General features: G+C 44.2%; 7 protein-coding genes and 2 pseudogenes across 17 annotated transcripts in view; 5 read left to right on the top strand and 4 right to left on the bottom strand.

The window, feature by feature from the left end:
* Positions 1-20,423: 20,423 nt before the first annotated feature.
* Positions 20,424-123,730, top strand: LOC115129331 (bifunctional heparan sulfate N-deacetylase/N-sulfotransferase 1-like; annotated as a pseudogene).
* Positions 123,731-127,577: 3,847 nt separating this feature from the next.
* Positions 127,578-139,207, top strand: LOC115129339 (HLA class II histocompatibility antigen gamma chain-like). Its single transcript, XM_065018523.1, has 8 exons — positions 127,578-127,770; positions 128,490-128,659; positions 130,587-130,675; positions 132,242-132,304; positions 132,422-132,505; positions 135,463-135,544; positions 138,363-138,419; positions 138,583-139,207. The coding sequence occupies exons 1-7, from the start codon at positions 127,679-127,681 to the stop codon at positions 138,386-138,388; spliced, it is 606 nt and encodes a 201-aa protein (XP_064874595.1). The 5' UTR covers positions 127,578-127,678; the 3' UTR covers positions 138,389-138,419; positions 138,583-139,207.
* LOC135571833 (stonustoxin subunit beta-like) lies at positions 132,936-134,543 on the top strand (annotated as a pseudogene).
* Positions 139,208-143,196: 3,989 nt separating the features above from the next.
* On the bottom strand, positions 143,197-146,046 carry LOC115129337 (SLC35A4 upstream open reading frame protein-like). 2 transcript variants are annotated; one of them, XM_029659577.2, is made up of 4 exons: positions 145,833-146,046; positions 145,328-145,426; positions 144,892-145,131; positions 143,197-144,318 (listed from the first exon to the last, which is right to left on the bottom strand). In XM_029659577.2, the coding sequence occupies exons 1-3, from the start codon at positions 145,902-145,904 to the stop codon at positions 144,934-144,936; spliced, it is 369 nt and encodes a 122-aa protein (XP_029515437.1). In that variant the 5' UTR covers positions 145,905-146,046; the 3' UTR covers positions 143,197-144,318; positions 144,892-144,933. The 2 variants fall into 2 exon arrangements, with proteins under 2 accessions (XP_029515437.1, XP_029515436.1); XM_029659576.2 differs by lacking the exon at positions 143,197-144,318 and having other exon boundaries at positions 144,555-145,131; positions 145,833-146,037.
* A 99-nt stretch (positions 146,047-146,145) lies between these two features.
* On the top strand, positions 146,146-161,271 carry LOC115129328 (HMG box domain containing 3). 3 transcript variants are annotated; one of them, XR_003863651.2, is made up of 21 exons: positions 146,146-146,346; positions 148,621-148,795; positions 150,170-150,344; positions 150,456-150,980; positions 151,111-151,218; positions 151,394-151,525; positions 151,673-151,953; positions 152,131-152,243; positions 152,346-152,426; positions 152,593-152,675; positions 152,769-152,870; positions 153,011-153,157; positions 153,392-153,720; positions 155,251-155,510; positions 155,622-155,806; positions 157,329-157,548; positions 157,722-157,855; positions 157,960-158,079; positions 158,297-158,506; positions 158,735-160,302; positions 160,429-161,271. XR_003863651.2 is itself a non-coding variant. In XM_029659562.2 (20 exons), exons 2-20 carry the CDS (start codon positions 148,653-148,655, stop codon positions 159,326-159,328), a joined length of 3,942 nt encoding a protein of 1,313 aa, XP_029515422.2. In that variant the 5' UTR covers positions 146,146-146,346; positions 148,621-148,652; the 3' UTR covers positions 159,329-160,394. The 3 variants fall into 3 exon arrangements, 2 of the variants coding, with proteins under 2 accessions (XP_029515422.2, XP_064874594.1); XM_029659562.2 differs by lacking the exon at positions 160,429-161,271 and having other exon boundaries at positions 158,735-160,394; XM_065018522.1 differs by lacking the exon at positions 160,429-161,271 and having other exon boundaries at positions 151,781-151,953; positions 158,735-160,394.
* LOC115129329 (macrophage colony-stimulating factor 1 receptor 1-like) lies at positions 160,767-190,832 on the bottom strand. 3 transcript variants are annotated; one of them, XM_029659564.2, is made up of 22 exons: positions 190,732-190,832; positions 190,409-190,591; positions 187,663-187,953; positions 187,226-187,513; positions 186,883-187,013; positions 186,336-186,498; positions 185,442-185,637; positions 182,578-182,693; positions 182,287-182,398; positions 180,734-180,933; positions 180,365-180,456; positions 180,045-180,171; positions 179,708-179,812; positions 179,487-179,597; positions 179,172-179,334; positions 178,924-179,003; positions 178,670-178,779; positions 170,809-170,931; positions 168,983-169,094; positions 168,773-168,872; positions 162,705-162,819; positions 160,767-162,525 (listed from the first exon to the last, which is right to left on the bottom strand). In XM_029659564.2, exons 1-22 carry the CDS (start codon positions 190,790-190,792, stop codon positions 162,364-162,366), a joined length of 3,141 nt encoding a protein of 1,046 aa, XP_029515424.1. In that variant the 5' UTR covers positions 190,793-190,832; the 3' UTR covers positions 160,767-162,363. The 3 variants fall into 3 exon arrangements, with proteins under 3 accessions (XP_029515424.1, XP_029515425.1, XP_029515423.1); XM_029659565.2 differs by having other exon boundaries at positions 160,767-162,528; positions 190,409-190,525; positions 190,732-190,830; XM_029659563.2 differs by having other exon boundaries at positions 160,767-162,528; positions 190,732-190,830.
* A 790-nt stretch (positions 190,833-191,622) lies between these two features.
* On the bottom strand, positions 191,623-234,075 carry LOC115129341 (platelet-derived growth factor receptor beta-like). Of its 4 annotated transcripts, none has more exons than XM_029659582.2 (23): positions 233,696-234,075; positions 209,417-209,492; positions 208,788-209,069; positions 208,299-208,556; positions 207,768-207,898; positions 206,016-206,181; positions 204,538-204,718; positions 204,007-204,122; positions 203,593-203,716; positions 203,094-203,314; positions 202,742-202,836; positions 202,488-202,620; positions 198,821-198,925; positions 198,563-198,673; positions 198,150-198,309; positions 197,760-197,926; positions 197,147-197,265; positions 196,834-196,956; positions 196,485-196,596; positions 195,866-195,965; positions 195,642-195,747; positions 193,813-193,967; positions 191,623-193,435 (listed from the first exon to the last, which is right to left on the bottom strand). In XM_029659582.2, exons 2-23 carry the CDS (start codon positions 209,463-209,465, stop codon positions 193,282-193,284), a joined length of 3,168 nt encoding a protein of 1,055 aa, XP_029515442.1. In that variant the 5' UTR covers positions 209,466-209,492; positions 233,696-234,075; the 3' UTR covers positions 191,623-193,281. The 4 variants fall into 4 exon arrangements, with proteins under 4 accessions (XP_029515442.1, XP_029515439.1, XP_029515438.1 ...); XM_029659579.2 differs by having other exon boundaries at positions 193,813-194,096; positions 202,488-202,617; positions 233,696-234,074; XM_029659578.2 differs by having other exon boundaries at positions 193,813-194,096; positions 233,696-234,073.
* A 33,285-nt stretch (positions 234,076-267,360) lies between these two features.
* Positions 267,361-271,939, top strand: LOC115129146 (homeobox protein CDX-1-like). The gene is made up of 3 exons (XM_029659250.2): positions 267,361-267,736; positions 270,885-271,033; positions 271,720-271,939. The coding sequence occupies exons 1-3, from the start codon at positions 267,361-267,363 to the stop codon at positions 271,918-271,920; spliced, it is 726 nt and encodes a 241-aa protein (XP_029515110.2). The 3' UTR covers positions 271,921-271,939.
* A 2,518-nt stretch (positions 271,940-274,457) lies between these two features.
* LOC115129342 (T-cell surface antigen CD2-like) overlaps positions 274,458-288,358 on the bottom strand; it is a 16,271-nt gene continuing 2,370 nt past the window's right edge. For 2 of the 3 annotated variants that reach the window (XM_029659583.2, XM_029659584.2), the window contains exons 5-6: positions 288,176-288,292; positions 274,458-276,025 (exon numbers count right to left, since the gene is read on the bottom strand). In XM_029659583.2, the coding sequence (XP_029515443.1) occupies positions 275,766-276,025; positions 288,176-288,292 (377 nt within the window). In that variant the 3' untranslated portion in view covers positions 274,458-275,765. The remainder of the gene's footprint in view (positions 276,026-288,175; positions 288,293-288,358) is intronic. The other variant, XM_029659585.2, reaches the window with a different exon arrangement.

Consider the following 288,358-nt stretch of genomic DNA (forward strand, 5'->3'; position numbering starts at 1 on the left):
TCAGTGACGTACCATACTCCAGGTGAGACATCAGTGACGTACCATACTCCAGATCTGACATCAGTGACGTACCATACTCCAGGTCTGACATCAGTGACGTACCATACTCCAGGTCTGACATCAGTGACGTACCATACTCCAGGTGAGACATCAGTGACGTACCATACTCCAGGTCTGACATCAGTGACGTACCATACTCCAGGTGAGACATCAGTGACGTACCATACTCCATGTGAGACATCAGTGACGTACCATATTCCAGGTCTGACATCAGTGACGTACCATACTCCAGGTGAGACATCAGTGACGTACCATACTCCAGGTCTGACATCAGTGACGTACCATACTCCAGGTGAGACATCAGTGACGTGCCATACTCCAGGTCTGACATCAGTGACGTACCATACTCCAGGTGAGACATCAGTGACGTACCATACTCCAGGTCTGACATCAGTGACGTACCATACTCCAGGTGAGACATCAGTGACGTACCATACTCCAGGTGAGACATCAGTGACGTACCATATTCCAGGTCTGACATCAGTGACGTACCATACTCCAGGTGAGACATCAGTGACGTACCATACTCCAGGTCTGACATCAGTGACGTACCATACTCCAGGTGAGACATCAGTGACGTACCATACTCCAGGTCTGACATCAGTGACGTACCATACTCCAGGTGAGACATCAGTGACGTACCATACTCCAGGTCTGACATCAGTGACGTACCATACTCCAGGTGAGACATCAGTGACGTACCATACTCCAGGTCTGACATCAGTGACGTACCATACTCCAGGTGAGACATCAGTGACGTACCATACTCCAGGTGAGACATCAGTGACGTACCATATTCCAGGTCTGACATCAGTGACGTACCATACTCCAGGTGAGACATCAGTGACGTACCATACTCCAGGTCTGACATCAGTGACGTACCATACCCAGGTGAGACATCAGTGACGTACCATGCTCCAGGTCTGACATCAGTGGCGTACCATACTCCAGGTGAGACATCAGTGACGTACCATACTCCAGGTCTGACATCAGTGACGTACCATACTCCAGGTCTGACATCAGTGACGTACCATACTCCAGGTAAGACATCAGTGACGTACCATACTCCAGGTGAGACATCAGTGACGTACCATACTCCAGGTGAGACATCAGTGACGTACCATATTCCAGGTGAGACATCAGTGACGTACCATACTCCAGGTGAGACATCAGTGACGTACCATACTCCAGGTGAGACATCAGTGATGTACCATATTCCAGGTCTGACATCAGTGACGTACCATACTCCAGGTCTGACATCAGTGACGTACCATACTCCAGGTGAGACATCAGTGACATACCATACTCCAGGTCTGACATCAGTGACGTACCATACTCCAGGTGAGACATCAGTGACGTACCATACTCCAGGTGAGACATCAGTGACGTACCATACTCCAGGTGGGACATCAGTGACGTACCATACTCCAGATCTGACATCAGTGACGTACCATACTCCAGGTCTGACATCAGTGACGTACCATACTCCAGGTGAGACATCAGTGACGTACCATACTCCAGGTCTGACATCAGTGACGTACCATACTCCAGGTCTGACATCAGTGACGTACCATACTCCAGGTAAGACATCAGTGACGTACCATACTCCAGGTGAGACATCAGTGACGTACCATATTCCAGGTGAGACATCAGTGACGTACCATACTCCAGGTAAGACATCAGTGACGTACCATACTCCAGGTGAGACATCAGTGACGTACCATATTCCAGGTGAGACATCAGTGACGTACCATACTCCAGGTAAGACATCAGTGACGTACCATACTCAGGTGAGACATCAGTGACGTACCATATCCAGGTGAGACATCAGTGACGTACCATACTCCAGGTCTGACATCAGTGACGTACCATACTCCAGGTGAGACATCAGTGACGTACCATACTCCAGGTCTGACATCAGTGACGTACCATACTCCAGGTGAGACATCAGTGACGTACCATACTCCAGGTGAGACATCAGTGACGTACCATACTCCAGGTGAGACATCAGTGACGTACCATACTCCAGATCTGACATCAGTGACGTACCATACTCCAGGTCTGACATCAGTGACGTACCATACTCCAGGTGAGACATCAGTGACGTACCATACTCCAGGTGAGACATCAGTGACGTACCATACTCCAGGTGAGACATCAGTGACGTACCATACTCCAGGTAAGACATCAGTGACGTACCATACTCCAGATCTGACATCAGTGACGTACCATACTCCAGGTCTGACATCAGTGACGTACCATACTCCAGGTGAGACATCAGTGACGTACCATACTCCAGGTCTGACATCAGTGACGTACCATACTCCAGGTCTGACATCAGTGACGTACCATACTCCAGGTGAGACATCAGTGACGTACCATACTCCAGATCTGACATCAGTGACGTACCATACTCCAGGTCTGACATCAGTGACGTACCATACTCCAGGTGAGACATCAGTGACGTACCATACTCCAGGTGAGACATCAGTGACGTACCATACTCCAGATCTGACATCAGTGACGTACCATACTCCAGGTCTGACATCAGTGACGTACCATACTCCAGGTCTGACATCAGTGACGTACCATACTCCAGGTGAGACATCAGTGACGTACCATACTCCAGGTCTGACATCAGTGACGTGCCATACTCCAGGTGAGACATCAGTGACGTACCATACTCCATGTCTGAGTGAGACATCAGTGACGTACCATATTCCAGGTCTGACATCAGTGACGTACCATACTCCAGGTGAGACATCAGTGACGTACCATACTCCAGGTCTGACATCAGTGACGTACCATACTCCAGGTGAGACATCAGTGACGTACCATACTCCAGGTCTGACATCAGTGACGTACCATACTCCAGGTGAGACATCAGTGACGTACCATACTCCAGGTCTGACATCAGTGACGTACCATACTCCAGGTCTGACATCAGTGACGTACCATACTCCAGGTGAGACATCAGTGACGTACCATACTCCAGGTGAGACATCAGTGACGTACCATATTCCAGGTCTGACATCAGTGACGTACCATACTCCAGGTGAGACATCAGTGACGTACCATACTCCAGGTCTGACATCAGTGACGTACCATACTCCAGGTGAGACATCAGTGACGTACCATACTCCAGGTCTGACATCAGTGACGTACCATACTGAGACCAGGTGAGACATCAGTGACGTACCATACTCCAGGTGAGACATCAGTGACGTACCATACTCCAGGTGAGACATCAGTGACGTACCATACTCCAGGACATCAGTGACCATCAGTGTCTGACATCAGTGACGTACCATACTCCAGGTGAGACATCAGTGACGTACCATACTCCAGGTCTGACATCAGTGACGTACCATACTCCAGGTCTGACATCAGTGACGTACCATACTCCAGGTAAGACATCAGTGACGTACCATACTCCAGGTGAGACATCAGTGACGTACCATATTCCAGGTGAGACATCAGTGACGTACCATACTCCAGGTAAGACATCAGTGACGTACCATACTCCAGGTGAGACATCAGTGATGTACCATATTCCAGGTCTGACATCAGTGACGTACCATACTCCAGGTCTGACATCAGTGACGTACCATACTCCAGGTGAGACATCAGTGACGTACCATACTCCAGGTCTGACATCAGTGACGTACCATACTCCAGGTGAGACATCAGTGACGTACCATACTCCAGGTGAGACATCAGTGACGTACCATACTCCAGGTGAGACATCAGTGACGTACCATACTCCAGATCTGACATCAGTGACGTACCATACTCCAGGTCTGACATCAGTGACGTACCATACTCCAGGTGAGACATCAGTGACGTACCATACTCCAGGTGAGACATCAGTGACGTACCATACTCCAGATCTGACATCAGTGACGTACCATACTCCAGGTCTGACATCAGTGACGTACCATACTCCAGGTCTGACATCAGTGACGTACCATACTCCAGGTCTGACATCAGTGACGTACCATACTCCAGGTGAGACATCAGTGACGTACCATACTCCAGGTAAGACATCAGTGACGTACCATACTCCAGATCTGACATCAGTGACGTACCATACCCAGGTCTGACATCAGTGACGTACCATACTCCAGGTGAGACATCAGTGACGTACCATACTCCAGGTGAGACATCAGTGACGTACCATACTCCAGGTGAGACATCAGTGACGTACCATACTCCAGGTCTGACATCAGTGACGTACCATACTCCAGGTCTGACATCAGTGACGTACCATACTCCAGGTGAGACATCAGCATCAGTGACGTACCATACTCCAGGTCTGACATCAGTGACGTACCATACTCCAGGTGAGACATCAGTGACGTACCATACTCCATGTGAGACATCAGTGACGTACCATACTCCAGGTGAGACATCAGTGACGTACCATACTCCAGGTCTGACATCAGTGACGTACCATACTCCAGGTCTGACATCAGTGACGTACCATACTCCAGGTGAGACATCAGTGACGTACCATACTCCAGGTGAGACATCAGTGACGTACCATATTCCACATCAGTGACTCCAGGTGAGACATCAGTGACGTACCATACTCCAGGTGAGACATCAGTGACGTACCATACTCCAGGTCTGACATCAGTGACGTACCATACTCCAGGTGAGACATCAGTGACGTACCATACTCCAGGTGAGACATCAGTGACGTACCATACTCCAGGTGAGACATCAGTGACGTACCATACTCCAGATCTGACATCAGTGACGTACCATACTCCAGATCTGACATCAGTGACGTACCTGCCATACTCCAGGTGACATCAGTGACGTACCATACTCCAGGTGAGACATCAGTGACGTACCATACTCCAGGTGAGACATCAGTGACGTACCATACTCCAGGTGAGACATCAGTAGACGTACCATACTCCAGGTAAGACATCAGTACGTACCATACTCCAGATCTGACATCAGTGACGTACCATACTCCAGGTCTGACATCAGTGACGTACCATACTCCAGGTCTGACATCAGTGACGTACCATACTCCAGGTGAGACATCAGTGACGTACCATACTCCAGGTAAGACATCAGTGACGTACCATACTCCAGATCTGACATCAGTGACGTACCATACTCCAGGTCTGACATCAGTGACGTACCATACTCCAGGTGAGACATCAGTGACGTACCATACTCCAGGTGAGACATCAGTGACGTGCCATACTCCAGATCTGACATCAGTGACGTACCATACTCCAGGTCTGACATCAGTGACGTACCATACTCCAGGTCTGACATCAGTGACGCGTCCATACTCCAGGTGAGACATCAGTGACGTACCATACTCCAGGTCTGACATCAGTGACGTACCATACTCCAGGTCTGACATCAGTGACGTACCATACTCCAGGTGAGACATCAGTGACGTACCATACTCCAGGTGAGACATCAGTGACGTACCATATTCCAGGTCTGACATCAGTGACGTACCATACTCCAGGTGAGACATCAGTGACGTACCATACTCCAGGTCTGACATCAGTGACGTACCATACTCCAGGTGAGACATCAGTGACGTACCATACTCCAGGTCTGACATCAGTGATGTACCATACTCCAGGTGAGACATCAATGACGTGCCATACCCAGGTCTGACATCAGTGACGTACCATACTCCAGGTCTGACATCAGTGACGTACCATACTCCAGGTAAGACATCAGTGACGTACCATACTCCAGGTAAGACATCAGTGACGCACCATACTCCAGGTCTGACATCAGTTACGTACCATACTCCAGGTAAGACATCAGTTACGTACTCCCGGGCTGACATCAGTGACGTACCATACTCCAGGTAAGACATCAGTTACGTACCATACTCCCGGGCTGACATCATACCCAGGTAAGACATCAGTGACGTACCATACTCCAGGTCTGACATCAGTTACGTACCATACTCCAGATAAGACATCAGTTACATACTCCCGGGCTGACATCAGTGACGTACCATACTCCAGGTAAGACATCAGTGACGTGCCATACTCCAGGTCTGACATCAGTGACGTACCATACTCCAGGTGAGACATCAGTGATGTACCATACTCCAGGTCTGACATCAGTGACGTACCATACTCCAGGTCTGACATCAGTGACGTACCATACTCCAGGTCTGACATCAGTGACGTACCATACTCCAGGTCTGACATCAGTGACGTACCATACTCCAGGTCTGACATCAGTGACGTACCATACTCCAGGTCTGACATCAGTGACGTACCATACTCCAGGTGAGACATCAGTGACATACCATACTCCAGGTCTGACATCAGTGACGTACCATACTCCAGGTGAGACATCAGTGACGTACCATACTCCAGGTGAGACATCAGTGACGTACCATACTCCAGGTGAGACATCAGTGACGTACCATATTCCAGGTCTGACATCAGTGACGTACCATACTCCAGGTGAGACATCAGTGACGTACCATACTCCAGGTCTGACATCAGTGACGTACCATACTCCAGGTGAGACATCAGTGACGTACCATACTCCAGGTCTGACATCAGTGACGTACCATACTCCAGGTGAGACATCAGTGACGTACCATACTCCAGGTGAGACATCAGTGACGTACCATACTCCAGGTGAGACATCAGTGACGTACCATACTCCAGATCTGACATCAGTGACGTACCATACTCCAGGTCTGACATCAGTGACGTACCATACTCCAGGTGAGACATCAGTGACGTACCATACTCCAGGTCTGACATCAGTGACGTACCATACTCCAGGTCTGACATCAGTGACGTACCATACTCCAGGTAAGACATCAGTGACGTACCATACTCCAGGTGAGACATCAGTGACGTACCATATTCCAGGTGAGACATCAGTGACGTACCATACTCCAGGTAAGACATCAGTGACGTACCATACTCCAGGTGAGACATCAGTGATGTACCATATTCCAGGTCTGACATCAGTGACGTACCATACTCCAGGTCTGACATCAGTGACGTACCATACTCCAGGTGAGACATCAGTGACGTACCATACTCCAGGTCTGACATCAGTGACGTACCATACTCCAGGTGAGACATCAGTGACGTACCATACTCCAGGTCTGACATCAGTGACGTACCATACTCCAGGTGAGACATCAGTGACGTACCATACTCCATGTGAGACATCAGTGACGTACCATATTCCAGGTCTGACATCAGTGACGTACCATACTCCAGGTGAGACATCAGTGACGTACCATACTCCAGGTCTGACATCAGTGACGTACCATACTCCAGGTGAGACATCAGTGACGTACCATACTCCAGGTCTGACATCAGTGACGTACCATACTCCAGGTGAGACATCAGTGACGTACCATACTCCAGGTCTGACATCAGTGACGTACCATACTCCAGGTCTGACATCAGTGACGTACCATACTCCAGGTGAGACATCAGTGACGTACCATACTCCAGGTGAGACATCAGTGACGTACCATATTCCAGGTCTGACATCAGTGACGTACCATACTCCAGGTGAGACATCAGTGACGTACCATACTCCAGGTCTGACATCAGTGACGTACCATACTCCAGGTGAGACATCAGTGACGTACCATACTCCAGGTCTGACATCAGTGATGTACCATACTCCAGGTGAGACATCAATGACGTACCATACTCCAGGTCTGACATCAGTGACGTACCATACTCCAGGTCTGACATCAGTGACGTACCATACTCCAGGTGAGACATCAGTGACGTACCATACTCCAGGTCTGACATCAGTGACGTACCATACTCCAGGTCTGACATCAGTGACGTACCATACTCCAGGTCTGACATCAGTGACGTACCATACTCCAGGTGAGACATCAGTGACGTACCATACTCCAGGTCTGACATCAGTGATGTACCATACTCCAGGTGAGACATCAATGACGTACCATACTCCAGGTCTGACATCAGTGACGTACCATACTCCAGGTCTGACATCAGTGACGTACCATACTCCAGGTGAGACATCAGTGACGTACCATACTCCAGGTCTGACATCAGTGACGTACCATACTCCAGGTCTGACATCAGTGACGTACCATACTCCAGGTGAGACATCAGTGACGTACCATACTCCAGGTCTGACATCAGTGACGTACCATACTCCAGGTGAGACATCAGTGACGTACCATACTCCAGGTCTGACATCAGTGATGTACCATACTCCAGGTGAGACATCAATGACGTACCATACTCCAGGTCTGACATCAGTGACGTACCATACTCCAGGTCTGACATCAGTGACGTACCATACTCCAGGTAAGACATCAGTGACGTACCATACTCCAGGTAAGACATCAGTGACGTACCATACTCCAGGTCTGACATCAGTTACGTACCATACTCCAGGTAAGACATCAGTTACGTACCATACTCCCGGGCTGACATCAGTGACGTACCATACTCCAGGTAAGACATCAGTTACGTACCATACTCCCGGGCTGACATCAGTGACGTACCATACTCCAGGTAAGACATCAGTGACGTACCATACTCCAGGTCTGACATCAGTTACGTACCATACTCCAGATAAGACATCAGTTACGTACCATACTCCCGGGCTGACATCAGTGACGTACCATACTCCAGGTAAGACATCAGTGACGTACCATACTCCAGGTCTGACATCAGTGACGTACCATACTCCAGGTGAGACATCAGTGACGTACCATACTCCAGGTCTGACATCAGTGACGTACCATACTCCAGGTGAGACATCAGTGACGTACCATACTCCAGGTCTGACATCAGTGACGTACCATACTCCAGGTCTGACATCAGTGACGTACCATACTCCAGGTCTGACATCAGTGACGTACCATACTCCAGGTCTGACATCAGTGACGTACCATACTCCAGGTGAGACATCAGTGACATACCATACTCCAGGTCTGACATCAGTGACGTACCATACTCCAGGTGAGACATCAGTGACGTACCATACTCCAGGTGAGACATCAGTGACGTACCATACTCCAGGTAAGACATCAGTGACGTACCATACTCCAGGTAAGACATCAGTGACGTACCATACTCCAGGCTTCTGAAGCTTGATATAAACCAAACAGAATCCAATTGAAGTACACTCCTAATACCAGGCCAGTCACTTCTCTTGAATCATACACTGAACAAAAATATAAACAGAACAATTTCAAAGATTTTACTGATTTAGAGTTCATATAAGAAAATCAGTCGATTGAAATAGATGAATTAGGCAGTAATATATGCATTCCACATGACTGGGATACAGATGCACCTCTTGGTCACAGATACCTTAACAAATAAAAAGTCACTTACACATGGTTAGCAGATGTTAATGCGAGTGTAGCGAAATGCTTGTGCTTCTCGTTCCGACAGAGCAGTAATATCTAACAAAAATTCACAACAACTCCCTTATACACACACACAATATAAGGAGATGGAATAAGAATACATACATATAAATATATGGATGCGCGATGGCTGTGCGTCATAGGCAAGATGCAATAGATGGTTTAAAATACAGTATATACAGTGAGGGGGAAAAGTATTTGATCCCCTGCTGATTTTGTACGTTTGCCCACTGACAAAGAAATGATTAGTCTATCATTTTAATGGTGATTTATTTGAACAGTGAGAGACAGAATAACAACAACAAAATCCAGAAAAACGCATGTCAAAAATAATATAAATTGATTTGCTTTTTAATGAGGGAAATAAGTATTTGACCCCTCTGCAAAACATGACTTAGTACTTGGTGGCAAAACCCTTGTTGGCAATCACAGAGGTCAGACGTTTCTTGTAGTTGGCCACCAGGTTTGCACACATCTCAGGAGGGATTTTGTCCCACTCCCCTTTGCAGATCTTCTCCAAGTCATTAAGGTTTCGAGGCTGACGTTTGGCAACTCGAACCTTCAACTCCCTCCACAGATTTTCTATGTGAATAAGGTCTGGAGACTGGCTAGGCCACTCCAGGAACTTAATGTGCTTCTTTTTGAGCCACACCTTTGTTGCCTTGGGCTGATTCCTCACCGTTCTCATGATCATTGCAACTCCACAAGGTGAGATTGACAGTTCTTTTGTGTTTCTTCCATTTGCGAATAATCGCACCAACTGTTGTCACCTTCTCACCAAGCTGCTTGGAGTGCCCCACTACCACGGGGCACTCTGTTCACAACATTGACATCAGCAAAACGCTCGCCCACACAATGCCATACATGCTGTCTGCCATCTGCCCGGTACAGTTGAAACCATGATTAATCTATGAAGAGCACACTCAAGCATGCCAGTGGCCATCGAAGGCGAGTATTTACCCACTGAAGTCAGTCACGACGTCAAACTGCAGTCAGGTCAAGACCCTGGTGAGGACGACGAGCATGCAGATGAGCTTCCCTGAGACGATTTCTGACAGTTTGTACAGAAATTCTTAGGTTGTGCAAACCCAGTTTCATCAGCTGTCCGGTTGGCTGGTCTCCGAAGATCCTGCAGGTGAAGAAACTCGATGTGGAGGTCCTGGGCTGGCGTGGTTTCACATTGTCTGCAGTTGGTGAGGCCGGTTGGACGTACTGCAAAATTCTCAATGACGGCGTTGGAAGCAGATTATGGTAGAGAAATTAACATTCAATTCTCTGGCAAAAGCTCTGGTGGACATTCCTGCAGTCAGCATGCCAATTGCACGCTCCCTCAAAAGTTAAGGCATCTGTGGCATTGTGTTGTGACAAAACTGCACATTTTAGAGTGGTCTTTGACTGTCCCCAGCACAAGGTGCACTGTGTAATGATCATGCTGTTTAATCTGTCACTTGGATGGATTATCTTGGCAAAGGAGATATTCTCACTAACAGGGATGTAAACAAATTTGCACACAACATTTGAGAGAAAAGGTTTTGTGAGTATGGAATATTTCTGTGATCTTTTATTTCAGCTCGTGAAACATGGGACCAACACTTCACATGTTGCGTTTATATTTTAGTTCAGTATAAATGACAGACGCAAACTAGCAGCTAAAATATTTTGCCAATTCAAGACTACTTACTATGCGGATGTATGGATTTTCCCCCAAACATGTCCAACGCAGAATTGAGAAATCCTGGAGAAGGAAGATATGCAGGTTGAGTAAAACATAAATGCAACCAGCACGCAGCAATACCATTTTATCATTATAACATCCTCTGGTGGTTTCTCTGGTCACAAGCCACACCTGTCTTTACGTAACCCTTACCGTGTGTACTCTGGCCCTGATTGGTGAAGCGACTTAATAGCGCCTACTCTACCATTTGTAGGAAGTTGGTTTCAGTCCAACTACTAACCTTCAGGTCTTCAATATCAACCACCTCACCAGAAAGCCTAAATGTGCCATCTCATCTGGTTTGGCTACTTAGAAGAATCTCAGACATAAAATATATTTTGATTTGTTTAACACTTTTTTGGTTATTACATGACTCCATATGTGTTATTTCATCATTTTGATGTCTTCACTATTATTCTACAATGTAAGAAATAGTCAAAATAAAGAAAAATCCTGGAATGAGTAGGTGTGTCCAAACTTTTGAGTGGTACTGAATGTAAATGTGATATTTTATTAGTTTTTTCATACATTTGCAAAAAAAAAATTGTGTATGGGGTATTGTGAGTAGATTGATGAGGGGAAAAAAACAATCTAATCCATTTTAGTATAAGCCTGTAATGTAACAAAATGTGGAAAAAGTGAAGGGGTCTGAATACTTTACAAATGCATTGTGTGCGGGCCAGACAGGGCCCATATGGGAACTGGAGGCACAGGGACAAGTAGTTGGGAAAAGTCAACACAGAATACTATCTGTGCAACCTGACAAGAGCATGTTGTGTGTCAACCAATGGTGGCACAACACAAAAACCTCAGACTAGGGTCTAAGCTACAACATACGCAAATATGAGGGAAAACTAGTTACCACCGCCACAGTCAAAATTATGGCTAACCCCCAACTAGTTTATTAATATTTAATTTTTTTAAACCATTTATCTTCTTAAAATCTGATTTTAAACCTAACCCTAAGTACAATGCAAACATCATGCCTAACCTTAAATTAAGACAAAAAATCAAATTGTTATGAATTTTTACATTATAGCCCATTATTACTTTGTGACAACCACAATAGCGGGGGGTACACCATACCGGTAAAACATGAGCCCATCACAATAAATACAACAACATATCAAGAAAACTGTAGGCTATAACTCCATTATTTATCTTTACTGCATGTGAGACATGAAGAATGTGCGAATGGACTTGAAAACGGGTGGTTTAGCCTACAATGTGGTTCGACGAGAACACTGACATTTTGCCAAGGAGATAAGGGCCCGATACCTAGAGGCGCACGGACAGCAAAGGTCGCATTAATTCTGGCCTAATGACAACCACCAAATGTCATGGCACTTTTTGGTGTTTTGTGTCACAGATGTCTCTTTCCAGTCACCAGTGTTTGGAGGCTGGAAATATGTTGCAAGTGGATGAAGGTGTGCAGGTAGCCTAGTAAAGGAGCCCTTTAAAGTGAGTTTGACAATCAGATGAAAACATCATGACTGGTTGTGTTTATGCCACAATAAAAGGTCAAACATTTTAAAAGTTAAATGACAAATGTTTACGACCAGACCCACAGAGATCTTATTGAATTAATATGGATTATATAACACCATTCTATGATTAGGCTCAGAAACATTTTTGGTGCAAGCACACATAGGAGCAGGAAGAAATGAAAATCTCCTTCACCCCTGGTGGTAACTCGTGACAACCATCAATGAGAGAAGATTTGAAGTAGACAAGATGGAGTTGTACACATTGTTGGATTACTTCATTGGGTAAAAAATGAATGTCATAACGGAGCATTTTCTAATTAAGCAATAAGGCCCGAGGAGGTGTGGTAATTGTTAGTTAGATTACTTGTTGGTTATCACTGCATTGTCAGAACTAGAAGCACAAGCATTTCGCTACACTCGCATTAACATCTGCTAACCATGTGTATGTGACAAATAAAATTTGATTTGATTTGGTATACTCTGTTGTGTCACGCCATTAGCCATGGTAAATTGGCCATATACCACAAACCCCTGAGGTGCCATTTTGCTATTACAAACAGGTTACCAAAGTAATTGGAACAGTAAACAATTAGTTTTGCATCATACCTGTGGTAGATTGTCTGATATACCACAGCTTTCAGCTAATCAGCATCCAGGACCCAAACTAGCCAGTTTATATATTAAATTATAAACTGGGTAGTTCGAGCCCAGAATTCTGATTGGCTGAAAGCCATGGCATATCAGACCATATACCATAGTATGAATTTTTTTTAAATATTTTGTGTTAAGGGTGTGTACTGGAGGCGAAGTCAGGTGTAGGAGAGCAGAGTTCAGGAGAGCAGGCACACTTTTTATTCCGGTCCAAACAAAAGCACATAAGTACATAAAATGTGCCCAAAACGCATAACATAAACAAAAGTCTGGCACGTAACAATACCCACATAACATCAAAACAATTTCACACAAAGACATGGAGGGGAACAGAGGACTAAATAAATTCAGTGTGATTAAGGAATAAAAACCAGGTGTGTATGGAACAAGACAAAATACATGGGAATATGAAAAATGGAACGGCGATGGCTAGAAAGCCGGTGAGGTTGATCGTCGCCCGAACAAGGAGAGGAGCCGACTTCGGCGGAAGTCGTGACATTCTGACTTTTGTAATTACGTTGGTAACCAGTTTATAATAGCAATAAGGCACCTTTGGGGTTTGTGGTGTATGGCCAATATACCACAGCTATGGGCTGTACCCAGGTACTCAGAGTTGCGTCCTGCTTAAGAACAGCCCTTAGCCGTGGTATATTGTCCATATTCCACATCCCCCCCGTCCCTTATTCCTTAAACGAACCCCCTGAAACTAGACATGGACATTGCTTGTCTTCCAAATTGGGAATTGAGGAAGTATCACCAAGTTAAGGTTGATCAAAAAAGTATCTTTGCTAAGCCAAACATACCCCATTCATAAAAGCTAATTGCTTTATGAAAAATAAGGAACTTATCTTTCATAAGAGCAATAAATATATATATTTTTTTAAACGTTAAATTACTACATCTTTATAGAGCTAGGGTTCCCACACGGCCATATCTCCACGTTACATCGCTTGTTGAATAGGGCTGGGAATTGCCATGGACCTCACCATACGATGTTCTCACGATACTTTGCCAATCAGCACCTATGTTTAATAGGGCTGGGAATTGCCATGGACCTCACCATACGATGTTCTCACGATACTTTGCCAATCAGCGCCTATGTATTGCAATTCTCACAGTTGTTTATGAGATTCGATACTGTGATTTTATTGATTTGATTTTTATTTATTTATTTATTTCACCTTTATTTAACCAGGTAAGCAAGTCTCATTGTAAAAAAACAAGTCTATATACAATGTGAGCAATTAGGTGAGAAGGGAGGTAAAGGCAAAAAAAGGCCATGGTGGCAAAGTAAATACAATATAGCAAGTAAAACACTGGAATGGTAGTATTGCAATGGAAGAATGTGCAAAGTAGAAATAAAATAATGGGGTGCAAAGGAGCAAAATAAATTGATGTTCCAAACATATTTCTCACTGTATGTCTGCTGCAGAGGGACAAGAGAGAGCCATGAGAAACCAGCTGTCTGCTGCAGAGGGACAAGAGAGAGCCATGAGAAACCAGCTGTCTGCTGCAGAGGGAAAAGAGAGAGCCATGACAAACCAGCTTCGATCAGTCATAGAAATAAAAGGTGCAGAAAACAAATTGGCTCCCTATTTAAAAATAATATGTATAACAATCTATGGAGGGGGGGAAAATACTGGAGTTTTGGTCCAGGTACAGTCAACTAGCGCTAAAATAATATTGCGATATTAATCCAACGATACAATACGATATGGAACTGTACCGATTGTTCCTGCATCCCTAAAGGTTACAGAAGCAAGACTGGCTGACACCTGTGCTAATTTGCCATCTATGCATGCATAAGCTTAACTAAAAGGTTACATAAAAATCTAAACATTTAAAAGCGTAACTGGAGGTAACTTAGTTAGTCAACTGCATGCACACAACTTATGGATCTGTGCAAAACTTCTACATTAAGTGTATCTTTTTTGTTGTTGAAATACTAACGTTTGCTAGCTAGCCTTTGCTAACAAATCATCATCCACATATCGAAGTACTGGCATACTGAAATGAATTACGCCTTTAGTTTATACATTAATGTACCATCATTTTCCAGGTTAACATACTCAACGATTTAAAACGTACCGCGTTTTCCCTATTATGTTAGCTCTTAAGGATGTCGCCATTTTTACTTGTAGGGGGAAAAAACAACCCCACTGCGCATGCAACGCCACGAAAATAAAGTCACATCCCACAATGCAACACAAAGCCTTGTACGACACTCATTAATCATTATGCAATTTTATTAATGGACATCTGGAATGAATTTAAGAAGTGCCTGTGAGCTTGCATGTGTGTGTATTTATTCTGATCAAACCTCTTGCCTTAACTAGTATGTGATGGTTTACTCTGCATCATGCTATTTGCAGCAGGGCCTTGTGAGCCCCGGGGTGGAAACCTTAATTAGAACATTGGAGAGGTGATTGGAGGATGTTTCAGATTAGGGATCAACACTAATGGAGGCCTAATCCCCTAATGTGTATTTAAAGTCGTGGAGGAGGCTCTCTGCTGAGAAACCACAGACAGGGATTAGAATAGGGCTGGAGCCGTGTGCTTGACAGTGCCACACTTACCTCGACAGAGGCAGAAGGTTGGGCTGAGACAGACCTGGGGGTCAACTCCATTACAGTCCCAGCCAGAAATACACTACCGTTCAAAAGTTTGGGGTCACTTAGAAATGTCCTTGTTTTTTAAAGAAAAGCACATTTTTTGTCCATTCAAATAACATCAAATTGATCCGAAATACAGTGTAGACATTGTTAATGTTGTAAATGACGATTGTAGCTGGAAACGGGCAGATTTTTAATATAGTATCTACATAGGCGTACCGTTATCAGCAACCATCACTCTTGTGTTCGAATGGCACGTTGTGTTGGCTAATCCACGTTTATCATCTTAAAAGGCTAATTGATCATTAGAAAACGCTTTTGCAATTATGTTAGCACAGCTGAACTGTTGTTCTGATTAATGAAGCAATAAAACTTTAGACTAGTTGAGTATCTGGAACATCAGCATTTGTGGGTTCGAGTACACGCTCAAAATGGCCAGTCTTTTCTTGTTCTGAGAAATGAAGGCTATTCCAGATGAGAAATTGCCAAGAAACTAAAGATCTCATACAACGCTGTGTATTACTCACAGAACAGAGCAAACGGGCTTTAACCAGAATAAAAAGAGTGGGAGGCCCCGGTGCACAGCTGAGCAAGAGGGCAAGTACATTGTCTAGTTTGAGAAACAGACACCTCACAAGTCCTCAACTTGCAGCTTCATTAAATAGTACCCGCAAAAAAACAGTCTCAACTCCAACAGTGAAGAGGCGACTCCGGGATGCTGGCCTTCTAGGCAGAGTTTCTCTGTCCAGTGTCTGTTCTTTTGCCCATCTTAATCTTTTATTTTTATTGTCCAGTCTGAGATATGGCTTTTTCTTTGCAACTCTGTCAAGAAGGCCAGCATCCCAGAGCCACCTATTCACTGTTGACGTTGAGACTGGTGTTTTGCGAGTACTATTTAATGAAGCTGCCAGTTGAGGACTTGTGAGGCGTCTGTTTCTCAAACTAGACGCTAATGTACTCGCCCTCTTGCTCAGTTGTGTACTGGGGCCTCCCACTCTTTCTATTCTGGTTAAAGCCAGTTTGCACTGTTCTGTTCTGTGAGTAGTACACAGCGTTGTACGAGATCTTGAATTTCTTGCATTGAATAGTCTTCATTTCTCGGAACAAGTATAGCCTGACGAGTTTCAGAAGAAAGTGCTTTGTTTCTAGCCATTTTGAGCCTGTAATCGAACCAAGAAATGCTGATGCTCCAGATACTCAACTAGTCTAAATAACGCCAGTTTTATTGCTTCTTTAATCAGAACAACTGTTTTCAGCTGTGTTAACATAATTGCAAAAGGGTTTTCTAATGATCAATTAGCCTTTTAAAATTATAAACTTGTATTAGCTAACACAACGTGCCATTGGAACACAGGAGTGATGATTTCTGATAATGGGCCTTTGTACGCCTATGTAGATATTCCATAAAAAATATGCCGTTTCCAGCCACACTCGTCATTTACAACATTAACAATGTCTACACTGTATTTCGGATCAATTTGATGTTATTTTAATGACCCCAAACTTTTGAACGGAAGTGTAGGTTGTTTGAAGTTCATGAAATTGTGAACTTTCTCATAGAGAGTATAGGCCTTTTTTATAAAAAAAAAAAATCTATTTTCTGAACCGATTTGAGTAGGTAACCTCTATGTTGAAGACCTTGTTTGATCTAACCTGGATGTGGTACATACAAAAGCAGTCATGTCCTCTCCTGCCGTGAACCCGCTCACCCATGTCATTTGGTACAGCAATCTCCTGTGTTTTCACATGGCACAATACTCTCCACTTCCATGTGAATTCGAGGTCATCTGTCCAGACTCATGCCAGACAGCCACAGTCCCTCCCGTCAGAACATCAATAAAGTTTTTAATTATGTGCTCATCAGACTACATCAGTTTATTGATTGAGTAGCCACAGGCTGTGGCCAGGGCTGATGAGGAGAAGGGGGGATGAGTTTAAATGCCTGATTCTCGCCCATTAGGCCGCAGGACACACAGCGTATTGAGTGAGTACTGTGTCTGCTTCATCGGGGCAAGACAAGGACATAAAAGGTAACTCTCTCAGAGTTGGTTTCATTGTCTTTCCTGGGCTGAGTTGTGTGGTGTTACCCCCCTTGCCCCCTGTCATGTGCCCTGGGTGAGACAGGCAAAACTGTGTTGACCCCTGTCATGATCTGGGGTGAGACAGGCAAAGCTGTGTTTCCCCCTTTCATGTGATCTGGGTGAGACAGGCAAAGCTGTGTTTCCCCCTTTCATGTGATCTGAGTGAGACAGGCAAGCTGTGTTTCCCCCTTTCATGTGATCTGGGTGAGACAGGCAAAGCTGTGTTTCCCCCTTTCATGTGATCTGGGTGAGACAGGCAAAGCTGTGTTTCCCCCTTTCATGTGATCTGAGTGAGACAGGCAAGCTGTGTTTCCCCCTTTCATGTGATCTGGGTGAGACAGGCAAGCTGTGTTTCCCCCTTTCATGTGATCTGGGTGAGACAGGCAAAGCTGTGTTTCCCCCTTTCATGTGATCTGGGTGAGACAGGCAAAGCTGTGTTTCCCCCTTTCATGTGATCTGAGTGAGACAGGCAAGCTGTGTTTCCCCCTTTCATGTGATCTGGGTGAGACAGGCAAGCTGTGTTTCCCCCTTTCATGTGATCTGGGTGAGACAGGCAAAGCTGTGTTTCCCCCTTTCATGTGATCTGAGTGAGACAGGCAAACTATGTTTCCTGGGTGAGACAGGCAAACTGTGATCTGGGTGAGACAGGCAAACTGTGTTTCCCCCTTGCATGTGATCTGGGTGAGACAGGCAAACTGTGTTTCCCCCTTGCATGTGATCTGGGTGAGACAGGCAAACTGTGTTTCCCCCTTTCATGTGATCTGGGTGAGACAGGCAAAGCTGTGTTTCCCCCTTTCATGTGATCTGGGTGAGACAGGCAAAGCTGTGTTGCCCCCTGTGTCAAACAGGAAAAGCTTTTTTAAGGACGACTTTGTCCCAGGTTTAGGTCCTCTGTAATCAAATCACAGACCGCGTGTGTCACAAGGTCAGAGGACAGATGTGTGTGGTGACTTCATTCCCCAAACAACTGATCCTGGGTCGTATTAGTATTTGCTCACGGTGGTTGTGGTATGGACTGAGGAATTAAGAGCTGATCCTAGATCAGTTGCTGAGGGGGAGAAAGTAAACAGGGTTTGGAATAAGACATCGACTTTGACACAGACACTTGTTGTTTGCCTCTCTCTGTTTTAGAAAGAAAAAAGGTGAAGCCATGGAAACGGCCAATGTTTCCAGCTATATATTTGCATAGCCTTCAACTGCAAGTCTCCATTTGAAGTGGTCCACAGTAAATCTTGTATACACGCAGTATGTTTGTTTTTGGTTTAGTCTGTCAGTGGGGTGTTGTCCATAGCAACCTTGACAAAGATAAGCAATACAAGTCCACATGAAGTGTGGTTCAAATGGCAGTCTACTTGTACTCATTATTACAGATGACATGTTCATAGGTCTGCCTAGCCCTTGACCATGACTCTCAGTCCCATTACATTACACATAAGAGTCATCGGACGAAGGCTTCTTCTGTACAGGGGAGTTTCGCTAATAGCCATGACGCTCTGTCTGAACATGAACACGCATCGCTCGTGGTACGGTTTTGGAACCTTATCTTTCACAACAGAAATAAATAATTTTAAAGAAACAAAAGGATAAATTGATACACACCTTTGTAGGGTTAGTCTTCTCTCCCGGCCATATCGCCATGTTACAGCGTGTGTTTACAGATTACAGATGGAAGACAGAGGGCCCACCTGTGCTAAACAGCTATCTGTGCTATGCTACGAACTCCTGTGTGTAAGGGGAAAAGCCAGCCAGAAACGTGTTGTCACTGAAAAATACTGTCGGCTGCAACTGGGATGAAGCTGATTAAAACACACATATCACATTATTTTGATGTGATATGAAAGTAGAGGGATTTATGTTTCTAGGACCCTATTGTAATTGAGAATCAATTCAAGCTTAGATGGAGTATTAGTCTGTTTTGGCTGCCAGAGACAGGCTATCTCTGAAAATTACATATCAAGTCATTTCACCTTGAGAAGTAACACTCCTTAAGAGCACACCTTAGGCTAAAGTCGGATGACTATTGAGTTGTTTTTGGATGAATTCCTCCTGGGTTGGGGTCTTCACTGGTCTGGAGAGCCTCTTGAAAGTAGTGGGGGGGACAATGGTCTGAATTGTGTGATTGGTATTTAAATGCCGCCATAATCTCAGTAGTTGGCAAGCAGTACTTTAATTAATGAATATCACACATTTTCAACCAATTTATTATTAACAGTTAGAAACTATTTATGAACTATTTTTCATCTTTACTACTAAATCAACAAATTGAAATATTGCGTGGACTGGCTGTCAAGAAGATGAGTTTCATATGTAATTTGGGTGAACTAACTATCCATTAAAGACTTTAGCCTCTTCATGGACAATGCTGTGCTGGCGCCCTCTGTTGACCATTGTTGGGCAAGCTGCATAGCTCTGCAAAAAGAGAGACATTCTCAAATTTCTCTCCCATCAGACAAGTCTGTAAGAAGTAGAACCGCAGACCCGAGCCGCTGGTAAAGCAAGACGTAAGCACCGGGTGAGCTTGGGTTGAATCCAAACATTCATTCTACCAGATCGTCTCTAGGCTTTCACTCGGACCTCGAAGGTGAGTGTGGCGAAGTAAAACCTTTACTGGTGCAAATGTTTTGGTCAAGACGAGCTGAACGCTGCTCAGTCGTTCAATTACTAGCCTCGACTGGCTTGTATCTTGGCGCAGATTGAAAATGCAGCCACAGTTTTGGCCTGAATTTCCCCTGGATCGAAAATGAAGCCCGGGGAAAGAGTTGAATCCCAGAGCTGCTTTTGGCTAATCAATAGGAAGGCCACCGTTTTGGTGAATTCATGTCGAAGATTTTTTTGCCTGGAATTATGTGTAGGGGTGTTGGAATGTCTGCATCAAACAAGCGAAACCCCGTGATACAATTTAGCACGAACAAGAAAGAAAGTAACTTGTTATTGTAACTTTATGGCATGGCAGTATCGTTAGCAGGCTAGTTATTGATTGTTGCTGTTTCTGACGCAGTAGGATACAATGTAACGTTAACTGTAAAGTATTTTTTTATAGTTATGTAGCCTGAGGAGTGTGCTTAAAAACATTCTGAGAACACTGCTGACGTGGGAAAACAACTTGCTGTGTTATGCCTTCATTTATTGCAATGTGTAGTGGAATTACGCGAGAACATTTATATATTCTTGTACCTAAAGATGGATTTAAAAAAAAGGTTTGCTTGGAAAAAAACGTTTTTCCCCTCCCGATTGCATCCATCAATTCATTTGTGATTCAATAACGTTTCACATGACAGTGGAAAGTTGCTTATGTTCCGCTAGGACTGGCTGATGTGAATAGAATAGGCAGTACGGTATTTCTTTGCTTTTTAGGCTTCTTGCATAGTAAACGACAGTATCCACACTAAATTCGATATTTGATTATCTGTACGCTATATAACCTCCTTCAATGGGGTGGTGGCGATGCACATATGTTTCTACACGTTGTTACGCACACATTTTCCTATCGAGTCAGCCAGACCGCTTTCACATAGAGACGTGCTATATCAGATACTGTATATAAACATTTGACTCCTCGGCGGGAACAGGGGCAGTCTAGACCTGCCTGAAATTTGTAGCCTGGGGTCTTGTTTTATATTGTGTGTGAGAGAAAGTTAGGGAGACTATTCATTTAGCTGTGTCTTTGTGTTCGGCAATCTATCTATTCTCTCAATCTCAGCCTTTGCTTAAGAAAGCAGGACCAGGGCCCTTATCCACAAAGCGTCTCAGAGTAGGAATGTTGATCTTGCATCAGTTTGGACTTTTAAATGAGAATGAATATGATTGTATGTACTGATCCTAGATCAGCTCCCATACTCTGAGACGCGTTGTGGATAACGACCCTGGAACATGTTTTGGGAGAAAGCTTGTCACCAAAAAGCCTGTGTTGGGAAACAGGAGGGCTATTTTATTGGATAAAAACTCAAGTCAAAATTGCATTAATTTGATTAAATCCATTGTGAAATGTTGAGACTTGCTTTTGTGTTCTGTCTAGCTGTGCCAACTGTTTGTCTGGTTATGCTATGTGTTCCATCTGATAGTTCTGACTACCAAGCCCTCTGTGATCAGGTGTTCTGAATGTCTGATGCCTGCTGCTGCTCCTTCATCCCAATGGGATGTTATATTGGCTATGTAAGGTTGTTATAAACATGTTATAAACATGCTGCTGTCTAACCTATAGCATGTCATGTTATTCATGGATAGTTTATGCTGATGGGAACCACAGAGTCCCAACAACATGCCAGTTCTTGTATTTTTCCATGTCAGTGCCCTTCAAAGCCATGCTCAGTGTGTGTGGGGGGCCAATCCAGAACCCAGTCTATAGAATGAGAGTGGAACCAGGCAAACTTCCAATGAATTAGGGCCCCTGACCCTATCCTTCTACCCAGTACAGGACTGCCTGCCCCCATAGTCCATCCATTGGCTGTTCCATTCAGTCCGTCACGCTATGACTTCTCCCCCTACTAGAGCTTGTCCTCTGTACACTCTGGCCAATTGAATGTAAGGAATGCATTTATTTAGATGTTTATATAGAATATTTATTCAGATTAGAATAATGCTGACTGTGTCCAATATGTTGAAATTGGACATCTTTGAAAAGACATTCTTGAAATGTAGTTTTCTACTCTCTGTCTAATTCAATTCTGATTGGCTTTCAGTAGGCCACTGACTGGGAGAGTGTTGTAGAAGTAAACACATTGGACAGTGGTACTACTACAGTAGAAGTGTAAGAGTACTACTACAGTAGAAATCAGTATTAGAGTAACACTACTACTATAGTAGAAACCTGTATTAGAGCAGTTACTTCTACAGTAGAAACCAGTATTAGAGTAATACTACTGTAGTAGAAACCAGTATTAGTGTACTACTACTACAGTAGAAACCAGTATTTGATTACTACTACTACTACTACCATAGAAACTAGTATTAGAGTACTACTACTACAGTAGGAACCAGTATTTGATTACTACTACTACCGTAGGAACTAGTATTAGAGTACTACTACTACAGTAGGAACCAGTATTAGAGTACTACTACTACTACCACCGTAGGAACTAGTATTGGAGTACTACTACTACAGTAGGAACCAGTATTAGAGTACTACTACTACTACCGTAGGAACTAGTATCGGAGTACTACTACTACAGTAGAAACAAGTATTAGAGTACGACTCTACTATTGCTACTACTACTACAGTGAAACCAATAATATTGAACTACAACTAATACTACAGTAGAAACCAGTATTAGATTACTACTACTACTACTACTACAGTAAAAACAGTATTAGTGTACTACCTCTACTCTTACTACTACAGTAGAAACCAGTATTAGTGTACTGCTACTACCGCTACTACTACAGTAGAAACCAGTATCAGTATACTACTACTACTACAGTAGAATCTAGTATTGGAGTACTACTACTACAGTAGGAACCAGTATTAGAGTGCTACTACTACTACAGTAGGAACCAGTATTAGAGTACTACTACTACTACAGTAGGAACCAGTATTATAGTTCTACTACTACAGTAGGAACCAGTATTAGAGTACTACTACTACAGTAGGAACCCATATTAGAGTACTACTGCTACAGTAGGAACCAGTATTAGATTACTACTACTACTACAGTAGGAACCAGTATTAGTGAATCACCAGATAGTAACCTTGAGTTATTTTGAATAGAAAAAATATTAAGGTATTCAAATTTTTGGCAGTCACGAGGGTGTCCACTTGTATGTGTAAGTTTGCGTGTGTGTGCGTAGCAGTGTGGCAGTGTGTTTATGTGTGGCCTTGTGTGTGAGTACAATGTATGTAGCTGAACGTGTGTGTGTGTGTGTGTGTCTGTCTGTGCCTGTGCCTGAACCCGCCAGTATGCAGTAGATCATATTACTGAACGATTAGCCACGGCCTCCTCTCCCCCAGTGGCCCAGGGAAATGATTTTCCTCTGTCATAATTCCCCCACTGAATTATCCTGGCCAGTGACTCATACACACATACCATATAGGCTTAGTTACTGTGCACGGTAGTGATGATGACTCTCTCTCAGGAGAAGGGAGATGAGGTAAACCCCTTTTGACGGTAATCATTAGATGGTCATGACTCACGGTAGGAAGGACGAAATTGGGCTATATTGTAAGATTTCCTGAGCACAGTATGTCATTTATTCTTAATCAAAGATTAGGAGATAGGGCCGGTGTTAAGGTAGCATGGGGTGTGTGAAAAGCGCTTTACAAATTAATTGAATTATTCTTTGAAATGATTCCCAGGACGGCTGGTGTGTTAGGCTAACCTTTTCACTAGTCTATGTTTAGTGGTTAAAGAGATAGTGTTGTAAAAAAACAGGATTTTTCCACTATGTTGTTTGAAAAGACCAGCTGAAATTTCAGCTTGTTTGGTGGGGTGGGTTTTTTGGACTACCAGGCAGTCTAAGTTAATAGACCAATAAGAGAGTTTGCCCTCCTATCTGCCTATAACAGCTAGTTTTCAGGTTACATTAGGCTCCTCCAATTAGGCCTTTCTCTCAGACCACTCCCAGACAGTTGTTGCTTGACACATTTCATTTAGCTAAAAAGATATTTTTGTTTAATTTGAATCGAAAACAATCACAGTAAGGTACTTAATTGTTTTCCAGAAATGATTTGATATTGAGATTTTTTTTAAATGCTGCATTGGGGATTTTTTAAATATTGGATTTGTGGTCAGAAAGTTCAATACATGGGTTTCTTATAATATAGCTGGGAGATCAACCTGTTGATGACCCTGTAGGATGTCCCTCAGGCTGGTGCTGATTTAGGACTGGGAGACTGGGAGTCAGTGGGAGACTGGGAGTCAGTGGGAGACTGGGAGTCAGTGGGAGACTGGGAGTCAGTGGGAGACTGGGAGTCAGTGGGAGACTGGGAGTCAGTGGGAGACTGGGAGTCAGTGGGAGACTGGGAGTCAGTGGGAGACTGGGAGTCAGTGGGAGACTGGGAGTCAGTGGGAGACTGGGAGTCAGTGGGAGTGACTGGGAGTCAGTGGGAGACTGGGAGTCAGTGGGAGACTGGGAGTCAGTCTGGGAGTCAGTGGGAGACTGGGAGTCAGTGGGAGACTGGGAGTCAGTGGGAGACTGGGAGTCAGTGGGAGTGACTGGGAGTGACTGGGAGTCAGTGGGAGACTGGGAGTCAGTGGGAGACTGGGAGTCAGTGGGAGACTGGGAGTCAGTGGGAGACTGGGAGTCAGTGGGAGTGACTGGGAGTGACTGGGAGTCAGTGGGAGACTGGGAGTCAGTGGGAGACTGGGAGTCAGTGGGAGACTGGGACTGGGAGACTGGGAGTCAGTGGGAGACTGGGAGTGACTGGGAGTCAGTGGGAGTGACTGGGAGTCAGTGGGAGACTGGGAGTCAGTGGGAGACTGGGAGTCAGTGGGAGACTGGGAGTCAGTGGGAGACTGGGAGTCAGTGGGAGACTGGGAGTCAGTGGGAGACTGGGAGTCAGTGGGAGACTGGGAGTCAGTGGGAGACTGGGAGTCAGTGGGAGACTGGGAGTCAGTGGGAGTGACTGGGAGTCAGTGGGAGACTGGGAGTCAGTGGGAGACTGGGAGTCAGTGGGAGACTGGGGTCAGTGACTGGGAGTCAGTGGGAGACTGGGAGTCAGTGGGAGTGACTGGGAGTCAGTGGGAGACTGGGAGTCAGTGGGAGTCAGTGGGAGACTGGGAGTCAGTGGGAGACTGGGAGTCAGTGGGAGACTGGGAGTCAGTGGGAGACTGGGAGTCAGTGGGAGACTGGGAGTCAGTGGGAGTGACTGGGAGTGACTGGGAGTCAGTGGGAGACTGGGAGTCAGTGGGAGACTGGGAGTCAGTGGGAGACTGGGAGTCAGTGAGACTGGGAGTCAGTGGGAGACTGGGAGGAGTCAGTGGGAGACTGGGAGTCAGTGGGAGACTGGGAGTCAGTGGGAGGGAGTCAGTGGGAGACTGGGAGTCAGTGGGAGACTGGGAGTCTGGGAGTCAGGAGTCAGTGGGAGACTGGGAGTGACTGGGAGTCAGTGGGAGTGACTCCCGGGAGTGACTGGGAGTGACTGGGAGTCAGTGGGAGACTGGGAGTCAGTGGGAGTGACTGGGAGTCAGTGGGAGACTGGGAGTCAGTGGGAGTGACTGGGAGTCAGTGGGAGACTGGGAGTCAGTGGGAGTGACTGGGAGTAGTCAGTGGGAGTGACTTGGAGTCAGTGGGAGTGACTGGGAGTCAGTGGGAGACTGGGTGGGAGACTGGGAGTCAGTGGGAGTCAGTGGGAGACTGGGAGTGACTGGGAGTGACTGGGAGTCAGTGGGAGTGACTGGGAGTCAGTGGGAGACTGGGAGTGGAAGTGAATGAGGCTGAAGTGAAGAAACGTGAAGTCCTAGAAACAGAATAGCCTTGAAACCCACAACCCACTGTGTGTCCACATCTCGTCAGACAGACGGAAATCACAACGCCGCCAGAAACACATCATAACTAGGCAGTCGAGCCTCTGGTGGAATTCAGCTCGTTTTAAAGTTAGAAGTTGGAAGGGGGGCTCAGGCGGGCAGGGGAGCGCGAGAGAGGGGGGAGGTGGAGGTGCGTTTCCAAGGTGCTGCTCACCCCCTGGGCTGGAATCAGATACATTCCAGAGACTCCTCTAGCCAGGGATAATGGAGGTATGGGGTGTAGCATTACATCACATCACACATGATTGGATGGTGAGGGCTGGGAAAGTGAGAGGAGAACGGTGGCCTCTTTATAGCTCTATGTAGCTCCAGTTTCCTATAAGAGACAAGGAGACCTGCCAAATTGACAGTAGGCCTGCTAGTTAAAGTTCTAGGAGACATGTCTGGACTAGGTCTTCTCATGGCTCACCTATACGTTGCCTTCTCCTGTTTCTGGTTCGCCTTGCTTTACAGTTTCACTAAATCTTCCCAATGTCGTAGAGGATGCTAATGACATTGTTATTACAGAAGTGTAACAGCAATTGATGTAAAGTGTTTCCCAATAAGATTCTGAGTTGCATTTTTTCTGATGCCAACAGAGCTCTGATTACATCTCCAAATCTCAAACAGAGTTTGGACCAGTTTTGCCCATCTACACCAGCTCTGTATGTGTATGGCTGTGGTTAGCCTAAGTCCTGTACATTTCCGTGACAAACGGCTATGTAAAAGCCCTTTCATACACATGACTCTAAGAAGAGCTGAATAATAATAGAAAAAGATAGAGATGAGAGTTCCACGTAGACTGGCCGATATTAGTAGTGTATATCAGAGACTTTCATTCAAACCCCTAGTGAACTGCTGTTTTCTCTCTTACTCTCTCTGTCTCTGTCTCTCTCTCTCTCTTTATCTTCCTCTGCTACGAAAGGTTATTTATACTCAAAGATGTAAAATGTTGCCTGTTTTATTTAGTGGTTTAAAACAAGCTGGCTTGATGGTAATGGACTTCACCTCCGTGTTTGGCGCGGGCCCTCGGGGCATGGTTACAGTCACACAGCATGGAAGCACTCCAGTGCTAGCAGCGCTACGCTAGCTCTTAATGAAGGCATTTTAGAGTGGGAGAGAGAGAGAGCAGTGTAGTCTGTTAATGGGAATGAACTGCCTCACCGCTGGATGCTATGATCGTGTCCTCATGATAAGTGCTATCTCTTACCAGATCTAATGAAATGTGTTTTGTGGATCAATTTAGCCATTATTTGTGTGCGGGTGTGTACCGTCATTGTGCGTGTGTGTGTGTCGTTGTGTATGTGTGCGTGCACCTGCCTGCGTGTGTTGTTGTGTGTGTGTAGGTACGGGAGTTTGAGATTCAGGGTTTAAGGAGTAATGGTTGTGGGGGATTAAAGCTCAGTTGGGGTATGAAGGGTGACAGGTGGAAGGGACACTTCTCTGTTTACCCACTTGGCCCTGCCTGCACTTTGATACCTCACACACTCACACCCAGTAGGCCTCAGTCAGAGCTGTAGCGCTGTCCACACACAAACCACCATGACCTCTATCTGTCTATTGTTTGTGGTTAATTTCTCTCTCTCCCTCTTGCTCAGTCTCTGTCTCTCTACTCTCTCTCTCTCTGTCTCTTCTCTCTCTCTTCTCTCTCCTCTCGTCTCATCTCTCTCTCTCTGTCTCTCTCTCCTCTCTGTCTCTCTCTTCCTCTTTCTCTCTCCATTCTCTGTGTCTCTCTCTCTCTCTCTCTCTCTCTCTCTCTCTCTCTCTCTCTCTCGGTGTCTCTTTCTCTCTGTGTCTCTCTCTGTGTGTCTCTCTCCTCTCTATCTTTCTCTCTCTCCTGTCTCTCTCGCTCTCTCTGTCTCGTTCTCCTGTCTCTCTCATTCTCTCTCGCTCTCTCTCCTGTGTCTCTCTCTCTCGCTCTCTCTCTCTCTCTCTCTCCTGTCTCTCTCGCTCTCTCCTCTCTCTTATCTCTCTCATCTGGTGTCCAAGCGGCTCCATCCGCAGGGCATCTGGTGCTGAGCGGCTCCATGTGGCCCAACTGTAAACACAGTGCTCTGTGTGCGTGTTAATGCTCATGCTAACCGCCCACATCTAAACAGATCAGCCTCGTAGCCTCTGGAGTGATACTTGTATTGCATTTAAGTCTTTTAATGAATTTTTATCTTGTTATTAACACTTTATTCTAGCTAGCTATTTGTGTAGGTAGCTATCAAGTAAACACAATTAGAGAGCGTGCTGGGTTGGTTAGGGTCAGTTCAATTTAATTTCCAAGTCGGGAGGTGTGTATCGGCCACTGCAAAATTGACCATAGCCAATTTCCCACAGCGTGTCTTTCTCTGTTTTGAAAAACTGAATGGAGAGAATTTAATTGGCTTTGACCCCCAGCTCCTCTGCCAGCTTGGACTGTGCCCCTCCGCTGCCCTGTCTGCCCGCCTGCTGTCCATCTGTGTGTCTGCCCATCCTGGGTGGCATGGGGGTCTGTGGGACAGGTGTTGGCATGCAGGGGGTCAGTACCCAACCACACACACAGCTGTGGCACCTATACACAAAGTGGACCCCGCAGGCTGCAGGTGACAGGACGATGGATGGGGGTTGGTCGGGGAGTGTAAATTAAAATAGGGTCTCTCGTTTGAAACGACACCAGGGGCAACACGACTGACTAGACTCAGTGGGTTTTTGGGTCACTGTGTTTAGGCCCCAGGTTGCCCGTGGCAGTGGGAGTAGATTCAGGGGCTGTTTGGGTGTTGGGACTGACTGAGGGATGGGGTCTGGTCCACACAAACAAAAACAGCACCCTTCCCTTCCCCCTTTAGGAGGGTTAAGTGGCCGGATATTCCCCTGAATGGGACACAGGTGTTGGCCCAGGCTGTGTGTGTGTGTGTGTGTTTCTGCTGGGTTCTGGTGTGTGTTGTGGCCGTGTGTGTGTGCATGTGGCCTGGTGTTTGTGTGTGTTGTGGCTCTGTGTATGTGTGTGTGTGTGTTTGATAGGCCCATTGTGTGTGTTGGTTTTATCATCTTAATGAGGCCTGCTCAGAGCTCAGTGGCTCTCAATGGGCCGTAGGTCTCTCCATCCTAGCCTGCTGCGTGAGGAGTGGAGAAGGGCTCATATAATGAGGAAGAGTGGGTGGTTTTAAAACAGACTTCCCTAACACAGACGTAAACAAGCTCCAAAGAGGTCTCAGGATTCTTCAGCCCTGATCAGGTTTGATATTCAAACTAACCTCACTCTCCTCTCCCTCATCGTTCCCTCTTCCCCTCATCCTTCCCTCTACCCCTCCTCATCATTCACTATTCCCCTCCTCATCCCCTCATCCCCTGTTCCCCTCCTCATCCCCTCATCCCTTGTTCCCCTCCCCATCCCCTCTTCCCCTCCTCATCCCCTCCTTCTTCCCATCCTCCTTCCCTTACTCCATTCTATTGAATACTTGTCTGTGTTTGGAGCAGAGCTTCTACAACATGTGTTGTGACCCACCTAAAGCCTTTCAGACATTCCAACATTGAGATATTCTTATGACCCACGACCAAAGACCATGCTTCTATCCACAACCTGACTTATGGGCCATGGGGGACTGGCCACGAACCAGCATGAGAAACACTGCAGTAGAAGTCTTGTGTAATGAGATGAGTAGGGTTGTTGTGGTGTCCTCACCCCCCCCCCTGGGGTCAAAAACACATACACACACTCTGACCCATCTGTAGGATGAGGGTGAGGTAATGGGTCATTGACCTCCCGGTAACCCTCCATGTTTAGGTGTCTCTCTGTTAGCGGTAGCTGATCTCACCGTGTGTTAGTAACCCTGTGACCTCTACATATGATGAAGCTCCTGGCCTGTGAATAAGAACCATACAGTGGATCTAGACAGCCTATATAAAACCTCCCTTGTCTCGCTCCCCTCCTCCCCTTCCTTGTCTCCCTCCCACCCATCTCCGCCCCCCTCCCAGCCCCAAAGCACTGCTCTCATTTCTCTCTACCTCCCCCTGTGCTTTTGTCTCCAGCACCTTCTCCTGGTCTCTCTCTGTCTCTCTCTCCCAATTCAATTTAATTCAATTCTCTCTCTCTCTCTCCTTTTTATTTCTTTATTTTTAAATTCCAGAATCCATTTCTTATGCCCCCAGGCGCTCTCCAGCGATGGCTGGAGACGTTGTGGCAAATTTAATTTGGTCTCCCACTCTCTCTCCCAGGACCCGCGCGGGCTCAATGGAACAACAGTAGCAGGGAGAGCGAGGGAGGAAAAACCCAATTTCTCATGCATTACTTTCTCTATCCTCGGGGCTTTTAATGGAGTAACACCGTCCCGCTCTCTTTCCCTCCCCTCTCTCCTGCTGTTCTTACTCTCACTGCCCAAATCTAGCCTATATGGAACTAGGCTCCTTCTACTCCTGCTAGGCCTACCAACCAAAGTCTTCTCTGACTTATTGCGTCTGGATATTGTAGGAATCTAACAACTATAATGACTCTTGGTGAGATTGGTTGTCAGTGTCTGTCTGTGCTGCTGTACATCAGTCATATCCTTTATTGAGCTTGTCTTGCTCTGTTAATATTTATCAGAAGAATCCTCTCAGAAAGACCCCAGTCCTCTACTGTTATAGACCTAGAACTATAGCCCAGTCCTCTACTGTTATAGACCTAGAACTATACCCCAGTCCTCTACTGTTATAGACCTAGAACTATAGCCCAGTCCTCTACTGTTATAGACCTAGAACTATACCCCAGTCCTCTACTGTTATAGACCTAGAACTATAGCCCAGTCCTCTACTGTTATAGACCTAGAACTATACCCCAGTCCTCTACTGTTATAGACCTAGAACTATACCCCAGTCCTCTACTGTTATAGACCTAGAACTATACCCCAGTCCTCTACTGTTATAGACCTAGAACTATACCCCAGTCCTCTACTGTTATAGACCTAGAACTATACCCCAGTCCTCTACTGTTATAGACCTAGAACTATACCCCAGTCCTCTACTGTTATAGACCTAGAACTATACCTCAGTCCTCTACTGTTATAGACCTAGAACTCTACCCCAGTCCTCTACTGTTATAGACCTAGAACTATACCCCAGTCCTCTACTGTTATAGACCTAGAACTATACCCCAGTCCTCTACTGTTATAGACCTAGAACTATACCCCAGTCTTCTACTGTTATAGACCTAGGTAGATACCTCAGTCCTCTACTGTTATAGACCTAGGTAGATACCCCAGCCCTCCACTGTTATAGACCTAGGTAGATACCCCAGCCCTCCACTGTTATAGACCTAGGTAGATACCCCCTAGGTAGCCCTCCACCTGTTATCCACTGTTATAGACCTAGGTAGATACCCTCAGCCCTCCACTGTTATAGACCTAGGTAGATACCCCAGCCCTCCACTGTTATAGACCTAGGTAGATACCCCAGCCCTCCACTGTTATAGACCTAGGCCCTCCACTGTTATAGACCTAGGTAGATACCCCAGCCCTCCACTGTTATAGACCTAGGTAGATACCTCAGCCCTCCACTGTTATAGACCTAGGTAGATACCCCAGCCCTCCACTGTTATAGACCTAGGTAGATACCCCAGCCCTCCACTGTTATAGACCTAGGTAGATACCCCAGCCCTCCACTGTTATAGACCTAGGTAGATACCCCAGCCCTCCACTGTTATAGACCTAGGTAGATACCCCAGCCCTCCACTGTTATAGACCTAGGTAGATACCCCAGCCCTCCACTGTTATAGACCTAGGTAGATACCCCAGCCCTCCACTGTTATAGACCTAGGTAGATACCCCAGCCCTCCACTGTTATAGACCTAGGTAGATACCCCAGCCTAGGTAGATACCCCAGCCCTCCACTGTTATAGACCTCCACTCCACTGTTATAGACCTAGGTAGATACCCAGCCCTCCACTGTTATAGACCTAGGTAGATACCCTCAGCCCTCCACTGTTATAGACCTAGGTAGATACCCCAGCCCTCCACTGTTATAGACCTAGGTAGATACCCCAGCCCTCCACTGTTATAGACCTAGGTAGATACCCCAGCCCTCCACTGTTATAGACCTAGGTAGATACCCCAGCCCTCCACTGTTATAGACCTAGGTAGATACCCCAGCCTCCACTGTTATAGACCTAGGTAGATACCCCAGCCCTCCACTGTTATAGACCTAGGTAGATACCCCAGCCCTCCACTGTTATAGACCTAGGTAGATACCCCCAGCCCTCCACTGTTATAGACCTAGGTAGATACCCCAGCCCTCCACTGTTATAGACCTAGGTAGATACCCCAGCCCTCCACTGTTATAGACCTAGGTAGATACCCCAGCCCTCCACTGTTATAGACCTAGGTAGATACCCCAGCCCTCCACTGTTATAGACCTAGGTAGATACCTCAGTCCTCCACTGTTATAGACCCCTCCACTGTTATAGGTAGATACCCCAGCCCTCCACTGTTATAGACCTCCACCCTCCACTGTTATAGACCTAGGTAGATACCCCAGCCCTCCACTGTTATAGACCTAGGTAGATACCCCAGTCCTCTACTGTTATAGACCTAGGTAGATACCCCAGCCCTCCACTGTTATAGACCTAGGTAGATACCCCAGCCCTCCACTGTTATAGACCTAGGTAGATACCTCAGCCCTCCACTGTTATAGACCTAGGTAGATACCCCAGCCCTCCACTGTTATAGACCTAGGTAGATACCCCAGCCCTCCACTGTTATAGACCTAGGTAGATACCCCAGCCCTCCACTGTTATAGACCTAGGTAGATACCCCAGCCCTCCACTGTTATAGACCTAGTAGATAGAGACCTACCCCAGCCCTCCACTGTTATAGACCTAGGTAGATACCCCAGCCCTCCACTGTTATAGACCTAGGTAGATACCCCAGCCCTCCACTGTTATAGACCTAGGTAGATACCCCAGCCCTCCACTGTTATAGACCTATCCAATGCTGTATTTGTGCGTGGCTCTGTGTCATTGTGCCGGAGTACAATGCCAAGCCTAAGTGAACTGAATGCAAATGAGTCTTGTAGGATGGCAGTGGCTGAATGTCTGTGGTTTAGGGACTGGTAGTGAGGAAAGTCATAGTGGTGATGGAGAGGGTGGAGGAGGAGGGGGCATGTGGGTCATAGTCATCGCCTGAGCCCATTCATCATGCAATGCCTGCTGGGATGTGCAGGGGTCAGCTGCACACAATCAACGTCTGTTCGATTCTGCTCGGTTCTGTTGTGTTCAGTCTTTCTATGTTCTGATTGGCTGTGTTGTCTTCTGCTTTGCTCTGCTCTTGTGTTGTATTCTGGTGTTGCACGGTATACCACGGAAACGTAGGTACTTTTTCAATCCTAGAACATGATAACGGTTCGCTACTAGAATTTGTGTTACTTTCGGTACTTCTGTTAATTGTGTCTCACAGATCAAGCCTTTCTATCGGAGCAGCCGACCCCTTATCATAGCTCACCCTGCCTGCTCTACTTACTCACTGCTAGCCTGCACTGTGAGTCTGGGCTGCATCATGTTAGCTCCACTTACTCACTGCTAGCCTACACTGTGAGTCTGGGCTGCATCATGTTAGCTCCACTTACTCACTGCTAGCCTGCACTGTGAGTCTGGGCTGCATCATGTTAGCTCCACCTACTCACTGCTAGCCTGCACTGTGAGTCTGGGCTGCATCATGTTAGCTCCACTTACTCACTGCTAGCCTGCACTGTGAGTCTGGGCTGCATCATGTTAGCTCCACTTACTCACTGCTAGCCTGCACTGTGAGTCTGGGCTGCATCATGTTAGCTCCACCTACTCACTGCTAGCCTGCACTGTGAGTCTGGGCTGCATCATGTTAGCTCCACTTACTCACTGCTAGCCTGCACTGTGAGTCTGGGCTGCATCATGTTAGCTCCACTACTCACTGCTAGCCTGCACTGTGAGTCTGGGCTGCATCATGTTAGCTCCACCTACTCACTGCTAGCCTGCACTGTGAGTCTTGGCTGCATCATGTTAGCTCCACCTACTCACTGCTAGCCTGCACTGTGAGTCTTGGCTGCATCATGTTAGCTCCACCTACTCACTGCTAGCCTGCACTGTGAGTCTTGGCTGCATCATGTTAGCTCCACCTACTCACTGCTAGCCTGCACTGTGAGTCTTGGCTGCATCATGTTAGCTCCACCTACTCACTGCTAGCCTGCACTGTGAGTCTTGGCTGCATCATGTTAGCTCCACTTACTCACTGCTAGCCTGCACTGTGAGTCTGGGCTGCATCATGTGCTCCACCTACTCACTGCTAGCCTGCACTGTGAGTCTGGGCTGCATCATGTTAGCTCCACTACTCACTGCTAGCCTGCACCTGGGCTGCATCATGTTAGCTCCACTTACTCACTGCTAGCCTGCACTGTGAGTCTTGGCTGCATCATGTTAGCTCCACCTACTCACTGCTAGCCTGCACTGTGAGTCTTGGCTGCATCATGTTAGCTCCACTTACTCACTGCTAGCCTGCACTGTGAGTCTTGGCTGCATCATGTTAGCTCCACCTACTCACTGCTAGCCTGCACTGTGAGTCTTGGCTGCATCATGTTAGCTCCACCTACTCACTGCTAGCCTGCACTGTGAGTCTTGGCTGCATCATGTTAGCTCCACCTACTCACTGCTAGCCTGCACTGTGAGTCTTGGCTGCATCATGTTAGCTCCACTTACTCACTGCTAGCCTGCACTGTGAGTCTTGGCTGCATCATGTTAGCTCCACTTACTCACTGCTAGCCTGCACTGTGAGTCTTGGCTGCATCATGTTAGCTCCACCTACTCACTGCTAGCCTGCACTGTGAGTCTGGGCTGCATCATGTTAGCTCCACTTACTCACTGCTAGCCTGCACTGTGAGTCTTGGCTGCATCATGTTAGCTCCACTTACTCACTGCTAGCCTGCACTGTGAGTCTTGGCTGCATCATGTTAGCTCCACCTACTCACTGCTAGCCTGCACTGTGAGTCTGGGCTGCATCATGTTAGCTCCACCTACTCACTGCTAGCCTGCACTGTGAGTCTGGGCTGCATCATGTTAGCTCCACTTACTCACTGCTAGCCTGCACTGTGAGTCTGGGCTGCATCATGTTAGCTCCACCTACTCACTGCTAGCCTGCACTGTGAGTCTGGGCTGCATCATGTTAGCTCCACCTACTCACTGCTAGCCTGCACTGTGAGTCTGGGCTGCATCATGTTAGCTCCCCACTTATTCTGCACAGAAGTTAACACAGTCTTAAATAATGCGAGACAAAATGTTGAAACTGTTAATTACTGTTTGCAAAACATTGTCCACACAGGCTAGAACCCTTTACATTGGAAGAAGATAGCCTACACATCTGGAAGCTAACTTTCCTTGCTAGCTGACAGCTGAAGCTAACATCAATTCACTATCCTAGTACTTTGTGATAATATGCAAACCATAACTCAAAATATGTTGATTTCAAAGCTGATTGACACTAAAAAAGGTCTCTGGTAAGTAAACACGAACTTAGAAGATCTTATACGTTTTGATTAAAAAAATATATATACAGCACCAGTCAAAAGTTGGGACACACCTACTCATTCCAGGGTTTTTCTTTCTTTTTTACATTTTTTAAAAACTATTTTCTACATTGTTGAATAATAGTGAAGGCATCAAAACAATGAAATTACACATATGGAATCATGTAGTAATGAAAAAAGTGTTCAACAAATCAAAATATATTTGAGATTCTTCAAAGTAGCCACCCTTTGCTTTGATGAGAGCTTTGCACACTTGGCATTCTCTCAACCAGCTTCATGAGGTAGTCACCTGGAATGCATTTCATTTAACAGGTGTGCCAAGTTATATTATAATTCTTTTTTTAACCCTCATTTGACCAGGTAAGTTTACTCATTCTCTTTTACAGCAACGATCTGGGGAATTATTACAGGGGATTAACTTGTGTTATTTAAAAAAATGTCTTTCCTTAATGCGTTTTAGCCAATCAGTTGTGTTAGGGGTGGTATACAGAGGATATACCTATTTGGTAAAATACCAAGTCCATATTATGGCAAGAACAGCTCAAATAAGCAAAGAGAAATAACATTCCACCATTACTTTAAGACATGGAAGGTCAGTCAATCTGGAACATTTCAATAACTTTGAAAGTTTCTTCAAGTGCAGTCGCAAAAACCATCAGGCGCTATGATGAAACTGGCTCTCACGAGGACCGTCACAGGAAAGGAAGAACCAGAGTTACCTCTGATGCAGAGGATAAGTTCATTAGAGTTACCAGCCTCAGAGTGCAGCCCAAATAAATGCTTCACAGAGTTCAAGGACACCAATAATAAGAAGAGACTTTCTTGGGCCAAGAAACATGAGCAATGGACATTAGACCGGTGGAAATCTGTCCTTTGGTTTGATGAGTCCACATTTGGTATTTTTCATTCCATTCGCCATGCCTTTGTGAGACGCAGAGTAGGGTAACGGATGATCCTCCGCATGTGTGGTTCCCACCGTGAAGCATGGAGGAGGAGGTGTGATGGTATGGGGGTTCTTTGCTGGTGACACTCTGACAGTGATTTATTTAGAATTCAAGGCTCATTTAACCAGCATGGCTACCACAGAATTCAGCAGCGATACATCATCCCATCTGACCTGGCCTCCACAATCTCCTGACCTCAACCCAATTGAGATGGTTTGGGCTGAGTTGGACCGTAGAGTGAAGGAAAAGCAGCCAACAAGTGCTCAGCATATGTGGGAACTCATTCAAGACTGTTGGAAAAGCATTCCTTATGAAGCTGTTGAGAGAATGCTAAGAGTGTGCAATACTGTCAAGGCAAAGGGTGGCTACTTTGAAGAATCTAAAATATATTTGGATTTGCTTAACACTTTCTTTGGTTACTACATGATTCTATATGTATTATTTCATACTTTTGATGTCTTCACTATTATTCTACAATGTAGAAAATAGTGAGGGAAAAAAATAACCTTGAAAGAGTTGTTGTGTCCAAACTTTAGACTGGTATTGTGTGTGTGTGTATATATATATATATATATATATATACACTACCACTTCGATCATATAAATGTATATATATATATATATATATATATAAAAATGATCGAAGTGGTAGTGCAGGCTTCATTTTCAGCATAATCATTATTATTGTCCAGCCCCCCCTCAAAAAAAATGATAAATTATATTATCACATTTATCACATGTTCGGTTGCTTTGAGACTAATAAGTTTTATGTCTGCACAATATTATTTACACGGTGCGGTTCCCATCTTTTTCTTCACGTACATCTGTTTGCAGTTTTATTTTAGGGTCATCTTTTCCATTAAATACATTTCTTTCACTCTACCAGTCCACTCTGCCAATGTTTGTTCCTTGTCTTATCTTCACCATTTTGTCTGGAGTTAGAAAGTGCCTGCTAATGGTTTTCCTTTGATACTCTTTCCATATGTTTGAGTTTGTGTAATGTATTCCTACAGACTGCACCCCAAGTTTCATTTTCAATGTTCTCCCCAAGTTCAAATTCCCACTGGCACTTAGTTTGCAGAGTATTACTGTGTCATGACAGCAGTATAGTTTTGTTATTTGTTAACTACTAGTTGCCCTTTTCTGATTCATTTATTAGGTGTTTTTCTATGGGAGCGTGGTCCCTCTTCATTTTTACCCAGTTGGGGTGTTTCAGTGGCGCAGCGGTCTAATACCCTGACTACACTGCTCGCGTCGCATGCATGAGCGTTGCAAAATACATTTAGGAATCTATGTTATTCAATTACTGCACCCACACTGCTCACGTGCGCCAACGAGCGTCTGCGTTGCCAAGGGATAAAATAGAAGTAATTCCTCTGTCTAACGCAGATCACGCTGCAAGTCCTGCCTCTCCCATCTCCTCATTTATTTATATAAAGCAGGTACCCATGTGCCATCTCTTCATTGGTTATACCCACGTGGGTGATTGAAAGACTAACTGTTTTGCCGGTTGTCATGGTAATACTATGAAAGTGTAGATGCCAATCACCATATAAGTTCAAAGATGAAAAGGCCTGGAAGGAGGAGAGATGACTAGAAACGAGTCAGTTGACCGTTTTCTGTGTGAATTCGTTGTCGGAGTAGAGGACCTTGTGCATTTCAGGTCAAATAACAACTCAATGTTTATATCCGAGGACAGATTAGCTAGCAACATCAAGCTAGCTAAATAGGACAAATTAGCTAGCAAGTGCAAGCTAACTAGCTAAATTGCCATACATGTTTAATGCTTTTTGACCTGTACCCAAATTAATGTCATTGGTTCAGAGTTTGTTTTGATATTTTAACCTATGTGTCGTGATCACATTTGGTGTAGGGGGACAAAATAAATTTATGCACAATAGCGCGTGATGGCGCAGCCGGTTTGGGTTCCGTGTAAGGCACTGCATCTCAGTGCAAGAGGCGTCACTACAGTCCCAATCCCTGTAATTAGTGAAAGAAATCTGACTTTAGCAAATGAAAGTCTGAATTTAGTTCTCCGAATTATTTCATTTGATTGTTCTTCAATACATCTTAATTGTCCATCTTCTAAGATCTGTGGTTATCACATCAATTAATTTGCTGTAGTTAGTTTTATACAGGTCCTCAAGAGAAAGGCTGGAGTCTCTGACAATTTTATGGGCTTTCCTCTGACACCGCCTATTATATAGGTCCTGGATGACAGGAAGCTTGGCCTCAGTGATGTACTGGGCCGTACACACTACCCTCTGTAGCACCTTATGGTCAGATGCCGAGCAGTTGCCATAACATGCCAGACGGTCAGGAAGCTCTCGATGGTGCCGCTGTAGAACTTTTTGAGAATCTGGGGACCCATGCCAAATCTTTTCAGTCTCCTGAGGGGGAGTAGGTTTTGTCATGCCCCCTTCACGACTGTATTGGTGTGTTTGGATCTGTGGATCTGTTGGGGAGGTATGCAAATTGGAGGGGGTCTCGGGTTTCCGGCATGATGGTGTTGATATGAGCCAAGACCAGCCTTTAAAAGCACTTCATGACTTCATGAGTGCTACGGGGCGGTAATCATTTAGGCAGGTTCCCTTTGCTTTCTTGGGCACGTGGGACTCTGATTACCATTCTGAAGGTTATGTATGTTATTGATTGTACAATTGATTCATTAATGCATACATGGCTGTGTCTCTGAAAAATGATGAGGTTCATGATATTGAACTCAAAAGATGCCCGACGATTGAACAGAGCAGTAGCTGAGTTTATCTGTCTGGATCAAGTGCCATTCTGTGACCTTTACTTTTACCTTGCTAGCATTTTGGTATCGATTGATACCAATTTTGGTATCGATTGATACTAAACATGGTACCGGTATCGAAGTCAAAACCCTGGTATCGTGATACTAAACCTAGTACCGGTATTGAAGTTAGTTAGTTGTTTGGTTTAGTTGCTGGTGACGACAGGCTGGCGTGCGGTGGAGCGGCCCATTTCATCCCCACTTGAGTCCAGCAGCTGAGCCAGCTGTCAAACAGGGCCACAGGCAAACTAGTTCTACCGTCTGTCTGTGAAAAGTCAGCGAGGCCATGGAAATCAGCAGTAAACATGTTGTTGCTTATCCCCTCCCCTCTGTCTGACAGCTCTCTACCAGAACAAATATGTTCTCCAGAAAAATTGCATTGTTTATATGTCACTGTTGTTATAACAACCATCAAGGTTGGGCGTGATGCTATGTTATGAGAGGGCAATACTGTCAGTTGGTCGGTCGGCCTATCTGTCTGTCCGTGTGTCCGGCCTTCATATAGGCCTAGTGCTGTCAAGTAAAACACCACCTACAGGGACCTCAAAGTGCAGCTGAGGTCACGTAAGTCTAGACTACAATATATATCCTAGCTCTAACCCTAGCAACGTTTATAATGTAGGCTCCTCACATTACACCTGTGGAGGAGATATCGGCAATCTAATGAAGTCCAGGGGATGTGACGACATGTCATGCGTCTCATTTCCTGCTTAATTGTGTTGATGTTGGGGCTGATGTGGCGGCTCCTACTAGTGTTGTTGTGGTTAATCTCCCACTGCGACAGGGAACCGTGGAGTCTCTGGAGGACACGGGGATATGGCATCACTAATTAGATTTGTCTAGCTTGTGAGCAGAGGGATGGAGGGAGGGAGCACTAGAGATGGAGAGAGGGATAAAGGTTTAGTGTTTTGTTTTTCTATTGATTGATTAACAGAGAGTTTGAAAAGTTATGGACATTCTGCAACATTCCTTTTGTTGTGCACAACAACAGCAATGTCTCTCAGACTTTGTCATACGACTAATTAAAACATACAAAAACAAGCATTCTCCGTTCACAGCACGACATTGGAATTAATATGCGGTACAGCAGTAGGATATTGTTTTATCTCGCAGTGTAAACACTGCTGATTACGTGAACGTTCATGAACCCCAACATGTGGAGGCCTGTTTTCTGCAGAGGAACAAGAACAGTGTTTGTGACCCGTTCTCCTTTCAGAGGTTGATTGATTAGGGCCTTTCGTCCACTTGCTGTTAATTGGAGGGATGATAAAGGTACTAGAGGTCGACCGATTGTGATTTTTCAACGCCGATACCGATTAATCGGACGATACATTTTTTATTTTTTTTAAGTATTTGTAATAATGACAATTACAACAATACTGATTGAACACTTATTTTAACTTAATATAATACTCAATAAATACTCAACTCAATAAAATCAATTTAGCCTCAAGTAAATAATGAAACATGTTCAATTTGGTTTAAATAATGCAAAAACAAAGTGTTGGTGAAGAAAGTAAACGTGCAATATGTGCCATGTAAGAAAGCTAACTCAGTTCCTTGCTCAGAACATGAGAACATATGAAAGCTGGTGGTTCCTTTTAACAATCTTCAATATTCCCAGTTAAGAAGTTTTAGGTTGTAGTTATTATAGAAATTATAGGACTATTTCTCTCTATAACATTTCTTTTTCATATATCTTTGACTATTGGATGTTCTTATAAGCACTTTAGTATTGCCAGTGCGACAGTATAGCTTCTATCCCTCTCCTCGCCCCTACCTGGGCTCGAACCAGGAACACATCGACAACAGCCACCCTCGAAGCAGCGTTACCCATGCAGAGCAAGGGGAATAACTAAGTCTCAGAGCGAGTGACATTTGAAACGCTATTAGCGTGCACCCCGCAAACTAACTAGCTAGCCATTTCTTATCGGTTACACCAGCCTAATATCTAGTTGTCACCTGCAGGCCATACCAGGGCCAGTCTGTTGGTGGGGTCAGCTGTTGAACTGTTGGTTCAGATGGGGTTCTGTCATGGCCTTTGGCCACACACGCACGCACGTACGAGGGCTGATATGGGGACTACATTGAGCCTAACATAGCTACTGATACGTCTCACCAAGTCACCGAACATGTAACTTAGCACCTAACAAACCATCTTGAATAAACTATTTCTACGCTATAAAATCGCATAAGTCTTGCTGGTGCAATTTCATTGTTCATTCATTGTTCTCCTCTCTCCAGTTCATTCATTCCTCTCGCCGGTTTGAGCCATGGGTGTGTGCGTGGCGTGTTGAATAGCTGCCGCTTGCGGTCTGTGATGGCCAGTGCGAGCTAAAACTAGACATTTAAACCAAGTTTATTTCGCACTGCTCTACAAAAGCAACGAAGGCTAAAACATATATATTTGTTATCATTAATGCGGGTATGCCTATAGGTTTGATGCATGCAAATGTAAAGGACGTCACTCTGCTTTCTTGGTGCTTCCCCCCGATTCGGCCCATAACTGGCACCATCTCGGGACCTCTGCCTTGCTAGCACATGTGACCGCCCGTGAAAAGCAAGCTATTGTTTGGCGCAATTTGAAAACTTCAGACTGGGGAGTGAGTTTCACACATCCCCATGTGCTAAACAAGAAAACAATTTAATCTTCATTTTTATTAAACCAGGTTTCACCTTTATTCGACCAGATCGGTCTAGTTAATCTAATGCAGCCATCCTTTAGCCTACAGAAATAAATGACCGGTGACTTTCACCGCACGCCGGCTAAAAACACAACGCCTATTGTTTTATTGAACTACATTGGTTCTGTCCATGATATTGTAAAACGTTGTTCTTTAAAGCGGTAGGCCTACAAAATGACTGACCTCAAACAACATATAGCCTAGCTTGAAGTCGCATGCAGGCTAGTGACTATGGTTTCTCCCCAATCTTTTTTATGATAGCAGCGTTTTTGTCCTCCAAGTGGTGTCTGGTGAAGATGTTGGAGGAAACTGCATGAGAGGAGGCAACCAAAGAGCTCATTGTGACTTTGGGCTTTGAGAGTGGAGCCGGAGCCGTAGGTCCCTCCCACTGTTTAAGAGCCAGGAACCTCACAGCCAAAAAGACCAACAGTCACATCCCGTGAGTTCTTCGACTGGGAGGATGAGGCAGATATCATTACGCCCGAGTCAATACGACTGGAAAATAAAATACTGTATGTCAGTAAAACTTGACCCCAGTGTAACAAGCAGACCCGCCCCTGTTCTGTTGTGGTGGCATGCACATAGTTTTCAGTTCCCACCCGCATCCCGGATCCCAATGCCATCTCCGACGGGGGCGTTCAGTGTGTGTGTGGCCCATTTTTGGAGGAAAGACGTTCCATTCTCAAGCCCTCTTTGAGCGACATCCTCTTTCTCCACAGGCATTTAAAGTGATGGATAAAAGGCTTAAATCCTAATGCACTGTGTTTTGTTTCATTAAAAACGTCCTATTAAAAACGTTTCATTAAAAACGTTTTAACAAACATGGTTTTGATATCACATGGAAATAAATATTGTTTCATTAAACAAGAGCTGTTGTGTTTTTAGCCAGCCAGCCCTGTCATTTATTTGAGATTAACTGTTTTATTGAGGAAAAATACTATTGAATCGGCCTATATTTTAATTTCAATTAATTTCTGTTTAAATTAACAAAATGAATAAAAAAACAAGTAATGTCATGTTTGATAATATACAGTACCAGTCAAAAGTTTAGACACAACTATTTCAAGGGTTTTTCTTTATTTTTACTATTTTCTACATTGTAGAATCATAGTGAAGACATCACAACTATGAAATAACAAATATGGAATCATGTAGTAACCAAAAAAGTGTTAAACATTAGTCCTTTCCTAAAAAATTATAGGCCTATGTGAGATTAGGCCTATTTAAGATTATTCAAAGTAGCCACCCTTTGCTTTGATGACCGCTTTGCACACTCTTGGCATTCTCTCAACCAGCTTCATGAGGTAGTCACCTGGAATGCATTTCAATTAACAGGTGTGCCTTGTGTTGTGACAAAGTAGGGTTGGTATACAGAAGATAGCCCTATTTGTTAAAAGACCAAGTCCATATTATGGCAATAACGTGTCAAATAAGCAAAGAGAAATGACAGTCCATCATTACTTTAAGACTTGAAAGTCAGTCAATATAGAATATTTCAAGAACTTTGAAAGTTTCTTCAAGTGCAGTCGTAAAAACCATCAAGCTCTATGATGAACCTGGCTCTCATGAGGACCGGCAAAGGAATGGAAGACCCAGAGTTACCTCTGCTGCAGACGATACGTTCAATAGAGTTAACAGTCTCAGAAATCAGCAATTAACTGCACATCAGATTGCAGCCCAAATAAATGCTTCATGGAGTTCAAGTAACAGACACATCTCAACATCAACTGTTCAGAGGAGACTCGAATTTCTGCAATGAAACCAATACTAAAGGACACCAATAAGAAGAAGAGATGGTGTGGGGGTGCATTTCTGGTGACACTGTCAGTGGTTTATTTAGAATTCAAGGCACACTTAACCAGCATGGCTACCGCAGCATTCTGCAGCGTTACGCCATCCCCTCTGGTTTGCGCTTAGTGGGACTATCATTTGTTTTTCAACAGGACAATGAGTCCAAAACATACCTCCAGGCTGTGTATGGGCTATTTGACCAAGAAAGAGTGATGAATACTGGATCAGATGACCTGGCCTCCACAATCACCCGACTTCAATCCAATTGAGATGGTTTGGGATGAGTTGGACCGCACGCAGAGTGAAAAGCTGCCAACAAGTGCTCAGCATATGTGGGAACTCCTTCAAGACTGTTGGAGAAGCATTCCAGGTGACTACCTCATGAAGCTGGTTGAGAGAATGCTAACAGTGTGCAATGTTGTCATTAAGGCAACGGGTGGCTACTTTGAAGAATCTAAAATGTTTTATTTCATAGTTTTAATGTCTTTACTATTATTCTACAATGTAGAATATAGTAAAAATAAAGAAAACCCCTTTCATGAGTAGGTGTGTCAACTAGAGGTCGACCGATTAATCGGAATGGCCGATTTAATTAGAGCCGATTTCAAGTTTTCCTAACAATCGGAAATCGGTATTTTTGGACACCGATTTGGCTGATAAAAAAAAAAAAATGAAATTAAAATAAATGTATTTTTTTACACCTTTTTTTATTATTTTTTTTATTTTTATTTCACCTTTATTTAACCAGGTAGGCTAGTTGAGAACAAGTTGTAATTTGCAACTGCGACCTGGCCAAGATAAAGCATAGCAGTGTGAACAGACAACACAGAGTTACACATGGAGTAAACAATTAACAAGTCAATAACACAGTAGAAAAATCTTTATTTAAATAGTCAGTTAAGAACACATTCATATTTTCAATAACGGCCTAGGAACGGTGGTTTAACTGCCTTGTTCAGAGGCAGAACAACAGATTTTTACCTTGTCAGCTCGGGGATTCAATCTTGCAACCTTACAGTTAACTAGTCCAACGCGCTAACCACCTGCCTCTCATTGCACTCCACGAGGAGCCTGCCTGTTACGCGAATGCAGTAAGCCAAGGTAAGTTGCTAGCTAGCATTAAACTTATCTTGTAAAAAAACAATCAATCAATCATAATCACTAGTTAACTACACATGTTTGATGATATTACTAGTTTATCTAGAGTGCCCTGCATTGCATATAATCAATGCGGTACGTATTCGCGAAAAAGGACTGTCCTTGATCCAATGTATACCTAACCATAAACATCAATGCCTTTCTTAAAATAAATACACAGAAGTATATATTTTTAAACCTGCATATTTAGCTAAAAGAAATCCAGGTTAGCAGGCAATATTAACCAGGTTAAATTGTGTCACTTCTCTCGCGTTCATTGCACGTAGAGTCAGTGTATATGCAACAGTTTGGGCCGCCTAATTTGCCAGAATTTTACGTAATTATGACATAACATTGAAGGTTGTGCAATGTAACAGGAATACTTAGACTTATGGATGTCACCCGGAACAGTTCCGTATTTCACTGAAAGAATAAACGTCTTGTTTTCGAAGATAGTCGTTTCCGGATTCGACCATATTAATGACCTAAGGCTCGTATTTCTGTGTTTATCATGTTATAACTAAGTCTATGATTTGATAGAGCAGTCTGACTGAGTGATGGTAGGCACCAGCAGGCTCGAAAGCATTCATTCAAACAGCACTTTCGTGCGTTTTGCCAGCAGCCCTTTGCTGTGCTTCAAGCATTGCACTGTTTATGACCATCAAGTCCATCAACTCCCGAGATTAGGCTGGTGTAACCGATAAGAAATGGCTAGCTAGTTAGTTAGCGGGATGCACGCTAATAGCGTTTCATAATAGCTCCAATAATCGGTATCGGTGTTGAAAAATCATAATCGGTCGACCTCCAGTGTCAACTTTCGACTGGTACTGTGCATAAAAAATGTACATTTCATAATGTTGGTTTTTGCTTTATGGACAATATTCCTTTGATGCATTGGATTTATCAAGATCGAATTCTGTTGTGATGTGACTCTTTTCTTTGTCATTTTTTAATTGCATTTATCAGACATTTTAATAGTTTAAATATGGACATTTTTGTTCGAACACTTGTTAATATTATTGTTGCATATTTATTTATCATCATAATGCTTAGACATTTTTTCCTTCTCGCATTTTTGTTGAACAGTTACATTTCAGTATCGGCATTTTGAATGATAACACAATTCAAATATGGCACATGGATGGAAATGTTGATATCAAGCACGCTCACACTTGCTAGGACACATGAAAAACATTACCCTCACCAGTATCTACAGCAGGAGTTGTGCTAATGAATTTATCTCCTTCACATTTGCAACACATCAGTTCAGACATTTAGGCTATGCATTTATCACCACCACCATCATTCAAACTTACCGCCAGTGCCTTTCCAACCCTGCAACCTACTTTATAGTCAGCTTAGAGCTACTGGTTCGAAGAGCTATTATGAATAGAGAGAGGAGAGTGGAAGAGAGAGAGGCCTGTGGAGCTGATGCTAGCAGAGATGTGTGAATTGTGCAAGACGGGAACAATGAACACAGATGTGTTATAAATTATTGTAAGTCATATATTAGTCTATGATTCGTAAGCCTATGTTGCCATACCACCTGAACAGGTGCTATGCAAGACGGAGACAGAAAATATCAGCCGGGGACAGATTTAGATTAAAATGTGGTATCAGCATAACCACACTCAAATGGCTAATAGTTGTACATTTAATCTTCATCATATGCCTTCTATTGCATAGCTGTCTCTCTATCCCCCTTCAAACTTTCCTTGTCAATTAATTTGATAGGCTATATTGTTTTAGCATTATCACATAGGCCTATTGGTTTTTAATAGCCAACATTTTTAGAAAACGACTAATGTGATTTGCTCTTGTGTGTTTAAAATATGCTGGTGGCTATGATTGATGTGTCCTTTTGACAGGTGTGCGTGTGTCGGTTTCCTAATTCTCTAAATGTCCATTTAGAAAGTTTCCTAAAGTAAATTCCTTCATTTCTGTTGTTGCGTTGTGATCAGACTGGTGTTATCAATTTGGCCAGCACGTGTCTCTGCTTTCCCAACATGCCCCTACATGTGGCACCGCCGTGTTGTGATCAGACTGGCCACCACGTGTCTCTGCTTTCCCAACATGCCCCTACATGTGGCACCGCCGTGTTGTGATCAGACTGGCCAGCACGTGTCTCTGCTTTCCCAACATGCCCCTACATGTGGCACCGCCGTGTTGTGATCAGACTGGCCAGCACGTGTCTCTGCTTTCCCAACATGCCCCTACATGTGACACCGCCGTGTTGTGATCAGACTGGCCAGCACGTGTCTCTGCTTTCCCAACATGCCACTACATGTGGCACCGCCGTGTTGTGATCAGACTGGCCACCACGTGTCTCTGCTTTCCCAACATGCCCCTACATGTGGCACCGCCGTGTTGTGATCAGACTGGCCAGCACGTGTCTCTGCTTTCCCAACATGCCCCTACATGTGGCACCGCCGTGTTGTGATCAGACTGGCCAGCACGTGTCTCTGCATTCCCAACATGCCCCTACATGTGGCACCGCCGTGTTGTGATCAGACTGGCCAGCACGTGTCTCTGCTTTCCCAACATGCCCCTACATGTGGCACCGCCGTGTTGTGATCAGACTGGCCAGCACGTGTCTCTGCTTTCCCAACATGCCACTACATGTGGCACCGCCGTGTTGTGATCAGACTGGCCAGCACGTGTCTCTTTTTTCCCAACATGCCACTACATGTGGCACCGCCGTGTTGTGATCAGACTGGCCAGCACGTGTCTCTGCTTTCCCAACATGCCCCTACATGTGGCACCGCCGTGTTGTGATCAGACTGGCCAGCACGTGTCTCTGCTTTCCCAACATGCCCCTACATGTGGCACCGCCGTGTTGTGATCAGACTGGCCAGCACGTGTCTCTGCTTTCCCAACATGCCCCTACATGTGGCACCGCCGTGTTGTGATCAGACTGGCCAGCACGTGTCTCTGCTTTCCCAACATGCCCCTACATGTGGCACCGCCGTGTTGTGATCAGACTGGCCAGCACGTGTCTCTGCTTTCCCAACATGCCACTACATGTGGCACCGCCGTGTTGTGATCAGACTGGCCAGCACGTGTCTCTTTTTCCCAACATGCCACTACATGTGGCACCGCCGTGTGTGATCAGACTGGCCAGCACGTGTCTCTGCTTTCCCAACATGCCCCTACATGTGGCACCGCCGTGTTGTGATCAGACTGGCCAGCACGTGTCTCTGCTTTCCCAACATGCCCCTACATGTGGCACCGCGGTGTTGTGATCAGACTGGCCAGCACGTGTCTCTGCTTTCCCAACATGCCCCTACATGTGGCACCGCCGTGTTGTGATCAGACTGGCCAGCACGTGTCTCTGCTTTCCCAACATGCCCCTACATGTGGCACCGCCGTGTTGTGATCAGACTGGCCAGCACGTGTCTCTGCTTTCCCAACATGCCACTACATGTGGCACCGCCGTGTTGTGATCAGACTGGCCAGCACGTGTCTCTGCTTTCCCAACATGCCCCTACATGTGGCACCGCCGTGTTTTGATCAGACTGGCCAGCACGTGTCTCTGCTTTCCCAACATGCCACTACATGTGGCACCGCCGTGTTGTGATCAGACTGGCCAGTACGTGTCTCTGCTTTCCCAACATGCCCCTACATGTGGCACCGCCGTGTTGTGATCAGACTGGCCACCACGTGTCTCTGCTTTCCCAACATGCCCCTACATGTGGCACCGCCGTGTTGTGATCAGACTGGCCAGCACGTGTCTCTGCTTTCCCAACATGCCCCTACATGTGACACCGCCGTGTTGTGATCAGACTGGCCAGCACGTGTCTCTGCTTTCCCAACATGCCACTACATGTGGCACCGCCGTGTTGTGATCAGACTGGCCACCACGTGTCTCTGCTTTCCCAACATGCCCCTACATGTGGCACCGCCGTGTTGTGATCAGACTGGCCAGCACGTGTCTCTGCTTTCCCAACATGCCCCTACATGTGGCACCGCCGTGTTGTGATCAGACTGGCCAGCACGTGTCTCTGCTTTCCCAACATGCCCCTACATGTGGCACCGCCGTGTTGTGATCAGACTGGCCAGCACGTGTCTCTGCTTTCCCAACATGCCCCTACATGTGGCACCGCGGTGTTGTGATCAGACTGGCCAGCACGTGTCTCTGCTTTCCCAACATGCCCCTACATGTGGCACCGCCGTGTTGTGATCAGACTGGCCAGCACGTGTCTCTGCTTTCCCAACATGCCCCTACATGTGGCACCGCCGTGTTGTGATCAGACTGGCCAGCACGTGTCTCTGCTTTCCCAACATGCCACTACATGTGGCACCGCCGTGTTGTGATCAGACTGGCCAGCACGTGTCTCTGCTTTCCCAACATGCCCCTACATGTGGCACCGCCGTGTTGTGATCAGACTGGCCAGCACGTGTCTCTGCTTTCCCAACATGCCACTACATGTGGCACCGCCGTGTTGTGATCAGACTGGCCAGTACGTGTCTCTGCTTTCCCAACATGCCCCTACATGTGGCACCGCCGTGTTGTGATCAGACTGGCCACCACGTGTCTCTGCTTTCCCAACATGCCCCTACATGTGGCACCGCCGTGTTGTGATCAGACTGGCCACCACGTGTCTCTGCTTTCCCAACATGCCCCTACATGTGGCACCGCCATGTTGTGATCAGACTGGCCAGTACGTGTCTCTGCTTTCCCAACATGCCCCTACATGTGGCACCGCCGTGTTGTGATCAGACTGGCCAGCACGTGTCTCTGCTTTCCCAACATGCCCCTACATGTGGCACCGCCGTGTTGTGATCAGACTGGCCAGCACGTGTCTCTGCTTTCCCAACATGCCCCTACATGTGGCACCGCCGTGTTGTGATCAGACTGGCCACCACGTGTCTCTGCTTTCCCAACATGCCCCTACATGTGGCACCGCCGTGTTGTGATCAGACTGGCCACCACGTGTCTCTGCTTTCCCAACATGCCCCTACATGTGGCACCGCCATGTTGTGATCAGACTGGCCAGTACGTGTCTCTGCTTTCCCAACATGCCCCTACATGTGGCACCGCCGTGTTGTGATCAGACTGGCCAGCACGTGTCTCTGCTTTCCCAACATGCCCCTACATGTGGCACCGCCGTGTTGTGATCAGACTGGCCAGCACGTGTCTCTGCTTTCCCAACATGCCCCTACATGTGGCACCGCCGTGTTGTGATCAGACTGGCCAGCACGTGTCTCTGCTTTCCCAACATGCCCCTACATGTGGCACCGCCGTGTTGTGATTTACATGTATTTTTTGCGACTACAGTTGGGTAAAGACGTTCTTGCCCTCTGGGCCCCATAATTGGTTATTCCGGTCCAAATAAATGGCTCTGGTCCTGTGTATATCGGAAACAATGTTAGTGCTTTGTGGTGCATTGGCATGCACAGAAACCAGTTGGTGGAAGATTCGGTGCATAGATTTTATAAATCTATTAATAAGGCATCAAAAAGAGTGGCCCCCAGCTGATTTTAGTCTGGCATCGGCTCTGAGGCTAGGGAACTACAAAGCCCAAATAATACATGCATTAACACATTTACATTGTTTATTGCAAAATACACTGTTCATTTTACAAAAACAACTGAACCAACTACTAGGCTACCAACAGCATATACAGTCAACGAGACACAACATAAACAACATAACTGAATGACAACCAGTCCAGAATGAGAAAAGACAATCTTGTTCCCATATCTTATCAAGTCCATATTTTGAGTTAAAATATGTCACGGCTGAGAATTCTATCCTATACTCCATCTCCGGTATCCCCCGTCTGATTCTAAATCCTGCTACACACACATACACACATACATACAGTGGGCTCCAGAATGACTGGCACCCCTGACTGGCAATGCACAAGCAATACATTTAAAAAAAGATAAACAATATAATTACAGAGAGAAACCCAAAATACCAACATGTGAGAAATACTACACTTTATTAATGTTTCAGTGGAACCAACCAAAATCATACAATTATTTAATACAAAATACATTTCACCAAAATCGGGTTTCATAATTATTGGCACTCCTCATTTAGTACTTAGTGCAACCACCTCTGGCAAGGACAACAGCATGGAGTCTTTTCCTGTAATGTTTGACAAGGTTAAGGAACACATTTGGAGGGGTTTTGAACCATTCCTCTATGCAGATCCTTTCAAGATCCTTCACATTCTTGGGTTTGCGCTTATCAACTGCCCTCTTCAACTCAGTCCACGGGTTTTTGATTGGATTGAGGTCCGGCGACTGACATGGCCATGGCAGAACATTGATTTTGTGGTCACAGAACCATTTCTGTGCGGATCTTGAGGTATGTTTTGGGTCATTGTCTTGTTGGAAAGTCCACCTACGGCCAAGTCCCAGCCTTCTGGCAGAGGCAACCAGATTGTCAGCCAGAATTGCCTGATACTTGGTGGAATTCATTATGCCATCAATCTTAACCAGTGCACCTGGACCTCTGAAATTAAACAGCCCCAAAACATCACTGGCCCACCATCACATTTCACCGTGGGTATGAGGTGCCTCTCCTAGTATGCATCTCTGTTTCTGGCGCCAAACATGCTGATGTTGTATCTGACCAGAACGTTCTATTCTGGTCTCATCTGACCAGAGCACCTTCTTCCAGTCATAATTTAAATGACATTTGGCAAACTCCAGGCCCTTGCGTCTGTGTCTTGTGGTCAGAAAGGGCTTTCTTCTGGCAACCGTTCCAAAGAGTCTGTGGTTGTGGAGGTGGTGTCTGATGGTGCTTTTTGAAACCTGGTGACCCGAAGATGCTACCAATTCTTTCACAGTGAATCTTGAGGATTTTGTTGCTTCTCTCACCATCCTCCTCCCTATCCAGGGGGCAAAATGCATTTGAGGTTTTCAACCGTTCCATATCTTTTGAATTTCTTAATAATTGCCCTGACAGTGCTCAGTGGTATATTCAATCATTTGTGGATCTTCTTGTAGCCATTACCAGATATATGAAGGTCTACGACCATCTGTCTCTTTTGAACAGCCAGTTCTTTTGTTTTCTTCATGGTGTTGGATGACAAATGGATATTGCATGCATGTTGCATGCTCATTTTTATACCCTGGTGAAACAGGAAGTGATGTAATGGCTCAATAGTTCCTTAAGACTTAGATACATTTAAATAAGTGGGATTTAATTCCTGGTTTAATGTTATTTATAATAATCGTTAAGGGTGCCATTAATTGTGAAACCTTGATTTGGAGGACATTGATTTTTAATTAAATCAATAATGATTTTGGTGGGTTCCATTGAAAATATAATAAAATGTAGTATTTCTCACATGTTGGTATTTTGAGTTTTTCTCTATAATTATATTGTTTATATTTTTTAAAGTATGTTTGTGCATTGCCAGTCATGGGTGCCAGTAATTTTGTAGCCCACTGTACGTACATACATACATACATGCATACATACACACACACACACATACAATATAAAGGCAATGCTACCAAATACTAATTGAGTGTATGTAAACTTCTGACCCACTGGGAATGTGATAAAAGAAATAAACACTAAAATAAATAATTATCTCTACTATTATTCTGACATTTCACATTCTTAAAATAAAGTGGTGATCCTAACTGACCTAAGACAGGGAATTTTTACTAGGATTAGAATGTCAGGAATCGTGAAAAACTGAGGTTAAATGTATTTGGCTAAGGTGTATGTAAACTTCCGACTTCAACTGTAAGTATTGAAATATAGGCCTAAGTAAGTTACGGTATTAAGATATAATATGATGCACTCTTAGTCCTACAGCTTGGTTATATAAGGCTGCTATACCAAGCCTACTAATGTTAATGATATTACTTGTTATTATAATGATCACCATCATCATCATAACAGTAATAATAATAACAAAGGAGAACAAGGAAAAAGGAGCGTTATTATTATAAATATACTTTTTCAGACAATTTGGAAGAGTGTAAACAATAAATATAAAATAACACTAAATATAAAAGTCCCTTTTTCAAGACCCTTTCTTACAAAGATAATTCGTACAAATCCAAATAACTTCACAGATCTTCATTGTAAAGGGTTTAAACACTGTTTCCCATGCTTGTTCAATGAACCATAAATAATGAATGAACATGCACGTGTGGAACGGTCGTTAAGACACTAACTGCTTACAGACTGTAGGCAATTAATGTCACAGTTATGAAAACTTAGGACACTAAAGAGGCCTTTCTACGGACTCTGGAAAAACACCAAAAGAAAGATGCCCAGGGTCCCTGCTCATCTGCGTGAACTTGCCTTAGGCCTGCTGCAAGGAGGCATGAGGACTGCAGATGTGGCCAGGGCAATAAATTGCAATGTCCGTACTGTGAGACACCTAAGACAGCGCTACAGGGAGACAGGACGGACAGCTGATTGTCCTCACCGTGGCAGACCAAGTGTAACAACACCTGCACAGGATTGGTACATCCAAACATCACACCTGCGGGACAGGTACAGGATGGCAACAACAACTGCCCAAGTTACACCAGGAACGCACAATCCCTCCATCAGTGCTCAGACTGTCCGCAATAGGCTGAGAGAGGTTGGACTGAGGGCTTGTAGGCTTGTTGTAAGGCAGGTCCTCACCAGACATCACCGGCAACAATGTCGCCTATGGGCACAAACCCACCATTGCTGGATCAGACAGGACTGGCAAAAAGTGCTCTTCACTAACGAGTCGCGGTTTGCCTCACCAGTGGTGATGGTCACATTTATCGTTGAATGAATGAGCGTTACACCGAGGCCTGTGCTCTGGAGCGGGATCGATTTGGAGGTGGAGGTTCCGTCATGGTCTGTGGTGGTGTGTCACATCATCATCGGACTGAGCTTGTTGTCATTGCAGGCAATCTCAAGCTGTGTGTTACAGGGAAGACATCTTCCTCCCTCATGTGGTACCCTTCCTGCAGGCTCATCCTGACATGACCCTCCAGCATGACATTGCCACCAGCCATACTGCCTCTGTGCGTGATTTCCTGCAAGACAGGAATGTCAGTGTTCTGCCATGGCTAGTGAAGAGCCCGGATCTCAATCCCATTGACCACGTCTGGGACCTGTTGGATCAGAGGGTGAGGGCTAGGGCCATTCCCCCCAGAAATGTCTGGGAACCTGCAGGTGCCTTGGTGGAAGAGTGGGGTAACATCGCTCAGCAAGAACTGGCAAATCTGGTGCAGTCCATGAGGAGAAGATGCACTGAGGTACTGACTTAATTTTGATCTTGATTTCCCCCCCCCCTTTCTTTGTTCAGGGACACATTATTCAATTTCTGTTAGTCACATGTCTGTGGAACTTGTTCAGTTTATGTCTGTTGTTTAATCTTATGTTCATACAAATATTTACACATGTTTAGTTTGCTAAAAATAAACACAGTTGACAGTGAGAGGACATATCTTTTTTTGCTTATTATAAATAATACCAGAGACTGTATTAATGGGAAAATAAGTGTAAAGCAAAGATTAAAAACAGCTGAAATTGTTTAGGACTTGGCGGTATACCGTATTTTATGATATACCGGTATTGATGCAGGGACAGGTTTGGGTTTTTACTTTACCTTCTATACCCGTTTTCAAATGTTTGGTCTGTTAAATGTGATATGCCATGTGTAATGTCAATTTTTATAGTTTACTTCGCTACTTGAGTCATCTTTCTCCACTCTTTCTCTCCCTGCCACTTTCCACACAGACCTAGCCATGTTTCTTACATCAGCAAACAGCTAGTTTCTCTTTTCTTAGCAAGTTGCCCTAAATCTTGTGAGATGCTAATTGTTAGCCGCTAATGCTAATTGCTAGCTAGCTAATAAATGTGCCGAGTAAGAGCAAACGTAGCTAGCTAATACAGCCTGATAATACCAATGATGATACAGACCTGAATCAGAATGTTGTTTGTTCAACAGTATCTTCAAAATCAAAGAGGAATATGTTAGCTACATGAAGTAGCTAAGAGAAAACATGCAATGTAGCCAAAGCTTATAGGGTCCCCTAGGAAACATTTATCAACACTACCCTGTTACAATAAATGTTCCCTGGCATTTTAATTTGTTGTCATCTCAAACAACGCTGTATTCAAAGTGCCCACTATTATATTCTAACTATAAAATTAAAATAGTCATTCCATTTCCATGATTCCAACAGTGTTGCTCCAAATCACAAGTCAAATCGCAATTGCAACATTTGGTTAAAAATAAGTCCTAGATTTGCCCATATCGTGCAGCCCTACGTGGCAGTGTGGAAGTGATCTCTATTGAGCAGTGGTGTAAAGTACTTAAGTAAAAATACTTTCAAGTACTACTTAAGTCATTTTTGTTGGTATCTGTCCTTGACTATTTTTATTTTTGACAACTTTTACTTTTACTTCTACATTCCTAAAGAAAATACTGTACTTTTTACATTTTCCCTTACATCTAAAAGTACTCATTACATTTTGAATGCTTAACAGGACAGGAAAATCAAATCAAATAGAAATGTTATTAGTCACATGCGCCAAATACAACCTTATAGTGAAATGCTTACTTACAGGGAAATGGTCCAATTCATGCACTTGTTAAGAGAACATCCATGGTCATCCCTACTGCCTCTGATCTGGAGGACTCACTAAACACAAATGCTTTGTTTGTCAATTATGTCTGAGTGTTGGAGTGTGCCCCTGGCTATTCGTAAAATAAAATAAAAACAAGAAAATGGTGCCATCTGGTTTACTTAATATAAGGAATTTGAAATTATTTATACTTTTTCTTTTGATACTTTAGTACATTTGATCAATTAATTTACTTTTGATACTTAAGTGTATTTAAAACCAAGCTGTCACGTCTAATCAAGGTGGGTGGAATCAGGCGCAGAGAGCAGATAGCGATATAAAGTTTTATTCTCCGGTGAACAAAACAAACACGGTCAACCCAAACACACACAGGGTGAAATATTCCAACACAGGATAACAGACTAAACGGAGAATAAGAAACACAAAAACACCGATAGACGAAATGAATGACAACATAAACAATCCCGCACAAAACAAGGGTGGGACAACCTACATTATATACAGACACTAATTAACTAAACAACACACAGGTGCAACCAATCAGACAAAACCAACAGATACACGAAAAGGGATCGGTAGTGGCTAGTAGGACGGTGACGACGACCGCCGAGCACCGCCCGAACGGGCAGGAGAGCCAACCTCGGCGGAAGTCGTGACAGTACCCCCCCCCTGACGCGCGGCTCCCGCAGCGCGCCGCCACCGTCCTCGAGGACGACCCGGAGGACGAGGTGCTGGGCGATCCGGGTGGAGGCGGTGGAAATCTATCAGGAGAGAAGGGTCTAAAATGTCCCTCACCGGAACCCAGCATCTCTCCTCCGGGCCGTACCCCTCCCAGTCCACGAGGTACTGTAGGCCCCCCACCCGGCGTCTCGAATCCAGAATGCCTCGAACTGTATACGCCGGGGGCCCCTCGATGTCCAGAGGGGGCGGAGGGACCTCAGACACCTCACCTTCTTGCAGGGGACCAGCCACCACCGGCCTGAGGAGAGACACATGAAACGAGGGGTTAATACGGTAATAACTAGGAAGTTGTAACCTATAACACACCTCGTTTATTCTCCTCAGGACTTTGAACGGCCCCACACACTGCGGCCCCAGCTTCCGACAGGGCAGGCGGAGAGACAGGTTTCGGGTCGAGAGCCAGACCCTGTCCCCCGGTGCAAACACGGGGGTCTCACTGCGGTGTTGGTCAGCGCTCCTCTTCTGCCGTTCTCCCGCTAACCGTAATGAGTCCTGAACGGCTTTCCAGGTATCCTTGGAGCGCTGTACCCATTCCTCCACCGCAGGAGCCTCGGTCTGACTCTGATGCCATGGAGCCAGGACCGGCTGGTAACCTAACACACACTCAAAAGGAGACAAGTTAGTAGAGGAGTGGCGTAAGGAGTTCTGGGCTAGTTCGGCCCATGGAACATACCTAGCCCACTCACCAGGCCGGTCCCGGCAATAGGACCGCAGAAACCTGCCCACATCCTGGTTAATGCGCTCCACCTGCCCATTACTCTCGGGGTGAAAACCTGAGGTTAAGCTAACCGAGACCCCCAGTCTCTCCATAAACGCCCTCCACACTCTGGACGTGAATTGGGGACCCCGATCAGAAACGATGTCCTCAGGCACCCTGTAGTGCCGGAAGACATGGGTAAACAAAGCCTCAGCAGTCTGCAGGGCCGTAGGAAGACCGGGCAACGGAATGAGACGACAGGACTTAGAAAACCGATCCACAACGACCAGGATCGTAGTACTTCCCTGGGACGGGGGAAGGTCGGTAAGAAAGTCCACCGATAAATGTGTCCACGGACGTTGTGGAACGGGGAGGGGTTGTAATTTCCCTCTAGGTAGGTGCCGAGGAGCCTTGCTCTGAGCACACACTGAGCAGGAGGAGACATAAAATCTCACTTCTTTAGCCAGTGTGGGCCACCAGTATCTCCCTCTCAGACTCTGCACTGTCCTCTTAATACCAGGATGACCCGAGGAGGGAAGAGTATGAGTCCACCTAATCAGCTTGTCCCGGACCACCCTCGGCACGTACTTGGTCCCTACTGGACAGTTAGGAGGAGCCGCTTCTGACCGTGTGAGGCCCTCTCTATCTCAGCGTCCACTTCCCATACCACCGGTGCCACGAGACATGACGGTGGAATGATGGGAGTTGGCTCTACTGACCGTTCCTCGGTATCATAGAGGCGAGACAGTGCGTCAGCTTTGGTGTTTTGGGAGCCTGGCCGATATGTGAGGGTAAACTGGAACCTAGTAAAAAACATGGCCCATCTAGCCTGACGTGAATTTAGTCTCTTAGCTGCCCGGATGTACTCGAGATTACGATGGTCAGTCCAGATGAGAAAAGGGTATTTAGCCCCCTCAAGCCAATGTCTCCACACCTTCAGAGCCTTGACTACAGCTAACAACTCCCGGTCCACCACATCATAGTTTCGCTCCGCTGGGCTGAGCTTGCTTGAAAAGAAAGCACACGGACGGAGTTTGGATGGCATGCCCGAGCGTTGGGACAGCACGGCTCCAACCCCAGCCTCGGACGCATCCACCTCCACTATGAACGCTAAAGAGGGGTCCGGATGCGCCAACACGGGCGCATTGGTGAACAGCTCCTTCAGGCGACTGAAAGCTCTGCCCGCCTCTGCTGACCAGCGCAAGCGCACCGGTCCTCCCTTCAGCAGTGAGGTGATGGGAGCAGCCACCTGACCAAAACCCCGGATAAACCTCCGGTAGTAATTGGCAAACCCTAAAAACCGCTGCACTTCTTTCACCCTGGTCGGAGTCGGCCAATTACGCACGGCTGTAACGCGATCATCCTCCATCACCACCCCGGAGGTGGAAATACGATACCCCAGGAAGGAAACGGACTGTTTGAAAAACTCACATTTCTCCGCCTTGCAATACAGGTCATGCTCCAGTAGTCGCCCAAGTACCTTACGCACCAGAGACACATGCTCCGCGCGTGTGGCAGAATAGATCAAGATGTCATCAATGTACACTACCACTCCCTGCCCGAGCAGGTCTCGGAGAATCTCATCTACGAAGGATTGGAAAACGGCTGGAGCATTCTTCAACCCGTATGGCATGACGCAGTACTCATAATGACCAGAAGTAGTACTAAATGCAGTTTTCCACTCATCTCCTCCCCGGATACGCACCAGATTATACGCGCTCCTCAGGTCCAGTTTTGTGAAGAATCGCGCCCCGTGAAATGATTCCATTGCCGTAGCGATGAGAGGTAGTGGGTAACTAAACCCCACTGTGATGGAATTTAGACCTCTATAATCAATACACGGACGCAGACCTCCATCCTTCTTCTTCACAAAAAAAGAAGCTTGAGGAGACGGGTGATATGGAGGGCTGAATGTACCCCTGTCCCAGTGATTCGGAAACATATGTTTCCATCACAACTGTCTCCTCCTGGGACAATGGATACACGTGACTCCTAGGAAGTGCAGCGTTTTCCAGAAGGTTTATCGCGCAGTCCTCTCGACGATGAGGTGGTAATTGGGTCGCCTTCCCTTTACTGAAGGCGATAGCCAAATCGGCATATTCAGAGGGAATGCGCACGGTGGAAACTTGGTCTGGACTCTCCACCGTAGTCGCACCAACGGCAACTCCTATACACCTACCTGAACACTCCTCTGACCACCCCTTAAGAGCCCCCTGTCGCCAGAAAATCACCGGGTTGTGTTGAGCTAACCAGGGAACCCCCAACACCACTGGAAACGCAGGTGAATCTATAAGGAACAGGCTAATCTGCTCCTTATGATCACCCTGCGTTACCATGTCCAGTGGCACCGTAGCCTCCCTAATTACTCCTGACCCTAATGGTCGGCTATCTAAGGAGTGCACGGGGAAAGGTCGATCTAACGACACCAGGGGAATCCCTAGCCTTAACGCAAGCCCACGATCCATAAAATTCCCAGCTGCGCCTGAATCGACTAGCGCCTTATGCTGTAGAGAGGGGGAAAACCCAGGGAAAGAAATCAATAGAAACACATGACCGACAGGAAGCTCTGAATGAGTTTGGTGCTTACTCACCTGGGGTGATCGAGCAGTGTTCCGCCTGTCCTCCCGACTCCTAGACGAGTTCCTCCAGCACCGGTCGGACGTGTGCCCTCGTCGACCACAACTGGTGCAGGAGGACACTCCTCCTCCGGTCCCCCTTGAAGCCGTACCGCCTAATTCCATAGGGATAAGAACAGGGGGGCTGGGGATAGGAAACAACAGGACCTGATCCGAACGCCCGCGAGCAGCCAGCAGGTTGTCGAGACGGATAGCCAGATCGATAAGTCCATCCAGTGTGAATGTGGTGTCCCGACATGCCAGCTCCCTGCGGACGTCCTCACTGAGACTACATCTAAAATGATCAATCAAGGCCCTGTCGTTCCATCCTGCTCCTGCTGCCAAAGTCCTAAACTCTAGGGCAAAATCCTGTACGCTCCTCGTCTCCTGACACAGGTGAAACAGCCGTTCACCCGCCGCCCGACCCGCGGGTGGATAGTCAAAAACAGCTCGGAATCGGCGGGTGAACTCTGGGTAATTATCCTTAGCCGAGTCCGGACTATTCCACACTGCGTTGGCCCACTCGAGGGCTCGCCCAGTCAAGCAGGAGACGAGGGCGCACACGCTCTCCTCTCCAGAGGGAGCAGGACGCACGGTAGCCAGGTATAGTTCCAGCTGAAGGAGGAAACCCTGGCACCCAGCCGCCGATCCGTCAAACTCCCGTGGGAGTGTCAGCCGAAGAGCCCCAGAGTCAGATGTGGTGGCAGAAACAGGAGGTGCTGGAGAAGGGGTTGCTAGAGATGAGGTGGGGAGGCCACTCCTCTCCCATCGATCCATTCTCTCCATCATTTGGTCCATAGCAGAACCAATCCGGTGAAGCACGCTGGTATGATGGAGGACCCTCTCTTCCATCGATGGGAGAGGAGACGCTGCTGCTCCTGCTGATTCCATGGTGGTGCGGGATTCTGTCACGTCTAATCAAGGTGGGTGGAATCAGGCGCAGAGAGCAGATAGCGATATAAAGTTTTATTCTCCGGTGAACAAAACAAACACGGTCAACCCAAACACACACAGGGTGAAATATTCCAACACAGGATAACAGACTAACCGGAGAATAAGAAACACAAAAACACCGATAGACGAAATGAATGACAACATAAACAATCCCGCACAAAACAAGGGTGGGACAACCTACATTATATACAGACACTAATTAACTAAACAACACACAGGTGCAACCAATCAGACAAAACCAACAGATACACGAAAAGGGATCGGTAGTGGCTAGTAGGACGGTGACGACGACCGCCGAGCACCGCCCGAACGGGCAGGAGAGCCAACCTCGGCGGAAGTCGTGACACAAGTACTTTTAGACTTTTACTCACATAGTATTTTACTGGGTGACTTTCACTTTTACTTGAGTCATTTTCTATTACAGAATCTTTACTTATACTCAAGTATGAGAATTGGGTACTTTTTCCACCACTGCAATTGTGTGCAGGAAATGCAAATGTGATAAAAGTGCTGAAATGTGTTTTGGTTGAAGTTGAATTGAACAGTATAAAACAATCAGAATGGATAAATACATATTGAAATCACTTAGAATGTATGTGTTGCCACCCTAAGATCAGTCACTATTCATAAAGCAGATGTAGAACTTGTATTATTCAAAAACAAAAATAACGTCAAATACCGTCATACCGCCCAATTTTTTTCAAATGCCATGATATAATATTTTGCCTATATCGCCCACCCCTACTTGACATGTTGCTGTGTGAAGCTTGGTGCTCACAGAATCAGTAGGATATTAAACAAACACTCAAACAGGCAACAGTAGCAGGAGCTGTCTTATTTCTGTAGATATATATGGATGATTTATAAAGCCAGACACATTTAACAGTTAGGCCATTGATTGTAGACATAATTAAGTTGGGGTTTCCGCTCTCTTCACTATTCTTTGACAATAAGGCAAGGGCTGTTTTCTCATCTCCTCATTCTTCTGATATCTCGACACCAATATGGTGGTTAACTTGGCTATTATGCACGTAGCAACATGGTCTAGAAATGTTGCCAATTCAACAACGCACTGATGTGTTTCAGAACTGCGGACAGCGACCACCATTGTTCCACCATTGTTCTTATGTAATATAATCATATACCATTTCAGTAGCACGTCTTAGTGATGGACTGTACCATCCCCACAGCCTCCACAATGGATCAGTCCACTCACAGGCACCAATCAGACAGGGGTCTTGTACACCATGATATATATATGTAGTAGCACGTCTTAGAAATGTCCTTGTTTTTGAAAGAAAACCACATTGTTTGTCCATTAAAATAACATCAAATTGATCAGAAATACAGTGTAGACATGTTGTAAATGACTATTTTAGATGGAAATGGCTGTTTTTTTAATGGAATATCCACATAGGCGTACCTAGGTCCATTTATCAGCAACCATCACTCCACGTTGTGTTAACTAATTGAAGTTTATAATTTTAAAAGGCTAATTGATCATTAGAAAACCCTTTTGCAATTATGTTAGCACAGCTGAAAACTGTTGTTCTGATTAAAGAAACAATAAAACTGGCCTTTAGACTAGTTGAGTATCCAGAGCATCAGCATTTGTGGGTTCGATTACAGGCTCAAATTGGCCAGAAACAAAGAACTTCCTCATGCAAACTTTCAAAGTTCTTGAAATTTCCCAGATTGACTGAACCTCATCACTTAAAGTAATGATGGACTGTCGTTTCTCTTTGCTTATTTGAGCTATTCTTGTTATAATATGGACTTGGTCTTTTACAAAATAGGGCTATCTTCTGTATACCACCCCTACCTTGTCACAACACAACTGATTGGCACAAACGCATTAAGAAGGAAATAAATTCCAATGCACACCTGTTAATTGAAATGCATTCCAGGTGACTACCGCATGAAGCTGGTTGAGAGAATGCCAAGAGTGTGCAAAGCTGTCATCAAGGCAAAGAGTGGCTACTTTTGAAGAATCTCAAATATAAAATAGATTGATTTGATTAACACTTTTTTTGGTTTGTACATGATTCAGTATTTGTTATTTCATAGTTTTGATGTCTTCACTATTATTCTTCAATGTAGAAAGTAGTAAAAATAAAGAAAAACCCTTGAATGAGTAGTAGGGCCCAAACATTTGACTGGCAATGTATATTTTTTTAGCTCCTGCTCTACGAAAGAAATCTAAATCGACCAGTCGACTAAATGGGGTCAGTCCTATATTGATTACTGCATTGTTGGAAAGAGTAAGCAGGAAAGACATTTCACTGTACTTGTGCACATGACAATACATTTTTAAACTTGAACTCCTCTCCTTGAATCGATTCACATGATGCACATCCTTTCGAGTGAAATCATCAGTTTCACATAATGGCTTCCTCTCACCCATATCCCCGGCCCCTTCCTTCCTCTCGTCAATCACTCAGGCTAATTAAATGAGAGTTATTTCAATAAAGCTACCATCTTCTACCTTACTCCATTAGTTCTATTAAGAGCCAGTGGTTCCTGGTTCCTCTATGCCCTGGAGTCTTCATCCATCTCTCATCTCCTGGTCTCACTTGACGAGAGGTGTCGGTTCTGCCTTTTCATGAATCCATGTAACCTAGTTACTGGAGCTCAGCAGGGGAGAGACAATCAATTAATGAACAAAGGAGGTGGCTCACTGAGGCAGTGCTGATAGACTGAGGGACTATTACTAACACAGGAGCCCCTCGCAAAATATGTTTTCACTCATTTCATTTTTCATCTGATGGATGTATCCTTGTTCGGTTGTTTTCTTCTCAAGGTGAATCCAGAGGGAAGAGAGAAGACCGTTACAGAAGGAGGCTGGTTTGCGTGTTAGTCTGCTACCTGTTGGGAGCCGTTGGAGGACATTTGGCAGACATCTTGTTTTGGGAAGGTAAGAGCTCTGTCTCCTTAAGTACAGATCTAGTGTGAGCTTATTCACTCCAAAGCCAAACCCTAATCATAGGCAGGGAAATGCCTATGACAATTGTCAGACTCGAACCACCCTAGTCACAGACTGTTCTCTCTGCAACCACACAGCAAGCGGGTCCGGAGCTCCAAGTCTAGGTCCAAGAGGCTTCTAAATAGCTTCTACCCCCAAGCCATTAGACTCCTGCACGTCTAGTCAAATGGCGAACCAGACTATTCACCCCCCCCCCTTCTCCACACCACTGCCACTCTCTGTTGTCGTCTGTACATAATTAAAGTGACTAACTCTACCTACATGTACATACTACCTCGATTAACTGGTGCCCTTGCACATTGACTCGTACCGGCACCCTATATATATATATATATATTTTTTTTTTTACAGCTCATCTTTTATTACTAGTTACTTTTATCTTATTCTTATACGTATTTTTTTGAAACTGCACTGTGATACATTGTTGTTTGAGATGACAACGAATTAAAATGCCAGGGAGGAGTTATTGTGACAAGGTAGGAACTAAAGTGTTGATAAGTGTTTCATAGGGGACTTTATAAGCTTTGGCTACATTGCATGTTTTCTCTTAGCTACTTCATGTAGCTAACATATTTTTGCTTTGCATATTCCTCTTTGATTTTGAACAAACAAAATTCTGATTCAAGTCTACACCATCACTGGTATTAGCTAGCTACGTTTGCTCTTACTCAGTACATTTATTAGCTAGCTAGCTATTAGTGGCTAACAATTAGCATCTCACAAGATTTAGGGCAACTTGCTAAGAAAAGACAAACTAGCTGTTTGCTGACGTAAGAAACACAAACTAATAGTGTCATTATAGAACGCTAGTGGATTTATATTAAGTGAAAGTGAAAACAGCATTGTTGTCATGAACATTGTTGCATGTGCTGCGTTGACCATGCAGACTGAACGCAAGTGTCTGGTAGTTGAGGAACATCAAATGTGCCCTTTGAGTGACAGGGAGCGTGGCTAAGTCTGTATGGAAAGTGGCACAGGGAGAGAGATGACTCAAGTAGCGAAGTAAATTATAAAAATTGACATTACACCTGGCGTATCACATTTAACAAACCGAACATTCGAATACCGGTATAAAAGGTAAAGTAAAAACCCAAACCGGTCCGTGCATCAATACTGGTACATCATAAAATACGGTATACTGCCCAGCCTTAGTGTGCACACAGCCTGTCTTCTCTTGAGCAATCCTATGCTCAGTAGCATGGCTATGCTCACTGAGTCTGTACATAGTCAAAGCTTTCCTTATGTTTGGGTCCGTCACAGTGTTCAGGTTATCTGCCACTGTGTACTCTCTGTTTAGGGCCACAAGGCATTCTAGTTTTCTCTGTTTTTTTGTTAGTTCTTTCCAATGTGTCAAGTAATTATATTTTTGTTTTCTCGTGATCTGGTTGGGTCTAATTGTGTTGCTGTACTGGGGCTCTGTGGGGTCTGTTTGTGTTTGTGAACAGAGCCCCAGGACCAGCTTGCTTAGGGGACTCTTCTCCAGGTTTATCTCTCTGTAGGTGATGTATTTGTTATGGAAGGTTTGGGAATCGCTTCCTTTTAGGTGGTTGTACAATTTAACGTCTATTTTCTGGATTTTGATAATCAGCGGGTATCGGCCTAATTTTCCTGTGCATGCATTATTTGATGTTTTACGTTGTACATGGAGGATATTTTTGCAGAATTCTGCATGCAAAGTCTCAATTTGCTGTTTATCCCATTATGTGAATTACTTGTTGGTGAGCAGACCCCAGACCTCACAACCATAAAGGGCAATGGGTTCTATAACTGATTTAAGTATTTTTAACCAGATCCTAATTGGTATGTTGAATTTTTATGTTCCTTTTGATGGCATATTAGGTCCTTCTTGCCTTGTCTCTCAGATCGTTCACAGCTTTGTGGAAGTTACCTGTGGTGCTGATGTTTAGGCCAAGGTATTTGTAGTTTTTTGTGAGCTCTAGGGCAATGGTGTCTAGATGGAATTTGTATTTATGATCCTGGCAACTGGACCTTTTTTGCAACACCATTATTTTTGTCTAACTGAGATTTACTGTCAGGGTCCAGGTCTGGCAGAATCTGTGCAGAAGATCTAGGTGCTGCTGTAGGCCCTCCTCAGTTGGGGATATAAGCACCAGATCATCAGCAAACAGTAGACATTTGACATCAAATTTGAGTAGGGTGAGACCAGGTGCTGCAGACTTTTCTAGTGCCCTCGCCAATTCGTTAATATAGATGTTGAAGGGGGTGGGGCTTAAGCTGCATCCCTGTCTCACCCCACAGCCATGTGGAAAGAAATGTGTTTTTTGCCAATTTTAACTGCACACTTGTTGTTTGTGTACATGGATTTTATAATGTTGTATGTTTTTCCTCCAACACCTCTTTCCATCAATTTGTATAGCAGACCCTCTTGCCAAATTGAGTCAAAAGCTTTTTTGAAACCAACAAAGCATGAGAAGACTTAGCCTTTGTTTTGGTTTGTTTGTTTGTCATTTAGGGTGTGTAGGGTGGATACGCGGTATGTCGTACGATCAGTTGGTAAAAAGCCAATTTGACATTTGCTCAGTACATTGTTTTCACTGAAGAAAGGCACCCATCTGCTGTTAATGATAATGCAGAGCATTTTCCCAAGGTTGCTGTTGACGCATATCCCACGGTAGTTATTGGGGTCAAATTTTCCTCCACTTTTGTGAATTGGGGTGATCAGTCCTTGATTCCAAATATTGGGGAAGATGCCCGAGCTAAGGATGATGTTAAAGAGTTTAAGTATAGTCAATTGGAATTTGTGGTCTGTATATTGTATCATTTAATTGAGGATAACATCAACAACACAGGCCTTATGGGGTTGGAGGGTTTGTATTTTGTCCTGAAGTTCATTCAATGTAATTGGAGTATCCAGTGGGTTCTGCTAGTGTTTTAATAGTTGATTCTAAGATTTGTATTTGATTTGTTATTTGTTTTTGGGCCAAAAAGATTGGAGAAGGGGTTTAGCCATACATCTCCGTTTTGTATAGACAACTATTTGTGTTGTTTGTTTGGTTCTTTCCCATTTTCACAAAAGTGGTTAGTCTATGGATTTTTTTATTACATTGAGTTGATTTCTGACTTTCTGTTTGTTCTTTTTCCGTAGTGTATTTCTGTATTGTTTTAGTGATTCACAATAGTGAAGGCATAGGCTCAGTTTAGAGATATTGGTGTACCTACTGTAGGAGTCCTCTCCAAGCCTACCATTGACTATGTACATACCCAGCGTGCGACGCAGGAGTTGTGACCTGTTTTTGTTGGTTATGTTGTCATAGTTGTGCCTAGGGGGCATATGGGGGAGGGAATGCTGTCACCTCCAGGTAGGTGTTTGTCCCCCTGTGTGCTGAGGGTGGCAGGTTCTTGTCCAGTTCTGGCATTTAGGTCACCACAGACTAGTACATGTCCCTGGGCATGGAGAAGCTGTCTTCATTAAAGTGGGGGGGTTTAGGTAGCACACAGGAAAACATTTTTCTCTGTTGAGATAATTTCCTTTTGAATTTCTAGCCAAATGTCAAATGTTCCTGTTTTGATTAATTTAATAGAGTGATTTAGGTCTGCTCTATACCAAATTAGCATACGCCCTGAATCCCATCCCTGTTTCACACCTGGTAGTTTGGTGGATGGGACAACCTGCTCCCTGTAACCTAGATGGCAACCAGTGTGTCCATCTCCTCTATACCATGTTTCTTGTAGGATGACAATGTCTGTATTTCTGATTTATTTGGTGAAGTTCTGGTTCCTACTCTTTAGGCCTTTCTCTCTGTCTGTGACTGTCTCTCTCTCGGTGTCCCTCACTCCCTCTCTCTCTTTCTGTCTCTCTCTTTCTCTGTCTGTCTCGCTCTCTCTCTCTCTCTCTCTGTTGTAAGGGCCTGTTGAATAATGAAGACCCACTGGGTCCAGAGCACCAGTTAACCCTTTGATCTCAGATCACACGGTGAGCAATTTGGACACGTCATGAATGACAGCTTGACATTGGGAAACCAGGCCTAAGGACATCTTCCTCCCCTCTCCCTGAATGTACCCACAATACATCCTGTTTCATTGGTGGGGTTTTGAACCAACAGGAAGTTGCTCTAGTGCCCTAGCCTTTGTTATCTTAACGTTGATGTATTATTAAAGACTTGAAAAGGTAGTGTTTAATTATTGATTTGGGTGCAAGGCGTGTCATTGCATTCTCAAACCTTATTCTTTTCTCCTATTTTTGTTTGGTCCGGACTATAGCCGTTATTGTCTGTTCTGCTTGTCAGACCCAGCATTTATATTTCGTTTTATTACGAACGGCAGAGGCCATTATAAAAATATATATATATATTTTTAAATATGTACGTACAGATTTTTAAAATTTGACTAGGCAAGTCAGTTAAGAACAAATTCTTCTTTTTGCAAAATGTATAAATAAATAAAACATGGCAATATCACATTTACGTAAGTATTCAGACCCTTTATTTAGTACTTTGTTGAAGCGCCTTTGGCAGCGATTACAGCTATGAGTCTTCTTGGGTATGACGCTACAAGCTTGGCACACCTGTATTTGGGGAATTTCTTCCATTCTTCTCTGCAGATCCTATCAAGCTCTGTCAGGTTGGATGGGGAGCATCGCTGCACAGCTATTTTCAGGTCTTTCCAGAGATGTTCGATCGGGTTCAAGTCCTGGCTCTGGCTGGGCCACTCAAGGACATTCAAAGACTTGTCCTGAAGCCAACCTGCGTTGTCTTGGCTGTGTGCTTTGGGTCGTTGTTCTGTTGGAAGGTCAATCTTTGCTCCAGTCCGAGGTCCTGAGCGCTCTGGAGCAGGTTTTAATTAAGAATCTCTCTGTACTTTGCTCCGTTGATCTTTGCCTCGATGCTGATTGGTCTACCAGTCCAGGCCGCTGATGCTGCCACCACCATTCTTCACTGTAGGGATGGTGCCAGGTTTCCTCCAGACGTGATGCCTGGCATGGTCTGAGAGTCTTTAGGCAAACTCCAATCGGGGTATATGTGCCTTGGTCAGGGAGGTGACCAAGAACCCGATGGTCACTCTGACAGTGATGTAGAGGTCCTCTGTGGAAATTGGAGAACCTTCCAGAAGGTCAACCATCTCTGCAGCACTCCACCAATCAGGCTTTATGGTTGAGTGGCCAGACGGACGCCACTTCTCAGTAAAAGGCACATGACACACACCTTGTGGGGCATCAATGATCATGAGGAAGGTAAGGGATCAGCCCAGAACTACACAGCAGGACCTGGTCAATGACCTGAAGAGAGCTGGGACCACAGTCTCAAAGAAAACCATTAGTATGGATTAAAATCCTGCAGCGCACGCAAGGTCCCCCTGCTCAAGCCAGCTCATGTCCAGGCCCTTCTGAAGTTTGCCAATGACCATCTGGATGATCCAGAGGAGGAATGGGAGAAGGTCATGTGGTCTGATGAGACAAAAATAGAGCTTTTTAGTCTAAACTCCACTCGCCGGGTTTGGAGGAAGAAAAAGGATGAGTACAACCCCAAGAACACCATCCCAAACGTGAAGCATGGTGGTGGAAACATCATTCTTTGGGGATGCTTTTCTGCAAAGGGGACAGGACGACTGCACCGTATTGAGGGGAGGATGGATGGGGCCATGTATTGCGAGATCTTGGCCAACAACCTCCTTCCCTCAGTAAGAGCATTGAAGATGGGTCGTGGCTGGGTCTTCCAGCATGACAACGACCCGAAACACACAGCCAGGGCAACTAAGGAGTGGCTCCGTAAGAAGCATCTCAAGGTCTTGGAGTGGCCTAGCCAGTCTCCAGAGCTGAACCCAATAGAAAATCTTTGGAGGGAGCTGAAAGTCCGTATTGCCCAGCGACAGCCCCGAAACCTGAAGGATCTGGAGAAGGTCTGTATGGAGGAGTGGGCCAAAATCCCTGCTGCAGTGTGTGCAAACCTGGTCAAGAACTACAGTAAACGTATGATCTCTGTAATTGCAAACAAAGGTTTCTGTACCAAATATTAAGGTCTGCTTTTCTGATGTATCAAATACTTATGTCATGCAAATTAATTACTTAAAAATCATACAATGTGATTTTCTGGATTTTTGTTTTAGATTCCGTCTCTCACAGTTGAAGTGTACCTATGATAAAAATTACAGACCTCTACATGCTTTGTAAGTTGGAAAACCTGCAAAATCGGGCAGTGTATCAAATACTTGTTCTCCCCACTGTACATACACATACCTATATAGACATACATACATTTTTAGTATATACCTTTATTATTCCCCACAAACCCTACCACCCTTCCCCCAATTGGAGTAAACTAATAAACAATAACACTTCACACTACCTTCAGTATATACATCTTGTACACATTTTACCCACACAAGCTATTTTACAATAGTTATATTTTGTTTGTTTTTAGTCCTTCCTCTATTTCTGATGTCCATCCAGTTTGATTTCTATTTGTAACTGTGCTATTTTACAACCTTTATAAACAAATATACATTTGACAGACCCTGTATGTTTTGCATTGGTTATCTTGTTATTAGTCCCACCCTTCAGCTCCATTCAACCCCACCCATCTACTGTATCTCTCAACACCATCCATTTTGGATTTCTAGCAGCCATATACAGTTTGGGCAAAAAAGTCTTTAGTCAGCCACCAATTGTGCAAGTTCTCCCACTTAAAAAGTTGAGAGAGGCCTGTAATTTTCATCATAGGTACACCTCAACTATGACAGACAAAATAAGAAAAAAAATCCAGAAAATCACATTGTAGGATTTTTAATGAATTTATTTACAAATTATGGTGGAAAATAAGTATTTGGTCACCTACAAACAAGCAAGATTTCTGTCTCTCACAGACCTGTAATTTCTTCTTTAAGAGGCTCCTCTGTCCTCCACTCGTTACCTGTATTAATGTATCCTGTTTGAACTTGTTATCAGTATAAAAGACACCTGTCCACAACCTCAAACAGTCACACTCCAAACTCCACTATGGCCAAGACCAAAGAGCTGTCAAAGGACACTAGAAACAAAATTGTAGACCTGCACCAGGCTGGGAAGACTGAATCTGCAATAGGTAAGCAGCTTGGTTTGAAGAAATCAACTGTGGGAGCAATTATTAGTAAATGAAAGACATACACGACCACTGATAATCTCCCTCGATCTGGGACTCCACGCAAGATCTCACGCCGTGGGGTCAAAATGATCACAAGAACGGTGAGCAAAAATCCCAGAACCACACGGGGGGGACCTAGTGAATGACCTGCAGAGAGCTGGGGCCAAAGTAACAAAGCCTACCTTCAGTAACACACTACGCCGCCAGGGACTCCAATCCTGCACTGCCAGATGTGTCCCCCTGCTTAAGCCAGTACATGTCCAGGCCCGTCTGAAGTTTGCTAGAGAGCATTTGGATGATCCAGAAGAAGATTGGGAGAATGTCATATGGTCAGATGAAACCAAAATATAACTTTTTGGTAAAAACTCAACTCGTCGTGTTTGGAGAACAAAGAATGCTGAGTTGCATCCAAAGAACACCATACCTACTGTGAAGCATGGGGGTGGAAACATCATGCTTTGGGGCTGTTTTCTGCAAAGGGACCAGGACGACTGATCCGTGTAAAGGAAATAATGAATGGGGCCATGTATCGTGAGATTTTGAGTGAAAACCTCCTTCCATCAGCAAGGGCATTGAAGATGAAACGTGGCTGGGTCTTTCAGCATGACAATGATCCCAAACACACCACCTGGGCAACGAAGGAGTGGCTTCGTAAGAAGCACCTCAAGGTCCTGGAGTGGCCTAGCCAGTCTCCAGATCATTAGTCCTTTTCCACCAAACTTTACAGTTGCCACTATGCAATGGGGGCTGGGAGCGTTCTCCTGGCATCCGCCAAACCCAGATCTGTCGATCCCACTGCCAGTTGGTGAAGCACGATTCTTCACTCCAGAGAACGTGTTTCCACTGCTCCAGAGTCCATTGGCGGCAAGCTTTACAACACTCCAGCCGACGCTTGGCATTGTGATCATAGGCTTGTGTGCGGCTCCTCGCCCATGGAACCCCATTTCATGAAGCTCCCGACGAACAGCTCTTGCGCTGACGTTGCTTCCAGAGGCAGTTTGGAACTCGGTAGTGAGTGTTGCAACCAAGGACAGACGATTTCTACGTGCTACAGCACTTGGCTGTCCTGTTCTGTGAGTTTGTGTGACCTACCAATTCGCGGCTGAGCCGTTGTTGCTCCTAGACATTTCCACTTCACAATAAAAGCACTTACAGTTGACCGGGTCAGCTCTAGCAGGGCAGAAATGTGATGAACTGACTTCTTGTAAAGGTGGCCTCCTATTCCGGTTCCATGATGAAAGTCACTGAGCTCAAGTGAGGCCATTCAACTGCCAATGTTTGTCTATGGTGTCATGACGTTGCCCTCTTTGAGTACAGCGAGCACCATCCCCCGCTCTCTGCTTCTACAACCAGACTGCTGTGGTCAGAGGTCGTAAATTCCTGAGAAGACCTCATGGACACACAGTTATAGAGTAGTTTTTCATGGAGACAAAGGAAATCCTTCCACCTCACAGAACTTGAGGTACAAACAAATTTCATGTTCCAGAGAAAGTGTAAAAGACCGGTGAAGAATACCTAGGATAGGATAAAGTAATCCTTCTCACCCCCCTTAAAAGATTTAGATGCACTATTGTAAAGTGGCTGTTCCACTGGATGTCATAAGGTGAAAGCACCAATTTGTAAGTCGCTCTGGATAAGAGCGTCTGCTAAATGACTTAAATGTAAATGTAAATGTAAATCTCAACCCCATAGAAAATCTTTGGAGGGAGTTGAAAGTCCGTGTTGCCCAGCAACAGCCCCAAAACATCACTGCTCTAGAGGAGATCTGCATGGAGGAATGGGCCAAAATATCAGCAACAGTGTGTGAAAACCTTGTGAAGACTTACAGAAAACATTTGACCTCTGTCATTGCCAACATATTTAACAAAGTATTGAGATAAACTTTAGTTATTGACCAAATACTTATTTTCCACCATAATTTGCAAATAAATTCATTAAAAATCCTACAATGTGCTTTTCTGGATTTTTTTTCTCATTTTGTCTGTCATAGTTGAAGTGTACCTATGATGAAAATTACAGGCCTCTCTCATCTTTTTAAGTGGGAGAACTTGCACAATTGGTGGCTGACTAAAGACTATTTTGCCCCACTGTATATTACACACCATTATATTAACATGGACATTATCTTAGCATCTTTTATTCAGTAAGAAACATGAACATTCAGTAATATTAGATATAATCTTGGGTCATTACAGTAAGTCAACTCTTACTGTCTGTGTCAATTAATCAATCAGGCAATACACAACCCAATCACCCAATGTTAGGCAGACTGCTGGGTCTTATTAAGCCCTTTTAATCAATATGCACTTCCTTACGACTAAGGTGCTAGTCGTTAGCTTTAGAGATCCAGCTCCACAAACCCAGAGACCAGGATGTATTGATCCCCTGTTCTGATTGGAACTTCCCATCAGGAGTGGGGGAAGATGGGGGAGGTGGTAGTCAGGGTCACAGACTGGCTCTTACAGGGTAGATCCTCTCTCTCTCTCTCTCTCTCTCTCTCTCTCTCTCTCTCTCTCTCTCTCTCTCTCTCTTTCTCACTTTTTCTCTTCCTCTCTCTTGGGCTCTTTCCTTCCCCAATTCTGTTATTTTACCACAGCTGTCGCAGGCAGCAGGAGAGAACATGGCTGTGTGTGTGTGTGTGGCGAAACAAATGGGAAATCTGTTACATTGGGTTTACGGTGACCATTTGTGGCTGAACTGACGTTAGCAGGTGGTGGCATGTCAGGTATGTGATGCCAGAGACCGGTTTCACATTTGACACAGCTCTGCTGCTGTGTGTGTGATTTGTTGCCCCTAACTCCCCCTCTTTCGCATACACTCACCATTAAACTGTCAAACGGTGTGAATGCGCTGCTGCACACAAACTTAATTCAGAACTGTGACAGTCAGGCTTCCCCAGAACTGTGACAGTCAGGCTTCCCCAGAACTGACAGCGAAAATCAGTGAGCCACACACACACCCATCCACCCAAAGACAAGCTGATATATAGTTTGAATTCCAAAAGCGTTCTGTTCCAGTCACACACACACACCGGGCAGACAACAACGTAGCCTGTCCCTGACTGCCTGCATCTCTCAGCTCCACTACTGTGAGAGGGGATGAGGAGAGGAGAGGAGGAGACAGGAGGAGGGGAGGAGGAGAAGAGATTCATGTGTGATGGCAGGGTACAGTGTTTAATAGTCACATGTACAGGGTTGCAGGTGTGATGGCAGGGTACAGTGTTTAATAGTCACATGTACAGGGTTGCAGGTGTGATGGCAGGGTACAGTGTTTAATAGTCACATGTACAGGGTTGCAGGTGTGATGGCAGGGTACAGTGTTTAATAGTCACATGTACAGGGTTGCAGGTGTGATGGCAGGGTACAGTGTTTAATAGTCACATGTACAGGGTTACAGGTGTGATGGCAGGGTACAGTGTTTAATAGTCACATGTACAGGGTTGCAGGTGTGATGGCAGGGTACAGTGTTTAATAGTCACATGTACAGGGTTACAGGTGTGATGGCAGGGTACAGTGTTTAATAGTCACATGTACAGGGTTACAGGTGTGATGGCAGGGTACAGTGTTTAATAGTCACATGTACAGGATTGCAGGTGTGATGGCAGGGTACAGTGTTTAATAGTCACATGTACAGGGTTGCAGGGTTACAGGTGTGATGGCAGGGTACAGTGTTTAATATTCACATGTACAGGGTTACAGGTGTGATGGCAGGGTACAGTGTTTAATAGTCACATGTACAGGGTTACAGGTGTGATGGCAGGGTACAGTGTTTAATAGTCACATGTACAGGGTTACAGGTGTGATGGCAGGGTACAGTGTTTAATAGTCACATGTACAGGGTTGCAGGTGTGATGGCAGGGTACAGTGTTTAATGGTCACATGTACAGGGTTACAGGTGTGATGGCAGGGTACAGTGTTTAATAGTCACATGTACAGGGTTGCAGGTGTGACGGCAGGGTACAGTGTTTAATGTTTAGTCACATGTACAGGGTTGCATGGTGTGTTTATGGCAGGGTACAGTGTTTTAATAGTCACATGTACAGGGTTGCAGGTGTGATGGCAGGGTACAGTGTTTAATAGTCACATGTACAGGGTTACAGGTGTGATTGCAGGGTACAGTGTTTAATAGTCACATGTACAGGGTTGCAGGTGTGATGGCAGGGTACAGTGTTTAATAGTCACATGTACAGGGTTACAGGTGTGATGGCAGGGTACAGTGTTTAATAGTCACATGTACAGGGTTGCAGGTGTGATGGCAGGGTACAGTGAAAATCTTAAACTCCGAGCCCCAACATGCAGAACTAAGTGAAATAAAATAATGAAAATGGTAATGAAAGTCAACAAGGTAACTAGAAATAGCACTATATACATCGTCACAACTGTAGCAGTGATGAATAAATACATGTCCAATACCATAGGGAGAGATTGGGGGGGAGGGGGGGGACAAAGAATGTCGTGTGAGACACAGATCAGTTACCGTTGAAGGTGTGGCGATTGCATTGTCTGTGGTTCTGTCAGGGCGGTAGGCGAATTGGGGAGGGTTGAGTGTGGCGGGAGGGAGGAGGTGATATGGTCTTTTTGACTTTCAAAGCACTTCATTATGACGGGACATACAGGTCAGTAGTCATTCAGTTCACTTTCTTTCCCTTTCTTGGACACGTGGATGATAGTGGACATCTTGAAGAAGGTGGGTATAAACGGCCTGAGGTAGGGAGAGATTGAAAATGTCAAAGAACACAACAGCCAGCTGGTCTTCACATGCACACAGCCTTGCAAAGGGCTAACGCGGTTTCAATGACTTCCATGTTGTCATCGGGGGCTCTCCTCAGTAGCTCATTGTGCTCGAATCGTGATTAAAAGGTGTTTAGCTCCTCCGGTAGGGTGGCGTTGCTGACCATGATGTGGCTGGCTTTCTTTTAGCAATCCGTGATCGACTGCCTTGCCTGGTTCACCAATTACTTTGCAGACAGAGTTCAGTGTGTCAAATCGGAGGGCATGCTGTCCGGTCCTCTGGCAGTCTCTATGGGGGTGCCACAGGGTTCAATTCTCGGGCCGACTCTTTTCTCTGTATATATCAATGATGTTGCTCTTGCTGCGGGCGATTCCCTGATCCACCTCTACGCAGACGACACCATTCTATATACTTTCGGCCCGTCATTGGACACTGTGCTATCTAACCTCCAAACGAGCTTCAATGCCATACAGCACTCCTTCCGTGGCCTCCAACTGCTCTTAAACGCGAGTAAAACCAAATGCATGCTTTTCAACCGATCGCTGCCTGCACCCGCATGCCCGACTAGCATCACCACCCTGGATGGTTCCGACCTTGAATATGTGGACATCTATAAGTACCTAGGTGTCTGGCTAGACTGCAAACTCTCCTTCCAGACTCACATCAAACATCTCCAATCGAAAATCAAATCAAGAGTCGGCTTTCTATTCCGCAACAAAGCCTCCTTCACTCACGCCGCCAAGCTTACCCTAGTAAAACTGACTATCCTACCGATCCTCGATTTCGGCGATGTCATCTACAAAATGGCTTCCAACACTCTACTCAGCAAACTGGATGCAGTCTATCATAGTGCCATCCGTTTTGTCACCAAAGCACCTTATACCACCCACCACTGCGACTTGTATGCTCTAGTCGGCTGGCCCTCGCTACATATTCGCCAGACCCACTGGCTCCAGGTCATCTACAAGTCCATGCTAGGTAAAGCTCCGCCTTATCTCAGTTCACTGGTCACGATGGCAACACCCATCCGTAGCACACGCTCCAGCAGGTGTATCTCACTGATCATCCCTAAAGCCAACACCTCATTTGGCCGCCTTTCGTTCCAGTACTCTGCTGCCTGTGACTGGAACGAACTGCAAAATCGCTGAAGTTGGAGACTTTTATCTCCTCACCAACTTCAAACATCAGCTATCCGAGCAGCTAACCGATCGCTGCAGCTGTACATAGTCTATTGGTAAATAGCCCACCCATTTTCACCTACCTCATCCCCATACTGTTTTTATACTGTTTTTTTTATTTATTTATTTACTTTTCTGCTCTTTTGCACACCAATATCTCTACCTGTACATGACCATCTGATCTTTTATCACCCCAGTGTTAATCTGCAAAATTGTATTATTCGCCTACCTCCTCATGCCTTTTGCACACATTGTATATAGACTGCCCATTTTATTTCTACTGTGTTATTGACTTGTTAATTGCTTACTCCATGTGTAACTCTGTGTTGTCTGTTCACACTGCTATGCTTTATCTTGGCCAGGTCGCAGTTGCAAATGAGAACTTGTTCTCAACTAGCCTACCTGGTTAAATAAAGGTGAAATAAAAAATAAATAAAAATAAAATCGTTAGGAGCCCCTGCCACATACGCCTTGTGTCCGACCCGCTGAATTGCTCCTCCACTTTGTCCCTATGTTATGGCATCTTGATCGATCTGCATAGGACGTATTTGTACTGTTTAACCAAACTATTGTCCCTTGTCACCGTGCCCTGTTTATAAGCAGCATCTCTCAGTTTTCCTACAAGGCTGCTATCAATCCACGGTTCTTGATTCGGGTACGTTTTGAAAGATACTATCAGTATCACGTCGTCTATGAATAGTTTTGATGAATCCGGTGTCTGAGTCGGCGTGTTCATCGATATTATCTTCATCAGTGACCCAGAACATATTCCAGTCCAAGTGTGTGAATTTTGATTGGTTGGACCAATGCTGTACAGACCACCGGAACTTCCCTCTTGAGTCTTTGTTTGTAGGTGGGGAGAAGCAAGATTGAGTCATCGGGAGGGGAGACAAGAGGCGACAAGAGAAGGGATAGGAGACGAGGGATAGGAACAGTGAAGGGTAGAAATGGAGGGAGGCAGGGTAACAGACAGAGCCCAGATAGACCCATCATCTCCCTAACATCTCTGCATCTCTCACCTAGGGCTGGGAGCATCCATGGGGGGCTGGCTGTGCGATAGCAGGGGACTGGGAGGGTGGAGAGTCTGGGAGAGACTGTAGGGGGTTGGCTCTGGACGGGGCAGAGACTGCAGAGAGTGACTTGGGCTGGGAAGGTAGGACAGCTGGCTGATTCTGTGGGTGTAAAGGCAGACGGATGACGGGGCTGGGTAGGTTTGTCTTCCATAGAGTAGTGAGTAACATCAGACCATTCACAGTCATGAGGGCACAGAGTTCTGTCTTCTGTTTTTGCAAACCATGACTAATGTCTATATAGATTGTTATTCTGTATCCAGCCAGGCCAATCTGCTGTTGTTGATTAGACTCTGAAAGCACGCTGATGAGGATTCTGAATGCCTCCCCATCCTCACTAGCTAGTGGAAAATCCCATTCGTTTGATCTGGCTGAGCCAAAATATGGGCGGCGCGGCATAATACCATCTCTCCCTCTCTAACTCTCTTATGCCAGCTATTCTTCCTTACTGCGGTATTCCCATGGGAACCTTCTTTCGGCTGCATGAATCACAGGCACATCTGTACAGCTGCTTTCCTTTGTCTTATCTGGACTTGAGAGGGGGGGGGGGGGGTCTTGATCCCTTGAGGGTGATAATGCTCTGGTACCTGACACCCAGCCAGGCAGGCTCTTCAATCTAGCTCATCATTTCATGAGCAGCTATTGTAGTGTTGCATATCACTGTCTGATCAGCCATTAGAGCCAGTGTTTCCCCCGGCCCACAGATTGTTTGGGCCAGATTGTGGGAGGAGGCCAGGAGGATGGCCGTGATGGTGATCTGGAGCCTGTGTTTCAGAAGCCTTGTTTTTGTTTTGGCACACCCTCTATGGCTGCTAATTGCTCTTTTGACCAATCACATCAGATCTTTTCCAGAGTTGATCTGAGTGGTCAAAAGATCAATGGCTATGTAAACAGCCTTATGTGGTTTCTATTGTTTCTGGCAGCATTGGCATGTGTATTTTCTATTGTTTCTGGCAGGTTTGGCATGTGTATTTCCTATTGTTTCTGGCAGGTATGGCATGTGTATTTTCTATTGTTTCTGGCAGGTTGGCATGTGTATTTTCTATTGTGTCTGGCAGGTTGGCATGTTTATTTTCTATTGTGTCTGGCAGGTTGGCATGTGTATTTTCTATTGTGTCTGGCAGGTTGGCATGTGTATTTTCTATTGTGTCTGGCAGGTTGACAAGTTTATTTTCTATTGTTTCTGGCAAGTTGACAAGTTTATTTTCTATTGTTTCTGGCAGGTTGACAAGTTTATTTTCTATTGTTTTTGACAGGTTTGGCATGTTTATTTTCTATTGTTTTTGACAGGTTTGGCATGTTTATTTTCTATTGTTTTTGACAGGTTTGGCATGTGTATATTTTATTGTTTCACCATTAATATTATAAATGGGTTACTACATATTAGTTCACATGATATTCTATATTGTGTCAGTGCACATTAGTGTTATGCTACCGTGGGTCGAAATGATCTATAGTCCGTCGGAGAGATTCATTTCTTGGACTCAAATCCATGGCATCTGTTTGGCAAAAGGATAGCTGTAAAAACATAACGGCACCGAAGCACACGCGTCACACTCGCCAGTGACTTGCTAAGCTGATTTAGCTAGCGTGTCTTGCCTGCTCAATGTGCCTGCTGGGCACTGATTAACAGCATGTAGCTGGTGCTTTATCTATCATAGTTTGACATCTTGCTGATGAATGTTGTCAGAAATCAGTCCTGACAGCAGCCTACATACTGTCTGAGGAGTACTACTAGTTTTCCTTCCCATTTTTTTATTTGAGAAATACTGCACCAAACATCTTAGATGTAAAATTGCGCCATTAAAACCTCAACAAAAACGTCAATTTATTATAGATTTACTGATTTATCTTAGATCACTTCTTCAAAATGGTCAGAATTAGTACTACTGGCTATGTTGTTGCTATGTTGTCTCAAAAGCGACAAACAACAGTAACTACCAGGGTACGATAACACAACCACATCAAACCACAGCCCCAAGACTGAAATCTCCTTCTTCATAATGAGCAACAGAAAAACACATGGGGAATCCTGAGTTCACTCACTCCTTGAGACTGCTATCTCTTTCTCCCAATGGAAACTCATTGTATTGCTGCTGGCCCCAGTGTCCTTCAGTATTGTGTCCTGAGGTGGCAGTGGATAAACTATCTGAACAAACACTCCTGCCACTCACATTGATCCCAGGGTCTCTCGCTCATCTTTCCCTCTTTCTATCTCTCGCTCTTCCCAGCTCAACACACCACCACCAGATACCACATGCACTCAATTCATATGAAAGCCACCCCTCACCCCCTTCTCTCCCTCTAACCCTGCCAAAACATGATAAATGACCACCATTGCTCCAACCCCCCTTCTGCGTTGCATCGGTTGTCTCAGGGACTACGATCTTATTTCCCTTCTTAGAAAAATCAAAAGTTAACCTCCACGTTTCCGTGCTTGTGTGCGTGCGCACGTGCATATTTATTCATTGCCCCAGGCCATCTTAATTTCCACACATTAACCTGTCGGTGACATCCACTCTATACACAGAAAACACTGTAGGATAAGTCTCTAAATGAGATACATTTACATTTAAGTCATTTAGCAGACGCTCTTATCCAGAGCGACTTACAACACATACAGTAAAGCCTACATTAGACATCACAAATACACAGTAGGATGAATGTATATGTAGTTTACACCGTGGGATTAATATCAATACAGGATACATGGTAGAGTGAATGAATCTATATACAGGATACTACATAAATGATCCTTTCCCCTTGATTGCTTAATCATAACTCAATATCCAACTGGAACGAATTTGAAATGAGTTGGCGCAGAGGGTGAGATTGGCCATAAAGAAGAAAAAGCAGATGCTCAAACCACATTTGGTCCCTTCATCAGATGTTGTGATCTTTAAGTGGATTCACTGATTCCCGTCTTACTGCTACTCTTTATCTCCCTGTCCTGAAGCAGCCAATGTAACATTTGATCTGTTCTGTTATTGAACTCGCTCGGAGCACTTACAAGGTTGCCTTTTTCCCAATGGCGAGTGGACCAATGTATTTTACCTTGAGTCTTCATGTCTGATATAGTGAATGTACATGTCTATAGGTATTTTACATTGAGTCTTCATGTCTGATATAGGGAATGTACATGTCTATATGTGTTTTACATTTAGTCTTCATGTCTGATATAGTGAAGGTACATGTCTATATGTATTTTACATTGAGTCTTCATGTCTGATATAGTGAATGTACATGTCTATATGTATTTTACATTGAGTATTCATGTCTGATATAGTGAATGTACATGTCTATATGTATTTTACATTGAGTATTCATGTCTGATATAGTGAATGTACATGTCTATATGTATTTTACATTGAGTCTTCATGTCTGATATAGTGAATGTACATGTCTATATGTATTTTACATTGAGTCTTCATGTCTGATATAGTGAATGTACATGTCTATATGTAGCCGTAGAGGCCGACTGGGCAGGGGTGGCGATTTGTCTTATACCAGTGGGGGGTTGGTGGTTGGTAAAGTTAAAGCCGTTCATTTATCTTTTTCTCCTGTAGTGTGTGGGAATAAAATGCCGTCTGCTTTTCCCAGAGCATAGTAATCCATTTGACATGTTCCCGATCGCCTCAGATCCTCCGTAGCTGCAGTGAGGCGCGGCAGTATCGGAGATCCCACATTCGTAATGTGGAGAAGCTGGTTTTTAAGGCCATCTGAGTGGAGAAGACCCATACATATTTAACCTTCTTTCTCCCCCATGTTTTTATTCATCTCAGCCCTAATCGGCTCTCCACATTCTGAATGTATAATCATGCTATTATACTGTGCCTGCTGCAGTTAGCTTCAAGCTGGGGATCTCTGGGCCAGATTACCATCAGATACAATCACATCAGTTGAGCTGATGTGGTTACATTATCGGGGCTAGAAATGGGGGCTTTGTCCACCCCTGAATATGCAGGTAGTCTACAGAAATGGCCTCATTCGGTCTAATTTCTTTCCTAGAACATACCTTTTCACTGTCTTCTTAGTCATAATTGCTCTTAGGGATGGTGTGTGCTCTGGGCTCTGAGAGTGAACTTCCAGATCAGCCCAAGCACTCTGTCCCATTACCTCGTTGCTGAATAACAATGCAATCATTTCAGTAACCACAGGGCCAGGACTGGGGTCTGCAGAATTGGGGGCCCGGAGTCATAAATGGAAGGATGGGCCATTTGAGGAAAAACGTTTTAGTTATTTTCCTTGGTGAAATTGCCTCAGTCTTGGGGAAAGAAATTGAGGCGCTGCAACATTCTGTGATAATTCAGTAGCGGTTTGTAGGAGGAGGAGGTCGGTCTGAAAGTCACTTTCCCTGATAATTAGAACGATACAAAACTGCATTTTCTCTCCTTTCCGGCTTCGACTCCTCTGTCCTTCACAGTCGTGAAATGAATCGATGAGAGAAGTCAGTTTAAAGGTTTGCCGTGCCGCTAAATGAGACGCCGCCTGTTCTGTACATTCACATGGGCTGAGGGAGAAGAGGAGCAGGAGAGAGAGAAACCGTCACAGTAAATTCTTCACACTTTTTTTCACGGCCTAAGCTTTTAATCGCTGGAGCCACAAGGATCTGAAATTAGAATTTCAGATCTATTGATCCTGTATTGACGGATAGCAATGGGGGGCTTAGGCCAGACGGAGGGAAATGTCGCTGGGTCTGAAACGCAACCTGTCTAAGAAAATGAGTTTCTGTTTGCATTTCCATGTGTGCATGTTGTTTTTAGCTTTAGGCATCGCACGGCAAAGGGGAATTTTCACTTTCTTTTGAAGTCCCTAATCTTCTACAGGAGAGAAAGGACAGGATGAATGCACATTGTGAGATATAGTTTAGCTGTAAGAAGTTCCGCTACTTTCTGACAGGGACATCTGACTGCTGTAAAAAATAAAAAGCTACAATCAGTGGTCAGTAGAACCGCAGCCTCCCTATTATGTACCTGCTACAGACTCTGTGAAGAGGTCTGTACTTGAATGGCGCAGGTGGTAATGTGATCACCCCATAACTGCAGTCGCTGGTTCTAATCCTGCACCAGTTGTAGGGATTATACCGCTCTGACCCTGGCACTGTCCAGTTTGGCACGGTGCTGCTGTGTGTGTGTTTATGTTTTTGGCAAAAAATGACTTGTCTATATGTGTGTATTGTATGAGCATTTCCTCTTCTAAGTGATCCCTTCATCCTTATGCAGTAGTTTATACTATAAGAAACGACAACAAGCCCCCATTAGTCCCATTGGCATAACACACAGCCTCATTCCCTCCAGAACAGAGTTACCATGCTGTTGCCACTTTGTGTCGTTACCATGGGGAGTGTGCGGTTGCCAAGGTACTTGTAAAAGGAACACTGAGGGTCATCATTTATTTCTGTCAGTAAGGAGGGGGAGGTAGGGGGCATTGAGGGGCTGAGAGGAGAGGGCCACCTTCCTCCCAAAACAATACCTTCCTCAAAAAGGGGCACCTCTGGGGAGGGTGAGAGAGAGAGAGAGATGCCAATAAAGCCCTTAAATTGATCATTTAATTGAGAGAGATGCCTGCATATGGCCAACCTTAGTGATGTTTATCTGTGGAGTTGTTACAGCTGAGGCCCAGACCAGGCCCACACTCTGTTACCCCCCATCTCTTCATTCATCTGGTGCCCAGTAGAATGGTAGTACTGTGGGTTTGACTGACCACCCACCTAGAGGCTAAACACTACAGTACTCAGCCTTGTCTGTCATGTGCTATGTTTTTTTACCCACTGTATTCTCCGTTAATCCCAAGCTAATATTGGGGAAAATATGTTATTTTCGGTTTTGAACACTTCGTCAATTTGACATTGACTGCATCGGGCCTCCCGGGTGGCGCAGTGGTTAAGGGCGCTGTACTGCAGCGCCAGCTGTGCCATCAGAGACTCTGGGTTCGCGCCCAGGCTCTGTCGTAACCGACCGCGACTGGGAGGTCCATGGGGCGACGCACAATTGGCCCAGCGTCGTCCGCGTTAGGGAGGGCTTGGTCGGTAGGGATGTCCTTGTCTCATCGCGCACCAGCGACTCCTGTGGCAGGCCGGGCGCAGTGCGTGCTAGCCAAGGTTGCCAGGTGCACGGTGTTTCCTCCGACACATTGGTGCGGCTGGCTTCTGGGTTGGATGCGCACTGTGTTAAGAAGCAGTGCGGCTAGGTTGGGTTGTGTATCGGAGGACGCATGACTTTCAACCTTCGTCTCTCCCGAGCCCGTACGGGAGTTGCAGCGATGAGACAAGATAGTAACTACTACAACAATTGGACACCACGAAATTGGGGAGAAAAAGGGGAAAAAATCAAAATAAAAAGACATTGACTGCATCACGTTTCTCTTGCTCTGGCTCTCTTGTTTCACTCAATCTTGTCTGACTCTCTCTTGTTTCACTCAATCTTGTCTGACTCTCTCTTGTTTCACTCAATCTTGTCTCACTCTCTTGTCCCACTCAATCTTGTCTCACTCTCTCTTGTCCCACTCAATCTTGTCTCACTCTCTCTTGTCCCACTCAATCTTGTCTCACTCTCTCTTGTCCCACTCAATCTTGTCTCACTCTCTCTTGTCCCACTCAATCATGTCTGACTCGCTCTTGTTTCACTCAATCTTGTCTCACTCTCTCTTGTCCCACTCAATCTTGTCTCACTCGCTCTCTCTTGTCTCACTCGCTCTCTCTTGTCTCTGTCTCTCTTGTCTCACTCTTGTCTCGGTCTCTCTTGTCTGACTCTCTCTTGTCTCACTCAATCTTGTCTCACTCTCTCGTCTCCCTCTCTCTTGCTTTTGTCTCACTCTCTCTTGTCTCTCGTCTCACTCAAATCAAATCAAATCAAATGTATTTATATAGCCCTTCGTACATCAGCTGATATCTCAAAGTGCTGTACAGAAACCCAGCCTAAAACCCCAAACAGCAAACAATGCAGGTGTAAAAGCACGGTGGCTAGGAAAAACTCCCTAGAAAGGCCAAAACCTAGGAAGAAACCTAGAGAGGAACCAGGCTATGTGGGGTGGCCAGTCCTCTTCTGGCTGTGCCGGGTAGAGATTATAACAGAACATGACCAAGATGTTCAAATGTTCATAAATGACCAGCATGGTCGAATAATAATAAGGCAGAACAGTTGAAACTGGAGCAGCAGCACAGTCAGGTGGACTGGGGACAGCAAGGAGTCATCATGTCAGGTAGTCCTGGGGCACGGTCCTAGGGCTCAGGTCCTCCGAGAGAGAGAGAAAGAAAGAGAGAATTAGAGAGAGCATATGTGGGGTGGCCAGTCCTCTTCTGGCTGTGCCGGGTGGAGATTATAACAGAACGTGGCCAAGATGTTCAAATGTTCATAAATGACCAGCATGGTTGAATACTCTTGGATACTCACTCTTGGCTCTGTCTCTCGTCTCACTCTCTCTTGCTTTGTCTCACTCACTCTTGTCTCTGTCTCTCGTCTCACTCACTCTTGTCTTACTTTCTCTTGTCTCACTCTCTCTGCACCCCCCGTCTGTGTATGTTCCCTCATATGGTACCTCCCTCCATCCACACAGCCAATTACAACCCTCATATTCACTTTGAGCTCTAGCTGTCAAAGAGCTTGAAAAGGTTCGCTATCAAATACGTGTTAGTCTCAGTCTGTCTACCTCTCTACCTGTCCTCTCTATGCATGATTAAGGAGAGGAAGGACTGATTCATCCTCTGTTCAGACTGGGATGATAGATAGATGGATGGAGGGAGAGAGAGAGACTTTTTATTTGTATTTTTTTATTTTATTAATATCACAGTGCAGTTAACACAAAACTATCACTAACAGGTCCCGAGATTGTCATCTTAAAGGCCAAAAACTGTTTTGAACAAATACCTAATGCAACAATGCTGTGAGGAGGTAGATCAGTAAGAGGAGATGTGCATATTTACAATGATTTGCCACGGATATAAAGCGCTCCGCATGTCATTGTCGTTAATAGTTGGGAAAATGGCAGGGAATACTTTGAGAAGTTAAATGAGAAGGTGATGAAATCCAAACTTTGCGAGGCAGAAATGAGCTACAGTGGCAGTACAGGTGCTATGCTGAAAGAGAGGCACCGGGAGACCCAACCCGTTTTTGGCTGCAGTGCAATAAGGGATCGAGTGAGAAAATCACAGTGCTGATTACAGAAATGATTGCAGTTTATATCCAGCTCTCAGCTGCTCTTCATCTCTCAGCTGCTCTCCACCTCTCAGCTGCTCTCCACCTCTCAGCTGCTCTCCACCTCTCAGCTAATCTCCACCTCTCAGCTAATCTCCACCTCTCAGCTAATCTCCACCTCTCAGCTAATCTCCACCTCTCAGCTAATCTCCACCTCTCAGCTGCTCTCCACCTCTCAGCTGCTCTCCCACCTCTCAGCTGCTCTCCACCTCTCAGCTGCTCTCCAATCTCTCAGCTGCTCTCCCATCTCTCAGCTGCTCTCCCACCTCTCCGCTGCTCTCCACCTCTCCGCTGCTCTCCCACCTCTCCCCTGCTCTCCACCTCTCCGCTGCTCTCCACCTCTCCGCTGCTCTCCACCTATCCGCTGCTCTCCACCTCTCCGCTGCTCTCCCACCTCTCCGCTGCTCTCCACCTCTCCGCTGCTCTCCACCTCTCCCCTGCTCTCCACCTCTCCCCTGCTCTCCCACCTCTCCGCTGCTCTCCACCTCTCCGCTGCTCTCCCACCTCTCTGCTGCTCTCCACCTCTCCGCTGCTCTACACCTCTCCGCTGCTCTACACCTCTCCGCTGCTCTACACCTCTCCGCTGCTCTCCGCTGCTCTACACCTCTCCGCTGCTCTCCCACCTCTCCCCTGCTCTCCACCTCTCCGCTGCTCTACACCTCTCCGCTGCTCTCCCACCTCTCCGCTGCTCTCCCACCTCTCAGCTGCTCTCCCACCTCTCAGCTGCTCTCCCATCTCTCCGCTGCTCTCCCACCTCTCCGCTGCTCTACACCTCTCAGCTGCTCTCCCATCTCTCAGCTGCTCTCCCATCTCTCAGCTGCTCTCCCACCTCTCAGCTGCTCTCCCATCTCTCAGCTGCTCTCCCACCTCTCCGCTGCTCTCCCACCTCTCAGCTGCTCTCCCATCTCTCAGCTGCTCTCCCATCTCTCAGCTGCTCTCCCACCTCTCCGCTGCTCTACACCTCTCCGCTGCTCTCCACCTCTCCGCTGCTCTACACCTCTCCGCTGCTCTCCACCTCTCCCCTGCTCTCCACCTCTCCGCTGCTCTCCACCTTTCCGCTGCTCTCCACCTCTCCGCTGCTCTACACCTCTCCGCTGCTCTACACCTCTCCGCTGCTCTACACCTCTCCGCTGCTCTACACCTCTCCGCTCCGCTGCTCCACCTCTCCTGCTCTCCACCTCTCCCCTGCTCTCCACCTCTCCCCTGCTCTCCACCTCTCCCCTGCTCTCCACCTCTCCGCTGCTCTCCGCTGCTCTACACCTCTCCGCTGCTCTCCCACCTCTCCCCTGCTCTCCACCTCTCCGCTGCTCTACACCTCTCCGCTGCTCTCCCACCTCTCCGCTGCTCTCCCACCTCTCAGCTGCTCTCCCACCTCTCAGCTGCTCTCCCATCTCTCCGCTGCTCTCCCACCTCTCCGCTGCTCTACACCTCTCAGCTGCTCTCCCACCTCTCCGCTGCTCTCCCACCTCTCCGCTGCTCTCCCACCTCTCAGCTGCTCTCCCATCTCTCAGCTGCTCTCCCATCTCTCAGCTGCTCTCCCACCTCTCCGCTGCTCTACACCTCTCCGCTGCTCTACACCTCTCCGCTGCTCTCCACCTCTCCGCTGCTCTACACCTCTCCGCTGCTCTCCACCTCTCCCCTGCTCTCCACCTCTCCGCTGCTCTCCACCTTTCCGCTGCTCTCCACCTCTCCGCTGCTCTACACCTCTCCGCTGCTCTACACCTCTCCGCTGCTCTACACCTCTCCGCTGCTCTACACCTCTCCGCTGCTCTCCACCTCTCCGCTGCTCTACACCTCTCCCCTGCTCTCCACCTCTCCGCTGCTCTCCACCTCTCCCCTGCTCTCCACCTCTCCCCTGCTCTCCACCTCTCCGCTGCTCTCCACCTCTCCGCTGCTCTCCACCTCTCCGCTGCTCTCCACCTCTCCGCTGCTCTACACCTCTCAGCTGCTCTCCCACCTCTCCGCTGCTCTACACCTCTCCGCTGCTCTACACCTCTCCGCTGCTCTCCACCTCTCCCCTGCTCTCCACCTCTCCGTTGCTCTCCCACCTCTCCGCTGCTCTCCACCTCTCCCCTGCTATCCCACCTCTCAGTTGCTCTCCACCTGTCCGCTGCTCTCCCACCTCTCCCCTGCTCTCCCACCTCTCCGCTGCTCTCCACCTCTCCGCTGCTCTCCACCTCTCCCCTGCTCTCCCACCTCTCCGCTCCTCTCCGCTGCTCTCCACCTCTCCGCTGCTCTCCACCTCTCCGCTGCTCTCCACCTCTCCCCTGCTCTCCCACCTCTCCGCTGCTCTCCACCTCTCCGCTGCTCTCCCACCTCTCCCCTGCTCTCCCACCTCTCCCCTGCTCTCCCACCTCTCCCCTGCTCTCCACCTCTCCCCTGCTCTCCACCTCTCCCCTGCTCTCCACCTCTTCGCTGCTCTCCCACCTCTCCCCTGCTCTCCCACCTCTCCGCTGCTCTCCACCTCTCCGCTGCTCTCCACCTCTCCCCTGCTCTCCCACCTCTCCGCTGCTCTCCACCTCTCCCCTGCTCTCCACCTCTCCCCTGCTCTCCCACCTCTCCGCTGCTCTCCCACCTCTCCCCTGCTCTCCCACCTCTCCGCTGCTCTCCACCTCTCCGCTGCTCTCCACCTCTCCGCTGCTCTCCCACCTCTCCGCTGCTCTCCACCTCTCCGCTGCTCTCCACCTCTCCCCTGCTCTCCACCTCTCCCCTGCTCTCCACCTCTCCCCTGCTCTCCACCTCTCCCCTGCTCTCCACCTCTCCCCTGCTCTCCCACCTCTCCACTGCTCTCCCACCTCTCCCCTGCTCTCCCACCTCTCCCCTGCTCTCCCCTCTCCCCTGCTCTCCCACCTCTCCGCTGCTCTCCACCTCTCCGCTGCTCTCCCACCTCTCCCCTGCTCTCCCCCTCTCCCTGCTCTCCCACCTCTCCCCTGCTTTCCCCTCTCCCCTGCTCTCCCACCTCTCCCCTGCTCTCCCACCTCTCCCCTGCTCTCCCCCTCTCCCCTGCTCTCCCACCTCCCCCTGCTCTCCCACCTCCCCCTGCTCTCCCACCTCTCCCCTGCTCTCCCTCTCCCCTGCTCTCCCACCTCTCCTGCTCTCCCCCTCTCCCACCTCTCCCCTGCTCTCCCACCTCCCCCTCTCCCCTGCTCTCCCACCTCTCCCCTGCTCTCCACCTCTCCGCTGCTCTCCCACCTCTCCCCTGCTCTCCCCTCTCCCCTGCTCTCCCACCTCTCCCTCCTCTCCCCCTGCTCTCCCCCTCTCCCCTGCTCTCCCACCTCTCCGCTGCTCTCCACCTCTCCACTGCTCTCCCACCTCTCCCCTGCTCTCCCCTCTCCCCTGCTCTCCCACCTCTCCGCTGCTCTCCCACCTCTCCCTGCTCTCCCACCTCTCCCTGCTCTCCCACCTCTCCTGCTCTCCCACCTCTCCGCTGCTCTCCACCTCTCCGCTGCTCTCCCACCTCTCCGCTGCTCTCCACCTCTTCGCTGCTCTACACCTCTCCGCTGCTCTACACCTCTCCGCTGCTCTCCGCTGCTCTACACCTCTCCGCTGCTCTCCCACCTCTCCCCTGCTCTCCACCTCTCCGCTGCTCTACACCTCTCCGCTGCTCTCCCACCTCTCCGCTGCTCTCCCACCTCTCCGCTGCTCTCCCACCTCTCCGCTGCTCTCCCACCTCTCAGCTGCTCTCCCACCTCTCAGCTGCTCTCCCATCTCTCCGCTGCTCTGCTCCACCTCTCCGCTGCTCTACACCTCTCAGCTGCTCTCCCACCTCTCCGCTCTCCACCTCTCCCCTCCCACCTCTCAGCTGCTCTCCCACCTCTCAGCTGCTCTCCCACCTCTCCGCTGCTCTACACCTCTCCGCTGCTCTCCACCTCTCCGCTGCTCTACACCTCCCGCTGCTGCCACCTCTCCGCACCTCTCCCTCTCCTGCTCTCCACCTCTCCGCTGCTCTCCACCTCTCCCTGCTCTCCACCTCTCCGCTGCTCTCCACCTCTCCCTGCTCTCCACCTCTCCACTGCTCTCCACCTCTCCGCTGCTCTACACCTCCACCTCTCCGCTGCTCTCCACCTCTCCGCTGCTCTCCACCTGTCCGCTGCTCTCCACCTCTCCCCTGCTCTCCCACCTCTCCGCTGCTCTCCACCTCTCCGCTGCTCTCCACCTCTCCCCTGCTCTCCCACCTCTCCGCTGCCTCTCCGCTGCTCTCCACCTCTCCCCTGCTGCTCTCCCACCTCTCCGCTGCTCTCTCTCCACCTCTCCCCTGCTCTCCCACCTCTCCGCTGCTCTCCACCTCTCCGCTGCTCTCCCACCTCTCCCCTGCTCTCCCACCTCTCCCCTGCTCTCCCACCTCTCCCCTGCTCTCCACCTCTCCCACCTCTCCCCTGCTCTCCACCTCTCCGCTGCTCTCCACCTCTTCGCTGCTCTCCACCTCTCCGCTGCTCTCCACCTCTCCCCTGCTCTCCACCTCTCCCCTGCTCTCCACCTCTCCGCTGCTCTCCACCTCTCCGCTGCTCTCCACCTCTCCGCTGCTCTACACCTCTCAGCTGCTCTCCCACCTCTCCGCTGCTCTACACCTCTCCGCTGCTCTACACCTCTCCGCTGCTCTCCACCTCTCCCCTGCTCTCCACCTCTCCGTTGCTCTCCCACCTCTCCGCTGCTCTCCACCTCTCCCCTGCTATCCCACCTCTCAGTTGCTCTCCACCTGTCCGCTGCTCTCCCACCTCTCCCCTGCTCTCCCACCTCTCCGCTGCTCTCCACCTCTCCGCTGCTCTCCGCCTCTCCCCTGCTCTCCCACCTCTCCGCTCCTCTCCGCTGCTCTCCACCTCTCCGCTGCTCTCCACCTCTCCCCTGCTCTCCCACCTCTCCCACCTCTCCCCTGCTCTCCCACCTCTCCGCTGCTCTCCACCTCTCTGCTGCTCTCCACCTCTCCCCTGCTCTCCCACCTCTCCGCTGCTCTCCACCTCTCCGCTGCTCTCCACCTCTCCCCTGCTCTCCACCTCTCCCCTGCTCTCCACCTCTCCCCTGCTCTCCCACCTCTCCACTGCTCTCCCACCTCTCCCCTGCTCTCCCACCTCTCCCCTGCTCTCCCCCTCTCCCTGCTCTCCCACCTCTCCGCTGCTCTCCACCTCTCCACTGCTCTCCCACCTCTCCCCTGCTCTCCCCCTCTCCCTGCTCTCCCACCTCTCCCCTGCTCTCCCCCTCTCCCCTCTCCCCTGCTTTCCCCCTCTCCCCTGCTTTCTCCCTCTCCCCTGCTCTCCCACCTCTCCCCTGCTCTCCCACCTCTCCCCTGCTCTCCCCCTCTCCCCTGCTCTCCCACCTCTCCCTGCTCTCCCCCTCTCCCACCTCTCCCCTGCTCTCCCACCTCTCCCCCTCTCCCCTGCTCTCCCACCTCTCCCCTGCTCTCCACCTCTCCCTGCTCTCCCACCTCTCCCCTGCTCTCCCACCTCTCCCCTGCTCTCCCCCTCTCCCCTGCTCTCCCACCTCTCCCCTGCTCTCCCCCTCTCCCCTGCTCTCCCACCTCTCCGCTGCTCTCCACCTCTCCACTGCTCTCCCACCTCTCCCCTGCTCTCCCCCTCTCCCCTGCTCTCCCACCTCTCCGCTGCTCTCCCACCTCTCCCCTGCTCTCCCACCTCTCCCCTGCTCTCCCACCTCTCCCCTGCTCTCCCACCTCTCCCCTGCTCTCCAACCTCTCCGCTGCTCTCCACCTCTCCGCTGCTCTCCCACCTCTCCGCTGCTCTCCACCTCTCCGCTGCTCTACACCTCTCCGCTGCTCTACACCTCTCCGCTGCTCTCCGCTGCTCTACACCTCTCCGCTGCTCTCCCACCTCTCCCCTGCTCTCCACCTCTCCGCTGCTCTACACCTCTCCGCTGCTCTCCCACCTCTCCGCTGCTCTCCCACCTCTCAGCTGCTCTCCCACCTCTCAGCTGCTCTCCCACCTCTCAGCTGCTCTCCCACCTCTCAGCTGCTCTCCCATCTCTCCGCTGCTCTCCCACCTCTCCGCTGCTCTACACCTCTCAGCTGCTCTCCCACCTCTCCGCTGCTCTCCCACCTCTCAGCTGCTCTCCCATCTCTCAGCTGCTCTCCCACCTCTCCGCTGCTCTACACCTCTCCGCTGCTCTCCACCTCTCCGCTGCTCTACACCTCTCCGCTGCTCTCCACCTCTCCCCTGCTCTCCACCTCTCCGCTGCTCTCCACCTCTCCGCTGCTCTCCACCTCTCCGCTGCTCTACACCTCTCCGCTGCTCTACACCTCTCCGCTGCTCTACACCTCTCCGCTGCTCTACACCTCTCCCCTGCTCTCCACCTCTCCGCTGCTCTCCACCTCTCCCCTGCTCTCCCACCTCTCCCCTGCTCTCCCACCTCTCCGCTGCTCTCCCACCTCTCCCCTGCTCTCCCACCTCTCCGCTGCTCTCCACCTCTCCGCTGCTCTCCACCTCTCCCCTGCTCTCCCCCTCTCCCCTGCTCTCCCACCTCTCCGCTGCTCTCCACCTCTCCACTGCTCTCCACCTCTCCGCTGCTGAAATGTACAACCTTGTTGATACGTTGGCCCTCATCCCATCAGGTTACTCAGGGCATAAAATATTCATGCTTCTTCTTTCTTTTTGCCGTTGTTTTACATTTATTTTATTATTTTTTGGAATGGGGGGTTTGTAAAGAGGCTGTCTCTGTTGATTGTGGAGAGAGGAGTAGGAAATGCTGTTAGGGGAGATAGAGAGGGTTCGAACAGCCATCAGTCTTTGTTCTTCCACTCAGTGTAAATGCAGCTCTGGTGTACCTAGCTACATATCGCTTCCCACTAGCCTACATTACAGTCTAATGCTTTCTTCTCCTCTCTCTCTCCCCCTCATACCCAAGGCCTCCAGCTTGTCTGTCTCTTTCTCTGTCCTTCCCCCTCTATATCTCTCTCTCTCTCTCTCTCTCTCTCTCTCTCTCTCCCCCCCCCATCCCTCTCTCTGATCTAATTGTAGTTCTTTGGCCCAGGCTGAAGGTCGACATTGGGGGGCAGTCATCACTGCTGAGAGTTGGCCAAGACCTACTGTAGATAGATGGCTAAGACCTACTGTAGATAGATGGCCGAGACCTACTGTAGATAGATGGCTAAGACCTACTGTAGATAGATGGCTAAGACCTACTGTAGATAGATGGCCGAGACCTACTGTAGATAGATGGCCGAGACCTACTGTAGATAGATGGCCGAGACCTACTGTAGATAGATGGCCGAGACCTACTGTAGATAGATGGCTGAGACCTACTGTAGATAGATGGTCGAGACCTACTGTAGATAGATGGCCGAGATCTACTGTAGATAGATGAATAGATGGTCTTGTACTGCTTAACCTGCACCTGCTAACCTCTGTCACCACCATTGTTATCAGTGTCACATCAGCCTTTGTATCCCCTCAGACCTTTGTCTTTAGATAACATTATATCATTAGTGTGATTTAATTAGCAAAACAATATTCTAATAATATTGGCTGAGTAATATGTCGAACCTTCTATTAAAGCAGCAGAACCACCACCCACCTGAGAAAACCTTACTACTCTCTCGGAGCGACTCGTCCTCTGCTTTGCTTTTCAGCAGCCTCTGCGCTGTGCCGCAGCGGCTAATCTTGTTTTTCTATGCCGTGGCACGGACCCTGCTCCTGACAGAAGGAACGGGAGTCTTCAGCATAGCAGGGCTGTGTGTTTTTCTGTCTGATCTCGAGCGTTACTTTCTCTCCACACCCACCTCTTTTTAACAGCCTCTTTTTACGTTTAAAAACTCTGGTCCTCTGAAGGGAAATTTGGAAGCGGCTCAGTTGGAGGTGTGATATCCTCCACGGCAGCAGCACGACTCGGGAGGGAGATTTGGGCATCTTTGAAGATTGTGACTGAAGAAGGAATACCAGAGGGACTTTACAATAATGTATAGCCTAGTTCCCACAGTTGATTGTTTTGTATGGAGAGATTTGAGGAATGTATCCATGGTATTCCACAGGGAATGCTATATGGAATGATGTTGAGCTTTCCTTCATGGAATACCATGAGGAATTCTATGCGGAACCATGGAATGATATCAGATATCTACTCATGTGTTGTGAAGTGTTATGCTTTGTGGTGTCCTGTAATAAACCTTTGATAATTCTCTCCCTTTAACACCTTTTGGTTTGCATTATGAATGATATCGGCAAAATGCATGCGATAAGTGATTGGTATGGTCAGTGTCGATTCATTTCCGGTTTATCGTCCCAGCTCTACCGGAGTACTTTGAGTACATCAGTCAGTGGTAAATAATACACTTCTCTAGTAGTTCTTTCTCTATGAGAAATGAGAATGGTTTTTTGGCTTTTTCAAACTTTTGAAACTGGGACTGTATCCTCCGAGATCAGAGCACGGTCAATAACAGCCAATAAGACACTGGTGTAATTTGATTGGGTTTAATTAGCTTGCACATCCAACGCAGATGCAGTGTGATTGCACGGTGTGCTATTTAGAGATATAAGTTCCCATTGGTTTCTGTCTGTCCCTGTCCGCTGGCTTCATTTCTTTTGGGTTACGGTTTGGCTGCTTGTTTCTCTCCCCTCCCCTCTGATCCTATGTGTGTTTGAGGGACAGGAGGTGAGTTTCCCCAAGGGCCATGGCTTCACTTTACATGCAGCCACAGAGCCCTCTCTGAACAGACTGGCTTAGCAGCTCGCCTCCAGTTTCTTTTCTCTCGCTCGCTCTCTTTCTCCCTCTCTCTTTCTCTCTCTCCGTCTATCGATTGTGTGTGTGAGGGCCAAGGGTGGGGTGGTGTGTGTGTGTGTTGGGGGTTTTGGCAGCTCTAATAGCGTGCGTAGGTGAATGCAACGACTGCTTTTAAAATGAACTTTCAGAGGAGCACCGGCGCTGTATCCTACACCTCTCCCACACACGTAAACAAACAACAAATATGGCATGAGTGTGAGTTATGAAAAGGGAATGTGCTTTGCCCTCTTGTTTGATTTTTTTATATTTCTTTCTTGTTTCATTCTAGGTCATAACCACAAACCATCCAGGAGAATGTTGCTATTGGGATGACCTTCGTGACCTCACCATTGCCCGCCCCCGTAAAGATCAACCACCAATCAGGAACCCTGAGGGATGTGGTTGGCTGGTTCCAGTGATGGACAGGTGACCAGCCAGACCTCTAGCTGCACCCTCCTGCTCTGATTTCCCCCTCTCTTTCCCCCCTCCCCTCCCTCCCTGGCGTGCAGTGCCAGCTCCCCCCACCAGGACGGAGACCCCCCCACATCTCTGCCATGGTGACATAATCAGCAACACAGCATGTGGGAGAACCAATATGGTGAAACCGTCTCATTTCTATCTCCAGTAGCTGCTCAAGCTGCTGCTGCTGCTGTTACTTCTATAGCCTGTGGATTACTAACCAGAAGACTGGAAAAAACAACACTGACTTGGGACTGATTTATTTCTGCTAAGCCTACCTAGGCTAGCCTACACTATCCTGTCCTACCCTACCCTACCAACAAGTCCGTTTCGGTCAGTAGTTCAGCCGGGTCAGGCGCTGTGCGTGACGATGCTGGGATGTGTGTCCCGCCTGCGTCGGCTGGTCCGTCTTGTCCGCCACCTCCCCCTCCAGACCTCCCTGCTCCTCCTCTTCCTCTTCTGCACCATCAGCGTCTTCGTCTCCGCGTACTTCCTGTACGGTGCGAAACAGGAGCTCGAGCACTCAGGAGGGGGCGTGGCTGGTGGCGAGGTGGCGTCGGCCGTCTACGATGACCTCCGGGTGAGCCCGTCGCGCCTGCTCCCATTGTGGGCGGTGTCTGGGGGGCCCGGGGGCGAAGGAGGGGTGAGGACAGACCCTGTGGTGCTGGTGTTTGTAGAGAGCCAATACTCTCAGCTGGGCCAGGATATCGTGGCCATCCTGGAGTCGGGACGTTTCCGGTACCGGACGGAGATCTCTCCCGGTAAAGGGGACATGCCCACGTTAACTGATAAGGAGCACGGACGCTTCACGCTGGTCATCTATGAGAACATCCTGAAGTACGTTAACCTGGACGCCTGGAACAGAGAGCTGCTGGACAAGTACTGTGTGGAGTACGGAGTGGGCATCATCGGCTTCTTTAAGGTCAGAGTCCGTAGTTGCTACATTCATTTTTGGGCCTTTTAGCTCTAGCCTATATTGTTATCAGATGATAACTCCACCAATAACCATTATTTAATAAATAGGATGAAAAAGGTAAATCTCATGATCTAAACACGTTCTCATGCTGATCTGAACACGTTCTCATGCTGATCTAAACACGTTCTCATGCTGATCTGAACACGTTCTCATGCTGATCTGAACACGTTCTCATGCTGATCTAAACACGTTCTCATGCTGATCTGAACACGTTCTCATGCTGATCTGAACACGTTCTCATGCTGATCTGAACACGTTCTCATGCTGATCTGAACACGTTCTCATGCTGATCTGAACACGTTCTCATGCTGATCTGAACACGTTCTCATGCTGAAACACGATCTGAAACACGTTCTCATGCTGATCTGAACACGTTCTCATGCTGATCTGAACACGTTCTCATGCTGATCTGAACACGTTCTCATGCTGATCTGAACACGTTCTCATGCTGATCTGAACACGTTCTCATGCTGATCTGAACACGTTCTCATGCTGATCTGAACACGTTCTCATGCTGATCTGAACACGTTCTCATGCTGATCTGAACACGTTCTCATGCTGATCTGAACACGTTCTCATGCTGATCTAAACACGTTCTCATGCTGATCTAAACACGTTCTCATGCTGATCTAAACACGTTCTCATGCTGATCTAAACACGTTCTCATGCTGATCTGCACACGTTCTCATGCTGATCCGAAACACGTTCTCATGCTGATCTGAACACGCTCATGCTGATCACGTTCTCATGCTGATCTGAACACGTTCTCATGCTGATCTGAACACGTTCTCATGCTGATCTGCACGTTCTCATGCTGATCCGAACACGTTCTCATGCTGATCCGAACCACGTTCTCATGCTGATCTGAACACGTTCTCATGCTGATCTGAACACGTTCTCATGCTGATCTGAACACGTTCTCATGCTGATCTAAACACGTTCTCATGCTGATCTGAACACGTTCTCATGCTGATCTGAACACGTTCTCATGCTGATCCGAACACGTTCTCATAATGATCCGAACACGTTCTCATAACACGTGCTGATCTGATCTCATGATCGAACACGTTCTCATGCTGATCCACGTTCTCACGTTCTCATGCTGATCCGAACACGTTCTCATGCTGATCCGAACACGTTCTCATGCTGATCTGAACACGTTCTCATGCTGATCTGAACACGTTCTCATGCTGATCTGAACACGTTCTCATGCTGATCTGAACACGTTCTCATAATGATCTGAACACGTTCTCATGCTGATCTGAACACGTTCTCATGCTGATCTGAACACGTTCTCATGCTGATCTGAACACGTTCTCATAATGATCTGAACACGTTCTCTTTCTGATCCGAACACGTTCTCATAATGATCTGAACACGTTCTCATGCTGATCTGAACACGTTCTCATGCTGATCTGAACACGTTCTCATGCTGATCTGAACACGTTCTCATGCTGATCCGAACACGTTCTCATGCTGATCTAAACACGTTCTCATGCTGATCTGAACACGTTCTCATGCTGATCCGAACACGTTCTCATGCTGATCCGAAACACGTTCTCATGCTGATCCGAAACACGTTCTCATGCTGATCTGAACACGTTCTCATGCTGATCCGAACACGTTCTCATGCTGATCCGAAACACGTTCTCATGCTGATCCGAAACACGTTCTCATGCTGGTCCCAACACGTTCTCATTCTGGTCCCAACACAATCTCATGATTTCATTCATTTCACAATATAAGAAATCAACATTTTAGATATTTATTGGACAATTTACATTTTGGATGGAAATTTGAAAACTGTGTGGAAAAAATAAGTATTTTTCATTTCCCTAAACCATTATATCGGCAGATACTGTATATTGGTATCGGTAAGTGTTGTCCCCCAAATATCGGTATCGGACAAACAAAAAACAAATCAGTTAGCTCTATAAATGAATGATATATATCCACTGATTGGTGAAGAGTATACAGTTGAAGTCATAAGTTAACATACACCTTAGCCAAATACATTTAAACTCAGTTTTTCACAATTCCTGACATTTAATCAGTTAGGATCACCACTTTATTTTAAGAATGTGAATTGTCAGAATAATAGTAGAGGGAATGATTTATTTCAGCTTTTATTTCTTTCATCACATTCCCAATGGGTCAGACGAGTACATACACTCAATTAGTATTTGGCAGCATTGCCTTTAAATTGTTTAACTTGAGTCAAACATTTCAGGTAGCCTTCCACAAGCTTCCCACAATAAGTGTGTTGAATTTTGGCCCATTCCTCCTGACAGAGCTGGTGTAACTGAGTCGGGAGTATAGGCCTCCTTTCTCGCATACGCTTTTTCAGTTCTTCCCACAAATTTTCTATAGGATTGAGGTCAGGGCTTTGTGATGGCCACTCAAATACCTAGACTTTGTTGTCCTTAAGCCCTTTTGCCACCATTTTGGAAGTATGCTTGGGGTCATTGTCCATTTGGAAGACCCATTTGCGACCAAACCTCAACTTCCTGAATGATGTCTTGAGATGTTGCTTCATAATTATCCACATAATTTTCCATCCTTATGAAATCCATCAATTTTGTGAAGTGCACCAGTCCCTCCTGCAGCAAAGCACACCCACAACATGATGCTGCAACCCCCGTGCTTCACGGCTGGGATGGTGTTCTTCGGCTTGCAAGCCTTCCCCTTTTTCCTCCAAACATAACGATGGTCATTATGGCCAAACAGTTCTCATTTTTTTTATCAGACCAGAGGACATTTCTCCAAAAAGTACGATCTTTGTCCCCATGTGCAGTAGCAAACCATAGTCTGGCATTTTTATGGCGGTTTTGGAGCAGTGGCTTCTTCCTTGCTAAATGGCCTTTCAGGTTATGTCGATATAGGACTCGTTTTAGTGTGAATATAGATAATTTTGTACCTGTTTCCTCCAGCATCTTCACAAGGTTCTTTGCTGTTGTTTTGGGATTGATTTGCACTTCTCATACCAAAGTGCGTTCCTCTCTAGGAGACAAGGCGTCTCCTTCCTGAGCGGTGTGACAGCTGCGTGGTCCCATGGTGTTTATACTTGCGTGCTATTGTTTGTACAGATGAACGTGGTACCTTCAGGCATTTGGACATTTCTCCCAAGGATGAACCAGACTTGTGGAGGTCTACAATTTTTTTCTGGGTCTTGGCTGATTTCTTTTGATTTTCCCATGATGTCAAGCAGAGAGACACTGAGTCAAAGGTAGGCCTTGACATACATCCACAGTTACACCTCCACTTGACTCAAATCATGTCAATTAGCCTATAAGAAGCTAAAGCCTATATTTTCTGGAATTTGCCAAGCTGTTTAAAGGCACAGTCAACTTAGTGTATGTAAACTTCTGACTCACTGGAATTGTGATACAGTGAGTTATAAGTGAAATAATCTGTCTGTAAACAATTGTTGGAAAAATGACTTGTGTCATGCACAAAGTAGATGTCCTAACCGACTTGCCAAAACTATAGTTTGTTAACAAGAAATGTGTGGAGTGGTTGAAAAACTAGTTTTAATGACTCCAACCTAAGTGTATGTCAACTTCTGACTTCAACTTTATACCCACTGATTGTTGACGAGTATAACTTATAAATTAATGATATATACCCATTGATTGTTGAAGAATATACACTACCAGTCAAAAGTTTTAGAACACCTACTCATTCAAGGGTTTTCTTTATTATTAGTATTTTCTACCTTGTATAATAATAGTAAAGACATCACAACTATGAAATAACACATGGAATCATATCGTAACCAAAAAAGTGCTAAACAAATCTAAATATATTTTATATTTGAGATTCTTCAAATAGCCACCCTTTGCCTTGATGACAGCTTTACAGACTCTTGTCATTCTCTCAAACAGCTTCATGAGGTAGTCACCTGGAATATATTTTAATTATCAGGTGTGCCTTGTTAAAAGTACATTTGTGGAATTTCTTTCCTTCTTAATGCGTTTGAGCCAATCAGTTGTGTTGTGACAAGGTGTGTGGGGGGGGTTATACAGAAGATAGCCGTATTTAGTAAAAGTCTTTATTATGGCAAGAACAGCTCAAATAAGCAAAGAGAAATGACAGTCCATTATTACTTTACGACATGAAGGTCAGGCAATGTGGAACATTTCAAGAACTTTGAAAGTTTCTTCAGGTGCAGTTGCAAAAACCTTCAAGTGCTATAATTATACTGTCTTTCATGAGGACCGCCACAGGAAGGAAAGACCCAGAGTTACCTCTGCTGCAGAGGATAGGTTCATTAGGGACCAGCCTCAGAAATTGCAGCCCAAATAAATGCTTCACAGAGTTCAAGTAACAGACGCATCTCAACATCAACTGTTCAGAGGAGACTGTGTGAATCAGGACTTCATGGTCGAATTGCTGCAAAGAAACGACTACTAAAGGACACCAATAATAAAAAGAGGCTTGATTGGGCCAAGAAACACCCGCAATGGACATTAGACAGTTGGAAATTTGTCCTTTGGTCTGGAGTCCAAATTGGAACTTGTTTTGTTCCAACTGCCGTGTCTTTGTGAGACGCGGTGTGGGTGAACGGATGATCTCCGCATGTGTATTGCCAACCATAAAGCACGGAGGAGGAGGTGTTATGGTGTGGGGGTGCTTTGCTGGTGACACTGTCTGTGATTTACAGTGAGGGGAAAAAAGTATTTGATCCCCTGCTGATTTTGTACGGTTTGCCGACTGACAAAGAAATTATCAGTCTATAATTTTAATGGTAGGTTTATTTGAACAGTGAGAGACAATAACAACAACAAAAATCCAGAAAAACACATGTTAGAAATTGTTTTGCATTTTAATGAGGGAAATAAGTATTTGACCCCCTCTCAATCAGAAAGATTTCTGGCTCCCAGGTCTCTTTTATACAGGTAACGAGCTGAGATTAGGAGCACACTCTTAAAGGGAGTGCTCCTAATCTCAGTTTGTTACCTGTATAATAGACACCTTTCCACAGAAGCAATCAATCAGATTCCAAACTCTCCACCATTGGCTAAGACCAAAGAGCTCTCCAAGGATGTCAGGGACAAGATTGTAGACCTACACAAGGCTGGAATGGGCTACAAGACCATCGCCAAGCAGCTTGGTGAGAAGGTGACAACAGTTGATGCGATTATTCGCAAATGGAAGAAACACAAAAGAACTGTCAATCTCCCTTGGCCTGGAGCTCCATGCAAGATCTCACCTTGTGGTGTTGCAATGATCATGAGAACGGTGAGGAAACGGCCCAGAACTACATGGGAGGATCTTGTCAATGATCTCAAGGCAGCTGGGACCATAGTCACCAAGAAAACAATTGGTAACACACTACGCCGTGAAGGACTGAAATCCTGCAGCACCCGCAAGGGCCCCCGGCTCAAGAAAACACGTATACATGCCCGTCTGAAGTTGGCCAATGAACATCTGAATGATTCAGAGGACAACTGGGTGAAAGTGTTGTCGTCAGATGAGACCAAAATGGAGCTCTTCGGCATCAACTCAACTCGCCGTGTTTGGAGGGGGAGGAATGCTGCCTATGACCCCAAGAACACCATCCCCACCATCAAACATGGAGGTGGAAACATTATACTTTGGGAGTGTTTTTCTGCTAAGGGTACATGACAACTTCACCGCATCAAAGGGACGATGGACGGGGCTATGTACCGTCAAATCTTGGGTGAGAACCTCCGTCCCTCAGCCAGGGCATGAAAATGGGTCGTGGATGGGTATTCCAGCATGACAATGACCCAAAATACACGGCCAAGGCAACAAAGGAGTGGCTCAAGAAGAAGCACATTAAGGTCCTGGAGTGGCCTAGCCAGTCTCCAGACCTTAATCCCATAGAACATATGTGGAGGGAGCTGAAGGTTCGAGTTGCCAAACGTCAGCCTCGAAACCTTAACCTGTTGCGACGAGCAATCCCGTATCCGGGATCGTAATTATAGCCTCAAGCTCATTACCATAACGCAACGTTAACTATTCATGAAAATCGCAAATGAAATGAAATAAATATATTGGCTCTCAAGTTTATCCTTTTGTTAACAACACTGTCATCTCAGATTTTCAAAATATGCTTTTCAACCATAGCAAAACAAGCATTTGTGTAAGAGTATTGATAGCTAGCATAGCATTAAGCCTAGCATTCAGCAGGCAACATTTTCACAAAAACAAGAAAAGCATTCAAATAAAATAATTTACCTTTGATGAACTTCGGATGTTTTCAATGAGGAGACTCTCAGTTAGATAGCAAATGTTCAGTTTTTCCCAAAATATTATTTGTGTAGGAGAAATCGCTCCATTTTATTCATCACGTTTGGCTGAGAAAAACCCCCGAAAATTCAGTCATCAAAACGCCGAACTTTTTTCCAAATGAACTCCATAATATTGACAGAAACATGGCAAATGTTGTTTAGAATCAATCCTCAAGGTGTTTTTCACATATCTATTCGATGATAAGTCATTCGTGGCAGTTTTGTTTCTCCTCTGAATCACATGGGAAAATACATGCAGCTGGAGATTACGCACCAATTTCGACAGAGGACACCAGGCGGACACCTGGTAAATGTAGTCTCTTCTGGTCAATCTTCCAATGATATGCCTACAAATACGTCACAATGCTGCAGACACCTTGGGGAAACGACAGAAAGTGTAGGCTCGTTCCTGGCGCATTCACAGCCATATAAGGAGACATTGGAACACAGCGCCTCAAAAATCTGGCTCACTTCCTGTTTGAAGTTTCATCTTGGTTTCGCCTGTAGCATTAGTTCTGTGGCACTCACAGACAATATCTTTGCAGTTTTGGAAACGTCAGAGTGTTTTCTTTCCAAAGCTGTCAATTATATGCATAGTCGAGCATCTTTTCGTGACAAAATATCGTTTTTTTATCCATAAATTAAAAGAGCGCCTATATCCAAGAATATCTGCAAAGAGGAGTGGGACAAAATCCCTCCTGAGATGTGTGCAAACCTGGTGGCCAACTACAAGAAACGTCTGACCTCTGTGATTGCCAACAAGGGTTTTGCCACCAAGTACTAAGTCATGTTTTGCAGAGGGGTCAAATACTTATTTCCCTCATTAAAATGCAAATAAATGTATAACATTTTTGACATGCGTTTTTCTGGATTTTTGTTGTTGTTATTCTGTCTCTCACTGTTCAAATAAACCTACCATTAAAATTATAGACTAATCATTTCTTTGTCAGTGGGGAAACCGTACAAAATCAGCAGGAGATCAACTACTTTTTTCCCTCACTGTATTTAAAATTCAAGGCACACTTAACCAGTGTGGCTACCACAGCATTCTGCAGCGATACGCCATCTCATCTGGTTTGGGTTTAGTGGGACAATCATTTGTTTTTCAACAGAACAATGACCAAACACACACCTTCAGGGTGTGTAAGGGCTATTTTACCAAGAAGGAGAGGGATGGAGTGCTGCATTAGATGACATGGCCTCCACAATCCCATGGTTTGGGATGAGTCGGACCACAGAGTGAAGGAAAAGCAGCCAGCTCAGTATATGTGTTCACTATTATTCTACAATTAAGAAAATAAAGAAAAACCTTTGAGTGAGAAATACTTGTCTGTCTCTTTCTCTCTCTCTCGCTGTCTCATGCTCTTGCTTTTTCTTCCTCTTCTTCTCTCTTTCTTTCTCTCTCTGTCTCTCTGGCTCGCTGTCTCATTCTCTCTCTTTCTTCCTCTCTCTCTTCCTCTCTGTGTCTCTCTCTCTTTCCCTCTCTCGCTCTCTCTCTTCTTCTCTGTCTCTCTCACTGGTCCTCTGTCTCTCGTGCTTTCAATTAAATTCTATTTGCTTTATTGGCATGCCGTAACAATGTACATATTGCCAAAGCTTACTTTGGATATTTACAATATGAAAATAATAAGAATCAAAATTGTCAACGGGACAACAGTAACAACAATAACCAAGGGTCAAAATAACCATACATTGAACAATAACAATAAGCATACAGTAGAGGACATGTGCAGGTTGATTGGTCTGTCAGACACTGTCCCTCATCTTATGGCAGGCTCTCTCTCTCTGTCTCATGTGCTCTCACTCTTGCTCTCTGTCTCTCTCATTCTCTCTTCCTTTCTCTCTCTCACTGTCACTCTCTCTCTCTTCCTCTCTCTCTATTCCTCTATCTTCGTAATCCCAGTAGAGCCTGGTAACCAAAGGACAGTTTGCAGGTCTTGTGAAAGAGCAGAGGTAGAGGGAGGAGTGGTAGGTGGGTAAGCATGAATATCTGGTCAATCTAGTGGGGTTTGTGATCAGTCTATCAGGGAGAGAAAGTGAGGGTGAGAAATTAATCTCAATGACATCATCAATGTTGAACAGGAATATGTTTCATACTTCCGTGGGCATTGGGGGAAAGTTGCTTTAATATTTTTTTGTGTGTATGGGAACATCCTCAGTGTGTGTGGGTGAGTGTTAACTTAATAACATTGTTTTCTTAGACGCCCACACAGCCATGTAAGATAGTTATTGACTAAGCCTCCAGTGAGTGAGTGGGTGGGTGGGAGGGAGGAGGGAGGATTGGGAGAGGCAGTTTAGGAGAAAGAGATTGGACATCCATAGGATCTAATGAATTGAATTACCGCCCCCTTCATCTCTATAGAATGTATTTCAAGTCAAGCTTATTCAATAGGACACTTGGAAATGTATTCCACAGAGCTAAAAGGATGTTCTATTCCACATGATTGGAAGTTTTGTCCATTCAATGCAATGCAACAGATTTCTATCGACAATGATCTGAATAGAATTTACTGGAATGAAATTGTAACTCTCTGTCCCTTCTTGATGATGTAATTGACCACCCTCCTCCCTCCTGTAGGCCAATGAGAATAGCCTGCTGAGTGCCCAGCTCAAAGGCTTCCCCCTCTTCCTCCACTCCAACCTGGGCCTGAAAGACTGCACGGTCAACTCCAAGTCCCCCCTCCTCTTCATCACCCGCTCCGGCCAACCCCTCCCAGGCCCCCTCCCCGGTGACGACTGGACCGTCTTTCAGTCCAACCACTCCACCTACGAGCCCGTCCTCCTGGCCAAGACCCAGTCCGCAGAGAGTGTCCCCTCACTGGGTACGACGGTCGCACTGCTTCCCTCCGTGGTGCAGGACCTGGGGCTCCATGATGGGATCCAGAGAGTTCTGTTTGGGAACAACCTCAACTTCTGGCTGCACAAGCTGGTGTTTGTGGACGCGGTGGGCTTCCTGACGGGAAAGAGGCTCTCTCTCTCCCTGGAGCGACACCTACTGGTCGATATAGATGACATCTTTGTTGGGAAGGAGGGCACGAGGATGAAGGTGGATGATGTTAAGGTGATATATACTTAGAATAAAGAAATGTCCATTTCCAATGTTTCCATCTCTGACACCTTGTAATTATGCTGCATTATATGTTTGCAATGAAGCATTATTAGGCAGGTATAGTGCATTCGGAAAGTATTCAGACCCACATTTTGTTACGTTACAGCCTTATTCTAAAATGTATTAAATGTATTTTTAACCTCAGCAATCTACGTACAATACCCCGTAATTACTAAGAAAAAATAGGTTTTTAGAAATGTTATGTTTAAAACATTTAAAACTGATATCACCAATACATAAGTATTCAGACCTTTGTTGAAGCATCTTTGGCAGCGATTACAGCCTCGAGTCTTCTTGGGTATAACGCTGCAAGCTTAGCACACCTGTATTTGGGGAGTTTCTCCCATTCTTCTCTGCAGATCCTCTCAAGCTCTGTCAGGTTGGATGGGGAGCGTTGCTGCATAGCAATTTTCAGGTCTCTCCAGAGATGTTTGGGTTCAAGTCCAGGCTCTGGCTGGGCCACTCGAGCACATCCAGAGACTTGTCCCGAAGCCACTCCTGCATTGTCTTGACTGTGTGCTTAGGGTCATTGTCCTGTTGGAAGGTGAACCTTAGACCCAGCACGAATGTCCCGAGCACTCTGGAGCAGGTTTTCATCAAGGATCTCAGTTAATCTTTCAATCCTGACTAGTTTTCCAGTCCCTGCCGCTGAAAAACATCTCCACAGCATGATGCTGTTACCACCATGCTTCACCGTAGGGATGGTGCCAGGTTTCCTCCAGACGTGATGCTTGGCATTCAAGCCAAAGAGTTCAATTTTGGTTTCATCAGACCAGAGAATCTTGTTTCTCCTGGTCTGAGAGTCCTTTAGGTGCCCTTTGGCAAACTCCAAGCGGGCTGTCATGTGCCTTTTACTGAGAAGTGGCTTCCGTCTGGCCACTCTACCATAAAGGCCTGATTGGTGGAGTGATGCAGATGATTGTCCCTCTGGGAGGTTATTTCATTTCCACAGAAGAACTCTGGAGCTCTGTCAGAGTTACTATCGGGTTCTTGGTCACCTCCCTGACCAGGCCCTTCTCTTCCGATTGCTCAGTTTGGCCGGGCGGCCAGCTCTAGGAAGAGTCTTGGTGGTTCCAAACTTCTATAATTTAAGAACGATGGAGGCCACTATGTTCTTGGGGACATTCAATGCTGCAGAAATGTTTTGGTGCCCTTCTCCAGATCTGTGCCTCGAGACAATCCTGTTTCGGAGCTCTACGGACAATTCCTTCGACATCATGGCTTGGTTTTAGCTGTGACCTTCACTGTCAACTGTGGTACCTTATATAGACAGGTGTGTGCCTTTCCAAATCATGTCCAACCAATTGAATTTATCACAGGTATTGTTTTTATGTATCTTTTTTTGCAAAATTGGCTAAAAACCTGTTTTCACTTTGTTGCTATGGGGTATTGTGTGTAGATTGATGGATTGTTTATATATTTGTATTTATTTTTAGAACAAGGCTGTAAAGTCACAATGTGGAAAAAGGGGAAGGGGTCTGAACACTTTCCGAAGACACCGTAAGTGGGTTGGTACAGCACATGACAGGCATCTTGCCGCTCCTAGTATTATATTAAACCTATTCTCTCCCTCCACCCCCCCTCTCTCTGTATTCATCTCAGTAGGCTCCTCAGAGTTGACAGGTGTTCTGATAGGGCGACACACTCTCTCAAGAACCATATCCATTCATATTTCAACACAGAATATGACTTTTTTTGGTTGTCTGTGTTCTGCATCCCTCATCAGAGTTGTACCTCCTCTCATGTGCTGGGGTAGAACATTAGAATACCAGGACTATATCAAGGCTTCCTTCATCTCTTGGCATCTGAACAGTGAGGTTATGGAAGGAACCTGACACGGCAGGAGAGGGATACTGGGAGAAAGAGAGAGATGAAGCGTGGATTCATATACAGAGAATAAATTAAACAAACTCAAATCAGAGGAGAGAGATCTCAAGCGGAATGGAGGAGAGAATAGAGGCCACCAGGGGTTGATGAGGATGTAAACGGGGAGAGTTACAGACCAACAAGATGAGGTGTGTGTGTGTGTGTTGCCTTGCTCACCCCCCCCCCTCCTTCCTGTGTCAGGCCCTGTTGGAGACCCAGCGAGAGCTGCGTAACCATGTACCCAACTTCACCTTCAACCTGGGCTATTCAGGGAAGTTCTTCCATGCAGGTAAGACAGTATGAAACTCACACCAGCATTAATGTACACACTTCACAGGTTCTTATGGGATTGCATTAACAAATCCAAGCAGTATACATATTGCTTTTATAACTTGAGGACATACACCACACTGTTCATCAAACAAATGTTTTTCTCCCCCTTTCCGTCTCTTCATTCTTTCACTGCTACTCTCCTGCTCCGTCCCTGACCTCCCTCTGCACACCTCCCATCCACCTTTTCTCCTCTCATCCATCTCCCTTCGTGTCCAGGGTCAGATGAGGAGGACCTGGGGGATGACCTGCTCCTCTCCTACGTCAAGGAGTTCTGGTGGTTCCCCCACATGTGGAGCCACATGCAGCCCCACCTCTTCCACAACCAGTCAGTGCTAGCTGAACAGATGCTGCTCAACAAGAGGTTCGCTATGGTGAGTCTCTGTCTGTCTGGGGGCTAGCAGTGGGATGCTAACAGTTAGCCCACATCACTGTGTTGTTCCTCATTAGAAATGCTGACGTTAGCCTAATCTCGGGTTAATCCAGAACTAAAGTCTTGCATAATTGGTCAGATGTTCAATTAAGTTCTGGGTCCATACTTGTTAAGAGAAGAGCTAGAACGTGGATCGGAACTCCACCCTCTCTCTTTGTATGTTACGGGCTGAATGTCCCCTCCCCTTCTGAAATTCTAACGATGCTAACACCTCTGAAATGATGACTTGTCCAAAGCACCAGAACTAATGCTGCTCTTTATCTCACACATCCTGTTCTATCATGACAGATCTACGGCACCATTTATGTGCTGTGTTGGGCTAGCCTTATCATTGCTAATAAGGAGCAATACTGTGAGGGCTTGTGCTGAATGAGAGAAATCACTTGGCCATGAGTTATGTGTGTCAGGTCATATCAGTCTGACTCCTGGCTGTGATTTTAATTATGATTCCTTCTTCCTCCCTATCTTCTATCTGTCTCTCTCCTCCCCCAATCTACCCCTCTTCTGCCTCCCCCCTCTCTTTCCAGGAGCACGGTATCCCCACTAACATGGGCTATGCGGTGGCACCCCACCACTCTGGGGTGTACCCGGTCCACCTGCAGCTGTACGATGCCTGGAAGAAGGTGTGGGGCATCAGGGTGACCAGCACAGAGGAGTACCCCCACCTCAAACCTGCCCGCTTCAGACGAGGATTCATACACAGTGGTATCAGCGTGAGTCACAGGGACCCTACTTACGGTTACTCTATTCAATTCAATTCAAGTGCTTTATTGACATGGGAAACATATGTTAACATTGCCAAAGCAAGTGAAGTAAATAATAAACAAAAGTGAAAAAAACAATACCAATTTACAGTAAAAATGACACGCACAGAGGTTCCACTCTCTCCATCTCTGGGTTTGTTCTGTCTTCCTTTGCAGATCTGAAGTTACAGAATAGGTGTAAACAAGATGGTGCTGCCTTCTCTTTTCCACTCTCTTCACTACCTTCATAACTCTATTACCCCACCTATCTCACCACCTTCGTAACTCTATTACTCCACCTATCTCACCACCTTCGTAACTCTATTACCCCACCTATCTCCGCCTGACCCCCAGACACTACCAACCGCTCTGACTGGCCCCCAAACACTACCAACCGCCCTGACTGGCCCCAGACACTACCAACCACCCTGACTGGTCTCCAAACAGTACCAGACACTCTGACTGGCCCCCAAACACTACCTCTTGGATACGCCTTTAACAATGCAACAACAACATCAACAACATAGAGACTTTTCCCTCCACAACATAAACCCTGATGGCACACCACCAATACACAAGTTAATCTTCTTAAAAACACTATCTGAAACCCCAGTAGTACACTATGTTGTGCTGCCAGTAGGTTTTCCTCTCGTGCTGCCTGTCGGCATCTCTCTCTTCCTGTAGACAATTGATATTCAGATCCCCAGACTCTCTTTAGTTTTTTAATGAATTCCATATAGGCCTTTCCAAATGATAATAATAATATGAAGATTATTGAAAGCAAAAGTGTTGATATTGCCTGGGGTTTGGAATGTTTTGCATTGAATAGACCAGTGGCGCGTGCATGCTTGTGTGTGTCATTGCCTTATAAGTGTGTTTGTTTGTTTGTTTGCAGGTCTTGCCCAGGCAGACATGTGGCCTGTTCACGCACACCATCTTCTATAAGGAGTACCCAGGCAGCCCCAACGAACTGGACAAACTCATTAACGGAGGAGAGCTGTTCCTCACTGTTCTACTCAACCCTGTGAGTTAACACACACACACACACACACACACACACACAATACATCCAATCACTGCTGGCCACTCCCACTATCAGAGTGAATTTAAGTTAACCTTTGTCTTTCTCTCTCTCTCTCTCTTTCTTTCTTTCTTTCTTTCTTTCTTTCTTTCTTTCTTTCTTTCTTTCCTCCTCCAGATCAGTATCTTCATGACCCACCTGTCTAACTACGGTAACGACCGTCTGGGCCTGTACACATTTAAGAGCCTGGTGGCCTTCCTGCAAACCTGGACCAACCTGCGGCTGCAGACCCTGCCTCCCATCCAGCTGGCCCAGAGATACTTCAGCCTCTTCCCTAACGAGAGAGACCCACTCTGGCAGGTCAGTCTGCGGGACAGAGAGAGACTGGCTGGAACTGGATGTGTCTATTGACGAATACTGGGATGTGATAAACATCTTGGGAAATCGACTACAAGTGGAAAAATCATGTTAGGTTGTATTTTGAGCGGAACATCCTTTTAACCTGACTACACAGCTTAGTCTCATTTAGATAGGCCTTTAACATGAGTCCTGGGTGGATCCATGTCCTGTAGACCACAAACTGCTGCCAAGTATTGTATTTGTGTTCAAAGGGCATCTCCATTGACCGTTCCGATGTAGCCGCACGTCCTCAGGATGTTGTATGTATTTGTTCAGGGTTCATTAATCCTTAAGAGTCTATTGACGCACCCATGCGTCAATCTAACATCATTTTACAAAGCCCCTTCAACATCCGTCAGTTTAAGCTAGAGATATCAGTTATTTTCACCCCATCTGCCAATGTTGGCCTTCTGCATCTGTGGGGGAAGGGGGCCGAGCTACAGCGGTTTGTCAGACCAGGAGACATCCCGATAATCTGTCTTCTCATGAAAGCGTCCGGTTGGACAAACTAATATGACCCCTCTATGGAAAGGGGAGACTCCCGAACACGATGGTGTTCTCCGTTTTACTCTACAACCCCCACAAGTGTCAGGGGACTCATATGAAGGTAACCCATACAAACGAATGGAAGAATGGATGTAGTTTTGTGTCCCAATAAATAAGGGGTTAAATATGTTTTCAAAAAACAAAAATATTTCCTGAGCTTTCTTCTATCTCTTCAAAACCTTAATCCTTATGATTGACTGTTTTGCCAATGATGAATGTGTTCTTCAATGCGTTTCTATTGGCAGTAGTAAATAAAAACATTAATAGAAAAATGTTACACCTAAAGGGGTCCTAAAATTCTAAATAAAATAGCTAAATTATCCATGGTATGACCATCTGAAAACAATTTCATATGTTAGCTTAGTACCCAAGCCCCCCCAACGGCATAGACTTTTAGAGGTTAAACAACGGGATACATGTAAGAATGACTAAGGACTCATAAACCCTGGTCCTACAGGATCCCTGCGAGGACAAAAGGCACAAGGACATCTGGTCAAAGGAGAAGACATGCGACCGTTTCCCCAAGCTGCTTGTCATTGGGCCTCAGAAGACAGGTGAGAGATGGAACACCAGAACCACCTAGTGGACATCACTAGCCATGACTCTGTCCACAATCTCACTTCTGCTCGCTCCCCATCCCAAATGGCACCCTATTCCCTGTATAATGCACTACTTTTGACCAGAGCCATACCCTGGTCAAAAGTAGTGCATTATATAGGGAATAAGGTACCATTTGGGACGGAGCCTTGATTTCACCTCACTTGTGATTCACTTCCCTTCCTCATATGTAATTATCGCAGTGATGATTAGTTCGAGCTGACAGGTATTTGCTCTGGCCTGTGGGAGGTTTCTGAGACTTTGGTCTGCAGAGGAGGTGTTGTTCTCTCGGAGTTACACATTCTCAGTACAGAACAAAATTACGGGAACTGGCCTGTCACACATGACCGACTGACACTATCTCCTCCGCAGAGAAAGCAGAAGGCGGTTTATGAGAAACACTCACCAACACTAATGGGAACAGGACACTCACAAGACGATTTATTTGATCATTCATTGTCATGGCTGCTGCAAAGTCAATGTTTTAATGCTTCAAAATATACACTCTCTCTCTCTCTCTCCCCGCTTCATCCCCCTTCCCTCCCTCTCTCTGTCTCCCTCTCCATCCCAGGTTCTACAGCCCTCTATCTGTTCCTGGGCATGCACCCTGACCTGACCAGTAACTACCCCAACAAGGAGACCTTTGAGGAGATCCAGTTCTTCAACGGACACAACTACCACAGAGGCATCGACTGGTACGACTACCACAGAGAAAGAGCTCTGGGACGTATTCTTAAAGGGTCTCAGAGTAGGAGTGTTGATCTAGGATCAGAGAAAGAGCTCTGGGACGTATTCTTAAAGGGTCTCAGAGTAGGAGTGTTGATCTAGGATCAGAGAAAGAGCTCTGGGACGTATTCTTAAAGGGTCTCAGAGTAGGAGTGTTGATCTAGGATCAGAGAAAGAGCTCTGGGACGTATTCTTAAAGGGTCTCAGAGTAGGAGTGTTGATCTAGGATCAGAGAAAGAGCTCTGGGACGTATTCTTAAAGGGTCTCAGAGTAGGAGTGTTGATCTAGGATCAGCCCCCCCCCATCCATCTAATCTTATTCCTTATGATCTAAAAATACAAAAGTGTACCCTTATAACCTTGGTTTTTTGTGGGGGGGGGGACTAACTCAGTATTCAGTACTACTTTAAATGAGAGTCTGCTAAATTACTCAAATGTAAAACACTAAAATCAAATCCAAACTGTTTAGACATTATAACGGACTATACATTCTGGACCTTGTTGAAGACCGCATGCGGCCCCCAGGGCCAAATGAGTTTGACACCCTTGGTCTAGAGACTTTCCATTAAACTTGCTTTCCAGTCCAGGGGTTGGCTTCTGTCAGTTTTCTGTTAGTGTTTAGTTAGTGTATCTGTTTTGTCTTTTGGTGAACACACAGGTACATGGAGTACTTCCCCCTGCCCTCCAACACCAGCTCAGACTACTACTTTGAGAAAAGTGCCAACTATTTTGACTCTGAGGTGGCAGCGGAGCGGGCGGCTGCCCTCTTGCCTAAATCCAAGATCATCACCATCCTCATCAACCCAGCTGACCGCGCTTACTCCTGGTACCAGGTTGGTTTATAACTCCTTACTACTGTTGTATATAATACATAATTACTACTCCTGGTACCAGGTTGGTTTATAACTCCTTATAACTGTTGTAATAATACTAATTTACCATTGGTTTATAACTGTTGTATATAATACATAATCTACTGGGTACCAGGTTGGTTTATAACTCCTTATAACTGTTGTATATAATACATAATTACTACTTGGTACCAGGTTGGTTTATAACTGTTGTATATAATACATAATTACTACTCCTGGTACCAGGTTGGTTTATAACTGTTGTATATAATACATAATTACTACTCCTGGTACCAGGTTGGTTTATAACTGTTGTATATAATACATAATTACTACTCCTGGTACCAGGTTGGTTTATAACTCCTTATAACTGTTGTATATAATACATAATTACTACTCCTGGTACCAGGTTGGTTTATAACTGTTGTATATAATACCCTTACTACTCCTGGTACCAGCTTGGTTTATAACTGTTGTATATAATACATAATTACTTGACTCCTGGTACCAGGTTGGTTTATAACTGGTATATAATACATAATTACTACTCCTGGTACCAGGTTGGTTTATAACTGTTGTATATAATACATAATTACTACTCCTGGTACCAGGTTGGTTTATAACTGTTGTATATAATACATAATTACTACTCTGGTACCAGGTTGGTTTATAACTCCTTATAACTGTTGTATATAATACATAATTACTACTCCTGGTACCAGGTTGGTTTATAACTGTTGTATATAATACATAATTACTACTCCTGGTACCAGGTTGGTTTATAACTCCTTATAACTGTTGTATATAATACATAATTACTACTGTTGTATATAATACATAATTACTACTCCTGGTACCAGGTTGGTTTATAACTGTTGTATATAATACCTACTCCTGGTACCAGGTTGGTTTATAACTCCTATAACTGTTGTATATAATACATAATTACTACTCCTGGTACCAGGTTGGTTTATAACTGTTGTATATAATACATAATTACTACTCCTGGTACCAGGTTGGTTTATAACTGTTGTATATAATACATAATTACTACTCCAGGTTGGTTTATAACTGTTGTATATAATACATAATTACAGGTTGGTTTATAACTCCTTATAACTGTTGTATATAATACATAATTACTACTCCTGGTACCAAGTTGGTTTATAACTGTTGTATATAATACATAATTACTACTCCTGGTACCAGGTTGGTTTATAACACCTGTTGTATATAATACATAATTACTACTCCTGGTACCAGGTTGGTTTATAACTGTTGTATATAATACATAATTACTACTCCTGGTACCAAGTTGGTTTATAACTGTTGTATATAATACATAATTACTACTCCTGGTACCAGGTTGGTTTATAACTCCTTATAACTGTTGTATATAATACATAATTACTACTCCTGGTACCAAGTTGGTTTATAACTGTTGTATATAATACATAATTACTACTCCTGGTACCAGGTTGGTTTATAACTGTTGTATATAATACATAATTACTACTCCTGGTACCAGGTTGGTTTATAACTCCTTTATAACTGTTGTATATAATACATAATTACTACTCCTGGTACCAGGTTGGTTTATAACTGTTTATAACTGGTACCAGGTTGTTTATATAATAATACATAATTACTACTCCTGGTACCAGGTTGGTTTATAACTGTTGTATATAATACATAATTACTACTCCTGGTACCAGGTTGGTTTATAACTCCTTATAACTGTTGTATATAATACATAATTACTACTGGTACCAGGTGGTTTACCAGGTTGGTTTATAACTGTTGTATATAATACATAATTACTACTCCTGGTACCAGGTTGGTTTATAACTGTTGTATATAATACATAATTACTACTCCTGGTACCAGGTTGGTTTATAACTCCTTATAACTGTTGTATATAATACATAATTACTACTCCTGGTACCAGGTTGGTTTATAACTGTTGTATATAATACATAATTACTACTCCTGGTACCAGGTTGGTTTATAACTCCTTATAACTGTTGTATATAATACATAATTACTACTCCTGGTACCAGGTTGGTTTATAACACCTTATAACTGTTGTATATAATACATAATTACTACTCCTGGTACCAGGTTGGTTTATAACTGTTGTATATAATACATAATTACTACTCCTGGTACCAGGTTGGTTTATAACTACTCCTGGTATATAACTGTTGTATATAATACATAATTACTACTCCTGGTACCAGGTTGGTTTATAACTGTTGTATATAATACATAATTACTACTCCTGGTACCAGGTTGGTTTATAACTGTTGTATATAATACATAATTACTACTCCTGGTACCAGGTTGGTTTATAACTCCTTATAACTGTTGTATATAATACATAATTACTACTCCTGGTACCAAGTTGGTTTATAACTCCTTACTACTGTTGTATATAATACATAATTACTACTCCTGGTACCAGGTTGGTTTATAACTCCTTATAACTGTTGTATATAATACATAATTACTACTCCTGGTACCAGGTTGGTTTATAACTCCTTATAACTGGTTTAATACATAATTACTACTCTGGTACCAGGTTGGTTTATTACTGTTGTATATAATACATAATTACTACTCCTGGTACCAGGTTGGTTTATAACTGTTGTATATAATACATAATTACTACTCCTGGTACCAGGTTGGTTTATAACTCCTTATAACTGTTGTATATAATACATAATTACTACTCCTGGTACCAGGTTGGTTTATAACTGTTGTATATAATACATAATTACTACTCCTGGTACCAGGTTGGTTTATAACTGTTGTATATAATACATAATTACTACTCCTGGTACCAGGTTGGTTTATAACTGTTGTATATAATACATAATTACTACTCCTGGTACCAGGTTGGTTTATAACTCCTAATACATAATTACTACTCCTGGTTGGTTTATAACTGTTGTATATAATACATAATTACTACTCCTGGTACCAGGTTGGTTTATAACTGTTGTATATAATACATAATTACTACTCCTGGTACCAGGTTGGTTTATAACTCCTTATTGTATATAATACATAATTACTACTCCTGGTACCAGGTTGGTTTATAACTGTTGTATATAATACATAATTACTACTATTGGTTTATAACTGTTGTATATAATACATAATTACTACTCCTGGTACCAGGTTGGTTTATAACTAATTACCTTGGTACCATAATAACTGTTGTATATAATAATTACATGGTAATTGGTTTATAACTATATAATACTCCTGGTACCAGGTTGGTTTATAACTGTTGTATATAATACATAATTACTACTCCTGGTACCAGGTTGGTTTATAACTGTTGTATATAATACATAATTACTACTCCTGGTACCAGGTTGGTTTATAACTGTTGTATATAATACATAATTACTACTCCTGGTACCAGGTTGGTTTATAACTCCTTATAACTGTTGTATATAATACATAATTACTACTCCTGGTACCAGGTTGGTTTATAACTGTTGTATATAATACATAATTACTACTCCTGGTACCAGGTTGGTTTATAACTCCTTATAACTGTTGTATATAATACATAATTACTACTCCTGGTACCAGGTTGGTTTATAACTGTTGTATATAATACATAATTACTACTCCTGGTACCAGGTTGGTTTATAACTATATAATACATAATTACTACTCCTGGTACCAGGTTGGTTTATAACTATAACTGTTGTATATAATACATAATTACTACTCCTGGTACCAGGTTGGTTTATAACTGTTGTATATAATACATAATTACTACTCCTGGTACCAGGTTGGTTTATAACTGTTGTATATAATACATAATTACTACTCCTGGTACCAGGTTGGTTTATAACTGTTGTATATAATACATAATTACTACTCCTGGTACCAGGTTGGTTTATAACTGTTGTATATAATACATAATTACTACTCCTGGTACCAGGTTGGTTTATAACTGTTGTATATAATACATAATTACTACTCCTGGTACCAGGTTGGTTTATAACATAATTACTACTCCTGGTACCAAGTTGGTTTATAACTGTTGTATATAATACATAATTACTACTCCTGGTACCAGGTTGGTTTATAACTGTTGTATATAATACATAATTACTACTCCTGGTACCAGGTTGGTTTATAACTGTACCAGGTTATAACTGTTGTATATAATACATAATTACTACTCCTGGTACCAGGTTGGTTTATAACTTATAACTGGTTATAATAACCAGGTTGGTTTATAACTGTTGTATATAATACATAATTACTACTCCTGGTACCAGGTTGGTTTATAACTGTTGTATATAATACATAATTACTACTCCTGGTACCAGGTTGGTTTATAACTCCTTATAACTGTTGTATATAATACATAATTACTACTCCTGGTACCAGGTTGGTTTATAACTGTTGTATATAATACATAATTACTACTCCTGGTACCAGGTTGGTTTATAACTGTTGTATATAATACTGTTGTATAATTACTACTCCTGGTACCAGGTTGGTTTATAACTGTTGTATATAATACATAATTACTACTCCTGGTACCAGGTTGGTTTAACTGTAATAATACATAATTAACTATATAATACATAATTACTACTCCTGGTACCAGGTTGGTTTATAATACATAATAATAATTACTACTCCTGGTACCAGGTTGGTTTATAACTCCTTATAACTGTTGTATATAATACATAATTACTACTCCTGGTACCAGGTTGGTTTATAACTGTTGTATATAATACATAATTACTACTCCTGGTACCAGGTTGGTTTATAACTGTTGTATATAATACATAATTACTACTCCTGGTACCAGGTTGGTTTATAACTATATAATACATAATTACTACTCCTGGTACCAGGTTGGTTTATAACTAATATATAATACATAATTACTACTCCTGGTACCAGGTTGGTTTATAACTGTTATATAATACATAATTACTACTCCTGGTACCAGGTTGGTTTATAACTGTTGTATATAATACATAATTACTACTCCTGGTACCAGGTTGGTTTATAACTGTTGTATATAATACATAATTACTACTCCTGGTACCAGGTTGGTTTATAACTCCTTATAACTGTTGTATATAATACATAATTACTACTCCTGGTACCAGGTTGGTTTATAACTGTTGTATATAATACATAATTACTACTCCTGGTACCAGGTTGGTTTATAACTGTTGTATATAATACATAATTACTACTCCTGGTACCAGGTTGGTTTATAACTCCTTATTACTGTTGTATATAATACATAATTACTACTCCTGGTACCAGGTTGGTTTATAACTCCTTATAACTGTTGTATATAATACATAATTACTACTCCTGGTACCAGGTTGGTTTATAACTGTTGTATATAATACATAATTACTACTCCTGGTACCAGGTTGGTTTATAACTCCTTATTACTGTTGTATATAATACATAATTACTACTCCTGGTACCAGGTTGGTTTATAACTGTTGTATATAATACATAATTACTACTCCTGGTACCAGGTTGGTTTATAACTGTTGTATATAATACATAATTACTACTCCTGGTACCAGGTTGGTTTATAACTCATAATTACTACTCCTGGTACCAGGTTGGTTTATAACTGTTGTATATAATACATAATTACTACTCCTGGTACCAGGTTGGTTTATAACTGGTACCAGGTTGGTTTATAACTGTATATAATACATAATTACTACTCCTGGTACCAGGTTGGTTTATAACTGTTGTATATAATACATAATTACTACTCCTGGTACCAGGTTGGTTTATAACTGTTGTATATAATACATAATTACTACTCCTGGTACCAGGTTGGTTTATAACTCCTTATAACTGTTGTATATAATACATAATTACTACTCCTGGTACCAGGTTGGTTTATAACTGTTGTATATAATACATAATTACTACTCCTGGTACCAGGTTGGTTTATAACTGTTGTATATAATACATAATTACTACTCCTGGTACCAGGTTGGTTTATAACTGTTGGTTTATATAATAATACATAATTACTACTCCTGGTACCAGGTTGGTTTATAACTCCTTATAACTGTTGTATATAATACATAATTACTACTCCTGGTACCAGGTTGGTTTATAACTGTTGTATATAATACATAATTACTACTCCTGGTACCAGGTTGGTTTATAACTGTTGTATATAATACATAATTACTACTCCTGGTACCAGGTTGGTTTATAACTCCTTATAACTGTTGTATATAATACATAATTACTACTCCTGGTACCAGGTTGGTTTATAACTGTTGTATATAATACATAATTACTACTCCTGGTACCAGGTTGGTTTATAACTGTTGTATATAATACCTAATTACTACTCCTGGTACCAGGTTGGTTTATAACACCTTATAACTGTTGTATATAATACATAATTACTACTCCTGGTACCAAGTTGGTTTATAACTCCTTATTACTGTTGTATATAATACATAATTACTACTCCTGGTACCAGGTTGGTTTATAACTGTTGTATATAATACATAATTACTACTCCTGGTACCAGGTTGGTTTATAACACCTTATAACTGTTGTATATAATACATAATTACTACTCCTGGTACCAGGTTGGTTTATAACTGTTGTATATAATACATAATTACTACTCCTGGTACCAGGTTGGTTTATAACTGTTGTATATAATACATAATTACTACTCCTGGTACCAGGTTGGTTTATAACTCCTTATAACTGTTGTATATAATACATAATTACTACTCCTGGTACCAGGTTGGTTTATAACTGTTGTATATAATACATAATTACTACTCCTGGTACCAGGTTGGTTTATAACTGTTGTATATAATACATAATTACTACTCCTGGTACCAGGTTGGTTTATAACTGTTGTATATAATACATAATTACTACTCCTGGTACCAGGTTGGTTTATAACTGTTGTATATAATACATAATTACTACTCCTGGTACCAGGTTGGTTTATAACTCCTTATAACTGTTGTATATAATACATAATTACTACTCCTGGTACCAGGTTGGTTTATAACTCCTTATAACTGTTGTATATAATACATAATTACTACTCCTGGTACCAGTTTGGTTTATAATTCCTTATAACTGTTGTATATAATACTGTTGTATATTACTACTCATGGTACCAGGTCTGTACGATGCATAACTATTCCTCAGTATGACTGTCATGTTCTAATCCTACGTCAGGATCTAATCCTACGTCATGATCTAATCCTATGTCATGTTCTAATCCTATGTCATGTTCTAATCCTACGTCATGTTCTAATCCTACGTCATGTTCTAATCCTACGTCATGTTCTAATCCTACGTCATGATCTAATCCTATGTCATGATCTAATCCTATGTCATGTTCTAATCCTACGTCATGTTCTAATCCTACGTCATGTTCTAATCCTACGTCATGTTCTAATCCTCCGTCATGATCTAATCCTACGTCATGATCTAATCCTATGTCATGATCTAATCCTATGTCATGTTCTAATCCTACGTCATGTTCTAATCCTACGTCATGTTCTAATCCTACGTCATGTTCTAATCCTCCGTCATGATCTAATCCTATGTCATGTTCTAATCCTACGTCATGTTCTAATCCTACGTCATGATCTAATCCTACGTCATGATCTAATCCTACGTCATGTTCTAATCCTACGTCATGTTCTAATCCTACGTCATGTTCTAATCCTCCGTCATGATCTAATCCTATGTCATGTTCTAATCCTACGTCATGATCTAATCCTACGTCATGATCTAATCCTACGTCATGTTCTAATCCTACGTCATGTTCTAATCCTACGTCATGATCTAATCCTACGTCATGTTCTAATCCTACGTCATGTTCTAATCCTACGTCATGATCTAATCCTACGTCATGATCTAATCCTACGTCATGTTCTAATCCTACGTCATGATCTAATCCTACGTCATGATCTAATCCTACGTCATGATTCTAATCCTACGTCATGTTCTAATCCTACGTCATGTTCTAATCCTCGTCATGTTCTAATCCTCGTCATGTTCTAATCCTCGTCATGATCTAATCCTACGTCATGTTCTAATCCTACGTCATGATCTAATCCTACGTCATGTTCTAATCCTACGTCATGATCTAATCCTACGTCATGATCTAATCCTACGTCATCATCTAATCCTACGTCATGATCTAATCCTACGTCATTATCTAATCCTACGTCATGTTCTAATCCTACAGCACCAGCGAGCTCATGACGACCCAGTGGCTCTGAAATACTCCTTCCATGATGTTATCGTGGCTACCCATGATGCCCCGGTGAGATTGCGTGTGCTCCAGAACCGTTGCTTGGTTCCGGGCTGGTACGCCATCCACCTGGAGAGATGGCTCAACCACTACCACTCCAGTCAGGTCCTGGTTCTGATGGGCAGCAGCTGAAGACTGAGCCGGCCTCAGTCATGGACAGGATCCAGAGGTTTTTAGGCCTGGTCAACACGGTCAACTACCACAGGATCCTAGCGTGAGTCACTTCACAAACAGAGCAGATAACTTCCCTAGCCACTTACCTCCATATGGCAATACGGGCTTAGATGTATTGTAACCACAAGCATTTAAAAATGCAAATTGTCCTGTGCATTTAAAACTGAGGCTCCCACATTAAGATGTAATGTGTTTTCTCCAGGTTTGACCCCAACAAAGGCGTCTGGTGTCAGCTGCTGGAGGGAGGGAAGACCAAGTGTCTGGGGAAGAGCAAGGGGCGGAGGTACCCTGACATGGACCCAGAGGTAAGAGTTGTCATTTGCCAATGCAAGTTGTTCACTGATTTTTGTTCATTAAGATTCATGTTTGTTAATTACCTCTAGGATTATTCTGTTTGTAACTGGTAAGGGGGGGTTTTATGTGTGTGAGCGCCAGATAACGTTGATTGAATCCTGACTGTGTCTGTAATGATAATTCTATCTCTCTCTCTCTCTCTCCCTACCTCACTCCTATCCTTTTTTCTCTCTCTATCCCTCATCTATCTCTCTCTCTCTCCCTACCTCACTCCAATCCATGTTTTTCCCTCTCTCTCTCTCAATCCTCCAGTCCCAGTTGTTCCTCAGGGAGCACTACAGGGATCAAAACATAGCATTATCTAAGCTGCTGTACAGGATGGGACAGCCCCTGCCCAGCTGGCTCCGAGAGGAACTGGTCCATACCAGGTAGCAGGGGGAGGGGGACAGCTCAGCGGACTGTACCACAGCTTAACCACCCCCCATATGGAGGAGTATGATATGAATCCCCTGGAGGATCCATAGGAGGGTAAGAAAGGGGTGTGTTCTGATGAAGGCCTCTCCTTCTGTATGTGCTCTTCATAAGAGGGAAGAACAGGGAGGAAGGGAGAGCAGGGATGGTGACCTGTGGTCGATGAGTCTGCAATGGCTCATAACCTAGGCCCTAAGTGCACTCCTCTCTCTCCCTAAATTGTACCTCCCCATGAAATACCACCACCCTTACTTGGTACATTCTATGAAGAGACTACCCACAAGACTGTGCCACCTCTTACAGAGGTGGAGGGGTGTGAAGGTACCGGTACAGATAGGATGGGATGGAGAGGAGGGTGTGGTCAACCCTCATCCCCTCTTTCTTTGACTATCCCTTGCGTTCCTCACATGGACTTGGACCTTACTCTTGAGAGGAACTGGAGGATGAAGAGGAAGAGTGAGACTTGCCTAGCCTGCACAGTACCAGTCATTTAAGGCTGGGTGAGGTGAAAAAAGGGCAGATATTACACTAGAGCAGAGATCAATTAGTACTTGAATCAATTAAAGAACGAATGCCATTAGTTGAAAATGCCTGTGGTTTCTATCTAAAAACCATAGGGGGGTGGTATGATGTATATTGACTCAGGCTACAGGTGTGATGTGGTCTTATTCACTAGGCCTTTAGACACTAGACATGAACACATTTACCAGTGCCCTGACAGAGTCTTCACCACTACATTACCTGGCCTATTGACAGTTCTTATTTTTTAAGATTGGGATTTGGAGACATGTTATTGTAAAAGGTGACCAGAAACACATTTTGCTTCGTTTCTGTTTCAGATGGGTTTGCATACACAGCACAGGAAGTGTCAGGCAGACAGCCAGGCTGCACACATTGAAAGCACAATATGCAAAGTATTGGTACATCTCATAAATAGATTTTACAGATACACACACATTCTAATTTATCAGGTTGTCTGAAAGCACAGTCATTCTAATTAACAGCTTGTCTGAAAGCACAGTCATTCTAATTAACAGCTTGTCTGAAAGCACAGTCATTCTAATTAACAGCTTGTCTGAAAGCACAGTCATTCTAGTTTAATAGGTTGTCTGAAAGCACAGTCATTCTAGTTTAATAGGTTGTCTGAAAGCACAGTCATTCTAGTTTAACAGCTTGTCTGAAAGCACAGTCATTCTAGTTGAATAGGTTGTCTGAAAGCACAGTCATTCTAGTTTAATAGGTTGTCTGAAAGCACAGTCATTCTAGTTTAACAGCTTGTCTGAAAGCACAGTCATTCTAGTTTAACAGCTTGTCTGAAAGCGCAGTCATTCTAATTAACAGCTTGTCTGAAAGCACAGTCATTCTAGTTTAACAGCTTTCTAGTTTAACAGCTTGTCTGAAAGCACAGTCATTCTAATTAACAGCTTGTCTGAGTTTCTAAATAGGTTGTCTGAAAGCACAGTCATTCTAGTTTAACAGCTTGTCTGAAAGCACAGTCATTCTAGTTTAATAGGTTGTCTGAAAGCACAGTCATTCTAGTTTAACAGCTTGTCTGAAAGCACAGTCATTCTAGTTTAATAGGTTGTCTGAAAGCACAGTCATTCTAGTTTAACAGCTTGTCTGAAAGCGCAGTCATTCTAGTTTAATAGGTTGTCTGAAAGCACAGTCATTCTAGTTTAACAGCTTGTCTGAAAGCTCAGTCATAACACAGATATTACATTATGTGAAGTCGGTCCCACGTGAAACAAAGTACAACTTATGAAGGCTTCATATAGTATCCATAAAGGCTTCATAGGCACTACAAAAATGCTTCACAAATCATCTATAATCATATTTCATACTCTAAATGGTGTATAAAAGGTGACTACACTTCCCACTGTAGGATGAATTGCCAAATGTGACATAACACACTGTATGCTTATACACCATTCATAGTGTCATACGCTAATTTTGAAGCGTTTATGTAGTGCTTATAAAGCCTTAATGTATGCTCTTTCAAGCGTTTATAAGTTGTACTTTGTTTAAAGTGGGAACGTGAAGTCTGACATAAGCTAAGTTTAAATGCACTCCAGTCCATCAGTCTTCTGCAGTGTGAGGATTATTTTTAATAAATCCTTATTTTGAATGTTCCATTTCATTTGTTTTAGCAGTTGTTCATAGTATTTCTGAGTTGCATCAGGGAGAATCTAAATCATGAACATCTGACATAGTCAGTATGGCCCAAGTTATAGTAGTAGTTGTAACTCAGACATTAGTCACATGGTACTACCACTGCAAGCATACATAACAAAAAGCTGCTCTTACCGCAATACTTTGTACAACGTTGTTCAGACGTAATAACAACGGACATGCTGTTTCTTACTTTCCTGACTCTGTAATCTAATGTTATAGACATCAATTATTGAATGCGATTGAGGTGAAACTCTTTCAGCCCCCTCTCATAATGCAACGAAAGAGGTAGTCGCTCTGGATAAGAGCGTCTGCTAAATGACTTAAATGTAAATGTAAATGTAGTCAGTGGGACAGAATCATCCAGGTAGTGTTGAATTGTCACTACTATGGATCTTAATATAGTGCCATCTGCTGAAGTCCCGACAGATCTCTTTCATCCTCTGTTCATACGAACGTTCCTCCCCTCAACTACCCCCACACTGCCAATTGTTGTACAGAGCTCCTTGATTTCTTTATTTAAAGTATTATTGACATGATAATAACACAATAACAGCAATGATGGTACTAATCTCCCCGGACTGTACGATAAAGACTTGTAATTGTTGTCAATCATTTTTACAGTGTAACTAATATTGTCAGTGCTTTTTAATTAGCAAATAAAACCACTTGATTTTTTATATTTTTCAGAAATGTTCTAGTCTTTCCCCACTGAGACCCCTGTGTGTGTTTCTGAATGTTTGATACACAAGTGTTTTCAGAGAAGTACGACATCATTTGGAAAGGAGAAGCAGATTACACCTCAAATCTGAGATGAAGATCAGTCTCTCATGAGGGCATGAGAGAATGTCTCACTCGGGACGGAGAGGTTTTACTATATTTTTACAGGGGTATAATGGTTTCAGTTGAATAGTACTGGTATTATGTTTTTAGTTTGAAGCTAGGTATGAGATCAGATCAGTACAGACTATAGGTCTTCAAGGTTCCACCCGAACACAAATAATTTCCCCTCGGGTCCGAGTCAGATCCTGTTTGTCATCTGGTCTCAGTTCTATGTAACTACAGCTGATAGGCCCAAATGGACCCGACCATGGCTCTGCATAGCCTATAGCATATAGATTTTACGCTAATAAGGTGAATTTATGACTTATAGAAGGCTTAGCTAACATATAAAGAGATATTCATTAACCAGAAGAGCAACTTTGCTGATAAACATCATTATTTTATCACTTTGGTCCAATCGGGTCTGGTCTAGAGTCTAGCCCATTTGGGTTCAGGTCTGATTGTTCTCTGGTCCAATCGGGTCTGGTCTAGACTCTAGCCCATTTGGGTTCGGGTCTGATTGTTCTCTGGTCCAATCGGGTCTGGTCTAGACTCTAGCCCATTTGGGTTCGGGTCTGATTGTTCTCTGGTCCAATCGGGTCTGGTCTAGACTGTAGCCCATTTGGGTTCGGGTCTGATTCTTCTCTGGTCCAATCGGGTCTGGTCTAGAGTCTAGCCCATTTGGGTTCGGGTCTGATTGTTCTCTGGTCCAATCGGGTCTGGTCTAGAGTCTAGCCCATTTGGGTTCGGGTCTGATTGTTCTCTGGTCCAATCGGGTCTGGTCTAGAGTCTAGCCCATTTGGGTTCGGGTCTGATTGTTCTCTGGTCCAATCGGGTCTGGTCTAGACTCTAGCCCATTTGGGTTCGGGTCTGATTGTTCTCTGGTCCAATCGGGTCTGGTCTAGAGTCTAGCCCATTTGGGTTCGGGTCTGATTGTTCTCTGGTCCAATCGGGTCTGGTCTAGAGTCTAGCCCATTTGGGTTCGGGTCTGATTGTTCTCTGGTCCAATCGGGTCTGGTCTAGACTCTAGCCCATTTGGGTTCGGGTTTGATTGTTCTCTGGTCCAATTGGGTCTGGTCTAGACTCTAGCCCATTTGGGTTCGGGTTAGATTGTTCTCTGGTTCAATTGGGTCTGGCCTAGAGTCTAGCCCATTTGGGTTCGGGTTTGATTGTTCTCTGGTCCAATTGGGTCTGGCCTAGAGTCTAGCCCATTTGGGTTCGGGTCTGATTCTTCTCTGGTCCGTTCAGGTCTGGGTACCTCCAACTTTTTGGACCCGTGAAGACCTCTAGTACAAACATCAACCTCCAGGGTTCAAACTGTCCATAAGAGTCCAAACTGGGTTCAAATGGTCTTTGAGAGTAAATGAGTACTGTGTTGATTACTTTCTGACCTTACGGCATGATCTGATTCCTTTTGATTGCATCTTCTGTGGATTTTATCTTTCTGCACTTTTCTCATCACCGCTACCACAATGGAAAATCCCCAACATTCACTGTAGAGTAAGTGGAATTCTGATCCACACTTCTATGGAATGACTGATTTGGTTTACAGACTTAAATGAAAGCCTTCAAGGCATCCAATGAGTATAGAGCTTTGGCAGTGTTGTCTCTAGAGAGAAAGGTTTCCAACATCTTGCATCATTATCAACTGTAAGATCATAAATGTCCACTAACTTTTCTTATTACCATACTGTAGCTTCAAAAGTATTTATATCCTATTCACACTATTTCAATATAGAATAAAGGACAAAAAACATCATCTTGATTTTCTTTTGTATGTATTTTTATTACTTCTTGAAAAGAAGAAAAGCAAAATATTGCACTGGTGCAAACCTCTGTCCATAAGTATTCTGTCTATTATTTGATAAAAAATGAATGCATTTTATCGTTACTGGCCCAGCATAGGTACAGTGCTAGATAATACCTGGATTGTTGTTTAACCTTAGGACTCCATTTTTTAATTAATTAAGATCTTAAGAATGAATGCATTTCCTTAAAAACAATCAAATGGGATGTCGATTTTCAAATGTAAAACCTGAGGGATTTTCTATTTACTTTCTATCTACTATTTTTCATTCGTGAGAAGTAGAACTACTTTTCATCGCTTCAGATTTGTCTGCCTCTATCAACAAGTGATGCAGTGCAGGTTGACCAATGACAGCTTAGTTCAAACTCTACAATCTAGTTGAACCTGCCCATCACTTTATAGACTCGGGGCTTTCCAATCCTGGCTCGACTGCCTGTCATTTCAGACAGACGCTTTCTTCGAATAGATCTCTTCCCTTTTTACTGATTGCAGAATTTGAGAGAACATAGATTTGAAGAGAATGGAGGAGCAACAGCAGCAGAGACACGATGATGCGCTCCTGGAGCGCGCAGGGAGCCAGGACGTTATCCTCCCAATAACAACCAACACAAGGTGACATTAACAGTAATTTTACGAAACACATTTTATAGATGTTGCAGTTACTTCGTTACATGCATCTGCGTATTGTCTATAGTATGTTTCTTCATTCCCCAAAGTAAGGTTCAGGTATGTGTAAACTCAAAATATTATATTACAATAATCATGTAGAAAAAAATATGTAAAACATAAAGAAAATCCATCAATAAGTGCAATATTTTATATAACTTATTTACAACGTGTATGCTATTGTGAATTCACGTCATTATTGAAAGTATGCATAAATGATATTGGGAGTATTATCAATGGTTTGATGATGCTGACTACATTCCCTATGCTTTCAATCGTTCCTTTACACTCAGATGAAGCCTCTGCCTAGTAACTACTGATGTCTCCCAAACCTGTATTTATCATGGGCTCAGGAATGAGGAACAGAAAACAGTGTTGAACATTTTCATTCTTACTGGTTTAGGATCAGCTTTTGTCTCTGCTCCGGGTCTCTGATTCGTTTTAGGAGGTGCAGGGATGTCACAAAGACAACCCCATACATGTCAGAAATGCAATTCTGATTCCCATAATCTTTTTTAAAAAGTAAATAATGTTTGGTCTCCATAAATCAAGGTATAATTTCAATTTGTTTCCCTCCTTATATTTCTCCCTCTCTTTTTACTTTCCATCTCGTCTAATCTATCACCCCCTTTATCTACCGATCTTGCTCTCATTCCCTCCTGTAGGGCCTCTAACAGCCGTGCTTTTAAGGTAGCAGGGCTCACAGTGCTGGCGTGTCTTCTCCTAGCCGGCCAGGCCCTCACAACCTACCTGGTCTTCAACCAGAGGGGCCAGATCTATGACATGCAGAAGAGCAACGACAACATGCGCAAGCAGCTGAGAAACAGACCACCGGGTAGGGGATTGGAGGAGAGGGAAGGAGGGGTGTTGATGTGTAGAGTTGGTGGCCAAAGGAGAGGGAAGTGAGATCTACTTATGTGGAAAGAGAGACTGGGGGGACTGGATAGAAAAGAGGAATGGAATGGGTAGGGGTTTTATTCCACAGAAGGGACCACCCATACAGTCATGAGTCCATATATTTTTTATGTAAGTTGCTTTGGATAAAGTGTCTGCTAAAAGCCATATATTATTATTGTAAGAGTTGGGTAAATTACATTTATTGTAATCTGTAACGTCACTTTCAGATTACCCATACTCAGTAATGTAATCCGATTACTTTGTTACTTTTAGATGACTTTCCCTAAGAGGCACAGGTTAGTAGCTGGCACAGACCGTCTTACAATTGGATTTGAAATCTAACCTTAACGACACTGCTAACCCTAATGCCTAACCATAACTTTAAATAAAGACCAAAAAGCAATTTTTTGGTTTATATATATTTACAATATAGCCAATTTTGACTTTGAAGCTGGCCCATTCTACCTTAAGGACGACTCGTCCCAATAAATGTCAACCTGCTTAATAAATGTCAACCTGCGAAAAATGTATATTACCAATTGAACATCTATTGCACGATAAATCAATGTTAGAGTTTACATAGCTGGCTTTAAATGGATGTTGTATTTTACTTTATGAGTTGGTTATGTAGGCTTCTTCAACCTATTGATTTCTACTACATATAATAATACTATTAGATTATATCTTTAACCAAAGTCTGTCAGATTTCCAGTCGTTCCAATGATTTAATACCCCTTGATCCTCAAGAATAGGACTTGGAAATCTAGATAGGCCAACTTGTTTTACATGAGCATGACTCCAAAAAACAAATGACTATTTAGCCTAATCTTTTTTTTTTGTGTTGTCATGGAGGACTGATTGGGCTCATTGCTTCGAGTTGAAAAATAAATGCTGCTCTCAGAAATGGCATGCTTTGAGCACTACAGGAAAGTGCTATTTGCATGTGAAAAACTAGATGGTAGTTTTCCATTAAGAAAATAAAAGCCCCACTCCTGGTCTTCTTAAATGAAACTAGTTGTTGACAGTATGGAGCACAATATCACAGGGGAGTTTAGAAGGGAGGAACTCAAACAGGGGAGGGGGGGGGTGTTCATGACTCTGGCTCTGTTGCAAAATGTTTCTTAAACGGAAGCAAGTGAAACGTGGAGGGACCTACCTGAATTTGTCCAATACAGAATCTCGTTTGGTTCTTAACCGGTTTCCGTAATGAATACACCCCTGGACGCAAAAACAATGATTTGATAGGCAGCTTAAACAAAATATACAGTACATTAGTGAACAGCCAACCACAACAACCACAATCCGTAAGGCGCAAATAAATGGGAAAGCAGCATTGTGATATCAGTATCGCCTGTAGGCTACACCACTGCTGTCATCCTTACCACCAAGCGTGTATTCAAGTTGGATAATCTTTGGATGCCGACAGCAGTCGCACCATTGGAAGTCATAGCTTGGACTGTAGCCTACAAAAGCCTATTCCTGCTTTTTTCCCGCGACCCATCAAACGCATTTGGTGTGTCATCATAGTGGTCTGATTTGTGGTTAGACTCGCTCAGGCGAAACAAACCTTTTTTCAACGCTGATTTGAATGTCATTGAGAAAACAGAAAGGTGTAAAATAATTTTCCGCAAACATCCTTTCGGAATTTAAAAGTCATGATAAAAGTTAGCATCTAGTTTTTCACAAGTTTCTGCGATCTGATTACAATAGTTTAGCTGGTAATGTAACGATTACAATTTTTTTGTCATCATTACTCCCCAACCATGTTTAATGTAGAAATTTGGGAGGGGCCACCTTCAATCCTAATTGGAAGTGTTTTATCTTATTCACACTGACCTGTCGTCGTCTTCCCCTCCTTGCTCCAGCTGTGGCCCCTGTCAAGATGCAGACGCCCATGCTCAACATGGCCCGGCTGATCGACTTCACCGATGAGGACGTCAAGACTCCCATGACGGTATGACTCCTCTTTCCCTTCTTAGAGCAGGTGTTGTTTAACTTTTTCAGCCTGGGACCCAAATGATATATTCTGTGTTTTCCTGGGACCCAAGCTTATGAAAACATGCAACTATATGTACGTATCGGTACATTTCATTGCACTTATGCATAAAACAAACGCAATATAGACAAAAACAAATAACAATTAAATGAAATGAAATATCCATATAAATAGCCATTCATATTTATTTTTCCCCATTTAAAAACACTTACATATCTGTCTAGGTTGGAACTGTTTCTGTTAAAATACAATAAATGATTTTCATTCTGAACTGGAATAAACTGATTGATCACATCACACAGATGTATAACAGAACACAAACACACACACAGTCCTAATGAGAGGTGTGTGGCTGGTTGAAGTTTTCAACAAGCATGTCTATTCTGGGCTCAGTTTTTGGCAGTGCAACCCTGAGGTCATGCTCAGCATGGAGTCTGTTTCTGTACTTGTTTTTTTAAGTATGCCAGAGTTGAGAACCTTGACTCGCACAGGTATGTGGTGCCAAACTGGATCAGAACATCTACGCGCTCCTCGTTATTTCTCAAAAGTTGTATGGAAAAAAAGAGCGAAACTCATTGCTGTGTTTGGGTTTCTTGACGATTGAGTTCAGTCAGAACTTGTGGCTAGCTTGAGTCCATTTGATGACAGCTGTGAGTGATGGCAAGTGGGAATGATAAGTCAATGGCTGAGAGCGCATCATCTGCTGCTGAACGACAGCGCTGCAGGTCGCGGAGGGATCTTCAATAAAACTGCAGAGAAAAACATGATGTAAACCGCAAAGCACACAGGCGTCTCCCTCCCGCTCGTGCAGCTGCCAAACTGAGCAGAGACACCACTGATAAGCATGGAGCGCACTTACAGAGAGAGTAGTTGCACATGGCCAAATCAATTGTAGTAATGAATGAAATAACTACACTTTCTCTGACATGTCGCGACCCACTATTAATGGACATTTTTGTAGGGGTTGATATATTATTCATGTGAAAATCAAGTCTGACATTTGTAAGTGGAAATTACAAACTTTACAAGTCTTTTTAAACCTCAAATACACTACAAGTGTTTAATTTCCTGCAACCGGGTGATCAAATGATGAACCAACATCTGTAAACACAATCATTAAAAAGATAACATTTTCTCTGGATACAGCATGCACACTACTAGACCAATACATTAGACCGATACACACACTAAAACAATATACACTCACAAGACCAGGCATAGTAACCATAACACATGCCACTTCACACAGTTCAGGAGTTCATGGCCTTTGAGTTTAAAAAAATAAAGACAATTAGTCTGTTGATACATTATTAATAGGTCTGTGACCCATACTTTAAGAAAGGCTGTTATAAAGGCTTTTATGAACTGAGGGGAAACAGCCACTAGATGGCAGCAACAAGCTCACTTGCAAATGTCAACTTGTGTCCCCTAGGACTAAGCTCCCTCTTCCTGCTCCTTTGAAATTCAAATAAAAAGATGAGTATTGTGTATTTTTGTCTGTCTGACTGTCTGCTCTCCCATCAGAACCTGGAGGCCACTGCAGTTGCAATTGTGAGCCTGGAGGAGCAAGTGAAGAATCTGCTGCAGGTAAATTAATTAATCAATATTAATCAATGAATCCACCCTTTGCATTGAAGTCCCCTCTACAAAGACAGGAACAGTTTAAATATCAGCCATTGATTGATTGATTATTGTATTGTTCAGAACCCCCAGCTGCCCCAGTTCAACGAGACGTTCCTGGCCAACCTGCAGAGCCTGAAGAAACAGGTGGAGGAGACTGAGTGGGAGGTGAGACTTATATGCGTCCCAAATGGCACCCTATTCCTCTTTAGTACACTACTTTTGACCAGGGTCATAAGACTGTGATCAAAAGTAGTGAACTGTATAGGGACCCTGATAAAACCCTAAGACACATGTATGAATATCCACAAATAATCATGACATGGTCCACGTTACCTTACAGTATCTTACCCAATGGCTGGGCGGTGTACAGTGTTTTACTATATACCGGTAATGATGCAAGGACCGGTTTGAGTTTTTAAATGACCTTCTAAACCAAATGTGATAGATACTCCGGCGCGTATAATGTCTGTTTTTATAGTTTACTCTGTTTGCTACTTAAGTAATCGCTCTCTCTCTCCTGCTGCTATGTGCTGCTAACCACACCATGCCCTGCCCCTGTCACTCAAGGGGAGAGCAGTTGCTCGACCACTGAGTCATGAGCACGTTCTTGCCGTTCACTCCGCATGGTCAGATGGATGCAACATTCGCTTTCCACTAGCACTCTATAATTACACTTAGTGTGTGTATCTTGCTGTCTGCAAACTACTGTCTGCTAGTTTCTACGGTGTTGTAGATCTCCACTACAGTGAATATAGTGGAATTTGTACTGCTTCCAGAGCCCAAGACCAGAGAACAGTTGTTATAATATTCCTGTCAGCTCACACTGGACCCAAACACAGTACACACAACCCTCTCTCTGTCTAAAGGGAACAGGAAGGTGACCTGTACAGGCCAAGACCAACCATATTCTGATCATCCAGACAGATTTACTGCCTACGAGCAGGTTCTGTGTAGAGAGGGTCTGTCTGGACGCTGTTACTGGGAGGTGGAGTGGAGTGGGGAGGATGTTGATATAACAGTCTCATATAAAAACATCAGCAGAACAGATACAGGTAATGGTGATGCATTTGGATACAATCACAAGTCCTGGAGTTTACTGTGTTATCATGGTAGTTATTATTTCAGGCACAATAATGTTAAGACTAAAGTATCAGGCCCTCAGTCCTCCAGAGTAGGAGTGTACCTGGATCACAAGGCAGGTACTCTGTCCTTCTATAGTGTCTCTGACACAATGTCCCTCCTCCACAGAGTCCAGACCACATTCACTCAGCCCCTCTATCCTGGACTTTGGCTCTCTGGTACTGCTGAGCTGGTTAAACTGTAGTAGGGTCCACATAGATACTAGTCATGCTGGTGTAGTCTATAGCTGAGCTGGTTAAACTGTAGTAGGGTCCACATAGATACTAGTCATGCTGGTGTAGTCTATAGCTGAGCTTGTTAAACTGTAGTAGGGTCCACATAGATACTAGTCATGCTGGTGTAGTCTATAGCTGAGCTTGTTAAACTGTAGTAGGGTCCACATAGATACTAGTCATGCTGGTGTAGTCTATAGCTGAGCTTGTTAAACTGTAGTAGGGTCCACATAGATACTAGTCATGCTGGTGTAGTCTATCGCTGAGCTTGTTAAACTGTAGTAGGGTCCACATAGATACTAGTCATGCTGTACGACCCTGCCTCACACAGGAAGCGGCGCAGGTCCTAATCCAGGCACTTGTCATCTCCCGTCTGGATTACTGCAACTCGCTGTTGGCTGGGCTCCCTGCCTGTGCCATTAAACCCCTACAACTCATCCAGAACGCCGCAGCCCGTCTGGTGTTCAACCTTCCCAAGTTCTCTCACGTCACTCCGCTCCTCCGCTCTCTCCACTGGCTTCCAGTTGAAGCTCGCATCCGCTACAAGACCATGGTGCTTGCCTACGGTGCTGTGAGGGGAACGGCACCTCAGTACCTCCAGGCTCTGATCAGGCCCTACACCCAAACAAGGGCACTGCGTTCATCCACCTCTGGCCTGCTCGCCTCCCTACCACTGAGGAAGTACAGTTCCCGCTCAGCCCAGTCAAAACTGTTAGCTGCTCTGGCCCCCCAATGGTGGAACAAACTCCCTCACGACGCCAGGACAGCGGAGTCAATCACCACCTTCCGGAGACACCTGAAACCCCACCTCTTTAAGGAATACCTAGGATAGGATAAAGTAATCCTTCTCACCCCCCTTAAAATATTTAGATGCACTATTGTAAAGTGGCTGTTCCACTGGATGTCATAAGGTGAATGCACCAATTTGTAAGTCGCTCTGGATAAGAGCGTCTGCTAAATGACTTAAATGTAAATGTAAATGTTGTAAAAATAATTACGTAGCTAGTTAGCTAATACTGTCTGGTACCAGTGTTGGTGTAGACCTAGATTAGCATTTTTGTGCAACTGTATCTTATCAGAGAGGAAAAAGCCGAAGCAGGAATATGTTGGTTAGCTAGCTATACGAAGTAAGAAAACAACATGTAATTTAACATCCAATGAGGGTCACTTGGAAACACTGACCAACACTTTGGTTCCTACCCTGTCAATAATTCCTCAATGGCTTATTCAGTCCGTGTCTACCCTGGGGCGGCAGGGTAGCCTAGTGGTTAGAGCGTTGGTCTAGTAACCGGAAGGTTTCAAGTTCAAACCCCCGAGCTGACAAGGTACAAATCTGTCGTTCTGCCACTGAACAGGCAGTTAACCCACTGTTCCTAGGCAGTCATTGAAAATAAGAATTTGTTCTTAACTGACTTGCCTAGTTAAATAAAGGTTAAAAAAATAAAATAAAATAAAAACAACAACAATGTATTCAAGGTTCTGCCCACTATATTCCAACTATAGAATCAGAACAATTGTTATATTTCCATAATTCCAAAAGTTCACCAATGTTTGCCCATCTCATGCTGTGTGGGAATTATAAATAAAGTAGTTTGGAGTTCGATTGAACAGTATAAGTGGAGAAAGCCCCATTGAAATCACTTACAATGTATGTGTTGCCACCCTAGGTTCATAAGATATATAAGCATATTTAGAACATTTATTATTCAAAACATAAAATACCATATCGCCCAACCCTATCTTACCCTGAACCCTGAATGTGTCCCTCAGGGCTTTGAGACCTGGGCGCGTTATTGGCTGCTCTTCCAGATGGCCCAGGAGAAGCCCCCTGTTCTCCCCACACCTCAGCCAGGTGAGCTTACCCCCCCCCCCCATCAACACCTCCAAACCACCTCCTCACCCCCACCACCATCTCCTCACCCCCACTATCACCTCCTCACCCCCACCACCTCATCCTCACCCCCACCACCACCTCCTCACCCCCACTATCACCTCCTCACCCCCACCACCTCATGCTCACCCCCACCACCACCTCCTCACCCCCACAACCTCATCCGCACCCCCACCACCTCATAACTTCATGTCTCTTGTCTCTCCCTTTCTTATTTCTCCCACCCCACCCCTAAACCAAGTATTTAATATAAATTCACCATTGCTCTTTTCTTTCCCTCTCCTCTCTTCTTTCCCTCTCCTCTCTTCTTTCTTTCCTCTCTCTTCTTTCCCTCTCCTCTCTCTTCTTTCCCTCTCCTCTCTTCTTTCCCTCTCCCTCTCCTCCCCCTCCTTTCCCTCTCCCCTCTCCTCCCCCTCCTTTCCCTCTCCCCTCCTCCCCCTCCTTTCCCTCTCCCCTCTCTCCCCCTCTTTCCCTCTCCTCTCTTCTTTCCCTCTTCTCTCTTCTTTCCCTCCTCTTTCTTTCCTCTCCTCTCTTCTTTCCCTCCCTCTCTTCTTTCCCTCTTCTCTCTCTTTTCCCTCCTCTCTCTTCTTTCCCTCCTCTCTCTTCTTTCCCTCCTCTCTCTTCTTTCCCTCCTCTCTTCTTTCCCTCTTCTCTTTTCCCTCTCCTCTCTTCTTTCCCTCTCTCTCTTTCCCTCTTCCCTCTCTTCTTTCCCTCTTCCCTCTCTTCTTTCCCTCTTCCCTCTCTTCTTTCCCTCTCCTCTCTTCTTTCCCTCTCTCTCTCTCTCTCTTCTTTCCCTCTTCTCTCTCTTATTTCCCTCTTATCTCTCTTTCTTTCCTCTCTCTTATTTCCCTCCTCTCTCTTCTTTACCTCTCCTCTCTCTTCTTTCTTTCCTCTCTCTTCTTTCCCTCTCCTCTCTCTTCTTTCCCTCTCCTCTCTTCTTTCCCTCTCCCCTCTCCTCCCCCTCCTTTCCCTTTCCCTCTCCCCTCTCCTCCCCCTCCTTCCCCTCTCCTCTCTTCTTTCCCTCTCCTCTCTTCTTTCCCTCCTCTCTTCTTTCCCTCCTCTCTCTTCTTTCTTTCCCTCCTCTCTCTTCATTCTTTCCTCTCTCTTATTTCCCTCCTCTCTTCTTTACCTCTCCTCTCTCTTCTTTCTTTCCTCTCTCTTCTTTCCCTCTCCCCTCCCCCTCCTTTCCCTCTCCCCTCTCCTCCCCCTCCTTCCCCTCTCCTCTCTTCTTTCCCTCTCCTCTCTTCTTTCCCTCCTCTCTTCTTTCCCTCCTCTCTCTTCTTTCCCTCTCCTCTCTTCTTTCCCTCCTCTCTCTTCTTTCCCTCCTCTCTTCTTTCCCTCTCCTCTCTTCTTTCCCTCCCCTCTCTTCTTTCCCTCTCCTCTTCTTTCCCTCTCCTCTCTTCTTTCCCTCTCCTCTCTTCTTTCCCTCTCCTCTCGCTTCTTTCCCTCTCCTCTCTCTTCTTTCCCTCTCCTCTCTCTTCTTTCCCTCTTCTCTCTCTTCTTTCCCTCTTCTCTCTCTTCTTTCCCTCTCCTCTCTCTTCTTTCCCTCTCCTCTCTCTTCTTTCCCTCTCTTCTTTCCCTCTTCTCTCTCTTCTTTCCCTCTTCTCTCTCTTCTTTCCCTCTTCTCTCTTCTTTCTTTCCTCTCTCTTCTTTCCCTCTTCTCTCTTCTTTCCCTCTTCTCTCTTCTTTCCCTCTCTCCTCTCTCTTCTTTCCCTCTCCTCTCTCTTCTTTCCCTCTCCTCTCTCTTCTTTCCCTCTCCTCTCTTCTTTCCCTCTCCCCTCTCCTCCCCCTCCTTTCCCTCTCCCCTCTCCTCCCCCTCCTTCCCCTCTCCTCTCTTCTTTCCCTCTCCTCTCTTCTTTCCCTCTCCTCTCTTCTTTCCCTCCTTTCTTCTTTCCCTCCTCTCTCTTCTTTCTTTCCTCTCTCTTATTTCCCTCCTCTCTCTTCTTTACCTCTCCTCTCTCTTCTTTCTTTCCTCTCTCTTCTTTCCCTCTCCTCTCTTCTTTCCCTCTCCTCTCTTCTTTCCCTCTCCCCTCTCCTCTCCCCCTCCTTTCCCTTTCCCTCTCCCCTCTCCTCCTTCCCCTCTCCTCTCTTCTTTCCCTCTCCTCTCTTCTTTCCCTCCTCTCTTCTTTCCCTCCTCTCTCTTCTTTCCCTCCTCTCTCTTCTTTCCCTCTCCTCTCTTCTTTCCCTCCTCTCTCTTCTTTCCCTCCTCTCTTCTTTCCCTCTCCTCTCTTCTTTCCCTCTCCTCTCTTCTTTCCCTCTCCTCTCTTCTTTCCCTCTCCTCTCTTCTTTCCCTCTCCTCTCTCTTCTTTCCCTCTCCTCTCTTCTTTCCCTCTCCTCTCTCTTCTTTCCCTCTCCTCTCTCTTCTTTCCCTCTCCTCTCTTCTTTCCCTCTTCTCTCTCTTCTTTCCCTCTTCTCTCTCTTCTTTCCCTCTCCTCTCTTCTTTCCCTCTCCTCTCTCTTCTTTCCCTCTCCTCTCTCTTCTTTCCCTCTTCTCTCTCTTCTTTCCCTCTTCTCTCTCTTCTTTCTTTCCTCTCTCTTATTTCCCTCCTCTCTCTTCTTTCCCTCTTCTTTTCTTTCCTCTTCTCTCTTCTTTCCCTCTCCTCTCTCTTCTTTCCCTCTCCTCTCTCTTCTTTCCCTCTCCTCTCTCTTCTTTCCCTCTCCTCTCTCTTCTTTCCCTCTCTCTTCTCTTATTTTCCTCTCTTCTCAAGAACGTTATGTCTGGTAGGTACATAGTGGTGGTGATGGGACAGTTGTCTCATGTTACTGTTTGTTTCCCACAGTACCCCGTCAGAGGAGGGCATCTTAACCCAGGATGATGCAGCTGAAGGAGTACAAGAGTGAGTGTTAGATAGAAACTCAATAACAAACAGACAGAGATGTACAATATATAGACAACGCTTTGGATCACATGTCTGTCTACTGTGTCTCTAGACTGTTCATCTGAATACATTGCATGATAGTTTGGCACATATGGTTGACTCTTTTCTCTATATTTTGCAGATGAGTCAACCACAGCACCTGATGGCCTTCTTCACCAAGTGTCCTCTCCTATAACTCACCCCTCCCCCCCAAAAAAATACACACAATTTTCCTTCTGTCTATCTCACACTCTCCTTTATTATCATATAGCTAAGTTACCTGGAAGGCAAACCGATCAATGTTCTCTTTTGATTTCTGGATGATTTGCCTTTGGACAGCATATAAGGCTTCAACTATTCAAATGTTATCTTGTGAGCTCAGCTATGTTAAGCACTGCTAGAGATATACATATGAAGTGTATGTTACATTTTACTCCATGCGCACAACACCCAAACTTTCCATACCCCAAACCCTGACCCTCTGACCCTACTCCTGTCAATATTTAACCCACGCCCTTACCATGGTCCTCCAAACATACCCCTCTAATGGGGGCTAGCCCCACCTGTTTTTTTTTATCTGCCGCTCCCCATAGATTGCCATAGGACTTTGTTTGAAAAGCTTACTGTCTATATAACATAGATTAACATCTATTTGTCCATCTCTTTAATGCATGCCTTTACTATTATGAATGAGGATGTGGGGAAGTGATTCTACCAAGAGATGTGAACCAGACAGAATTAATAAAGTATGTTGTTTCCTACTGGAACACTGTTTCAAGACTCTTAGAGTCTATCCTCCACAAAATAACAATGGGATGTAGAAGTAATCAACATTTTAAAATGAATAGATTCTTTTGACCTGCCCACATTTCATTGGAAGATGCAGTGTGAACTCTTAACATAGTCTATTAGTTAGGAAGGGACACTAGATACAAATGTATGTGAACATACCTTGGTGTCAAGAATCGAAATTGGTGGATTCTGCTTTTTCAGCCACATCTGTTGCAGACAGTTGTATACAATTGAGCACACAGCCATGCAATCTCCATAGCCTAACATTGGCAGTAGAATGCCCTTACTGAAGATCAGATCAACGTGGCACAGTCACAGGATGCCACCTTTCCAACATGTCAGTTCATCAAATTTCTGCCCTGCTAGAGCTGCCCCGGTCAACTGTAAGTGCTGTTATTGTGAAGTGGAAACGTCTAGGAGCAACAACGACTCAGCTGCTACGTGGTAGGCCACACAACCTCACAGAATGGGACTGCCAGGTGCAGAAGCGCATAAAAATAGTCTGTCCTCGGTTGCAACACTCACTACCGAGTTCCAAACTGCCTCTGGAAGCAACGTCAGCACAAAAACTGTTTGTCGGGAGCTTCATGAAATGGGTTTCCATGGCCAAGCAGCTGCACAAGCCTAAGATCACCATACGCAATGCCAAGCATCAGCTGGAATGTTGTAAGGATCATAGCCATTGGGTTCTGGAGCAGTGGAAGGGCGTTCTCTGGAGTGATGAATCGTGCTTCACCATCCGGCAGTCTGACGGCCGAATCTGGGTTTGGCGATGCCAGGAGAACGCTACCTGTCTGAATGCATAGTGGCAGCTGTAAAATTTGATGGAGGAGGAATAATGGTCTGGGGCTGTTTTTCATGGTTCGGGCTAGACCCCTTAGTTCCAGTGAAGGGAAATCTTAACGCTACAGCATACAATGACATTCTAGAAAAATCTGTGCTTCCAACTTTATGGCTACAGTTTAGGGAAGGCCCTTTCATGTTTTAGCATGACAATGCCACCGTGCACAAAGCGGGGTCCATAGAGAAATGCTTTGTTGAGATCGGTGTGGAAGAAAGTGACTGGCCTGCACAGAGCCCTGACCTCAACTCCATCGAACACCTTTGGGATTAATTTGAACACCGAATTCGAGGCAGGCCTTATCACCCAACATCAGTGCCCGACCTCACTAATGCTCGTGGCTGTATGGAAGTAAGTCCCTGCAGCAATGTTCCAACATCTAGTGGAAAGGCTGCCATAACATCCTCTCTTCTTTCATGACATGTTCAACTTTTGGTCTCTAGCTCAGACAGATTTTGATGGTTATTTTATTATTAGGTCAATTAGATTGTCAGGGTGCAGAAATTGTAGGCTAAGAGTTAAACATATGAGAGATTGATTTAGTGAAGATATTGCCAACGTCTTATGACAATCAAACCGTCAAATGTCCTGCTTCCATAACTCTCCCCTTGTGGTCAGGCTGAGGGCCACCAGAGGGAGCTGCTGGTCCTGGTAATACAGAGGCCTGTCACTGTGGCCCTGTAGGCCGAGGGACCTGGAGACCCAGCAGCACGGGAGGAGGAGAGTCTGCAGGTAGGGCTGGCTGGCGGCCATACAGGATGCAGTCGGCCTGTCCTCAGAACCAACAGCTACGGGCAGACAACAAACGGCACCGCAAAGGTGACTTACTCACCTGTATGACACCTGTATAACATACGGTGCCTTCAGAAAGTATTCACATTCCACATTTTGTTGTGTTACAGCCTGAAATTAAAATGGATTCAATTTAGATTGTTTTGCCACTGGCCTACACACAATACCCCATAATGTCAACGTGGAATTATGTTTAGACATTTTTACTAATTGATAACAAATGAAAAGCTGAAATGTCTTGAGTCAATAAGTATTCAAACCCCTTTGTTATGACAAGCCTAAAATAAGTTCATGAGTAAACATTTGCTTAACAAGTCGCATGAGAAGTTGCATGGACTCACTGAGTGCAATAATAGTCTTTAACCTTATTTTTTTTATGACTACCTCATCTCTGTACCACACACATTCAATTCATTATCTGTAAGGTCCTTCAGATGAGCAGTGAATTTCAAACACAGAGTCAACCACAAAGACCAGGGAGGTTTTCCAATGTCTCGCAAAGAACCGCACCCATTGGTAGATGGGTAAAAATGAAGAAAGCAGACATTGAATATCCCTTTGAGCATGGTGAAGTTATTAATTAACCTTTGGATGATTTGTCAATCCACCCAGTCACTAGAAAGATACAGGCGTCCTTGCTAACTCAGTTACCGGAGAGGAAGGAAACGCTCAGGGTGACTTTAAAACAGGTACAGAGCTGAATGGCTGTGATTGGAGAAAACTGAGGATGGATCAACAACATTGTACTTACTCCACAATATTAAGCTAAATGACAGAGTGAAAAGGAAACCTGTACAGACTAAAAAATATTCCAAAACATGCATCCTGTTTGCAAAAAGGCAAGTAAAACTGCTAGAAATGGCGCAAAGAACTGAACCTTTATGTCCTGAATACAAAGTTATGTTTGGGGCAAATACCACACATCACCAACACAACATATTCTAAAGATGTTTGCCACAACATATTTGTCATCGGCAAGGACTAGGGAGTTTTTTTTTTAGGATAGAAAGAAACCTAATGGAGTTAAGCACAGGAATATCAGAGGAGAACTTGGTTCAGTCTGCTTTCCAACAGACACTGGAGACAAATTCACCTTTCAACAGGAAAATAACCTGATAAAATAATTCCACTCTGAAACCTTAACTGTATGAAATTTATCATAATCTGATGTGTGTAGTTTTAGTCGGAATTAGGTTAAACAATGTATCTGTATAGTGGAAAAACAAGACTGACTGAGCAAGGCGTAGCTTAGGATTTGAACTTGTGTGTGTGCCTAGTAAAATATCAAAGAACAATTCAAACTGTGTTTGGAGCGACCTGGCTAGGCCTCAGAGACTTGGGAGAGGACAGGGAGTACTTCTCAAGGTCTCAGGTCAGCTAGGCCTCAGAGACTTGGGAGAGGACAGGGAGTACTTCTCAAGGTCTCAGGTCAGCTAGGCCTCTGAGAAACTTATATTACAGGGAGTACTTCTCAAGGTTTCTCTAATCTCGGGGGAATGGAACTGTCAGCTGGGTAGTGATACACAGTGGTGAGAACTCTGGAGAAGGATAAAACTCACCTGCTGTTCGTGTGTATGAATGTGCGTAGGATATCTGTTTGCGTGGAAGTATGTGCGCAGCTATAAAATTGATGTTTTTGTACTCTTGACTTTAGAACGTTCTCTGAATAAACGGTACTATCATTTTGCATGAACGAAGTCTTTGACTAATTAAACTCGTGGTCTTACAGATCTCGGGGATTGGTAAGAGTTATTGATTATCATTGGAATTAAATTCTCTTGACATAACCTAAAACAGAAATATGTTGCTTACCAAGACAACATTGAATGTTCCCGAGTGGCCTAGTTACAGTTTTGACTTAATCTATTGCAAACTTGATCGTTGCTGGACAGCCATACTAAACCAACTTGACAGAGCTTGCAAAATAGACTGTTTGAGGATGGGCATTGGCTAATTGAGTGACTGTCATTACAAGAGAAAAACAGCTGATGCACACAGCGAAATGTCTAAATTGCACCTTGTGAAATCTACTATTCAAACTCAACAGTAAGTTTAGACACCAACTGGGGGAATTCATCCGAGGGCCTAGAAAAGGCCCCATCCCTGTCCTAGATCCTAATTTAAGAAAATGTATTTTAAATCACTGAAATTATGCATTTCATTGCTAATGCATACATTAAGTATTAACTAAACCTAGTTAATCCAAAAATCTGTATCTGCAAATGTTCTCTCCCTCTTTCCTCTGTAGCATTGGCTGAGCTAAAGGACATCCTGTGTGCGGGATGACCTCATGGGACAAGGTATCCAAGCAACAGTGACAAAAAGGGAAAATATTTGTGAATTTATGGCATTTTATTTTGAATAGAAAACACTAAAGAAATAAAATATTTCATAAACACTTTCTGCACCATATTGTATCTTTGACATTTTACTTGGCGGAGGAAATGATAAATGCTAGGTAAATACCCATACTGACAATCATAGCACCACTCAAGTGTTGTGTAATGTAGACGTATTATTCAAACCCAACTATTTATACGAGTCCACCAATGATATATTGAAGAAAAGACAAGTATGAATACGGCAGAATTAGATTAAACTGGAAAACAAAGGCTAGTTGAAAAATAGGCAGTGTGCATTATGGGTAGCAAATAAACCAGTGACAATGTGATGGAAAGGTCTGCAAGACTCACCTAAAGTACAGCTTCTATTGCATAATTTTAATCTTCAAATAACAAACAAACTATTTGGGACATTAAATGAAAAATACTGAGTCACTAAAGTTAAATTATATATATATAAATAAATGCATCGTAAAAAAAACATTCCAACCTGAATGTCAATCAATCATCTGGTAAATAATGCTGCCAGAGATTGTGGTGGAGCAGTGGAATGAGAGTTCAGCAGAGGTCCACTGTCCATAACACAGGTATGTTCAGGCAGAGTCCTGCTACCTGTAGTACAGATAGGCTTCCAGGCTGATCATAGACGTGGGTAACAGAAAGAAGGGGGTGAACTGTAGGCCCAGTAGAACCCAGGATAGGAGGGTGTTGACGAGCATAGACCAGAAGATGACAAATAGCCTGGGGATGCCACTACCATCGTTCAGCAGTACTGACATCAGCAACCCGTTAGCTGCCTGCCCTGCCACAATGGCCCACACCACCCCTGAGTAATCCTCCAGGAAACCCTGTTCTCCCCCCCATGCTGGAGAGGTGGGAAACCCAGTTGATGGCCACTCCAAACACATGCAGGTACAGGGGTAGTCGCTGGCTCTTCAGCAACCGCTCTGTGTAGACAGCTACTAGACCTGAGATGAAATAGTAGACCAGCACAAGGCCTCAGGCTGTGACTCACCTGGTCCACAGCCTAGGGACAGGGAGATGTGCAGGGCAGACAGGTACCCAGTCAGGAGCAGAGTGGCCAGGAAGACTCCCCTTCATCCACCACCTGCTGCAACAGGAACCCAGACCCCATGTTCTGGATCACACTCATTCTCAGTACGGCATGTCACTAACACTCCTGAATAACTAGTATATGTCTGAATATACAAATATCCTGACCTTAAGTCTTAACATCTAAATTAGCAACAAATCCCATAATTTTGGCCAAATCTATTCAAGGTATGTTTGTATTTTAAGATGGTAAAAAAGGTATTTCTGCTCAGAAAACAAAAAAAGGACACAGTCTTGTTGTTCACATCATTGATTCAAAATCAATTAGGCCTAGATGGCTGCACAAGGTAATGTTACTAAGGCAAGCAGTCAAACACCCCTGCAATGTAAGCTTACACTCAAGGCACAAAACCTGATCCCCTTTTACACACTTTATAATCTGATCAGCAGAGAATAAAATATATTTTCCCAGGAGGGCACTGACAGATTTACCGTTTAACATTTGCACAAAACCCAAAGCAAACTCACTCTTTCACACCAAAATCCAGTTAAAACCAAATATTATTTTTTACAGTATACAAAGGAGAGGTTTGAGCCTCTGACAAAGAGACATGGTGATTGTGCCACACACCTCAGGCAGTTAGAAGATGAAGCCTAGGCCTGGTTCTTCCCATTACTTGGGTCCTTTTCCAAACAAACTCATATAGTCTTTCAGGGTGCTTTCGATGTTGGGAACCTGATAGTTCTGTGCAGCGTAGATGCCTGTGAATGTTCCCAGTAGCACTCCTATGAGAGCTGAGGAGCGGAGCTTGGCCACCATATAGCCAGCCAGGAAGCCCTTCAGGAAGGGAGATGCCAGCACAGAGCCCCCCTGAGGAAGAACAGAAAACAGTCAGGACAAAGGATGCACACAAAATACAGAAATATGCCTTGACATTACAACTCTTTAATGATAAATAATTAATAGTTGATCCTTTATGATTTTTCAGGACTGAGTATATGTCTGCTGTTCTGTTTCATAAGGTGACATTTCACCTACTTTTTAACTTTGGATAATAACAACATACCTGCGGGATTCCTTCTGCAAATTCACTCTCCACACGTTTCTGGATGTCTTCCAGCTGATTCTTGAGCTGGTTGAGATCCTTCATCTGTTTGAAGGGATCCTAGAACACATACAAATGAGTTATACATTAAATTAATACAATGAGCATAGGTAACACTGACTGAGGCTTTGGCACCACACTGCCTTTTACACCAGCATCAACAAAACACCAAATTGTGGAAGAATTGTGTCGCATTGCTCCAGTTAAAGACACTTGTAGAATATATGCCAAGTCGCAGTCAAGCTGTTCTGGCGACTCATGGTGGCTCAACGCCCTATTAAAGACACTTTATGTTTGTGTACCTGTATTGTATTTATTTTTCTACACACCCGAATACAAACAAACCGGCCTGTCCGGTTTTGAGTTAAAGCATGTTGCTGTAGGAAGAGCTCGATCATGCTGTTCTAATATATATATATATATATATATAGAAAATAATACGATTGAAGCAAAAATCACTTCTCACCTTGTCATCCGCCATTTTTGCTCGATTGAATCTTCCGTGATCTACTCGTATGCCTGGAGTGGAAAGCAACATCAGAGCAATTTATCTTGCCTGGAACATTATTTGCTTTTGCGTAAAGTTGTACTGATTGCAAGTCAGTTGAGCTATTTTACCTCTTGCTCATCAAGGTGGATATGGACAGGGTACACTGATCCTAGATCTGTGCTTTATGGAAACGTCTACCTCTTCCAGTTCACGCATTGCTTTCACGTGTCTAAAACGTATTTTCTGATTGGCCTTTTTTTGTTCATTCCTTCACTGGATTGGTTGACAACCATAACACAGCGCCATGTTTGCTGCAAGACTAGGACAAATCGAGTGCATTGAGGCCCTTAGATTAAAAACGAAATAGCCCAGTTTAAGGCAAAATATAGAGAAATATACTTATTCTAGGCAATGTGAGCGATGCAGTTCCGTTTCAGCGTCGCTTGAAGCCATCTCAGATCTAGTTTGAGAGTTCTTCGGGGCAACAGAGGTAAGGGTTCAACAAGGAGGCTTCTCATTGGATAATTCGCCGAGTCTGCAGTCAGTATTAGGATACACGAATTATCAGAGAATGTCATGGGAGGGAGAATAATTAGAAAGTTGTATCCGCTGTGTTGTTGTTTTCAGGAATTTATTTGCAACTTTTGTATGTTTGCATTTAACTCTACTTCACGGTCGTTTCCCGGGAATGTCCATAGTCACATTTTTCCCCACGTGCACTGCAGTGGCGGTCGGTGCCTTAAATTGAGGGAGGACGATTCTTATTTTTTTACGAGCATGGCTTTATTTATATTACAGCATATTGGATGACTGTCAATCAGATTCCATTCACCCAGTTCAATGTGACATCGGTTTAGGCTACTACATGATACAAACATTTTCCGTATAACCATCATGACGTTGCTACAACCAAGCCTATCAATGGAAGTTCACAACATAAGTGCACACAGGTCGAGAGAAACGTACTAATTGAGGGTGCAATTCACAGGAGGCTGGTGGAACCTTAATTTGGGAGGACAGGCACATAGTAATGGCTGGAATCGAATTAAATGGTTCCATGTGTTTGATACCATTCCATTTACTCCATTCGAGACATTATGAGCTGACCTGCCCTCAGGAGCCTCCTGTGGTGTAATCATTAGTCCAACAGTTGTAAACGAGAGTTTCTACTGGACAAATTCAGGTATGTTTAGTTCCGTTTGCTTCCGTTTTCAACAGTATCGGCAGAATGAAGACCCCATGAGCACACGTAAACACTTCACTTTCATAGCAGCCATGTTGTATTCATTCTCGCATCTACGCACCGTCCTCATGTTTTCCCTTCGCTTGTGGACTTCTATGCACAACACATCTGTATGTGACCAGGTGAAAAGACCTTTCCTAACCAAACCATATCATAATGGCTACACAGTCTACATCGTTGTCACCATATTAAAGTCATATCATAATCAACATAGCTAATAGAACTAAAGTGTTAGTAAACCCGCAACAATCATGCAGTAACATTTGTGTACAGTCAGTAAGAAGTTTAGCAGTTACACCGGCCGGCCCGATGGCAATAAATTAGTCAAACCAAAAGCTTACCTTGACTTGGAAGAGTTCCCGTTTTGTGTTGGATAACCATAGCCAGCTAGCTAACATAGGATTGAGCCAGTGTTTGAGTAGGCTAAACTAGCTAGCTAGCTAAGAAAGTGAAAAGAATTATGAAATATCTCTCTCTCTCTTGCTTCTCCTTCATTTTTGAAGAAATTGGTTCAAAGCTGTTCAACTATTGTCTTTCTCTCTCTTTGAGTGAACTACTGACAACATGTTATGCAGTACAGTGCTAGCTAGCTGTAGCTTATGTTTTCAGTAGTAGATTCATTCTCTGATCCTTTGATTGGGTGGACAATGTGTCAGTTCATGCTGCAAGAGCTCTGATAGGTTGGAAGATGTCCTACAGAAGTTGTTATAATTACTGTGTAACTTTATAGAAGGTGGTGAGAACCATGACCCTCCTAGGTTTTGTATTGTCAAGGAGGATGGAAGCTATCTGTCCTCCAGCTACACCATGGTGCTACCCTACAGAGTACTGTTGAGGCTACTGTAGACCTTCATTGCGAAACAGTGTGTTTTAATCAATTATTTGGTGACGTGAATATATTTAGTATAGTTTTATTTAAAAAGGATAACTTTTTTTAATGTTTTACTATTTTAATGAAATTCACTGAGGAGGATGTTCCTCCCCTTCCTCGTCTGAGGAGCCTATACTGGTGCACTCTCAGGCAGGTAGTCTGCTGTTGTCTTCTGTCAGCTCTTCCTTGTTTCAATGTTGCCAATGGTTGCGATTGAGTTTGCACAACTGCTAGGGCCTTTTATCTCTTGTTTTGAAGGCCATACATTTATCTACATTGCCATGACATAATTGTGATTTTTTTTAAATTTATTTAACCTTTATTTAACTAGGCAAGTCAGTTAAGAACAAATTCCTATTTACAATGACGGCCTAGGAACAGTGGGTTAACTGCCTTGTTCAGGGGCAGAACGACAGATTTTTTTTGTCAGCTCGGGGATTCGATCTAGCAACCTTTGCGGTTACTGGCCCAACGCTCCAACCACTAGGCCACCTGCCTAATGGTAGCCTACATGTTATACTTTCCTTATCATGATGGTGCTTGATGTATTAATAAACCCCCTGTAGCCCTAATACCTATCCCCTTGTCATTATTTGTTCTGTTTCACATGGACAGAAAATAAATGAATGAATGTCACTGAACCTCCCCAGGCTCTCCTCGGTTCCCTTTAGCTGTGGAGACCATGGAGGTGTATGAGGAGACTGATCGGAGGATGACGGAGGAGGTGGAGAGCTGCTACACCCTGATGGAGGTCACCTCTCCCAAGAAGAGGAAGAAGAACAAGGCTCAGCAGGGGGAGATCATGGAGAAACCCAAGAAACCCAGGTAGTCTACCTACTGCTCCCAGACAATCAAACACCAACGCCTCCTATCAATGCAGATGGGTCGTATTTAATATCCACCCCGAAAACACTTTTCTACTGGCGACAATGCTCAAGGTCCTTGAATATCTTTGGAATCAGTGATGACATTAAACTGAGGGACACACATTGTACTAGTAAAAAATAGCCTTCTTTGTTTTTATTGATCTATACAATATATTAAATATGTTTTTTTCACTGTCTAGCATTCAAAATAATAGATGCACTACGTGGCCAAAAGTATCTAAGTGGAAGCCTGCTCGTCAAACATCTCATTCCAAAATCATGGGCATTCATATGGAGTTGGTCCCTCCCTTTGCTGCTATAACAGCCTCCACTCTTCTGGGAAAACTTTGCACTAGATGTTGGAACATTGCTGCAGGGATTTGCTTTCATTCAACAGAATCATCTAGAATGTCATTGTATGCTGTAGCGTTAAGATTTCCCTTCACTGGAACTAAGGGGCCTAGCCCGAACAATGAAAAACAGCCCCAGACCATTCTTTTTCCTCTACCAAACTTTACAGTTGGCACTATGCATTGGGGCAGGTAGTGTTCTCCTGACATCCGCCAAAACTATGCACTTCAGCGGTCCTGTTCTGTGAGCTTGTGAGGCCTCACACTTTGCGGCTAAGCTGATGTTGCTCGTAGACGTTTCCACTTCACAATAACAGCACTTACAGTTGACCGGAGCAGCTCAAGCAGGGCCCGAAATTTGACCAAGTGACTTGTTGGAAGGGTGGCATCCTATGACGGTGCCACGTTGAAAGCCACTGAGCTCTTCAGTACGGGGAATTCTACTTCCAATGTTTGTCTATGGAGATTGCATGGATGTGTGCTGAATTTATACACATGTCAGCAATGGGTGTGGCTGAAATAGCAAAATCCACTCATTTGAAGGGATTCCACATACTTTTGGCCATGTAGTGTATCTCTAAATCCCCAAGACATGTTACCACACCTCTACACCAATGGGACAAGCCAATTTGCCCCCAGTATTTTCTACAATGCATACAAAGATATGTGTTGCAGTATAAAGGACTTACATATGTTTTCTTATTAAATAACAGTTAAATAAAACAGGACATGTATTATTTGTCATGTGTTTGTCATTGTAAAGGTTTTTAACGTGGTGCCAAAGTTGAGTGAAGGCATTTACCACCGCAATTCAAGAATTACCCAGATGACATACTATTTTCACACTGACTTGAGTGCACTTCATTTGGATTGCCTGGATAGGCGGATAAAGCTAAACCAAGTGACCCAATCTTTGTGTTGAGTTGACTGCTGTATGAGTCAAGATGACATATATTCTTCACGTTTTGATCTCTCAACTCCAGATCAGCCTACCTGCTGTACTACTTTGATGTGCACCAGACCATGCAGCAGGAGTTCCCCAGCCTGCCCCAGTCTGAGATCAACAAGAGGATCAGTGTGAGCTGGAAGAGACTCAATGTGGCAGACAAGGGCTACTACCTGGAGAAGGCCAAGCTGGAGAAGGAAGGGACGGACACTGTACGGTTACCTCATATTTCCACCAGTGTGTCTGTTATCTAAGATCATGTGGTCAGGAGAAACTCCTAGCCCTAATGATTACACTATTCCATCTCTATGTATCCTCCGTAGTCATCTATGGGCCCTTCCCAGGAGCTCCCAGGCTTCCGTAGGATCCTCCCCAGGGCAAACTACGTCCTCCTGCCCAAAGGGGCCATGTCAGACGACAGGACAGGCTCCCAGCTGGAGGTGTGTATGGAGGGGCTGGACTCTCCCGTGGGGGAAGGGGTGATGCCCTCCCTGTCCCTTGGTTCCCCCCAGTACCCTCCCTTGGTGCTGGGCTGCGAGGTGGAGCTGTCGCAGCAGTGCATCGCCATCGAGGGCCTGACAGACGAAAAGGCTGTGACCCTGACACACTCCGGGGCCCTGCAGGGGGTCCTCTCCTCATCTTATCACTCCTCTTCCTCAGTCTCTGCCGCCCACGAATCCCACAATGCACCTCACCTGGCGTCAGCCGGTCTGCTGCTCAAGGAGGAGGAGCCCAGGATGGTGGGCGGGGGCTATAGTGTCATTGGAATGGCGACTGACGGGAGGCGTGTGGGCGGAACGTCGGTGCAGCACGTGAAAACAGAGCTGGTCACCATCATACCCAATCAGGTTAGTTAGCAACGACACAGGGAGTTGGCTTACCTTACTGCTGATCATTCAACAGTCTAGGGTTACTATTCATTTGCCTTGTCTGTTTGTTCAATGCAGTAATGGTAGAATAAAACGCTTGTTTCCCCAGGATCTGATGGAGCACAGGACGTTGCCAGGAGCCAGCTCTGTAGCCTCTGTTGTCATGGTACCTGTAGGAGCTAGGGTGATACGGGACACTAATCCCTCATACAAACTGGTAAAACTACTCAGACTGATTTTCTTCCACTGCATCAATTCACCGTTATCCAATTTTCTTTGATTAGATCATCAAGCAATATATTACAATAGTGTATTATATACTCACATGTCATTTGACCAGTCAGACATTCTCTGTAACTAGCAGATTCTTACTAAAGCATCTTTGTCGCTAGTCGAATAAATACACCAGAAGAGGCCGGGGCAGCTGTCAGACAGCGGGCTGCTCCTTTGTCTACGTGACCCGTCATAAACCACCCTTCTGCCCTGACTGTGGAAACCACCTGGGGGGCAAGTGGGTGCCCGCTGTAAGTCTACACATTCCCTGGCTTAAACATCTCTTCCATCATAGTATGAATGTTGAAGTAAAGATGACATTTTATTGGTTGGAAAATAATGAGTCGTACACTTAACAGTTCCGAGATATGACAAACTTTCCACGTTTTACGTCTCAGACGGTGAAGACTCCAGGTGCTGCTGCTTCATTCAAGACTTATGCCCAGAAACCACCCAAAAACCCTGGGTACCCCCCTAAGACTGGTGTGCCTCCCTCTGATGATCAGAACAGTAAGGTGTCTGGATGGAGGAAGGGAGGGAGAGGACCGCGGGAGCCCAGAGGACAAGTGCAGCAGCGTGCAGTTACACCAGGACCACCACTAGAGGGAGGCAGAACCAACAGCCAGGGAGTCATACAGCCTGCTCCAGCGGTGTCAGGGACACAGACAACTACTATGATGTGAGCATCTAGTTCTTTAATTTAGCCCTTCTTTTATGGTTTATAATTTAATGGTCACATTAAGAAACCATTTTTCAAACAAGCCCTGTGAGAGTATTTCTCTTAGTGTGCTTCATGTTTTGATTGGTTAAAGAGAACGTTTTTTTTTAAAGTTTCAGTTGTTCTGTCTTTGAGCAGAGCTTTGGTTGGAACACCTGTGACTGGTGCCAGGGTCAAAGTACAGGAAAGGAGCAGTGTGGTTGGTCAAAAGCGACCTGTGAGAGCCATCCTCCCAGCCCCATTCAACACAGGTGGGCACTGCTGTGGACAGATATAAAAACCTTATTTCATGTCAGTCTGTTAAGACGAATGCTGTCTGGGGTGTAAACACACATTTGTCCGTCTGAAACTAGGCCGGGCCGTAGTCCAGTGGATTACTGTCCCTCCTCATAAAGGCAAAGTTGGGGAGACCAACTGCAGCAAATCAACCACAGGTATGATATACACTCATGTACCTATATAATATGTTTTAATGATAAAATGGTTACCCAAGCTAAAGGTACTCGTTTTCAAAGTGGTTACTTTGATCTAAGGGAAGTGACACTAGTTGTTTCTGAGGTAACCAACGTGTTTGATGTGGTGATGGTGTTTGGACCACAGAGCTCAGTGAGATGATCGCAGGTTTGAAGCCTAACACTCTGAAACAGCTCGGCCAGATCGTGACAACACCACCTCTGGAACAGGTACACACAAACTCACAGTGACACACACACACTGCTGAACCATGCTGATTAAGTGTTTGTCTCCAGGTTTCTCAGTGTTGTTTTGTCCTATAGACTCTCCCTACTCCTGTGGACAGAAGCCAGTATATTGTAACTGATAAAGTAGGGAAGATCCTCTCAGTGGTTCCTCTCAAACAGAACTCTACCTCCACACTGGTTAGTGGCACCTTTTTAACTACATTTTGGGGAGCATACGCCATCCACACACATCCTCTAGCAGGCTCAGTGTAGTCTGTATAACTGTATGTCCTCTGTGTGTGTGTGTGTGTGTGTGTGTGTGTGTGTGTGTGTGTCAGGACCTGGGTCTGTCTACGGCGCGGGGCAGGGGTCGCTGTAAGAACCCGTCATGTGGCTATGTTTATAAGAACAGACACAAGCCTGCGGAGTGCCCCTGCTGTGGCTTGGAGCTGTCCAGGAAGAACGCCAAGGGCTCCAAGGCACAGGTCAGTCTGGAGAGAATCCCACTATGAGTGTGTCTGAAATGGCACCCTGTCGGGCTCTGGTCAAAAATAGTGCACTTTATAGGGAATTGGGTGCCATTTAGGATGTGGTCTATGTTTTGGTGTTGTTGTATTTCTCTCTGTGTCTGAATTCTTCCTCATCTCTCTGTTCTCATCCTCCCACCCTCTCTGTTATTTTCCCTCATCCTATCACCCTCCTCTCTCTCACTCACTCAGGGTGGTTCAGTAGCTCTGTTAGACCCGTACCGGACCCTGTCCCCAGCCCAGAGGGAGCTTCAGCGCCAGTCCACCCTGCAGCTGCTGCGCCAGGTCCTGCAGATCTCTGAGAGTGAGGCTGAGCTCCATGACACCCTGGCCCTCATCCAGGAACTCAACTCTACCCAGGTGGTCCTCACCACGACCACCACCCAGGCCGGGGACCAGGTGTTAGCGGAAGGGGAGGGCCTGGGGGAGGTGCAGGTCCAGTCAGGCTGGCCGCGGTTCTATGAGTCTGCAGCCACACACTGTGCTCTGTGTCACTACCCGCTATTCAAGGGAGGACAGAGGTGAGAAGAAGATTTGTTTGTGTAGTTTTGGGTTTATTATGGCTCAGGGGTTGGATGTTTCTGGTGCTCAGTGGTTGGATGTTTCTGGTGCTCAGTGGTTGGATGTTTCTGGTGCTCAGTGGTTGGATGTTTCTGCTGCTCAGTGGTTGGATGTTTCTGCTGCTCAGTGGTTGGATGTTTCTGCTGCTCAGTGGTTGGATGTTTCTGCTGCTCAGTGGTTGGATGTTTCTGCTGCTCAGTGGTTGGATGTTTCTGCTGCTCAGTGGTTGGATGTTTCTGCTGCTCAGTGGTTGGATGTTTCTGCTGCTCAGTGGTTGGATGTTTCTGCTGCTCAGGGGTTGGATGTTTCTGCTGCTCAGGGGTTGGATGTTTCTGCTGCTCAGGGGTTGGATGTTTCTGGTGCTCAGGGGTTGGATGTTTCTGGTGCTCAGGGGTTGGATGTTTCTGGTGCTCAGGGGTTGGATGTTTCTGGTGCTCAGGGGTTGGATGTTTCTGGTGCTCAGGGGTTGGATGTTTCTGGTGCTCAGTGGTTGGATGTTTCTGCTGCTCAGGGGTTGGATGTTTCTGGTGCTCAGGGGTTGGATGTTTCTGCTGCTCAGGGGTTGGATGTTTCTGCTGCTCAGGGGTTGGATGTTTCTGGTGCTAAGGGGTTGGATGTTTCTGGTGCTAAGGGGTTGGATGTTTCTGGTGCTAAGGGGTTGGATGTTTCTGGTGCTAAGGGGTTGGATGTTTCTGGTGCTAAGGGGTTGGATGTTTCTGGTGCGAAGGGGTTGGATGTTTCTGGTGCGAAGGGGTTGGATGTTTCTGGTGCGAAGGGGTTGGATGTTTCTGGTGCGAAGGGGTTGGATGTTTCTGGTGCGAAGGGGTTGGATGTTTCTGGTGCTCAGTGGTTGGATGTTTCTGGTGCGAAGGGGTTGGATGTTTCTGGTGCGAAGGGGTTGGATGTTTCTGGTGCGAAGGGGTTGGATGTTTCTGGTGCTCAGGGGTTGGATGTTTCTGGTGCTCAGGGGTTGGATCTTTCTGGTGCTCAGGGGTTGGATGTTTCTGCTGCTCAGTGGTTGGATGTTTCTGCTGCTCAGTGGTTGGATGTTTCTGGTGCTCAGGGGTTGGATGTTTCTGGTGCTCAGTGGTTGGATGTTTCTGGTGCTCAGTGGTTGGATGTTTCTGGTGCTCAGTGGTTGGATGTTTCTGGTGCTCAGGGGTTGGATGTTTCTGGTGCTCAGTGGTTGGATGTTTCTGCTGCTCAGTGGTTGGATGTTTCTGGTGCTCAGTGGTTGGATGTTTCTGGTGCTCAGTGGTTGGATGTTTCTGGTGCTCAGTGGTTGGATGTTTCTGGTGCTCAGGGGTTGGATGTTTCTGCTGCTCAGGGGGTGGATGTTTCTGCTGCTCAGGGGTTGGATGTTTCTGGTGCTCAGGGGTTGGATGTTTCTGCTGCTCAGGGGTTGGACATTTCTGGACATTTTTCATATTCCATAGTGTGGTTTCAGGAAAGGTCTCTCTATCATGTCTCTCTGGTGTTTTGTACCATAGTTCTTTAGCAGGGCAGGAGGACTGCTGGCTGTTGACTGACTCTCTGATCCAGACCGCCTCTCTCCAGCTGAAGGTGTGTCTCAACCCCCAGTGTCTGGCCCTGCACAGCTTCACCGACCTCCACCCAGGTCTGTTCAATGTTGGCAACAGGTTGCTGGTGAGTCTGGACCTGTTCTTTAAGATCCGGAGTCAGGTCAGACTGGGCCGGCATCCTAACCAGATAGTCAGGACCATCCTGGACCACATCCACAACCACGCTGGTAAGACTTTCTTGGAGCAACATACGGTTCAGAGGGTTTTCAACAGAGTTCTGTTCATGTCTCTAATATCTCTGTTTTCTTTCTTCTCTCTCCCCCCCCCATATCAATCAGTCCACACTCTGAGTCCTGAGGAGTTGGCCCATGTCCAGGAGCTGCTGGTTAGTGGCTACTGGGCTTTTGAGTGTCTGACCGTGAGGGACTACAATGACATGATCTGTGGTGTGTGTGGCATCGCCCCCAAGATGGAGATCGCGCAGCGGTACACACACAACGTGCTGGAGCTTAGGAATGTGGAGGTGAGAGAGACTGAGGAGACGGGAGGTCAGGGGGAGACTGAGGAGACGGGAGGTCAGGGGGAGACTGAGGAGACGGGAGGTCAGGGGGAGACTGAGGAGACGGGAGGTCAGGGGGAGACTGAGGAGACGGGAGGTCAGGGGAGACTGAGGAGACGGGAGGTCAGGGGAGACTGAGGAGACGGGAGGTCAGGGAGAGACTGAGGAGACGGGAGGTCAGGGAGAGACTGAGGAGACGGGAGGTCAGGGAGAGACTGAGGAGACGGGAGGTCAGGGGAGACTGAGGAGACGGGAGGTCAGGGGAGACTGAGGAGACGGGAGGTCAGGGGAGACTGAGGAGACGGGAGGTTCAGGGGGAGACTGAGGAGACGGGAGACTGGGAGACTGAGGAGGTCGGGGGAGACTGAGGAGACGGGAGGTCGGGGGAGACTGAGGAGACGGGAGGTCGGGGGAGACTGAGGAGACGGGAGGTCGGGGAGAGACTGAGGAGACGGGAGGTCGGGGAGAGACTGAGGAGACGGGAGGTCGGGGAGAGACTGAGGAGACGGGAGGTCGGGAGAGACTGAGGAGAGGGAGGTCGGGAGAGACTGAGGAGAGGGGAGGTCGGGGGAGAGACTGAGGAGAGGGGAGGTCGGGAGAGACTGAGGAGGGAGGGGGAGGTCTGGGAGAGGGGAGGTCGGAGAGACTGAGGAGGGGAGGTCGGGAGAGACTGAGGAGAGGGGAGGTCGGGGAGAGACTGAGGAGAGGGAGGTCGGGAGAGACTGAGGAGGAGGGGGAGGTCGGTGAGAGACTGAGGAGAGGGGGGAGGTCGGGGAGAGACTGAGGAGAGGAGAGGGGAGGTCGGGGAGAGACTGAGGAGAGGAGAGGGGAGGTCGGGGAGAGACTGAGGAGAGGAGAGGGGAGGTCGGGGAGAGACTGAGGAGAGGAGAGGGGAGGTCGGGAGAGACTGAGGAGAGGGGAGGTCGGGGAGAGACTGAGGAGAGGGGAGGTCGGGGAGAGACTGAGGAGAGGGGAGGTCGGGAGAGACTGAGGAGACGGGAGGTCGGGGAGAGACTGAGGAGACGGGAGGTCGGGGAGAGACTGAGGAGAGGGGAGGTCGGGGAGAGACTGAGGAGACGGGAGGTCGGGGGAGACTGAGGAGACGGGAGGTCGGGGGAGACTGAGGAGACGGGAGGTCGGGGGAGACTGAGGAGACGGGAGGTCGGGGGGAGACTGAGGAGACGGGAGGTCGGGGGGAGACTGAGGAGACGGGAGGTCGGGGGGAGACGGGAGGTCAGGGGGAGACTGAGGAGACGGGAGGTCAGGGGGAGACTGAGGAGACGGGAGGTCAGGGAGAGACTGAGGAGACGGGAGGTCAGGGAGAGACTGATAAGAGCCACAGATCCAAACCGTCAAAATAGAGAATTAAAGATGATTTTCTTTACTTAATTTGTTTTAGCCTGCCTGATTCCAGGACAGTCAAGCTGTCTGGTGTGCATAGTGTTGTAGTCATGTTGATACCTGTGTCTCGCTCTCCCTCCTGTAGTTTACGTGGCCAGACTACGGGGCTCCAGACAAGGTGCATGTGGATGACTTCTGGCTGACCATGGAGAGTGAGGCCATCGAGCAGGCAGCGTTCCCCTGCAGCGTCCCCATCACCCGGGTCGACGCCTCCATCATCGCCCCCTTCATCCCACCACTAATGAGGAGCTCCACTGTCATCAACACAGAGAAGGACAAGGCCCTGCTCCTCACACAGCACACAGGTAGGAAGTCACTCTCTCAGGGATGGGGAATAAGCCAATCACCGGAAGGATAAACATCATTCTCAAGTCTTTCAGAGATTTCATTGATCATTACTTGTTCATGCCCTGTTTATCAATAATAAATAAAAGTGTAAGTGTGTAAAATTCTAGTGGTGTGTGTGTGTGTTTTCCAGGTGACCCATCAGTTCTGGTGCGTCTGATCCACGAGGGCCAACTCAGACCGGACCGAATGGATGAGCACAGTGCAGAGGAGCTCAAAGCCATACTGGAATGCTGTGGCGAGATCACTGCACCAGAGAGCAACAAGGTGTAGATCAACGCTGTGTGTCTGATATCTCTATGTATGTATATTTCTGGTTTGATTGTGTGTGTTTAGGAGATTGACACATGTCTCTTCTCTCTCTCTGTCAGGATGAGTTGCTGGTCTCTCTGATCTCCCTGTGTACGTGTGTTCAGAACGGCCTCTCCACGGCCCCCCAGCCCCCTCCACACCTCACAGCAGGCAAGCTGTCCAAGATCTGCCCCCATCAGGTAACCGCACACATCTCACCCATCAATGTCAATCAATCAGTCGTCCACCAGAATCCATTCAACTATTACTCTGTCAATCAAGCATTTAGTCTGTCAGTCTATGAAAAATGATAGGTTAGCCAATCAGGCCTCACACAATAACTAAATCTATTGACCAATAAAAACATAATGAGAACCAGACAGGTGATAGAAGACTACTTTTCCCATACTCCTCCAGGTGGTGTGTGGTTCCAAGTACCTGGTGAAGGGTGAGACGGCACGTGACCACGTGGACCTGCTGGTGTCCTCCCGGTATTGGCCTCCCGTCTACGTTACCGACTCTGCCCGCCAGGTGGCGCTGTGTACAGACGTGCAGTACCCTGAGCTGGCCTCCACCATGTGGGGCAGGAACCAGGGCTGCTTCTCTGATCCCATGGACAAACCAGAGGTAGGCCCTCACACTGGGCATGGAAAGGACTTAGTTATTGACGTCTGATTATTGTACTAGGAGGGAAACCAAGGTCAGATCAGGATGCTGTCGGAAGGCTTTTTAACCTGTAATATGCTGATTTGACAATACAATTTGAAGAATGAATTGGACTCTATTTACATAATAGATAAACTAGGTACTGTGGATGTTATTATTGTTTATCTCACCTCTCTCTCTCTCCATCAGTTTGTGTCATGTGCTGAGCTACAGGACCAGCCTTACTGTGCTGACCTGTCCTCCGTGGTGGAGAACCCCCAGGTCCACCCTGTCACCAAGTCCTCTTCCCGCTGGATAGTGCATCCTGCTGGGCCTACAGATGGCCAGGAGCCCCCCTGTCTGGACCACCACTCAATGGGGCTCTGCAATGAGCTGGAACCTTACTGCAGCCTGGTACAAGACCTGGAGAGAGACAACGAGAAAGAAGAGGACGAAGGGAAGGAGGAGAGGAAGGATGGGTTCAAGGTTGAAGCCGAGGTAACAGAAGGGTCAGACATCACTGAGGAGGAATGTTCTGAGGGTTTGGTGACATCATTGCGGCGGCGACCTTTGGCCTTTGACAACACGGCCTACTACTACCTGTACAATCGTCTGCAGGACTTCCTGTCCAGCCGGGAGGTGGTGGACCAGCAGATCAGCACAGTGCTGAAGGCCTGCCAGCCTGGGGAGGTGGTGATCAGGGATGCCCTCTACAGGCTGGGGGTGGCACAGATCAACACAGAGGACGGGGAGGAGGGGGAAGGAGACGGGGGGTGGAGGGAGACACTGGGTATGAGGAGGTAGTGGTTCTCTGAGAGTGACAGACTGTGGCTTTTTGGAGACTTATTTTGTGCTGTGACCCAACAAGTAAACAAACCAATATAACTTTCTGACATTGGGGGATAATGTTTAATATTATGGACATATGGGCCACATTATTATGAGGTAGTCCTTTTTTTAGAAAGAAGGCAATATATATTATATATTATATAATATATATATATATATATATGGAGATATCTGGTTCAGAAAAGCTAGCGTGTAGTGGGGAGGCTGGTAGTCCTTGAATGTACTGTGCAAAAATATGCTTGAGTGTTTCCAAAGAACAGAGGTGTTGCTGCTAACCAGACAGATAGTCTGTAACTTATCAGTCCAGCGGAGACTTTGTTGCTGGTTTGAAATGAAAGAATGGCACTTCATTTTCTTTGTGAGAGAAGCAGAACCAGCGAAGAGTGTAAAAACGTGAATGTTACTAACTGCTCTCTGCTTTACTTTGAAGGAAAGTTCACATAGTTTTAGAATAGATAACAACGTTTAAAAACATTGTTTATGTTGACTAACTTCATTGTTGGAGTGCATAATGTTCTTTCTAGAAGTATAATAATAATTATTATTATTTAATAACTGTATTTAATGAGTCCTCGTGCTTTCTCATCTTTAGTAAGACCTTTCACACTGTTCTATGCTATCTTCTTGTACCTCAGTTGTCACTCGTTGCCCTTTGGGCTGAAATGTATTCAAGGTAAACAACCTTTCACATCTGCCTCATGGGCTGATGGAATCTGTAGTTCTTGTGGCCTTTGATTGTGTTTTTGACCACAGGAAACTCTTGCCTGAGCTCCTATTGGAGGGGTGGCTCTGAATGTCAGGACTGTTCTGTCATCTACTCTCAGCTGCTTGAATGGAATCTAAAGAAGACAATGATTGACTTGATGATGTAACTGTGATGGACATAGTTATTACAATTTGAGGATGGAACTTGATACCCACTCAAGGGGGTAAGAAAATATATGGTGAATGTAGCCATTTCTGAATCATTTTACTTAAGGAATTATGAATAAAAGCAAATAAAGTATTTCCTAATGTTGAATCACGTGTCTGTGGGATTGTTACTTCCTATTTAGGTGGTCTGGTATTGCTCAACCTCCCATGAGAACAGGGAATGAAACCTCAGAAGATTGCAGAGAAGGCATTTTCATTTGAAACGGGAACTGAGGTAAAAAGATTTTTGTTCACTGTCATATGACGTATTATGGAGTCGGCTGAAATGTTGAAACAAGTCCACCGGGAAATATAATGTTGTATATCCAAGGGAAGCAAGACGTCTTTATTTCAGTTTCTTTTTTTTTGCATATTGTCTGAATGTAATTACACTCCTTCCTTCCGAGACAGTACAGTGATTTGGTTAGCAAACAACTAAAAGGATTTAATGACAAAGAATCTGTTTTTGGCTTTCAAGCAGTAAAGTGAAAATAAACATTTATTCATTTACATTACACCATACATACACTACCTAGAAATCTCTTACTTTTCTCTAATTTCCACTGCAACAGTATTCAGAAGAGCTGCTAACAATCCAAGTAACTGTTATCTGACTTATAGCTGACATAGTCTTTAACTGACTTATAGCTTTTATCTGACATCGTGGTAATTACAGTAGGCAGTATTAGCTGAATGCCACATTCAAAACAATGAAGCAGTATTTTTGTGCCATAATTCACACGTTTTATCATACTGATGATGAACATCAACATATTGAGTGGTATATATTTCACAGGGGGTCTGTGGCACCTTAATTGGTAAGGACAGGCTTGTGGTAATGGCTGGAGCAGAATAAGTGGAATGGTATCAAATACATCAATCACATTTATTTATGAAGCCCTTCTTACATCAGCCGATGTCACAAAGTGCTAGACAGAAACCCAGCCTAAAACCCCAAACAGCAAGCAATGCAGATGTAGAAGCACGGTGGCTAGGAAAAACTCCCTAGAAAGGCAGGAACCTGGGAAGAAACCTAGAGAGGAACCAGGCTCTGAGCCAGTCCTCTTCTGGCTGTGCCGGGGTGGCGATTATAACAGTACATGGCCATCAAACACATGTTTGTATTGTCCATACTTGGATCCACATTTTTACCTTTCTTTCATCCTGATCGTTCCCTACCATAGCATATAATGTTACATAATGTCTCTCTCTCTATCCCAACTCTCCCCGAGACACCCACAGAGAGTGGGGTCACAGCCTTGATCAGCCATTATTAATGACGTCCCTGAAGCAATTGGGGTACAGCAACCGATTTTTCACCTTGAGGGATTTGAACCAGTGACTTTTCAATTACTGGCCCAACATATATAGGCAAACATTCAAAAATCTGCAATGTTTGCTACTGTCTTGTTGCTGCCTCTGAAAACTGCATATAGCATGTTAAAAAAAGCTTGTTCAACAATGTGGAAGTGAACCCGCTGACAAACGTGAATTAAAACACCACAGCAGCATTCTTTTCTACAACTAAGAAATCAACAATCTCACCATAGTGGCAACAAAACCATATGTACGAACAGAGGACAGAGCTAGAAGCCTGTGGACAGAACAGTCTGTTCAATCTCACCATAGTGCCAACAGCACAGTATGTACGAACAGAGGAAATAACTAGAAGCCTGTGGACAGAACAGTATGTCCATCGTTGGTGCATAGACTTAAAAGAGAAAATCTCAAACCATAGAAGAAGAAAAAGTAATTAATGAATATACAATGAGGCATTACATATATTAAGTACATAACTAAGGCACTATCTGTGATTAGATCAATTATCTCCTGCGTAAGACATGGTATCTCAAGTCACAGTATATAGCAAGTCACAATACTTTTTCAGCTGCCTGTCTATCTACAAGCCAAAAGAGAACTTTAAAAATTGCTTTTCAGGCATTCATTGCTTTACGAAAATATCCCAATTCCATTTCTATGGATATACGCTCCTAAAATGATTCTACAGTGAGCAGAAGATAGAATGAATGAAGAATTTCAGATCAGAATGTGGATAGTTTGATGATGCCAGGGAGTTTTTAGCAGAACTGATAGTTATTGGTCTTCATCAGAGGTTGCTCCTCCTCTTCATGCTCACAGGACTGGTCACAGGAGCCATCACAAAACTTTGTCTTGTCGTCGTCATCATCACACGGCTCCAACTCCTCAATCACCATGTCCTGTTGCTGGATGTTCTGGTACTGCTGGGAGAGGAGAACACCTAGAAGTTAGGCTACTGCTATCTTCAGATAATGCTTTAGTATGGTCAATCCAGTTTGACAATGGAAGATGTTTTATGTTCTCCTTAGCGTCGATGCTGTTTTATTCTGATAAGAGAGATATCTACCATGTTAAACATCCATCTCCCTCTCTGTGTTACCTGGTCTAGATGTTCGGGCTGCTCCCCAAGGACTCTCTCAATCAGCTGGCTGATTTTACTGAAGGTGGGTCGCTCAGTTGGCTCCAGATTCCAGCACATTTTCATGATCGTATACCTGGTGGGGCATCAAGATCATATTTTTATTGGTCACAATACAGTATTAAAAATACTATATTTTACTAGATCATGCAAGGCCCTCAAGAATCAGGGAGAAGATTGTCTCAATATGGAGCTCTATGGTCTTTCAAACCACTCCATGTCCATATCAAAATGTAAAGTGTTGGTTTCATGAGCTGAAATAAAAGATCCCAGAAATGTTCCATACCCACAAAAAGCTTATTTGTCAAAAATGTTGTGCTCACATTTGTTAACAACCCTGTTAGTGAGCATGTCTCCTTTGCCAAGAGGATCCATCCACCTGACAGGTTTGGTATATCAAGAAGCTGATTAAACAGCATGATCATTACACAGGTGCACCTTGTCCTGGGGACAGTAAAAGGCCAGTAAAATGTGCTGTTTTGTCACACAACACAATGCCACAGAGTGTGCAATTGGCATGCTGACTGCAGGAATGCCCACCAGAGCTGTTGCCAGAGAATTTTATGATCATTTCTCAACCATAAGCGGCCTTCAACGTCGTTTTAGAGAATTCTGCATTATGTCCAACCGGCCTCACAACTACAGACCACGAGTAACCACGCCAGCTCAGGACCTCGACATCCGGCTTGTTTACCTGCGGGATCGTCTGAAACCAGCCACCCGGACAGCTGATGAGGAGTATTTCAATCTGTAATAAAGCCTTTATGTGGGGAAAAACTCATTCTGATTGGCTGGGCCTGGCTCCACAGTGGGTGGGCCTATGCCCTCCAAGACCCACCCATGGCTGCGCCCAGTCATGTGAAATCCATAGACTAGGGTCTAATGAATTTATTTAAATTCACTGATTTCCTTATATGAACTGTAACTCAGTAAAATCATTGAAATTGTTGCATGTCAAGTTTATATTTTTGTTCAGTATAACAGGTAAGTAGCTGGTTGAGAAAATACCAAGAGTGTGCAAAGCTACAAGGCAAAGGGTGGCTACAAATCAATATATTTTGATTTGTTTAACACTTTTTTGGTTACTACATGATTCCATATGTGTTATTTCATAGTTATGATGTCTTCACTATTATTCTACAATGTAGAAAATAGTATAAATAAAGAACAACCCTTGAATGAGTAGGTGTGTCCAAACTTTTGCCTGGTACTGTATATATATATTTGACTGACATGTATCATTTGGGGCCCAGGGAGGAAGGCTGTCATTTTAATTGGCTCTTAACCAACTGTGCTATTTATTATTATTTGTTGCATTGTTTGTAACTTATTTTGTACATATTATGTTGCTGCTACCTTCTCTTATGACCGAAAAGAGCTTCTGGACATCAGAACAGCGATTTCTCACCTCAAATTGGATGAACAATTTTTCTTTAATGAGTCGGACGGGAACAATATATTCCAACCACCTGAACAGGCCGTTATCCCCGTCATTCGTTGGAGAAATAAACAGATTTTGCGGAAAGAGATCGGGGTGCCTTATGAGGTTCACGCGACGAGTGGCTAATCTGCCTTTGTCCTCCGTACTGTTAGCCAACGTTCAATCGCTGTAAAATAAATGGGACGAACTGAAAGCATGTTTAACCTACCGACGGGACATTAAAAACTAATATCTTATGTTTCACCGAGTCGTGGCATTAATAACATACCGTTGGCAGGTTATACACTCTATTGGCAGGATAGAACAGCAGCCTCTGGTAAGACACGGGGCAGGGACCTATGTATATTTGTAAACAACAGCTGGTGCACGGTATTGAAGGTTTTGCTCGCCTGAGGTAGAGTATCTCATGATAAGCTGTAGACCCCATTATCTACCTAGAGAGTTTATCTGTATTTGTCGTAGCTGTCTACATACCACCACAGACCGATGCTGGCACTAAAACCCCACTCAATGAGCTGTATATCACTAAAAGCAAACAGGAAAACACTCATCCAGAGGCGGTACTCCTAGTGGCCGAGGACTTTAATGCAGAGAAACTTAAATCAGTTTTACCTAATTTTTATCAGCAAGTTACATGTGCAACCAGAGGGGAAAAAACTCTAGACCACCTTAACTCCACACACAGAGATGAATGCAAAGCTCTCCCTCACCCTCCATTTGGCAAATCTGACCATAATTCTATCCTCCTGATTCCTGCTTACAAACAAAAATGTAAGCAGGAATCACCAATGACTCAGTCTATAAAAAAGTGGTCAGATGACGCAGATGCTAAGCTACAGGACTGTTTTGCTAGCTCAGACTAGAATATGTTCCGGGATTCTTCCGATGACATTGAGAAGTACACCAGATCAGTCACTGGCTTCATCGATAAGTGCATTGATGACGTCGTCCCCACAGTGACAGTGCGTACATAACCCAACCAGAAGCCATAGATTACAGGAAGCATTCATACTGAGCTATCAATCAAATCAAATGTATTTATAAAGCCCTTTTTACATCAGCCGATGTCACAAAGTGCTGTACAGAAACCCAGACTAAAACCCCAAACAGCAAGCAATGCAGATGTAGAAGCTAAAGGTTAGAGCTGCCGTTTTCATGGAGCAGGACTCTAACCCGGAAGCTTACAAGAAATCCTGTTCAAACCCCCGAGCTGACAAGGTACAAATCTGTCGTTCTGCCCCTGAACAGGCAGTTAACCCACTGTTCCTAGGCCGTCATTGAAAATAAGAATTTGTTCTTAACTGACTTGCCTAGTTAAAAGAAAAAGCCCTCCAATGAAGCATCAAACAGGCAAAGCGTCAATACAGGACTAAGATCAAATCGTACTACACTGGCTCTGACACTCGTCGGATGTGGCAGGATATTACAGACTACAAAGGGAAGCACAGCCACAAGCTGACCAGTTAAATGAGCCCAACAGACAAGCTAAATTACTTTTATGCTCGCTTTGAAGCAAGTAACACTAAAACCTGCATGAGAGCATCAGCTGTTCCGGATGACTGTGTGATCATGCTCTCTGCAGCCGATGTGAGTAAGACCTTTATAAAGGTCAATATTCACAGACTGATTACCAGGACGTGTACTCCGAGCATGCGCTGACCAACTGTCTTCACTGACATTTTTAACCTCGCCCTGTCTGAGTCTGTAATACCTACATGTTTCAAGCAGACCACCATAGTCCCTGTGCCCATGAACACTAAGGTAACCTGCCTAAATGACTGTCACATCTGTAGCTATGAAATTCTTTGAAAGTCTGGCCATGGCTCACATCAACACCATTATCCAAGAAACCCTTGACCCACTCCAATTTGCATACCGCCCCAACAGATCCACAGATTATGTAATCTCTATTGTACTCCACACTGCCCTTTCACACCTGGACAAAAAGAAACACCGACGTGAGAATGCTATTCATTGACTACAGCTCAGCGTTCAACACCATAGTGTCCTCAAAGCTCATCACTAAGCTAAGGACCCTGGGACTAAGCACATCCATCTTCAACTGGACCCTGGACTTCCTGACGGGCCACCCACAGGTCGTAAGGGTAGGTAACAACACATCCGCCACGCTGATCCTCAACACGGGGGCCCCTCAGGGGTGCGTGCTCAGTTCCCTCCTGTACTCCCCGTTCACTCATGACTGCACGGCCAGGCATGACTCCAACACCATCATTAAGTTTGCTGATGACACAACAGTGGTAGGCCTGATCACTGACAATAATGAGACAGCCTATAGGGAGGAGGTCATAGACCTGACCGCGTGGTGCAAGGACAAAAACCTCTCCCTCAACTTGATCAAGACAAAGGAGATGATTGTGGACTTCAGGAAAAGGAGGACCGAGCACGCCCCCATTATCATCGACAGGGCTGCAGTGGAACAGGTTGAGAGTTTCAAGTTTCTTGTTGTCCACATCACCAACAAACTAAGATGGTCCAAGCACACCATGACAGTTGTGAAGAGGGCACGACAAACCTATTCCCCCCCCCAGGAAACTGAAAAGTTTTGGCATGGGTCCTCATATCCTCAAAAGGTTTAACAGCTGCACCATCGAGAGCATCCTGACAGGTTGCATCACTGCCTGGTATGGCAACTGCTCGGCCTCTGACCGCAAGGCATTATACAGAGGGTAGTGCATACTGCCCAGTACATCACCGGGGCCAAGCTTCCTGTCATCCAGGATTTCTATACCAGGTGGTGTCAGAGGAAGGCCCTAAAAATTGTCAAAGACTCCAGCCACCCTAGTCATAGACTGTTCCCTCTGCTACCACACGGCAAGCGGTACCAGATCTCCAAGTCTAGGTCCAAGAGGCTTCTAAACAGCTTCTATCCCCAAGCCATAAGACTCCTGAACATCTAATGAAATGGCTACCCAGACTATTTGCATTTACCCCCCTTCTCCGCTGCTGCTACTCTCTGTTATTATCTATGCATAGTCACTTTAATAACTCTACCTACATGTACACATTACCTCATTACCTCAGCACCGTTGCCCCCGCACATTTATTTAGGTATTTTCTTAAAACTGCATTGTTGGTTAAGGGCTTGTAAGTAAGCATTTCACTGTAATACAATTTGATTAGATTTGAATGCTGGTCCGCTATAGACGGCTGGAGAGGCTCTGTCCAGCCAGCTGGTGGTGCTGAAATGGCGGCACACACTCTTGTTTTCTTGGCGACGGCTGTGGTAACTGTCCTCCTGAATCAATAGTGTGACCATCCAACTGTTTGTTTTATACTGTAAATCTATGTTTTGTGAACTTTACCAGATAGATATTGCTCTCCTGTTTTAACTGTGATGATTATGAAACACAAACATGTAAAGGCTCTGCTTTAATGTGCTGCATTGCAGCCCTATTTCAATTGTTTATTTAGAGAAGACACACACGCCTATTATCCCGTGCCTTTAAATGATCCCGTGCCTTTAAATGATCCCGTGCCTTTAAATGATCCTGTGCCTTTAAATGATCCTGTGCCTTTAAATGATCCCGTGCCTTTAAATTATCCTGTGCCTTTAAATTATCCCGTGCCTTTAAATGATCCCGTGCCTTTAAATGATCCCTGCCTTTAAATGATCCCGTGCCTTTAAATTATCCCGTGCCTTTAAACATTCTAAAGGTATGAAGTATCTTCATCCATTGTCCAACTGTTTCATTTCCTATAATTGTTTTTAAAACCTTTTAACAATTTTGATGACTGTTGCTACTGTAAGGTGTACTTTTCACCTGCCATACTTCTGCTTTGTACTTCTTACAATCCCAAAGTTTGGTCAAAAAGTGTTCTATGTATCTAGACACTACAATGATAAGCATGGTTGATTGTGACGCACAGAGAGGCACCCCTCATAAACGCCACCACAGTCCCACCAGTCTTCTCCCTGTCTGGGCTGTGAAATGACACTGTTCCGGACTCCAGCCTGCTGATCATGTGGCTAACACGCAGAACCATGCCTGACAGAGGACTAACTCACCCCCACACAGAACCATGGTTGATCAAGGACTACCTCACCACCACACAGTACCATGCCTGATCGAGGACTAACTTACCCCCACACAAAGGGTCCCTGATGACTAGGTTGTAACTCTGTCTCTGGCCTCACAACACAAATGTTCTGGGTAGTGTGACAACCACGGAAAATTGACACTCACAGATGTGCAGAGCCTCAGGGGGAAAAATACACTATTTATTTTTTGTTTCTGTGGTGTGTTTGATGTTTGAGGGGAGCTTTGTAACTTGGGGCTCAGAGGAAGTAATCTGGAATCGGCCATGCTTAATGCATTAATAAAAGGCACAATAAATATATTTATTTTTATCATAAATGCTGAAAAGGGAGTATGATTGGAATATAGGGGGTCTTTGTTAAGTATTCCAGAAAAATATAAAAGGATATTGTAATATGCATCTGTATCTCAATGAAGCTAGGCTTACTCAGTGGGGGAAAATATGGTGCTTTAAATCTTAAAAACTTCCGCCTCATTTTAGCATGGGGACAAGGTTATTGACACCTAAAAGCCCTTAATGTGTAACTTACATCTCTGGAGGGGCAAAGTCTGGCCGGGACATTTGATAACCAGACTCTATCATCTTGTAGAATTTGGTGTCCACCAGGATACTGGGGTAGGGGCTCTTTCCTACAGAAATGAAACAAAACACAATCAATTTAAGAAGAACGACTGAATGACTTCACCAATGAGATGTCAAATCCCACTGTGTTTAGATATGCATGTTTATGCCAGCTCACCTAGAGAGAAGATCTCCCATAGCAGGATCCCATAGGACCAGACGTCACTCTGGACAGTGTAGAGACAATCAAAAATACTCTCTGGAGCCATCCACTTCACTGGCAGACGCGCCTACAGACACATAGTGTGAGGAAATACATATTCAAATGTGTATATTTAACAGGTTATATTTAATACGCAACGCAACCTCAAAAGCAAACTACAATTGCCATGACTGCAGGCAACAGAGATATGGAGTGTCTTGACCTTTTCCCCCTAGAGTCGAAGTCAGCGCGACGTGTACTTCAATTAGCTTAATACAAAATTCCCCATTAAAATGTCTGTTTAAGCTTGATATATCTGTATATCTGTTTTGCATAGACTCAGTCCACCACATACGCCCATGTCGGCCTTCCGCATCTGAGGTGGAATGTGGCAGAGCTACAGTGGTGTTTGTCAGACCAGGAGAACGGTTCAGTTTGGTTTAGAAAGTTGAGACTCTCACAAACACGATGGTGTTCTCAGTTTTGCTCTAAAAACCCACAAGCACCACGGGACTCGTCTCGGTACTACGACCCCCCACAAACGCCACGGGACTCGTCTCGGTACTACGACCCCCCACATGCGCCACGGGACTCGTCTCGGTACTACGACCCCCCACAAGCGCCACGGGACTCGTCTCGGTACTACGACCCCCCACAAGCGCCACGGGACTCGTCTCGGTACTACGACCCCCCACAAACGCCACGGGACTCGTCTCGGTACTACGACCCCCCACAAGCGCCACGGGACTCGTCTCGGTACTACGACCCCCCACAAGCGCCACGGGACTCGTCTCGGTACTACGACCCCCCACAAGCGCCACGGGACTCGTCTCGGTACTACGACCCCCCACAAGCACCACGGGACTCGTCTGAAGTCGGCACCGCTGATCTACCAACTTCTGTCTGTAGTGTCTGAACAGTTTGGGCTCAATACCCACCATCGAAAAGTGAGACTCTCACAAACGCTCTAGGACACCCACAAGCATCACAAGACTCGTCTCGGTACTACGACCCCCCACAAGCATCACAAGACTCGTCTCGGTACTACGACCACCCACAAGCATCACAAGACTCGTCTCGGTACTACGACCACCCACAAGCATCACGAGACTCGTCTCGGTACTACGACCCCCCACAAGCATCACAAGACTCGTCTCGGTACTACGACCTCCCACAAGCATCACAAGACTCATCTCGGTACTACGACCCCCCACAAGCATCACAAGACTCGTCTCGGTACTACGACCCCCCACAAGCATCACAAGACTCGTCTGAAGGTCCCCCGGAAGTTTATAAAATGAATGGAAGTATTTTTATTTATTTAACCTTTATTTAACCAGGAAACAAAGGTATACAGTATACTGTATATGAAAGTAGTTTAGTGCCTAATAAAGGGGCTAAATATGGTAAAACAAAACTATAAAAGTTTCCTGATCTTTCTTATATTTCTCAGATATGGGACACTTCCAAACAAACTTCCTTTGATTAATTTTTTACTATCTGTTTTTTTTATGTATGAATAAATTATTCAATGTGTTTCTATGGGATAATATCAGTAAGGCCAAATTCAATGTTTCATCATTTTGGTAAATATTTATTATTATTTATTTTTTATATACTGACTAAAATTCTAAATTCAAATATCTAAATGATTCTTGGTATGACCATCTTAAAACAATTCCATATAGTGTAGTAGAAACCCAGGCCCGGGCCCTTACTAAACACGTGAAATAGTTGTTACTGACACAGAAAATGTTGTTATTGAGGTGGTTGTTCATTTGAGGTTGTTGTTGTTCGCTCACATTGCCCTTCACCACATAGTTGGAGTCATTCATGATGTCACGTGCCAGGCCGAAGTCACAGATCTTAGCCACACGGCGGTCTGTCAGGAGGACGTTCCTGGCTGCAACATCCCGGTGAATACACTGAGAGAAAGAGACAGACAGAGAGAGAATCACTTATAGTGGCTTACCACAACCTCACAAAGAGCTCTCATCTGTATCCACTGGGCACACCACATCATTACAACGTGGGGAATTGGGTAATACTTGCTAGATATGTTGATCAATGAGATTCCAACATATTTTCACCCACTCAAACAGACAGCCAACAGTTAGATGAATTCCCAATGTGTTATCACTACACTTTCCACAATTTAAAACAGGGGTATTGGACCAGGGGTCCATGGCCAAAGCAAAGGTACTGCAAAAATATTTGTTTAAATTAAAAAGTTGAAAAAATATATTTTTATTTTCAATGTTTTGATAAATAGCGCGAGCAACAACAGACAAAACACATTTTGAATTACATACCTACAGTAGAAAAGAAGAGAATATATTATCTATAATGATGTCGACTTTGTTTCTCAACTCCTAATATTGAGCAATTTACACTCACTGGAGCTGATCACACTCACTGGAGTATCTCACATATGCCTTGAAAAAGCACCTGCTAATAAGCTACCAGTCAATAGGTTACCAGTCAATAGGCTACCAGTCAATAGGCTACCAGTCAATAGGCTACCAGTGAGGCAAGTACCGCTGGCTGCTGGTAAGCTTTCTTGACTTGGACATTCATTTTTGCCAACACTATGGCTAACCTTTGTTTAACCAGCTAAATAACTGTTCTTAGTGGAAATGTGTTTGGCGTTACCTTGCTAGCTAATAGGCTGTTAGAGTCTTCTTGTTATAATGTGGGGAGGTCAACATAATGAAAAACTATCTACCAAATCTTTTCATTTTAAAATGTTGATCACATCTCCTTGCCATTATAATTCACCTGACATGTGAATTATATGTTTTTTTGCTAACATATGACCCCTAAATAATAAATAAATAAAAAATACAAAAAAGTGACGGGGGTCACATTTGCCTGGTAACGTATAATGGGAGTCCCTGGGTCGCTGGGTTGCCTGGGAGGGGGTCCCTGGGCAAGAAAGGGTTGAAGACCCCTGATCTAAAAGGACAACCCAATTCCAATGGAAAATCTATTTCAGATTTTTGGTTTAGTTTTGACCTAAATGTATTATCACTGCGCTTTCAACCATTTAAACCACACTAACGTTCAATTGGGAATACAGTCAGATACACACAGAGATGCATACAAAGCTCTCCCCCGCCCTCCACTTGGCAAATCTGACCACAATTCTATCCTCCTGATTCCTGCTTACAAGCAAAAACTAAAGCAGGAAGTACCAGTGACTCGCTCAATATGGAAGTGGTCAGATGATGCGGATGCTACACTATAAGACTGTTTTGCTAGCACAGACTGGAATATGTTCTGGGATTCATCCAATGGCATTGAGGAATACACCACATCAGCCATCAGCTTCATCAATAAGTGCATAGATGATGTCATCCCACAGTGACTGTACGAACATATCCCAACCAGAAGCCATGGATTACAGGCAACATCCGCATCGAGCTAAAGGCTAGAGCTGCCGCTTTCAAGGAGCGGGAGACTAATCCGAATGCTTAGAATAAATCCCGCTATGCCCTCAGACGAACCATCAAACAAGCAAAGTGTCAATACAGGATTAAGATTGAATCCTACTACACCGGCTCTGACGCTCTTCGGATGTGGCAAGGCTTGAGAAACTATTACGGACTACAAAGAGAAACCCAGAGGCGAGTTGCCTAGTGATGCGAGCCTACCAGATGAGCTAAATGCCTTTTATGCTCGCATCGAGGCAAGCAACATTGAAGCATGCACGAGAGCACTAGCTGTTCTGGATGACTGTGTGATAACGCTCTCGGAAACCGATGTGAACAAAACCTTGAAACAGGTCAACATTCACAAAGCCAGTGGGTCAGACGGATTACCAGGAAGTGTACTTAAGGTTCTACAGCTACACCATTGAGAGCATCCTGACCGGTTGCATCACTGCCTGGTTTGGCAACTGCTCGGCATCTGACCGTAAGGCGCTACAGAGGGTAGTGCGAACGGTCCTGTACATCACTGGGGCCAAGCTTCCTGCCATCTAGGTCATAAATAATAGGTGATGTCAGAGGAAAGCCCATACAATTGTCAGAGACTCATGTCACCCAAGTTATAGACTCTCTGCTTCCGCACGGCAAGCTGACCAAAAAGCTCCTCAACAGCTTCTACCCCCAAGCCATTAGACTGCTGAACGATTCATAAAAATCAGATTACCTCAACTACCCTGTACCCCTGCACACTCTCTCAGTACCGGTGCCCCCTGTATATAGCCTTGTTATTGTTATTCTTATTGTGTTACTTTTTATAATGACTTTTTACTTTAACCTACTTGGTAAATATTTTCTTCGTCTTGAACTGCACTGTTGGTTAAGTAAGCATTTCACGGTAAAGTCTACACTTGGTGTATTCGGCGCATGTGGCAAATCAAATTTTATTTGATATTTTGTGTATTTATACAACAACTTAATGGGTTATTTATTTTAATTTAATTTTACCTTTATTTAACCAGGCAAGTCAGTTAAGAACAAATTCTTATTTTCAATGACGGCCTAGGAACAGTGGGTTAACTGCCTGTTCAGGGGCAGAACGACAGATTTGTACCTTGTCAGCTCGGGGGTCTGAACTTGCAACCTTCCAGTTACTAGTCCAACGGTTATCACTGTGCTTCATCTAATAGCACAACAAAATAACCTGGATTGCAGTTGAGATTACATTAAAGTACATGGTACAAGTGAATAATGCCAAGATTTCCACTGATCTGAGACCATGAACATGTACAGTTTCAATGATTACATAAGTAGACATCTATTGTTGCAGTAAACCAGGGGCGTCATGCACCCCAAAAATCTGAGGGGGCACAAAGTACATCAGGATGGACTATTTGAATTGGCCCTTTTTGAACTAACTCTTTTGACTCATCACATACTCTGCTGCTACTGTTTATTTTCTATCCTGTTGTCTAATCCCTTTACCCCTACCTGTATGTACAGTGGGGCAAAAACGTATTTAGTCAGCCACCAATTGTGCAAGTTCTCCAACTTAAAAAGATGGGAGAGGCCTGTAATTTTCATCATAGGTACACTTCAACTATGACAGACAAAACGAGGGAAAAAAATCCAGAAAATCACATTGTAGGATTTTTAATGAATTTATTTGCAAATTATGGTGGAAAATAAGTATTTGGTCACCTACAAACAAGCAAGATTTCTGGCTCTCACAGACCTGTAACTTCTTCTTTAAGAGGCACCTCTGTCCTCCACTCGTTACCTGTATTCATTTCACCTGTTTGAACTTGTTATCAGTATAAAAGACACCTGTCCACAACCTCAAACAGTCACACTCCAAACTTCACTATGGCCAAAACCAAAGAGCTGTCAAAGGACACCAGAAACAAAATTGTAGACCTGCACCAGGCTGGGAAGACTGAATCTGCAATAGGTAAGCAGCTTGGTTTGAAGAAATCAACTGTGGGAGCAATTATTAGGAAATGGAAGACATACAAGACTACTGATAATCTCTCTCGATCTGGGGCTCCACGCAAGATCTCACCCCGTAGGGTCAAAATGATCACAAGAACGGTGAGCAAAAATCCCAGTACCACCCGGGGGGACCTAGTGAATGACCTGCAGAGAGCTGGGACCAAAGTAACAAAGCCTACCATCAGTAACACACTAGGCCGCTAGGGACTCAAATCCTGCAGTGCCAGACGTGTCCCCCTGCTTAAGCCAGTACATGTCCAGGCCCATCTGAACTTTGCTAGAGAGCATTTGGATGATCCAGAAGAAGATTGGGAGAATGTCATATGGTCAGATGAAACCAAAATATAACTTTTTGGTAAAAACTCAACTCGTCGTGTTTGGAGGACAAAGACTGTTGAGTTGCATCCAAAGAACACCATACCTACTTTGAAGCATGGGGGTGGAAACATCATGCTTTGGGGCTATTTTTCTGCAAAGAGACCAGGACGACTGATCCGTGTAAAGGAAATAATGAATGGGGCCATGTATCGTGAGATTTTGAGTGAAAACCTCCTTTCATCAGCAAGGGCATTGAAGATGAAACGTGGCTGGGTCTTTCAGCATGACAATGATCCCAAACACACCGCCCGGGCAACGAAGGAGTGGCTTCGTAAGAAGCGTTTCATGGTCCTGGAGTGGCCTAGCTAGTCTCCAGATCTCAACCCCATAGAAAATCTTTGGAGGGAGTTGAAAGTCTGTGTTGCCCAGCAACAGCCCCAAAACATCACTGCTCTAGAGGAGATCTGCATGGAGGAATGGGCCAAAATACCAGCAACAGTGTGTGAAAACCTTGTGAAGACTTACAGAAAACGTTTGACCTCTGTCATTGCCAACAAAGGGTATATAACAAAGTATTGAGATAAACTTTTGTTATTGACCTTTTTTTCCACCATAATTTGCAAATACATTCATTCAAAATCCTACAATGTGATTTTCTGGATTATTTTTCTAATTTTGTCTGTCATAGTTGAAGTGTACCTATGATGAAAATTACAGGCCTCTCTCATCTTTTTAAGTGGGAGAACTTGCACAATTGGTGGCTGACTAAATACTTTTTTGCCCCACTGTACAGTGGGGAGAACAAGTATTTGAAACACTGCCGATTTTGCAGGTTTTCCTACTTACAAAGCATGTAGAGGTCTGTAATTGTTATCATAGGTACACTTGATCTGTGAGAGATGGAAACTAAAACAAAAATACAGAAAATCTAATTGTATGATTTTTAAGTAATTAATTTGCATTTTATTGCATGACATAAGTATTTGATTAATCAGAAAAGCAGAACTTAATATTTGGTACAGAAACCTTTGTTTGCAATTACAGAGATAATACATTTCCTGTAGTTCTTGACCAGGTTTGCACACACTGCAGCAGGGATTTTGGCCCACTCCTCCATACAGACCTTCTCCAGATCCTTCAGGTTTCGGGGCTGTCGCTGGGCAATACGGACGTTCAGCTCCCTCCAAAGATTTTCTATTGGGTTCAGGTGTGGAGACTGGCTAGGACCTTGAGATGCTTCTTACGGAGCCACTCCTTAGTTGCCCTGGCTGTGTGTTTCGGGTCGTTGTCATGCTGGAAGACCCCGCCACGGCCCATCTTCAATGCTCTTTCTGAGGGAAGGAGGTTGTTGGCCAAGATCTCGCGATCTCGCATCCATCCTCGCCTCAATACGGTGCAGTCGTCCTGTCCCCTTTGCAGAAAAGCATGCCCAAAGAATGATGTTTCCACCTACATGCTTCACGATTGGGATGGTGTTCTTGGGGTTGTACTCATCCTTCTTTTTCCTCCAAACACGGTGAGTGGAGTTTAGACCAAAAAGCTCTATTTTTGTCTCATCAGACCACATGACCTTCTCCCATTCCTCCTCTGGATCATCCAGATGGTCATTGGCAAACTTCAGACAAGCCTGGACATGCGCTGGCTTGAGCAGGGGGACCTTGCGTGCGCTGCAGGATTTTAATCCATGACGGCGTAGTGTGTTACTAATGGTTTTCCTTGAGACTGTGGTCCCAGCTCTCTTCAGGTCATTGACCAGGTCCTGCTGTGTAGTTCTGGGCTGATCCCTCACCTTCCTCATGATCATTGATGCCCCACGAGGTGAGATATTGCATGGAGCCCCAGACCGAGGGTGATTGACCGTCATCTTGAACTTCTTCCATTTTCTAATAATTGCGCCAACAGTCGTTGCCTTTCCACCAAGCTGCTTGCCTATTGTCCTGTAGTCCACCCCAGCCTTGTGCAGGTCTACAATTTTATCCCTGATGTCATTACACAGCTCTCTATTCTTGGCCATTGTGGAGAGGTTGGAGTCTGTTTGATTGAGTGTGTGGACAGGTGTCTTTTATACAGGTAATGAGTTCACAGGTGCAGTTAATACAGGTAATGAGTGGAGAACAGGAGGGCTTCTTAAAGAAAAACTAACAGGTCTGTGAGAGCCGGAATTCTTATTGGTTGGTAGGTGATCAAATACTTATGTCATGCAATAAAATGCAAATTAATTACTTAAAAATCATACAATGTGATTTTCTGGATTTTTGTTTTAGATTCCGTCTCTCACAGTTGAAGTGTACCTACGATAAGAATTACAGACCTCTACATGCTTTGTAAGTAGGAAAACCTGCAAAATCGGCAGTGTATCAAATACTTGTTCTCCCCACTGTATCTACCTCAATTACCGTGTATCCCTGCACATCGACTCGGTACTGGTACCCTTTGTGTATTGCCAATAGTTACTTATTGTGGATTTTTTACTCATGTTATTATTTTTCTATTATTTCAATTTTTTCTCTCTGCATTGCTGGGAAGGACCTGTAAGTAAACATTTCACTGTTAGTCTACACCTGTTGTTTACGAAGCATGTGACAAATGAAATTAGATTTTGATTTGATTTGATGGCGAGGGCGGTTGTCTGGAGGGGGGCTAGGCCCCCTGTCCATAAGTTGGAGAATGTCACATTTTTCAATACCTGAAACAGCTTTTTCATGTAATCTAGAGCCATAATCATTATGCTTAACTCTATGTAAAAAAAAATATATGTATATATTATTTATTTAAAAAATATCAATGGGAAAAATCTGAAGGGGCACATGCCCGCGTGACCCCTATGGGAAAGAACATGTGACCATGAATGTGTAACCCATTTTAAGGTTGAATAAATACTGTTACATCAGTTTGTAAGATAGTAAATAGCCTAATGTTATGGCTGTCTTGCAAAAGTAATATTGACTTGATTTTGGTTGACAATGCAACCAAATTTCAACATTTAAAGGAGATGTACTATATCTACTGCCTGGATGGTTCCATCTGAGCCACTGGCTTAGTCTTATTCGTTTGTCTACAAATTAATAATTGATATGTTGGATTCGGTCTCCATCTCAAACATCCAAGTGAAAGAATAGGACTAAATCAAATCAAATTTTAAATATACTTTAAATACAGTTTGATTAGATTGAATCCTATTCTTTAACTTTTATTTTTGCTTTAGATGGAGACATAAATCTAACATATTTATTATTAACTTGTAGATTCCATTTGAAGACAAGCAAAGCTTCAAACCCTTGGTCTATTTTTAGTTGAATCCTGAGTTGAATTGAACCAATAGCCGTTGATGACTTCCCAAATGTTACATAGGCCTAAATAGCCTCATTGATGATATATTATTGATAAAATATGATTACATTTAATTTGCTCTGTAAAACCTACCCTTTGAATTACTTCGATAGCAACAGTAAATGTATTAAGTGGAGATCTCTCAACAATCATTTTCACAACAGCACATTGATAATAGTCAGTAACAAATATCAAAGCTAAGCAGGGCTGAGCTTTGTTAAAGATCGAATGTATAGCTGTAGATAGATCAATTTCCCCCAGCGGGAGGTACACATAAATAAAACATGTATACATGGTTTGTCTATGTTGAAAATGGGTTGACATAATCCTGTGGTTAACATGTTACACTCAAAACAACAAATCCAAAGCATTTTCCACGTAGATTCCACATCACAATATGTTGACAAATTATGTTGAAACAATTTTGATTTAACCAGTTTGTGCCCCGTGGGTAATCTCTACCTGTCAGATGATATTTAAAAAAATATATAGTGTGACCAATTATCACCAAACATAATCTCAAACTGTGAAATATGCCTAGTTACACAAGCCTTGTTTCGAAAGCTTTGTTTTGAAACTGTGTGTTGATGTAACTCACGTTCTTGGCTGCCAGGAAGTCCAGACCTTGAGCCACCTGATAGGAGAACCTCAGCAGGTCATCCATGTCCAACGGCCACGAGTCTGGCCCTCCCTCCTCACACAGAGAGTCTGATAGAATAGAATAGAATAAAATAGAATAGAATATATCGATGTCCACCCAAATGTCTAACTTAGTCAAAGAACAACACAATGGAAAACTTGTGCATTGACTGGTGCTTGATAAATGAGAAGGTAGAAGGACAGATTGTTTACCCAGAGAGGAGTTGACGGGCTGGGGACCAGGCCTCATCTCCAGGTAGCTGTCAGAAGACACACTGGAGATCCCACTGTCACTGGGAGAGGGGAGGGGAGGAAGGGATCAGAGGGGGAGGGGGAGGTTCGGGAGGAGGCTAATCAGACAAAGTGGTTACGTCACCAGGCTGCTGCTGTATGTTGAATAAAGGTTACTGAGAGTCCACCTGCTTTTTCATGAGCTTGGTGCATGCCAATATGATCTATACCTTCTGATGAACTGTTTCTCCTTACAGACGTTCTTGTAGTCGCTGGTCTCTTCTGGTACCTCTGGCATGTTCATGACAGTGTTCAGGAAGGTCTCCTGCTTGTGTCGCAGGAAGTTCAGAAGGTCTCCATGACTACAGTACTCGGTGATCACCAGTACGGGTCCTTAGAGAAGATTAATGGATATTATTTTATAGAAATTGAGAGATTTTAAGCTTCCAAATATACTGTATTTTTTTAGCTAAAAATTGTGGTTGATTTGATTTTTAAAAAGTTTGTATTTTCCATGCATTTTAAGGAGAGTGCTCCGTTCTCACCTGCCTGAGTGCAGGCTCCCAGCAGGTTGACGATGTTCTTGTGCTGTCCCAGGTGACTCAGGATCTTCAGTTCTGACATCAGAGCCTCTCTCTCATCTGAGTGGGCCCTGGCTGCAGAGAGAGAGAAATTACCCTGTACCACTCAGATCACAGACATTTTAGCAGCTTTAATCAATTCTACTCCTGGATTAAAAAGTGTTCTCTTTTCAATGGATTCTGACCTTTGAGCATCTTGACAGCCACTCGTATCGCGTTGTCGTCCTCCCCCAGACCATAAGCCGTGGCCTCCACCACCTTCCCAAAGGCCCCGGCTCCTAGGATCTTCCCTGCAGGTCACATAGCCAACACATCACTTACAAATGTAACTGTAAGTCAATATACTTTATTTTCGTAAGTAAATACAATTTATAGTTGTACATTTAGTTGAGATTCCATGCATTCGCCAACCAGCAAGAACTACCTTTTCAAATCAAGATACAATGTATTACACAAGAGTGGAATATCTAACTCCAAAGTACCAAACCACTGCAGTATCCTGTTTAAGAAAAGGTCACAAACCTAGCTTGAGCTTGTCCCTGGGAAACTCCCACTTTTCATTGTATGGCAGCTGACTTGGGTCGATAAAGGTGTAGTTGTTTCCATCACTGGCCTGGATGATCTTCCACCGGATCTCATATCTCGGTTTCTGCAAAGGGAAGGAAATGTTCATTAGTCAATCATTTGAAAAGCTAAAAGGAAACAATGATTTGAAACTAGAGATATTTGTGAATACTCTATTCATAGATATATCCATTTGTTACCAAGGTTTATTTTAGACGAGATTGCATACTGATCTCTCAGTGTATTTTGTATATGGCAGAGGCTGTTGTGTGTCCTACCTGCTTGTACTTGTAGAGCAGGATGATGAGTAGCAGGATGAGGAAGGCCAGAACACCAGCTGCTCCCGATAGGGTGGAGGTGAACACTTTATCTATCCAATTAGAGAGCAGACGGAGAGTCAGGAGGGAGAGTGTAGATGACACTCGGAATGTTCTATGTATAATGGTTTTGGAATGAGTTTATGTGGAACTGAGGATGAATAGCTGTAGCTAAAGTAACAGATTATGTGAATCTGAATCAACAAATGAAAGGACAGTTCATGTACAGTTCATGTACTTGACTATGATGACACAGAAACAAGGAGTGTGAACTAAGGATTAGACAGTAACCGTGAGGATAGCCATGGATGACTGTGCTTTGACTCTTACCGGAAACTTCCATGGCGAAGGTGTCTTTGCCAACTCCGGCCAGGTTGAAGGCGACACACTCCACGGTCATCCTACGGTTGGCCGGTCCCACGGTTAGGACGCTCTCGACTTCGACCGGCCCGTACTCCTCCCTCTGGACCTCCACCGTCTGTGCCAGGAGAGGAGCAGGCATCTGGAGACCTGTGTTGTTCTCATTGCACCTGTTCTCATAGAAAGGGATGAGATGGGTTGACTCCCTCATTTAGTTATGACATCCAATACGTTATTATATTTAAAAAACACCATAGGAGTGATATTCTGCGAAGAGTGCCTTTTGATATTTTAAGTAGAAATTGGGCACCAATATTGAATTTTAAAGCCTGTTATATTAAATGTAGTGCCCTTTAACATAGACAACATGGAGAATTTATACATCTGATTTTTAATATATATAAAGACTTGCTGAAGTGCAAAAATGCAGCATATTGTAGCTCAGTGCCTCTGTGACTTCTTGGTCGATTTTAACCCACTTAATCCCAACATTTTTCCAAGCTATTTTGTTGGTTTGACAGAGTCATTTCTGAAGATTACTATGTATTTTGTGTCATTCATTTACATATGTCCCTTATTTTAATGTCAACCCTGTCACGTGAATTGAACTCTCATTTTAACATGGTGAAATTGTTCCTTTTTTTTATTCAAAAGGAACAAACATCTAATAATCAAAACATAATGTAAAAGCAGGTGAGCTGGTTCTACTCCTTCAGGCGATTTTCAGTTTTTTTGTGGTGGTAAACTGAGCGTGTCGTGTATAACACGTCAACCGTGTTACCAATAGATAGATAGGCTAGAGAAGTATTAACAGTTCTTTTGGGGTGGAAAACTGAGCGTGTCGTATATAACACGTCAACCGTGTTACCAATAGATAGATAGGCTAGAGAAGTATTAACAGTACTTTTGGGGTGGAAAACTGAGCGTGTCGTATATAACACGTCAACCGTGTTACCAATAGATAGATAGGCTAGAGAAGTATTAACAGTTCTTTTGGGGTGGAAAACTGAGCGTGTCGTATATAACACGTCAACCGTGTTACCAATAGATAGATAGGCTAGAGAAGTATTAACAGTACTTTGTGGGGGTGAAGTTTGCATTCAATTGCCACTCGCTGTTGCAAACAACAAGCTGCCATTCCCACTGTCACAAGGGGGTTCATGGTTGATTTAAGATGAAGTCGTCAACCCTGATATGGTCAACCCTGTTATGGTCAACCGTTACTTTATTTGGCACTTAATAGGCACTTACTGAAGTCATTTTTGTCATTTAACATCTTGCGATGTGAATTTTTTTTTTTTATGAAGTTGAACATGTGCTCTTTATGATTATTATTATAATATTTTTTTTTACCAAGTTACACTTCTCAATTCTCAAAAGGCATTGAATTGGTGGAATGATCCATTATACCTATTTAGTCTCTCCTATCATCAATAATGGGTATTTCTGTGCTTATTAAGTCTCTATTTTACCACAGCAATATCATACCACTGCCCTCTAGTAACCCTCATGCAAACACTTACGTGGCTCGGATTCCAGAGCACTGGTACCAGAGGATGATGGGAGCAGGATAACCGAACGACGTACACATGAGGCTGGTGATGTTCTCCCATCTCACCACGGCAACCGGCTTCTCTGCCAATCACGAGAGAGCATGGTTAAATAAACCATGTTTTAAATACAGATACAGATAGTCAATAGATGCCTTGGTAAAAACTTGTATTCCTCAGAGAGTTGTTGTATGAACTGATGCAGTGCATCTGTATCATTATGTCTGTGTGTATAGATATTCAAACTACTGATACTTTACTCACGATACATTTGGACTTGGAATGTGATGGATGCGTTGGCCATGGCACTCCTGGCATAGAAGGTGTACTGGCCTTGCTCTTGTGCAATCATTCTCTTTAGCAGCAGGGTAGCGGAATACCTGAGGGGAAACCAGGCAGGATCTGTTGTAGCACCACTAGAGATCTAACCACTGGACAGTGGTGTAAAGTACTTGAGAAAAAATACTTTAAAGTACTACTTAAGTCGTTTTTGGGGGTATCTGTACTTTACGTTTTATATTTTTGACAACTTTTACTTTTACTTCACTACATTCCTAAAGAAAACAATGTACTTTTTACTCCATACATTTTTCCTGACACCCAAAAGTACTCATTACATGTTGAGTGCTTAGCAGGACAGTAAAATGGTCCAATTCACGCACTTATTAAGAGAACACATGGTCATCCCTACTGACTCTGATCTGGCTGACTCACTAACCACAAATGCATCATTTGTAAATGATGTCTGAGTGTTAGTGTGTACCCCTGGCTATCCTTCTATTTTAAAAACAAGAAAATGGTGTTGTCTGGTTTGCTTTATAGAAGCAATTTGAAATTATTTACACTTTTACTTTTACTTTTGATACTTAAGTATATTTAGAATCAAATACTTTTAGACTTTTACTCAAGTAGTATTTTACTGGGTGACCTTCACTTTTACTTGAGTAACTTTCTATTAAGGTATCTACTCAAGTGTGTACTTAAGTATGTAAATTGGGAACTTTTTCCACCACTGCCACTGGAGATCAAACCACTGGAGATCTAACCAATTGAAATATAACCACTGGAGTCTAACCACTGGAGATCTAACCACTTGAGATCAAACCACTGGAGTCTAACCACTGGAGATCTAACCACTGGAGATCAAACCACTGGAGATCTAACCACTGGAGATCTAACCACTGGAGATCAAACCGCTGGAGATCTAACCACTGGAGATCTAACCACTTGAGATATAACCACTGGAGTCTAACCACTGGAGATCTAACCACTGGAGTCTAACCACTGGAGATCTAACCACTGGAGATCTAACCACTTGAGATATAACCACTGGAGTCTAACCACTGGAGATCTAACCACTGGAGATCTAACCACTGGAGTCTAACCACTGGAGATCTAACCACTGGAGTCTAACCACTGGAGATCTAACCACTTGAGATACAACCACTGGAGATCTAACCACTTGAGATACAACCACTGGAGATCTAAGCACTGGAGATCGAACCACTGAATAGCTAACCACTGGAGTCTAACCACTGGAGATCGAACCACTGGAGTCTAACCATTGGAGATCTAATCACTGGAGATCTAACTACTGGAGATCTAACCACTGGAGTCTAACCACTGGAGATCTAACCACTGGAGTCTAACCACTGGATATCTAACCACTTGAGATATAACCACTGGAGTCTAACCACTGGAGATCTAACCACTGGAGTCTAACCACTGGAGATCTAACCACTTGAGATATAACCACTGGAGTCTAACCACTGGAGATCTAACCACTGGAGATCAAACCACTGGAGATCTAACCACTTGAGATATAACCACTGGAGTCTAACCACTGGAGATCTAACCACTGGAGATCAAACCACTGGAGATCTAACCACTTGAGATATAACCACTGGAGTCTAACCACTGGAGATCTAACCACTGGAGTCTAACCACTTGAGATCTAACCACTTGAGATCTAACCACTGGAGTCTAACCACTGGAGATCTAACCACTGGAGATCTAACCACTTGAGATATAACCACTGGAGTCTAACCACTGGAGATCTAACCACTTGAGATACAACCACTGGAGATCTAACCACTTGAGATCTAACCACTGGAGATCTAACCACTGGAGTCTAACCACTGGATATCTCATCACTGTAGATCTAACCACTGGAGATCTAACCACTGGAGTCTAACCACTGGAGATCTAACCACTGGAGTCTAACCACTGGATATCTAACCACTTGGGATATAACCACTGGAGTCTAACCACTGGAGATATAACCACTGGAGTCTAAACACTGGAAATCTAACCACTTGAGATATAACCACTGGAGTCGAACCACTTGAGATCTAACCACTTGAGATATAACCACCTGATATCTAACCACTGGAGATCTAACCACTGGATATCTAGCCACTGCAGATATAACCACTGGATATCTAGCCATTGCAGATATAACCACTGGATATCTAACCACTGGAGATCTAACCACTGGAGTCTAACCACTGGAGATCTAACCACTGGAGTCTAACCACTGGAGATCTAACCACTGGAGTCTAACCACTGGAGTCTAACCACTGGAGAGCTAACCACTTGAGCTATAACCACTGGAGATCTAACCACTGGAGATCTAACCACTGGAGTCTAACCACTGGAGATCTAACCGCTGGAGATCTAACCACTGAAGAAATAACCACTGGAGTCTAACCACCATGCTCAATTGTTACCGCATATAGAAAGAGGGGGAGCCGGCTGGTGAACTAGATTACTGGAGCTCTTTAACAAAAGAGCAATGAGTGCAGATGGTGTGATGTGCTGAATACTACATCATGGTTCTCCTCAGACTGTTGCTACTATGCCTCATCGCGGAGGTAAAACATTACAGAAGCTCCTTCCTTCTGGTTTCATAGTACAGAACTCTCTGGACCGCTGAGTTTGTGTCAGATCAACTAATACACTGCTGCTGCTGCTTACCCATTCTACATTTTTATTGTGAACAAGTCAGCTTCTGATCTGTGAACATTTCACACCTGTTTTCTGTTGCTGCGCATTTGTCCAACAGGCCCAAACGTCTTCCCAATACAGTAGCTTCATTCAGTTAGTTCCCTTCACCTTCTTGTGCTCACCTGTTGTTGTAGCGCGTGAAGATGTGCTCCTGTGTGGGCGAGGACGTTGGGGTGTCCCAGCTCTGGGCTATGATCTGGGGGTACGCCTCGATCAGGACACAGAGCTTCAGGTCCTCCCCCTCGTTCACTTCAATGGACAGGCCTTGGTGGGCTAGCTTGGAGGACAGCTGGGGGGACAGACGGATGTAGGGCTCCTCTGGACAGGGACACAGAGAAACATGGAAGGGTTATATTTAAGGTTAGCCAGGGTTGTATTCCTTAGGCACCAAACCAAAGAAAAATGAAAAATATTGATTTTCCTTTCCCTTGTAAAAAGTTTTGCTGCAGTTTGCCCTAATGAATACAATCCAGTTCTGTGACTGGAATGTGTTCTATTATACAATGGGTTTGTCTGATCCTGGATGCTTGTTGGTTATAACCATTGGTTGTCTTTTTCACGGCTGTTGTCTATTTGGACAATGAGATTGATCAATGAGATAACAACCTATATTCATGCACCCAAAAAGACTGCCAAAATGTTGTTGAGTTTCCAATGTGTTATCAACCACAAACCACAACCAAATTCCAAAGGAAAAACAATGTCAGATGTTTTATTTAGTTGTCACCCAGATGTCTATCACTACGATTTCAACCATTTAAAATCACATCAACGTTAAAATGTGAATATAATATCAGATATTTTGTTTATTTATGCAACAGCTGAATGTGTTATCACTATGCATCATCTAATAACAGAACCAACTGACCTGGATTGCAATTGAGATTACATTAAAAGTACATGGCGCAAATGATCAACGCTGTTCAAACATGCAGCAGGTTGGGAGATTGGGAACTTATCTGGGCTAGCTAAAGCCAACTTCATAAAATTGGTGGAACGACAAAGCATTAACTAACCTACGACCAGCAGGTAGGTGGCAGAGCTATTGACTCCAGCCTCATTGGTTCCAGTGCAGGTAATGTTCCCTGTGTCTGACTGGTCTACTGCAGGGATGGTCAGGATGCTCTCAATGTCCAGACGGCTGTCCTTAGACTGGACATTCTCCTCTATGGTGGATCTCTGTAAGAAGTAAGAAGAGACAGGAAAATTTTTATCCCGAAGACCTATTATCATGCACTTTGTTTTGGCCAACTCTTGGATAGAGCTACAGCTTGTGACGCAGTGGAACAAATAGGTTGTTTCAGAAACTCTGACAGTGGAACAAATAGGTTGTTTCAGAAACTCTGACAGTGGAACAAATAGATTGTTTCAGAGAAACTCTGACAGTGGAACAAATAGGTTGTTTCAGAAACTCTGACAGTGGAACAAATAGGTTGTTTCAGAAACTCTGACAGTGGAACAAATAGGTTGTTTCAGAAACTCTGACAGTGGAACAAATAGGTTGTTTCAGAAACTCTGAGAGTGGAACAAATAGGTTGTTTCAGAAACTCTGACAGTGCTTGCCCTCTTGTAATTCCAGGTGACGTTGTAGTTGAAGTTAGGGTTGTGTGTGGTGCAGTGGATTCTCAGCTTCTCTCCCACGATACGAACATACTCATCCTTCTCCAGGAATACGTAAGGTGGGAAACGCAGCCCTGGACACAGAGGGAACCAGATACACGACATGTATAATAAAGCAACATACTCCTTTTTCAATTAAACTCAATTTTGAAAATATCAAATTTGTACACATTGTACAGTATGGTACAGTACGAACCATGGGCCTGATCAAGTTTGTACAGTATGCTTTGACTTAGGTCTGGTCACTTTATCTAAAGTATCCCTCCACAACACTCAACCTACTCACTTTGAATGATGTTGATGGAGAAAGCCTTGGACGTCCTCTCCACCCCGTGGAGCTTGGCGCTACAGACATAGTCTGCATTGTAGCTGGGTTGGAGGTTGCGGATAAGGATGCCTCTGCGGGGGTCTGCTGTGTAGTTCATGCCTGGGGGTACGGAGGTGCAGTTGTCCATGCGGAGCCCCAGGTCTGTAGCCTCTGGGTCAGTTAGCAGGCAGGGGAGCAGATAGTTCTCCCCCTCCTTCCTCACCACACTCAGGGACGTGCTGCTGGTCCAAAATAGGTTGTCTGGGTCTGATGGAGAAGGTGGGATGTGTTAGAATGAGAGATACTGGGGAGATAAGCAAACAAAAACCATGCCCCCAAGACTTTTAAAATCAAAATCATCACTCTCTCTACAGGTATGGTAAATTAACAGCAACTCAGTACTCTTCTGAGCTTACCTTTCACATACACGTGCACTGTAGAAAACAAGTTCTGGCCCTTGACGTTCACACTGGTATATTCACACTTATAGGTCCCAGTGTGTTCTGCAGAGGGACGGTCCACCCTGAAGGTTCTGACTCTCCCCTTGACCTTGGAGATGAAGCGCTTGTGTTTGGCCAACCGGGTCAGCCAGTTGACTGGCCCATCACCCTCACACCTCAGGACTAATGGGGTGCCAGGGTTCAGTACTACCTCAGACCCAACCACGAGTTGGGAGTTGAGTTTGATTACAGGATGCCGCCATTGTGCTGAGGGAAACAGAGACCAGAGACGTTAAAACTCCATCACTATATTGGGCTGTTTGTATTGTTATTATAGCAGTACATGGACATACACTTTAATGGTTAGGACGGACGACTTCTTGACCATGTGAACAGACCAGGAAACTCAAAACATGGTTAAATCAATTGGTGTTCATCAACTCAACTCACTATTTCTTTCTGTTTTGACCCTTCCATGAAGACCGAGGAGAACTGAAAGTCGTCCTGGTCACTCAACGTTAAACAGTTAACTTGGACACTGCAAATTCAGGAAACACATTGCAGAGCTGGCCCTAAAGGAGAGGTCTCACTCCCTCTCTCACTTCTGCTTTCCAACTCTGTATCTATGTCATGATGAAAGGAGACTTACTAACTAGCAATGACCCCAGCATGCAAAGTCTCCTATAGGCTACCCATACCCTCTTATTGCCTTGCCCTTTTACACCCTCAAACACAAGAAAAAACAAACAAAGAGTTGACTCAGTGTTTTCTCGTCCAATAACAGAAGGGACAGATGCAGACAGAGGGAGACAGAGGGAGCTATATGGGGTGTAAAGACCATGGAGATGTTCTCCCTTGGGGTGTGACAAAGCTAACTGCTGCCTGGTGACACACAGAGAAACAATGCCTTCTTTGAGACACTCCAACAACTTATTGGGGTCAAGGGGGTTTTAAGAACATCAAGACAAATCTCCAGTAGAAGATGGCTTTAAAGGACATTTCTAGTTGTTTTCTTCTTTTAAATCCATAAAACCTCATTTGGGCTTTCTCATGGTGCAGTTTTATTCAGCATTCACTCTACTGTATTTGGCAACCATGAAGCAGATGAAACATCACCATGAAACATCTCAACACTACAGCAGCCTAAGTGTTCCCTCCATTTGTTCTTACATGTAAAGTTTGTTTCTTGTTTTATCTCAAAGCAGAACTGAGATTTGTTGTTCAGCAGATGTTCTTATTTATCACAGTCCACAGCTCAACTTTAGAGGGTCAGAGGGAGGGGGCTGTTCTTGGTTTTGTGCCATTCAGCATTCTGGGTCCAGATTTCCTGATAACATTACACACCACCTTCCTATGGACTCCAAGTATACTAGCTGCCTATCAAATACATATGGCTGTGATACAATGGAGCAAGACCTCAGCCATATGTACAGGACAGTACTGTCCTACATATGATTGTTCATATTCAAGACCTCAGACACATGCATCTTTGATATGTTGTCTGATAAATGTGATGTGACATTTAAAGGGGCAATCTGCAGTTGCTACACCCATTTTTGGAGTAAGAAATCAATGGTATGTACTCATTGATTCTTGAAGAATATAACTTAGAAATGCCCCATGAGCTAAGTTCAACTGTTCAACTCCATCAGCACACATGAAAACAATTCTACAGTTTACTATATAATACTACAGAACTTACTATAGAATTCTGTAGTAAACTGTATTATACTGTAGAACACTATAATACACACTATAGTAAACCTCGATCATGTGTGTACTTACTATAGAATGCTGTATACTGTAGAACACTATAGTAAATTATAGTGTTATTATAGTGTTAGTAAACTACAGTATTATCCCCCCCAAAAACACTGTAGTAAATGCTACAATAATGTCCGCAATAACACTACAGTAAATACTACAGTATACTACAATCTGTAAAACACTATATTAATTACTATAGTATAAACTACAGTATTATTTTACTACAGTATTTATACTATAGTTAACTGTAAATACTAAATACTACAGTACTGACTTTAGCCCGCAAAAACAATACATTGAATACTACAGTAAACTCTGCAAAAACTCTACAGTGAATACTACAGTATACCATAGTATACTATAGTATTTTTTTCATGTGGGAGAACCCAAAATATGAGCTTGGTTTACTCCAATGTTTGTAAACAATGCAAATGTAAACAAGCACTAAATAGCCTCAAAACATGGTTCAAAATATAATTTTGATATCATGGATGGTCAGTCTTTGCATCCATAGCCATGTCTATTGCTTTGAGAGTGGCTACATTTCTCCAAACAATAACAGTAGCGGGGAAAACGTGTTGTTATTGTTTTTAACTGCTGAATTGGAGCTTTAAATTGCATTTGTAGTCAGGCATTATCCACGTAAAAGTATGGAGGACACAAGAGCTGCATTAAATACAATATCAACAATACTACCAAGTGGCCCGTGTGGTCCAACTGTTACACACGTATGCCAGAGGGTTCAGATCAGGCCCATCTCCCCTTTGACTCACCCTCCCACTATCTCCCCTGTCTTTCCAAACTTTACTATCTATTCAAAAAAGCAAAATAATTACAAAAGGAGTGGGACTGCTCCACTCCTTCAAATAAAAAAGACCTTTAAACGACAGAACCAAACCAAGTCATGAACCTGAATCCCAATATAATCCAGTACTAAACAGGTGTTGAGACTTACCTTGAGCTGCAGTGGGCAGGATCCCCAGCAGAAAGGCCAGGTACAGCACCATCCTGGATCTTTTCCAGCTCTGTGTCTGGCTGTATGTCTGTATGTCTCGGAGTGTTGTTATTGCGTCTGTGGTCAAGGAGAGAAATGAGGAGTCATCAGGTTGGAACTCTGCTGTCATACACTTCTTCTTTTCTAAGGACGAGTGGGAAAACAAAACGTACAGAATTTGTCACTTTGAAATCTGGAAATATAGGCCATACCTTACTGAATGCCGATTCAAATGTGATTTGAACATGGCTAAGATTGTAAACATCAGATGAACTCTACTGTACCTGTAGATGTCTTCAGCACCGTGGTAAGATCTGACCTCACCAAGCTGTATGGGTCCAGCATCCAGGAGCGAGTAAAGTCCCGCCAACCCTGTTTCTCTTCAGTCTCCGTCTCTCTTAGTCTGACACGCAGACAGTAAAAGAGATATAAACAGACAGACGGACAGACAGAGGTGTCACGCTCCCCGCTAATGACCATGCGTCTCGGTTTGGTTAGCAAACAGGCCGGCCCTCCCAATCCTAATGCCATGGTGCTGAGAGCTGAGACTAATCTCCTGTGATGGTGGTCACACTGCTGCACTGCTGCCTAGCCTGCCGGCCTAGCCCCAGCCCCAGCCTGTTCCAGCCAGCCCCAACCCAGGCCTCCATGGTCCTCAGCCACAAGTGGAGCAGAGGGCTGGGGCTTCTGGGAGGACAGTAAAAAGACCTCTTTGATGGCCCTCAGAATGGAACCAGGGAATAGAGAGAGAGTGTATGTGTGTGTGTGTGTGTGTGTGGGGGGGGGGGGGGGGGGGGAATTCTGCTGAAGGCTCAAAAAAGAGAGGCTTTGATAGGACTGGTTTATAAGGGATGATATAAGTCTGGCTGGGCTTGGGAAAGTTTGTTTGGATTTGCTGATTCTCAACAGCTAGCTCTTCGAGTTAGGCTCAATTCATGTGGGGACGTTTTATCTCTTCTACATTGATTGAATAAAGCCAATGCATTAGAAGACAAGTCTGTGTAGCAAGTATGTGTTGTTGTTGAAGTTATGACAGCTGAACAACACAATTCATATTTTCTGTTAAATAGCAGTACTCTGCATGTCATTGAACTACTAAAAAATAGACAACAGGAACTGTCCCTCATTAGCTAGTTTAAAAGAAGACAGAAAGGACAAAATGAAATGATCTATCATATTTTCATTATAAACTTTTATTTTCACATAAACGTTTATAAACTACATACAAAAATACATTGGTAAACATACAGAGAGGTTTTGGTACAATAGCGTGTGTGTGGTGAATATTCTACAATATGTAGTGTTCTGCATTCTGTGTTCCTTTACCATGTGACAAATATGTACAAGGAAGCATATCATTTATATTTCACTGGTAGTGTATGTAACGATAGGAGAACCTCTGCGAGCAAGTGACAAATTATCTCAGGTATCATAGAATTGCTTCAAGAATATAGATTCAAATCTTCATAGCCATATTTCTGTAGAAGATCTCCTTCCATAGAAATGCTTATTGTATATCCTTTCGTATGGATACTATAGGCCATATATTTGTTTCTTTCATAGAACTTTATACAATACAAAAGCACTTCAAAGATCTCAATTATTAGTCACAGTACAAAACAACGTACTAATCTTGTACCAGGTGTGCTAAGGCAGTGATATGCTGAGATGATTTCTCATTCAGTCAGTACCGCTGTGTAAAAACATACATTTCTTTCATATCTCTCATAATCATTCAATCTCTTATCTACTGTACCTTAATAAATCCTTTTCTTGGAAATGTTTTCCTAAACATTGTAAAGTGCAACGTTTATACAGAATTGTTTCAAACAAACACGACATAAAATGTAAAAATAAATCTATATAAAACTAAAGACAACATAAAATGATAATTTGAGACATACCATTTACTGAGTGTATAATGTTCTGCTCAATTAAGGCTGATGTATGCTTAGCTCTTCTCAAAATGAATTATATTCTCGCAAAATAACCTGGAGTAGAAAATAGAAAGTACGCATTTGTAATTTAAGGACACAAACAAAACAAAAAATCCTCAGTGCAACTAGAATATCATATTCAATTAATGTTGAGAAGTATAGATGCCATAAGATTGTGTTCATGTTTTTGTTTTTTTACCAACTAAAGTACCTGTCAGAAAACTGGAACTTTTTCACACAAGCAAAATGTAACAGTACATGCTCCACTTTTAGTGATTTTCAAAACTGAAAGGGTTTTGGAGGCTCAATGTTTGTATCTTCAAAATGTATATAGTTCTGCATGTAGTTCTGTCCTTGAGCTGTTCTTGTCTATTAATGTTCTGTATGCTATGTTTCATGTTTCATGTTTCATATGGACCCCATGAAGAGTAGCTGGTGCTAATGGGGATCCAAATAAAATACAAAATAACATAAAAATACAACACATGTGAAAGGAAAAATGTGAATACAAATCACCATAGAAACACTGCAATAGTGACCACAATGCTACATACATTATTTTACAAATCATGAATCCCTAACTTAAAAGTAACTTCTTATGTGATACTAATACTTATTTTCTTATGTGAGGGCTTTGCAAATGATCCCTTTATTCAAGATGGAGTAGTTTGCATCATCAATCAACATCAATGATTAAATGTGTCACTCTCATAGTAAATATAGATTTTGAATAGATTTTCAACACAGCATTCTTTTGAAAGCACCAAATGTGTAATATTTGCTAAAGCAGTGGGAGTTGTTTGTGTTGTCACCTTCTAATTGAATTTGCTACATTTTTCTCTTAATCCACTAAAGCTATTCAGGAATGTCATACTTTCACCAAGTTCCTTGAAAGGCTTACAGGAAGCTGTCTTCCACTTCCGGTGTTCCAGAGGACTCCAGTGGAATCAGGGCCTGGTTGGCATGGAGATATTTCTCCTCTGGAATGGTGTCTGCCTCCACTGTTTCCTGGGAGATGGAATCAGCCTCCTCGTCCTCCAGAGCCCGAGAACTACAGGGAATAACAACACACATGTTCTTTCACGAACCTCTCTGTGATTCTATGGTTTATTTCAGGTGAATATTATGCATTAATCACAGTAAGGCGCCTATAAATTCCATGTAAACTATCACTTTTAAGCCATCTAGGCTCGTCTTAGATTTCTGCTTAAATATCCTGTGCACTGTATGCACAATCCTTATTGCTCACAATGTATACATCGTAACATAAAACAGCTTTTGTCTAAATCCCACATCTGGCTGTGTGGGTTGGTGTTGTAACAATACAAGGTCCTCTAGAGTAAATCTGCCTCATCTGTCCTGCATACCAAGCACTTGGCACACATCTGCAGTCAGTCAGTCAGGCAGTCGTATGTCAGATGGCTATACCTTGCGAGGCTTTTCGTAGGCATGTCGTTAGCCTCGGAGCAGACTTCCTCCTCAGGCTTGGGGTCTGGGATGGGGATGATGTAGTCGTTGTAGGAAGCTTCCTCACCATCTGCCTCGGATCTGAAGTCCCCAGTGAGGGGGTAGGGGTTTGTGTCCTGGGGGATGGCAGGGGCGGTGGACGGGGTTAGGGCCGGAGTGGGGAAGTGAGAGGAGAGCCTGGGTTTGGTGCGGACCACGGCTGGGTGGTCACGCTTGAAGAACTCATCGTTGACCTGGCAGTATCTCTACACCAATAAACAATCAATAACACATATCTACAATCAATAAATACCAAACTGATGCATGAATCATACATCCATAAACGATGCATACATATTTCACTACACTACCATTTAAACGTTTGGTTGTCACTTAGAGATGTCCTTGTTTTTGAAAGAAAAGCAAATTATTTGGTCCATTAAAATAATTGATCAGAAATACAGTGTAGACATTGTTAATGTTGTAAATGTCTATTTTAGCTGGAAACGGCTGATTTTTAATGGAATATCTACATAGGCGTACAGAGGCCCATTATCAGCAACCATCACTCCTGTGTTCCAATGGCACGTTGTGTTAGCTAATCCAAGTTTATAATTTTAAAAGGCTAATTGATCATTAGAAAACGCTTTTGCAATTATGTTAGCACAGCTGAAAACAATTGTTCTGATTAAAGAAGCAATAAAACGGGCCTTCTTTAGACTAGTTGAGTATCTGGAGAATCAGAATTTGTGGGTTCGATTACAGGCTCAAAATGGCCAGAAACAAAGAACTTTCTTCTGAAACTTGTCCATCTGTTCTTGTTCTGAGAAATTAAGGCTATTCCATGCGGGAAATTGCCAATAAACTGAAGATATTGTACCAAGCTGTGTACTTCTGCCTTCACAGAACAGTGCAAACTGGCCCTAACCAGAATAGAAAGAGGAGTGGGAGGCCCTGGTGCACAACTGAGCAAGTACATACATTACATTAGTACATTAGAGTGTCTAGTTTGAGAAACAGACGCCTCACAAGTCCTCAACTGGCAGCATCATTAAATAGTACCCGCAAAACAGCAGTCTCAACTTCAACAGTGAAGAGGCGACTCCGAGATGCTGGCCTTCTAGGCAGAGTTCCTCTGTCCAGTGTCTGTGTTCTTTTGCCTATCTTTAATCTTTTCTTTTTATTGGCCAGTCTGAGATATAGCTTTTTCTTTGCAACTCTGCATAGAAGGCCAGCATCCCGGAGTTGCCTCTTCACTTCATTTTCAGTAATAAGAATAGACTGATCAGTATCAGAAGTATCAGAAGAAAGTTCTTTGTTTCTGGACATTTTGAGCCTGTAATCAAACCCACAAATTCTGATTCTCCAGATACTCAACTAGTCTAAAGAAGGACAGTTTTATTGCTTCTTTAATCAGAACAATTGTTTTCAGCTGTGCTAACATAATTGCAAAAGGGTTTTCTAATGATCAATTAGCCTTTTAAAATGATAAACTTGGATTCGCTAACACAACGTGGCATTGGAACACAGGAGTGAGGGCTGCTGATAATGGGCCTCTGTACACCTATGTAGATATTCCATTAAAAATCAGCCGTTTCCAGCTACAATAGTCTTTTACAACATTAACAATATCTACACTGTATTTCTGATCAATTTCATCTTATTTTTATGGACAAAAAAAATTGCCTTTCTTTCAAAAACAAGGACATTTCTAAGTGAAACTTTTGAACGGTAGTGTATGTCAATGTGGAAACACCTTGGTCCTCAGATGTACATGTAAAGCAGAAGAACCCTGTATATTAATAAGGTACCTTTTTATAGCTGTCTGTGAGCATGTTCCCCATTGTGTGCACCAGAAAAGAGAACTCTGGCCTTCTCTCGTACTTCTCATCCCAGCACTTCTGCATGACTTCATAACTGAAGGACAAGGTACAGAAAATATACATTTACTTTCTTAAATTCTCTCTGACACGCAATACTAGAATCCTGAGAGGTCTTTGGTAGGGATGGTCTTGGTGCCATTCTAGGGACTTACACTTCATCGGTGGCGTGGTTAGGTTTGGCCATGCGATATCCTCTCTTTAAGGCACTGTAGAACAGCTCATTCATGGGCAGATCAGGGTAGGGGGCTCCTCCTGTCAGAACATAAAACAATATTTAAAAGCTGATCAGTCTGAATGTACTTTGAAAATCTTAAAGTCATGCTGAATCAAGAGTTTCCAAAAGTTTTGTTTTCCAAGAAAAAGGTTGTTTACAAATCAGGCGGCTTCACCCTAAATGAACAACTTCTCAATAGGTGCTATTGTTGTCACGGCAGTTTCAAAAAGATTTTAAAAATCCCCAAATGAATTGATTATGAACCCTGACTATAGATAACAACAAGAGCTCATCTGACCCCGAAGACAGACTCAGGATTAGATAATCTGATAGACAACTTCATGGCCTGTCTGTTAAAACAGAGTGAAACCTTTATACCTTCATATGAAATAAACAGGGTCATGTAATCAAAAGTTGCACCCACACTACTACTAATATTTCTGAACGTAAATGAACTCCAGTTAATAGTTTGTTTTGGTTTAATCAAACAGTAATCTCTTGTCTTCCATCTATCTATTAATAATTAATGGGGTTCTGCTTCATGTATGTCCTCCTACCCAGGGTGAAGATCTCCCAGAGCAGGATGCCATAGGACCACACGTCACTCAGGGTGGTGTACAGGTTATGGAAAATACTCTCTGGGGCCATCCACTTAAGAGGAAGGAACGTCTGAGAGGGGGAAGAGGTCAGAGGTAAGATTAGCATCAGCCAGGTACTGAGAAGTAGGTTACAGTAGCAGTTATGGCTAATTACAATTGAAGTAGGTTGAAGGTCATAATCTATGGTGTTGTCTTACTGTTATCTTTCAAAATGTACGTAGTGGTTACCATAATGGTCATGTAATGTTTCATGTGTTTGAGTGACCCTGAGTGACCCTGAGTGACCCTGAGTGAGCCTGCCACTCACGCTGCCTTTGGAGACGTAGTTGGAGTCGTGCATGATGTCTCTGGCCAGACCAAAGTCACAGATCTTCACCAGCTTCCCCTCACAGATCAACACGTTCCTGGCGGCCAGGTCACGATGGACACACTGGGGAGGACAGGGTTCAACAACAGGGTTACAGGGAGACATGGTCTGCTGGGACATTTAGTACAGATGATGAAGTATATTCTATATCCAGGTCTGTACTTTACTAACCTGGCACAATAAAGAATAATACATAAATATAGAGCAATAAAGTTTTGATTCAACTAAAATAATACAATATAACATAACATACGTTCTTGGAGGCAAGGAACTCCATGCCCTTGGCCACCTGGTAGCTGAAGCCAATGAGGTCAGAATAGCTGAGGGTAGGGCAGTCACTGATGACCAGGGCACTGTCCACTGTGGTCTGGTCTGGCAGGGAGGGCAGAGACATTGATTGAAGGGTTCAGAGGTCAAAAAGAGGAAGGAGACAATGTAAAGGTGAATCGGTGTTCAGGTGTTACACATGGACAGCATATACAGTATGTGTATAGTGACGCTGACTTGCTAAAATACACAGAGAGGCTTCTGGAGGTCAAATAAACAATATCACTGTCCTTTCCTGTCTGCCAGTCAGTCCGCCCATCCTTTCACATGTGCTTCCCATATGTCTGGCATGCAATAGACAAGAGGAGGCTGGTGGGAGGAGCTATAGGAGGATGGGCTCATTGTAATGGGTGAAATGGAATTAATGGAACGGAGTCAAACATGTGGTTTCCATATGTTTGATGTGTTTGATATTCCATTCCAGCCATTACAATGAGACAGTTCTCCTATACCAGGCTCCCTTGCAATAGACCTACATTGTAGAAAGTATACAGTACGCTTTTGGTTTGTTAATAGCATGTATTTATTGGACTCCATACCTTGTTCCTGGTAAAGGTGGTGCTGGTAGGGCGACTCATATGGAGAAGGTTGGATGTCAGTGTATTTGATGGTGTCTTTAAGCTCCTGCATGGGGACGTACACCGTGGGCTCGTCCTTACTCATGTCCATGTAGCCACCGTCAAACTCACTGCCAAACGACACGTAGCTGCCAAGATATTTGGGACACATTAGGATAGTGGCTGCCAATATATTCGGGAAACATTAGGATAGTGGAAAAAACCACAAACAAATGCTCAATGTATGTATGGCCTCATTTTTGTAATTGACAGCTTGTCCTTTTTGCTCCCATTCATATGTGGTTATACATTTAACCTCTACTTCATCTTCCAAACACAGACCCGAGCCCCAGAAGAGGAGGTAGCACTCACCCTTTCCTCTGGCTGAGAGGGGTGCTCCCTCCAGAGACGCGGCAACCAGAGTCCTCCTGGTTCTTCTCAGCGTAGTACTGCAGGAACGTGTGCTTGTTCCTGTGTAAGTAGTCCACCAGGTCTCCATAGCGACAGTACTCCGTCACCAGGTAGAGAGGACCTGAGATGTGAAAGTCACAAATAAAGGACAATTATTTCTCTTCATCAGAGAATCATTTGTGTGTCACACATGCAATTATGTGGTTAATCAAATTGAACGTATGTAGCTATGACGTTATAGTCTCCCTAGGCAGATGAGTTGCCTCCCACATTAACAATGTTCCAGTATACATGGTGTTGCCCTAGGCATGGGATTTCAGAGGCTAATGACTTTAGTTTGGGATTGTTGCTGTGGTGATGGGGGCGGAGCTCACCCTGTTTGGTGCAGGCTCCCAGCAGGTTGACGATGTTGAGGTGAGGCCCCAGGTGGCTCATGATCTTCAGCTCTGACATCAGAGCCTGGGTCTCACTCCTCCTGGCTGTGGCTGGTGGTCAGAGGTCAGAGGACACAACGGTTAGTGAACAAGAACTAAGACTGAAACTGGATTGTTATCTTCCCAAACAAACCAAGGACAAGTTGGCTAAAGCAGAAACATACTGAATCAAAACTGCAGATGATTGTTATCACTTACATTTGAGCATTTTTACTGCCACCTTCGTGCTGGACTGGGAATGACTGAGACCGTAGGCAGTCGCCTCGACCACCCTGCCAAATGCCCCGGACCCAAGAGTACGACCTGGAACACAACACAAACATGGCTAAAGTCAGAAACACAAACATTGCCCAAATCAGAACAGTCAATATGTCAACGTTTTAACTTGTATTGCCCCTATTAAATACACTATCAAATCAATATTGGCGGTATCCGCATATACAGTGCATTCGGAAAGTATTCAGACCACTTCCCTTTTTCCACATTTTGTTACGTCACAGCCTTATTCTAAAATGGATTTTATTGGTAAATCCCTCATCAATAACCTATAATGACAAAGTGAAAACAGAAATACCTTATTTATATAAGTATTCAGACCCTTTGCTATAAGACTCGATATTGAGCTCAGGTGCATCCTGTTTCCATTGATCATCCTTGAAATGTTTACCACCTGTGGTAAATTCAATTGATTGGACATGATTTGGACACCTGTCTATATAAGGTCCCATAGTTGACAGTGCATGTCAGAGCAAAAACCAAGCCATGATGTCGAAGGAATTGTCCGTAGAGCTCCGAGACCGGATTGTGTTGAGGTACAGATCTGGGGAAGGGTACCAAAACCTTTCTGCAGCATTGAAGGTCCCCAAGAACAGAGTGGCCTCCATCATTCATAAATGGAAGAAGTTTGGAAACACCAAGACTCTTCCTATAGCTGTCAGCCCCGCCAAACTGAGCAATCAGGGGAGAAGGGCCTTGGTCAAGGAGGTGACCAAGAACCCAATGGTCACTCTGACAGAGCTCCAGAGTTCCTCTGTGGCGATGGGAGAACCTTTCGGAAGGACAACCATCTCTGCAGCACTCTACCAATCAGGCCTTTATGGTAGAGTGGCCAGATGGAAGTCACTCCTCATTAAAAGGCACATGACAGCCTGCTTGAAGTTTGCCAGAATGCACCTAAATGACTCTCAAACATGGTGGTGGCAGCATCATGATGTGGGGATGATTTTCAGCATCAGGGACAAGGAGACCAGACCATTGATTAAAACACACTATTTTGCAATGAAGGTCTACAATAGCTTTAACAGCACACTGTAAGGTAGCATCATGGTGAAGCCGGAAGACAGCTAGTTTCCGTCTTCATCTGGGTACATTGACTTCATTACAAAACCTAGGAGGATCATGATTCTCACCCCCTTCCATAAACTTGCACAGTAATTATGACAACTTCCTGAGGACGTCCTACAACCTATCAAAGCCCTTGCAGCATCAACTGACATGTTGTCCACCCAAAAGGATGAGAGCATGAATGTAGTACTGAAAGCAAAGGCTACAGCTATCTAGCACTGCAGTACGTAAAATGTGGTGAGTAGTTGACTCAAAGAAAGAGATAGACAATAGTTGAACAGTTTTAAACAAATTGATTTCTTTAAAAATGAAGGAAAAGCAAAGAGAAAGCAAGAGAGCGAGAGATTTAGTTATATATTTTTTCACTTAGCGAATGGAGCTACCTATTTTATTCTACTCAAACACCCGGCTCAAACAGAGAGGGATGCTATATTAGCTAGCTGGCTATGGCTACTCCAACTCTTCCAAGTTAAGGTAAGCTTTTGGTTTAAGTCATTCATTGCCACCGGGCCCATCGGTGTAACTGCTAAACTGTTTAGCGACTGTACACTGTGCTGCATGATTGCAGCCGGTTTACTAACGCATTAGTTCTAGTAGGTATGTGGACACCTGCTCATCGAACATCTCATTCCAAAATCATGGGCATTAATATGGAGTTTTCCCCCCTTTGCTGCTATAACAGCCTGCACTCTTCTGGGAAGGCTTTCCACTAGATGCTGGAACATTGCTGTGGGGACTTGCTTCCATTAAGCCACAAGAGTATTAGTGAGGTCGGGCACTGATGTTGGGTGATTAGGCCTGGCGAGCAGTCGGCGTTCCAATTCATCCTAAAGGTGTTTGATAGGATTGAGGTCAGGGCTCTGTGCAGGCTATTCAAGTTCTTCCACATCGACCTCGACAAACCATTTCTGTATGGATGTCGCTTTGTGCATGGGGGCATTGTCATGCTGAAACAGGAAAGGACCTTCCCCAAACTGTTGCCACAAAGTTGGAAGCACAGAATCATCTAGAATGTCATTGTATGCTGTAGCATTAAGATTTCCCTGCACTAAAAGGGGCCTAGCCCGAACCATGAAAAACAGCCGTTATTCCTCCTCCAACAAACTTTACAGTTCGCACTATGCATTGGGGCAGGTAGTGTGCACCTGGCATCCGTTAAACCCATATTCGTTAGTCAGAATGCCAGATGGTGAAAGGTGATTAATTACTTGAGATAATGCGTTTTCACTGCTCCAGAGCACAATGACTGCAAGCTTTACACCACTCCAGCCGACTCCTGGCATTGCGCATGGTGATCTTAGGCCTGTGTGCGGCTGCTTGACTATGGAAACCCATTTCATGAAGCTCCCGACGAACAATTATTGTGCTGACATTGTTTCCAGTGGCAGTTTGGAACTCGTAAGACCGTGTTGCAACCGAGGACAGACGATGTTTACGAACTGACTTGTTGGAAAGGTGGCATCCTATGACGGTGCCATGTTGAAAGTCACTGAGCTCTTCAGTAAGGCCATTCTACTGCCAATGTTTGTCTATTTTTCATTTTTCCAGGCAAGTCAGTTAAGAACAAATTCTTATTTTCAATGACGGCCGAGGAACAGTGGGTTAACTGCCTGTTCAGGGGCAGAACGACAGATTTGTACCTTGTCAACTCAGGGATTTGAACTTGCAACCTTCCGGTTACTAGTCCAATGCTTTAACCACTAGGCTACCCTGCCGTCTATGGAGGTTGCATGGAGGTGTGCTCGATGTTATACATCTATCAGCAATGGGTGTGGCTGAAATGGCTGAATCCACTAGTTTGAAGTGGTATCCACATACTTTTGTATATATTGTGTATGTTTACTATAACATTAATATGGTGACAATGATGGAGGCTGTGTGTAGCGGTTAGCGGTGATGATATAAATGTTTGGCTTGGAAAGTTTTTTTTGCCTGGTCACAGACAGCTGATGTGTTGTGCACTGAAGTCCACAAGCAAAGGGAAAAGGTGAGGAGGAGAGTGCGTAGATGCGAGAAGGAATTATACAATGAGAAAAATGATCATGCTGTTTGGATGTGGCTACTATGAAACTGAACTGTGTTTGCGTATGATTAGGGGTGTATTCATTCCGTCGATTCTGTTGAAAAATGTTTCTTAAACGGAAGCAAACTGAATGAAACGGGGATAAACATACCTGAATGTGCAAGGCGGTATTGAATGTATCAATGTCTGTCACCTTGATTACCCAAATCTCTCTCAACCTGTGCAACTATGTTGTAAACGTTCATTCACAGGCTAGGTTCTGCAACCTCATGATGGGTATATGGAAAATTCTAGTATCATGTAGTAGCCTAAATCTATCGCTGTTACATTGAACTGGGTGAATGAAATACGAATGACAGTCATCCATTATGCTGTAATATAAATAATGCCATGCTCATGAACAAAATAATTGTCCTCCCTCATCTTAAACGGCAAGACCGCCACTGCAGTGTATATTGTGCATTGGTACCCCCTTCTCCCCTGGTTCCTGGTACTTACCCAGCACCAGGCTGTCTCGAGCCATCTCCCAGGCCAGGTCGTAGGGCAGGTGGATGGGGTCGACGTAGATGTACTCATGGCCATCCAGACTCACTGACTCTATCACCTTCCATCTAATCTCATAGCGAGGCTTCTGAGGCAACACAGAATAGTTAGAGTTACCCAATCACTCAGGGACATTGAGATACTATGAGTGAGTTGATAGTAGTTGTTGTTTAAACATTATTCACTGTGTCCCCTCTGTGTAGTCTCACCTTCCTCCACACAGCGATGAGGATGATGATGGAGGTGATGAGGATGACCACCAGGGGTAGAACCGCAGCCAACACTGCCACCTGGGAGAACAGAGCTGGAACACAACACAGAACATTAACATCCAACTATTACATAGTAGAAATACAGTAGTCTACAGATTTTTTCCTGGTAAAACATTCACCCAGAACATGAACTAAGAGCCTGCATACCCTGCAACTCTTCAGGACTTGAGTTGCCTACTTTATCCTTCCTTGAATAGAGTATGTGTGCGTAGATACAAAGAACCCCATAGATAAAATAATGTCTTCATATAATATCATCAATATGTTGTCTTCTATTTGAGATACGTACTGCTGGACACCAGTTTGACGTCTCTCCTGCTGACTCCTTCCTCGTTGCTGGCCTCACAGCGGACGGTCACCTGTTGGGGCTTGTGGAAGGTGACCTGGCTGCGGACCTGGCCCACCTTACGGCTCTCATTGAAACTGATGTTGGTCTGGATACTCAGGGTCTCAGGGTCTGACACCAGGGGCTGCCACACTGTGCTCCGGTTACTGCACCTGGGAGAGATTCTAATGATAATCAATAGTGCAGTAGTACAGGTGTACTACTACTGCTACCTTTACTCAGTTGTGTCAGAGGTAAATGCTGTCAGCTAATGCCCTCAGAGCAGACTCGGGTATAGAAGCAGTCTAATAACCCATAGCTGGCCTGACTTCAGTTTAAACTGCAATTACTAAAACACAAATGGCAAAAACGAGTGTAAGCAAAGTGTGCCCTCTAGTGTTCACAGTGTGACAGAGACTGTGATGATGATGATGATGATGATGATCATGATGACATGACTCACTTGAGCATGCTGTCACAGCTGAAAAACTGTATGGATGGGGAGGGGACCCCCTCGGCCACACAGGTCACTGCATGCCTCTTCCCTGGGAGGTGGTGGTCCGACAGGTCTGTTATCTGAGGGGGAACTACACAGACAGGGATACAGGGTTAGGAACTACATATCCCCCGACTCTAGATGATAAGTATAGGTCAATGTTGAGCCATGTTGCCTCTCCATAGTCTTAAGTCTAAATATACTTTTTTATCCTCATCGCCTCTCCTTTATTTGCACTGATCTCAAAGCGTAGGGAGGGTGAAAGCAATGGACCACGGTGGATGTAGTTCTTTGAAATCAGTGCTGATGACGAAAAGGAGGAGTCACATAAGACTAATGAGATACACCCCAATGGTTTATATTTCTTTAAAGGCTACTCACCTTTGACCTCCAGATCAAATGTCACTTCCTTGGTGTCGTCTCCGTTGGCGACGAGAACAGTGTAAAGTCCCTTCTGTTCCGTCCTGATCCTCACCAAGGTCAATATGCTGACGTACCTGAGTTAGAAGAGAAAATGAGAGCCACACCGTTATAAACGTCATGAAATCATTCACAACTGATCCTGGAAAAACCATATGTTAGCAGGACCAAAGCATCTTAATCAATCCATCAACATCCTTAAGACCCTAAGAACTTCTTAGACATCCAGTCCCTATCAGTCAACGCAAGATATTACCAACAGGTAACCCAATCCTCTCAGACAGCAAGGCTACATCATTTAACACCCAGCAGGAACCAGAGAGGGTAAATTCCCCAATGAGTGGCTAACATGATGCATTGCATACCATGCAAGTGTACTTGTAAATCCTGTTGATCTGTTGTTCTGCTTTCATACAATGACAAATAGACCAAGTCATTGATAAATTCAATCTCCAAATTGATTAGAATTGATGATCGTCCAGGTGGTCTGACCTGGTCTCGTGCTCCTGCCTGGTGATGACGGTGTTGTCTCCGTTGACGGTGGCGTTGTCTTTGGTCCAGTGGACACGTGGAGCAGGGTAGGACTCGATCTCAACCCTCAGCTCTACATTCTGGTGCAGCTGGGCCGAGACGTTACGCTCCTGGACAGACCTCAGCTCCACGAAGCCTCGCTCTGACGGAGGAGGAAGGTTGTCATTAGTGACCACATTATAAGTAGAGCACCTCTGTTTACTTCCTGAAAGAACATGTGGCCTGCAGGAGCGAAGAAATAGACTAATAGGATAAAACGTCCCTTGCCTCGGTGAAAGACTGGCACCCAGGCAAGGGAAGAAACCATTAGGCCTTTACATCGTGATCCATAGCTCTATACCCAGTGTTCTTATAATCTGGTGCCCAGTATGGGATAACCTATACACTATGATATCAAAAGTACCTTGTATTAAATGCACTGTATTCAGTTTATTGCTGATTAGGTACTGTATACAATGAGGTAGTTGTTGTTTAAACTGCTGCTACTTGCTGTTTATTATCTATGCATAGTCACTTTACCCCTACCTACTGTACATGTACAAATGACCTCGACTAAATCTATCGCTGTATATAGACTCGTTATTTTATTTTGTTACTTTTTATTCAATTTTTTACTTTAGTTTGTTTAGTAAATATTTTCTTAACTCTATTTCTTGAACTGCGTTGTTGGTTAAGGGCTTGTAATTAAGTATTTCACGGTAAGGTTGTATTCGGTGCATGTGACAACTACAATTTGATTTGATTGATGGCGTGCTCTATTGAACTGGTTGAAACGAGGATCTGTCATTTCCAATGGGCTGTCCAGAGCATTCGTCCAGAGCACTGGAGAAAGACAGATTCACAGCAAGCATACCCTGGCTCTGAAGTAGGCAGTTTATACATGTCTGGTTACTGTGGCCTAAATATAACACACCTCAGTGGCATCAGAGTAAGCAGAGGCACGACTGTAGCTTAGGCTACATCCAATACTCAAAGACGGAGAAGGTGAAAGAGAAAAATTTTGGTTTTACCCTTCAAAAAACATTAGCAGTTAGCTGCAGTTAAGTTGAATGATTTTTTATAATTTTAAGTAACTTCAGAAGTTAAAAACACAGAAAAAAAATATTTCCAGTTTGCACTGCTGTTTCTGATTCTATACAAACCCTCAGATTGGAGAATTTTGTAGATTAATGTTATTAAAAATAATAATTCAATATTAATTTGATTTTAATTGATGGTGATCTCACAAAACACAGATGCTTGTATTCTCAATGACGATAGCAAGCTACATGAAGAAGTAAAATAAATTAAATGTGTTTTATTTGAACAGAACTCTCTCTCACCTAGTGCATGGAGGTTCATGTTATGAATGGAGCTCTTTCAGTCTAAAAAAGACCCATAATAATAAGCAATCCAGTCATAGTTTGTTTTGAGAGAGTCTCTCCCTGTCTCCTTCTCACCGAGGACGGTGATGTTGACGTTGGCGGTGGCCCTCTGGTCCTGGACACTCTCGTGAACGTGACACACGTACTGCCCTGCGTTGGCCAGCGTCGCCTTAGAGACGGTGAGGCAGGAGCGCATGCTCTGGGACGACAGGATGTCTGTCAATGGCTCGATGAAGTCCACCTGGCAGACACAGGAGAGGAAAGGGATGCATCAGTAACATTTTGAAGTCTGTGAGAAGACATTTGAAGTACAAAGTAAGTAATCATAGCCACGGGAAGTACGGGTGCTGGAGGTGCTGCAGAACCCCCTGATAAATTGAAATACATTTCTTCAAATTACATTAAAAAAATGACCAACTTTGTTCCATTGTGGCAATAGACATATCATCTATAGAAGTGTCTTGGAACCACTAAACCTGGTAATTTGAATGTTAAAGGAAAATTCCACACAACTATATTTTGGTATTTGTTTCATTAGTCCATTGTGTATATAGTCCCACAATGTTTTGCATGTCAGAAATCAAGTTTTCTAGGTATTTAATTTTCAAAATACACAAATACAGCCAGTATGATGCATGTTGCGTCATATGATGTAAACACAGTATCATATCATATACAATGCATCATACCAGCTGTATTTGAGTATTTTGAAAGTTATATACCTAGAAGACTTGATTTGTGACATGCAAAACATTGTGGGACTAGTATTTTGAAAGTTATATACTATGAAAACATGAATGCTGACATGCAGAAAAATGTTGGGGTGGAGTTTTCCTTTAAACGCTAGCAATGGCTGCCAGTCCTGACTGGAATGGGAACTGCCATCTATGTATTATATTTCCATGGTTTGCCTTTCGCAAATTTCTAAATACAATCGGGAGAAAAATGTACAGTTTGGAAAGCAAATGCCTACTGCTGAAAAGATATGATTAATCTGTCTGCTAATAATTTTTTTCTCAACGATGTTTGAGCGATTCTGAGCGAATAGCACCGGTGAGAAAGCAAGGCCTCATCGTCAACACTGGGTTAGCTAGTGCCACTGGAATGTTTATTTAGTAGCCTACTGAAGCCTATAATATATATATATATATATATTCCTACTAATATGTGCAATCTGTGTCATTGGCCTGTTTGCATTCTAGACCAGGACGTTTTTATTGGTCTCAGTTTGTCACTGTCAGAGTAGACACTTATTTCAGTCATTTGTGGTATTAAATAAATATTCTACTATTGTTTTCTGTCATAAATGACAAAGAATTGCATGAAATGCGTTCATAAAACCTTTTTTTACCCTGCTAAAAACCTTTGTGTAGAAATGTTTAAAACGCCTCTGCTCGACTGTATCCCACTATGCAAACGAGATTATAGATGCACGCAAATGCTTTAATATAAAGGGAATAAAACATATTAAAAAAAACTCAAAACATCTTCTGCAGGTAGTCCCCCGGCTATTTAAGTAATATAAGATTCGACAAGTTTAACAAGAAGGTTTGATTTTATACACTTGTATAAGTATTATGTCAGTGAAATCCTATAGCAAGGGCCTTCAAACTTAAAACAATTTTAACACCATCAATTTACTGTATTATCAATAATGATATGAAAACCATGTGTCTGTTGTGAGTGAGATTGAAACGGGATTTAACACATCTAGGTGTGGCTGAACAGACATCTTGATGTAATTTACTCTATGTCTCCCCGGGACGAGTGAAGGGAAAGTCAAACAAAAGGCCCTTGTTCTCTTCTCCTCTCTTCTCTCCCACTCACGTCTCTGTTGGGGTAGTCCCAGGAGAAGAAGACCAGCTCCACTCCATGCACCGTGCAGTTCACTGTCAGGGGCTCGCCCTGCTTCAGCACCGTCTTAGACGCATTGATGTAGGCGTCGATTGTCTCCGGGACTAACTCGAGAAGTGTGTGGAGAGAGAGGGAGAAAGGAGAAGAGGGAGGGAGGGAGGCAGAGAGCAGGAAGGAGAAAAATAGTTCATTGTTATTTTTGAGTCTGACATACAACAGCTTGATAGCCTTTTAAGTGAGACCAATAGATGAATACCCTTGTGCAATACTGCAATACTTTGTTTAATTCAGACATGCACATCAACAATGCTGTACAGTACAGTGCATGTAATTACAACCCGGGCAACATTTACATGGAGGTTGCATTATTGTAATATTGATGTTGATTAATGTGCATTGTCCCCTGTAAATAAATAAATAAACAAGCTATAGGTTTGAGCAGACAATAGTGTTCTTCTCTATACCAGCCCCATCGCCGACCCCCTGCCCCTTCCAGGTACCCACCAACAATACTTAAGACGTAGAATTCCTGGGACTCTTTCTCCTCTCCTTTCAGCTCCCCACGACACACATAGGTCCTGTCCTCCAGGGATGCCCTGTAGCCCTCACTGGGGATGTAGACCCCTTTTAGGTGCATGTTACTGTCCGTCTCGTAGAGGGTGACGTTGATCTGGGGGTTGGTGACCACACAGGGGATGGTCCCCTCCTCGCTGGTCTTGGTCACCATGCCGTGGGAGCTCTCAATGAACCACACTTCAGGGTCTGTGTGGAGGAGAGGAAGACTTAGCTGGAGGGATAAGATAAATAATTTCACACCATGTGAGAGATAAGAAGATTTAATTCATATCATGATTGAACCAAGATATTGAGGCCTAAGAGCTGAGATTGCTGTTACAATATGCAATATTTACCTGGGAATTGGGAACAAAACATTTGATTAAGCTAACCTGGGTTAATATCTGTGACAGTGTATAGTTATGACGGTGTTCTCACCCGGCACAAAGACTGCCACCTCTCTAGCCTCGTCCGTCAAAGCCTCGGCACAGACGTACACTCCTGTGTGTCTCCACGTCACGTTGTCCAGAATGAGAACACTGGTTGTGTTCTGGTTCTCCACTCCAAAATAGGGAATGTCGTCATTCCGCTTGAACCTCCATCCGACTGTCCCCCAGCTAGAACAGGTGAAGATCATGGAGTCGCCCGGTGTCATGACGACCTCGCTGTTGCTAGGGGAGATCTCCAAGCAACGGTACTCAGGGCAGAAGTGCAAAAGAGCTGCAGTCAACACAAACAAGGAAAGATCAGGTTTGGGGTCAAACAGCTAGATCCCCAGGTCAAGGGTCAAAGGTTAATATAGCAATAACAACTCAGAAATCCATCCAATTACACAGTGATGAGGGATGTGAAGAGTCTGGAGGTGAAAGGAGGAGGGATGATAATTTTATTTTTAAACTGTTACAGGCTCTTTGCCTTCCATATTAAAGAACACCGGCAACAATCTCAATGGCAACTTAGCTGGACACTAGAGCTAGGCGTTTTTCCTCTACCATGTAACCTGACCAGGAAAGACTCCAGTCAATACAGTATATTTTTATGGTATTTCATTAGGTTGTTCCTCTCACCTGTTAGTAGGGCTGTCAGATGGAGAGTGGACACTCTGACACTCCTCATGGTGACAGGCTGCAGGAGAGATGTATTCTGCAAACATATTCAAAATAAAAACACTGAATAATGTCATCTACATGATAGCCCTTGTTTTTATTCACTACATTCCTCCCAGTATATTGAGCTTTACCCATGTGTTAAAGACAAAACCCCACACACACTCCCCACCCAGTCAAAGGTTGATTCACAGTCAAAGGCTGATTTACAGTCAAAGGCTGATTTGACAAACAAGTTGATTGAGAGAGATATAGATGACTCCAAGGCTAGTGTTCGGGTGTTGTTCCCTCCTACGCTGCTTAACCAGTGAGCTCAGTCATCATGATGACAGCTCAGAGCTCTGGGCATGGGGAGAGCAGGACTCACAGTTGGTCCGAACATTAATATCTCTTTACATACACAACTGATACGCTCATATCATGATGGATGTATTTTACCCCTGGAAGACCAACAGGGTTAGGGTTAACAAAGTTGGGAGCTTACGATATAAATCACATGTCATGACTGCACAATCTGTTCCTTATCCAAAAATACTATTTGCCACAGAAAGAGCCCTGGCCTAATCATGGAAATAGAATAAACAGAATAGATGTGGCTCTTAGAATACAATGTAAGTTCACTCCCCTCTCAAAAAAGAGATGTGGATTTCTGAACACAACATTCCGGTTCTATGTTCTGAATGGGTTCAGAGGAGAGGTATGTGATGGCTTGCTGAACACGGACAGAACAATGTTGGAGAGTTTTTGTTCTTGTTTTGCCAGTGTTCTGTCCAACTAACAAACAGGTCAGTGCTGCAGAAACAATGCGGCAGGGTCTTAAACTATTCAGCTGTTGTGTCCAACCACTAATTGGTTTCCAAGTAAACAAATGTAAGTAGGCAAAAGGGGCGACCACAAAACAGCAACAACAAACCAGATTTGAAGTTTTGTTTATAAACTGATGGTGTGCTATGGTGATACAATGTGTAGCTTTGTGTTTTAAAACTCAACGCTGAGGCAAAATCTAAATTAATGATACCCTATTCCCCCATATAGTTCACTACCAGACCCCTTTAGTAACTTTACAACATATAGCTCACTACCAGGCCCCTTTATTAACTTTCCAACATATAGTTCACCACCAGGCCCCTTTAGTAACATTCCAACATATAGTTCACTACCAGACCCCTTTAGTAACATTCCCCCATATAGTTCACTACCAGACCCCTTTAGTAACTTTCCAACATATAGCTCACTACCAGGCCCCTTTATTAACTTTCCAACATATAGTTCACCACCAGGCCCCTTTAGTAACATTCCAACATATAGTTCACTACCAGACCCCTTTAGTAACATTCCCCCATATAGTTCACTACCAGGCCCCTTTAGTAACATTCCCCCATATAGTTCACTACCAGACCCCTTTATTAACTTTCCAACATATAGTTCACTACCAGGCCCCTTTAGTAACATTCCTCCATATAGTTCACTACCAGGCCCCTTTATTAACTTTCCAACATATAGTTCACTACCAGGCCCCTTTAGTAACATTCCAAAATATAGTTCACTACCAGACCCCTTTAGTAACATTCCAACATATAGTTCACTACCAGACCCCTTTAGTAACATTCCAAAATATAGTTCACTACCAGACCCCTTTAGTAACTTTCCAACATATAGTTCACTACCAGGCCCCTTTATTAACTTTCCAACATATAGTTCACTACCAGGCCCCTTTATTAACTTTCCAACATATAGTTCACTACCAGACCCCTTTAGTAACATTCCCCCATATAGTTCACTACCAGGCCCCTTTAGTAACATTCCCCCATATAGTTCACTACCAGACCCCTTTATTAACTTTCCAAAATATAGTTCACTACCAGGCCCCTTTAGTAACTTTCCAACATATAGTTCACTACCAGGCCCCTTTAGTAACATTCCAACATATAGTTCACTACCAGACCCCTTTAGTAACATTCCAACATATAGTTCACTACCAGGCCCCTTTAGTAACATTCCAAAATATAGTTCACTACCAGACCCCTTTAGTAACTTTCCAACATATAGTTCACTACCAGACCCCTTTAGTAACTTTCCAACATATAGTTCACTACCAGACCCCTTTAGTAACATTCCCCCATATAGTTCACTACCAGACCCCTTTAGTAACATTCCAACATATAGTTCACTACCAGACCCCTTTAGTAACATTCCCCCATATAGTTCACTACCAGACCCCTTTAGTAACATTCCAAAACATAGTTTACTACCAGACCCCTTTAGTAACTTTCCCCCATATAGTTCACTTCCAGACCCCTTTAGTAACATTCCAAAATATAGTTCACTACCAGACCCCTTTAGTAACTTTCCAACATATAGTTCACTACCAGGCCCCTTTATTAACATTCCCCCATATAGTTCACTACCAGGCCCCTTTAGTAACATTCCCCCATATAGTTCACTACCAGGCCCCTTTAGTAACATTCCAAAATATAGTTCACTACCAGACCCCTTTAGTAACATTCCCCCATATAGTTCACTACCAGGCCCCTTTAGTAACATTCCAACATATAGTTCACTACCAGGCCCCTTTAGTAACATTCCAACATATAGTTCACTACCAGACCCCTTTAGTGACATTCGAGATGCAGACATATTTTGTTACTTTAAAGGCAGAGGTCAATATGTGTCAAAGGTGGCATGGCTCATCCCTCACAGACCACATACAGCCAATAACAGAGCAGGAATGTATTCCTGAGTAAACACTTCATCATAATCTTGGAAGACAGAGGGAGAGATCTAGAACATAGAGAATGTGTCAGAAGCAGGGAAGTAGGGGTGGAGGGGAGGTGGACAGGAGGGGTGGTTGTTGTTGTGGTGGAGGGGTGCAGCAGCAGACGTCTGGAAACAGTTAAGGATAGATCACAGGCCTGTATGCAGGACGAGGGTGGGAAACAGAGAGAGGGTGGAAGAAAGGAGCCTTGGGAAGAGAGGGAGGAGAAGGATGAGGATGAGGAAAACCTTTGAAGGAGTCAGTGGATTAAAAAAACATCTTCAAAATTATTTGGGGTATTAAAATGTGTTTATTTCTATTTTGAACTGGATGACTGAAAGTGTACAATTAAAAGGATGTGTAGTAAAACTTCTCCAAATTCTAATCTAATCATGATACATCTGTGGCACAAGGCAAACCTTTATTAATTGTCCCATACATTATATTCAGGTTGAAATACTGTAAATGTATGAACTGTTCTGTTAGAAGTAAATAACAGAATCATAAAACGTGCTGAAAAAAAGTATTAGTGTTAGTTTGCTTTACTGTAAAGCTTACTGTAAACCACTTTGGGTATTGTAGCCTATGAAAGGTTCTAAATAAATAAGATGAATTTCTTATAATGTTAAATCCCCTGATTACCCAGCTAACAGTTCATCGAACATAGATACAGTGCATCTTTAGAGCTTGAAGCCTGTGTAAAGAAACTAGCACCTCCATTCCCCAAACTGAAACTCTTAAACTATTCCAACAACATGACTCGTACATTTCCTTCCCAATCTCCATCACCCTGATACTAGTTAGAGCCCCGTGTCATGTTTGATTGATTCCCGTTTTAGGTTTTTGTTGTTGTTCTCTCTCTCTCACACACACACACACACACACACACACACACACACACACACACACACACACACACAGCACACTTACTGGCAAGCATGCACACACACATTCACAAAGACACTCACAAGCACACACACACACACACACACACACACACACACACACACACACACACACACACACACACACACACACACACACACACACACACACACACACACACACACACACACACACACACACACACACACACACACACACAGTTCACCCCCTCTGTGTCACTGGTGTACAGTACAGTTCAAGTTCCCACAGTGTTCATGTGAAACGTTCCCAGGCCCGATGATCCACTGGGGACAGTGGCAGGACCACCAGGGCCCAGAGGTCATGCTGTCCCAGAAGGCCATGCGTCAAAACACTCAGAGAGCGACTGGCTACCCGGGAAACCACACATGTCACCTCAGTGTCACAGAAGATTGAAGATTGTACGATGATGTGTGTCAAATTTGGTGACAGCAGTGCACGTGTCACTTGGTTCACGGAGTGAACTCCGATTATAGCTATTATGACAGTGATTAATAAAGTCATTGAGCATGCAAGGGAAAACTGCTGTGGAACACTAGAAAACAAATGACTGTTTTACTGCAAATGAATTGCATGACATTCCTTGCATCTTCAAACCACATGAAACCTAACCCTTCAATGAGAAACTGTAATCTCTGCCAGTTTGATCTTGTTTTAGGTGTTGAAAGGAATTCAGAGGAGGTGTGTGTGTGTGTGTGGGGGGGGGGGGGGGGGGGTAGTGGACATGAGAAGGGTGGTGTGTTCCCTGGTGGTCCAGTGAGGACGTTGGTTTGAATGAGGGTCTTTGAGGAAGAAATTGACCAGTAAACCCTAAGGAGCTGACCGGGACAAACCATCTGAGATCAGAAGGCCAAAACATCCCAGTGGAAAGGTCTTTAGAGTTGGCATCAGCCAAGACCCTTAGGATAGATAATCACTCTCACTGCTTGTACTTAGGGCATTAACATGCTTCTGGGAAAGACAGACTGCATCAGGGACTCTGTGGTTTTATAGAATGAGGCTGTGAGACTGTGTAAGAAGATACACATGTGCAGTGTAGATCCTCTGACCCTCTCATCACGCTTCATAACGCTTCATAAAGCTCCATTCCTCACTCAGAGGCTTGACCTGGACATACAGTTGAATTCGGAAGTTTACATACACTTAGGTTGGAGTCATTAGAACTAGTTTTTCCACCATTTCTTGATAACAAACTACAGTTTTGGCAAGTCGGTTAGGACATCTACTTTGTGCATGACACAAGTAAATTTTCTAACAATTGTTTACAGACAGATTATTTCACTTATAATTCACTGTATCACAATTCCAGTGAGTCAGAAGTTTACATACACTAAGTTTGTCTTTAAACAGCTTGGAAAATTCCAGAAAATGATGTTATGGCTTTAGAAGCTTCTGATAGGCTACTTGACATAATTTGAGTCAATTGGAGGTGTACCTGTGCATGTATTTTTCAAGGCCTACCTTCAAATGCCTCTTTGCTTGACATCATGGGAAAATGTAAAAAAAATCAGCCAAGACCTCAGAAAATAAATTGTAGACCTCCACAAGTCTGGTTCATCCTTGGGAGCAATTTCCAAACGCTTGAAGGTACCACGTTCATCTGTACAAACAATAGTACGCAAGTATAAACACCATGGGCCCACGCAGCCGTCATACTGCTCAGGAAGGAGACACGTTCTGTCTCCTATAGATGAACGTACTTTGGAGCGAAAAGTGCAAATCAATCCCAAAACAACAGCAAAGGAACTTGTGAAGATGCTGGAGGAAACAGGTACAAAAGTATCTATATCCACAGATAAAACGAGTCGTTTATCGACATAACCTGAAAGGCCAGTCAGCAAGGAAGAAGCCACTGCTCCAAAACCGCCATAAAAAAAGCCAGAATATGATTTGTAACTGCACATGGGGACAAAGATCATACTTTTTGGAGAAATGTCCTCTGGTCTGATGAAACAAAAATAGAACTGTTCGGCCATAATGATCATCGTTATGTTTGGAGGAAAAATGGGGAGGCTTTCAAGCTGAAGAACACCATCCCAACCTTGAAGCGGGAATGTGATGAGGCTGAAATAAATAATTCTCTACTATTTTTCTGACATTTCACATAATAATAATAACATGGTGATCCTAATTGACCTAAAACAGGAAATTTTGACTTAGATTAAATGTCAGGAATTGTGAAAAACTGAGTTTAAATGTATTTGGCTAAGGTGTATGTAAACGTCTGACTTCAACTGTAGGTATGTGTATGTATGTATGTATGTATGTATGTATGTGTGTGTGTGTGTGTGTGTGTGTGTGTGTGTGTGTGTGTGTATGTATGTATGTATGTATGTATGTATGTATGTGTGTGTGTGTGTGTGTGTGTGTGTGTGTGTGTGTGTGTGTGTGTGTGTGTGTGTATGTATGTATGTATGTATGTATGTATGTATGTATGTATGTTACTTTACTGCTCTAGGGATGTAATTATTCTTTGGATAACCTTATTTACTATTACGTATTGATTCACTTTTTATTTAAATTGTTTCACTCTTTATGAGATCCGCAATGCAGAGAACGCCGGAAGAAGAATGAACATTTAATTACCACAGTGAATTATTGTAATGTTTGTTTATGTGTTAGTTAATCCCATAAAGGATGGGTTGCCAATTGGCGATTTGACACAAAAATACAATTTCATTCATTCATTAATTCGTTCATCTGCAGTTGAACCTGTTGATCCCAAAGGAGATGGATAAAAATACATTGACTTGGACCATAGTGACTTGATGCACATGAAGCAACACTGTTGAGTAACTTTGGACAATGTCACAATCACCACACTAACCACAATTGGAATCGTACAATCTTGTTATCATTAGGGAGGTATGAGTATTTTGGTATTTTATTAGGATCCCCGTTAGCTGTTGCAAAAGCAGCAGCTATACCTCCTGGGGTCCACACAAAATCTGAAACATGACAGCTCAAGAACCGAACTACATATCAATACATACACGCAAACTATCTAGGTCAAATAGTGGGGAGGCGTTGTGCCGTGAGGTGTTGCTTTATCTGTTTTTTGAAACCAGGTGTGCCGTTTATTTGAGCAGTATGAGATGGAACAGAGTTCCATGCAATAATGGCTCTATATTTATTCAACCTTTATTTAACTAGGCAAGTCAGTTAAGAACAAATTCTTATTTTCAATGACGGCCTAGGAACAGTGCTGCCTGTTCAGGGGCAGAACAACAGATTTGTACCTCGTCAGCCCGGGGGTTTGAACTTGCAACCTTCCGGTTACTAGTCCAACACTCTAACCACTAGGCTAACCTGCCGCCCCGGCATGCCTTCTCATGAGGGGCTCATGAGACCTCTTTGAGTCAGTGGTCTGGCAGAGAGCCTTGGTCTCATGACGCGCTCCCGACAGAGTTACCTCTCGTTCCAATGCTTTTCTGAAGACAAAGGAATTCTCCGGTTGGAACATTATTGATGTTTTATGTTAAAATCATCATGTTCATGTTTCATGTTTCTAAAGGACTGTAACGGAACTTTTAGAGTTTTTGTCTGGATGAAGTGCCTGCGCCTCATGAAGATGGATTACAGGGCTGAACACGCTAACAACAAGTGGCTATTTGGACATAAATGATGGAACTTTATGGAACAAATCAGTCATTTATTGTCAAACTGGGATTCCTTGGAGTGCCTTCTGATGAAGATCATCAAAGGTAAGTGAATATTTATAATGCTATTTCTGACTTCTGTTGAGTCCAACATGGCGGATATTCCTCTGGCTGTTTTGGGTTCTGATTGCCGTTCTCAGATTATGCTTTTTCCGTAAAAATAAAAATGAAATCTGACACAGCGGTTGCATTAAGGAGAAGTCTATCTTTAATTCTATGAATAACACTAGTATCTTTTATCAATGTTTATTTTGGGTATTTAAATCACCGGATGTTTTGGAATCAAAACATTAATGCACATAAGGCGCCAATGTAAACAGAGATTTTTGGATATAATTATGCATATTATCGAACAAAACATACATGTATTGTGTAACATGATGTCCTATGAGTGTCATCTGATGAAGATCATCAAAGGTTAGTGATTCATATATATTTCTGCTTTTTGTGACTCCTATCTTTGGCTGGAAAAATGGCTGTGTTATTTCGACTTGGCAGTGATCTAACATAATCACATGTTTAAAGTGGACACGATGGGTAGATTAACAAGATGTTTATCTTTCATTTGCTGTATTGGACTTGTTAATGTGTTACATATTCCTAAAAAATATTTTTGAATTTCAGCGGAATGTTCTCGAGGGGTTCCCGACCGTCCCACCTGCTCATAAGAAGTTAAAGAAAACCTTTTGAGTTCTATGAGATAGATAGCTCTGAATCTACGATATGGCAGAGGTTGAAAAGCCATAACACATACATTTTCTCAGCAACAGGTTATGGTCAAAAATATCAAAGGCTGCACTGAAATCTAACAATACAGCTCCCACAATCTATTATCAATGTATTTTAACCAATCATCAGTCATTTGTGTCAGTGCAGTACATGTTGAGTGTCCTTCTCTATAAGCATGCTGAAAGTCTGTTGTTAATTTGTTTACAGAGAAATAGCATTGTATTTGGTCAAACAATTTTTTCCAACAGTTTGTTTAGCAAGCTTATAGGTCTTATGTTAGAACCAGTAAAAGCTGCTTTACCACTCTTGAGTGATGTCAAAATTATAATTTGTTTACATGGTAAGCAATGTTCTTTCTTCAATGTGATGCTACAAATGAAGGGTGTTATCAGGCTTAAGTGGTCAAATACAGTGATCTAGTACTTGATGTCCCATTCCCCCATTGGCCATGGGTGAAGAAAAGTGTTTGCGTTAGAGATGTCATTGTAATCCCCATGCAGAATAAACTGTGTTCCCAGAGTGTACATTTTCCCAGGGATGCTGGTATTCCCAGCATTTATTACTAACCCCACCACACTCAAAGTGTCACCCCCCATCCCCCTGACATGGAAGATGGTTCGACCCACCCCACCAGGGAGCATGCAGGCGGCCAGGCCCACGCACAGGCCAGGATACAGTTAGTGTGTAAACTGACTTCCCTCGGCAGCCTTTAAACTTTCTGTATCTCTGGGGATTATCTATATATACTGTGCCGTGTTTGAGTTAAACATCTGGCAATGATGTTGCAGTCAGTATATGATGAGGTGGGAACCACTTTCCCAATCACATTTTCAACAGAGAGTTTTCCTTACTGAGTGAGTGTGTCCCGAGGGGAAGCGGGAGGCAGTGTTTGAAACACACAAAAAAGACGTTCAATAACAAAAGACAGAAATGTTTCCAAAAAGCTTTTCTGAGCACATCTGGAGAGCCTTGACTTCCTGTATGGGGAAACATGCAGCCCTGTGTGGGTGTGAGGGGGTGATGAATCAGTGATGCTGCAGACCACCGAGACCACTGGCCAGACACATAGCACAGGCCAGAGACTGAACACAGCACAGGCCAGAGACTGAACACAGCACAGGCCAGAGACTGAACAAAGCACAGGCCAGAGACTGAACATAGCACAGGCCAGAGACTGAACACAGCACAGGCCAGAGACTGAACACAGCATAGGCCAGAGACTGAACACAGCACAGGCCAGAGACTGAACACAGCACAGGCCAGAGACTGAACAGAGCACAGGCCAGAGACTGAACACAGCACAGACCAGAGACTGAACACAGCAGAAGAAAACTAGAGACAGAGAGAAGCACAACACAAAGGACAAGACAGGTTGAAACAGACAAATCAACACATTCCAACGTGAAAACTCGACACAGGACAACACAACACAATACCACAAAGACAGGAGAACAGTACAGAACAGAGAACAAACACAAAGCTTACTGTCTATCCTCAACATGTGTACAGGACAGGAACAAAGCAAACCTCTAGAACTTTGTGGTCACCTTTTTTCATTACAGAACTGTGCAGTGATATAACTAGTGTAGTTATATACTAGTGTAGTTGCTGTTAGTATGACTAACAGCAAAAACTATACAGTACATGGAGGGGACAACTTCCAAATCACAAAACTAATAGTAGCATACGTGTACACACCATTGTCATCCCCCAGCTCTTTCTGGAGCCCTCTTGAGATAACAGAGTCAGTCTCTGACATTGACCCTAAAGCAGGCCCTTGGCATGGTCTGTGGGAAAAAATGTTTTATCCAGAAAGTCCTTGTTAAAATAAGCCTCTTTTTTTATCATTCCTCACAGAGGAACTCAATCCCCCTGAGACAAGACTCCTGGTCTCTGAGCATCTGAACCACAATGAACTGCTTCCAGCCCCCCTCTCTCACCTAACGCTGCCTCAACCTAAGTCTTATCCTCTTTGACTTACCCACTGGGCACAGATTTCATTTCAACATCTAGTTTGAATTTAAATTGAGTTTTCAACTAACTTGAATTAGTTGGGGCGGGGGATAAGAGTCAATTCCCTGATGTTGATGACTTTTTGCAAATCCAATCAGTTTTCCACGTTGATTCAATGTCATCACATTAACTTTTTGTTGTTAAATGACATGCTAATCAAGTTGATTCAGCCAGTTTTTGCCCAGTGGGTAAGGAGAGACAGTAAAACTAAGGTCTGACATGCCCAAACCCACACCCAAAATAGGGAGATTTTTGTGTGAGATTTCAGTCCAGATATATAGTATCTTCAGCATGCTATACATACTGTACACGGCAGTACATTTCATCTACTGTGGCACTGGGTGCGTGGTCTATACAGTACAGTACCTCACTATTCTCACAGAGAATTTCCAGTAGGACATCCAATCTTGTAGTATATTCAAGGTTTTAAAAAAACATTTTTATTTCCGCTTAAAAAGGTCAGACTTGATTTGCCCTGACGAAAAAATGTATCAACCCCTACAACAATGTCAGTTAATTATAATCCACATAATGATACACATTTCCTGTTGATGCAGGACTGTTTTCAAGCTGTGAGAAACGAGTCAAATGAACATATGACACCTGTACCATAACCACTCTGTCAGTCTGTGAGAGGGGATATAAGTAACACTACTAGTGTAGGACCATTTTCCATCCATAACTGTAGTGTGTAAACAATATGTCACTGGAACACAGATGTATTCTATTGCAGATACATCTACATGACAGTTGTTTAACATTCTTGAATTGACCTATTTCTACAAGTGACGCATTTATTATTAGGTTTGCACTTTGGGTTTGATCATGGCTGTATGAACGGCTTCAGAAGTGCCAGACAACATGGACTAAACCAGGAAGACTTCACCATCGCGGAAATTCCATACATTTTTCGCACTACTGAAAGTTGCCTCACACTGTGTCGCAGTGTCTTTGGCAAATGAACTGTAACTTGTGTTTATAGGACCAACAACACCTTGTTAACTCAGCTCTACACGCCTAACGGATCTTAGCTTTCCAGCAATTATACTACTGACCTTTTGGTGAGGGTCACACAGATAATCTTCTATAGACTAACTGTTGCAGTGCAGTATTCAGACCCCTTGACTTTTTTCACAATTTGTTACGTTACAGCCTTATTCTAAAATTGGTTGAATTGTTTTTTACCCTCATCAATTTACACACAATACCCCATAATGACAAAGCAAAAACTGTTTTTCCCCCAAATTTCTGCAAATATATAAAACAACAACAACTGAAATATGACATTTACATAATTATTCAGACACTTTACGCAGTACTTTGTTGAAGCACCTTTGGCAGCGATTAGGGCCTAGAGTCTTTGCACACCTGTAGTTTCTCCCATTCCTCTCTGCAGATCCTCTCAAGCTCCATCAGGTTGGATGGGGAGCATTGCTGCACAGCTATTTTCAGGTCTCTCCAGAGATTTTCAAATCGGGTTCAAGTCCAGGCTCTGGCTGGGCCACTCAAGGACATTCAGCGACTTGTCCCGAAGTCACTCCTGCGTTGTCTTGGCTGTGTGCTTAGGGTCATTGTCCTGTTGAAAGGGGAACCTTTGCGCCATTCTGAGGTCCTGAGAGCTCTGGAGCAGGTTTTCATCAAGGATCTCTCTGTACTTTGCTTTGTTCATCTTTGCCTCGATCCTGACTAGTCTCCCTGCCACGGAAAAACATCCCCGCAGCATGATGCTGCCACCACCATGTTTCACCTTAGGGATGGTGCCAGGTTTCCTCCAGACGTGAAGTTTGGCATTCAGGCCAAAGAGTTCAATCTTGGTTTCATCAGACCAGAGAATCTTGTTTCTCATGGTCTGAGAGTCTTTAGGTGCCTTTTGGCAAACTCTAAGCGAGCTATCATGTGCCTTTTATTGAGGAGTGGCTTCCGTCTGGCCACTCTACCATAAAGGCCTGATTAGTGGAATGCTGCCGAGATGGTTGTCCTTCTGGAAGGTTCTCCAATCTCCACAGAGGAACTCTGGAGCTCTGTCAGATTGACCATGGGGTTCTTAGTCACCTCCCTCACCCAATCACTCAGTTTGGTCAGGCGATCTGCTCTAGGAAGAGTCTTGGTGGTTCCAAACTTCTTCCAATTCCGAATGATGTAGGCCACTGTGTTCTTGAGTTCCTTCAATGCTGTAGAAATATTTTGGTACCCTTCCCCAGATCTGTGCCTCGACAAAATCCTGTCTCTGAGCTCTACAGACAATTCCTTTGACCTCATGGCTTGGTTTTTGCTCTGACATGCACTGTCAACTGTGGGACCTGTCCATATATGGTCCCACAGTTGACAGTGCATGTCCAATCAATCAATTGAATTTACAACAGGTGAACTCCAATCAAGATGTATAAACATCTCAAGGATGATCAATGGAAACAGGATGCATCTGAGCTCCATTTCGAGTCTCATAGCAAAGGGTCTGAATACTTACGTAAATAAGGTACTTCTGTTTTATAAAAACCTGTTTTTGCATTGTCATTATAGGGTATTATGTGTAGATTGCTGAGGATTTGTATTTATTTAATCCATTTTATAATAAGGCTGTAACGTAATAAAATGTGGAAAAAGTCAAGGGGTCTGAACACTTTCCGAACGCACTGTAACTTCCCTCTCTGTACAGTACGTGTACTACAGCTTCTGCCAAGATGTCTGCACCTTCATGGCACAGGTGGTAGTGTGGTAGTGTAAGCTAGGGACGTTGATTAATGCACCACTCCAGCTGTTCCCCCTAAATCACAACATTACTATCAAAGTCCAAGATGCAAATTGAACGAGACATTAGAGGAATGCAAAGAAACTGATATGTTAACAAAAAGTCCCTTCCTCTAATTTTTCCCCTTCTCAAAATTCACCGTAGTGGTGTTGGATTATCATGGGTAAACATATCTGGTGTCTGAACTGAAGGGCCCTACCGCAACAGAAGTGTGTCAGACTTGTTGTTTGGGAAGTTGTGGGTTCAGGCTAGCTCCTATATAAATGAAGCTGTAAATGCTGTCGAGAAGGCTGGGGAGGGGAGGGGAGGGGAGGGGAGGGGAGGGGAGTAGGAGTAGAGTAGAGTAGAGTAGAGTAGAGTAGAGTAGAGTAGAGTAGAGTAGAGTAGAGTAGAGGAGAGGAGAGGAGAGGAGAGGAGAGGAGAGGAGAGGAGAGGATAAGGTAGGAGAGAAGGGAGAGGAGAGGAGTGGAGAGGAGGGGAACTGAGAGGAGAGGAGGGAGAGGAGAGGGTAGGAGAGGAGGGGAGAGGAGGGGAGAGGAGGAGAGAAGGTAGGAGAGGAGAGGGGATGGTAGGAGAGGAGGGGAAATGAGGGGGTTATGGTAAAACCAGTGTTTTAAAGGGGTGCTAGTCTTCAGATGTGGCTGATGTTTGATATCTGATTAATGATCTTGTTTGCGGCTCATTTGAAAAACAAAATGAAGGAAAAGTCTTGAAAAGCATTAACAAGGAAAAACCTATCTATCTATCTATCTATCTATCTATCTATCTATCTATCTATCTATCTATCTATCTATCTATCTATCTATCTATCTATCTATCTATCACTTCCAATGGGACATCATCATTTGTGTCTGTGAGGCCAGCCAACGATATAATGTTATAAAAAGACTAAGGGCAGAGTTCCAGTAAAATGACAACTGAAAACCCTTAGTGAAGTCTTCCCACTCAGAGGGACAATACTGGATGTAGACACTGAAAACTAACCCCAGCCCTCTCCCCTCTACACCCCTCACCCCCAGCCCTCTCCCCTCTACACCCTCACCCCCAGCCCTCTCCCCTCTACACCCTCACCCCCAGCCCTCTCCCCTCTACACCCCTCACCCCCAGCCCTCTCCCCTCTACACCCTCATCCCACTTCACTAAGCCCTCCCCATCTGGCAAGTCAAACACCCCTCACCCCCAGCCCAAACACTTAAAGGAATAGCAGACCCCCCATCCTATAACCTTCCCGGCCCCGTGAGAAATAGAGGACACCTACACACACACACACACCCCCTCAAATAAAGGAAAGAAAAAGAAACAGATGAATACAATTACAGCTCTGACTGGCTTTAAATTCATCTAGTTTTCCATGGCAGCTTCAACAATACAGCAGAGAGAGAGAGAGAGAGAGAGAGAGAGAGAGAGAGAGAGAGAGAGAGAGAGAGAAAGAAAGAGAGAGAGAGAGAGAGAGAGAGAGAGAGAGAGAGAGAGAGAGAGAGAGAGAGAAAGAGAGAGAGAGAGAGAGAGAGAGAGAGAGAGAGAGAGAGAGAGAGAGAGAGAGAGAGAAGAGAGAGAGAGAGAGAGAGAGAGAGAGAGAGAGAGAGAGAGAGAGAGAGAGAGAGAGAGAGAGAGAGAGAGAGAGAGAGAGAGAGAGAGAGAGAGAGAGAGAGAGAGAGAGAGAGAGAGAGAGAGAGAGAGAGAAGAGAGAGAGAGAGAGAGAGAGAGAGAGAGAGAGAGAGAGAGAGAGAGAGAGAGAGAGAGAGAGAGAGAGAGAGAGAGAGAGAGAGAGAGAGAGAGAGAGAGAGAGAGAGAGAGAGAGAGAGAGAGAGAAGAGAGAGAGAGAGAGAGAGAGAGAGAGAGAGAGAAGAGAGAGAGAGAGAGAGAGAGAGAGAGAGAGAGAGAGAGAGAGAGAGAGAGAGAGAGAGAGAGAGAGAGAGAGAGAGAGAGAGAGAGAGAGAGAGAGAGAGAGGACAAACAGCTGGTACAGGTGACAGCATTCCCTCCCACATATGCCCCCCTAGGCACAACTATGACAACATAACAAACAAAAACGGGTCACAACTCCTGCAGCTCTGTCGCACGCTGGGTATGTACATAGTAAACGGTAGGCTTCGAGGGGACTCCTATGGTAGGTACACCTATAGCTCTGTCACACGCTGGGTATGTACATAGTAAATGGTAGGCTTCGAGGGGACTCCTATGGTAGGTACACCTATAGCTCTGTCACACGCTGGGTATGTACATAGTAAATGGTAGGCTTCGAGGGGACTCCTATGGTAGGTACATCTATAGCTCTGTTACATCCTGGGTATGTACATAGTAAATGGTAGGCTTCGAGGAGACTCCTATGGTAGGTACACCTATAGCTCTGTTACATCCTGGGTATGTACATAGTAAATGGTAGGCTTCGAGGGGACTCCTATGGTAGGTACACCTATAGCTCTGTTACATCCTGGGTATGTACATAGTAAATGGTAGGCTTTGAGGGGACTCCTATGGTAGGTACACCTATAGCTCTGTCGCACGCTGGGTATGTACATAGTAAATGGTAGGCTTCGAGGGGACTCCTATGGTATGTACATCTATAGCTCTGTTACATCCTGGGTATGTACATAGTAAATGGTAGGCTTCGAGGGGACTCCTATGGTAGGTACACCTATAGCTCTGTTACATCCTGGGTATGTACATAGTAAATGGTAGGCTTCGAGGGGACTCCTATGGTAGGTACATCTATAGCTCTGTTACATCCTGGGTATGTACATAGTAAATGGTAGGCTTCGAGGGGACTCCTATGGTAGGTACATCTATAGCTCTGTCGCACGCTGGGTATGTACATAGTAAATGGTAGGCTTCGAGGGGACTCCTATGGTAGGTACACCTATAGCTCTGTCGCACGCTGGGTATGTACATAGTAAATGGTAGGCTTCGAGGGGACTCCTATGGTAGGTACACCTATAGCTCTGTTACATCCTGGTATGTACATAGTAAATGGTAGGCTTCGAGGGGACTCCTATGGTAGGTACACCTATAGCTCTGTTACATCCTGGGTATGTACATAGTAAATGGTAGGCTTCGAGGGGACTCCTATGGTAGGTACACCTATAGCTCTGTTACATCCTGGGTATGTACATAGTAAATGGTAGGCTTCGAGGGGACTCCTATGGTAGGTACACCTATAGCTCTGTTACATCCTGGGTATGTACATAGTAAACGGTAGGCTTCGAGGGGACTCCTATGGTAGGTACACCTATAGCTCATCTCTTGGCAGTAGTACTGTAGACTACTTTATCACTGACCTCAACCCAGAGTCTCTCAGAGCAATCACAGTCAGCCCACTGACACCCCTATCAGACCACAGCAAAATCACAGTCTACACAGTCTACTTGAACAGAGCAATGTTTCACTGTAATAGTTAAGGTGTAAACCTGGCAGTAGAAAATCTTAACAGTATATTTGACCTCTAAGCTTCCCTATCAAATCTAAAAATCTCAAATAGAAAACCGAAGAAAATGAACAACAATGACAAATGGTTTGATGAAGAATGCAAAAATCTAAGAAAGAAATTGAGAAACCTTTCCAAGAAAAACATAGAGACCCGGAAAACCTGAGTCTACGCCTTCACTATGGTGAATCACTAAAACAATACAGAAATACACTACGGAAAAAGAAGGAACAGCACGTCAGAAATCAGCTCAATGTAATTGAAGAATCCATAGACTCTAACCACTTCTGGGAAAATTAGAAAACACTAAACAAACAACACGAAGAATTATCTATCCAAAATGGAGATGTCTGGGTAAACCACTTCTGCAATCTGTTTGGCTCTATAACAAAGAATAAAGAGCAAAAACATATACATGATCAAATACAAATCTTAGAATCAACTATTAAAGACTACCAGAACCCACTGGATTCTCCAATTACCTTGAACGAGTTACAGGACAAAATAAAAACCCTCCAACCCAAAAAGGCCTGTGGTGTTGATGGTATCCTTAATGAAATGATCAAATATACAGACAACAAATTCCAATTGGCTATACTAAAACTCTTTAACATCATCCTTAGCTCTGTCATCTTCCCCAATATTTGGAACCAAGGACTGATCACCCCAATCCACAAAAGTGGAGACAAATTTTTCCCCAATAACTACCGTGGAATATGCGTCAACAGTAACCTTGGGAAAATCCTCTGCATTATCATTAACAGCAGACTCGTACATTTCCTCAATGAAAACAATGTACTGAGCAAATGTCAAATTGGCTATTTACCAAATTAACGTACAACAGACCATGTATTCACCCTGCACACCCTAATTGACAACCAAACAAACCAAAACAAAGGCAAAGTTTTGTTGATTTAAAAAAAACCTTCGACTCAATTTGGCATATACAAATTGATGGAAAGTGGGGTAAAACATTGGGGGTAAAACATACAACATTATAAAATCCATGTACACAAACAACAAGTGTGCGGTTAGAATTGGCAAAAAACACACACATTTCTTTACACAGGGTCGTGGGGTGAGACAGGGATGCAGCTTAAGCCCCACCCACCCACTTCAACATATATATCAACAAATTGGCGCGGGCACTAGAAAAGTCTGCAGCACCCGGCCTCACCCTACTAGAATCCGAAGTCAAATGTCTACTGTTTGCTGATGATCTGGTGCTTCTGTCACCAACCAAGGAGGGCCTACAGCAGCACCTAGATCTTCTGCACAGATTCTGTCAGACCTGGGCCCTGACAGTAAATCTCAGTAAGACCAAAATAATGGTGTTCCAAAAAAGGTCCAGTCGCCAGGAACACAAATACAAATTCCATCTAGACACTGTTGCCCTAGAGCACACAAAAAACTATACATACCTTCGCCTAAACATCAGTGCCAAAGGTAACTTCCACAAAGCTGTGAACGATCTGAGAGACAAGGCAAGAAGGGCATTCTATGCCATCAAAAGGAACATAAATTTCAACATACCAATTAGGATCTGGCTAAAAATACTTGAATCAGTCATAGAGCCCAATGCCCTTTACGGTTGTGAGGTCTGGGTTCACAAAATGGGACAAACATCAAATTGAGACTCTGCATACAGAATTCTGCAAAAATATCCTCCTTGTACAACGTAGAACAACAAATAATGCATGCAGAGGAGAATTAGGCCGATACCCACTAATTATCAAAATCCAGAAAAGAGATGTTAAATTCTACAACCACCTAAAAAGGAAGCGATTCCCAAACCTTCCATAACAAAGCCATCACCTACAGAGAGATGAACCTGGAGAAGAATCCCCTAAGCAAGCTGGTCCTGGGGCTCTGTTCACAAACACAAACACACCCCACAGAGCCCCAGGACAGCAGCACAATTAGACCCAACCAAATCATGAGAAAGCAAAAAGATAATTACTTGACACATTGGAAAGAATTAACAAAAAAACAGAGCAAACTAGAATGCTATTTGGCCCTAAACAGAGAGTACAAAGTGGCAGAATACCTGTCCACTGTGACTGACCCAAACTTAAGGAAAGCTTTGACTATGTACAGACTTAGTGAGCATAACCTTGCTATTGAGAAAGGCCGTCGTAGACAGACCTGGCTCTCAAGAGAAGACAGGCTATGTGCACACTGCCAAAAAATGAGGTGGAAACTGAGCTGCACTTCCTAACCTCCTGTCCAACGTATGACCATATTAGAGAGACATATTTCCCTCAGATTACACAGATAGATCTACAAAGAATTCGAAATCAAATCCAATTTTGATAAACTCCCATATCTACTGGGTGAAATTCCACAGTGTGCAATCACAGCAGCAAGATTTGTGACCTGTTGCCACAAGAAAAGGGCAACCAGTGAAGAACAAACACCATTGTAAATACAAGCCATATTTATGCTTATTTAGAGAGAGAGAGATAGAGAGAGAGAGGGGGAAGGAAGGAAGGAAGGAAGGAAGGAAGGAAGGAAGGAAGGAAGGAAGGAAGGAAGGAAGGAAGGAAGGAAGGAAGGAAGGAAGGAAGGAAAGAAAGAAAGAAAGAAGGAAGGAAGGAAGGAAAGACAGAAAGAGAGAAAGGGAGATGTTTGTTAGTTTGTGCATCACAGCAGCTTTAGTCTCTGGGGGTCAACTGACCTTTCAGATTAGACATATTCAAATGAAACAATAATTTTTCTGTTTTTATTAAGATACTCATACAGTGGTTATTTTGTCTTTCCACCCCTAAGACAAAGTCTTATTACTCTGTTACAAAACCGTATTACTCTGTAACAAAGCCTTATTTTTAAAAATATATTTTATTTAAATTAAACCTAAATTGTTATTTACAATGACCCGGACGACGCTGGACCAATTGTAAGCCGCCCTATGGGTGTAGTGAGGTGCGTACTGGCGGCAGAGAAGTCAGGCGCAGGAGAGCGAAAATTGATTTACAACGGTGTCGTTTAATATCCATAAACCACCATCAACAGAACAATACAATAAATGGGTCAAACAAAACCTGGTAAATACCTGCTTACCAAGCATAAGCACTACAAGAAAAAATTACCGACAAGGACATGGGGGGGGGGACAGAGGGTTAAATACACAACATGTAATTGATGGAATTGGAACCAGGTGAGATGGAAGACAAGACAAAACCAATGGAAAATGAAAAGTGGATCAGCGATGGCTAGAAGGTCGGTGACTTCGTGCGCCGAACGCCGCCCAAACAAGGAGAGGGACCAACTTCAGCGGGAGTCGTGACAATGGGACTCGGCCGGATGTGATACAGCCTGGATCCAAACCGGGGACTGTAGTGACACCTCTTGCACTGAGAGGCAGTGCCTTAGACCGCTGCGCCACTTGGGAGTACTCTGTGTTATTACTCTGTTACAAAGCCTTATTACTCTGTTACGGAACCGTATTACTCTGTAATGAAGCTTTTATGAACCCTTCTATTTCTAATGTCCTCCTCCACAGCTGGATAGCTGGCACACCCTCTCTAAGATATGATGCAGCTGCTTCTCTTAGTGTTGTTGTGTGGGAGGTGGGACAGAAAGGAGTGGTCATTAGTGGCCTATGTTCTAATGACTCTGTCAGTGGAATGGTTAGTACTGAGAAGGAGGGAGGAGGAGGAGGGAGGTGGTGGAGGAGGAGGAGGAGGGGGGAGGAGGAGGAGGAGCAGGAGGGAGGAGGAGGGAGAAGGAGGAGAATGAGGAGGAGGAGGGAAGATGAGGAGTAGGAGGAGGAGGAGGAGGAGAATGAGGGGAGGAGGAGGGAGGACGAGCAGGGAGGTGGAGGAGGAGGATGAGGACGAGGAGTGAGGAGGAGAATGAGGAGGAGGAAGGCATATGCTTGGAGTAGCAGCCTCTGGCCTTACTGGAGTCAGAGTGGTATCTCTTAGTCCAGAAGTATGAAGGTCATACATAATGAATCAATGGATGATTGACCACTGGGAGATGATTGACAAATTCTTTGTTCTGGGGATAACAGGAAGATGAGGCTTGCAGTGTTGATCTCTACTGTAAGGCTTGTGTTGGAGTAAAAGTTTAAATGGCAACACTTAGAGAGAGAGAGCTAAATGCCGGGTGGTAAAGCCTTTATTAGTGCCAATATCTAAACAGCATTAGTGTATGTTCTTGATTCTAAACAAGTATGGCTTTGACTGAAAAATATCAATCACTGTATAGACAGCATGGGGCTTATTAAATTTGCTGCAAAACTTGTAGCTATAAGTTACCACACTGGTACTTCAGACCGTATGGGGTAGTGTCTGTGAGCCGCCTGTTGAATTAGATACACTGCATGTCTTCTGCATGGCCATAATGTAAAGCACATTTCTCAGTTTAGCTGGCACCTAGGAAGCACTGCTCTGAGAGCTGGGACACAGCTGACGACCAATGGGGGAGGGGAGCGGAGGAGGGGAGGGGAGAGGTGAGGAGAGGAGAGGAGAGGAGAGGAGAGGAGGAGAGGAGAGGGAGAGGAGAGGAGAGGAGAGGAGAGGAGAGGAGAGGAGGGGAGGGAAAGGAAAGGAGTGGAGAGGAAGGGATGGGGTTTAGAGGAGGGGAAAGGATGGGATGGGAGGAGAGGGAAGGGGTTTAGAGGAGGGGAGAGGAAGGGATGGGAGGAGAGGCAAGGGGTTTAGAGGAGGGGAGAGGAAGGGATGGGAGGAGAGGGAAGGGGTTTAGAGGAAGGAAGAGGAAGGGATGGGAGGAGAGGGAATGGGTTTAGAGGAGGGGAGAGAAAGGGATGGGAGGAGAGGGAAGGGGTTTAGAGAAGGGGAGAGGAAGGGATGGGAGGAGAGGGAAGGGGTTTAGAGGAGGGGAGAGGAAGGGATGGGAGGAGAGGGAAGGGGTTTAGAGGAAGGGAGAGGAAGGGATGGGAGGAGAGGGAAGGGGTTTAGAGGAGGAGAGAGGAAGGGATGGGAGGAGAGGGAAGGGGTTTAGAGGAGGGAGAGAAAGGGATGGGAGGAGAGGGAAGGGGTTTAGAGAAGGGGAGAGGAAGGGATGGGAGGAGAGGGAAGGGGTTTAGAGGAGGGAGAGGAAGGGATGGGAGGAGAGGGAAGGGGTTTAGAGGAGGGGAGAGGAAGGGATGGGAGGAGAGGGAAGGGGTTTAGAGGAAGGGAGAGGAAGGGATGGGAGGAGAGGGAAGGGGTTTAGAGGAGGAGAGAGGAAGGGATGGGAGGAGAGGGAAGGGGTTTAGAGGAGGGGAGAGAAAGGGATGGGAGGAGAGGGAAGGGGTTTAGAGAAGGGGAGAGGAAGGGATGGGAGGAGAGGGAAGGGTTTTAGAGGAGGGGAGAGGAAGGGATGGGAGGAGAGGGAAGGGGTTTAGAGGAGGGAGAGGAAGGGATGGGAGGAGAGGGAAGGGGTTTAGAGGAGGGGAGAGGAAGGGATGGGAGGAGAGGGAAGGGGTTTAGAGGAGGGAGAGGCAGGGATGGGAGGAGAGGAGAGGGAAGGGGTTTAGAGGAGGGGAGAGGAAGGGATGGGAGGAGAGGGAAGGGGTTTAGAGGAGAGGAGAGGAAGGGATGGGAGGAGAGGGAAGGGGTTTAGAGGAGGGGAGAGGAAGGGATGGGAGGAGAGGGAAGGGGTTTAGAGGAGGGGAGGGGAAGGGATGGGAGGAGAGGGAAGGGGTTTAGAGGAGGGGCGAGGAAAGGATGGGAGGAGAGGGAAGGGGTTTAGAGGAGGGGAGAGGAAAGGGAGAGAGGAAAGGGGAGAGGGGAGGTCTGTACACTCTTAGAAAAAAGGGTAGCAAAAGGGTTCTTCGGCTGTCCCCATAGAATAACCAATTTTGGTTCCAGGTAGAACCCCTTTTAGTTCCAGGTAGAACCTTTTAGTTCCATGTAGAACCCTCTGTGTTGTAACCAAAAAGGGTTCTTCAAAGGGTTCTCCTATGGGGACAGCCGAAGAACCCTTTTAGGTTCTAGATAGCACCTTTTTTTCCAGAGTGTAGTACTACATCAGAGCAGGGAGAACTCTCTCTCTCCCCAACATACCAACCCCCTGACACACTGTAAGAAAAAATCCCCACAACGCTCAAAACTTGTCTTAATTTAAACTTTTGGACGTTTTAGAACGTGAGAGAGAATAGATTTAGCGTAGGTTTAACATAGCATGTGAGTGATAAACTGCTCTAAGATTATTATAAAATAATACATTAAAACATTCATTCTAAAATAATATGAACACAAATCTTTAAGATGCATTGCAATAAATATCCAAACGTCTCGTGACAAGATGGTTTCCCAAGATAAAGAACTGTCCTTCAAAGAGGAAGGGAGACAACATAAAACATACTAACATCGGTTCTATCAAAAGGAACCATTTGCATTACAGTGCTTGAGTGTTGTCTGTTTGTGGCACTACTAGGTAACGTGGCCCATGCCAGAGCACCGGCATACCAAACGCTTAGAGCACGTAGTCATGGATAAGCAGTCTCAGGAGGACAACGTCTGTTGGATGACAGAGTAACATTCCACACATGTTTGTGTTATGAGAAGAGATGACTACTATAACCCTGCAGTATGTCATATGTATGCCAGCTCAACAACGGAGACCTCCACAGTGATGGGGTCTGTGGGGATGAGTTAGAGAGCAGTATGTTCCTATGCATGTCTCTTCTATGGCGGGATGACACAGATACAACTCACTGGTTTGCAAGAGCCACACGCTCACCACGAACAGAGTTTAAACTACGTAGTACACTTATTAACATGAACACTTTATTGGTCAAATGCACACAAGCTCCAGACAAAATGTGACTTCCGCTTTTAACCCAACCCCTCCGAAAGATACACACACATACACACACCAGAGGAGGCTGGTGGGGGGAATTATAGGAGGACGTGCTCATTGGAACGGCTGGAATAGAACAAATGGAACCGTATTAAACACATCAAACATATGGAAACCACACGTTTGAGTCCATTCCATTCCAGGCACTACAATGAGCACATCCTCCTATAGCTCCCCCCACCAGCCTCCTCTGGTGTGTGTATGTGTGTGTATCTTTCGGAGGGGTTGGGTTAAAAGCGGAAGTCACATTTTGTCTGGAGCTTGTGTGCATTTGACCAATGTGGTTTACACTATGTGGTTTAACAACACAGAGTTGTCTCCTCAACTGAAGACTGAGGACTCCAATGACGTGAATGACGCTATGATAATGCTCCATGGCTGTGAGTGGCTCCCCTGTGTAGCTATGCGTACAAGATTGATTCTGTTAAGGTCATTCACAGAGGGATGCAGGGCACCAATGATTCACTGGTGGGGACCGGCGCTTCACCGAGGGTGAGTTGAGAGAGCTGTACAAACAGCCCCTTTAGCACTAACGCACAAAGTGGCCAAGGTACACAGTGTGTGCGTTCATGTGTGTGTGTCAGACACCCCGGGACTCCTTGTCAAGCGTATCGTCTATAGTGAGAATGTAAACATTGTTAAAGTTCCGTGGCGGCGACAGACAAACAGACATGTGTACAGAGATGCTCCACTATGTTGTAAAATACCTCTACAACCAAGGTGTTGTTGACTCAGGTTCGTCACCCTATAGACATTCAAATGTGTAGAATGTGCATACAAGTGTAAGCATCACAAACCTACCCCCCAACACACACACACACACATTCACAAGGGTGTAAGTCTGGCAAGATATTTCATGATATTAAACAGACATTTCGGTATGCACAATTCAGCAAAAATAAATAAATATCCTTTGACAATCATTGTAGAATAAATATGTTTTAAGACGAGATGGCATTATCCAGTTGTGGACAGCTACAGTACAGTAGTGCATGACTGAGGTGACTGAGGTGACACACATTAGTTGGATTACTTCTAATGGGATCTCTGTCTCGACTCATTTAATTTACACTTCTTTCATGTCCAGTAAATCAGTCTCTATTATAGCTGTCAAACATGTGTTAGTCAAGGTGAGAAAACTGTAAAGAGCCAATAAGATGGGATATCCTCTTACCTTCAGTGTATCAGTTCTCTGCTGTGTCTTGGCTCCTAAAACATAATCGAGTATCTGTTAGTGTCTCTTTTTCTCTCTCCCTCTTTTCTTCTCTCTCCCTCTGTTTCTCTTTCTCTCCAACGCTCTCTCTATCAGAGAAGTGCTCTAGCCGGCGGTCAGTCGCCTTCTGAGGACGGAGTCTCCAGCCAGTTGTGTTTTTAGGGGTTGGACTAGATCCCTCTGAAGTGCAGGGCTGTAGTGTTGTGGGTTAGAGTTACTCTCCAGTGTCCTGGGAGTTCCACCGGAGGAGGGACCACTCTGAGCTCTCTGGTTACATAGTCACATCACAGGGGATCTCCTCTCCTCTCCTCTCCTCTCCTCTCCTCTCATCTCCTCTCCTCTCCTCTCCTCTCCTCTCCTCTCCTCTCCTCTCCTCTCCTCTCCTCTCCTCTCCTCTCCTCTCCTCTCACACACTGATAAAGCCAGCCTACTGCTCTGCCGAACAGTGAACAGAGACATACACTCTGTCTCTCTCTCAGAGGATAGTGTCAGTGGTCCACAACTGTTGAGCCTCTAACACACGGAGAGGGGGAGAGAGATGGAGGGAGAGAGAGAGAGAGAAAGGGGAGGGAGGGAGAGAGAGTGAGAGGGGGGAGGGAGGGCCAGGGAGGAAGACAGAGAGGGGAGATGTAGAGAGAAGGGGATAACTGAGAAAAAGAGTAAGAGAAAAACACACTGAAGGGATTTGTTTTGAGGTGTAACTGTAGCAGTTCCGACAGTCTCCACTAGCAACAGGACTGGACTACACCTAGGAGTCAAAAGAAGCACAAGAGTTAGAGAGAGAGAGAGAAAGAGAGAGGAGAAAGAGAGATAGCGAAAGAGGGAGAAATAGAGAGAGAGGTAGAAAGAGAGAGAGGGAGAAAGAGAGAGAAGAGAGAGAGAGAGAGAGAGAGAGAGAGAGAGAGAGAGAGGTCCACAAGAAAACACCTCAGTGCCAGGCTATAGAAATAAAATAATAAACAAGTCTCTCTTTCTCTTAGTGGAATAACTCAGCTTCACTTTCTGTAATAATCACCCCATCTGCATAAAGTAAGAAAGAGAGAGAACAGCAGGTTTGAGACCACAGGAGGTTTGTATGGTGCATAGGAGCTCTGTTTTCAACTTGAAAGAATGTCTCTCTCTTACAGTCACACCTTCCCTCTCTTCATCTCACCACCCTCCCTCTGTTTCTTTCTGTGTCTCACTCTCTCTCCCATCGTCATAAAAATAACCGTTTTAAAATCTAGCTAGCTAGATATGATATGCTAGGACTGTCACAGAGAGAGGTACAGGGGAGCGTTGGAGAGAGAGTTCGTAATGTGTGTATGTGTGCATTTGAATTCTAGCTAATCACTGCCACTAATACGCCTGACGAGCTTAGAATTAACTAATTATCAAGCCCTTGATTGGCGTATCAATGTGTTACTACTGGGCTGGAACAACATGTTCAAACATCTCCAAAACCAGGTATAATAAGAAACCCTGATTTACTGGTGACCAAGGACGTGTTTTAACTGCAGAGAACATGCGGATCAGGAGATGAATCAGCTGACAGAGGACGCAGAGAGGAATGCATGTATGTAGATGTCTCTACCCAATACATTATCTAAAGACAGCCCTATCTCCTGTTTCTGTGGTGTGAGGCAGCTTGACGTACAAGTACACACAGGAGGTTAGTCTGTTGCAGGGCTTTGAATACCTAAAACATACGGCGTGTCGTCCCTACTATGTTGTCCATTATTTACAGATGATGTACAGAGGGTCTGCGTTTATCCCTTACGAATAGTAGAGGTTAATACTGTCCGCTACGGGTTGCCAGAAAAGCAGCACAGCTACTGTGGATTTAAATGATTTGACTTATCTTTTGAAGGCATTCACGTGATAAGGGTTCTGGGGATTATGGGTAAAAAAAAGGACATACCGCATCAGTTGGAGGAGATTAAGAAGCGTACTGATGGGCCAAAGAAGATGTCAGACACAGCCCTCTGCAACTACCTGAGAGTATGGTAGTAGTAGTCCTTCGGTCACCACATGGTGCTCAGATCAATGGCTATTTTCACTGACAGTTCTGCAAATGTTCTAATGGATATTTATTTATTTATCTTACTTTTTGCTGTAACACCATTTTTTTCAATTGGTGTTTCAAAAGATCTTGGTCATAGAAAAAAAAGACAGGGGCAGGACAGGAGAAAGAGGCGAACGCCACAATGTTTAGTACATTGTGTGAAGATGAGTGTAGGGACATGGCTAAGGAGATTCATTGGGCTGATGGGCAAGTCTGCATCAGTAGACACAATAATTGGTGACATGGCCCCAGAGGAGAAAGGTATAACTGAATATCAGAAGTAAAAAGAAAAGTGTCTCTCTGTGTGGATTGATAGCAGCGGTATCAGAGTTATTCTGGATGTAACATGGTTCTTGGTCTGTTATGCCTCTCTGTCGTCTTTTCAGTTTTATCTTGCTGCCTTCCCACTTCCCACAGATGTCAGTTCAACGTCGAGTTTTGATTTACATTTGGTTGAGTTGTCAATGTGAACTCAACGTGAAACCAACAGAAGGTTTCACCATGTCATTGGTGAAAATACATAATGACCTGACGTTGATTGCTTTTTGCAAATCCAATTTGTTTTCCACATTGATTCAACATCACATAGATTTTTGCAGTTTAAATTAGGTGGAAACAACATTGATTCAACAACTTTTTGCCCAGCGGGTACTTTGTCCCTTGTGCTTTTATAATGTGTTTCATAGTTTTTTTTCATTATGTGGTGTTGTGATATCCCTCTTGTTGTGATGTGCTTTGGCCAACAGGTTTCACATTATGTGGTGTTGTGATATCCCTCTTGTTGTGATGTGCTTTGGCCAACAGGTTTAACACTATGTGGTGTTGTGATATCCCTCTTGTTGTGATGTGCTTTGGCCAACAGGTTTAACACTATGTGGTGTTGTGATATCCCTCTTGTTGTGATGTGCTTTGGCCAACAGGTTTAACACTATGTGGTGTTGTGATATCCCTCTTGTTGTGATGTGCTTTGGCCAACAGGTTTAACACTATGTGGTGTTGTGATATCCCTCTTGTTGTGATGTGCTTTGGCCAACAGGTTTCACACTATGTGGCGTTGTGATATCCCTCTTGTTGTGATGTGCTTTGGCCAACAGGTTTCACACTATGTGGTGTTGTGATATCCCTCTTGTTGTGATGTGCTTTGGCCAACAGGTTTAACACTATGTGGTGTTGTGATATCCCTCTTGTTGTGATGTGCTTTGGCCAACAGGTTTCACATTATGTGGTGTTGTGATATCCCTCTTGTTGTGATGTGCTTTGGCCAACAGGTTTAACACTATGTGGTGTTGTGATATCCCTCTTGTTGTGATGTGCTTTGGCCAACAGGTTTCACACTATGTGGCGTTGTGATATCCCTCTTGTTGTGATGTGCTTTGGCCAACAGGTTTAACACTATGTGGTGTTGTGATATCCCTCTTGTTGTGATGTGCTTTGGCCAACATGTTTAACACTATGTGGTGTTGTGATATCCCTCTTGTTGTGATGTGCTTTGGCCAACAGGTTTAACATTATGTGGTGTTGTGATATCCCTCTTGTTGTGATGTGCTTTGGCCAACAGGTTTAACACTATGTGGTGTTGTGATATCCCTCTTGTTGTGATGTGCTTTGGCCAACAGGTTTAACACCATGTGGCGTTGTGATATCCCTCTTGTTGTGATGTGCTTTGGCCAACAGGTTTACACTATGTGGTGTTGTGATATCCCTCTTGTTGTGATGTGCTTTGGCCAACAGGTTTAACACTATGTGGTGTTGTGATATCCCTCTTGTTGTGATGTGCTTTGGCCAACAGGTTTCACATTATGTGGTGTTGTGATATCCCTCTTGTTGTGATGTGCTTTGGCCAACAGGTTTAACACTATGTGGTGTTGTGATATCCCTCTTGTTGTGATGTGCTTTGGCCAACAGGTTTAACACTATGTGGTGTTGTGATATCCCTCTTGTTGTGATGTGCTTTGGCCAACAGGTTTCACATTATGTGGTGTTGTGATATCCCTCTTGTTGTGATGTGCTTTGGCCAACAGGTTTAACACTATGTGGTGTTGTGATATCCCTCTTGTTGTGATGTGCTTTGGCCAACAGGTTTAACATTATGTGGTGTTGTGATATCCCTCTTGTTGTGATGTGCTTTGGCCAACAGGTTTAACACTATGTGGTGTTGTGATATCCCTCTTGTTGTGATGTGCTTTGGCCAACAGGTTTCACACTATGTGGCGTTGTGATATCCCTCTTGTTGTGATGTGCTTTGGCCAACAGGTTTCACACTATGTGGTGTTGTGATATTCCTCTTGTTGTGATGTGCTTTGGCCAACAGGTTTAACACTATGTGGTGTTGTGATATCCCTCTTGTTGTGATGTGCTTTGGCCAACAGGTTTCACATTATGTGGTGTTGTGATATCCCTCTTGTTGTGATGTGCTTTGGCCAACAGGTTTAACACTATGTGGTGTTGTGATATCCCTCTTGTTGTGATGTGCTTTGGCCAACAGGTTTCACACTATGTGGCGTTGTGATATCCCTCTTGTTGTGATGTGCTTTGGCCAACAGGTTTAACACTATGTGGTGTTGTGATATCCCTCTTGTTGTGATGTGCTTTGGCCAACAGGTTTAACACTATGTGGTGTTGTGATATCCCTCTTGTTGTGATGTGCTTTGGCCAACAGGTTTAACATTATGTGGTGTTGTGATATCCCTCTTGTTGTGATGTGCTTTGGCCAACAGGTTTAACACTATGTGGTGTTGTGATATCCCTCTTGTTGTGATGTGCTTTGGCCAACAGGTTTAACACCATGTGGCGTTGTGATATCCCTCTTGTTGTGATGTGCTTTGGCCAACAGGTTTACACTATGTGGTGTTGTGATATCCCTCTTGTTGTGATGTGCTTTGGCCAACAGGTTTAACACTATGTGGTGTTGTGATATCCCTCTTGTTGTGATGTGCTTTGGCCAACAGGTTTCACATTATGTGTTGTTGTGATATCCCTCTTGTTGTGATGTGCTTTGGCCAACAGGTTTAACACTATGTGGTGTTGTGATATCCCTCTTGTTGTGATGTGCTTTGGCCAACAGGTTTAACACTATGTGGTGTTGTGATATCCCTCTTGTTGTGATGTGCTTTGGCCAACAGGTTTCACATTATGTGGTGTTGTGATATCCCTCTTGTTGTGATGTGCTTTGGCCAACAGGTTTAACACTATGTGGTGTTGTGATATCCCTCTTGTTGTGATGTGCTTTGGCCAACAGGTTTAACATTATGTGGTGTTGTGATATCCCTCTTGTTGTGATGTGCTTTGGCCAACAGGTTTAACACTATGTGGTGTTGTGATATCCCTCTTGTTGTGATGTGCTTTGGCCAACAGGTTTAACATTATGTGGTGTTGTGATATCCCTCTTGTTGTGATGTGCTTTGGCCAACAGGTTTAACACTATGTGGTGTTGTGATATCCCTCTTGTTGTGATGTGCTTTGGCCAACAGGTTTAACACTATGTGGTGTTGTGATATCCCTCTTGTTGTGATGTGCTTTGGCCAACAGGTTTAACACTATGTGGTGTTGTGATATCCCTCTTGTTGTGATGTGCTTTGGCCAACAGGTTTAACACTATGTGGTGTTGTGATATTCCTCTTGTTGTGATGTGCTTTGGCCAACAGGTTTAACACTATGTGGTGTTGTGATATCCCTCTTGTAGTGATTTTTTTGTTTTGTTTATTTAACCTTTATTTAACCAGGCAAGTCAGTTATGAACAAATTCTTATTTACAATGACTACCAGGGAACAGTGGGTTAACTGCCTTATTCAGAGGGAGAATGAGAGATTTTTACCTTGTCAGCTCGAGGATTCAAACCAGCAACCTTTCAGTTACTGGCCCAACGCTCCAACAACTAGAGTACCTGCCGTGATGGGCTTTGTCTCAGCCTATTTATTCCCTTGGCAGTTGTCTGCCCTTACCAATGTTTGTGCCATGTTGTGTTATTGCCATAGGTCTCCCTTCATGTACTGCCTATGGGTACAGGGTACTGCCTATGGGTACAGGGTACTGCCTATGGGTACAGGGTACGTCAAGTGGCAAACCCTCTAGCACTGTATTTTGTAATATATACAGTGCATTCGGAAAGTATTCAGACCCCTTGACCTTTTCCACATTTTGTTAGGTTGCCTTTTTATACTAGAATGTATTACATTTTTTCCCCCTTCATCAATCTACACAAAATACCCCATAATGACAAAGCTAAAACAGGTTTTCATAAATGTATGCAAATATATTTAAAAAAATATAAAACAGAAATAGCTTATTTCCAGAAGTATTCAGACCCTTTGCTATGAGACTCGAAATTGAGATCAGGCGCATCCTGTTACCATTGATCATCCTTGAGATGTTTCTGCAACTTGATTGGAGTCCACCCGCGGTAAATTCAATTGATTGGACATTATTTGGAAAAGGTACACACCTATCAATATAAGGTCCCACAGTTGACAGTGCATGTCAGAGAAAAAACTAAGCCAAGCCATGGCGTGGAGTGAATTGTCTGTAGAACTCTGAGACAGGATTGTGTCGAGGCACAGATCTGGGGAAGGGTACCAAAATATACCTGCAGCATTGAAGGTCCCCAAGAACAGTGGCCCCAGTAATTATTACATGGAAGAAGTTTGCAACCACCAAAACTCTTCCTAGAGCTGGCCGCCCGGCCAAAGCTGGCCGCCCGGCCAAACTGGGCCTTGGTCAGTGAGGTGACCAAGAACCCGATGGTCACTCTGACAGAGCTCCAGACTTCCTCTGTGGAGATGGAAGAACCTCCCAGAAGGACAACCATCTCTGCAGCACTCCACCAATCAGGCCTTTATGGTAGAGTGGCCTGACTGAAGTCACTCCTCAGTAAAAGGCACATGACAGCACGCTTGGAGTTTGCCAAAAGGCTCTTAAAGACTCTCAGACCATGAGAAACAAGATTCTCTGATGAAACCAACACAGAACTCTTTGGCCTGAATGCCAAGCATCACGTCTGGAGATGCTATGGTGAAGCATGGGCTCCCGAGGGCACTGCATATCATTTACATTAACCTCTTCAATTAAAATCAACATAAACATCATCTATATAATTATATAACACAAAAATAATCAAATAAAACCTCCTGGAGGTGTGTTGGGTCATTGTCCTGTTGAAAAACAACTAAGAGCCAACCAGATGGGATGGCGTATCTCTGCAGAATGCTGTTTAAGTGTGCCTTTGAATTCCAAATAAATCACAGACAGTGTCACCAACAAAGCAATCCCATACCATCACACCTCCTCCTCCATGCTGAACCATGGGAACCACACATGCGGAGATCATCTGTTCACCGACTCTGCGTCTCACAAAGAAACAGCGGTTGGAACCAAAAATCTAAAATTTGGACTCATCAGACCAAAGGACAGATTTCCACCAGTCTCATGTCCATTGCTGTGTTTCTTGGCCCAAGAAAGTCTCTTCTTATTATTGGTGTCCTTTAGTAGTGGTTTCTTTGCAGCAATTCTACCATGAAGGCCTGATTCATGCAGTCTTCTCTGAACAATTGATGTTGAGATGTGTCTGTTACTTGAACTCTGTGAAGCATTTATTTGAGCTGCAATTTCTGAGGCTGGTAACTCTCATGAACTTCTCCTCTGCAGCAGAGGTATCTCTGTTGTTACACCATAGTGCTTGATGGTTTTTGCGACTGCACTTGAAGAACGTTTTGACATTTTCCCTATTGACTGACCTTCATGTCTTAAAGAAATGATGGACTTGGTCACAACACAACTGATTGGCTCAAACGCATTAAGAATGAAATAAATTCCACAAATGAACTTTTAACCAGTTATGCATTAGGGGGCGCTATCAATTTTTAGGGATGAAAAACGTTCCCGTTTTAAACAAGATATTTTGTCACGAAAAGATGCTTGACTATGCATATAATTGACAGCTTTGGAAGAAAACACTCTGACGTTTCCAAATCTGCAAAGATATTATCTGTGAGTGCCACAGAACTGATGCTACAGGCGAAACCAAGATTACATTTCAAACAGGAAATGCCCCAGATTTTGGAGGCGCTTTGTTCCAATGTCTCCTTATATGGCTGTGAATGCACAAGGAATGGGCCTACACTTTCTGTCGTTTCCCCAAGGTGTCTGCAGCATTGTGACGTATTTGTAGGCATATCATTGGAAGATTGACCATAAGAGACTACATTTACCAGGTGTCCGCTCGGTGTCCTCCGTCGAAACTATCGCGTAATCTCCAGGTGCGTGCATATTTCCATTTTGAAGAGAGGAGAAACTAAACTGCCACGAGTGACTTATCATCGAATAGATATGTGAAAAACACCTTGAGGATTGATTCTAAACAACGTTTGCCATGTTTCTGTCGATATTATTATTATTATTATTATTATTAATTTGGAAAAAAGTTTGCGTTTTAATGACTGAATTTTCGGGGGGGTTTCTCAGCCAAACGCGATGAACAAAACGGAGCGATTTCTCCTTCACAAATAATCTATTTGGAAAAACTGAACATTTGCTATCCAACTAAGAGTCTCCTCATTGAAAACATCCGAAGTTCTTCAAAGGTAAATGATTTTATTTGAATGCTTTTCTTGTTTTTGTGAAAATGTTGCCTGTTGAATGCTAGGCTTAATGCTATGCTAGCTATCAATACTCTTACACAAATGGTTGTTTTGCTATGGTTGAAAAGCATATTTTGAAAATCTGAGATGACAGTGTTGTTAACAAAAGGCTAAGCTTGAGAGCCAATATATTTATTTAATTTCATTTGTGATTTTCATGAATAGTTAACGTTGCGTTATGGTAATGAGCTTGAGGCTATAATTACACTCCCCGATACGGGTTTTTTTCTTAGCCAAACGTGATGAACAAAACGGAGCGATTTCTCCTACACAAATAATCTTTTTGGAAAAACTGAACATTTGCTATCTACCTGAGAGTCTCCTCATTGAAAACATCCGAAGTTCTTCAAAGGTAAATGATTTTATTTGAATGCTTTTCTTGTTTTTGTGAAAATGTTGCCTGTTGAATGCTAGGCTTAATGCTATGCTAGCTATCAATACTCTTACACAAATGCTTGTTTTACTATGGTTGAAAAGCATATTTTGAAAATCTGAGATGACAGTGTTGTTAACAAAAGGCTAAGCTTGAGAGCCAATATATTTATTTCATTTCATTTGCGATTTTCATGAATAGTTAACGTTGCGTTATGCTAATGAGCTTGAGGCTATACTTAAGATCCCGGATACGGGATTGCTCGTCGCAACAGGTTAACAAGGCACACCTGTTAATTGAAATGCATTCCAGGTGACTAACTCATGAGTTTGTTTGAGAGAATGCCAAGAGTGTGCAAAGCTGTCATCAAGGCAAAAGGTGGCTGTTTTGAAGAATCTCAAAATTAAAAATAAATCTTGACTTGTTAACACTTTTTTGGTTATTACCTTGATTCCATATGTGTTATTTCATAGTGTTGATGTCTTTTCTATTATTCTACAATGTAGCAAAAACTAAAAATAAAGACAAACCCTTGAATGAGTGAGTATGTGCGTCCAAACTTTTGACTGGTATTTTTCCACTTATTAATGCTCTGGGAAAAGTGATTTTCGGAGAGGGTGCTCGTATAGAACTGAATTATTTCTAATATTATACATAAAACATAGTTGATTCCATTTAAATGACACCTAAACAAAGCAACAGTAAACATGTCGTCCCACACCAATGATCGAGTGTGACTTATGTATGAACGGACAGAGACAGATCCACAGTCCTCTCCCAGATTTCATTGTGGTGTGACAACAATGTGCAATTATAAGTTTATGAGCCTGTGTGCCTTGGCAAATTCTGTGAAAGTACCCGAATCACTGATGGTGTTACCCTAATACGCAGCCAGCTCTGAATTTCCTTCCTCAAGATAGGGTGGATCTGCCACAGTGTTGATCTTGGGAATCTGAGGGATCATGGCCGTTGTGGATATCATACAGCCTCTCTATAACAACCATGAAGTCTGGCCTGGACTGCAGAGTAAAGGAGATAGGCATTGCATCCCACTCTTCTGAAACTTTTGTCAGTTTCAGTAGGCCCTCTTCTACACTTGAAAAGGAAAGAAGAAATGGCAACCAAAATAGCTCAATAGTACGCTTCACAGGAAACAACACAACAAAACAACAGCCTGCTGTCAGTTATGCTTTTTGTATCATAATGAATACATGGACAGGGAGCCATGATCCTGGATCATCACACCTACTCTGCAATGCATTATGAATGACCAGATTATCACCTAATTGCATTTACTTTCACATAACTGATAGCAACCAGTGGAGGTTGAAGTTGGTATGGCTCCCTGGGCGAGGTTGTAGTTGGTATGGCTCCCTGGGCGAGGTTGTAGTTGGTATGGCTCCCTGGGCGAGGTTGTAGTTGGTATGGCTCCCTGGGCGAGGTTGTAGTTGGTATGGCTCCCTGGGCGAGGTTGTAGTTGGTATGGCTCCCTGGGCGAGGTTGTAGTTGGTATGGCTCCCTGGGCGAGGTTGTAGTTGGTATGGCTCCCTGGGCGAGGTTGTAGTTGGTATGGCTCCCTGGGCGAGGTTGTAGTTGGTATGGCTCCCTGGGCGAGGTTGTAGTTAGTATGGCTCCCTGGGCGAGGTCCTCCCTGGGCGAGGTTGTAGTTGGCTCCCTGGAGGTTGTAGTTGGTATGGCTCCCTGGGCCTCCCTGGGCGAGGTTGTAGTTGGTATGGCTCCCTGGGCGAGGTTGTAGTTAGTATGGCTCCCTGGGCGAGGTTGTAGTTGGTATGGCTCCCTGGGCGAGGTTGTAGTTAGTATGGCTCCCTGGGCGAGGTTGTAGTTGGTATGGCTCCCTGGGCGAGGTTGTAGTTGGTATGGCTCCCTGGGCGAGGTTGTAGTTGGTATGGCTCCCTGGGCGAACTCCCCCTTCAGCCCAAAACTGTCACTGACATTTGGATCAGCACAAATAAATAATCATAACATAAAACAATGTAAATATAAAAATATATACAAAAATAAGACTCAGAAATATCAAAAAGAAGAAACAAAGACAAATAGAAACTAATTGTAGTATATAAATACAAATAAATACAAAAACCCCACAAATAAAACTAAATTGCACAAATCCTATATCACACAAATACACAAATAGAATAAGACACTTATAAAGAAGAGAACCAGATTATTACACTATTGCACTTCAAACAAGTTACACAAACTAAATTACACAACTAATTGCATTACTAATTTCATTAGTTGCACAAAGATAGAGGTGCACTATTTGATAGATTCTCCCGCTCCCCCTACCTCGGGCTTCCAGTGGGGAGATCTGAGGTCAACCTACCCCGGCCCCTTCCCCATCACATACTTCTGAGTGGGAGACCTTCCCAGGCAGTAGCCCGCCTAGCTCACAACACTCCGACAAGGTTAATGGACCCATAGTCCCACATGGTGACATGATATCATTGACGTGATGTGCAAATGAGCGATAGAAAACCGATTGCGCAAATGTAACCATATACGAATATATATATATATATATATTTTGTGCGGGTGAACCATGCTGTCCCCGACGAGAGGTCACCCTGGGTGTCTGCGCATGTCACCTATGCCTAAATCTGCCACTGATACCAACGATTACAAAGCCCTACATGTCCTGTCTAATTATTTTGCCTAAATATAAAGTGACCAGGGGTTAGGGGTTGTTTCTGGACAGGGATATGATGTGCAGAATTACAGTTTTACACAATTAGTTTGGCATAATGTGAGGAACATGCGGTGGGGGAGATCAACTCAGGTCGCACCCCTGATGTCTCATGCTACACTTAGTCTTGTCTTAGGGTAGGAGGCTGGGGGTGTAGTGACATCCCCTAAGCGATGAGGGTTGTATTTTGTCAGAGTGGGATAATGTATGCTGCGACAGCTTATATGTTGTGGGGGGTGGTCAGTTAGTTTTATCTGGTGTACTGTGTGGTCATAGGTACGCTCCCACTAACCCCCTCCTTTCTCTGGCTGAGGGCTGTTACTGCCTCCTTTTGGATATGCCTTCCTCAACACCATCAAGATGGTGAACTACAATGCCACCACACATGGGCGGCCCTTATTCTGTCAGCAAACCCTATTCTAGCATACTTTGATTTCTTTACTATATGAAAAGCCATTTGACCATAACTGTTTTGGTGGTTTTGTTAACTGTTTGCAGTGCATGGGATTTCCCCGTGATTTGCCAAACCATTGAGGAAATTGCAACAACTTGTATTTGACCACACTCAGGCTCTCCTTTTTGTTTCTTGTGTGTGTGGTGTGATTCGGAAACTACCAGAAAGCATTTGGTTTATGTCCTCCAGGTGTTTTGGGGGGGGATTGTGTTATTGTAGTTTCTTTTTTATCACATGGACCACAACCTTTGTATCCCCTTGGGGTTTTGTCCAACACCATCTGCTTGATGAATTCTGCAATACTGGTATTGGCATCTGCCTGCAAAACAAAATAACACTACAATGCGATGTTCCACTGCAGCAACCCCATACAGGAACCAGCTACCTGCATTCCCCTGGACCGAAACTATCCCTGACAACCTGCACCTCCCTACTCCCTGTTAAGGGAGGCCTTCACAAGGCGTGTGCCTTGTCTGAGAGAGCGAATTGGAACAGAAAGGGGTGGAACTGGCACAGAGGGTAAATGAATGTATATTTGTGTCATTGATATTAACAATCTAGGGAATACAGAACCTATTTAACAACTCGTCTATAGAAATTTACCTGAACTTCACAAGTATAGACAACTGAAAAACTTGACTTGAGCTCTATGTTGTCATTAATGTGGATACTAACCCATGCACCCTTTTATCTTTCCATTGCTTCAGAATAGATATTTGTTTTGTTATAACAGCGTAATGGTATAAGGAGATAACAACTTACCTCATAGGAATGTTTTGTCTCTTCCTGAGGTACTCTCTGTAGGCGTTTCTCTTTGACCCCTTGCCACTGAGACTTGATCACTGAGTCACCTAGGTGATCACTAAGAGGTGGCGCTTTCGCCAACTTTCCCACGGGGCCTGTAAACAAAGACTCCACCCCTCAGATCAGAAGATGTGTTCTGTGCCACAGGGGCCCATGAAGAGGGACCCCAGGCTGCTAAATGATGTTAAACTGGGAGGTTCTGAAGTTCTACTTATTTCTATCAAGTTGAACTATGAAACGAGTAACCAAACACTGACGAACATTTGTATTGGTTTTCTTTTATGAAAACAGTGGATAAGACAATGATCTATAGGCTATGGGCTATTCATGTTAAATTGGCAACAGGATGGATCGGAGGCTTGAGTAAAAAGAGGATTATGCACAAAACACATTCAGTTTCAGAAGCAAGTTGACAGAAGCTACACAGGTAGCGAAATCATATGTTTTCTGTCATTACGAATCAGTGAACGAGAAGAAAATCTGCCCGTCAGCAATGTGCTGTCAGCCTGGCATGCTGTTAACTTATGTGCTAGCCGCTCGAGAGGCTGGGAAAACATTCTGCGCTCTGATTGGTTTGACGCTGAAAATAATCCTGTGCAGTTATAGGCTTGCATGTACAACAACTCAGGGTAGCTTAAAGCAACAGCTACCCTGGTTACACACTGACTTGACCATCTACCGTGGAACCATATTGATGGGTAAACTTCCTGCTTTTACTTCCTGCTTTGCTCATCTCAATGGCTGCCAAGTCCCCCCATTATGACATCATTGACTTGATTGTACGCCCATTCTATTCATTCTATTTCTATGGCTGCGCATGGAGTCAGGAGCGGAAGAGAGGAGAAAATGTGCGTCTTAATTTATTTTTAAATAACTATTTTGTTGTTGCAATTTGAACGGTTATGACAGTGACCACAGTCATTTAGCTGACCAATTACCATCATCCAAAATGTTATGACTGTCACAACTGCTCTTCTCTCTCTAACCCCTCCACACCAGAGTGCCCATGTCTGTTTTCAATCTTGGCCGTCTTCCTAATTTCTCCTTTCCCAGCATATGAGCGGATGGCCTGAAGGTTCATACCGACAGCCAGCAGCTGACTAAGGACTTTCTTTTTGTTAGCAAGAGAGGGCCCCATGAGAGAGAACGGGGGGGGGGGGGCAGAGAGGGAGAGATGAGGGGGCAGGGGGTAAATTGGACCGTGCACACACTCTCGTGTAATTGTGTGAGTCAATGTGAAGGCCCAGCAGCACTAATTAGAGGGATGTAGAGGGCCCAGTAGTTATTAGATAGGAGGGCAGTTACAACACAACCCAGGGAGTTAAGAGGGAACAACAGCACAGTCTTCAGAACAGGACCGGCTCAGAGCAGAGTGGGACCCTCCTCACAGTCTAATACCACTGCAACAGTAAACTAGTGTAATACTTTAGACAAGAGTTCTCTACAGCCAGAAGTGAATACATTGTGCAGTATAAACTTTGCACAGATCACTGCACAACTGACACTACCAAATCATCAATGATGATATTGCCCATTGCTACTGCAACTCCTACATCTACTGTGACACTAAAGACAACATCTACTACAACACTAAATACACATCTACACTAACACTAAAGACACATCTACTACAACACTAAATACACATCTACTGTAACACTAAAACACATCTAGAGTAACACTAAAGACACATCTACAGTAACACTAAAGACATATCTACAGTAACACTAAATACACATCTACTGTAACACAAATACACATCTACTGTAACACAAATACACATCTACTGTAACACTAAAGACACAACTACTGTAACACTAAAGACATATCTACAGTAACACTAAATACACATCTCCTGTAACACAAATACACATCTACTGTAACACTAAAGACACATCTACTGTAACACTAAAGACATATCTACAGTAACACTAAATACACATCTACTCTAACACAAATACACATCTACTGTAACACTAGACACATCTACTGTAACACAAATACACATCTACTGTAACACTAAAGACACATCTACTGTAACACTAAATACACATCTACTGTAACACAAATACACATCTACTGTAACACTAAAGACACATCTACTGTAACACTAAAGACGCATCTACTGTAACACTAAAGACACATCTACTGTAACACTAAATACACATCTACTGTAACACAAATACACATCTACTGTAACACTAAAGACACATCTACTGTAACAAAAAATACAACATCTACTACAAAACTAAAGACACATCTACTGTAACACGAAAGACAACATCTACTACATCTACTGCATTTCCCCGCCCCCACTTCGGCCAATCAGATCATGTCTCTCTGTTTCTACTCTCCACCTACAAGCAGCAACTCAAGAGGGAGCCACCGACACAGAGAATAGTGAGAGGCTGGACAGAGGAGGCAGACTCACTGCTGCAGGATTGTTTTGAGAATACTGATTGAATTATTTGTTCAAAGAATTATTCAACCAAGACTCATCCATCAACATTGAGGAATATACATCTTCAGTCACAGGCTTCTTTAGGAAATGTGTTGATGAATTTGAACCCACAAGACATATCCAAAACCCTGGATGAACATAGATATCTGTTCAATGCTGAGAGCCTGAACTGTAGCGTCAATGTCAGCAGAACAAACCCTGATGACTCGGTGGCAGGTCATCAGGCAAGCAGGTACGAGTTCCACAATCACAATAGAGACTCAAACTTTAATTGATGTTCAACAATTCAGACTCGCATCGCATGTGGCAGGGACTACAGACTATCACAGACTACAAAGAAAATTCCAGCTGTGCGGTGCCCACCGAAGCTACTCACCTAGACAAGCTTAATACATTCTGTGCTCTCTTCAAGGCAGACAATGCCAAACTATCCAGGAAGACTCTCGCTGCTCCAGACGACTAGGTGCTTTTGCTCTCCGAGGCTGACGTGCAGAGAACTCTCACAAGAGTGAATACTCACGAAGCCACCTGCCCTGATGACATCCCTGGCCGCGTCCTCAGAGTGTGTGCTGATCAGGTCATGGGTGTCTTCTCTGACATCTTCCACCTGTCGCGGTCCCAGGCTGTAGTCCCCACCTACTCTAAAACTTCTCTGGGATATTTGGGCCGCAAGCGTCCCACCTCGCCAACAGCCTGTCACGTTCTGACCATAGTTCTTGTGTGTTTTCCTTGTTTTAGTGTTGGTCACGACGTGAGCTGGGTGGGCATTCTATGTTGTGTGTCTAGTTTGTCTATTTCTATGTTTGGCCTGATATGGTTCTCAATCAGAGGCAGGTGTTAGTCATTGTCTCTGATTGGGAACCATATTTAGGTAGCCTGTTTTGTGTTGGGATTTGTGGGTGGTTGTTTCCTGTCTTTGTGTTTTCTGCACCAGATAGGACTGTTTCGGTTTTGCCACATTTGTTATTTTGTATTTGTGTTCATGTTTAGTTTTCTTATTAAAAACCATGGACACCTACCACGCTGCATATTGGTCCGATCCTTGTTTCACCTCTTCAGAGGAAGAGGAGAAAATCTGCCGTTACACAGCCAGTGAAATTGCAGGGCACCAAATTCAGAACAACAGAAATCCCATAATTAAAATTCCTCAAACATACAAGAATTTTACACCATTTTAAAGATAAACTTCTTGTAAATGGAACGTTATTCAAGATATATGTAAACAACAATCTAAAGATTGATTCAGTACATCGTTTGACATGTTTCTACTGACTGTTACGAAACTTTTGGACATTTTGTCACGTTATAGTGACTTTGGAATTGTTTACCAAAATTGGACATAAATAACGGACATTTTTGAACAGGATTCCTAGTATTGCATTCTTATGATGTTAATCAAAGGTAAGGAAACATGTATCATGTATTTTCTGGTTTCTGTTGACTCCAACATGACGGCTAATTTGGCTACTGTTCTGAGCGCCGTCTCAGATTATTGCATTTGTTGCTTTTTCTGTAAACTTTTTTTGAAATCTGACACAGCGGTTGCATTAAGGAGAGGAATATATATAATTCCATGTGTATAACTTGTATTATCATCTACATTTATGATGAGTACTTCTGTTGAAACGATGTGGCTATGCAAAATCACTTGATGTTTTTGGAACTAGTAAATCTAAATTGCCAACTCCGATTTTTTGATATAAATATGAACTTTATCAAACAAAACATGCATGTATTGTGTAACATGAAGTCCTATGAGTGTCATCTGATGAAGAAAATTCAAGGTTAGTGATAGAATTCATCTTTATTTCTGCTTTTTGTGAATGCTATATTTCGCTGGAAAATGGCTGTGCTTATTGTGGTTTGGTGGAGACGTAACATAATCGATGGTAGTGCTTTCGCTGAAAAGCCTATTTGAAATCGGACACCTTGGTGGGATTAACAACAAGATTACCTTTAAAGTGATATAAGACATGTATGTTTTCGGAATTGTAATTATGAGATTTCTGTGGTTTGAATTTGGCACCCTCTATTTTCACTGGTAGTTGTCATATCGATCCCGATATTGGGATTGCAGCCATAACAAGTTAACAAGAAATTTGTGGAGTATTTGAACTGGCTAGCCAGCTAACTTAACATTAGCTAGCTAGCTAACAAGCTAGAAACAAACCAAAACATTGTTTAGAATGTTTATTTTAGATGCCTGGTTTTCTAGATTGACATATACTAAATACATTTTTAAAAGGGTGGGTTAATTGGTGTTAAAATACACTAGTTATACTATTTTGGACCACCAGGCTGCTGATGCCATGCAGCTCTATAGTTTTTGTGTTCATACTTTTTCATAATGACAATGGCAAGTTTGATGTCGGACGACAATATAATGTTGATGATGTCACAGTGACAACTGTCAATAGACATAATATTAACCAGCCTTTAGTCTTGAAAACCTTTGTTTGTTTTGTACATGGTTTCATGTGTGAATCCTTAAAGAGGTGGGTGGGGCTAAGGCTTAACCTGTTGCTTCTACTCGGGACGCTTGCGTCCCAACTAGAGCTCTGGAAATGCAAATGCGCTACGCTAAATGCTAATAGTATTAGTTAAAACTCAAAAGTTCATTAAAATACACATGCAGGGTATCGAATTAAAGCTACACTCGTTGTGAATCCAGGCAACAAGTCAGATTTTTTAAATGCTTTTCGGCGAAAGCATGAGAAGCTATTATCTGATAGCATGCAACACCCCAAAAGACCCACAGGGGACGTAAACAAAATAATTAGCATTTCGGCGTTACACAAACCGCACAATAAAATAGAAAACATTCATTACCTTTCACCATCTTCTTTGTTGGCACTCCTAGATGTCCCGTAAACACTATTTGGGTCTTTATTTCGATTAAATCGGTCCATATAAAGCCTAGATATCGTTATATGTAGACTGTGTGATAAACGAAAAAAACATCGTTTCAAAACGTAACGTCATTTTTTAAAATTCAAAAGTCGACGATAAACTTTCACAAAACACTTGAAATACGTTTGTAATGCAACTTTAGGTATTAGTAAACGTTAATAAGCGATAAAATTCATCAGGAGGCGATGTAAAGATCATTAGCTGTCCGTCTGGAAAAATGTCCGGCTAGAAACTCAACGAAAATATCCGGTCCTAGACCGGATTAGATACGGTGTCCTGCATGTGTTTGACCAAGAAAAAACTCGAAGGGATATGACAAGACTCTAGACACCGTGTGGAAGCTGTAGGTACTGCAACCTCAGTCAATTAATTGTGGTTCACCTTTATCAATGGGATCAAGTAGCGCATGGATATATTTTCCCATTTTCAGTGATCAGTTTTTCCTGTGCTTTTCGATGTAAATGCCGTTCTGGTAAAGCCACAACAGTGATTTAACCAGTTTTTTAAACGTCTGAGTGTTTTCTATCCACACAGACTAAGCAAATGCATATACTATATTCCTGGCATGAGTAGCAGGGCGCTGAAATGTTGCGCGATTTTTAACAGAATGTTCAAAAAAGTAGAGGGTCGACTGAAGAGGTTAAGAGGGTGATAACGATACTGAATGGGTGTGGACAAAAAATACCTCTCCAGTAAGTTTACCAAAACATTCAAGGGCCATTTTCTCAAAAGTGAGGTTACAAGTTTATCAACTTTCAAATACTTTCCCATTGTCCTCAACTGTAGTGGATGCTATATTTGACCTTTATTTAACTAGGCAAGTCAGTTAAGAACAAATTCTTATTTTCAATGACGGCCTAGGAACAGTGGGTATTAGAGCACGATGTGGTGGAGGCAGCGGGGGTAAACATGCATGATAAAAACACCATCATTCAGGTGGACACATGAGTGCATCATGGAACACCATTGATTCTACATGACTCTACATTGATTCTACCTGACTCTCCCCAGTAATGCGTCTGCATATATATATATATATATATATATATATATATGAATAACCAAAGTTCGAATTATACAACCCATTTTCCAAAGCCTATAGAGTTATCAGAGGCCTGGGAAGTAGGTCTCAGCGAGATTACATTCCCTCATAGTTGGTATAATATCAAGGATAAGGACTGTGATTTTTATTGCAAAAGGATATCGGAACCCCCAAAGCTTATAAATATTTTTTCCATCTACCTAACATTGCAAAATTCAGGAGATTTCTGTCCAAAAATGATGCAGAAAAATGTATCCATGCTTTTGTTACTTCTAGGTTAGACTACTGCAATGCTCTACTTTCCGGCTACCCGGATAAAGCACTAAATAAACTTCAGTTGCTGCTAAATACGGCTTCTAGAATCCTGACTAGAACCAACATATTAGATCATATTACTCCAGTGCTAGCCTCCCTACACTGGCTTCCTGTTAAGGCAAGGGCTGATTTCAAGGTTTTACTGCTAACCTACAAACACTACATGGGCTTGCTCCTACCAATCTTTCCGATTTGGTCCTGCCATACATACACGTACGCTATGGTCACAAGACGCAGGCCTCCTAATTGTCCCTAGAATTTTTAAGCAAACAGGTGGAGGCAGGGCTTTCTCCTATAGAGCTCCATTTTTATGGAATGGTCTGCCGACCCATGTGAGAGAGGCAGACTCGGTCTCAACCTTTAAGTCTTTACTGAAGACTCATCTCTTCAGTGGGTCATATGATTGAGTGTAGTCTGGCCCAGGAGTGTGAAGGTGAACGGAAAGGCTCTGGAGCAACGAACCACCCTTGCTGTCTCTGCCTGGCCGGTTCCCCTCTCTCCACTGGGATTCTCTGCCTCTAACCCTATTACAGGGGCTGAGTCATTGGCTTACTGGTGCTCTTCCATGCCGTCCCTAGGAGGGGTACGTCACTTGAGTGGGTTGTGTCATGTTATGTCTTGTCCCTGTGCTTTCCCTTCTCTTCGTTTCCCCCTGCTGGTCGTATTGGTTACTCTCTCTCGCTATCGTTCCGTTCCTGCTCCCAGCTGTTCCTCATTCTCCTAACGACCTCGTTTACTCTCTCACACCTGTCCCCTCTTTTGCCCTCTGATTAAGTCTCTATTTCTCTCTCTGTTTCTGCTTCTGTCCTTGTCGGATTCTTGTTTGCTTTGCCCTTGTCCCGTCCTGTCGTAATCTGCCTCTTCTTCAGATGCTGCGTGTGAGCAGGTGTCTCTGTCCTCTACGGCCCGCGCCTACCCAGAGGGACCTGCAGTCGGTTGCCGCTAGCCCTGCAATTCTCCTCTACTACTAGAAGGAGGACTCTCCTGCAAAGATAGAGGATTTATGTTTTCCCTGTTTGGACATCTCCTGTAAAGAGTGAGGATTTATGTTTTCCCTGTTTGGACATTAAAAGACTCTGTTTCTGTTGAATCGCTGTTGGGTCCTTACTCATCTGCATAACAGAAGAATCCGACCAAGAATGGACCCAGCGACTTCGGATCCTCTCTACTCAGCCGTCGAGATCCAGGGAGCGATGCTAGGCAGACACGAGCAGGAATTGTCTGCTGCTCGACATGCCGTTGAGACCCTGGCCGCCCAAGTCTCCGACCTCTCGAAACATATTCACAATCTCCGCCTTGATCCACCGGCTACTTCCAGGGCTTCCGAGTCTCCGGAGCCCAGAATTAATAACCCACCGTGTTACTCTGGGAGCCTACTGAATGCCGCTCGTTCCTCACCCAGTGTGATATTGTGTTCTCTCTCCAGCCCAACACGTACTCCAGGGGTACAGCTCGTATCGCCTACGTCATATCTCTCCTTACAGGACGGGCTCGTGAGTGGGGCACGGCAATCTGGGAGGCAAGGGCTGAGTGTACTAACCAGTATCAGAACTTTAAGGAGGAGATGATACGGGTTTTTGATCGTTCAGTTTTTGGGAAAGAAGCTTCCAGGGCCCTGTCTTCCCTATGTCAAGGGAATCGATCCATAACGGACTACTCTATAGAGTTTCGCACTCTTGCTGCCTCCAGTGACTGGAACGAGCCGGCGTTGCTCGCTCGTTTTCTGGAGGGTCTCCACGCGGAGGTAAAGGATGAGATTCTCTCCCGGGAGGTTCCTTCCAGCGTGGATTCTTTGATTGAACTCGCTATTCGGATAGAACGACGGGTAGATCTTCGTCACCGAGCTCGTGGAAGAGAGCTCGCGTTATCCGTTTCCCCCCTCTCCGCATCACTACCATCTTCCTCCAGTGGCTCAGGTGCTGAGCCCATGCAGCTGGGGGTATTCGCATCTCGACTAAGGAGAGGGAACGGAGAATCACCAACCGCCTCTGTCTCTATTGCGGTTCCGCTGGTCATTTTGTCATTTCATGTCCAGTAAAAGCCAGAGCTCATCAGTAAGCGGAGGGCTACTGGTGAGCGCTACTACTCAGGTCTCTCCTTCAAGATCCTGTACTACCTTGTCGGTCCATCTACGCTGGACCGGTTCGGCAGCTTCCTGCAGTGCCTTGATAGACTCTGGGGCGGAGGGCTGTTTTATGGACGAAGCCTGGGCTCGGGAACATGACATTCCTCTCAGACAGTTAGGGGAGCCCACGGCCATGTTCGCCTTGGATGGTAGTCCTCTCCCCAGTATTCAGCGTGAAACGCTACCTTTAACCCTCACTGTCTCTGGTAATCATAGCGAAACCATTTCTTTTTTGATTTTTCGTTCACCTTTTTCACCTGTTGTTTTGGGCCATCCCTGGCTAGTGTGTCATAATCCTTCTATTAATTGGTCAAGTAATTCTATCCTCTCCTGGAACGTCTCTTGTCATGTGAAATGTTTAATGTCTGCTATCCCTCCTGTTTCTTCTGCCCCCTCTTCACAGGAGGAGCCTGGTGATTTGACAGGGTGCCGGAGGAATATCATGATCTGCGCACGGTCTTCAGTCGGTCCAGGGCCACCTCCCTTCCTCCTCACCGGTCGTATGATTGTAGTATAGATCTCTTTCCGGGTACCACTCCCCCCCGGGGTAGACTATATTCTCTGTCGGCTCCCGAACGTAAGGCTCTCGAAGATTATTTGTCTGTAGCTCTCGGCGCCGGTACCGTAGTCCCTTCCTCCTCTCCCGCCGGAGCGGGGTTTTTTTTTGTTAAGAAAAAAGACGGGACCCTGCGCCCCTGCGTGGATTATCGAGGGCTGAATGACATAACGGTTAAGAATCGTTATCCGCTTCCCCTTATGTCTTCAGCCTTCGAGATCCTGCAGGGAGCCAGGTTTTCACTAAGTTGGACCTTCGTAACGCTTACCATCTCGTGCGCATCAGGGAGGGGGACGAGTGGAAAACGGCGTTTAACACTCCGTTAGGGCATTTTGAATACCGGGTTCTGCCGTTCGGTCTCGCTAACGCTCCAGCTGTCTTTCAGGCATTAGTGAATGATGTACTGAGAGACATGCTGAACATCTTTGTTTTCGTTTACCTTGACGATATCCTGATTTTTTCACCGTCACTCCAGATTCATGTTCAGCACGTTCGACGTGTCCTCCAGCGCCTTTTAGAGAATTGTCTTTATGTGAAGGCTGAGAAGTGCGCTTTTCATGTGTCTTCCGTCACATTTCTCGGTTCTGTTATTTCCGCTGAAGGCATTCAGATGGATTCCGCTAAGGTCCAAGCTGTCAGTGATTGGCCCGTCCTAAGTCACGTGTCGAGCTGCAGCGCTTTCTCGGTTTCGCGAATTTCTATCGTCGTTTCATTCGTAATTTCGGTCAGGTGGCAGCTCCTCTCACAGCCCTTACTTCTGTCAAGACGTGCTTTAAGTGGTCCGTTTCCGCCCAGGGAGCTTTTGATCTCCTCAAGAAGCGTTTTACATCCGCTCCTATCCTTGTTACACCTGACGTCTCTAGACAGTTCATTGTCGAGGTTGACGCGTCAGAGGTGGGCGTGGGAGCCATTCTGTCCCAGCGCTCCCAATCTGACGATAAGGTCCATCCTTGCGCGTATTTTTCTCATCGCCTGTCGCCGTCGGAACGTAACTATGATGTGGGAAACCGCGAACTGCTCGCCATCCGCTTAGCCCTAGGCGAATGGCGACAGTGGTTGGAGGGGGCGACCGTTCCTTTTGTCGTTTGGACTGACCATAAGAACCTTGAGTACATCCGTTCTGCCAAACGACTTAATGCTCGTCAGGCTCGTTGGGCGCTGTTTTTCGCTCGTTTCGAGTTCGTTATTTCTTATCGTCCGGGCTCAAAGAACACCAAGCCTGATGCTTTGTCCCGTCTCTTCAGTTCTTCAGTAGCCTCCACCGACCCCGAGGGATTCTCCCTGAGGGCGTGTTGTCGGGTTGACTGTCTGGGGAATTGAGAGGCAGGTAAAGCAAGCACTCACTCACACTCCGTCGCCGCGCGCTTGTCCTAGGAACCTTCTTTTCGTTCCCGTTCCTACTCGTCTGGCCGTTCTTCAGTGGGCTCACTCTGCCAAGTTAGCCGGCCATCCCGGCGTTCGGGGTACGCTTGCTTCTATTCGCCAGCGTTTCTGGTGGCCCACTCAGGAGCGTGACACGCGTCGTTTCGTGGCTGCTTGTTCGGACTGCGCGCAGACTAAGTCCGGTAACTCTCCTCCTGCCGGCCGTCTCAGACCGCTTTCCATTCCCTCTCGACCGTGGTCTCACATCGCCTTAGACTTTATTACCGGTCTTCCTTCGTCAGCGGGAAGACTGTTATTCTAACGGTTGTCGATAGGTTCTCTAAGGCGGCTCATTTTATTCCCCTCGCTAAACTCCCTTCTGCTAAAGAGACGGCACAAATCATCATTGAGAATGTTTTCAGAATTCATGGCCTTCCGTCAGACGCCGTTTCGGACAGGGGTCCGCAATTCACGTCTCAATTTTGGAGGGAGTTTTGCCGTTTGATTGGGGCTTCCGTCAGTCTCTCTTCCGGTTTTCACCCCCAGTCTAACGGTCAAGCAGAACGGGCCAATCAGACGATTGGTCGCATCTTACGCAGTCTTTCTTTTCGAAACCCTGCGTCTTGGGCAGAACAGCTCCCTGGGCAGAATACGCTCACAACTCGCTTCCTTCGTCTGCGACCGGGCTATCTCCTTTTCAGAGTAGCCTCGGGTACCAGCCTCCTCTGTTCTCGTCCCAGCTCGCCGAGTCCAGCGTCCCCTCCGCTCAGGCTTTTGTCCAACGTTGTGAGCGCACCTGGAGGAGGGTCAGGTCTGCACTTTGCCGTTATAGGGCGCAGACTGTGAGAGCCGCTAATAAGCGTAGGACTAAGAGTCCTAGGTATTGTCGCGGTCAGAGAGTATGGCTCTCCACTCGTAACCTTCCCCTTATGACAGCTTCTCGCAAGTTGACCCCGCGGTTCATTGGTCCGTTCCGTATTTCTCAGGTCGTTAATCCTGTCGCAGTGCGACTTCTTCTTCCGCGACATCTTCGTCGCGTCCACCCGGTCTTCCATGTCTCCTGTGTCAAGCCTTTTCTTCGCGCCCCCGTTCGTCTTCCCCCCGTCCTTGTCGAGGGCGCACCTATCTACAGGGTTCGGAAGATTATGGACATGCGTCCTCGGGGCCGTGGTCATCAGTACCTAGTGGATTGGGAGGGTTACGGTCCTGAGGAAAGGAGTTGGGTTCCATCTCGGGACGTGCTGGATCGTTCGCTGATCGATGATTTCCTCCGTTGCCGCCAGGTTTCCTCCTCGAGTGCGCCAGGAGGCGCTCGGTGAGTGGGGGGGTACTGTCATGTTATGTCTTGTCCCTGTGCTTTCCCTTCTCTTCGTTTCCCCCTGCTGGTCGTATTGGTTACTCTCTCTCGCTATCGTTCCGTTCCTGCTCCCAGCTGTTCCTCATTCTCCTAACGACCTCGTTTACTCTCTCACACCTGTCCCCTCTTTTGCCCTCTGATTAAGTCTCTATTTCTCTCTCTGTTTCTGCTTCTGTCCTTGTCGGATTCTTGTTTGCTTTGCCCTTGTCCCGTCCTGTCGTAATCTGCCTCTTCTTCAGATGCTGCGTGTGAGCAGGTGTCTCTGTCCTCTACGGCCCGCGCCTACCCAGAGGGACCTGCAGTCGGTTGCCGCTAGCCCTGCAATTCTCCTCTACTACTAGAAGGAGGACTCTCCTGCAAAGATAGAGGATTTATGTTTTCCCTGTTTGGACATCTCCTGTAAAGAGTGAGGATTTATGTTTTCCCTGTTTGGACATTAAAAGACTCTGTTTCTGTTGAATCGCTGTTGGGTCCTTACTCATCTGCATAACAGGTTGAGTCACTGACGTGATCTTCCTGTCTGGGTTGGCGTCCCCCCCTTGGGTTGTCACGTGGCGGAGATCTTTGTGGGCTATACTCGGCCTTGTCTCAGGATGGTAAGTTGGTGGCTGAAGATATCCATCTAGTGGTGTGGGGGCTGTGCTTTGGCAAAGTGGGTGAGGTTATATCCTGCCTGTTTGGCCCTGTCTGGGGGTATAGTCGGATGGGGCCACAGTGTCTCCCGACCCCTCCTGTCTCAGCCTACAGTATTTATGCTGCAGTAGTTTATGTGTCGTGGGGCTAGGGTCAGTCTGTTATATCTGGAGTATTTCTCCTGTCTTATCCGGTGTCCTGTGTGAATTGAAGTATGCTCTCTCTAACTCTCTCTCACTTTCTTTCTTTCTTTCTTTCGGAGGACCATGCCCCAGGACTACCTGGCCTGATGACTCCTTGCTGTCCCCAGTCCACCTGGCCGTGCTACTGCTCCAGTTTCAACTGTTCTGCCTGCGGCTATGGAACCCTGACCTGTTCACCGGACGTGCTACCTGTCCTAGACCTACTGTTTTCAACTCTCTAGAGACAGCAGGAGTGGTAGAGATACTCTGAATTGTCGGCTATGAAAAGCCAACTGACATTTACTCCTGAGGTGCTGACCTGTTGCACCCTCGACAATCACTGTGATTATTATTATTTGACCCTGCTGGTCATCTATGAACATTTGAACATCTTGGCCATGTTCTGTTATAATCTACACCTGGCACAGCCAGAAGAGGACTGGCCACTCCCATAGCCTGGTTCCTCTCTAGGTTTCTTCCTAGGTTCTGGCCTTTCTAGGGAGTTTTTCCTAGCCACTGTGCTTCTACACCTGCATTGCTTGCTGTTTGGGGTTTTAGGTTGGGCTTCTGTACAGCACTTTGAGATATCAGCTGATGTAAGAAGGGCTTTATAAAATACATTTGATTTGATGAAACTGGCTGTCATGAGGACCCTCAGAGGAAAAGAAGACCCACAGTTACCTCTGCTGCAGATGATTCATTAGAGTGGTGGAAATCTGTCTTTTGGTCTGATGAGTCCAAATTAGACAGTGTGTCTTTGTGAGATGCAGAGTAGGTGAACAGACTATCTCCGCATGTGTGGTTCCCACCGTGAAGCATGGAGGAGGAGGTGTAATGGTATGGGGGTGCTTTGTTGGTGACAATTTCTGTGATTTATTTAGAATTCAAGGCACACTTATCGAGCCCGGCTTCTACAGCATTCTACAGCGATACGCCATCGCATCTGGTTTGAGCTTAGTGGGACTATCATTTGTTTTTCAACAGGCCAATGACCCAACACACCTCCAGACTCTGTAAGGGCTATTTGACCAAGAAGGAGAGTGATGGAGTGCTGCATTAGATGACCTGGCCTCCACATTCACCCTACCTCAACCCAATTGAGATGGTTTGGGATGAGTTGGACCACAGAGTGAAGGGAATGCAGCCAGCAAGTGCTCAGCATATGTGGGAACTCCTTCAAGACAGGAAAAGCCTTCCAAGTAAAGCTGGTTGAGGGAATGCCAAGAGAGTGCAAATCTGTCACCAAGGCAAAGGGTGGCTACTTTGCAAAGGGTGGCTACTTTGAATCAAAATGTTTTAATATATTTTGTTGTTTAAAGTTATTTTGGTTACTACATCATTCCATGTGTGTTATTACATAGTTTAGACGTATTCACTATTATTCTACAATGTAAAAAATAGTAAAAATGAAGAAAACCCCTTGAATGAGTTTGTCCAAACTTTTGACTGGGACAGTATATAACAAGGTCCTATAGGCCTAGTAACACAACATACTATCGGCCCTGTAGGCCACAGGTTGTCTGCAGCTGTGACTTGAGTCCACACTGTATCCTTCATTCCAGACAGAGGCTCGGGAACATCAAAGCTTTGGATCTGCCTGGAGACCCATTACAGCTCATTACCGCCCAGAGGCAGGGTTTCTGACACGTGTAACGCTCTCACAAGTGGCCCACAGAGGCTAGAAGTCTTCAGTTACTTACCCAGCCATACTTTGTAAAAGAACATTTAAAAAAGCTACACTTTTGTACTAGGCTACAAAACAAACTTCCTGTTGCTACACTTTGTACATTGCATCTTTGTTACAGTTTACACACACTGCATATTTACATACTTAATTCTTAACATAGCTCACTGTAATATCTACTGCAGTACATTTCATTACTAGTATACATTTTTGGTGTATATAGGCATAGATTGCTTTTGGATTACTGATACAGTGTTGTTTGCATTCGTTCTGACATTCTTGACGCCCTGTTTCTATCTTCTGATTATTTGTGTATTTGTTTGGCATTTTACTGCACTGTTAGGCGCTAGTAACACAAGCATTTTACTGCACTGTTAGGCGCTAGTAACACAAGCATTTTACTGCACTGTTAGGCGCTAGTAACACAAGCATTTTACTGCACTGTTAGGCGCTAGTAACACAAGCATTTTACTGCACTGTTAGGCGCTAGTAACACAAGCATTTTACTGCACTGTTAGGCGCTAGTAACACAAGCATTTTACTGCACTGTTAGGCGCTAGTAACACAAGCATTTTACTGCACTGTTAGGCGCTAGTAACACAAGCATTTTACTGCACTGTTAGGCGCTAGTAACACAAGCATTTTACTGCACTGTTAGGCGCTAGTAACACAAGCATTTTACTGCACTGTTAGGCGCTAGTAACACAAGCATTTTACTGCACTGTTAGGCGCTAGTAACACAAGCATTTTACTGCACTGTTAGGCGCTAGTAACACAAGCATTTTACTGCACTGTTAGGCGCTAGTAACACAAGCATTTTACTGCACTGTTAGGCGCTAGTAACACAAGCATTTTACTGCACTGTTAGGCGCTAGTAACACAAGCATTTTACTGCACTGTTAGGCGCTAGTAACACAAGCATTTTACTGCACTGTTAGGCGCTAGTAACACAAGCATTTTACTGCACTGTTAGGCGCTAGTAACAAAAGCATTTAACTGCACTGTTAGGCGCTAGTAACACAAGCATTTTACTGCACTGTTAGGCGCTAGTAACACAAGCATTTTACTGCACTTTTAGGCGCTAGTAACACAAGCATTTTACTGCACTTTTAGGCGCTAGTAACACAAGCATTTTAATGCACTGTTAGGAGCTAGTAACATTTGCTGCACCCACTATAAAATCTACTAAACTGTATACGCAACAAATAAAGTTGGATTAGGATTAGATTTTGTGTCTACAAAATGTACAGTACTGAGATTATATACACTGTTCATGTAGGACTACTACAGTTAACCACAGGGATAATTACATTTACTCTTTAATTAGAGAAATATAGGCAGATTAATGGGTTAGTAAAAGGGTCTGATTATTATTTCTGGCACAGAGGGAGAGTGACTCTAAATCAGCTGTCTATGTGTGTTCTATTTAAAGAGTTTTGTGGTTTGTAACTTTTCTGCAGATGACGGAGAGAGACATTTTTAAAGGAGCTATGACAGAGTTTTAGACTTACATAGAACTCAGACTGTGAGTTTATGTCTGGAATCTGCGTCAGTGGGTTGTGTAATAGACAGATGTGCCTGTTGTGAGCGTGTGAGCGTGCTTAGCATTCGTCTTTCCATTTGTCTGTCTTGTCTGGTTTGCAGCAACGAAACAAGATATGTGTGGTCCTACACAGTCCCACAAGGCACCTGCACTGAAAACACACTCTTCAAAAAAGCTCTACATTTATGCTCTAATTACTAATGGTAGAGAAATGGCATTAATGTGAGCTATGAGCAGAGTTCTATCTGCATGGGTGCCAGCTACTGCATGTCTCACCACATTCTGATGAACATCAGGGCTATAGGGTGCTGAGAGGTACGTTTGGCTGGAGGATTTATTAGTATTGTAACAGTATCTCAACCTTTAGCGTTCACTTGGCTGGTGCTAAACGTAGATTGGCTCTAATGGACGTCAACTTAGATATAGACTTCAATATTTATTAAATGCTTAAACTTCCTGAATTCAAATGGAGGGTGTCTTTTTACCAGCGGAGTAGTGTATTGCTGGATGACAACAGTGACTCTCCCTCTGTGCCAGAAATAAGAATCGGACCCTTTTTACAAACTTTTCTACATCGTCTGCGTAGAGGTGGATTATAAAATAGGTGACATATATATTTTTTATTTCACCTTTATTTAACCCGGTAGGCTAGTTGAGAACAAGTTCTCATTTGCAACTGCGACCTGGCCAAGATAAAGCAAAGTAGTTCGACACATACAACAACACAGTTACACATGGAATAAACAAAACATACAGTAAATAATACAGTAGAACAAATTAAAACACAAAGTCTATATACAGTGAGTGCAATGGTTGTGAAGTAATTACAATATAGCAATTAAACACTGGAATGGTAGATGTGCAGAAGATGAAAGTGCAAGTAGAGATACTGGGGTGCAAAGGAGCAAGATAAATAAATAAATACAGTATGGGGATGAGGTAGGTAGACAGATGGGCTGTTTACAGATGGGCTATATGTAGTGATCTTTGAGCTGCTCTGACAGCTGGTGCTTAAAGCTAGTGAGGGAGATATGAGTCTCCAGCTTTAGAGATTTTTGCAGTTCGCTCCAGTCATTGGCAGCAGAGAACTGGAAGGAAAGACGACCAAAGGACGAATTGGCTTTGGGGGTGACCAGTGAGAAATACCTGCTGGAGCGCGTGCTACGAGTGGGTGCTGCTATGGTGACCAGTGAGCTGAGATAAGGTGGGGCTTTACCTAGCAGAGACTTGTAGATAACCTGTAGCCAGTGGGTTTGGCGACGAGTATGAAGTGAGGGCCAACCAACGAGAGAGTACAGGTCCCAATGGTGGGAAGTGTATGGGGCTTTGGTAACAAAACGGATGGCACTGGCCAGGTCGATGAATACGGCTGCACAGTAATGTCTCTTATCGATGGAGGTTATGATGTCGTTTAGGACCTTGAGCGTGGCTGAGCTCTGAAACCCATGACCAGCTCTGAAACCATATATTCAGCCATGAAATAATGCTGCTTCAGTAGAAGGGTCAGATGAAAGGAAGAGATGGCAGGCTTGTTATGGAGCATGCGAATTTTCGCAGTCTTTAAAAAAAAATCGCGCAACATTTCAGCGCCCTGCTATTCATGCCAGGAATATAGTACGTTCATTTGGTTAGTGTGTGTGGCTAGGAAACAGTCAGACCTTTCCAAAACTGTTTAAATCACGCCAGTGCCATTTACAGAACGTGCGTTTCGGTCGAATAGTGCATGAAAATCTGTTCACTGAAAATGTAAAAATATATTCTTCCGCGCCTGCAGGCAATTGTTTACAGAGAACAGAATTAAATAGAGCCGAGTTCTCATTGGCTACAGCTTCCCCATGCTGTCTAGAGTTACGTCATTAGTTTCGCAATTGATTCTTGGTCTAACCCAAACAAGGGAACTACTTTCCTACTGGCACCGCCCAGATTTTGGGGCGACCGTTTCGAAACATATTTTTCTCCACGGACAAACTAACGATTTCACACCGCCTCCTGAGGTATTTTATCGCTTATTAACGTGTTCTAATACCTAAAGTTCCATTACAAAAGTATTTCGAAGTGTTTTGTGAAAGTTTATCGTCGACTTTTGGCATTTTAAAAAATGACGTTACTTTATGAAATGCTAATTTTTTCCTCCAATTCCAAGGTATTCCTAGCTCGATATCTAGGCTATATATGGACCGATTTAACCTCTTACCTCTACCTGGGACGCTTGCGTCCCAACTAGAGCTCTGGAAATGCAAATGCACTACGCTAAATGCTAATAGTATTAGTTAAAACTCAAAAGTTCATTAAAATACACATGCAGGGTATCAAATTAAAGCTACACTCGTTGTGAATCCAGGCAACAAGTCCGATTTTTAAAATGCTTTTCGGCGACAGCATGAGAAGCTATTATCTGATAGCATGCACCAATACACTACAACAGAAAAGCACAGCAGGGGACGTAAACAAAATAATTAGCATTTCGGCGTTACACAAACCGCACAATAAAATAGAAAACAGTCATTACCTTTCACCATCTTCTTTGTTGGCACTCCTAGATGTCCCATAAACACTATTGGGTCTTTATTTCGATTAAATCGGGCCATATAAAGCCAAGATATCGTTATATGTAGACTGTGTGATAAACGAAAAACAGCGATTTCACAACGTAACGTCATTTTTAAAATTCAAAAAGTAGACGATAAACTTTCACAAAACACTTCGAAATACGTTTGTAATGCTACTTTAGGTATTAGTAAACGTTAATAAGCGATAAAAATCATCCGTAGGCGATGTATATATCATTAGCTGTCGTCTTGGAAAAAATTTCAGGAGAGAGCTCTTCCGGAATGATCTGGGCGGAGACCGGAGGTAAGCGGTGCCCCTCTTTCGGTTCAACCAAGAATCAAAGATGATTAAATTCACAAGATACTCGACTACATGGGGATGCTGTGGGAGTTGAATGCTCGGTCTTATCTAATTCGGCTCACTGTTAACAATTGCTGGAAGTGGCGCAAGGATATTTATTTCCATTTTCTGTGATCAGGTTTTCCTGCGCTTTCCGATGTAACGCACGTTATGTAATAGCCACAGTCGTGATTTAACCAGTTTTAAAAACGTCCGAGGGTTTCCTATACACACATTCTAACCATATGAACGTACTATATTCCTGGCATGAGTAGCAGGGCGCTGAAATGTTGCGCGATTTTTAACAAAATGTTCAAAAAAGTAGAGGGTAGGAGCAACAGGTTAATCGAAAAAAGACCCTAAATGATGTTTATGGGACATCTAGGAGTGCCAAGAATGAAGCTCGTCAAAGGTAAGGAATGTTTTATATTTTATTTCAGCCTTTTCGTTTGCGAGCGCTAACGAAAAATCTGTCGTTTTTGTGACGTTGCAGTATGTGAGGCTGCATGGTACAGATAATAGCGTCTCATGCTTTCCCCGAAAAGCATTTTACAAATCTGACTTGGTGGATAGATTCACAACGAGTGTAGCTTTAATTTGGTATATTGGATGTCAATTTTTATGAAATTTTGATTTTTATCATAAACTATGCGTGGTGCACTTGAAATTTCAGAAAATTCGATTCCCACTGGGGAAGCGCTTCCATAACAAGCATTGTTACTTTTCAAAAACTGAAGAAAGGACACCAGATCACATCTTTATGTACTTTACCCCAGCAGCATGTTGGTGTCCCTCACCACAGTTTGTATGCTTGCATGCCATGTCTGGTAGCAGTGCGTGGGTCAGCCATTTGTTTACCCACACCCGCCCTCAACTGCTAATTTCAAAACATTTAATATGAATTGTAATTTGTAAAATATCATAAGATATTGGTGATGGACATCCACAAATGAATACATACCATACAAAACGTAGCATATCATAATACATGGAGTGTTTCGGATTTACATACAGAATAATATGAATACGAAATGCTCTGAGACGAGGTTGCAGCAATCTGATGCCCCCATATGGTCACTGTAAAAGTAAAGTGCAGTGTGTCAGATTTGTAAGAGGAAATACAATATCCCCTCCACCTCATAGATAAACAAATGCACAGTGATTGACTTTGATTTGAGGAATCGATTTGTACATTAAATAACCATGGTGATGTCCTCGCCTCAGAGGCTTCAACTGCTCCTGAAATAAATGATTCATTACACACACCACTTTTGAAAAAGGACTCAACATGTCTCCACAGTAATAATCTTGATGTAAGGGGCTACGCTAACACAAGGTAGTACCGCCTGGTTGTGCATTTGACGTCATGGAGATACCTTAGAACGGTCACCCTGTCCAACAAACAACACTATAAAGGTGTAGCTAGACACTACTCGACAGGTGTGTACATCGTAGTTTACAAGGTTTACAAGGTGGCGAGCCAAGAATTTCACCAGAATTTGTGGTTGTAATTTTTGGATTACCATGCGTGCAGATGAGTTAATTAATTGAGATGTACATGAGTTACCTGCTGGATAAAGAAACCGGAATGTACTCAAATTCCATGAGACGCCAGACTCAGAACTTCATCAGTTATCATCACGTCACGGGCATCAGTGACCCGCATGCCCAGACGACAAGTCTGTGGAACCCCGTTTACGAAGCCCCGCTGGAGCAGTGGTCACATTATGGCCCCAGCGTGGGTTTCCCCGGTTCCAACCCTGTTATGGAACAGATACGTGACAGGTCCACTGAACTGACTTCCATCTCGCCTGCCGGTCCCGGAATTCTCCCGCCACTCGATTCACATACCAGGCAGTACTCTCCAGGCTCACAGAGAAGAAACTCGTACACTGGGATCAGACGAAATGTACATTCATCCAGCACTGGTAACATTCCCAAATCCCATTTGCTTTGAGCATATCACATACGGCTTGATTTGAATTTCCCTTTTAATAATAATATAGGGTAGCTGTAGTTTTAAAATAAATTCAGCATTTTCATTTACCATTTGATTGAGCATTTTTCTCTGATAATTTACATTTCATTATCTTAATATGAAAGTCTTGGGGCTAACAGTTGCTTCTGGTACCAGCCCTAGGTAAAATGTGTTTTCTATAGGATATTCGGGTTTCTCTCGTAAATAGCTAATGAACCAAGAATGCCATGACTATGAAGATTATTTATTTTTTAAACGTCACCTTTATTTAACTAGGCAAGTCAGTTAAGAACAAGTTCTTATTCACAATGACAGCCTACCCCAGCCAAACTCAGACAATGCTGGGCCAATTGTGCACCACCCTACATGACCCCTAATCACAGCCGGATGTGATGCAGCTTGGATTTGAACCACGGACTGCAGTGACGCCTCTTGCAATGAGACACAATGCCTTAGACCGCTGCGCCACTCAGGAACCAGGGGAGGATGGAGAAAAATCTACATTTTTTCAAATATATATATTTTAAATGAATAATAACATTTCTGATTTCAATCTTCAATAGCTCTTAGACAAAGTGGTCCATGAGTATGCAAATGATATATTCTGAATAAGGGGAGGATCTAAAAATGTAATTCGTTTTTGTTTTTTGATAAATCCATTTCATAGTCATGGCATGCTTTGTGTAAGAGCTATTGAAGATTGAAATACAAAATATTATTATTTATATCAAATAAAATGTACAAGTGTGGATTTTTCTACATCCATGCCTGGATCAGAATATACCATCTTCATAGTCATGGCATGCTTGGTTCTATAACTATTGATGAGACAAAACCAAATATCCACTGAATGTCTAATATAAAACCAACTTTACCTGGGTATTGCCTGCAGAGATTAGTGCCTGTTGAATACCAGAGTATGTACTGTAGCCTATTCCTTCATGTATTTATCTCATGCAATAGCCTGGCCTCAGAGCAATACGTAATATATTTTACGTTTTTTCTGCCCGTGATTCCATTCATAACGTAACCTAACGTAATGTGAAACATACTAAATGGAGTGCTACAGGGTTTGAGTACAGAATAATATGAAATGCTCTGAGACCACGTTGCATGCAAAGGTTTACACAGTTGATAAGAAATTGTTCCACTGAACTCATAGAGCAATGTAAACACATAGAATATGTTAATTTTGTAACAGCATTTAATTTACAAAGGAAATCCTCTGATACAGTAGTCTATCTATCATTGAACAGAACTATAACAGTTTGTTGATTTACCAACATCTCGTAGAGTAGAACACCTATTAGACAAATAGCCATTGTGTTGAGCCGATGACAGTACTCAATGGCAGACGTCAGGTTTTGAGTTTTGACTAGGTGTACAGGACACAGGACAAGCATTGTTGACACACTGACGACGGAATACATATTCACACACGTCCCAGAACCGATACAAAACGTCACACATATCCATTTAACAGAACCTTTTCACCTATTCCCTTGGTTGGTGAAAGATTTGAGTGAAAAACTAACAGCCGAGGACAGGGAGTCTGTGACCTGTGGTTCCCCACCCTCTCTGTCCCCTATGGGGGTGACAGGCTGGGCAGATAAGGCTGACAGCCAGGGGTTTGTCTGGTTATCTCAGGACCAACCCTCGTCTCCAGGAAACTTTCCTGGTCTTATCTCAACCCTCCTCGCCCTGATGCAATCAATGTACTTCACACCGTGCCGTCAAGACTTCCCCTGTGGATCAATACCATCTCCCTGACTCATCCATCCCTGGCGCTGTGTGTGTTTGGGAGGGATGTGTGTGTGTGTACGCACGCAAGTGTGAATGAATGGCTAGCTATGTTAACACCTATGTTAACAGCTCTCACAGTGATAAGAACCACCACAGTGATGTTTTGTGGTCTCTTACACGGAGGTTATGATTAACATGATTAATAGGGTAGTTGAAGCTTTCACGGGCGCCAGGGAGTTTTCAACCGTCGCGGTGTGCGACTCCACGTCACCATCAGCAACTTCAGCAGTCTCTGGTGACACTGTTCACACATTGTACAGCCTTAGTCATGGAAACATATTCACACTGTCATTGGAGGCTTTATGCTTAGCTAGAAATGTTATGGGATTTTTTAGTCAATTCCGTCCAGAGTTGTCATACAGTTTTTGTATTTCTGATCACCTCATACTATATAAATTTAATCCAACCTCTGAAACGTTAAGTTATTTAGGTGACTTTTGTTATAATTTAATTGTTTTACCAAGGCATATTAAGGTAATTTGTTTATAAATCAACTTCTGGCTGACAACCCTGCTTCAATTCAGTTGGCCTCGGATGACTCTTGGGTATGGGGTTATCTAAAAGCCATGGGAGGGTCGGGAGTCCTGCCTTAACGCTCATTCGCTGATTGGCCTGACCGTCAGTTTGTGACAATACGGTTTATCACAGGCACACAAGTCGCATAGCACTGCAAAACTGAGTGTACTGCAGCGATACGACATAGTCCCGTCGCTGTACAACAAACAGAAAGGGATTTATATTCAAATAAAAACAACTTGATGTGAAACAAAACCACTTTGTGTTCATCACAAACCTTATATTAGATGTAAGCTGAGAGCTTGACGAAACAATTAATGAACTACACTAGTTATAAAAAAGATGATTACAGTAATAAGGCAGCTGAAATCTTATATCATCTGAATTGTAAAGTTGATGGTGAGTATATGTAGATTAGAAGAAAATCAAGCCCTATTCCCCTATTTCTCAGGAATACATTGTTCATAGTATATGAAATAAATCATCTACGGTGTACTATTTTTCTTACTACTTATGGCAGTAAAAAGTGCATACAAATCATAGATAAATACTATATACTAAACAAAAAGCAAGATATCAGGGCTTTCTAACAGTATAGGGCATGACCTGGTACTGTTCGTGGTCCTCTCATGAAGATATGTTTTATACGGCCATCTACTGAACATTAAAGTTCAACAGGTTTTAAATGTCAACATATTGTCTGTGATTTAAAAAAAAAAGCATGTTATCAGTTATTATAATGTATTGTGTGGTTGTAACATTGTCATCCTTGTGTCCAGGAGGGAAGACACGCACCAAGGACAAGTACAGGGTGGTGTACACAGACCAGCAGCGCCTGGAGCTAGAGAAGGAGTTCCAGTCCAGTAGATACATCACCATCAGGAGGAAGACAGAACTTTCCCTGGGCCTCAGCCTCTCAGAGAGACAGGTGGGTCAGAGAGACAGAACTGGCCCTGGGCCTCAGCCTCTCAGAGAGACAGGCGGGTCAGAGAGAAATAACTGGTCCTGAGCCTCAACCTCTCAGAGAGACAGGTGGGTCAAGAGGCAGAACTGGGCCTGGGCCTCAGCCTCTCAGAGAGAAGGGGGGTCAGAGAGACAGAACTGGCCCTAGGCCTCAGCCTCTCAGAGAGACAGGTGGATCAGAGAGACAGAACTGGCCCTGGGCCTCAGCCTCTCAGAGAGACAGGTGGGTCTAAGAGACAGAACTGGCCCTGGGCCTCAGCCTCTCAGAGAGACAAAACTGGCCCTGGGCCTCAGCCTCTCAGAGAGAGGTGTGTGTTAGAGAGACACTTGGAGAGCTGTAGAATAAGTTCCAGTACAGAGCTGGCCATGGGACAGCCTCTCAGAGAGACAGGTAGGTGGCAGAGAGACAGACAGGCGTGTGAGAGAGACAAGTATGTCAGAGCGACAGATGAGAAAAACAGGCATGTCTCTGAGAGCCATGTGGGTCACTGAGGATCAATTACTTAGAATTATTTAGAATTCCAATCAGTTTCAGAATTTCTTGTTTGGATCGCAGGTGAGTTTCAGAACTACAGGTGTATTATCTGTGCATAGGAACCTCACCTCACACTGTTGGTACATTCTTATCATTCACTGACATCATCACAACAGGTGAAGATCTGGTTCCAGAACAGGAGAGCCAAGGAGAGGAAGATAACCAAGAAGAAGATCCAGCTGTCCCAGCAGGATTCTACGACCACTCCCACCCTGACCCCTCCCAGCCTGGCTGACCCCAGCAACGGTTCCATGGCAACCAGCTCCAGCAGCTTGTTGTCAGAGACGATATCAACGACTATCAAAGAGGAGTACTGAGGAGTTCCTTTACCGTAGACAAACTGTACAACACTGGAATAAACATATCAAACTGGTGTTCCCATGACAAACACTACATAAGATGTAATAGACCTCAATTATGTGATGAAAATACTATTACATGCATCTGTCACTACACACCTCTAATATAATACTACTTTTTGTGTTTTGATATAGGCCGAAATTGTCTTGGCTCCCAAGTGGCGCAGTGGTCTAAGGCACTGTATCTCAGTGCAAGAGGTGTCACTGCAATACCTGGTTCAAATCCCAGCTACATAACATCTGGCTGTGATTGGGAGTCCCATAGGGTGGTGTGCATATTGGCCCTGTGTTGTCTGGGGTAGGCTGTTGTTGTAAAGAAGAATTTGGTCTCAACTGACTTGCCTGCTTAAATGTAAAAAATCTGAGAGAGAAGCATATGTTACACTATGCAAATGTATAAAGACACTGTAACTGCTTATGTGTTGATACTGTATTTTCTTAATCCAATTAATTTTTAACTGCAAAATAACATGAATGTTTTGAATCACATGTTTTCTATATTTTGTAAGAAAAGTATGATTGGTTTTGAGGAACTGTGAAGATGTTAAATTGAAGAGATGTTGAGAGAATGTATATTTACTGAAATGTTAGGAATAGGAAATCAATGAGGATAGTGGAGCCTGATTCCACTAGTCCTTTTGTTTGGGCAGTGAAAGTCTGTCAGGCCTTTTATTGCTTGTATGTGCCTGTTTGTCAATTTAGCTCGTCAGCTTGTAGTCCTAAAAAACAGACATGAGTTACCTCTGGTTCCTTCAGACATTCCTATCGGGGAAAGGAATGGGGAAAGAATGGGATTTGGGGGATAAACGCTGAAAATAAGGTCTGAGACCTTAAGCGTTGAGTTCTATGAGATATCAGCCAGGTAACATGACCTTTATGATTTATGAAGCCTATGTGCTTTATGTGCTGACGTTAGCTGATGAAGATGATCTCCTAGAACAAAACATAGAAGATTTCTTAAGCCTGTGTTTACCACAGACCTTATTTTCAGCGTTTATACTAAAACCATCCAAAAACCCCATTCATAAACTTTGTCCAACGAGCCATGGCGGAGTTAGTGTCTACATAAAGACACCTTTACTATTGCTCTCTAGTGTTAACAGGCAGATCTAAGGGTATGGAGGGCAACGAGCTTCCCATCTCACAGTCCCAGACATTCATCTTTGAAATGTTGGTATATAACTGATTTCAACATGACTTAATAAAACAGAGGATTATGGTTGGCCTTCTGTCGATACGATGCAAAGCTGTAGATTGTTATTTTTCCACTTGTGCTATAATTATGGCCACTTTTTAACCAATAAACAAGGTGAAGTAGCACTTCAAAACTGCACTAAGCTCACACAAAACTCACGGTCAATGGTGTGCGTACTGGTAGCGGAGTCAGGTGAGCAGAGAGTTGTGAACAGGCGCACACTTTGAGGCAGGAGAAACCAACAGATGGACGCCACTGCGTCAAAACCTCCAGCCATTTGGCAAGAGTGCAAAACGAGCAAACAGTCACAATAATTATGTTCAAACAAATAAACATACCTCGTGACAAAACACGGAATATACGAACACCAGTCTGGTGCGTCAAACATGACACGTAACAAACAATATCACACAAAGACATGAGGGGGAACAGAGGAATAAATACATGCAGTGTGATTGGGAAATACAAACCTGTTGTGCAAAACAAGACAAAACAAATGGATACATGAAAAATGGAGCAGCGATGGCTAGAAAGCTGGTGACGTCGACCGCCGAACGCCGCCCGAACAAGGAGAGGAGAACGCCGCCCGAACAAGGAGAGGAGCCGACTTCGGCGGGAAGTCGTGACACTCACACCAAAAAAACTGCAGTGTGAGCAAAATAAATAACCACCCAGATCAAACTGAAATGAATACAGTTTTACTTTGCTGATCGGCTGAAAACTGTGTTGCAAACGACCTTACAAGCAAATAAGCTACAGATAGATGTTGTTTGCGTCAGATTTTGCCTAATGGAAACCTGAAAACAAATTTGAAATCCACTGCTGTATACTCTGTAGGTGCCATCGAAGACATCTGTGATCACCAAGGAGAGAAACCACTTGTTTTAGCCGAAAAAGACAAGAGGAAAAGTTTCATGATTGCTCAAACTTATAAATGTTGCAGGGTTTAAACAGGATCAAAGACTTATCCAAGTCATCACATGTTGATGGGGACTGTGCTCATTGCATTGCTGTAAAAAGTATATGGTTTTATAGGCACTTACTTCCTGATTATTGTCCAATAGGAGACACCAGAAGACATGAAGATATCAGAGGAAGATGTTAGTTAGATAGATGGTTAGAGCAACATATCTGGGCCACCTGCCCTATAGATCGGTAACCACAGGGGTACATTCGTGAGCCTGGGGTTATGGAGAGTTCACCTATGATGAGTCATAATGACTATGTTTATTACTGCTCAGATGGGATGACCTCTGACCTCTATACTTCAGAATCAAATAATACAGGCACCAACAGTTGCTTGCTTTTAAAAAACAAGCTTTTATTATCAAATCGCAATTTTTTCATCACACAACGGCATCAAAAATGAAGCATGAGAAATTATTGTCAATGTTGTCAACACTGTTAGAAACATCAGTATCCTAATTTCTCAACATCCTCTTCGCAATGTGTTCTATTCTTATTTTGATATGCAGCATAATTATTTAGTTAGAGTACATATGGGGAGATCACCATACTTGGTTATGTCTCCAAAAAAGCCACAGTATAATATTTTCAGCCACTCAGTCTGTTGATTACCTCTGGCTGAGGGGATTCTCGACTGGAAATCATGTGATTCAAACAGGAAATGCATTAGCAACTTTATAAACTGCGAAACCAAAGATGTGGAAACAAATATGTTGATGGTGTGAAAAGATATTGCCATGTACTGTATTTTTGAAGAAGAAAAAATTGTACAACATTAACATGTGATTGCAAAAGCTAAAAAATAAATAATATTTGTTAAAAAAATAAAATATACTCTTATTTGTTGTTTGTCCATGAGGACTAGCACCATGGCATCCACATATTTACTGTATGTACATACATTTGTGATCATATCTAAGATAGTACATTATACCTTTATACAGCACACAGTACCTACACATCATATATATAGATGGATCCATTTAGGGAGATGGACTACATGCTTTAGAGAACTGACTTAAGGCATTGGAAATGAGTAAGTAGCCTATGATAGCTGATGAATTCCTGTTATGCCATTATTACAAACCCCTCAGTAATTATTTAAACAGTATTGAATGTTAGAGAATAATTCAAGAATAATGTATTCACACAGCAAAAACAGTAAATATTTTGTGACATATCACACATCTGAAAGCAAGAAGTGACCGCAACACAACCAAGTGTAAAAACAGTTTGGAAAGAAAGAAATGTCGGCAAGAAAAACAGAAGTAATGTCTCCACTTCCTGGAAACAGACACTATGTACTGACACGCATCAACATGCAACACACAGCTGTAACTGTAACTAAGACAACATGATTCAACATGTCTGTCATCTGTGTCAACTCTGGGCCTCTCAGGGGTTGATTCCCAATAATCTCTCCTTTCCCCTGAAGCGTGCACTTGTTCAATACTCTCCACATATATGTCAAAGCATTGGATTGGTGTAGGATTGGTTTCGGCATCCTTTTCAAATCCATGACTGAACACTTCAAGAGAACGGAGAGATTTGAGCGAAGCACCAGTGATTCAACTCAGACTCCCAGTGATTCAACTCTCAGGCTCCTTCTATTCTACCATATTCTATCTAGACAGTACCTTGCTCACTGTCCTTTCCGTACACTGGCATACATACAATACTCCTCCTCAGGCATGTCTACCTTCCTCCTGGGACCCTCTAATATTGTAATCTGTCCATATTCCACCTCCACCGGCTGCTGGGGACCACACGCTTCGTTGACTTGCCCATATTCCACCTCCACCGGCGCCTCCCTCTCCTTCTGTCTCATTTCCTGCCTCAGTATCCTGACATCAGCGTATTCCACATCCTGGCTGTCACCCTTAACTGTGGAAAGAGAGATAACTAGAGCGAGAGAGAGATAAAGGGGAGAGAGAGAGGGAGAGAGTGAGAGAGGGGAGAAAGAGACAAAAAGACAGACAGAAAGAGAGAGAGAGAGAGAGAGAGAGAGAGACAGAAAGAGAGAGAGAGGCAGAGAGAGACAGAAAGAGAGACAGAGAGAGACAGAGAGACAGAAAGAGACAGAGAGAGACAGAAAGAGACAGAAAGAGAGACAGAAAGAGACAGAGAGACAGAAAGAGAGAGAGAAAGAGAGACAGAAAGAGAGAGAGAGAGAGACAGAAAGAGAGAGAGAAAGAGAGGCAGAGAGAGACAGAAAGAGAGACAGAGAGAGACAGAGAGAGACAGAAAGAGACAGAAAGAGAGAGAGAAAGAGAGACAGAGAGAGAGAGAGACAGAAAGAGAGAGAGAGACAGAAAGAGAGAGAGAAAGAGAGGCAGAGAGAGACAGAAAGAGAGACAGAAAGAGACAGAAAGAGACAGAAAGAGAGAGAGAGAGAGACAGAAAGAGAGAGAGAGAGAGACAGAAAGAGAGAGAGAGAGAGAGACATAAAGAGAGAGAGAGAGAGAGCAAAATAGAGAGAGCAGAGGTCACAATCAGATGAGCTCCTGCATTTTCAGCATTTTCTTTCACTTCTTGCGCCTAGGTGGCGCTATTAATTTTTTGGGGATGAAAACGTTCCCGTTTTAAACAAGATATTTTGTCACGAAAAGATGCTCGACTATGCATATAATTGACACAAAAAAAATCCAAAAAAAAAAAAATCAGACGTTTCCAAAACTGCAAATATATTGTCTGTGAGTGCCACAGAACTGATGTTACAGGCGAAACCCAGATAAAAATCCAACCAGGAAGTGTCGCATTTCTTGAAACCGCCTCATGCCAATGACTCCTTATATGGCTGTGAATGAGCTACGAATGAGCTTACGTTTTCCACGTATTCCCCAAGGTGTCTACAGCATTGTGACGTCTTTTTAGGCATTTCCATTGAAGAATGGCTGTAAGGGACCATATATAGCATGTGGTCACATGGTATCTCCCACAGAAAATCTTGCGTAAAATACTGAGGTAGCCATTTTTCCAATCGCTTCTTATGAGAAACCAATTGCCTCGACGGATATATTATCGAATATATATGTTAAAAACACCTTGAGGATGGATCCTAAACAACGTTTGCCGTGTTTCTGTCGATATTATGGAGCAAATTTTGAAAAAAGTTTGGCATTATATTTGTAGCATTTTCCGGTCGATTTCTCAGCCAAGCTTGATGAAGAAACGGGAGCTATTTCGCCTACAAAAATAATATTTTTGGAAAAAAGGAAAATGTTCTATCTAACTGGGAGTCTCCTGAGTGAAAGCATCTGAAGTTCTTCAGAGGTAAATTATTTAAATTGGTTGCTTTTCTTATTTTCGTGAAAATGTTGCCTGCTGCCAGCAGAGCCTAGCATAGCATTATGCCATGATAAACTTACACAAATGCTTGTCTAGCGTTGGCTGTAACGCATATTTTGAAAATCTGAGATGACAGTGTTGTTAACAAAAGGCTAAGCTTGTGTTTGAATATATTTATTTAATTTAATTTGCGATTTTCATGAATAGGAAAAGTTTCTAGGGGTATTTATGTCCGCTGCGTTATGCTAATGCGTTTGAGGCTATGGTTACGCCCCCGGATACGGGATTGCTCGTCGCAAGAGGTTAAAAAAGATAGATTTAGAGTTAGATAAACTTGGATTTTTTGTCAGGAACACCTACAGGATGCTACCCTCTACAACATAACCCTCACTTCAAATCAAAACTTAAAACCTACAACCTGATTTTGGACGGAATTACGGAATCACCTGGAAGGTTCACAACCACCAAGGATTATTATTCTATACAGCAAATTATCTGGAAAACAACAGAAACCTGAAAACACCACCCAACCTGGAACTAAGTGAGTAATGTTTAGTCTGAAACTATATTCTATTTCATCAGCAACCTTATCTTCCAAACAAACCATCCCCTGGCATGGCACAGTGCTATATTAGCACACTACCCCTTTGTTAAGAGAGGAGGGGTTAACGAGGGGTGGAAACTCAGGATACTTGACAACGAGGACTGAGTCAGCTAATATAAATCTCCGAAACAGTAATGGTACAGGTTAACCCCAAACAGTTTCAGCTAGACTTTCACCAAATTAAAGAATTAGCCCAGAAGGAGAAGCTCTCCCTTGATAAAGATACCACCACCCCGAGCGGGTCAGACCAGACCTCTTCATTATATAACACCACAAACGAGCAACCCCAGCGGACAGTCAACCTCCCAGCACAAATTGCTACTCCCTCATTGAAATGAAGGATAAATTCACCCAGCTGGAGGTAAGGCAGGTGGAGCTGGAACAGCAGGTGATTACACTCCAGTCAGCACAGACCCAGACAACAGTCCAGCACAACAACACTCCCTTAACCAGACCCGGAGAGCTGGAGGTGGAGAGAGACATATCTGCACTCTGGACTGTAGTGAGACAACTTCAACAGGAGAAAGAGCAGGAGCAGAACAGAGCACTAAAGGAGAGGATCAGACTGCTGGAGGATAGGGTGAGGGGGATGGAGGAGAGGTTGAGGGGGCTGGAGGAGAGGTTGAGGGGGATGGCATGTGACAGAGAACAACCCACTAGAGAGGTGGCTACCCCCGCAGAGAAGCCAGCAGAACAGCCCACCTCAGCACCTGACAAAAGTCTCGACACCACAGCAGAACAGTCCACACCAGACCCTGACCATAAGAGTCGACATTACAGCAGAACAGACAAAAGAAAAACTCCAAGCCCAGCGGCTCTCACCCTCTCTGAGCACCCCCACTGTCAGCCACCCTGATAGCCCTTCTGACAACCCCCACACCCACTGAGGACAAACACAAGACACAGATTGTACTCCTTATGGACTCAAATGGGAAATATATAGAAGAAAAAAACGTTTTCCCAAACACAGTGTGTCTAAGCTCTGGTGTCCAAACACCCAGCGCGCCCTCGACCTTCTGTCTGAGGACCACCTAGGGTCACCCAGCCACATAATAATACACACAGGCACAAACGACTTGAGAGCACAGCAGGAAAGCGTGGCCACAGCACTGAAGGGAGTGATTGAAAAGGATTCTTCTACTTTCCCCAACGCACAAGTGGTTATCTCCACCCTGCGACCACGAAAATACTTCCACCCTGCCACAATACAGTGGGTAAACGCAAGTATTTCTCGTGACTGTGCCTCAAAACCAAAACCACCACTCCACCCTGGACTTGAACAGCCTCTATGACTAGGTCTACCTCTACAAGGCAACAGTGCCCACCTTTGCCCAGACTCTAAAGGACATCGCTCTCAAACGTATCCCCAACACTTCACACAGGAGCAACAGATCAATAGACACACCACCCAGACCAGCGAGACACCCTCCAAGACCTGCAGGACCCCCCCAGGACCTACACATAGAGGACCCACGCCAAGAGGACTTACATCCAGACCACAGCACCCCCAGACACATCCACACCCCCACAAATCAACACCCCCCCACGTCAACCATGCCCACACCCCATTTAGACCCCCTCAGATCAGACCTATGCCACTCCTGCCCACCCCATGCACCCCACCCCCCGCAAAGAGGGCCTCAACATGGAAGTCACACATACGCCCAGGCTGTGAACAGGCAAACAGGCCCAACCCAAACTCTTACACTAGCCCAAGCCAATGGCATGTACCAGATGCTCAGCAGGCTCTGCTCATACTTACTGGCCTGAGGTCAAACCACACGACCTAGCATTTTCACGTTTGGATGAAAAGCGTGCCCAGAGTAAACTGCCTCCTACTCAGTCCCAGATGCTAATATGTGCATATAGTAGTATTGGATAGAAAACACTCTGAAGTTTCTAAAACTATTTGAATTATGTCTGTGAGTATAACAGAACTCATATGGCAGGCAAAAACCTGAGAGAAGAATCCAACCAGGAAGTGGGAAATTTGAGGTTTGTAGGTTTTCAACTCAGCCCCTATTGAATATACAGTGGGATATGGGTCATCGTGCACTTCCTAAGGCTTCCACTCGATGTCAACAGTCTTTAGAACATTGTTTCAGGCTTCTACTGTGAAGGAGGGGGGAATGAGAGGGGATTGAGTCAGAGGTCTGCCAGCAGCCTCTGCCTCGTGACTCGCGGTCATGAGAAAGTTACCTCTCGTTCCATTGCTTTTCTACAAACAAATGAATTCTCCGGTTGGGACATTATTGAATATTTATGATAAAAACATCCTAAAGATTGATTCTATACATCGTTTGATTTGTTTCTACGACCAATAATATACCTTTTTGGAATTTTCGTCCGACATTTCCGCTGAACTTGTCCGCGCCTCGTGAGTTTAGATTTGTTTACTAAATGCCCTAACAAAAGAAGGAATTTGGACATAAATGATTAACTTTATCAAACATTTATTGTGGAACTGGGATTCCTGGGAGTGCATTCTGACGAAGATCATCAAAGGTAAGTTAATATTTATAATGCTATTTCTGACTTATGTTGACTCCAACATGGCGGATATATTCTTGGGTTGTATATGTCGTCTGAGTGCCGTACTCAGATTATTGCATGGTTAGCTTTTTCCGTAAAGTTTTTTTGAAATCTGACACAGCGGTTGCATTGAGGAGAAGTATATCCTTAAATCTGTGATTAACACTTGTATCTTTTATTAATTTTTATTATGAGTATTTCTGTGATTTGATGTGGCTCTGTGCAAATTAACGAGATGTTTGAGGCAAAGCCAAATGTAAACTGAGGTTTTTGGATATAAATATGAACTTGATCGAACAAAACATACATGTATTGTGTAACATGTTGTCCCGGGAGTGTCATCTGATGAAGAATATCAAAGGTTAGTGATTCATTTGATCAATATTCCTGCTTTTTGTGACTCCTCTCTTTGCTTGGAAAATTGCTGTATGCTTTCTGTGACTAGTTGCTGACCTAACATAATGATATGTTCTGCTTTCGCCGAAAAGCTTTTTTGAAATCGGACACTGTGGTTGGATTAACGAGAATTGTATCTTTAAAATGGTGCCTAATACTTGTATGTTTGAGAAAATTGAATTATGAGATTTCTGTTGATTGAATTTGGCGCCCTGCAATTTCATTGGCTATTTGCGAGGGGTTCCGCTAGCGGAACGGGGTCCAGTCCTAGACAGGTTAACAGAGAAGTGTCCTTCTGTGTGCTACCTACAGTTGTAGTCAGAAGTTTACATACACTTATGTTGGAGTCATTAAAACTCGTTTTTCAACCACTCCACAAATTTCTTGTTAACTAACTATAGTTTTGGCAAGTCGGTTAGGACATCTACTTTGTGCATGACACAAGTAATGTTTCCAACAATTGTTTACAGACAGATTATTTCACTGTATCACAATTCCAGTGGGTCAGAAGTTTACATACACTAAGTTGACTGTGCCTTTAAACTTAAAATTATGTTATGGCTTTAGAAGCTTCTGTTAGGCTAATTGACATAATTTGAGTCAGTTGGAGGTGTACCTGTGGATGAACTTCAAGGCCTACCTTCAAACTCAGTGCCTCTTTCTTGACATCATGGAAAAATCAAAAGAAATCAGCCAAGACCTCAGAAAAAAGATTATAGACCTCCACAAGTCTGGTTAACAATAGTTAGCAATTTCCAAATACCTGAAGGTACCACATTCATCTGTACAAACAGTAGTACGCAAGTATAAACACCATGGGACTACACAGCTGTCATACCGCTCAGGAAGGAGATGCGTTCTGTCTCCTAGAGATGAATGTACTTAGGTGTGAAAAGTGCAAATCAATCCCAGAACAACAGCAAAGCACCTTGTGAAGATGATGGAGGAAACAGGTACAAAGTATCTATATCCACAGTAAAACGAGTCCTATATCGACATAACCTGAAAGGCCACTCAGCGAGGAAGAAGCCACTGTTCCAAAACCGCCATTAAAAGCCACACTATGGTTTGCAACTGCACATGGGGACAAAGATCATACTTTTTGGAGAAATTTCCTCTGGTCTGATGAAACAAGAATAGAGCTGTTTGGCCATAATGCCCATCATTATGTTGTAGGAATATGGGGAGGCTTGCAAGCTGAAGAACACCATCCCAACCGTGAAGCATGGGTTTTTCATTATCATGTTGTGGGGGTGCTTTGCTGCAGGAGGGACTGGTACACTTCACAAAATAGATGAAAGAATGAGGAAAGAAAATGATGTGGATATATTGAAGCAACATCTCAACACATCAGTCAGGAAGTTAAAGCTTGGTCACAAACTTCCAAATGGACAATGACCCCAAGCATACGTCTAAGGTTGTGGCAAAATGGCTTAAAGTCAACAAAGTCAAGTTATTGGAGTGGTCAGCCCTGACCTCAATCCTATAGAAAATGTGTGGGCAGAACTGAAAAAGCATGTGGGAGCAAGGAGGCCTACAAAACTGACTCAGATACACCAGCTCTGTCAGGAGGAATGGGCCAAAATTCACACAACTTATTGTGGGAAGCTTGTGGAAGGCTACCCAAAACGTTTGACCCAAGTTAAATCATTTAAAGGCAATGCTACCAAATACTAGTTGAGTGTATGTAAACTTCTGACCCACTGGGAATGTGATGAAAGAAATAAAAGCTGAAATAAATCATTCTCTGCTATTATTCTGATATTTCACATTCTTAAAATAAAGTGGTGATCCTAACTGACCCAAGAAAAAAATGTCAGGAATTGTGAAAAACTGATTTTAAATGTATTTTGCTAAGTTGTATATAAACTTCCGACTTCAACTGTATATCCCCCCACTTGAATCCCCGTACTTTAACTTCTTCGATATAGGGGGCGTTCTTTTAATTTTTGGATGAAAAATGTTCCCGTTTTAAACAAGATATTTTGTCACGAAAAGATGCTCGACTATGCATTTTTGTGAAAATGTTGCCTGCTGAATGCTAGGCTTAATGCTATGCTAGGCTATCAATACTCTTACACAAATGCTTGTGTAGCTTTGGTTAATTAAAGCATATTTTGAAAATCTGAGATGACAGTGTTGTTAACAAAAGGCTAAGCTTGTGTTTCAATATATTTATTTCATTTCATTTGCGATTTTCATGAATAGGAAACGTTGCGTTATGGTAATGAGCTTGAGGCTATGATTACGCTCCCGGATACGGGATTGCTCGACGATAGAGGTTAATGAAGACAGCTTCTCCATCCTGGAGGGAGAAATAAACAATTTCCAGGCCCAGGGACATGTACTAGTCTGTGGTGACCTAAATGCCAGAACCAAACAAGAATTTGACACTGTCAGCACACAGGGGGACACCTGCCTGGAGTTGACAGCATTCGCTCCCCCATATGCCCCCCCCAGGCACAACTATGACAACATAACCAACAAAAAAGGGTCCCAACTCCTATGGTAGGTACACCTATAGCTCATCAGTGAGAGAGTGTACCCCTGTGTTCCCAGCCACAGACCGTAAACGCACTAGTCTGGTAAAACCCACTGAGGTGGCCATCCTCATTGACTCAAATGGGAAATTCATCCAAGAGGATAAACTCTTCCCCCATTACACGGTGTCCAAAATATGGTGTCCAAAAACACAAGATGCCCTCCACATCCTGTTCCAGCCTGACTTTGGCACACTAGGCCACATTGTTATTAACTACAGCACCAACAACCTGCAAGAGGAGCAGGAGAGAGTAGACAGTCTGGCCAACAGAGTAGAGGAGAGAGCCTCTGAGCAGTTCCCAACTCCCACATCATCTCCGCTTTGCTGCCCCGCAGTCAATGCTGACATCACCAGAGGGTGTGGCCTACTCCCGAACGTGCACGTTGCTCACCACTCAATAATCACTCCAGAGCATCTGCACGACCACTCCCACCTGAGGAAGCAGACAGTAGGGGTGTTTGCAAAGTCTCTAAAGGACATGTCACTTGGTAGACAAAGACTCCATGCCGCACTGGACAGAGGACCACCCAGAGACCCCTTCCAGACCACTGCACCACCAAGGAGCCCCAGGCCCCCTCAACGCCCCACCAGACCAGCGCATCCCACAGGCCCCACCCACCACCAGAGCATCACCACTTCCATCGGCTGGACCGGGCCCAGGCCTTCTACCCCGCACCAGACCACCACCTCTACCAGACCAGAGAGGAAGCCCCACGGCCCAGAACTGGCCCCCCTCCACTCCACAGGGCCCAATAGCAGGGCCAGCGCAGCTACGCGGAGGTCGTCAGTGGACAAGAGAACCATGTAGGACTGAGTGAGATTAAACAGCTCCTCCAATACATCTGCAACACACACACACACTGTACAAAAAGTTTACTTGTTCAATGAGTAGGAATGTTTATATATATAAAAACAATTGTAGCTGTTATCCTGTTTATCTTACTCTTAACAACTTCATAGTTAGTAGATACTGGATTTCTGACTGCTATTCTTTTTTTGCAACATGAAATCACTATCAGTTAGCATGTGGAACGTTCAGGGCCTAAACTCATCAACCTTTGGACTGAAGAGTTTAGCACTGGATTAAAAAGAAAAATCTTCAAGATGTTGACGTCATCATTCTGCAGGAGACATGGTGTAAGGCAGACATTGTCACTCACTGTCCCACAGGCTACAGAGAGGAAATTGTGCCATCACAGAAACACAGCTCCGTTAATAGAGGCAGAGACTGGAGGAATGATCGTTTGGTACAAATCCTAACTAAAAAATCTATTTGATCCCCTCAAAATGGGTAAATATCACATTTGGTTAAAACTGAAAAAATAACTTGTACTGACAGAAAAAGATGTTCCTTTGCGCAATATATATCTCCCCCTCAGAATCCCCATATTACTCAGAGGAGATCTTCCCCACCCTTGAGGAAGAGACGTGCCATTTACAGGCCCAGGGAACACTACCTGATGTAACGAACACACGAGGGGACAGCTTTATTACAGGCCATACTGTTTCTAACTGTCTCCATTTCCCCCATAGAAATAACAGTGACAGCACCATCAACAACAACGGAAGGGATCTGTTGCAGCTCTGTCGAAGCCTGGGTCTGTACTTTGTTAATGGTAGGTTACGGGGGGAATCTTTGGGGAGATTTACCTATTGCTCACCTCTTGGCCACAGCACAGTAGACTATGATTACAGAAATTGACCCTTCTCTCTCGGCTCATTCACTGTCAAGCCACTAACACCTCTGTCTGACCACAGCCACATTACGTTGTTCCTCAAAAGAACATGGAAACCACCAGACATTCACAGCCCCATCAGCTGTACAACATCAGACATTCACAGCCCAGTAAGCTGTACAACAGACATTCACAGCCCAGTAAGCTGTACAACATCAGACATTCACAGCCCCATCAGCTGTACAACATCAGACATTCACAGCCCAGTAAACTGTACATCAGACATTCACAGCCCAGTAAGCTGTACAACAGACATTCACAGCCCCATCAGCTGTAGAACATCAGACATTCACAGCCCCATCAGCTGTACAACATCAGACATTCACAGCCCCATCAGCTGTACAACATCAGACATTCACAGCCCAGTAAGCTGTACAACATCAGACATTCACAGCCCAGTAAGCTGTACAACATCAGACATTCACAGCCCAGTAAGCTGTACAACATCAGACATTCACAGCCCCATCAGCTGTACAACATCAGACATTCACAGCCCAGTAAGCTGTACAACAGACATTCACAGCCCAGTAAGCTGTACAACAGACATTCACAGCCCAGTAAGCTGTACAACATCAGAAAGTCATACAGATGGGCCCAAAACAGCACAGAAGAATACCAGAAAGCAACCAGTAACCAAAATATCCAAACACTCTTAAAAATACATTTCTGGATACCACATCCACTCACAGTAAAGAAGGCATCAATCTAGCAGTAAAAAACATCAACTATATATTCAGGTAAAAGAAGCACAACTGAAATTTTTTTTTTTTTAAAGACCACAGGCATTTGTGTCAACAGTAACCTGGGGAAGGTTCTGTAGTATTATACATGTAAGAGTTCTAAACTTCCTTAAAAAGCACAATGTCTTGAGTAAATGCCAAATTGGATTTACACCCAAACATTGCACGACTGATCATATTTACACCCTACACACCCTGATAGATAAACATGTCCACCAAAATAATACCAAAATATACGCTTGCTTTATCGACTTCCAAAAAGCATTTGATTCTATTTGGCATAGAGGACTGTTCTACAAAGTTATTGAAAGTGGAGTAGGGGGTAAAACATTTGACATAATTAAATCAATGTATACTGGCAATACATGCCGAATTAAAATTGGCAAGAAAATAACAGAATTCTTTAACCATGGGCGGGGCCTTCGCTAGGGTTGCAATTTGAGCCCTGCACTTTTCAATATTTACATCAATGAATTGGCCACTATTCTAGAAAAATCCTCAGCCCCTGAGGATCAAAACAAATCAAAACAAAACTACATTGCTTATTGGGAAACACAAGCACAAAGCAAAATGCAGTGCTAACTGGCCCTAAATCGACAGTACACCATGGCTAACTATTTGAGCATGTTTACTGATCAAAACATTAGAAAGAGCTTGACAAAGTATAGGCTCAGTGAGCACAACCTTGCCATTGAGAAGGGTAGACACAGGAAAACCTGGCTCCCTGTAGAGGAAAGGCTGTGCAACCACTGCACCACAGCAGAACCTGAGACGGAGCTGCATTTCCTGACAAAATATAAAAAATGTAAAACAATTAGAGAGTGTCATTTCCCAAAAATGTGAACCCGTTATTCAAGGATTCAAAGACCTCTCTGATGAGAGTAGTCTACCTGTCCTGTTAGGGGAGGCCGCAGAGAGCTGTGGGTTGGCAGCGCACTACATTGTTGCCTGCCATAAGATGAGGGACAGTGTCTGACAGACCGATCAACCTGCACATGTCCTCTACCGTATGCTTATTGTTATTGTTCAATGTATGTATTACTGTTGTCCCGTTGACAAATTTGATTCTTATTATCTTAATATTGTAAATATCCAAAGTAAGCTTGGGAAATATGAACATTGTTAAGTCATGCCAATAAAGCTAATTTAATTGAATTGACAGAGAGAGACAGAGACAGAGAGACAATGTGAGACACTATGAGAGAGACAGAAAGAGACAGCAAGAGAGAGACATAGACACACAGAGAAAGAGACAGAGAGACAGAGACCGCAAGAGAGACAGAGACCGCGAGAGAGACAGACAGAGACCGCGAGAGAGACAGACAGAGACCGCGAGAGAGACAGACAGAGACCGCGAGAGAGACAGACAGAGACCGCGAGAGAGACAGAGACCGCGAGAGAGACAGAGACCGCGAGAGAGACCGCGAGAGAGAGAGAGACCGCGAGAGAGAGAGAGACCGCAAGAGAGACAGAGAAAGAGACAGCGAGACACAGACACACAGAGAAAGAGACAGAGAGACAGAGACCGCGAGAGAGACAGAGACCGCGAGAGAGAGAGACCGCAAGAGAGAGAGAGACCGCAAGAGAGAGAGACGGCGCAAGAGAGAGAGACTGCGAGAGAGAGCGAGAGAGAGAGAGAAACTGCGAGAGAGAGAGAGACCGAGAGAGAGACCGAGAGAGAGAGAGAGACTGCGAGAGAGAGAGAGAGAGAGAGAGACCGCGAGAGAGAGAGAGACCTCGAGAGAGAGAGAGAGAGAGAGAGAGACCGCGAGAGAGAGACCGCGAGAGAGAGAGTCCGCGAGAGAGAGAGAGTCCGCGAGAGAGAGAGAGTCCGCGAGAGAGAGAGTCCGCGAGAGAGAGAGAGTCCGCGAGAGAGAGCGAGAGAGAGACAGAGAGAGAGACAGAGAGTGAAAGACAGAGACACAGGAAAACCTGGCTCTCAGAGAGAGAGAGAGAGACAGAGCGAGAGAGACACAGAGACAAAGAGAGAGAGGAGAGAGAGAGGGGGAGAGGGAGAGAGAGACAGACAATGAGTTAGAGTGAGAGACAGAGAGTGACAGGGAGAGATAGAGAGATCGAGAGACAGAGAGAGAGAGAGCGCGAGAGAGAGACAGAAAGAGAGAGAAATTACGTCTAAATATCTCCCTGACAGACTGACATGGTCAATTGTAGTAATTGAGTAAAATGAAGATCTACAGTTAAATGTCCTCTAACCTTGAGGCTTTGAAGGTGGTTTATTTTTCTTCTGGACACAGTAAACTGCCAACACCATCATTAAGACAAGGACCACTCCTGCCAGAGACCCTGCTGCCATCCCTATGTACTTTGTGGCTAAGAGAGGAAGCAGACACAACAACATATAAGAATGAAGATTGCTCCATTATAAAAACATCTTAA

This window comes from Oncorhynchus nerka, linkage group LG5, assembly GCF_034236695.1.
Source record: "Oncorhynchus nerka isolate Pitt River linkage group LG5, Oner_Uvic_2.0, whole genome shotgun sequence".
Lineage (NCBI taxonomy): Eukaryota > Metazoa > Chordata > Actinopteri > Salmoniformes > Salmonidae > Oncorhynchus > Oncorhynchus nerka.

Excerpts from the sequence above, each read along its gene's own strand:
- LOC115129339 (XM_065018523.1), top strand. The coding sequence starts at position 127,679 with ATGGAGGAGCAACAGCAGCAGAGACACGATGATGCGCTCCTGGAGCGC. Across the intron at positions 132,305-132,421 it reads AAGTGAAGAATCTGCTGCAG|AACCCCCAGCTGCCCCAGTT; the intron begins GTAAATTAATTA and ends TGTATTGTTCAG. Across the intron at positions 132,506-135,462 it reads TGGAGGAGACTGAGTGGGAG|GGCTTTGAGACCTGGGCGCG; the intron begins GTGAGACTTATA and ends TGTGTCCCTCAG.
- LOC115129337 (XM_029659577.2), bottom strand. The coding sequence starts at position 145,904 with ATGTTGCTTTCCACTCCAGGCATACGAGTAGATCACGGAAGATTCAAT. Across the intron at positions 145,427-145,832 it reads CAAAAATGGCGGATGACAAG|GATCCCTTCAAACAGATGAA; the intron begins GTGAGAAGTGAT and ends TATGTGTTCTAG. Across the intron at positions 145,132-145,327 it reads TTGCAGAAGGAATCCCGCAG|GGGGGCTCTGTGCTGGCATC; the intron begins GTATGTTGTTAT and ends GTTCTTCCTCAG.
- LOC115129146 (XM_029659250.2), top strand. The coding sequence starts at position 267,361 with ATGTACATGAGTTACCTGCTGGATAAAGAAACCGGAATGTACTCAAAT. Across the intron at positions 267,737-270,884 it reads TGTACATTCATCCAGCACTG|GAGGGAAGACACGCACCAAG; the intron begins GTAACATTCCCA and ends CCTTGTGTCCAG. Across the intron at positions 271,034-271,719 it reads TCAGCCTCTCAGAGAGACAG|GTGAAGATCTGGTTCCAGAA; the intron begins GTGGGTCAGAGA and ends TCATCACAACAG.
- LOC115129328 (XM_029659562.2), top strand. The coding sequence starts at position 148,653 with ATGGAGGTGTATGAGGAGACTGATCGGAGGATGACGGAGGAGGTGGAG. Across the intron at positions 151,526-151,672 it reads GGGGCAAGTGGGTGCCCGCT|ACGGTGAAGACTCCAGGTGC; the intron begins GTAAGTCTACAC and ends TTTACGTCTCAG. Across the intron at positions 155,511-155,621 it reads CCACATCCACAACCACGCTG|TCCACACTCTGAGTCCTGAG; the intron begins GTAAGACTTTCT and ends CATATCAATCAG.
- LOC115129329 (XM_029659563.2), bottom strand. The coding sequence starts at position 190,792 with ATGCTGGACCCATACAGCTTGGTGAGGTCAGATCTTACCACGGTGCTG. Across the intron at positions 186,499-186,882 it reads TCACCTGGAATTACAAGAGG|AGATCCACCATAGAGGAGAA; the intron begins GCAAGCACTGTC and ends TACTTCTTACAG. Across the intron at positions 180,457-180,733 it reads CTTCGCCATGGAAGTTTCCG|ATAAAGTGTTCACCTCCACC; the intron begins GTAAGAGTCAAA and ends CTAATTGGATAG.
- LOC115129341 (XM_029659578.2), bottom strand. The coding sequence starts at position 209,465 with ATGAGGAGTGTCAGAGTGTCCACTCTCCATCTGACAGCCCTACTAACA. Across the intron at positions 209,070-209,416 it reads TCTGACAGCCCTACTAACAG|CTCTTTTGCACTTCTGCCCT; the intron begins GTGAGAGGAACA and ends TGTTGACTGCAG. Across the intron at positions 202,621-202,741 it reads TCATCGCTGTGTGGAGGAAG|AAGCCTCGCTATGAGATTAG; the intron begins GTGAGACTACAC and ends GTGTTGCCTCAG.